At 42.3% G+C, this 288,358-nt stretch overlaps 2 protein-coding genes and 2 long non-coding RNA genes across 6 annotated transcripts; 3 read left to right on the top strand and 1 right to left on the bottom strand.

Moving 5' to 3' along the window:
* Nucleotides 1-21,597: 21,597 nt before the first annotated feature.
* LOC138753839 (uncharacterized) lies at nt 21,598-32,855 on the top strand. Its single transcript, XR_011351457.1, has 4 exons — nt 21,598-21,700; nt 22,479-22,597; nt 22,706-22,773; nt 32,597-32,855. It is a non-coding gene; the product is annotated as an uncharacterized lncRNA (long non-coding RNA).
* Nucleotides 32,856-149,843: 116,988 nt separating this feature from the next.
* LOC138753834 (homeobox protein engrailed-2b-like) lies at nt 149,844-153,187 on the top strand. Its single transcript, XM_069917284.1, has 2 exons — nt 149,844-150,345; nt 152,871-153,187. Exons 1-2 carry the CDS (start codon nt 149,844-149,846, stop codon nt 153,185-153,187), a joined length of 819 nt encoding a protein of 272 aa, XP_069773385.1.
* Nucleotides 153,188-161,796: 8,609 nt separating this feature from the next.
* On the bottom strand, nt 161,797-266,140 carry LOC138751884 (protein canopy homolog 1-like). 3 transcript variants are annotated; one of them, XM_069914781.1, is made up of 5 exons: nt 265,764-266,139; nt 202,824-202,932; nt 164,309-164,515; nt 163,884-163,980; nt 161,931-162,067 (listed from the first exon to the last, which is right to left on the bottom strand). In XM_069914781.1, the coding sequence occupies exons 1-5, from the start codon at nt 265,796-265,798 to the stop codon at nt 162,024-162,026; spliced, it is 492 nt and encodes a 163-aa protein (XP_069770882.1). In that variant the 5' UTR covers nt 265,799-266,139; the 3' UTR covers nt 161,931-162,023. The 3 variants fall into 3 exon arrangements, with proteins under 3 accessions (XP_069770881.1, XP_069770882.1, XP_069770880.1); XM_069914779.1 differs by having other exon boundaries at nt 202,824-202,939; nt 265,764-266,138; XM_069914780.1 differs by lacking the exon at nt 163,884-163,980 and having other exon boundaries at nt 161,797-162,067; nt 202,824-202,939; nt 265,764-266,140.
* LOC138751885 (uncharacterized) lies at nt 265,770-282,507 on the top strand. The gene is made up of 2 exons (XR_011350244.1): nt 265,770-266,368; nt 281,929-282,507. It is a non-coding gene; the product is annotated as an uncharacterized lncRNA (long non-coding RNA).
* The last annotated feature ends 5,851 nt before the right edge of the window (nt 282,508-288,358 follow it).

Below are 288,358 nucleotides of genomic sequence, written 5' to 3'. Positions count from 1 at the left end.
TGTGGAGGACAGGTTATTGGGTGTATTTAAGGCAGAGTTTGATCATTCCTTGTTTGCCCAGGGCATCAAAGGTTATGGGGCCTGGCAATGGGGTTGAGTGGGAAATGGATAGCCTATTTCTGCTCTTACGTCTTGTGGTCTTGTGGACTCGTCCAGCTGAGCCTCCGGCAAGTCCAATCCAGCACTGATTTTTTATCAGCCAAGGGAGAGCAGGAAGTGGTAGGCATGAGATTTTCTCCTTGCTGTTGCTCCTCAAACCTCTGGACACCATTATTGATTCACATGGCAAACCTAATGCTCTCTAAATGAACCTAAAACAAATATTGGAAAATTGCTACACAAACAAATAATCGAATAAAAGGGCTGCAGTAAAATTCTTTCAAAAGCTCAATTCGTTATCAGGACTTACTGCCCTATTAAAAATGGTTGAAGTCCCACCAAAAGCAGGATTTTAGTGGCTGGAAAATGGGAGATCAAAAATGTCAATTCTTATGCAAGATATGCACTGAACATCTTTAAAATATTTGTTCCAGACATCAACATCCTATTATGTACTTTATAATTGATTCTTCTTCTTTGGCTTGGCTTCGCGGACGAAGATTTATGGAGGGGGTAAAAAGTCCACGTCAGCTGCAGGCTCGTTTGTGGCTGACAAGTCCGATGCGGGACAGGCAGACACGATTGCAGCGGTTGCAGGGGAAAATTGGTGGGTTGGGGTTGGGTGTTGGGTTTTTCCTCCTCTGCCTTTTGTCAGTGAGGTAGGCTCTACGGTCTTCTTCAAAGGAGGTTGCTGCCCGCCAAACTGTGAGGCGCCAAGATGCACGGTTTGAGGCGATATCAGCCCACTGGCGGTGGTCAATGTGGCAGGCACCAAGAGATTTCTTTAGGCAGTCCTTGTACCTTTTCTTTGGTGCACCTCTGTCACGGTGGCCAGTGGAGAGCTCGCCATATAACACGATCTTGGGAAGGCCTTCCCAATAATTGATTAACCTTCTTGAAAAAGCACTGGAATCTTTTGATTGCTCCATATTCCTGATTAGTGCATTCACATATAAGGCCCTTTTTAAATTTAGACATACAGCTCTGGTACAAGCCCTTTCGGCCTTTGAGCCAGTGGTGTAGCTAGAAGGGAGCAGGGGGAGCACATTATTCAAAGGGGGTGCCTTTTCAACAATTTTTTAACTCTTTAGTTCCTCTAGGCGATTATTGTTTTTTTTAAATTTTAAATAATTTGTTTTACTTCATTGCCCTGGAGAAACTTTTTGGATTCATTAATTTATTTGATCAACCTCCCACTGTTTTGAACTGTGTGCTCAATCTCCTGTGATGCGCTGGTGGCCGCTGGCATCTGGGGATCCAAAACAAACCGTGACTCCATCACCTCTTCTCTGATGCTGGATGATCCCATGGAACTTCATCTTTTTCATGTCACAAGTCACAACCCCAGATCTATACAAGTTTCATACATATTGTCACATGAAATTAATGAATGTAGAATACAATTATGTATAGTATGGCTAGATAATGAGATATTTTGCGTAATGGAAGAGAAATGAGCGTGCGTTTACGCAACTCATTTGTTGATAACTGGAAGTCAAGGATCATTGTCCCAAATCAGAATATTTTATAATATATTCTTATCACTCGCTGATACTGTCTGTTGCGGCATAAACAAAAGTATAATTGCCTCATGAACTTCTGGTACAACACAGTCACCTCATAAAACCCCTGCATAGAATTTATGTTCATCTAGTAGTAGACTTCTGTCCATTATCATTTTATGGGATGCTCGTATATAAAAACTGGTTCTAACTCAAAAGTGAAGCATTTCTGCAGAAAATCGCATAGAAGAAAATTGTCTTAGAATTGTCCAAACTATCGGAAATAAAACATATTTTTGTTGTCGGAAAATTTGTTGTGCAAAACTGCAAATTTACCTTGGTCTGTGCCGTTACTTGATCGTGGGCCAGCTGCACCATTGTAAATATATAACATCGCCTAATATTCTCAGAGGTTGAGGAAATGTTGAGCATGGTTGGGAGGAATATCTCTGAAGGTATTTTACTGGCTCCTTGGCTTTCAAAATGATAATAAGTTAGTGATAAAAGGTGTAAGGGCAATAAAAATAATGTAGTGTTGGAAGAGTGGACAGTTTCACAGTGGACAAATTATAGTTAGGCTGTCCACGAATTTTGTGTTGTTTACAAGCCAAAACAATTGGGCACCCATAGCCTCGCCAATGAACTTTCTTTGCTCTCCAACCATGCGTGCAGTCATCATTTCCCCGACTTTTAGTACTGTAGTCATGGCTAAATTATTTTTCTGTAGATAAATGAGCCATAAATGTTTTAGAGAGCAAAGTTTTAGTTTAAATCTAGTTGCATGGAGATATAATGCATTTAGGGATTATAGATTTGAACAACAGCTTTCAAAATATAGGTTTAGGTAGGCTATTGCTTTTTAACAATTCTTAAATAGTTTAGAACTTTAGAAGGGAGTGGTCAAATGTAGCCAGTTCACCACATCTTTGAAGTGTTTGCTTCCTTCAGTTTAGTGCCCGTGACCACAGCAGCCAATTGGAAGGCATCGCTCAAAAAAAGTAGGCGATGCTTATGAAATAATTCTTCAATAATCTCGCTATGGATGCTTTAGATCATCTGTGTACTCGAATTACTCTGGCCTTCTTGCTGCTACTTTATAATTAATTTTGGGCTGTTCAACTTACTCATCAGTTTTGCTTGTTGGCTTTTTTGCATATCGGTCAGATGGTTGAGGTGATCAAAAAACTTGTTGCAAGATTTTTGTTATACACGAAATTATTTGGTATGGTGCCTTTTTTTATGTGCTCACTCCCCCTAACTTTAGAACATGGCTACGTCTCTGCTGTGAGCCCAGTTGCACCCAATGAACTTACAACGAGGTACGTTTTGAAAGGTGGGAGGAAACCTTTCACTTCCTTCTTCTGCAATTCATTTAGACAATTGTTTCTGCCCTGGGGATCGATGATCAAATAAAGACAGATCAAGAGTCACAATCTCTGCAGTAACCAACAAGAAAATAATGAAAAAGAGTCCCCTAGTGGCTTAGCTGGTAAATGCGCCACTCCATCCATCCTGAGAAGCAGACAACGAGAGAGCCTCCAGGTTCAATTGCAAAAATAACTGATCTCTCGTGGCGTGCAGCAAAGCCATTGTACTTTCTGTCATCTAAGGAAAGATCAGAGTTCGTCATCCCAATTGCATCTTCTGGGAAGTACATTTGTAAGAATTACAAGAGCGTGCAAACAGGGGAGTGCAAAGACCAGTCTGAATAGCAATAACAAATTAACTTCACTGAAAGACTCTTTCTTTGGCTTGGCTTCGCGGACGAAGATTTATGGAGGGGGTAAAAGTCCACGTCAGCTGCAGGCTCGTTTGTGGCTGACAAGTCCGATGCGGGACAGGCAGACACGATTGCAGCGGTTGCAGGGGAAAATTGGTGGGTTGGGGTTGGGTGTTGGGTTTTTCCTCCTTTGCCTTTTGTCAGTGAGGTGACTGCACAAGCCAGTGAGTTCATCAGCAAAAGCCACAGCTCCTGTTACTGTCTGCTCACAAAATACGCATTGAACAGGGAGGGCAGTCCCCTTTCCTGACCTTGCTTGCTGTTGGCCATAGAGAAGATCTAGCATCTTCTAGCTGGCTGAGCAGTCAGAGGAATTGACAGTGGTGAGAACATAAGAAATGAGAGCAGGAGTCAGCCATCCAGCCCATCGATCCTTCTCCACCATTCAATGAGATCCTGGCTGATCTGATGATAGGCTCATCTCCACCTTCCTGCCTTTTCCCCATATCCCTTAGCTCCCCAGTGATGTAAAAACTGTATATTTGCTCAGGTAATCCTTCACTGCTTCAATGGGCATCAAATTCCATAAATTCACCACCCTTTGGGAAAAGCAGTTCCTCCTCATCTCCATCCTAAATCTACTGCCTTGGATCTTGAGGCTATGTCCTCTCATTCTAGTCTCCACTGCCACGGCACAGTTGTTTTAGTCTTTTCATCAAGGACACCCCTATCCTGTTGGGCGGCACCACCATCCTGTTAAATGGGATAGATTCAGAACAGCTGACAACTCAGAACTGGGCATCCATGAGGGAATGGGGACCAATGACAGCTAGAGAAACTGGAGTCTATAAACTCCATCTCGGCACTTCCACCACAGGCAACATCTAGTCATGAATGGCAGCGGACAGTTTAACAGCTAGCAGGTGTAGGAGGCTCAGAAATTATTCCTGCCCTCAGTGATGGCAATGGTAAAGAAAAGGCTGATGTGTTCACAACCATGTTCAGCATGAGACTTTGACTTGAGCTCTCTTCCATCACAAAGGCCAGTTCACAGACAATTCTATTCACTCCAATTCAATCATTGCACTGGACCATATTCATCTCCAAACTTGAATGAGTATGCCACGGCTGTCCTTGACATCATCAAGACCTGCGTGGATGAGTGTGTGCCCTTGTTCACGTGCCATAAGTACCCCAACTAAAAGATTCACAACCTGCTGAGAGGGAGGTCAATGACGTTTAACATCAGCGATCCTGTGATGCGCTATTGAACAGAAGTGAGCACACAAAACATAAAGTCTATTCTACGGGCTTTATTCAACATAAACTTCCACAGAAGTGGCTGTGAGAATGCTGTGGTAAGCTCTGAGACTGGCCTCGATGGGCTGGATCTAGCTTATATCCCGGAGGGTGGTTGGCAGCCAGCCAGGTGTTGCCTTGTCCTCCAGTGCTCTTCTGTAGGTACACAGATTTCCCCCTGCAGTGGACTGGTAGTGTACCACCACAGATCCAGATCTCTACAGGAAGTCCAGGTACATCTACGGAAGGCTATCTCAACAGCAAAGAAGCAATTCTGCGGGAACCTAAAGCCAAACACCTGCCAGCTGTGGCAAGGCTTTCAGGCCGTTGTATCCTACAAGGTGAACCCTAACATCATAAATGGCTGTGATACTTCACTATCCAATGAGCTGAACATCTTTCATGCATGCTCTGAAAAGAAGAATTCAAGGATACCAATGAGAATCCCTGCAGAAGCTGGTGACTCTGTCACATCTGTCTCTGAGGCCAACGTCAAAACATCTTTCAAGAGTTTTAACCTTTCCAAGTATCACGCCCTGATGGCATATCTGGCAGGGTACTGAAAATCTGTGCCAACCAACTGGCTGGAGTGTTCATAGGCAGTTTCAATCTCTCATGGCTACAGTCAAAGGTTCCCACCTGCTTCAAATGGGCATCAATCATACTGGAGTCAAAGAAGAACAGAGGGAGCTGCCTTGATGGCCATCACCTAGTCGCCCTCACATCTTCTGTAATGAAATGCTTTGAAAGATTGGTCATGCTGAGAATTAACTCATACCTAAGTAAAGATCTGGGCCCACCACTGCCACAATCGCTCCACAGATCTCCACTCAGCCCTGGATCACCTAGACAACAGCAACACGTACATCAGGATGCATTTCATCATATCTCAGTTTTCAACATCATCATATTCTCAGCACTGGTCAGCGAGCTTCGAAACCTGGGCCTCTGAACCTCCCTCGACATCTGTATCCTTCCTCATGGGAAGACCACAGTCAGTACAAATCGGAGACGACGCCACCCTCCAAAAAGCCGCACCTCAAGAATGCGTGCTTAGCCCACTGCTCTACTCGCTCTACGCCCATGGCTGTGGGACTAGGCACATTTCAAATCCCATCTACAAATCTACCAATGACACCATAGCATCAGCAGACTCACAGAAGGCAATGAGGAAGCGTTCAGGAGTGAGATAGATCAGCTGGTGGGATGCTGTCGCACAACCATTTTTCACACCATGTTAGCAAAACTAAGGAACTGATGGTGGACTTCAAGAGGAGGAACTCAGAAGAACATAAACCAGTTCTCATTGAGGGGTCAGAAGTGGAAAGGGTTTAGAACTTTAAATACCTGGGTGTCAACAACTCTGAAGATCTATCCTGGGGGCCTCCACATCAATGCAATCATGAAGGAGGCTCGCCAGTGACTATACTTCCTGAGGAGTTTGCGGAGATTTCGTATGACACCAAAGACTCTTGCAGATTTCTACAGGTGAACAAGGGAGAGCATTCTGACAGGTGGCATCATTATCTGGTATAGAGGTACCAATGCACAAGACAGGAAAAGACGAGAGTTGTAAACTTGGTCAGCACCATCATGGGCACGAGCCTTCACTCCATTAATGATATCTATAAGAGGGAGGTGTCTCAAGAAAGCAGCCTCTATCATCAAGGACCCTCACCCTCCCCCCTAGACCATGCCCTCTTCTCACAGCTACCATCAGGAAAGAGATACAGGAGCCTGAAGACGGACCACTTCTTCCCCTCTGCCATCAGATTTCTGAACGGACAATGAACAACAGACACTACCTCACTTTTCTCTTCTTTTGTCCTAATTTATTTACTTTTTTAAATATAATTTATAGCTATTTTGCACCTGTAATGCTGGGGCAAAACAACAAATTTTGTGACACATGTTCATGACAATAAATTCTGATTCTGATTCCACCAAGGAATGGTGAGAACATTAGCTGCAGCAATGGCAATGGGACCTGACAATCGTCCCAGGTCGAAGTAGGCCTCGAGCCAAATTGCTCCAGTACAATTACAACTCTGATATTTCCCGATCACATGGAAAATTGCTCAGGTATGTCCTGTGTGCAAAAAGCACGACAAATCCAACCGGCCAAATGACCACCCAATCTATCTACTTTCATTCATCAAGAGAGTGATCTCACACCCAGGTCATAATTTCCTAGCGTCACATTCACTGGTGTCTACTTGTTCCAACAGTGAAGCTTGCAAAATGGCACATCTCCTGTGAAGGACTCATGAATGGTATACAGAAATCTCCATTTAAAATTGAATGCACAAAGAATGGCAAAAGTCCAAGCATATGCAGGCAAGGTTTAAACATCCCCACTCAAAAGGATAGGAACCAAGACGTCAATGTGGTCTGAGGTTGCTCCAAAGCAAACATGAATACAGCTGCAAAAACAAACATTTAATCACTTTGCAAAGCATGAGCACTCTGTTACAGCAACAAGCACTCCCATTAGCAGTTAACTTATTACTAAGGAGACTGCCTTGAGACTTACAATATCACCTTATTTATAATTTCTAGTCTCTCATTTTTTTTTTGGAACATTTGAACTGATTGTTCCATATGAGTACATATTCCTTAAAGTTCTCTCAGGATTCATTAGTCAGTCTCACATCACCCAACCAAATAAGGAACTTTTTATCAGCTCCCAAGCTAATAACAAGAAACAATACAGCCCCCCTTTTACCTTCAAGATTTTAAAATTTACATTTATAAAATCTACTTTTTAAAAATCCACAACTTCCTGGGACTTGGCCTCCAACCCATGCTTTAAGTAAGTTGAGACTACATGGCATGAATTAGAGTTAAACGAGAGAGTCTGCAGATACTGTGATTGTATTTTAAAGTGCTAATGTGCTGGAGAAACTTAGCAGGTCATGCAGCGTGTTTATCAGTAAGATACATAACCAACGTTTCGTGCCTGAGCCCTTCGCCAAGGTTTGAGCAAAAAGCAAGCAGCTGCCTAAGTAAAATGGTGGGGGGAGGGGCCAGAGGAGTAGCACAGGCCAACAGGCAAGAAGTCATGGGCCGGTAGGAGGGCAGAAGACAAAAAAGCTGGGAAGTGATGGTGGGAGGGAAGAGCTCTCTGAATGGAGAAGGAAAGGGGTTGAGAGGTGGAGGAAAGGAGACAGAAGGATGGGGAAAGAGGGAGAGAGAAAGAAAAAGAGACAGAGGAGGGGCCTAACAGAAACAGGAGGTAGATGTTAATGCCATCTGGTTGGAGAGTGTGTCGGTGGAATATTAGGTGTCATTCTCCTTATTTATGGATGGCCTCAGTTTGGCAGTGCATGAGACCAGAGACAGACATGTCGGCGTGGGAGCGGGGCACGGGATTGAAATGGTTGGCCACTGGTAGGCCCCTGCTATTGAGGCAGACAAAAAAAAGATATGACGGAAGTCAACTTTAGTTCAAAGTGTAGCAAGCCTGGAACTTCAGTGTCAGAAAGAACTTCAAAGTCAACAGTTGGGTTTCATCACAGAGCAGAATCTAATCATTCCTCCAGTGAGAATTTTTAAGTTTAAATTTAGAGATGGAGCACGGGAACAGGCTCTTCCGACCCATGAGCCCGTGTCACCCAATTACACCCAATTAACCTACCAGCCCTGTCCCTTTTGAATGGTGGGAGGAAACCGTAGTGCCCGGAGGAAACCCACGCAGACATGGGGAGGAAGTACAAACTCCTCACAGACAGCACTGGATTCAAATCCGGGTCACTGATACTGCAACAGTGTTGCGTTAATCCTACGGTAACCAATGCCGCCCTGCCATGAAGCCAAGGAGAAATCTATCAGGGCCATCCTTTTTTAATTTATTTCTTTTTATCAGAGAACATAAACCTCACTGCAAAAACTGGCATTTATTGTTATCCTTACTTGTGACAAAATATATAGATATGTTTTTGGGAGATAAATTGGGGCAGCTTTTTTTTAGTGTAGGTCACATACAAACACTTTAAAACAGATCTTATTTAAAATACTGGAGCTCTGCCCCAAGCTAGACATATCAGTTCCATAGCTTTTGTAAGAGTTTTGGAGAGTGCTCAAGAGACTTCACTAATGGATTGTTGTTTACAAAAGGCAACAGATGAAAGATCTTGTTGGAGCTGTGGATTGTCTGGAAGAGAACTTGTTGTTCTAAGAGGGTCATGTGGTTTTACAAGCAAAGAGAGTCAAACAGGCTTTCTCTCAGAGAGAGGGAGAGAGAGGCACACAGAGATCAGTTCTGCCGTGTTACAGTTGGCAACAGCAGCTGGGACTGGAACAGAACAAGCTGGCAAGTTTGTGGAAGATGGCCTGGTCAAAGCCCTTGTGGTTCATGCAAGAGGAGAGGACTGGCTGTCTAATGTTTCACTTGGAATAAGAGAAACAAAAAGGAACTCTGTGGTGACCTGAATGAAAGAAGTTCTCTTCTCTAGAACCTTGAAGAGGCAAGTTTCATCAGCAAGACACTGAAATGGGTGATGGAAGTAAATCAGTTGTGGATGTCCTGGAACAACAAATCTCTCTCTGAAAATCAGCAAGAACCTTCCTGAGTGGCAAACATTTACCTTTCAAGCACCAAAGCCTGGTGAACTTTATAAATGTTAAATTCTGTGCAGAGTATAAGAATTGCCTGCAACCAGTGAATGAAGGAATGAGAAGTGAGATTGGACTGTGAACCAAAGAACTTTTCTGAACTTGCACACACATTACACACATGTGCGCTTAGAATTTGAAGGGGGTTAAGTTAGGTTAGTTAAGTTAAAGTGTGATTCTGTTTTCATGTTTAAAGATAATTAAAAGCAACTTTTGTTTAAGTAACTATTTGTCTTGCTGCTGGGTTTATGGGTCCTCTGGGCTCGTAACATATCTGATCCCTGAGGTGTGGCTTGAGGATCATTTCCAAGGGCAATGAAGATAGACTCCATTTGAAAGGTGGAAGATTCCTTTAAAAATTTCCTTGATGAATTTTATCACCAAATGCTAGTTTCCAAAAGCTAATTTCTTAATTCTACACAGATTTACTTCAATTTTAATTCCACAGTTGCAATGGTAGATTCCAAAGTCATGGCTCTGAACCAGTAGTCAGTGTCTCTGAATATCTGTCCATCACTTGTGCACCAATCTACAAGTAAAATAATGCAAATGCTGAAAATCCAAAATAAAAACAGAAAAATGTTCCACAGGCTCAACAGGTCAGGCAGCATCGATGATGAGAGAAACATCGTTAAAGTTCCAGGTGAACGACCTTTCATAGGAACCTTGATCTGCATAATGTGAGTGGAGGAAAGTTTAGGGGAGACATCAGAGGCAAGTTTTTTTTTACGCAGAGAGTGGTGGGTGCACGGAATTGATGGCTGAGGGAGGTGGTGGGGCTGGGATAATAGAGACATTCCAAAGTCTCTTAGATGGGCATGTTGATGTAAGAAAATTAAAGGGTGATGGGGAGGGTTAGATTGATGTGGAGTAGGTTTACATGGGTCAGCACAAAATTGAGGGTTGAGAGGCTGTAATCAGGGGTGCCTCGCAAATTGTTTAGTTGCCAGAGCTCACCAAAAAGGGCTGCAAGGAGGTCACAATCCTTGGTGGCCACCATGTTGTATTTGGCATTGTATAATTGACAGTGAACTGTAGAACTATGAAGTAGGACAACCGGTCATGGAAGAAACAGATTTATCCAAATAGAAAATAGGGGTCAACTGGGTGGGTTTGCTGCACTGAGCGGGCATGTTAGGTGCTGGAGAGGTCCTTTAGGGGCCCAATGAGTTGCTGGAGCAGTTCTCCATTGAACTCCGCCAGTACAGCACCCCTGGTTGTAATGTTCTATGTTCTGTGTTCTGTTCTGCAAATATCAGAGTTCAGAATAGAACATAAAACCATAGCTGCAGCACAAAAACAAGCACCTTTGTCCCTCTAGTCTGTGCCAAATCATTTTTTTGCCTAGTCACTCTGACCTGCACCCAGTCCTTAGCCCTACATACCCCTCCCATCTATGCACCTGTGCTGCCCAATCACACCCAATTGGTACGCTTCGAACAGTGGGAGCCCCCGGAGGAAACCCACGCAGACTTGGGGAGAAGGTGCAAACTCGGGATTCGAACCTCAGTCATGATCGCTGCACTTTAACAGCATTCCGCTAACCGCTATGCAACCATGCTGCCCCTGTGGCAGTTCCCCATCGCCTGCAATTGGAGTCATAAAGTCATGGATTCCTTCCACAAAGAACTTTCAGCCCAATCAATCCATTTCAACCAAGCTGACATTCTGGGCTAATTCCATTTGCCTGCATTTGGACCATATCCTTCTAACCTTTTCCCATCCATATATCTGTCTGAATGTCATAATTGTACCCACTTCTATACCTTCCTCTGGCAACACCTTCCAGATATATCAAGTCATCTGCTTGCACAAGTTCACCCCAACGAAACAGCGTTCTCCACTCCTCGGTGCAAAGCAGACGTGGTGCACATTCAGGCAAATAATACATGTGCAGGTGTTACGAGCCCAGAGGACCCATAAACCCAGCAGCAATAGATATTCACCAAGACAAATGGTTACTCAAACAAAAGTTTCTTTTAATTATCTTTAAACATGAAAACAGAATCACACTTTAACTTACCTAACAAAGCCCCCTTCTAATTCTAAGCGCACGTGTATGTAATGTGTGTCCCAGTTCAGAAAAATTCTTTGGTTCACAGTCCAATCTCACTTCTCATTCCTCCAAGTTCACTGGTTCCAGACAATTCTTATACTGTGCACAGAATTTAACATTTATAAAGTTCACCAGGCTTTGGTGCTTGAAAGATATCTGGTTACTGCTCAGGAAGGTTCCTTTCAGTTGAGAGAGAGATATGTTGTTCCAGGACATCCACCACTGTTTCCTTTTTAATCAGCCACTCCAGTGTCTTGCTGACAAAACTTTCCCCCTTCAGGGTTCTCCAGATGATAACCTCTTTCTTTCAGGTCACCACAGAGTGCCTTTTTATTTCTTTTATTCCAAGTGAAACATTAGACAGCCACTCCTCTCCTCTTGCATGAACAACAAAGTCTTTGATCAAGCTGAACAAAGCTCTTACAACCTGTCTTCCAAAATGGGTTTTCCATGAGCTTGCCAGCTTGTCCCGTTCCAGTCCCACCTGCTGTTGTGGGCTTAGAAGTGATTGTGTGTGTGTGTGTGTGTGTGTGTGTGTGTGTGTGTGTGTGTGTGTGTGTGTGTGTGTGTGTGTGTGTGTGTGTGTGTGTGTGTGTGTGTGTGTGTGTGTGTGTGAGAGAGAGAGAAAGCCTGTTTGATTCTTTCTGCTTGCAAAACCACATGACCCTCTTAGAACAGCTCCAGATAATCTGTGGCTCCAACAAGATCTTTCATCTTGCCTTTTTGTAAACAACAATCCATTAGTGAAGTCTCTTGGGTACTCTCCAAAGCTCTTACAAAGGCTGTGGGGCCGATATGTCTAGCATGGGGCAGAGCTCCAATTTTTCAAATAAGGTCTGTTTTGAAGTGTTTGTATGTAACCTACTCTAACAAACCTTTCCCAATTTATCTCCCAAAAGCATATCTATATATTCTGTCACAGTATATTTATCAGATTGTCTGGAATGACAATACTTGAAGCATCTCTGAATGTAAATTTGATGTGTTGATAGATCAGGCAACTCCTTCCTACTCAGGAGGTCATAATAAATCCAGAATTTTGGAAAAGGGAATTGCAATTTTGAACAGTTGAAAGACCCAAACTAAAGTATTATTTCTTCCCTTAGTATCTGTGTCATTTCAATTGAAACACCCCCGTTGAATTCCTCTCGTTCCCAGAGCACCCCTCCTCCATCTCCTGCCAACCTTCCTCTGAAATCCCACCTTCTGTTTTTTTTTTCAAAAATCTCACATTTTAGATCAGGAAAAATGAAGTGTTGGCAATAAAGAATGACACAGAGGTCAGATGTTGAGTACATAAATCTTGCTCATTTTCTGAGATCAAGTCAACTGAAATTCTCATTTAATTTTCTCTGCAAAATCAAAAAGCAGCAAGAATGTGCCATACATTTACAGTGAGCATTTGTCATGCTATTACGGATAAAATATTTGCAGCTCCCCTGGTACCTTAGTTCATACATTCATTGTAGGACATGGTACCGAGCCAGACAGATCATAAGGTCCCAGGTTGGATTTCCAGTCTGTTGCCGGGTTTCAGCCAGGACTACAATGTGACATTGTAATTGGCCTCAGCAGCCTTCCACTGAGGAGTGGGAAATTAGGACAATTCCTTGTTGCAATCCAATGACCTCTGCAGGGGAGTGCCAGGGCAGATCAGTAGTGCCTTCAGTCAATCAGTCTGCTGATCCGTTATGCCTAATGCTCACCATAAATGTAGAGGAAAGCATAAGGGGTGGGACTACAGAATAATACAGATCTGCCGTACAGAAAGAGGTCATTTGGCCCATTGTGACCATGCTGTCCAACAAAAAAGAGCTAATGCAACACCCCGTCTAGTTCTTGGCTCACGGCCTGAAAGCTGATGACACTTCAAGTATTCATCCATGTGCACTTTTCAATGTGATGAGGCTTTTTGCCAGAGGAAATGACCTCTTGACTCCATCACTCTCTGAGTGAATTTATTTTAATTATATATTTTTTTAATTTAGACATACAGCACAGTAAAAGTCCCTTCCGGCCCACGATCCCATGCCACCACCACCCCCCCCCCCCCCACCCCCGATACCCCAATTAACCTACATTCCCCAGACTTTTTTGACGCGTGGGAGGAAACCATGCAGATACAGGGAGGATGTACAAACTCCCTACAGACAGCGCCGGATTCAAACCCGGGTCATTGGCACTGTGCATGGTGACCGTGCCAGCTCAGCTTTCTCACCTTCTGATGTCTGATGTGGTCCTCTCTGCTGAAGCCTTTCTTCTTCACTCCATCTCATCCTTTCAGGTTATGTACCTTGATGAATCCTTCACCCCACCCCCTCCCCTCCTCTTCTTAATCAGACAACCTTGGACTAACCAAAGCAGAATGCTGGAAGAACTCAACAGGTCAAGCAGCATCTATGAAGGAAAAACTCCAAACCTCCCCAAACTTCTGACTCCTGACCCAGCGATGCTGCCTCAGAGCTCCAGAAGGTTGGGTTCAATCCTGATCCCAGTGCGGTCAGAGTAGAGATTGGACATGCTCCATGTCACCATGTGGTTCCCTCTGGGTGCTCCAGTTTCCTCGCACATCCCAAATACATGCAGATTGGTTGGTTAGTTCATGTGTTGGGGTGTGGAATCTGGAAGGAGGTGGGTGGTTGATGGGGAGACTAAAACAAAGTTAACACACAGTAAAATCCCCATTTTCTGGAAGTCAAGCAACTGGCAAAAAAAAATGCGGAAAATAAATAGGTAAAAAATACCTATTTAAAATTGGTGCCACCTAGCTGTCAGTTCACGAACCATACAACATGCAATCTCAAGCAACCAGCAATTTCACTTATCCGGCATCTAACAATACCCATAGGTGCCAGATATACTGGGGGTTTTACTGAAAATTGATTACTAACTCAGACGATGGGCTGAAGGCCATTCCCAGATGAATAACTCCCTGACAGCACCCAGCTAGAGTCAATAGCTTCAGGAGATGGAGAAGCAAAAGGAAGGGAGAGAGCAGAGTGAAACAAATATCTTCAGCCCAATGTTATTATGCAAACAAGACAAAGCATAAAATTAAGTTCTGCACCACACAGGCACAATCATTCTCCCTAAAAAACACTTCCCAAATAAATAATAAAATCAAGTTAAGCAACAAAGGGACTTTCCCTCCACATTGGATGAAATTTCCAAATTGTTTCTATTCGAAAAAAGTCACTTTCATGATGGGAAATAAACGTCAATCTAGTATTTTTGTCATTCAAAGAGTCATTGATTTCTTAAAAATAAATTTAGGAACTTATAGTCTTCCCTTGCAGAGTAAGGACAGAAAATGACCCAAAGTTTGACATTGAACTGCAATGTTAAACTTTTTTTTCAAATGCTGCCTGATGTTAGATTTACTGCAGAAATAGAAAAGGTGTTATTTTTTCAAACCTTAAGGCCTGTCACTTTGAAAATTCCATTCTGCTTTAGGTTGACTTTAGAAACGCACGATTTGAAGGTCTATACAGGAGCAAGTTGGGTGGGGCAGAATTTTTGATTTTTTTTACATTTAACATAAAGATATGAGTTATTTATAAAGTATAAGAATATCTGTTATTTGAAAACCAAATTTGACTTGGTTTACGCTCCAAGGTGTCAAATTGAAAGCTCCCCTCAGTGAGAAGACAGCCTCTGCTTGACTCAGCTGTGTTTGCACTGGGTTTAGTGTCAAAGGACAGAGTGGATTATTCTGCCCCTGCACCATCTTGTGACGTGAAACTGCCATAAAGTTAGTGGATCTCTAAAAACAGAACTTGAGAAAATTCTTCCCCCCAGTGAGTAGTTGGAATGAATAACTAGGGGTAGTAGAGCAGGCAGCTTCACAAAGAGAGCTGGGTAAGTATCTGCAAGGCAAAGATTTATAGGGCTACAGGGAGAGGGTTGGATTGCTCCCACACTTAGCTTTTAAAATGGAGCTACATTGCAATTTCCTCTCGCAGAAGAATGCCTGGAATGTTGAGAAGGCTAAATCACTAGCTTTTAAAATAGAGGTAGGTAAATTTTTGAAGGACTGGGGAATTGAGTGCTCTGTGGGGGGTCTAGCATAGAGGAGGAGTTTCAAATGAGAATATAGAACAAAACAGCACAAGAAAGGGATCTTTGGCCCACACATTTGTGCCAAACATAATGTCCAAATCAAATTAAAACTCTGCTGCTTTGACATAATGTCCCTCTAATCTCTACATATATGTGTCTATCTAGTAGGGTCCTAAACACTACTGTTGGACCTGTTTCCACCACCACTCCTGGCAATGATAGTGATCCTGTATGCATGACCACTAGCAAGGTCTTGATTATAGCTCCTGTTTGATTAGACTTGTCTGCCAGCAGGAAGCTGACACAGAGCAGGAGAGTGCAGGATGTGAGATCTGTAATGGAGGCTTGCAGCCTCATGGCATGCGTCATGGTGCTGTTTACATCAACTTTAAAATAAATAAACTTTTCCTTCATCCAGGTGTTGTCTACGAACTCACGAGTGCAAGATGAAACATGGTGTCACAAGTGGGATGAAGGAAATTAAAAGGAAATACTTTAAAAGGAACATCTAAAGTTAGCAACTGATTAGTGGAGAGAAGCTAACAAAGTGAAAAATGGAAGGATTACATCCATCAGCGAAACTTCAGTTGACAGGTTATGTGGCTGAAAATTTGAACAGATTCAAACAACATTTTGGATTGTATTTAGTGGCAGTCGGAGCTGATGGGAAAAGTGAAAAAGTGATGAAGCCCTGGAGGTGTATAATAACTTCACATTTGCTGCTGAAGGAGACAAAGTGAAATTGGAAAAACAATGGAACAGTTTGAGGCATACTGCATATCTAAACATAACGTGATGTTTGAGAGGCACAGATTTTTCACATGTGGACAGAAGATGGAAGAAAATATTGATCAGAATGTGACTGAATTGAGAAACAGAAGCAAAAGGTGTGAATTTGACTGACTTGCTGATAAAAGACAGATAATAGTCTAAGGGAAAGACTGCTAAGAGAGCAAAATCTAGACCTGGAAAAAGCCATAGCACTCCATAGAGCTACAGAAACTGTAAAAACACAGGCAAAAGAGCTGTTCAGTGAAACTAACTGCAACGTGGATTCAGTGAGCAAGAACAGACAAAAACTGTTTAACAAAATGACCACCAAAGTAGAAAGAGAGGCATGGCCAGCGAATAAAAATGAAAGTGGCAATTGAAAGCCATATCGTTGATGCAATGCACAACACTTACCAAAAAACTGTCCAGCATATGATAAAACGTGCAATATGTGCAACAAATGCAACCATAATAGCCCATTGCTGAAGGAATCAAGTGCAACAAAGCAGATGAAAGGGAGATAGAGAAAATCTATGTAGACATTGTGACTGAAAACAAGAAAGAAAACAGACTGGAAGTTGAAATTAAAAGTGAATGACATGTACATTTCAGTTAAATTGGATACTGGAGCACAAATTAATGTAATAACAGAGACTGATTTTAAGAAGATTAGACCCTGACCACTGATGAATGGAATAAAAGTGAATGTGAAAGGATATTCAGGTACTGATATACCAGTGCAAGGAGAATGCATGGTCAAAGTGAAACACAGGACAAAGAGCATATGCTAGCATTCATCGTGATACCAAAGGATGTCCAGGCCATACAAGGTTTAAGAGCCTGTGAGAAACTGAACCTGGTAAAGAGGCCTTGTTGTGGAAAGAGAAGGAGAGATCGTCTATGATGAACTCATGAAGGAGTACAATGACCTATTTCAGGGTCAAGGCTGCCTTCCAGGAAAACACATGATCATGGTGGATAAACATGTGCCACTGATAATACATCCATGCAGAAAAGTTCCATCTGCACTTCAAAATCATCTAAAGGCAGAGTTGGACAGGATGGAAAACCTGAACGTGATTCAAAAGGTAGATGAGCCAACGGAGTGGGTGAGTTCACTCATCATTGTGGACAAAAAGAATGGAAAACTTAGAATTTGCCTGGATCCAAGAAATCTAAACAGAGCAATAAAAAGGGAGCACTTTAAGCTTCCGATGCGTGAAGAAATCATGTCACAGTTTGAAAATGCAAAGTTTTTCAGCAAATTAGATGCATCATCAGGATTTTGGCAGTTGAAATTGGATGAAGCAAGTTTAAGACTGTGCGTGTTCAATAGTCCATTTGGCAGATACAGATTCCTAAGGTGACCATTCGGAATCGTCTCAGCTCCTGAAGTGGATCTCAAAACTATCCATATGTTCTATGAGCACCTGGACGGAGCTGATACCTCAATGGATGACATCATAGTTTGGGGAACCACGAGAATGGAGCACGATGAGAGACTAAGGAAAGTGCTGGAAGCAACAAGGAAAGCAAACCTGAAGCTGATTAGAGAGAATTGCCAGCTCGGGGTGTCAGAACTAACATTTGTAGGAGATATTATTGGCAGTGAGGGCATCAGACCAGATCCCAGAAAGGTGTCCGCCATTGGGAACATGCCAAGGCCACAATACAAAAAGAACATACAGAGGTTTCATGGAATGGTCAACTATATGGGTAAATTCATATCCAACCTCTCAGAAGAGATGGCCCCATTGTGAAGACGAACAGAAAAGAACATTGAATGAGAGTGGAACCATGAGCTTGAAAAGTCATGGAGGGAACTAAAGAAACTGCTCACAGAGGAACCAGTTCTAAGGTTTTACGACCCAGCGAGACCCATCAAGATATTATCAAATGCATCACATAATGGGCTCGGTGCAGTTCTTCTGTAAAAATATGATGACTGGCAACCCATTGCATATCCTTCACGCTCAATGACAGACGCGGAGACACGATACGTTCAAATTGAAAAGGAGCTGCTCAGCATCACATACGCCTGTGATAGATTTCATCAGTTTGTGTCAGACAAGCAATCAGGGTAGAGACTGACCATAAGCCCTTGATTGTATTGTTCCAAAAGCCATTTATTTAATGCCCACTTAGAATACAAAGAATGATGATTAGACTGCAACGCTAGACACTGAATGTAGCGTAAACTCCGGGTAAGCTAAAGCTGTTGACTCAAGAGAGAGCCTGCAAACACCAAAATGGATGAAGACATGAACACCTTCATGGACATGATCACAAGTGCACGGCCCATATCAGATGCAAAATGGAGCTCATAAAGTCAGAGACAAGCAAAGATGAAACACTGAGACAACTGAAAAAAGAATCTTGGATGGATGGCCCAACATGAAGCAGGACTGCTCACCTGACGTTTCAGAGTACGGGATCTGCAGGGCGGAGCTATCAGCGGTTGAAGACATCATCTACAAAGGAAGCAAAATCCTTATCCCAAAGAGTCTGAGAAAAGAGATGCTAAAAAGGATCCATGGATCTTGGAATCCAAAAGTGTAAGAAAAGAGCACGACAGCTGATGTACTGGTTCAGAATAAACAATGATATAACAAATGAAGTACAATATTCTGGAAATATCAAGCAACCAATCCTGCAGAACAACTAAAGCACCATTCAGACCTTACCAGAAGGTAGGCACTGACCTATTCGAATGTCAAGGGAAGGACTATCTTGTAGTCACAGACTATTACTCCCTGTATCCAGAGGTGTGTAAACTGAAGACCACCACTGCAGATGCTGTAATAACAGATGTGAGAGCCATATTCACCAGACATGGCGTGGCAAGCAAGGTCTTCACAGACAATTGCCCCCAGTTTTGCAATTCAAAGTTCCAACAGTTTGCCAAAGAGTGGGACTTTGTACACACCACATCGTCCTCATTTTCTACAGTCCAATGGTCTAGTGGAAAAATCAGTACAGACAGTGAAAAGATGATGAAAAGGCAAAATACAATGGAACAGTCTTCTACCAGAGCATGCTAGTAAACCGCACAACACCTCTCGAGTGTGGTATGTCTCCAGCACAACTCCTTATGGGACGAAGGCTAAGATTAAACCTACCCATTCAGGAGAACCTTCTAAAAACAAGAGAGGGGGAGAAAGTGAGGAAGTTCAAAGAACAAAAGAAAGAATAGCAAAAGTATTACTTTGACAGAGGAACAAAAAACCTACTGGAATTCTACACTGGTGACCAAGTAAGGCTAAAGGTCAAAACAAACTCCTCGCTGAAGTCCAACCAAGATCATACACCATTCAGACAGATGATGGTGCTGTTTTGTGAACAAGATTTTCAAATCAGTAGATGGAAAGATAGATACTGTTGAACAATGAACTACAGACACTGCCTTACTTTCATTTTTTTCTTTGCTTTGCACTATTTTTATTTATTTTGTAAGGTGGTTTACATAAATGCTAACACTGTGAAGCTGCCACAAGACACCAAATTTTTTGACACGTTCATGACAATAAATTCTGATTGTGGGGTTCTGAGAGAAAAATCAATAAAGTGCACAAGTAGGACTCCTTAAAAAAAGCCCCTGGTTGAGTTTGTTGTTGAGGAGTCTGACAGTGGAGGGGTAGCAGCTGTTCCTGAATCAGGTGATGTGTGTGCACTTATACCTCTTGCTTCGCTGGATTATTAACAAAAATGCCTGGCTTTAAAGATGATAACATGCCTCCAACCACACCCAGCAAGCAGTCACCTACTCTAGAGCAAGGGATGGAATAATGGAGGAACCAATGGCGAATGAAAGAGGAACACCTGCAGGTTCTCTCCTACTTGGGCATAATTCTGACCGGTGATTCCTGGAATTCACCCCCCAACAGCATTGTTGGAGTACCTTCGCCATAAGGTCTACGTCAGTATAAGCAAGCAGCTTATCACTATTGACCCAAGGGTCATTAAGAATACTCAACTTCCTAGAATCTCCTACATCTGCAGCAGTCATCAGCGCGAGCTTTATACCTGTGTAAGTGGCTCACCCGCTGGGGCAAATGGCGGTGTGGCTCCACGGCTGGGAGAAGGAGACGCTGCCGAAGAGAAGCTCGAGCGCATGCACGATTCGGCTGAAGGTGCCGATGTTGCTGGCGTCTCGAGAGGAGAATGACAGCAGTGACACCCAGAGGAGGAAGGAGAGGCATCTGATCATGGAAGCAGCATCAATGAAGAGAACTACAGCAGCATGGATGAAGAAGATGAACAAGAGACTGTTACAGTATCAGGAAAGGGCAAAACGACTAAGGAACAAAGGAAAGCTAAATATACCATTGAGGATGTAATGAAGGCTTTGGACAAGAAAGAAAAGCATACAAATGAAAAAACTTAATATTTTAACTGTCATGACCAAACTGGAAGGACCCATTGGATGCCTGAACGAAAGAGAAAAGGACATGGAGGAGAAAATAGAGGATGGAATGGAAAAAATAGAGAACAAAATAGATGGATGGTCTGCAGAAAGAAAGAAAATTTGGGAAAAATTGGATGTATTAGAAAACCTGATGTCTTTCACATCATGTGTGTATTTTGACACAACCTGTAAAATGGAGGGAGGTAGTGTTGTAAATTCTATTATCAACACTATAAAGGGGCAAATTTTTTATATCTTTTGGATGCGCTCTTTTTATTTCCACCTTGTTACTTCTTTCCTTCTTTCATTGGGATTGGTGGAGACCGTGCGTTTTGCCCCAGAGGAAAAGGATTGATTGGATCTATGGGGTGGGAGGAGCATGGGAGGAGGGGACCAAAGGATGAGTAATACAGTGAAATTTATTAGTTTTATCTATAACCTAAGAAATAAGTACGGCATGTTTTTAAAACTATGGCACCCATATTTACAAAATGTGGGTCCAAATCTTTAGCTGTGCCCCCCCCACTCTACCCCCACCCCCCCCCCCCCGCCCTCGAGACCCACGTCAATGTCCATTCGAGATGTAATCGACCGATTACATGTCAATGTCCATTCGAGATCTAGGTAAGTCGTGGAAGTTGGAAGCCTGTGAATCCCTGACAATTACTTTTCCTTTCTTTTCTTACTTTCTTTTTTTCCTTTGTATTTCTTCTTTCTCTACTAATTCTCTCTTTTCCTTTCTTTGGGAGGTGAGTGGGTGGGTGGAATGAGGGATTATAGTCATCATACACCATAGATCACCAACTCTTTACTGTATTAGAAAATGTTTCTTTTTAATCTTGCTGATTGCATGTTTGGCTTTAAAAAAAAGTGTAAAGAAAATATTCAACAAAAAAAATTACACTGCAAAGACAGCAATATGCATTCGTATAGCATCCCACATCAGGTGATAAGGCAGACTGGTCAACCAGGCATGGTTTTAAGGTAAAATACACACAGGAATGTTGGAGGAACTCAGCTGGACTTACAACGTCCTTAGCAGGTAAAGATATATTATTAACTTTTCAGGCCTGAGCCGTCCCTCGGAGAATAAGGAGAACAGGAAAGCATCAGAATAAAGACTGAAGACTAGCTGGGGGAGGAGTCTAGACCAACAAAAGTTGTAAATTGGAGAGGTAAGAATTGATTTTGGTTCTGTGAAAGGAGACAGAACAAAAAAAATGGAAGCGAGAAAGAGAGAGACAGAGCTGGGGGAAAGGCAACAGGGGGAAAAAGAAGTGAAGGGTAGTTTAATGGAAACTGGAGAGATTGATGTTAATGCCATCAAAGAATGTAACAGCAGTGTTATGGGAGGTAGAGACCCAGTGGGAAGCAGAGTGGGATTCCAGAGTTTAGGAATCTGAATTGAGACAAGAAATGTTCAGTATGTCTGAGATGCTGTAAATGAAGGAGTGCAGCATCCATTTAGAGCTGAATGGTTTAAAGATACGAGGGTATAAATGAGTTGGAGGTATGTAGCAGGTATGTAGGACTTTGAGGAGGTTACAGAGATGGGGCTGTAGGAACAGCAGGAGATTCCAGTGATGGAGTGGTGTGCAGCAGCTGAAGGGGTGGGTGGGGGGAGCTGAAGAAGTCATGGACATGGAAGGGTGTATAGGAACTGGAGGAGGATACTGGGATGAGGATGTGTAGGAATAAGCGATGTTGCACAGGTAGGAGCTTGGGAACAGGAGGAGATTATGGAGCTGGGGGTGTGCAAGAGTTAAAGAAGTTTACAGAGATGGACTGTAGCAACAGAAGGTTTTGAAGATGGGAGGCGTAGCCACACAAAGATACTGCAGAAGTGGGGTTAGATGTCAGGGTTGCAGGAGGTAGGAAGTGGGGGGGGATTTGTATGGGATCAGAAGTTGTTTACAATTATTGTGAAGTATCAGCACAGGGATTACATTACAGGAGAAAGAGAAAAGTGAGACTTTAAAAGGATTTGAACAAAAACCAATCTCTGCGAAGAACTCAGCAGGGCAAGCATTGAGAAAAAAGGAATAGTCAACGTTTCCAGCCAGATACAAGAGGTGAGAGGGTTACCTGAATCTGTTTACCTGAAACAAGGGCCTGGGTTTTCTAGTGAATGAGTATGGGATTTATTTTTGAAATAAACGTTCTTCCTCTCACCCATGCAGGTGTCCTCTGGTATTATCTATTGTCTATCTGGGGCAGGTCCAAAAGTGGAGAGAAGAATTTTCAGAAGGTAAAAGTCAAAATCTCTGCCTACATACCAACCAACCATATTTCTCCATTGCACACAACATGCAGGGGATTTGCATGGAGGTTCCTCAGCGTTTACACAAGGATATTGTTTCCAGGATTTCAATAGCATGGTCAGGCCACGGGAAAGGGAATCATTATTTGTGTCTCATTCAATATTTTCAATTGTATAAAGCTGCTTTGGTCGATTTTATATTTATCACTGGACAGCAATTTTTTTTTTCAAAAGGTTTGATTCCTGAAAAGAAATTGGGGATTATGATAGGCAACTTCCAGCTGAACACAAAGAACATTTCAGATTTTCTGTATCATGTAGGAAATTGGAGACACTTTAAATTAGTTTTTATGAAATTTACTTCTGAGCCAAGCTCTCGGGTTGACTGTACATGTCTCATAACAAATGTGAGGAGCCCAGGGGTTTGCCTTGGTCACCAATTTTACAACCAAAGTGGAGCTCAGAGGCTTTCTTAACAAGTGCAGTCACGCTGCGTCTTTGAGCTGTATACTCACCACAAATGTTACAGAATATATCACCGCGGTGGCGACATGAATTAGACATTTCTGCTGTATTTTATCTTCCTGAAGACAATTCAAGATTAAAGATTCTTTTTGCCTGCTGCAGGAATTGTCTAAGCGCCTCTTACAGTCAGAGAGAAGCAAAAGAGAGGACCCCCCCCCCCCCCCCCCCACCACCACCACCCCAGAGTCACCAAGTGTCCGGAGATTTTCCTCCAGTGCTTACGCAGCCCCTGCAGCCACACAGAGTCCGTCCAAACCATTGGAAACCCGAGCTCTTTGGCGTCCTCAGCGTCTCCTCGCATCCCGGTTCCATACCTTGTACCCCTCCAGTCAGCTCAAGCCAGTCTCCAGCCATCCGCAGCCCGGTGCGAGTCTCCCGACAGCGGTCTCCAGCAACCCACAGCTTCCGCGGGTTCCTTGCCTCGAGTCTCCAGCAGCCCCCCCGCATGAACTGGTCCCTCAGCCACAAAGCCCCCTCACTGGTTCGTCGCCGAGGTCACCGTCCCTGTGGGTCGTCACCTCCACTTCTCCCTCTCAGACGGAGCTGATCTTCCCGTCGTCTGGTGCCCTGCTCCAGTCCTCAGCTTCCCCAGAGTCCGCAGCCCCTCGTGCCTGCTGCCGATTAATAGGCAATGCCATCTTGGGCATCGACCCGTGATCGTGGGACCCTCAATGGGCCAGGCAAAGCCCGTGTGAAGCCGTCTGCAGTTAACTGGGTGGATGGGCCCTGCTGGAGTCCATGGGTCTGCGCCAATAGCTCCACCATATAGTGCCTAGCGACAACAACTGGCGCATAATTAATGCCATTGCTGAGTACACTCACTGTGCTCTTGCCTGAGAAACCTATGCATCAATCTAGAATCATTGAGAGCTGCTTTTATAGCCAGTCTGCTTCTCTCCTGACTAAGCAATGCCCAGGCCTAAGACAACATTTGTGCTGCTTGGACTGACCAAAACAGCTTGCTTCGTGGCCAATATGCTAGTAGCCTTAAAATATGATAGGAAATCACAAAAATGTGTTGTAAATAAAACAACGGGAAGTGCTACCGAAATCTTAAGGGGAATTCCGTGATCACCAGCCCAAAATCCATACGTTTTCAGGAAGCAAAATCTCCACTGTCCGGTGTAATTCATTTCTTCGTTCACTTTTAACAGTTTTAAAACATGAGCATTAAGGACATTCGGAAAAATTTAGATCCCTGGACACTCTGACAGCCGGCAGGACTGTGGAGCCCTGGCTCCAGAACGACCCAACAAGGCAGGATGGACTTTGTTGAGACTGGCGAAATTCCGGGTGCCCCAGAATGAACACCAGCCACTCCTGGTTGTAAAAAAAAACCCAGGCGATGAATTCTCCTCTCCTTCAACAACCAGTGCCTGGCCGATGGGTGTTCTTTCCAGGAATCCCTATTTGTATGTCCGATTTTCAAATGCATCTGCGGTGTTTTGTAAATGCATGAAGAGATTTCATCTGGATAAAAGGCTGAACGAGAGCAATTGCAGCCCGAGTTCTTCTTTCAGACGCAGACTCGTGTGTGTCTGATTCCAGCGGGTGATGGATTTAGATTGGAGTCACTGAACAGAACTAATAGCGGAGAATGGCGCCTGTGTGTTTCTTATACCCTTGCCTTGTTTTCGCAGTGCCCGTGCCCAAACCATGAGGTGACCTGCCGCGATTCCTCTGGGACACGTTCCCCCTCAGTAAAGTTGCTCTCCTCCCTCCCGCGCTTTCGTTTCAGTGGGTTTCTGTTTACTGAATTACCAAAACCACTCGGATCCTTGCACGGTTCATCAGATCTCATCTTGACCTCATGATCTTTGCCTCTTGGATCTCTCCCTCGCTTGGTGGCGCAGATAAAACAATCAGGAAGTCAAGCCGAGACAAAGATTTCGGCGGGTGTGGATGGATGGATGGCGTGGGGTGGGGGGGGGGGGGGCAGATAATTGGACAACTCCATGTTGGTGATGTATCCCTGCTACATAAAGTTCGCTGTCTGACCTGCTGAGTTTCTCCAGCTTCGTGTTTTTTTTTCCTTCAACCACGGTTTCTGCAGACTTTCGTGCTTTAATTCCAGAACAGTTGAGACGACTTTCTTGGACTCTTCGACTTCAAGGCGGTCACTGAAATTCGACCAACGCTTGCCTCTCTGCCGGTCATTTCCTGAAACCACCATGGGTTTTTTTAAAATGCAATGCACTATCGCGAACAGTTGTTTCCGATTGGGAAAGACAGGCTGACCATTTAAAGAAGGCTCCTTGGATCAGAGGGACCATACCAGGCACATTCGAATTCCGGATTATTCGGGTGCAATGAGCTAAAGGCCTGGAGTGTGCAGTCTGGAACCATTCAATTCATTCCACGGTTCACGAGTGCCAAACATGCACTCAAGACTTTTTTTTTTAATGTGTGTATTAAAAACATCAAAAGCAGTATAATTTTGGAAAAAAGTCTGTTTAGCTGAAGTTATCATTGATTTTTAAAAATCTGTCATGCGGCCGAGAGCTGTCAGTCTGAAAGTTACCAGCCAGTATCATTTCACCATAGAAAGTGATGCCCATGTCAACAGAAGAGCGGAGCATCTGTTTAAAACGAGATCGCCCGTCCACTTTGACCGATTACTCCGACTCCACGCCAGTCCGACTTTGCAACTACATCAGGACAGAATGTTGTTCAGTTTTTGAAATAGAAATCTCTCCGTCACGCAATTTACTTCGGGAGCCCGTGTTGGGCCTTGACGTGATCACACGGCTTTTGCCCTGATTCTGCTGCCGACACCCCGCAGCTCTGCGCGCCCGGGACAAGTGGTCAGTCCATGGGCTGCCGCCTTGGCGAATGGCTCGGCGGGCGCAGACCAGCTTCTACCCGGGTCCCTTCAGCTTGGTCAGGCCCGACAGAGAAGATTTGCCATTAGAACCACTTCCCCCACCCCACCCCGACTCAGCACGGATCTGCAGGTTGCACGCAGATAAATGGGGACTGAAAACTCCTCGTAAATCTAACCAGGACCTCACAAGCTCCGGTGCGCGGTTACAGGCGGCTGCCGGGAGAAGCCGAGGGTATTCAGTCTGTTATAACGAGTAATCTTGCTTTCCCCCACCCCCCCCACCTCAAAAAAATATATTGAGTATCAAAAACAACTTTGTACACATTCTACAGATGTAGATTGGGCTCTTTTTTTTTAAATAGAAAAACAACACAAATGTTGACATATCCGATTCACGCCTTGACCACCTTGCCATCTTCCCTGACAGTATCATCGGTATATTGCCGGATTGTACTGATAGAACCGTCTCACGGTTTAGTCTTTCACTCCGTTAAGAACTCGCAGTTCAGAGAAATAACGCATTAAGGGTTGCCATTTGCGGACAAATTTTCCGGTGGACCCTCTTATATGTATTTGATTTTCTCCAGTTTAATAATTTTATTTCTAAGTCCAGAGTCTGAGTTTCCCCCGTGTGAAAGTAGGTACTTGAACGAAGGGCGCCCCTGTAACGACTGGAGCCCAGGGAGGAACAAGGAGCATTTGTTTGGGGGGGGGGGGGGGGGGGGCTCTCGCTTCAGAGTTTGGTGATATGACCTGGCAATGGTCCAAACGCTTAATGAGACGCGAACGAGTCCATCAGAGAGAACTAATCGTCTCTGTCACTGTCAACCGAATGAGCCGCTGCATTCAGTGACTGCAATTTGATTTTCGGCACTTACTCCCGCTCGATCCACCCAAATTCACCCACCGACCCCCTTGCCTGACGCAAACATCAGGAGGGCAAGCGTGGTGGCGTCTGGATAAGCACAAAATCTGAAACTTACTGGGATTTTCGTTCTTCCAAAGTCAGAGGGTTATATAAATAAATGGATCCATGGAAAATATTGGGCTGGAAAGGACATTCCGGCTCTCAATTCTTCAGGCCGATTTACTGACCCGACGTTTTGTGGCGGATTTTAATCTGGAATTTCTGCTATAAGATACCGCTGTTTATTTAATACATGAAGTTCAATGCCACCCGCTTCTCTTTTTAAAAAATTGCGTTGTTCTCTTCTGAACATCCGTGTGTTGGGAAGAAAGCATATTCCAATTATTATCGTGCCACGTTTTAAACTGTTAAAATCATGTTTCTCTCAGCAAAAATAATCTCATCTAGAACCGGTTACTGAAATTCTACTGGTCCCTTGACCAACTGACTCCTTAAATCAGTCCGAATTTTCACACCAGGATTTACAGATCATAGAATCTGAGGCATGGCCTTCAGTGAAATTAAACTATGCTGGGTCTTTTCAGTCCCTTTCAACTTTACTCGAACCGTTCGGTTAGAGTTTCCAACACCTTTGAATAACTATGACTGAACCGCTCAACACCTGGAATATATTGCTGACAGGTCCGAGGAGAGGGAGTAAACTCCTTTCAAAACTTACTTAATTACCAATGGTTTTTTTTTTCCAAACATTAGAAAGAGATTAATTCGAGTTAAATCTTTTGCCTTGTATTTTAGTTCTTTTGAGTCGACGGCGGTTTCCTGGTGTTTTTATTCGACCTTAAAATAGTCCTTCTACATTATTACACGGGGATGGGGTTCAGAAATATTAGTTTGAGAGAGAAGGGGGAGAGAGAGACAGAGGGAGAGGCAGAGAGAGAGAGGGGGGAAGAGTGAGACAGGAAGGGGGAGACGGACAGAGAGGGGGAGGGAGAGACAGAAACGGGGAGACAGACAGAGAGAGAGGCAGAAAGGGGGAGACAGACAGAGAGAGGAGGAGAGTGAGACAGAGAAGAGGGGCAGAGAGGGGAAAGGAGAGACAGAAACGGGGAGGCGGACAGAGAAAGGGGGAGGCGGACAGAGAGGGGGGAGAGAGGCAGAAAGGGGGAGGCGGACAGAGAGAGGAGGAGAGTGAGACAGAAAGGGGAGGCGGACAGAGAGGGGGAGGGAGAGAGCGGGACACAGACAGAGAGAGAGTGGCGGACGGGGGTGGAGTGGGGAACAGAGAATTATTGACGACATATATAAGAAAGAATGAAAAAACTTCCAAAAACATGTCACACTTTTCATGTATGTTCACCTGCCTTTACCATCCGCGAAAGGCCACATGTTGACTGCAAATCATAAACACGTTTCCCTTACTTAAGTGTGTATTTGTCCTTCCTTGGCGGCGCGAAATCTGTTTCAGCGAATATGTCATGGAAGAGGTAAGCCTTTCAAGAATTCGAAAACAGCAGCGACAATGTTGGCCTTAGCGCTCATAAGGAAACAGCAAATCTGGCGCAGAGACCAGAGCGCGGTGGGAGTCGGCGGCTGGCTCTGCACAGGAGCAAAGTCACCGCGGCTGCCGGATACTTTCTTGGATTTGTTCTTTAATTTGAAATATCCACACTTGAAAACAAATTTCCAGCCTCGTCGTTTGACTCGCTGCCTTGGTCTCGCTCCCTGTGCGGAAGGGATGTTATCCCCTTCCGCGGGGGTGGCGTGGCTGTAAGTTTCTAACTTTCCTGTCTTAAATATTGGGAATGAAAAATTTGTGTCCAACATTTTCCATTCATCCGTTTCTTTATATAACCGGCTGACTTTGAAAGGAGAATATAACGTGAGGAAGATCCGCAACGTTTCAGATTTCGTGCTTGTCCCGTTGCCGTCGCACATTCACTCCCGATGTTTATAAATTGGGTTTGCTTTAGGCAGTGGGGTGGGTGGGTGAAGTTAGGTGGATGGAGGGGGATGAAATGCCGAAGATCTGTATGCAGCGGCTCCTTCGGCAGAGAGTGACAGAGATTAACCATCTGGTTCGCGTCTCGTTGAACGTTTGGACCATATCACCAAAATGTGACTGTCGTTCAACGCCGATTGGACAAGGAAATGCTTTAAAGACACGTGTGTTCGCGTGAAGATGAAATAAACACCCCGTCTCCAGGTTCACATATCACCGAAGGTGGGTTTGAATGAACAGTGGGGAGCGACATGAAGTTCCAATTCCAAAGCCTGAGAACTCTGGTTGGAGTAACCGCTTACTGTTTTGTTAAAAAAAATAGCTAAATATCCTATCCAGGAGTTCATTATGGTAGAAACACAATGTTGGAGAAACTCGACAGGTCAAACAGCGTACTTGATAGAGCAAAGATAAAGATACGGCTTGAGCCCTTCATCAAGGTGTGAGCAAGATGTAGGCAGGCCGCCGAACAAAATGGTGAGGGGGAGGGACGGAGCAGGGGGAGAGAAGCACAGTCCCCCAGGCAGGGGGTTATAGGTGGCTCAGGGAGGGGGGGGTGGCACACCAGCCAACAGCCTGAGGGGTGTGGTTCTATTAATGGAGAGGGAAGGGGGCGGAGAGCTGGGATGAGGTTGGGGGTGGGTCTAATTCCGAGGTTGTCCACGTTTTTCTTTCCACTCACATCCCACGTTAAGTAACCCCTTACAGAGCACCTATGGCATCCGATGCTCTCGATCTTTTGTGGTTGAAGGGTTTACTTAAGGTGGCACGCGAGTAGGGGAAAAATGGTTGATAACCACTGATCTAATGAATTCGATCCGCAGAACTCCATCCAAAACAAAGGACGGAGACGCCCTGGAATAGGGTGTGTTTCCCCCTTTCACGGGGACACGCCTCATCTGTTCCAGAGTTTATAGAATCGGCACTGCCGAAGGTTTGAGTTGCCTCCTGTGCATTAGGTGAAGATAAATCCGTTCGAAGCCACGGTGTCGCCTTTCAAATCAGGTCCCTATGCAGCCAAGGCAATCGTACCGGAATATTCAGCACCGCAGCCCGCCACTGTGGAGATAGAAACAGAGCTAACGTTTCTCGTTGATGGTCTTTCTGAAACAATAATTCTGTTTCTTGCTGCACAGATGCTGAGTTTTCCCAGCATTTTTTGTTTTGTTTTGTTTTTGCTTTTAATTCAATTCCCCATTGGTTTGCCTCTCGAAATTGTTGCATTTTTCTACCGTCTTCCCTCCTTTCATTCATCTCTCCCTAATATTAACCCGATTAACTGCGATTCAGTTTCTCTCAGCAGGCGGCGCGACCATGTGTGTCATTCAGTCCCTCTTAGTCTTCGCCCGGCACTTCCCCACCCTTCTTTGCAACATAAAACATGCTTAAGTGTTTAACGTTTTCGCCGTCACCGACCGGAAATGTTTAGCTCCATTCCTCTCTCCACAGACGTTGGTTGGCCTCTTGAACATTTCTCCTATTTTTGGTTCTGATTCCCGGCATCTGATTCATTGTCTTACATCTTCCTATCTAGACACTGCTCCCAGTTTCAAGGTTATCTGATTTCACAGTTCACATTTATTGTCAGACTGCATACATGACAACACATACAACCCTGAGGTTCTTTTCCCTGCGGGCTTGGCAGAATTACTACTTATTGGTCTCACTGTACTCAACTTTCAAGTGTAAACAAATAAAGGAATGTAAATAAACTGCAATACAGAGAGGCAAAAAAAGGTAAGAGTCCTTAAATGAGTCCGTGATTGAGTTCGTCTTTGAGGAGTCTGATGGTGGAGGGGCAGCAGCCCTTCCTGAACCTGGCGGTGTGAGCCTTGTGGCGCACCTCTTGCTCTTTCCTGATGGCAGCAGCGAGACCAGATGATGGGTGGTGGAGATTCTTGATTATTGCTGCTGCTCTCTGATGGCAGCATTCCCTACAGATGTTCTCAATGATGGGAGAGTTTTGCCTGTGATGGATTGCATCCACTAGCTCTTGTAGGGCTTTCCGCTCAGGGGTATTGGTGGATCCATACCAGACCGTGATGCAGCTGACTAGAGAGGGGTGAGCCCCACTCCAAATAACTGGGTTTCCTTGGCGAACCAGGTGCAATGTTTGGACACTGTCACTTAAAGGCCTGATCCAGTGAGCTCGGCGCATTGAATCGGTTTGGTTGGGGTGTCTCATTGTCTGGTGTATTATCTGAAAACACTACAAGGTACCTCATTTTCCTGACCCCATTGAGAATAGTTTGAGGGCTTGAACCCGTACAAAAAAGCAGGGAGATGTAAAGTTTGGACATCAACGTTTGACGCTCTGGTCTAAAACAAAATAGGTGCCACATTGGCACTCATGGTATCGCTGTTCAAATTGCAAGTGTCCAGAATATAATTCAAGGTGATTTCATCTCCTTACCTGCTTCTCAAATAAGGCCGAAGGTCTCATTCATCTGTTGAATTCCTGATGAAGGGTTTCAGCCCGAAACGTTGTCAGTTGCCTTGTGTGAACTCTGCGTGACCCACTATTCCTCCTGCATTTTCCAAAATCTTCAGTCGCTCCATTCAACTATATTTAGAAAGTGTGAATTCTCTTTGGATGGTCACTAGATGAAAGCCTTGCTTGGCCATGAATCTCTCTCAAAACACATTCCTGGATCCCACACTTGGAATGAAGGAATTGTATTTCTTTCTGACTTAAAGCTGTGAATGATGAAAGAATCTGATTTGTTCGGATCACAAACTTTGGCATTTAGTGAAATGAATAAAACTTGATGTGCCCTACTCAACCCAGGAGGTAATGGAGTTGGGTTGTCAATGACCTTCCACATACATGAACTAATACATACACGTTCACACTCACACACAAACAAAACCACACACACATACACACCCACATGCCCACACATACCCAACATGCCCACACACACACTCACACATACCCTGACACACACCCACTCTCACACAGACTCACACACTAAAACCCACTCCCATACATGCTCACTCACAAGCGCCCCACACACATACACTCACACACACTCTTTCATAAACCCACACACAACTATACATATACACACACCCAAACACACACATACACAGAGTAACACACACCCATATGCACACACAGTCTCACACACTCTCTCTCTCTCTTACACATACGCACATGTGAAGACATGGTCTCATCACATAGATCACAACTATGGGAAAAGTCCATTCAAACCAGAGGCCTGCTGGTGACCATATCTCTGCACCATCTTCAGAGGTTGGGGAGGAAATGGACAGAAACTTTCAGGCTTCAATGGCCATAAAGTTCTGCAGTTTTCCACCACCCTAGCTTTATACCTCCCTTCCGCTCTCTTTGCTCGCTCCTGTTCTGCACTGCCAAGGCAGAGAATTCATCAGCCACAACTCCTGTCTGCCCCATCTATGCCTTCAGAAAACCAGATGAATACTTCCAACATCCTCTAATGTCCCTGAACCCACACTTCAGAAGCCTCCTTACCATAGTTACAGTATGTTTGTTCCACAGTATATAAAGTTGAAGGAGCTCTGCAAGCTTCCCATAACCCAATAACTACCAGATGTATTTTTTATGTTTCAGCTCTCTTCTGTTTGCCCCTATGCTATTGAAGGCTACATTCACAATGAAGACAGGTGGTCTGCCGGACAAGCAGCAGAAAGAGATTGATGGTAGGTGAATGGAGATCTGCTGACTTCCAAAGTGAAGTGGCTTCCATCATCTTCTGGCTTCAGACTGCCTGGTAACACCTAAAGTTCGCTGCGGGTGAAATCTTGCACATGTGGCGCCCCAGCATTGCTCCAATCCCATCTAGCGTGTGAAACAAAATAGGTGCCGGCACATGCACAGGAAGTTTGTGCTATATATTATAGCAATATTTTCACTGCAAAGAAAATAATAATTTTGTGAAATGTTCATGAAAATAAATTCTGATTCTGGAGTCAACCAGCTGCTTGTTGTCAAATAAACTATTTCTGCAGAAACTCACAAAAGTATGACTTTTGCCACAACAGGTACAGGGTGTAAATTATCAATCATATCAGAAGCAGATCTGTAATTATCGCACAAACTATTGTGAATTGGTAACATTCGTCCAAGCTGTGCCAAAACTATTGGCATAACTCTTACATTATGGTCAAGTGCTAGAAATGCACTTCATATCATTGCGATGTCTGGCCATGCATGAATACGAGTTATTTCTCTCAGCAAGGCAATCAAATTTTTTTTAAATTGTAAATGACCGAAACATGAAATAAAAGCTCTACTTCCTCAGGAGTTTGGGGTAGATTTGGTATGACATCTGAAATCCTGGCAAATTTCTACAGATGTTTGTTGAACAGTGTGCCGACCAGCTGCCTCATGGTCTGGTGTGGGGACACCAATACCCCGGAGCATAAAGCTCTGCAAAAGGTAGTGGACGCAGCCCAGGACATCAGAGGGAAAGCCCTCCCTGCCATCGAGAGCACCTTCAAGGAACGCTGCAGTCATCAAGGACCCACACCACCCAGAACTCGCTGCTGCTACCAGGAAATAGAGGTGGAGGTGCCACAAGACTCGCTCCACCAGGTTCAGAAACAGCTACTACCCCTCCACCATCAGACCCCTCGAAGCCACTTACTTAGGCACTTTATTGATTTTTTCCCCCTCTGTCAGTTTGTTTACATTTTTTTATTTGTTGATATGCTTGCCTTACCAACAGTTTATTTTTGCACAACCAACAAATGGTACTTCTGCGTGCCCACAGGAAAAAAAAGAATCTCGGGGTTGTATGTGTCATTCATGTTTATACTCTGACAATAAATCCAAAAACAGTGGAAAATGTGGTCTGGCAGCATCGGTGGAGAGGGAAACAAGAATGAGCCTCTCAAGTAGAAGACTCTTGAATGGATCAGGGCACCAGTTCTCCACAATCTAATTCCAATACGCGGAGGTGTTCAGCAGTATACACTCGACGGGATTTTAAAAAATCGAATCCCAGTAGCTGGAGCTCCAGACACGTCTAATCCCAGTGTAGTGGCTTGTGCACAGTCGAATCTCAGCACGCAGGTTTGTACCCACATCTATTCCCAGTGCTCTGGTTGACAAGAAAGACTGCAGACGCTGGGAAACTGGAGCAACGCACACAATGCCCGAGGAAGGCAAAGGGCCAGGCAACGTTTCCTTTTAGGGCTTGAAATCGAAATGCCTTCCACGGATGCTGCCTGACCCCACTGCGTTCCTCGGGCATTGTGTGCGTTGCTCCAGTTTCCCAGCGCCTGCAGTCTCCAGGGTCTCGGTTTTGCTGCCCCCCCCCCCCCCACCGCCCGAGAACTCTTCTTCGGGGTATTGGAGGAGGACGTTTTCCTCCTCTCTTCGACACGGCAGCCGCGCGAACCGGGATGAAGGGCTCAACCCTGAAGCACTGGTTCTGTACCTTTATCTTTGCTGCATCAAGGACACTGCTTGGCCTCGCCAGTTTCTCCAGCTTTGTGTTTTTACTTCACCCAGAGTGTCTGCAGCCTTCACTCGCTGCGAGAACCTCTCCCCCACCCCCACCACCCCTCTGTGATCCGTGCTGCTCTCAAGAAGGATGACCTTCACCGCGGATGCTGCCCGAATCGCTGAATGTTTTCAGTATTTTACTCTGCTTTTGTGGTCGCCTGGACAAAACAGCTCACGGTCCAAATCACCTCCCGCGCCGAGATGAGAAAACGACCTCCCTGCACCCACCAAAACCGGTGCAATCTCGGCCACGGATGACAGCCCGGACGGAAAACGTTGGATTGCTCTTTTCATCGGGGTCCCGAGGGTAAATATTCGGGCCTCATACTGACGAGAAACTCTCAGAAGATCTGAACGGGAGCAAATAGTCCACCAGTGAACCTCGCCTGCCGCCCAATTAAAACAACGCTTAAAAGCTCATGCCGCCGGCGCCGGCTTCTTCACTAATTTGGATGGATAAACTAAAGAATAAAAACAAACGCCACAGATGCAGGATGTAAAACGGCCGCTGGAAGTGAAAGCACGAGTAAAATCAGTCTAAAAATATTTAGGAAACTAGAAACCCTTGTGTGCATTTTGTTTTTGAGCTTCACGTTGAGCTGGAGAATGATTCGCCCTGCCTCTGTTTAGTGCAAAGGTCTTACTTAGCTCCTGCAAGGTTGTGTCTCTGGGACAGGGTCTGAAAGCGTCTGGTTTACACAAGGCTTACAAACTAGAAATGTTTTCTTTTAAATATGAGGTATTGTGGCATGGTTTGAAACGCAACCAGGTCTCAAAACTGACACGGACATACCGGATTCGGGCAGAGGGGTTCTCGATATTTACACGTCCACGTTCATTCTTGCACACAAACGCACGCACACACCAAGCCATACACAGATAAACAACACCAGCTTTCTCTCTCACACACACACACAGACACACTCATGCGCGCTCACACATCCACACACACACACACACACGCTATCACACTCACAGTCAGACGCACACATGCACAATCAGACAGAATCACACATAGATACACACACACAAAATCACACTCACCCACACAGACAGACACACACACGCGCACAATCACACACACACAAAAAATCACACTCACCCACACAGACAGACACCCACACACACGCACAATCGCACACACATAAAATCACACTCACCCACACAGATACACACACACACAAAATCACACTCACCCACACAGACAGACACACACACGCGCACAATCACACACACACACAAAATCATACACACAGACAGACACCCACACACACGCACAATCGCACACACATAAAATCACACTCACCCACACAGATACACACACACAAAATCACACTCACCCGCGCAGACAGACACAATCGCACACATAAAATCACACTCACCCACACAGATACACACACACAAAATCACACTCGCACACACAGACAGACACGCACACACAGTCTGTCAATCGCACACAGTCATTCAGACACCCAAACACAGTCAGACACACTCGCGCCGTCAAGCACACACACAGTCAGTGAAACACACACAGTCTCTCACCCACACGGGCACGCGCGCGTGTAAATCTGACGTATCTCAGATTTGCCGGGATCCACCTGCAAACGCCCACACTCATTAGGATCAAACAGAACGCAGGGCGAAATAACACACTCGTGTGTCAATCAACCGCAAGCATTTGCACCCTTCCCCCGCACTGTGTGAAGTGAACCCGGGGGGGGGGGGGGGGAGCAGCCACATAGATTTTCAAACAATTAACGCAGCCTTGTTTAACCAAGTTCAATGGTTAGAAGATGCAGCGAATCAAACCAAACCCCAGTTAACAGGATAGAGTGAAAGATCGGTGCAATTTAATGCACGTGTGCCAGACAGAACACCTCGCCGGTGAACACCCGCCTGGAATCTGGATAGCTCATTAAAGTCGTGTGTTGTGCCGCGCTGTAATTATTCTGTACGCGATAGAAATATATGGCTTTAATTACGAAACCCGTTAACAGTTTGACCTTTAAAAGTCGCGAATTAATTAACTTGTAACATTGAACCATATGTGTGCTCTACAAAGAGCCGAGGAGGAGAGGAGAGGAGAGGAGGAGGCGCTGGGCTGTTAGAGCCACCCGGGTTTTCATGAGTTTCGGCTTTTTTTAAAAAAAATTCAGGATTTTCTGCGATGTCATCTGTAAAAAATGCAGTGCGACCGAAGTGGTCACGTTGCTGGAAATAAACCCCAGGAAAGGTGCGGCCTAGCGACATTCGTTCAAGAACGCCAGATGCCAGGAGCTGGGTTCAACGCCGTGGAGCGCACACTGCTTTGGACCGGAATCATCCCGCACTTTGGAAGCACCGAAAATCATGATTTAAGCCCCTTCTACTCCTGAGAAGTGTCTCGGATTTTCACCCAGTCCTGATTTAAGAACCCAGTGCAATTCGCCCCTCGGCTCATGGGTTACCCGTTCCACAGGAACAAACCTCAAACCACCCCAACCCGTGTTAATGGATCGGGGTGATCATGTTTTAAAGGTTATAAAATACTCGTGAGATCGCTGAACGTCGGACCATCCTGCCGAAGTTGTTTTTCAATGAAATGAATGCTGGATACCCTACACGTTAATAGAGCCAGCTACTGTTTTAATCTGCAGGGCCATCAACTGGTATTGATGGGGTTGGTCTGATATGCAGATTGTACTGTAGGGCCGACAATAGAAAGGCGAGGAAAACATCTGACTGATTTCGCTCGGACTGTGCGGTGCTAAAAGGACAATTAAAATGTGATGCCATGAGCATCGCTGCTGTGTCGATATCCGCGACGAGCGCAGTCCCAGCAGATCACCAGGAAATCAAATCAGAATTTCCAGAATTTAATATTAATAAACTCGTCAATGCACTGCTGAGAAACATTGATATATGTTGGGTACAAATGATAATGTTAAGGTTAGCTGGAGCGAACGAGGTCTAGAAAGCTCGGCCTGTTCATAACAGGCGCCACTTGGTCAATTAAACAAGAAATATGTTCATAAACTGACATAAAAATGTACTGACAGACGTGTGTGTGTGTGTGTGTGTGTGCGTGTGTGTGTGTGTGTGTGTGTGCCTGCGTGCGCGCGCGCGCTGTATTTTGGGGGAGAGGAGAGACGAACCATGGTGCATCCCCCTTGAATTGGGCAACCAGGAAAGAGGAATTTGAGGTGAACCAGTTAACACACCAGACTGGGGTGATATGGGCAGACAACGAGAGAAGCGGAAACCCGGCATCACCCCTTGGCTCGGAAGGAAAGGGGTGCCTTTCTAACCCACCTGATCAAGCCAGTGTCATGGTATCTCCGCAAGACCTCGCTAATGTTAACGACTCCCTTAAGTGGTATAGAATATAACGGGTGAAAATAACAATTTTCTCATTCTGATGCGCACCAGGAATTGAGATTGTCATTTGGACGAGATTTAAAGTATAAAATTAATATTGATTCGGGATTTAAGAAAAACAATGAATCTCGAGTGCGACTGCGGGGGGAGGTCGACCCAGAAAGAAACTGTGAACAATACAATGCCCTTGAAAAAAATCACCTGAGCCCATAGTGAATCTAATTAGATCGGTCGATTACATTTTTTGGGTTAAATTTAGCCTATAACCATTTAATTGTTAAAAAAATTCGCCCCATTCCTTTGCAAGGCTAGAAATTAAACTCCAACTATTGTTTATAGAGAGGCTATTGATTTCTTCGGTATGATTAGAGTCTGAACCTTCCTGAAAATGATCCCAACAATTTTGCAACGACGATTGCCTGAGGTATTTGTGGGAAGTTTAATTTGGGTCGTTGGTAAAAACAATCATTAACGTGGGTGCCGATTGTTCCCTGAAATAGTTATCTCAACTCTGCAAGCAAGGAAACGCATTGGGAAAAGAATTCGGTGTCACAAAAGACGCAATGCTTATCGTTCGGTCGTCAGGCCTTGGAATGAATAATCGGGTGAAGTTAATAAAAATGCAACATTTGAACTTGAATGGAAATGGAATAAAATCTGCATTGCTTTTTTTTTCTGTTTTCAGATTGAAACGTGTCCGTTGTTTTTTTCCATTTAAGAGAATCGATCGGGCTTTGGAGCGGTTACAACTGGGAGTGTTCGCTGGCGAAAAGTTGGGAAAACACGATTGCCCCATAGCAGCATGTAAAATGCGAAAAGGGCCTTGTCCATTTAAATGACCAGAAAGTTGATCTTCCAATAGTTCGTGTTATTTATTAGAGGTCGAAACCGTGCCAATTTCGTTGTTTGCAGCCTCGTTAATCAAGGTTTTTATTCCTGAATAAGTCAATTGCACTGGGTGTTTCAGAAAGCAATTTGCAGCGAATTGTGTGAAATCTGTGGGGTTTTTTTTTTGAAACACGGTCGCCGTTATTTGCTGTCAAGCGAAGAAATTTAGTAAGAAAGCCTGGGGCTTTCAATGAGGTGTCGAATTATCAGATTAGGGTGCAGGACAGCTGCCCGTGATAGAGACATACGTCAATCACACAGACAGCAGTCCTGGCTGCCAGTCCTCGCATTTCACCTACTGCCCTCGCTTTAGGACTTCGCAGGCTCCCACCGATGCGGCGATATCGGTGTAAATTGATATGTCAAAACTATGCATTGCACTTTTGGATGAGACGAATTCAAAGTCAGTTCGGTGTTGAGCGGAGAAGCACGTTTGAAGGCATAGGAGCCGGATCTGCGTAAACCATAACAGTTAACAAAATATTACCAGACTCATTTTCCCATAAGGTGTAAAATATGTTACCGATTATATAAACGTGGGCATGAATTTGATCTTGCGTCTGCCAAAACTGGCCAGGCCCTTAAATCATTCTCAATCAGTCTTTTAATGTACAACTAGGAACGTAAAATCAATTATAAATAGTTATGGACTCGTAAATATTTAATTTCCCGTTTAATTCCTAAATCTCACCAATAAAACCGGCTGTCACATCATGTTAAAAAAAAATGTTCTTAGAAATAAGATGATAATTACAGCAACTTCAAGTTATTCTTTGCTCTCTCTGGTCGTTTGATCATTTGAAGTGTGAGCCACATTCCTCCACTAAGAGGGGAAACCGGCTGGAAAGAATCTTCCCTGAATTCGCAGCGGCGACAGTATCTGCGAGGCCGTGTAATTTATAATCAAGCACAAAGCTTCAAAGAGTAAATTTCAAATGTCACTTTGCAAAACGCTGCACGACGCTGATTAAACTTGAGTGAAAAAAAATTCCACTTGTAATCTTCCTCATATTTTAGATGCCTTCCGTGATGTGTAAAATTTCTGATGACAGAGTTTGTGGTTAAGAAATTGCCCTGTTTTGTAGCATTAACCAAGGTGGGAGAAATACTTGGATCAATCGTTTTATTTAAAAAACCTGAATTTGTTAATAGTTTTTTTGTTGTTGTGGTTTTACTTTGGAAAGCATCTCCGCAGAGGGTAACAAAGTAAGGGGATGCCTTCCAAAAGTGTTTTCCACCAAACTTATACTCTCTTTTCACCACAACGTCTTGTAATATCGTGTCACTGGCCGGGAAGAGTCTCCTGAAGTAACAGTTCCACAAGAGCGCTTCTGATTTCTGTGCAACACAAGTTCAACCACTCCACAAAGAAGCATTTTACGAGCAAATCCGGGCAACAGTTAAAATAAACCGCCTCCGATGTTCCGTAAAAGAAACCGTTCCAATATAAAATTTCTGCTTATATCCAGCAACATTTAAAAAATACTGAATGATTATTTTTCTCGGTAGATTGGCCCTGCCAAAAATTCGGACAGTAAAACCGTAACATTAAGCTCAATTAGTTGACAAGTTGCTTGTCTTCAACGTCCTATGGAAGCAGGAAAGGCAAGTTTTGATGGCACTGTCGCTAGATTTAGAAAGTGGAGGAGAGTCTTCCTGTTGGGGTTCATGAAATAGTGTTGGGTGAACCACTTTTTCCATATTTCAAGCCGACGAGTAGATTATCTCGGGATAATTAGCTCTTCCCGGTGCTACGCGACTGCAAGTATTAATACATCGAATGCCCTTTTGACTGACGGGTGCTGATCAACCCGCAACCTCAAACAGAACCTCACCCAAGGCGTCGGGCCAGAGAATCATGAAATGACATTCGGACCTTATGACACGAGCCCCGTCGCCAGGTGGAGGTAGAGAGCAACCGTTCAAACTTCACTCGACTGAAAGCCAAAGTCACCTTCAGAGCATCCCAACATGTTCGTGAAACCGTACGGGTATGGCTGATGCTATCCGGCACTTTGCACCGACTTCTTAAAGAACGATGGCCATTAACAAAACGGGACATTTCCCCTCAAAAGAGTAAAATATCCCCCCCCCCCCCCGCTCTGAAACGATGATCGAAAGCATTAACATTCACATTCAGATGAATTTAATCCAGAAATGCTTACCATCTGCTCCCCCCCCCCCCCACCCCCTCCTTTGAGACGGGGAGTGATGTTGGAAAGGACTAGGGCTAAAGTAGGAATTACGGGCAATGTAGAAGACGATGGACCCTCTTCATGTCCCACTTATTTCGCCTTGGACTCGGCGACTTGCACGTCCCAGTTTATAAGCATAGACCTCCCAGACACGCTAGAGAAAGAAATCACTGAAGGGAAACCGCATTAAAAAAAAAAAAATTAGTAATGCATAAACGAGCCGGGAGTCCACGACAGCCGCTCTCCTTTCTTCTCTCTCGTCCTGCTCAGCTCTTTTTATATTATTTAAAGAGGCAGTAATGTTGAGCGGCATTCGCACAAGTCAGTACTATCTATGTGGCTGTTTTGTATAATCGTGTGTGCCAATTAACGGCTATAATTGTAGAATCAAAATGCAGGCAAGGCTGCGGTGTCGGCGATATTAGTTGGAGGGAGAATAAATGAGAAACAATTATTAGCGTTGCTCCCGTTCCAGCCGGTGTATTGGTGAATTTGGAAGATCCAAGAATGTCATCCCGACCTTTCGTTATGAATCTCATCGATGAGACGGTGCATTATTTTCTTCGCGGAGGGAAGTCACATTGAAGCCAACACGCAACGTCCAATGCATAATTCATAAATCCACAATTCCAGACATCACTTTCTCCCTTCAGATTATCAGAGCCCGAACACTGAACGCAAGATCCACGGTAAATTCGTGCTTTCAGTTCAGCAATGGAGAATGTTGCTACAAATGCCGTGGGCTTGAGACGTGTGTGTGTGTGTGTGTGTGTGTGTGTGTGTGTGTTTGTGTGTGTGTGTGTGTGCGTGTGTGTGTGTTTGTGTGTGTGTGTGTGTGTGTGTTTGTGTGTGTGTGTGTTTGTGTGTGTGTGTGGTGTGTGTGTGTTTGTGTGTGTGTGGGGTGTGTGTGTGTTTGTGTGTGTGTGTGTGCGTGTGTGTGTGTTTGTGTGTATGTGTGTGTGTGTGAGTGTGTGTGTGTGCGTGGTCAGAAGAGACCATACACATGTAGACAGGCGCTCCAATAAGTATCAGTAGGAGAGAAGTAACTTCACCGGCGTTGGGGGCCGCCTGTCAACTGAATTTGTTCTAACCTTTATTTCTAGATAAAGCTTTCGTTGAACTAACAAGTCCAAAATCTGAATGTTAGTAAACATTGTTATTAAGCACTACCGCCCAACTCTTGCATTCGGTTCTGATTTGGTTCAGGGAAGAAATTCGGAATAAAAAGAGTGGAGGTGTTGGTAAATAACCAACGAAAGATTAGCCCCATTAGTCTCCCGAAATGTTTGATTATATTTTATATGTATGAATGTATTATAAACATTCTTTCCCTTGGATTCTTGAGGAACAGTGTCGATCAGAATCGAAAGACTTGGTAAAATGGATCCCAACTTTCAGATGACTGTTATCCTCCCAAGGGAGGCGGTGAATGGATCCAGATGTGTGGATGGAATGGGATCCGATTGGTTTTAACACCCGGTGTTTGATGAACGGGCCCCACAGAGGGAGGCAAACGCCGCCACGCAGCACAAAGTCCACCTCAACTCGGGCCGCTCGGTGAACTTGGAAAAGTTTGGTCAACTTAAATATTCGGGCACTCAAGAGAGAGAGAGATGCTCGGTGGTCGTGGGGGGGGGGGGGGGGGGGTTCACCCTCCGTCCGACCTCCTCCCACACCCAACCCCCCACCCCCTCCTTCTCCATGTGAGGTCGCTTTGAAAGATTTGGGAGACAGACCAGCCCGCTGTGTCTGAGCCCTTCTCACCGAAGGTCACCCCCCTGACGCGGCCGAAGTTCCCCACCTGTTGCCTTGACACGAGTAAGTACTTTAACTGTTCGTTCCGGGAGCCGGTAAAAGTCGATGTGAAGGCAGATTTTATTTCGGGGGGAAGGGGTGGATTGTTTGGCTGGAACCTGGGCGGTGTTATGGCGGGAAACCGTGAAACTTTCAGTCACGCCGTCGTTAAATATCCCACGCCGGCTCGGTTGGGGGTTAACGAAAATATGAGAACATGAAAAAAAAAGCATATATTCGTCAGCTAACTAAAACCGAAATGGTGGCACACGGGAGACAGCGCATGCTGGAATCAGAAGCGAGACACACTCTGTTCACCTAAACAAGAGTGGTAGTCTGTTTGAAGGGGATGGGATCCAAACACGTTCCACCTTTAGAGACCTGGTCTTCAGAGACAACGTACAACCGCGCACAGGGCGATCTATCCACGGAACAAGAGGAGGACGAAGGAAAATAACAAGAGCGAAATGCTGAAGGAATTCATGGCGGGGGTGGTGGGGGAGGGGGGTAAAAGATATGTGAACAACCTTTCGGGCGCGATCCCTTCGTCGAGGTGTGAGTGACGAGCAGACAGGCGCCTGAATAAAAAAGCTGGGGGGGGGGGAGAAGGAGGACGGGCCAACCGGCAAAAGGCCATAACTGGACGTGGAGAGGAGAGGAATGATCGGGTGAGGGGGGTGGGGGAGGGGCAGCTCTGTGAATGCAGAAAGAAGAAGGGCAGAGGAAAAGGTGGGGGGCGGGAAGGAGAGAGAGAGACAGTCAGGCAGAACGAGAGGAAAGGAGGCCTAGGAATGGGACGAGAGAAGCAAGCAGGGCGAGTTGGCAAACTGTGAGAAGACATTGGGGTAGACAGGGCTTGCATGAATCAGAATAGGTTAACAATCCGGGGTTCGTGTGAAGTCCAAACACTCCGTTCAGGTATTAAAACAAAACGTTCTACACACTTTCATGATATGGCTAAGAAGTCATTAACAATACCGGAATGAAAGCTCAGGCGGGAAACGTTAGTTTATTTAGATGTACACACACACATTCTCTCTCTCTCTCTCTCTCTCTCTATCTCTTATACAAAGCACACACACATTCTCTCTCTCTCTCTTATACAAAGCACACACACACACACTCTCTCTCCCTCTTACACGCGCGCGTGCACACACACACACATACTCTCTCTTACACACACACACACACACATTCACTTATGGGCGCTGTTGGGCCTGCTGAGTTTCTCTAGCATTTTTACGTATTAATAACACGTTTGAAGTTTTTTTTTATGTACAAAACTACTACTAATCGGTGGCTATCAATGTGCTTTGTGTATTGGAACATCAGAGGACGTGGGCAACTTTGAAAAACACCTCCAGTAATTTCAGTCAAACTCTTCAAACGAAATTAAAATCCGTTCAGTGCTGTGTATAAACATTGCCTTAGCCCCAGCATTAACCGCACTGTCGGGATAGGGAAGCTTAAAGCAGGATGGCATCGATTTAAAGTGAGGGGAAGACAGCATAAAGGAGACCTGAAGGACCACCTTTTCGCACGGGATGTGGTGGGGAGGTGATGGAGGCGGGTACAATGGCAAGGTTAAGGATACGTGTCGACCGGTACATTGATGGGGAAGGTGTACGCGGGCAAATTGAACGAGTTGAAATAGGCAAGAACGATTTGTGCCGAAGGTCCGGTTTTGTGCTGCATAAATCTTACTCTTAAAATCTTGATTTCATCATATATACAGTATATTTTATATATTGTGTAGATAATTAGGGGAATCCCTGCATAAATTTGACAAACTTTCACTGTCGCACTTGTAACTTGAATTGTAACATAGATTAACGAATAATGGCTTTCCATAAAAATGCAATTATATTGTAATAAAATCATTATTTAGTACTCCCAGTTTTATTTTTGTAATTCTAAAGTGCGAGTTTTGGTGTGCAGTGAGGATAAATCTAACCTCCAATGCTCCATTTCTCAGATCTTTACGATTTTAATAACAGCAGCTCAGTCTCTCCTAAAGTTCTGTGTGTTGAATATTTTTCTGGGCCGCTTGAGGTTGTTGGATTAATTCCGACTTCTCGGCATTTTGTGCCCAACAAGAACACAAGTGGTGCGTTCAGCTGACTGGTCAGCGCCGCGCTATTCCAGAGCCAGAGACGGGGGTTCGAATCCGGCGCGTCTGTAAGGAGTTGGTATGTTCTCCCCGTGTCTGCGTGGGATTCCTCCGGGTGCTCCGGTTTCCTTCCACCCGCGAAAACGTTCGGGGTTTGTAGGTTCATTGGGTGTGCAGGATTTGGGGAAAGGTCTGCAAACCGTGTTGTACGTCTCAAAGAAAGATCGCCCGAACAGAACGGCCCAACAGCGGTTTCGGTGCGAATCTTGCAGAGCTAAGGCAATTGTGTCTTACGGAGACCTGCCGCGTAGCTTTAGTGGGTTGAGATACCAACCCCTCTGTGGTTACAGCAGTAATTAATATTCAATTGACCTTTAGAAACAAAACGAGATGCACAGATTAAATTCGGTCGTTTTTGTAAAGAAACTGACATCTCCCACCTGTTATAGCCTCCGTTTGTTTGGTGTGGAGTGAAATGTGCAAACTTGTTGCTTCCCGATCATGGGGGGGGGGGGGGGGGGGCTGTGGTTGGGGGGGTGGGGAGAGAAAGAGAGAGAGAGAGACCTTTAAAGACAGCAAATTTGGAATGCCGTCTGGAACTTGTGCTTGTGCAGCCTTCGAGAACACAGCTTGTTTAAAAAACCTTAATAAAACCGTTCCATCATCATTAATTGCATTTCTGAAACGAATTAATTAGTTTAATGTCATAGAATGGTCTAATATTCCCCTCCAGAATTCTTGTCGCGGTTGCGGATGCTTGTTTGGTATCTGTTTGACTTTGACTGATTATGAGAGGGAGGTTGATTGGAGTTTGTTGAGAGTCCTCAGTGGGACCCAGCACTGATCGCCGCGGACACTGCTAACGCCCAGTAAGTTCAAGGGCAAGGAACAGAGCCTCGGCTGCCGCGTCGTCGTGTTTACTCTCCCTCTCAGTGGATTTCTCAAGCAAACAGACCTGCCCACGACTTTTTCCATCCACGCCGCCTTCATACGAGCCAATATCAGCACGGTGCGACAGAATGCCAATCCACTCACTCACATATGGCCAGAATGTCTTACAGGCGGCCGGACAGTGACAGACAGAGGGGACGCAGACGGTCACACAATCAGTGCACAGGCCGTCCTACAGCGCTCCCTCAACTGGTACCCAACTCCTTCCTCTGGATGTTTAAGTATTTGCCACGTTATAACTGGGAACCGTGTCAAAGGTTCTTCCGCGAGCATTCTCGCACATGCATGCCCGCCTCGCAAGGCAGATAAGAACCGAAGAACTCGCTGCAGGAGTCCGCCATCTGGCCCCTCAAGCCCGCTCCACATTCAAAAAGATCTGGCCTTGGACTCAGCTCCACTGACCCGTCTGTTCCCCGTAATTCTATATTCTTCAATTCTACTGCTTCCTTGGGCAAACAATTCCACAGATTCTCTCTCTCTACTGTCTGGGAGAAGCAGTACCTCTGTCAGAAATCTACTCCCCGGAATCTTGAAGCGACGTCCTCACACGCCCAGTTCTGATGAACTGTTGACTGTTTCTGGTCATATAGATGCTGCCTGACATTTCTCATCTCTTTTTTAAAGATCAGATTTCCAGCATCTGCGTTGTTTTTTTAAAATGTGCTTTTCGAATGGGTCTGTTCAGACCAGTGCTTCTAATCATCTGCACTTCAGCGCAATCCACTGAACAGGGTGAATCATGGTCATCTGAGGAGCAGCGGATGACAGGCTAACGCCGACGAGTTGCTTCTGCTAATCGAGGAGCGTTCATCAATGTGGCTGGATGCCTCGCGCCTGCATTTCATTGGGAAGCCGGTAACGCCAATGACCCCTCGATTAAACGGAGCTTCCTTATTGTGAAATTGACTTGACCAACCAATGAGTTTACAAATTTCGTATTTTATTGTTGCTTTGCAAAGCATGAGAACTCTGTTACAGCAAGGAAGCGCCTAACAGAATCTGGAGAAGTCCCTTTCACACTTGCAAGTGGACCCAGGAATGAACGCCAATCAGCCTTTAAAGTGTCCAGAGTGAAAGGAAAATTGTCTCAATGCCAGCCAGCATCAGATGACATGTCTCATGCCAGGAGTTGGCAGCCTCGCCCCCTAGTACAATCCCCAGTGTCTGCGGATGCTGGTTTTGCAATTAGGCAAGTGTAGAATGGGATTGAAATGGGATTGAAATGACCCAAGTTTTTGCTTGAGTGCAGAAACGTGAAGGAAAAGAAAAAAAGATTAAAATGAAGGTATAAACTTTGTGGGGAAAGTCACATGGGGAGGGAGAGAGAGAGAAAATATATAGCAATAAATTGCAATAGCAGGCAATTTTTAAATAGTGTGGGATCGTTGGTAGCACTTCAGCACACAATTTTAAAAGACCATGGGAAAAAAGCAATGGTAGATTTGACTTGCCAGCATGCCATGTGGCAGAGAACCCCCTCCATGAGTGCTCCATGCATGCAGCTGTGTGTACATCCCATTCTCTGCTGCATGGCATTCTGGGAGGGCAAGTCCGCCATTGCTTTTTCCCATGGAATTTCTTTATTGGGCACAATACTGCTACCAACTTTCTCACACTGGTTAAAAATTGTCCGTTATTGCTATTATTGGTATAATTTTCCCACAGTCATTTTTAAATGTTTATATAGGTCAGAACAACAACAACAGGGGCTGAAGGGCTCATACTGTACTGTACATAAAGCTTAATTATGTTATAATTAGGCATAATTAATTTTGTTCAAATTTAGAATCATAATACTTTGATCAGGATTTAGGCCAGGACCACCATTCCTTGCTGCATCATGACATCACCAGTAGAAGGCAAAACAGTCCTAACTCTGGAGATGGTTCCTTCCAAGTATGAAAGCATTCAGTCCCAGTTAGGAGTGGTCAAGTTTGAAAAGCCAGACCCCCAATCCTATCCCAGGACACTGAATGGCTGATTCAAAAGGGGCTTAAGTTAATGTTATACCTGGATTGAAGAACTTCAGTTATGAGGAGAGTATGGACAGGTTGAGTTTATTTTCCCTGGAACCAAAGAGGCTGAGCGGTGACATGCTAGAGGTAAATAAAATTATGAGAGGCATATAGAGGGTATATGGCCAGAGTCTGGTTCTTGTGGTGAATTTAAGGGAGAGATTGATCAGCCAGGATGTCAAAGGTTATGGAGAGAAGGCCAGGCAGTGGGGTTAAGTGGGAAAATGGATCAGCTCATGATTGAAGACTTGATGGGCTGAACATCCTACCTCTGCTCTGTGGGTATCTAAAACTAGAGGGTGAAGTTTAAATTTGAGATTGGAAGGTTTAAAGAGTGTCTGTGACATTGTTTCACAAAGAGAGTAGTTAGTATGAGGTGGTGGAGAGAGAAGAGCAGTAACAATATGTAAGATCAGAGAGCTCTGAGGAACTAAAAAGGCCAGTGGGATGAGTATAGATAGGTGTGAAGTTTGGCATTAAAGTGGTGGCTGAATAACCTGAACACTGTACATGCTATGATGATATTAGTTGATTCTTCTCACAGTTGCAAAATTACCTGAAATCCAGAGTGAAAGAGCATTAAGGGTTTTATACATAGATGTTTCCTCAGATCAGCCTAGCTCCCTCCACGCACTTCATTGTATAGCATTCAGAGCATGACAGCTTTTAAAGGCAAGTCCCCAGAACAGCTGCACTGCTGGAGGAGAAAATGCCCCCTTACTCTCATTGAAGATACTAACTAGTTACCAGACAGGATACTAACCAGGTACCAGCCCGCCAGCAGAGCATGACGGGCTGGGAATAAGAAGTCCTATGCAATGTTTTTAAAAAGCTCATGACCTCAGTGAGGTCATCAGAGTGACATCATCTATGGGGATTATGGCGGGGACACCAGGTTTAGCTGGTGGTTCTCACTTGGAGAAGGTGTGAACTTAATGGGGAAATTGACCTCCTTTTGTACTGTAGTCATCTCATGATTCCATACTGGAGCTCTTGCAGAAGCAAAGAGACAGGGACTCTTCTAGGATAACCAAACCCTACTTCAGGGAATTTAATTGTACTATAAGACCTCAATACAACATCACAGCCAACTTTCATAGTGTCCCCCAATAATGTATCATCACCCCACTGGCAACTTCCAATTAGCCGGCATAGAGAAGAATATTTTCTGGATATAAAATAGCTCAAATTTCTAATTTTCCATGTGGTGACCCTTGGACGAACCACGCCATCAATGGGTGCATGTGAATTGGCAATCCAAGCACACTTTGTGTTAGAGGCTCTTTCCTGCCACCAGTGAAAAGTGTCCAAAGGAAACTCTTCATCTTAATACCCTCTGTTAATGTTAACCAGTCAGACTGGTACAATAAATACACATCTAATTTAGTTAACAGTGAATTAATTATCTTGACCTGTAATGCTGGGTTTAGAATAGTGCCCCATATGTAAAGACCTGATCTGGACCAACCATGTTGATGGTCAAAAAAGTGCCTCTCTTTGAAGACTGGGAAAGTTCAGCAGGTCTCTCTCCCACACCTCTGAACAACTTCTGCTGGTGCTCCATTGAAAGCAAACTTGCTGGATGCATCACATATTGTATGGGACCTGTTCTACTCAAGATGGGAAGAAGCTGCAGGTGGTAGTGAATGCAGCTTAGAACTTCACACACATGTCTCTCCCCACCATGTAAGTTTTAAATGTTGACTGGAAGAGAAGCTAGCTGCATTCCTTTCTTTCTTGTTATCAGATAGAGCCGATATTGACCTCCTTATATGGCAAGGTTGTCAAAGACTATTAACCATTGGGTAAGGGATTAACGAATCCCAAGAGAAATGGCCTGTTACTATGTTGTATGTCAACATTTTAAATTTAAAGCCATGAGGCAGATTCTCTTGGGGTAAAACTACTTGCTCATGCCAGTGCTTCTTGCTGTAGAGAAGTTCTCATGCTTTGCAAGGTGATTGCAAACCTGTTTGTGCAGCTTGTGACAGATTATGTTATATTTTATATTGTATTTGTTTTAAAGGAGATAATTTGTGGCAGACACAAACACTTCAGCACAGATCTTATTCACAATGCCAGAGTTCTGCTCAAGCCAGACAGTCCAGGGTCTGAGTATCTTTCAAAATACTTCGAAGAATGCATATAAGGTCTTCATAAGTAGGTGTTAATTGGTCATTCTGTGGAGTAATTGATTATTGTTTTGGAAAGCAACAGATGAATGGACTCAGAGAGAGCAAAGCACTGTTCTAAGAAGGTCATGTGGTTTTCTCAGAGAGAGAAAGAGAGTTCTACAGTTCAGCAGCAGCAGCTGGGACTGGAACAGGACAAGCTGGCAAACTTGTGGAAAAAACCCATTTTGAAGATGGGTTGTGAGTTCTTAGTTCAGCCTATTTAAAGCCCTTTTGGTCCATACAAGGGGAGATGACTGGCTGCCTAATGTTTCACTTGAAGTAAGAGAAACAGAAAAGGAACTCAGTGGTGACCTGAAAAAAAAGAGGTTATCATCTGGAAAACCCTGATGGGGCAAGTTTCTTCAGCAAGACACTGAAGTGGCTAATCAGAAGGAATCAGGTGTGGATGTCCAACATATCTCTCTCTCTCTCTCTGAAAACCAACAAGAGCCTTCCTGAACAGTAACCATTTACCTTTCAAGCACCAAAGCCTGGTGAAATTCATAAATGTTAAAATCTGTGCACAGTATAAGAATTGCCTGCAACCAGTGAACTTGGAGGAATGAGAAGTGAGATTGGACTGTGAATTAAAGAACCTTTCTGAACATACACATATTACATACACGTGTGCTTAGAATTAGGAGGGGGTTGAGTTAGGTTAAGTTAATAGTAATAAGTTAAAATTTGATCCTGTTTTCGTGTTTAAAGATCATTAAAAGCAACTTTTGTTTAAGTAACCATTTGTCTTCGTGAATATCTATTGCTGCTGGGTTTTTTTGGTTCCTCTTGGCCCATAATAAACTGTATTCGTGTTTGTTTTCAAACAACCAAAGGTCAACTTTAAGACGTGGGCTTCGTCTATATCTCCAGCAGCTTAGAGAAGACAACCAGCCTACTAAAGGACCCGTCGCGGCCACATGCATATGCGGGTCTTGAGAAGGACTGTTCTCTGCACTTCAGCAAGTTTACAATGACCCTTGCAAGGTCATACAACGGGAGCCTAAAGGTTTTGTGATCTGGTGGAGTGGGAAGACTGACTCTGTCTCGATTGACCGTTTGAAGCCAGCATGTGTCAAGGATCAGCCATCTATGTCACAACACATACCCGTTACAATTCGCCAGTCGTCCACCACCACCCCCCCCCCCCCCACCATTATGTGGCGAGACAGATCCAGACAGTGACTTGGAGGATGGGGGGCGGGGGGCGTGGAGTGACTGTGGGCCTTGAGTAAGGCTAGTGACACATCAGTGGCGATGCTTGAGAAATGTAATGCAGATGCGTGGGGTCAGACAGAGCCACAGGTTTTTGCTGAAGACCATTGAGTACGTCCTCTTTATCGTTCGTGCAGTGTGTGGGCAGCAGTTCCTACGGACCTATCATACCCCAGCCACACTCCTGCCATGGAAGAGAAGGTTCAAGAGTGTGAGATCCCACTCACAGGCTTAAAGAGTTACTTCCCCGCAGCCATCAGGCTCCTGAATGAACCCCATAGCAGTGTTCTCATGATTTTTCTTACTCTCTGGAATAAGCCATAATTACTTGTATTTAACCCAAAATCTGCCTCAAAACAATGAATTTCTTGGAGAACGTTCCAAAACACTAACTGAATCTTTTCATTAAATGCCCGGCGACGGCACTTCTGGAAGTTTGCCGGCCAGCCCGGTGAATATGGGCAGGGCGGGGAGTTAAGACGGACCAGGGTGGCTCTGGGCATTCGCGAGGAGGTCGCGGGCGATCAGTAATGGATACATGAGGTAGGTCGGGGGAGATTCCAAGTATCACGGGTTCTGTAAGATGCCACGGCTTTGACAGTAAAATCCCTTGCAGGTTCATTACCTCTTGCAGTTTCATCCCATCTGTTGAGGGTCGTCTCCGCGGTGACAGAAAATAGAATCGTGCGGCGAGGAGTCAGAATGACGCCAGGATGGAACTTCTCGTCAATAAACATCAAGATAAGGGACGCGGTTTAAAAATCTAATAATAATTGAAAGAATCAAGTGCAAACATTGAAACGTGATTCTTTTTTTTAGAAAAAACAGTAGGTTCTAGAGAGCTTCAGGAACGACCCGGTTGGTCCCTCACACTGGAACCCCGAGAAAGGTTTCAATATTAACAGGGTGATCTGATTTGGTGACATTGCAGCTCATCGACTGCCTCCTGAACAAACTGTTAAGTGTCGCTCAACGTTTTCGTGCAATGCGGAGGGAAATCCATAAATCTGGTCATGGACTCACTCACCGTCGGGTCGTTGGAATCCGTCCACGAATCTAATTGCTGGGCGATACACGGGTCTGATCCCCGTCCGTGCGTTTTATCCTATTGCAAGGAATGTGAAAATAAATCATTTGGGATGGACACATTTATCCCAGGACGTGGGGGTGGGGGTGGGGGGGGACATATTAGAAGCAGAATACAAAACAATTCCCATGAATCTATTTCCAGCACCGAAACAAGTTCAATGTCCGTAAATTTGCCTCTGCACTGATTAAACCCCATGGACTCCATGAAGGCTTTGACCCAGAATATCGACCGTTCTTTTTCTCCCGCTGATTCTGCTCAGCCGCTGAGTTCCTCCCGCAGATTGATTTTTTCTTCCATCCCTGAACCGGGTTGTATGGAAACCTAATTCCATGACAGTGGGTGGCACACAAATCTAATCCCACCGCATGGGGCTTGCACCCAGTGGAAGCTCAGCTCCCGAGGCTGTCCACCCACCGAGCACACTGTGTGAACACAAAGGGAATCTCTGTGCACAGGGCTGTAAATAAAATCATTCCTGACGCATCAGGTGGTACTCTAATTTGTTGGAAGAGTGCTCTACACAAATTTAATTCCACTGTTCGGAATCAGAATTTATTGCCATGAACCAGTCACGAAATCTCTTGTTTTGATGCAGCGTTACAGGATAAACATTTATATGAACCACCTTTTAAAAATTGTGCATGAAAGCCAAAGGAAGGCAGTGCCTTTGGTTCATTGACCATTCAGGAATGTGATGGCAGCAGGGACAAGTGTTGTCTTCAGGCTATTGTATTCCCCCCCCCCCCCCCCCTACCCCCATGGTAGCAGAATGAAGAGGGCCAATCCCACTGCAGCTGGGCCATATTGAACTTGAACCCATTCACCAGGCTGGATACAAGTAACAGGCAGATGATGCAAAGACTGGTGGGTTTGTTGATCGTGTGGACTCAGGGTAGCCTTAGACTGCAGGGTGATATCAATAGAGTAGGCAAAATGAGTTGAAGGGTGAGAAATGGAGACTGAAAAAGACAAATGAGCGGTGATACATTTTGGGAGTACCCAAGAATGAGGCCTACACAATGAATGAGAGTTCTATGGAGTTTTGAAAAACAGTCACACCTTGGTGTACAAGTCCATAGATCCTTTAAGGTGACAATGTGGTAGGTAGCATAATTAAAATGGCATTGGGGATATTGGCCTTCGGGGCATTGAGCAAGGACATTATGCTCCAACTTTATAAAACATTGGTCAGATTTCATTTGCAGTATAACGTGCAGTGCTGCCACCACATTACAGAAAGGATGAGATAATTCAGAAGCAGATGTAGTCAAGTTGATTGTCATCTGATTGTACAAGAACAACCCAATGAAACAGTGTTCTCAGGTCCTCAGTGCAAAAACATGCAGACGCACAACCAGATATAACACAAACGAATAATACATATGCAGGACAAATATTATATCCATAAAGATAAATTAATAGATATTGTTTTGGATAAATGAGAGTTGCAGATGGTTAGTGTGAACAGTTGCTTTGGTTGTTCAGCGTTCTCACTGCCTATTGGGAAGAAGCTGATCCTCAGCCTGGTGGTGCTGGCTCTGATCCTCCTGCGTCTCTTCCCTGTCGGGAGCAGCTGAAAGATGCTGTGTGCAGGGTGGAAGGGGTCTGTGAAGGAGATTCACCAGGATGTTGCATCGGATGGAATGTTTTAGTAAGAGAATAGGTCTGTTCTCCCTGCAATGATTCAGATTTCAGATTTATTGTCAGAGTAGATGTGTGACATCACATCCAACCCCGAGATTCTTTCTTCCTGCGGATGAGGCAGAATCACCACTTATTGGTAGTGCAAAAAAAATCATACTCAATGTTCACATGTCAACATAAAGAGAAATTTAAATGAACTAACTGTACAATGCAGAGAGAAAAAACAATTAATGAAATACAAAAATAAGAGTCCTTAAATGAGTCCCTGATTGAGTTTGTTGTTGAGGGGTCTGATGGTGGAGGGGTAACAACTGTTTCTGAACCTGGTGGTGCGAGCTTGGTGGCATCTATACCTCTTTCCTGGTGGTAGCAGTTAAAACAGGGTGTGTGCTGGGTCGTGTGGATCTTTGATGATCGCTGCTGCTCTCTGACAGCTGTGTTCCCTGTAGATGTTCTCAATGGTGGGGAGGGCTTTGCCTGTGATGTCCTGGGCTTTGTCCCACTGTGATGCAGCTGGTTATCACACTTTCCACCACACCTCTGTAGAAATTTGCCAGGTTTTTCTGGTATTGTACCAAATCTTCCTCAGAAGTAGAGATGCTGACATGCTTTCTTCATGATGGCATTAGTGTGTTGGTTCTGAGAAAGCTCCTCTGAGATAGGAGTTTTCATCTCCCTCCTGTATACTGACTCATCACCCCTTTTTATACAACCCACTACCATGGTATCGTCAGCAAATTTATGAATGGTATTGTGGTGTAGCGAGCCACACAGTCAAAGGTGTATACCACATAGAGCAGGGGGTTAAGAACACAGCCCTGTGGTGATCTCATATTGATGGAGATTGTGGAGATGCTCACTCCTCAACCCCAAACCACAATTACACAGTATTGGTCTGGGGCTGAGGAGATCCAGGATTCAAGTAGTGCCTCATCATCTTTATATGGGGAAGTCGGAGACTGTGATGGGCCCTGGCTGTGTTTGCCACTTTCTACAGCCTCCTGCATTCCAGGGCATTTGACTTACCAAAACAGGCCATGATGTCAGTCTACTTTCCACAGTACACCCGTGGAAGCTTAATAGGGTATTGAACAGCATGCCAAATCTCCTCAGACTTCTTAGAGGTGATGGTGTGCCTTATGAGTGAATGAAATAAAAATGGAGGGTTACAAGGTAGGAGGGGATTAGAATTTTTTTTGGTAGGCTTATATAGGTCGGTACAACATCAAGGGCCAAAGGGCCTGGTATGTACTGCAATGTTCTATGTGCTAATTGCATTAATACGCTGGAGAGATCCTCTGATAGGTGGATTCCCAGGGATGCAAAGGTCTCCACCTCGATCCCATCAATGCTGTCGAGTGGGCCACTCTGACTCCCCTTCTTGGACTTGTTGATGTTGAGAGCAAGGTTGTTATTCTGGCACCACCCAAATAGATTCTCAATTGCCTTCCTTTGTCCTGGCATTTATTTCCCGTTATTCGGCCAACAACAGTGGTGTCATAAACAAATTTATAGGTTGCAGTGGAGTTGAACTTGGTGACACAATCATGAGTGTGTAGGGAATAGAGCAGGAGACTGAACACCCCAGCCTTGGGATGCCCCATGATGGTCAGCATGGAGGAGGTGATGTAATGATAGAAGAATTGAAATGGATAAGCATTCTTTCTGAAACAGAAACACATCTGCTCCATACCTTATGGATGGGCCCAGACCCAAAACGTCAGTAATTTATCTCTACCTCCGATGGACGCGGTGAAACTGGCTGTGTTCCTCTAGCATTTGTGTTTTGACTGCTCCATAACCAACCTCTCAAGGCTCTTAATCAAGGTAGATGCAAGTGCCACTGGCTGATAGCCGTTGGGACAGGTTACCTTGTGTTTTGGGGGGCACCATAATGATGCAAGTCCTTTTGATGCAGGTGGGGATGTCTGACCATTGTAGCAAGATGTTGTAAATGTGGGATTTGAGGATGTGGCCAGGTACACTGTGTAAGCAGGAGGGTTTCCAGGGATTCAGCCTCCTGAAGGTTCTTTTCATATCTGCCTTCAGAAACTGGAAGCACAGAGCCTCCGGAGGCTGTAGGCCATACATCATTGTCTTCTCTTTCAAAGCAAATATGGAGAGCATTGAAATCACCTGTATCACCGTTAGTTGGTCTTTGTAGGATGTGATGGTGTTCAAACCCTGCCACAGCTATCGAGGGTCTGTCTGAAATTCCATCTTGGTCTGGAATTGCCTTTATGCATTGGTATAGAAGGCTATGCGTTAAGTACTGCAAAATGCGAAAGATGCAGATGGGTACCCACTGATCCATATGAACATGGTGTGCTAAATGGCCTGCTTCCTTGGTGTATGTTCCATGATTCCATAATGCTGGGTTGTTGATACATTTAATCTCTGTACACAAGGTTATGCAGAGAAATGGATTGGAGGTCAATCCACAGGACCATAAAGTGGCAGGGAGGATCACTGGAGTCTCCATCCCCTCCATTGACATGATCTACCGGGATTGTTATCTGAAGAGGGCGTGCAAAATAATAGAGGACCCTTTCCACCCTGCGCACAGCATCTTTCAGCTGTTCCTGTCGGGGAAGAGATACAGGAGGATCAGAGCCAGCACCACCAGGCTGAGGATCAGCTTCTTCCCACGGGCAGTGAGAATGCTGAACGACCAAAGGAACTGCTCACATTGCCCTTCCGAGACTCCCATTTGTACAAAACAACACTGATTGATTTATTTTTATAGATTTAATACTTGCCCTGCATGTCTATTATTTGTCAGTATATATGTTGTCTGGTTGTGTGTCTGGATGTTTTTGAACCGAGGGGTGGAGAATGCTGTTTTATTGTGTTATACTTGTACAATCAGATGACAAGAAATTTGGCTTGACTTGACCTATACAAAAGTATATTCCTAATACATTAAACCTTCTGCAAATTTATCCCAGTACAGTGTAGTACTTAACTTCAAGTTTATTGATACATATATAAAAGTGCAAAAGTAAGAAACTTTGTTTTGTGAACATGCCTTCTGGTTATCTCTTACATAGTATAGCAAGTCGATACCTGCAGAAGTGCAGAGCTACAGAGATCCATTGGGGGTACACAGCAAACACAATATAATTTTACTTGCTTGAGGTTCAATCATGAGTCTGATAACAGCAAAAAAAGAACTGACCTTGAATCTGGTGGCACTCATGAATCTTCTTCTGATGAGAGGAGGGTGAAAAAGAATTGCTGGCATGGATTGAGTCTTTTAATATGTTGGCCGCTATTCCAACTCAGCGTAGGTTATAGATGAAGTCAATGGAGGGGGGTGGTGTCTAATGGCTTGATCTATGTTCACAACTGTCCACAGCTTCTTGTGATCTTGGGCAGAGCAGTTCCTATAACACTTAGTGATGTACCATGATCAAATCCTTTCTGTGATGCACCTGTAGAAGTTGTTAAGCTGTTGGCGTACCAAATTTCCTCAGCTCCTGAGGAAGTAAAGGCATAGAGCGCTTTCTCGACTATTGCATCAAGGTGGTCAACCATGAAAAGTCACTGGAGATGTTTACACCTAGGAACTATCTGGTGTCTCCACCTCACCATTATTGATATGGATCAAGGAGTGAGTTCGCTCCTCTGTCAGAAATCAAGGTCCCAAACACTCTCTTCACTACACTGTCTATCAAAGCTGTCTTCTTCAAAGAGCTATGCACCTCTGCTCCATATACTTTTTTGGGAACTGCCATTATCAGAGAAGATCTTGCCCTGATTTGATTTACCCAAACACAGCTCCTCACTCTTCTACGAGTTAAACTGCATCTGTCATTCCTCCGCCCAGTTCCCCATCAGATCTAGATCCCATTGTAAACCCAGGTAAGTTTCTTCACTGTCCACTGCTTTGATATATTTTTGGGCCAGCAACAAAGTTATTTATTTGGCCATAATATCATTGTGGAAGTAATTTATGTATATTACTCAAAGCAATATCTTTGTACTGAAACCTGAAGCAATGTCTTCATAGAGTAGTTGTCTAGTCTGCAAAACTACCCTCCACAAACTTTTTGAATCTTAGCAATTTTTCAGCTAATTGGCTGGCTGGTCCCTTAATTTTCCATACCAACCTAATACATGGAATCTTATTATATGCTTTAGTAAAATTCATATAAATAACATCAACTACCTTGCCCTCATCTGCATTCCTTGCCACCCCTTCAAAACAATCTATCAATTTTGGGAGACTTGATTTCCCCCACACAAATCCATTCCGGCTCTCCTTAATTTTCCCTCGGCCATACAAATATTGATAGATTCTATCATTCAGAATCTTCTCCAGCAGTTTTAATGCCACTATTGTCAGACTACAGGATTGAGATGAACTGGGAAAGTGGGCCAAGGAATGGAAGGTGGAATTTAAGTTGAGCAAGTGTGAGGTGTTACACCTTTGGTAGAAAGAGTTAATCAGCATGAACTTTCTGGGCTGAAGGGCCTGCTTCCATATGGTATGCCTCTTTAATCCTAACCTAGAGCTGCAAATAATTGTAATACTAATTTACTGGACTACATTCAAATCCAAACCCACTGCATCAGGCTTAATCCCAGTAAACAGGGCAGCTCACATACAAAGCTGCTGTTATGGAAGACAGGGGAGACACAGTACTGCTCTGAAAGGGTCAACCGCTTGGACATTATGCCAGCGGCTTGGTACAGACTTTAAATGGCCTGTTAAAGGAGCCAACAGTGTTTGTATGTAAAATACTGCCACCATGGGGTCTGTGCCCAAGATGGTGGTGCCTGTATGCAGCAAAGGCCAGGGATTGCAGAATCCAGGGAGCAGCGGACCCCGGCACCAGAAATGGGAAGAGCAAACCCCCCCTCCCCATTGAAAAGGAGAAGCAGAGGAGACAATCCTACAGGACGGTAGCCATGGGAGCAGACCAGTGAGCGGTTCAGTGGCTGAAAGATCCAGACTGGCTGCAGACTGCTGGCGACCTGTGGTTGAAGGAATCACACATGCTGCAGACAGCTGGAGATTGGCTCATGGGAACCCAGTATCGGGACCACGATTCAAGAGGGTGCTGAGGGCAAGAAGAGCTTCCAAATTAGCCTCAGATGCTGAAGGCTTCTTGAATGTATCAGAGCTGGAGGTGAATCTCTGGGCGCTCAGGGACTCTGAAGGAATTCTCGTGCTTTTCTTTCTTCTATGGTTAGGGGTGCCAGGGAATGTTCATGAGATCTCTTTGCCTTACGGCAAAGTTGAAGCCTATCATGTTTATTACATTATTATTGTATATATGACAATACAAGGAATGTGTCCAGAGGAGGTAAAGATACAGCACCTAATAGCCTGAATACACCTGAGATTGTCTGATCTCGGAAGCTAAGCAGGCTTAGGCCTGGTCAGTACTTAGAGGGAAGCAACCTAGGAACATCAGGTGCTATAGGTTTCTGTGAGGGGCATTGGACAAAAATTACGGTAGACAAAAGTTAAAGAATTTCATGTATGTTACAATAATGGAACTTTTTCTTTTACCTTTAACCCAGTGGTCCTCAACCTTTTTCTTTCCACTCACATACCACTTTAAGTATTCCCTATGCCATAGGTGCTCTGTGATTAGGAAGGGTTGAGAACCACTGCTCGAGAACTAATTGTTACAGAAATATTTTGCTTGAGAAAATTGTCATTGGCCCATTTCCTTTGGAGTTATGAAACTGTGCACATAACGAGTCAATTAGGTACGATTAAAACATAGTGGTTTCAAACTTTTTCTTCCCACCCACATGCCATCTTAAGGAATCTCTTACTAATCACAGAGCACCAATGGAATAGGGAATACTTAAAAGTGGTATGTGAGTGGAAAGAAAAAGATTGAGAATCACTGGTTTAACCTTTGAAACTTCGAGCTCACAAATCCAATTCTAGATGGTGGACTGCACAAAAATCTATTTTGATGCACTCAGCTATGGACAGGTCGATCTCATATACATTACATGGACACAGAACAAACATCAGTAGACTGTGCTGTGCACAAATGTAATCTCAGGTTCTGGACAGTATACAATTCTTATCATGGATCAATGTGCCTGGACCTAAAATGTGGACTACTTCACTTTCCATAGATTCTGCCTAACCTGCATTCTGCTTCCTCAATTTTTTTTCCATCTTCTAATCAAGATTATTTGGCTGTGCATATATCAAATTCCAAGCAAGGATGGTTCACAGAAAGTTCACAGAAAGCTCATCAAAGTACATTGGACTGCATCCAAACCTAATACTGACCACTCAGATACATTGGGCTGTATGTAAATTTAATCTTAGTACACTGGACTAGACATAAGTTACATGAAATGACACAATTTTCATTCTAATACATTTCGATGTACACAAATTTCATCCAGTACATGGGGAGTGTACTTAAATCTAATGGTGATATGGTGACAAATCATACACATAGTTAATTGGCCTCTGCATACAGTCAATGCCAGTACATTGGGGTGTCCCACAAACCTCATCCCCAGTTTATTGGATTGCACATAAATCAAAATTTTGGTCACCAAATTATAGGAAAGATATAAACAAAATACAGAGAAGGTTCATGAGAATGTTGACAGGATTTCAAGGTTTGAGTTACAGGGAAAGGTTGAGCAGACTAGGGCTTTTTTCTCTGGAGTGTAGAAGATTGAGGGGGGACTTGATAGAGGTGTTTAAGATTTTAAAAGGGACAGACAGAGTAAACGTGGATAGGCTTTTTCATTTAAGAAAGGGGGAGATTCAAACTAGAGGCCATGGTTTAAGATTGAAGGGGGAAAATAATAAGGGGAACATGAGGGGAAATTTCTTTACGCAAAGGGTGGTAGGGATGTGAAATGAGCTTCTGGCAGACGTGGTTGAGGCGGGATCATTGGTTACATTTAAGGAAAGACTGGATCGTTACATGAATAGGAGAGGACTGGAGGGGTATGAACCGTGTGTTGGTCAGTGGGACTAGGAGGGTGGGAATTTGTTACAGCATGGACTAGTAGGGCCGAACTGGCCTGTTCTGTGCTGTAAGTGGTTATATGGTTATATGGTTGTATGGTTAAAATGCAGTTTATGGGGAGTTGCTCAATCTAATGAAGAATACACAAGACCAACCCAAATATGCAGATCGGTGAGATGATCATTGACTTCAGGAGGACCAAGAATGACAACTGTCCATCTCACTGTGGTGGAAAGAGTAGAGAACACCAAGTTACTTGGAGCCCACTTAAGTAGTGACCTTTCATGGACACACAACATCTCCTCACTTGTCAAGAAGGCACACAAGTGACTGCACTTCCTGAGAAAACTGAAACGAGCGAGTCTACCGGCCACCATCATGCCAACCTTTCTCAGAGCTCTACTGAGTGTGTCTGGCCGGCTGAATCACAGTGTGACATGGTTGCTGCGGAGAAATAGATTGGAGGTCAATAAGAGTGGCAGAGAGGATCACTGGAGTCTCCCTCCCCTCATCGACATGATCTATGGGAATCATTATCTGAAGAGGGCGCGGAAAATCATTGAGGACCCCTTCCACCCCACACACAGCACCTTTCACCTGCTCCCAACGGGAAAGGGATACAGGAGTATCAGAACCTTCGCTGCCTAAGAATGCAGGACAACCAAGGGAACTGCTCACTCTAAACATCAGATACTCTCATAGTTACAAAACAATATTTATTTGTTTGTATGAATACTTGGCCCAGCATATGGGTTATGTGATTTATGTCCAGTTGTGTTTCTGGATATTTTGTTCCGAGAACTGAAGAACATGGTTTCATCAGTTTGAACTTGTGCAATTGATGATAATAAACTTGGCTTGGGAATACAATCTAATCTAGCTGCACATGACCTTACATAAATCAATGACCACTGAAATGGCTGTACACAAAACTAATTCAAGTGCATTCGGCTGATCATAAATACAATTCTGTTCATTCGTCAGAGTACAAACCTCATCCCAATTCAATGTGATGTGCGCCACACTAATCTAGGTACACTGTACATGGATTTTACACAAATTTAGTCATGGATCACTTGTCTGTTTACAACCCTAATCTCCAAACAAATGGCCAAACAAAAAAATCTAATCCTTTTCTCAATGCTCTGCACAAATACAATTCCTGTTCAGTGGGCAGTACACAAATTTAATCCCAATGCGCTAGAATGTACATAAATCTAATCCGAATATTATCAATAAATCTAATCCCAGTAAACTATGGTGTTCAAAGATCTGTTTTTCTGCAAAAGAACCGTATATAAATTTAACTTCATTGGCTGTGCGCAGATCTAATCCCTGTACTCTGGGCATTGCAGCATTTTTAATCCCAGCATGCGGTTTTGTACATAAATATAATCCTTGTGCTTACTTCTAATTCCATATGCTACATCCAAAGTTTAGTCCCATTTCACAGAATTGTGCACCAACATAATTCTAGAACACTTACCTGTAAACTTCCATCTCATACATAAAATTCAAGCAAATATTCTGAGTTATTCATAAATCTAAACCAAAAATGGTGGAACATCCATAAATCCAAATGAATAATTATTGTAAATCAATAAATAAATAAATGTAAACCAAAGAACTGGATCATACATATTGTATATTTAAACAAATACACTGGATTATTCACAAATCTAAATATAATATACAGAGCTGAGGCAAACCTATATTGAATTCACTGGCTAATCTTTAAATCTAAATCTAATATACTGGGCCATCCATTCAATCTAAAGCAATCATTCTTGGCCATTTGTAAATGGGAATCCAATACACACATGTTGTGGGCGCTGCTGCTTGAATGATTCTGATGCAAAATCCACAGACTGTACAACAGGCTTTAATTAGCTTAAACTTGTACACCAGTCTTAGTATCTTTGCTGGCTCCACGTCTGATTGTCCCCCAAGAAGGCTGGCTTGAGTCTTTATACGGGCCAGTGATTGACAGCCGGCAGGTGGGGCCAGCCTTCCAGGTTGCCTACCTGCAGGTACAGTGGTTGCCCCCTGCAGTTGGCTGGTAGGAGTGCGGCCAGTGCAGTGGTATATCGTCTCAATCCTTTTCACAGAATCATCCACAAAATTAAATCCAATATATCTAATAAATATGAGAACTTTCATCATCAATAAATCTAAGTCCAGTCAGCAGAGCCATCCATTGATCTGAATCCAATTGCAGGTCATCCATAAATCTAAATCCCAGTGTGCAATTATCACAATTAAATCCGATACACTTTGCTAATTGTAAGATTATCCAATGGACTGAATGATTCCTTAGTAAAAATCAACTGCACTGGTCAATTCCTAAAACTAAATCCATGCCACTGTGAAACACGAAAGTCCGCACACAGTGTGATTGCATTAAAAACACAAAGACGCTGGAGGATCTCAGCAGGGCATCCAGAGTCCTTAGGAAGTAAAGATATATAACCAATGTTTCTGGCTTGAGCCTTTCTTCAATGAACCATCCTTGTCACTGTGTTGTCTGTACACTCATATACAATTATTTGGTCATCCATAGATCTAAACCTAATAATCCAAGCAACCTGAAAATCTAAAATTGACTCTTTGGGTCGTCCATCACTGTAAAAGCAAAGAACTGGATTACCCGTACAGTCTATCCAAATCCAATATGATGGACGATCCTATATTCAGTGCAATGTGTGAATCATTCACAAATCTAAATTGAAAACACCGCAATACATCAAAAATCTGACACCTTCCAGAATCCAATACCTGGGATTTGTATAAACCTTAACTCAATTCAAAGGGAAATCTATCAATCTAGATCCAATAAACTGGACCATCGATCAATGTAAATCCATTATATCCCTCACCCACGAGGCAGACCTTGTAAAAAGGGCAATCGAGGCATAAATCTAATTCCAGTATGCATTAATCTCAATCAGCTGAAATGGGCCAGCTATAAACATAAATCTAAAACCAATAGAAAGAGACATCCAGAAATCTACCACACTGAATCATCCATAAATCTAGTCATGCAGTATAGAAGCAGACTCTTTGGCTCACTGTCCACTCTGGCCATTGAACACCCATTTACATTGAACCCCTTTTATTCTCCGTGCATTCCCCTGAACACGACAGAGACAATTTACAATGGTCAACTAACCTACCAAACTCCACACATCTTTGAAGCATTGAGGGAAAGGAGACCCATGCAGTAACAGGCTGAACAGACAAACTCCACCCAGTCAGCACCAGAAATCAGAGTTGAATCTGCAGCACTGATCCAAGACACAGGAACCTACATACATACATCCGTCTGATATTCAGAGCTATCCAGAAATCTGAATCCAATAAATTTAACCATGCATAAAAATATGGTTATGGTGGTGTGCCACAACGAGCAATGGAGGTTGGCTGTGTTGAGCGAGAAGTGTGAAAGAAACGAGCGGAGTCCAGCAATGCCTCAGTGCGAACTCCTTTATTCAAAACCCCAAAACCCGTGGTTCAAAAGCCCACACCCTTTCCCTTTAACCCCAGCGTCTGGCGGGGCAGAAGTGACGTGAACTTCCAGTGCGAGGCTGGCCTCGCATCTAAAATCGATGGCTTTCCTGTTTGTAACTGCTGGGGTCTGTTTGCTCTCTGTGTAGGTGAGCCACCCCATGTCGGTGTGACACTACATGACACCACCACCACCCCACCCCCAGGACCGGCGGCAGTGGTTGCTCGATTGCCCTTTTTACAAGGTCTGCCTCATTTGTGAGGGGTTGGAATCATTCCCAGCTGTTCAATATCGAGGTGTGCCGGCTTAAGGCTGTCTACCATGAAAGTTTCTTCCAGCCCCCCCGAATTATTTTATAAGGCCCTTAATACGGCCATTGCGGGGGTGTTCTGTGTGGTCCTCTGTTGGCAAACACAAAACCACCCCATTGGAGGTCGCCAGGTACACATGATGGTTCTATTACATGGTGCGATGTGGATATCAGGGCTAAATCCCCTAGCATATCCCTGAGTTTTGCGAGGATCTCCATTGGTGCATTGATTTGCTTGTGTGATGGTGGGATGAATTCTTCCAGTACCAAGTGCAGTGCTATAGACCAGTTTAGCCAAGGATTCCACCAAATTCTCTTTGGATGCCGTGCAGATGCCCAGGAGGACCCAGAGGGGTTCGTCCACCCAGTCTGGTCCGCAGAGGTGTGCCATCAGGGCCAATTTTAGGTGCCTGTGGAACCGTTTCACCAGGCCATTGGACAGGGGGTAGTATGCCTGTGGAGCTGAGTTCCCAGCACCGTATGGCTGATGAGAATTGAAATCCCGAATAGTACAACTCAGGTTGCAATGAGCATTCTGGCACATGTCTCTGCCTTAATATCTGCTATTGGAACTGCCTCCGGCCACCTGGTAAATCTGTCCACCCTCGTAAACAGTTTCCTTGATTCTCTGGACAGTAGGCCAATTATGTCTACATGCACGTGCTCAAACCTCCTATGGGTTGGCTGAGAAGGCTGTCGTGGTGCCTTTACATGTCTTCGTATATTGGAGGTTTGGCAGTGAATGTATGTTCTGTTTCTCGAGTCTGTGCCACACAAAGAGACTGGGAATTATTTTGACAGTTGCCTGGATCGAAGGGTGGGCTAACCCGTGCAAGATGTCGAAATCTTGGCATTTCTGGGCAACAGGAATGCTGGGACAGGGTTGTCCTGTTGAAACATCAGACAGAACTTTAACGTCCCTTGGTCCGAAGGGGAGTCCAGTGATCACAGTGTAGTACATAGTGTTAGGTCTGCTTTGTTCGAGAATGAGTGAGTCAGACACCAGACTGAGTCGAAATCAAGGTTCTTTATTACCGGATTGTAACACTTGCAACTAACAGTGTTAGTTGGAGAAGGCGCATTCTCCCAATATCAGCATGTGGTGTTTTTTTTATACCTCAAGACATGCACTTAGTAAATTATCATACCATTACATTGTCCAATGAATAAGCTGTTGCTACCCTTCTCTGTTAGTCTGCTGCACATCATCTTGTTATTGCCACCCTTATCTTGAGCGTACAAGATCACACCTGCATCCTGTTACTCCTTAGTACTGGGTGACTCCTTCTCCGGTCCCAACTCATGATGTTTTTACCTTACAATAGATATCCCCTTGTCCTGCCATTGTGTCTTTCCTAACATGGTAAAGCCCACTCCCGGCGACAAGGCACACACTGACTGAGTTGCAGTCTGTGAAAGTGCATTGGTGACCACATTGCTTTTCCCCCGAGATGTGCTGGATTGTAGTGAAGACTTCAGATATGTATGGCAGATGACGTTGCTGGCAAGCAGACCATGGGTCCAACACTAGCAAATGCGAAGGTCAGGGGGTTGGTGATCCATGAAGATCGTAAACTCTCTACCCTCGAGAAAGTACCAAAAATGTTGGGTTGCCAGGAACAGCGCCAGCAACTCCCTGTCAAACACACTGTATTTCACCTCCAGGGGTCACAGGTGCCGGTTGAAAAAAGGTAGTGGTTTCCATTGGCCGTCAACCAACGACTCCAAATCACCTTCTACTGCTGCTTCAGAGGCATCCACTGTGAGGGCCATAGGGACGTCTATTCGTGGGTGGATGAATAGGGGATGTCCGCACACCACATTTGAGTTTCGCCGTTGAAAACTGTGGTGTGACAATGGAAGGAAATTCTTATAATAGTCTGGCAAATTCGTTACTAGAGTACTAGAGCCCAGGTGCGGACCGGCAATTTTGCCATCCTAAGGGAGAATATCTGAAAAGTTTTGGCATTGACCAGCCACTGTCCTTTAAGGGACCAGAAACAAACTATGTACATGGAGGAAATCTGACCCAACAATGGTTGTGATACCGTGGCCTGATAAATGTCCATTTGAAACGGCTGGCACCAAATTGTAACGGGATGGTTCACATACCATAGATCTGGATGGTGTGGTTGTTGGCCACCTTGAGGTCCAGTCCAGCCTTTTCTTGTCCCAGTATCATGGCCCGAAGGAGCAAGGACACTGACCTCTGCACCTGTGACTACTAGGAACCTGTGCCCAGAGTGTCTGTCCCAGACATACAGGTGGCTATCACTGTGGCTAGCCACTGTAGCCATTAGTGACAGCTAGCCAATTCAGTTCTCGGAAACGAGCACAGTGGTCGGCATCTGTAGACCCTGGATCTCCACCTTCGATGGTAGAAACACCAACCGAAATTGTCGCCATCACTGGTCATTGGCGCTGATGGTCATGTTGCTGGGATGCATTGAAGTTGTGACCTTGGATGAGACAGTACTAATCTCAGCACTGGCTGCGCCATGTTGCTTTTTGTGCCAAAGAGCGTCTGCGGATGTGGCTACCCTTCGTGGAATGGTGAAGTCCTCATCTGAAAGGAGGAGGTGGATATCTTCAGGCATTTGCTCTACAAAGGTTTGTTCAAAAAGTAGACATAGTCCATGGCTGCCTACCAGCACTAGCATATCACTCAACATTGACGGTGCCCATTCACCCAGACTGTCCATTCAGAGAAAAGATGTGGCCTGTTCTCTATATCAGGGCCTTGAGTGCTTCATACCTGTTGTTTTCTGGACACTGCTGAAGAAAATCAGCTCTTTGGCCCACTGTTTCTTGGCCCCCTGCTCTGCTTGCTCTATGCCAAAAACTGTGTAGCTAAGTACAGTTCCAACACCATGTAAAAGTTTGCTGATGTGGGATGTATAAAAGGTCAGCATAAGTCAGCATGCAGGAGGGAGATTGAAAACCTGGCTGAATGTTGCATCAACAACAACCTCCCACTCAATGTCACCAAGACAAAGAGACAGATTGTAGACTTGGGAAAGGGAAAACAGTAATCATTGGAGGATTTGAAGTGGAGAAGACCACCATCCTCAAATTCCTGGGTGTTACTATCTCGAACGACTTGTCCTAGAACCACAAAACCATAGAACCATAGAATATAACAGCTCAGAAAACAGGCCCTTCTCGTCTATGCCAAACTATTATTCTGCCAAGTTCCTCTGACCTGCACCTAGTCCATAGCTCTCCATTCTCCTCCCATCCATGTTCCTGTCCAATTTTTTTCTTAACTGTTAAAGTTGAGCCCACATTCACCAGCTCAGCTGGCAGCTTGTTCTACACTCCCATCTCTCTCTCTGTAATGTTTCCCCTTTCACTCTTAACCCATGTCCCCTGGTTTGTATCTCACCTAACCTCAGTGGAAAAAGTCTATTAATTTTGTATACCTCAGCCAAATCTCCCCTCATTCTTCAATATTCCATGGAATAAAGTCCTAACTTGTTTAACCTTTACCTGTTCCTGAAGTCCTGCCAACATCCTAGTAAATCTTCTCTGCACACTTTCAATCTTATTGATATATTTCCTGTAGTTAGGTGACCAAAGCTCCACACAATACTTCAAATTTGGCCTTACCGATGTCTTAAACAACTCTACCATAACATCCCAACTCCTATACTCAATAGTTTGATTTATGAAGGCCAATTTGCATTTACATTGTCTGCCAAAGCAAGCTCATGCCTTCTTTTAGCCATCCTGATTTTTTCTTGGATTTCTCATATGTCTCAAATACCTCATTTGCTCCTTGTTGCCTATACTTGATATACACTTCTTTATTCTTAAACCAAATCCACAACATCCCTCGAAAACCAAGGTTCCCTGAGACTATAACTTGAAATTAATGATCACTGGACCCAAAATGCTCCCAAACACATACTTCTGGGCCCTGTCCTGTCTCGTTTCCTAATAGGGGATCTAGTAATGCCAATTCTTTTTTTGAATATTTAATTAAAATTTTCTCCATACATGTAGTAGTGTGATGGAATATTTGGGAATGTTTTTGCAAGATAAATTTGTAAAATTAGAGTAGGTTATTTATGCACACTTTAAAACAGATCTTATTTGAAATACTGAAGAATTAATATTCAGTGACTTTATAGAAACTATGGAGGTGCTAATTGAAACAATGTCATGAAATGAATAGACTATTGCCTTGGAAGAATAACCAGAGCCAGGTTATCTATTTTTGACCTTTTTGCAAGAATTATGATCTACAAAGTGCTCACTCAGAGGTCTTTGAGAGGTTCTTGTTTACCTAAAACAACAGATAGGAGCAGAAGAGTAACTCCTATTGTTTGCTGGAGAAGGTCGGGGGTTTTACAAGTGAGAGAGAGAGAAGAACATGCTGCTGGGAGTTTGAATCTCAGATAGAGAGAGAGAGACAGAAGGGAGTCTTTGACTGTGTGTTACACATAGCTGTAACAAGCCATGAGAAGCTTGTTGGAACTGAAACAGAAGCTCCAGAGTAGTGGATAGCTGGAAGTGCTATCTTTCTGATGTTTCTCTTGGAATAAGGATACTGTGTTAGCCTGGAAGAAAGAGGTTATCATCTGGAGAACCGTGATGGGGAAAGTTTCATCAGCAAGACATTGAGGTGACTAATGGTGGTACCTCAGTTGTGGAAATCCTGGAACAACAAATTTCTCTCTGCAAACCCTACGAGAACCTTACTGTGCGGTAAACATTTATCTTTCAAGCACCAAAGCCTGGTGAACTTTATACATGTTAAATTCTGTGCACAGTATAGGAATTGGCTGCAACCAGAGAACTTGGAAGAAGGGGAAGTGAGATTGAACTGTGAACCAAAGAACCTTTCTGAACTTACACACACATTACATACATATGCGCTTTAAATTAGAAGGGGGTTAAGTTGGGTTAGTTAAGTTAATAGTGATAAGTTAAAGTTTGATTCTGTTTTCATGTTTAAAGATAATTAAAAACAACTTTAGTTTAAGTACCTACTTGTCGTGGTGAACATTTATTGCTGCTGGGTTTTGGGGTCCTTTGGGCTCATAACTGTAGTCAATGTTTAATGATACAAATTGTAAAAGAAAAACAAACTAAAAACTACATATATGATGGAATATATCCCCCCACAACCTCCCTCACAAACCCCCCACCCTCAAAATAGTTAATATAAAAGATATAGTACAGTTATATAAAATAAAATAACTTTCAGGATTGCACAGAGGGAAGCCATCTAACATGTTTAAACAGATTCTTTAATACAATTCAGTGGAGATTATCGCAGGTCTAGAGGTACAAGAAGTACAACATTGCAAATTTAAAACTAATATTTGAGTATACGGGTGCCAAATTTGTAAAAATGTAGCATATTTATTTCTCAAATTATATGTAATTATTTTCCCAAAGGAATACAACTTTGAATTCTGCATTCCATCTTGCCATACCTAAACGCGTATCTTATTTACAAGTAACTGCAATAAATTTTCTTGCCACTACTAATGCAACTTTAACAAATTCCAACTGATATATTGACAGTTTTAGTTTAGGTCTTGTTCCTTCAATATTTCCTAATAAAAATAAATCTGGATTTTTCGGAATTACAGCCCCTGTAATTTGTTCCAAAAAATTCCCTAAATCCACCCTAGAGGGTCTTACCTTAGGATAAGACCAAGTTGAATTCAGAAAGTTTCCTACATCCTCACCACATCTCAAATATTGATCTGCTAAATCTGGTTTCAATCTATTCAATTTTTGTGTTGTAAGATAAAACTGATGTAAAAGAATATCGTGAACTAATCTATACCTTACATTAATGGTGCCAGTCATACAATCCCGGAAAAGATCTGCCTATCTTTGCTCATCAATTGCAATATTCAAATCTAATCCCCACCTCTGCCTAGCTTTATGAACTCCACATTAAGGAGTTCCTATTTGTAATAAAGAATATATTATAGAAGTAAACTTCTTAAAAATTCCTCTCCGAATAAGAATTTCACTACAACCAGGAAACAACATGGTTGGTCCTAGCTTGTCCCTCAAATATACTCTCAATTGAAAATAATTAAAAAAAGAGATTTTGGGTTATTCCATATTTATTTCTCGATTGTTCAAATGCCATTAATTGACCTCTTTCATAACATTCTTCAACATTTATAATCCCCTTACGAAACCAGATATCTAAAAATAGATGATCTTTTGAAAAAGATAAGAGAATTTTGAATCAAAGGCATTTTGGGGGATATATGCATCAATTTCATCATTTATTTCATTCCAAATATTAATCAAGTGCTTCAACAATGGTGTTTCTTTTTCACAAACCATCAATTTTGCATCCTGTTTGTATATGAATTACTTTGCTTTTCTCTCTTTATTTTATTCAATTCAATTTTAACCCATGCTGGTTTTTAAAAAACAAAATAAGTAAGAAATTTCATTTTTGCCAACTGATTAATAATTTTTAAAATTAGGAACCTGTAATTAGGAGAATGTAGGCTTCCCAATTGATATTTCCATGTTATCTTTTCTATGAAAACTCTCAACATTTTACCTTTCCAGAGGAATTTTCTTACATATTTGTTCAATTCTTGAAAATATTTTTGAGGTAGTAAAATAGGTAATGTTTGAAAAAGATATTGTATTCTTGGAAATATATTCACCTTTATACAATAAAGCCTTCCACTAAAGTTATAGGTAAATGGATCCATTTTTAAAAATCTTCCTGTGGTGCGCTGTTAGGCACACACAAGGTAAAGACTGCACTACAGGCTTTAATCGGCAATGACTTCCACAGAGCAGGGCTGGCTGTGGCTGCAGCAACTCTGAGTGAATCTTCGGAGGGCTGGCTCAGGCTTATATCCTGGAAGGTGATTGACACCTGACCGGGTGGGGCTTGATCCATTCAGGTCAGCTGATTGACAGCCGGCCAGGTGTTGTCCTGTCCCCCATACACTACTGCAGGTACAGAGGTTGCTCCCTGCAGTAGACCAGTGGTGCACCACCACACTTGCTCAATCTTTTTAAGTAATGATACCACACTTGCTCAATCTTTTTATATAAAATTCTCAAATTATCATGTTTACCAATATATTGCCCTCTCTCTAGTTGGTACCTCGAGATATTGATATATAAAACTTTGCTGAACACATTTGACAAACTCTAAGCCATCCAGCCTTTTCACAGTATAGAAGTCCCAGTCAATATGTGGAAAGTTAAAATTTCCTAATATCACAGCCTTGTTTCCTGCAGCCGTCTCCTATATCTACAGATTTGCTCCTCCAATTCTCATGACTATTTGGCAGTCAGTAGTACAACCCCATTCATTTGGTCATACCCTTCCTGTTCCTCAGCCCCCTGGTTTGAACACAGTTGTGATATTTTCCCTGATAAGCAATGCCACTCCTCCCCCTTTCATCCCCCCATTCAATCGTGTCTAAAGCAACAGAAGCCCAGAACATTAAGCTGTCAGTCCTAATCCTCCTGCAACTAGTTTCAGTAATAGCCACAATGTCATAATTCCACGTGCCAACCTATGCTCTAAGCTCATCCCCCTTTCCTACAATACTCCTTGCATTGAAATAGATGCACCTGAGAATATTTCCACCATGTACAACTCTTTAGCTTCTGACTTTACATGCAGTCTTTAGGGTGGCACGGTTAGTGAAACAGCACAACGTTCTTATAGCACCAGCAAATGGAACTGGGTTTCAAATCCCGCACTGTCTGTTAGGGGTTTGTATGCTCTCCCTGTGTCTTTGTGAGTTTCTTCTGGGTGCTCTAGTTTCCTCCCATGGTTCAAAAGGTACCGGGGTTGTAGATCAATTCAGTGTAATTGGGCTGCATGGGCTCATGGGCCAGAAGGGCCTGTAATCTTGCAAAATATCTAAATTTAAATTTTTTAAAATTTACGTAATTTTTTTCATTCCCCCCCCCCCCCCCCCCTCCACTATCTACTCTGCAACTCTGGTTCCCATTCCCCTGCAAATCTAGTTGAAATGCTCTGGAGCTGTACTAGCAAACCTTCCCGTAAGGATATTAGTCTCCCCTCCAGTTCAGATGCAAACTTTCCCGTTGGAACAGGTCCTGCATCCCCTGGAAGGGAGCCCAAAGATCCAGAAACCTGAAGCCCTTCCTCCTGCGCTATGTCTTTAGCCATGTGTTAAGCTGCATTGTTCTCCTATTTCTAACCTCACTAGCATGTGGCACAGGTAGCAATCCTGAGATCACAACCCTGGAGATCCGGTCCTGCAACTTAGCACCTAACATCATGAACTCTCTTTGCAGGACCTCATCACCATTTCTACCCATGTCATTGGTCCCCACATGGACCACGACATTGGCTCCTCACCCTCCCTCCTGAGAATGCCGTGAATACGATCTGAGATAACTCGATCTGAGATAACTCAGACCCTGGCACCAGGGAGGCAACAAAGCATTGGGATACTCAATCTCTTCCACAGAATCTCTTATCTTTCCCCCTAACTATTGAATCCCCTATCATAACTGCTCACCTCTTCTCCTCCCTTCCCTTCTTTGTCACAAGGCCAGACTCTGTGCCATAGTTTGTCCCTGGTAGGTTGCTTCCTCCCCACAACAGCATCCAAAATGGTATATTTTTTATTGAGGGGATTGGCCACAGGGCTGCACTGTACTGGTTGTCTGTTCCCTTTCCCTCTCCTGACTTTCATGCATCCTGCCTCCTAGGTGTGGCAGTGTCCCTGTAACTCCCGTCTATCACCCCCTCAGCCTGTTCAAAGATTCAAAGTTCATCCAACTCCAACTCCATTTCCTTAACTCAGCTTGTTAAGAGCTGCAGCTGGATGCAATTCTCATAGATGAAGTACTGTTGGCTTCCCTGACTACCCACATTCCACCATAATGTTTGAGGCAAAGACATTTTTTTGCTTTATTTGTCTCTGTGCTCCCCAGTTTTAAATTTGTAATCAAGCAATTCACATGTAGAGGCCAATGACTAGTGGAGTGTCTCAGGGACCGGTACTGGGTCTATCGTTGTTTGTCATATATAATAACGACCTGGCCGATAGGGTGGTAAATTGGATTAGTAAGTATGCAGATTGGTGGTGTCGTGACAACGAGGAAGGTTTTCAAAGCTTACAGTGGGATATAGGCAGTTAGAAGAGTGGGCTGAAAGATGGAAGATGGAATTTAATACTGGTAAGTGTGAGGTGCAAAGGAGTGTTGTAGAACAAAGGGATTTAGGAATTTAGGTACATAATTCCATGAAAGTGGAGTCACATGTAGATAGATAGGGTGGCAAAGAAAGCTTTTGTATATTGGTCTTCATAAATTGGAGTATTGAATACAGGAGTTGGGATGTCATGTTGAAGTTTTATAAGGCCAATTTTGGAATATTGTGTGCAGTTCTGGTGGCCGAATTATAGGAAAGACATCAACAAAATGGAGAGAGCACAAAGAAGATTTACAAGAATATTGCCAGGGTTTTAGGGTTTGAGTTACAGGGAAAGGTTAAGCAGGCTAGGACTTTATTCCACAGAGTGTAGAAGACTGAGGGGTGATTTGATAGAGGTATCTAAAATTATGAGGGGGACAGGCTTTTTTCCATTGAGAGTGGGTGAGATTCAAACAAGAGGACATGGATTGAGATTGAAGGGGGAAAAGTTTAAGGGAAACATGCGGAGGAATTTCTTCAATTAGAGGTTGGTGGGAGTGTGGAATGAGCTTCTGGCCAAAATGGTAGATGTGGGCTCGATTTTAATATTTAAGTAAAAGCTGGATAAGTATATGGACAAGAGGGGTAAGGAAGGTTATGGGGTGGGTGCGGGTCATTGGGACTAGGTGAAAGTAGGTGTTCAGCATGGACTAGAAGGGCCAAACTGGTCCGTTTCTGTGCTGTAATTGTTATCTGGTTATATAGTTATAAATGTAATTAAAGTGCCATTCCAGATTTTATTCAAGGATAATTGTAACATTTTGGTTTGACCATGTAGAAATTACAGCACCTTTTATATTTAGTTCCCTCATTTCAGGGTGCCATAATGTTTGGGACATTTGGCTTCACAGGTATTTGTGAGCGCTCAGGTATATCATTGGTGCATGTATAAGGGAGCTAGGCTTTCTACTAAGCTTTTGATCTCCGTTGGTGTTTGTAGTGGCCAGAGTTGTGCCAGTGAAAGTCAAAGAAGCCATTATGAGGCTGAAAACAAAAATAAAACAGTAAGCGACATTGCTCAAACCTTAGGATTACCAAAATCAATTGTTTGGATCATCGATAAGAAGAAAGAGTATACTGGTTAAGCTCAGTAATTGCAAAGGGACTGGTATTCCAAGGAAGATCTCCACTGCTGATGAGAAAAGAATTCTCATCATAATGAAGGAAAATCCCCAAATGTATGTCCGACAGATCAGAAACACGTGTCAGGAGGCAGGTGAAGATGTGTCAATGACCAGTGTCCACAGTGGACTTCATGAACAGAAATACAGAAGCTACACTACAAGATGCAAACCATGGCAAAGGTGGTATGCTGTGATCTTGGGCACTTCCTTTATGTCTCCACACTTTGCTCTTGCCGTCACTCTGATACCGGTTGAACCTGACCTCATCTGTCCACGAGACATTTTTCCAGAATTCTGCAGGTTTTCTTAAATACTTCTTGACAAACTGTAATCTGGCCATCCAGTTTCTGTGGTTAACTAGTAGTTTGCATCTTGCAGTGTAGCCTCTGTATTTCTGTTCGAGGCTGAGAAGCAAGCCTAGCTCTCTTATACCTGCACCAAACTAAACCAACCGAGTACTCACGAACACTTGTGAAACCCAATGTTCCCAAACTTTTTGGTGCCCTGAAATGAGGGGACTTTGTGCAAAAAGTGCTGTCATTTCTACATGGTCAAACCAAAATGTATATCAATATCTTTAAATAAAATCTGGAATGTGGACTTTAATGACGCGAATTGTTTGATGACAACTTTTAAACTCTGGAGGACAGGGGCAAATAAAAGTGTCTTTGCCCCAAACATTATGGAGGGAACTGTAAATATTATTATGAAGAAAGCACGACAGTTTGCGGAGGTGGGTATGATATCAGAAACCTTGAGAAACTTCTGCAGATGTAGTGGAAAGTGTGTTGATCGGCTGCGTTACGGACAGATATGACAGCACCAATACCTTAGAGTGAAACAATCCTGGAAAGGTTAGTGGACCCAGCCAGTAGATCACAGGCAAAACTCTACCTATCAGCTTCAATTATCAAGGATCCACACCACCTGGAGCATGCTCTGTTCTGGCTGCTGCCGTTACAAAGAAGGTACACCACTACATTCAGGAATAGTTACGGCCCCTCAACTATCAAACTCTTGTACAATAGGGGATAGCTATACCCATTTAAGGACTCGCATGCTCATTATTTATTACTGTATAATTATTTACATCCACATTTCCACAGTTTGTTTAGAGTTACTGGTATACAAATTGCAAAGCCCAGCAGAAAAAAGAATCTCAGGGTTGTATGTGATGTCATGCATACACTCTGACAATAAATTTTAACTTTGGATGTAGAAAGGCTTGGCTTGCTCAGGGTAGTCAGTAGGGAGGAGAGGTAATTGATGAGGTAATTAAATGCATTGATGTGGACTTCAATAAAGCCTTTTCACAAGGTCCCATGTGGGAAACTGCTCTAGACGGTTGGGAGACTAGTCTAGAAGGTTAGCAAAACATAGAGCATCTGCAGGAACAATGGAATAGTCAACATTTTGGGCTCTTGCCATTCACCAGGGCTGTAGCCAATCAGACTATCCCCCTCAGTACCAATAAGGCCACCATTCTCTATGCTAGCAACATCCTGATGAAGAACTTTCATCCAAAACATTGACTATTCTTTTTCTCCCACTGTTGTGCTCCATACTGCTGAGTTCATTGCGCCAGATAGATGGATCTGCCATCTCAAGTTGGATCAAAACTTGGCCTGGTAATATGAGGCAGAAGGTTGGTTTTGTGTAAACAGTGCTGTACTACAGGAATGAGTGCTGGAACTCCCTTTACTGACATTAAAGGTTTTGTTATCAATTCTGGATTGGTAAATTTGCAAGATAACACAGGAATTGGCAGGGTTGGTGATACTGAGGAGGATAGACTTGGGCAACAAGATGATATTGATCATTCAGTAAATTAGGTAGGCCAATGACATGCAATCAGTCTAATGAAGTGTAAAAGATCTACCTTGGGAAGACCAATGTGGATGGGACATACACAAGAAACACAGGGACCTTGGTGTACGTCTAAGAATCCATGAAGCTGTCAGTACAAGAAGATAGCGGGGTGAAGAAGGCATACTGGATACTTGCCTTCATTTGGCAGGGAATAGCATAAGAGAGCAGGGAGATTAGAGTAAAACTTTATAAACCTTGGTCAAGTCACAGCCATGTAATTCTGGTCTCCACACTATCAGAAGGATGTAATTGCACTGGAGAGGGTGCAGAGGAGATTCACCAGGATGTTGACTGTGAAGTAATGTTTCAGTTATAATGAGGTCAATAAACGATATGGGAAACATGATCAAGATATGCAAAATGCTAATGAATATCGATAGGCAAGTAACAGGAAAACTTTCCTCATAACACATGCGTCAAAACCTAGATGCCATTCATTTTGAATGAAAAGTTTGGAGGGGATCTAAGAAGGAATCTTTTCTCTCAGAGAGTGGTTAAAATCTGGAACTCACTTCCTGAAGGGTGGTGAAGGCAGAGAGTTTCACAACAGTTCAGAAGTTTCAAGACAAAAATGAATCACCAAGGCATAGAAAGCTACCGTCCAAGTAATGGAATTAGTCGAGATGTATCCCTGTTAGTTGGCATGGTCACGATGGGCCAAAGGGCCTTTCTCAGTGGTGTATGCCCCAGAAAGATCACTAGACACAGAGCAGACACAAGTTGATTCTCATAGAGTGCCTCAAACGTTTTGCCTGGTCAACATTATATGGCCTGAACTGCTGAGCGCAGCACTCACCATGTCTAAGGGTAGGCCATTGGTAAAGATGGAATTGCATCTCACTGAGGGAGTTCTGCACTGTCATGCCCACTGGTTTTAGCACAAATTTAAACAACTTGACAACACGCTGGACCTCTCCAGTGAGTGTACAATGACACACGCTACACTTATCAGGAGAAGTGGGGGAATTATTCCCGATGAGTTAATGTTAATGCAGTGATAAACATTTCCAACACAAGAAATCTGATCATTATTGTCTTGTTCTCTGGGTGAAGCTTGCTGTGTTCTATTATCTGCCATCTTCCTGCATCACGTTGGCAGTGTAAAACTTTGGGATATAGAACATACAACATAGAACACTACAGCACAGTACAGGCCCTTCAACCCTCAATGTTGTGCCAACCCATATATTCCTTAAAAGAAATACTAAACCATCCTTTCTCTGTAACCCTCTGTTTTCCTTCCATCTATGTATCTGTCTAAGAGTCTCTTAAATGCCTCTAATGTTTGCCATCCTCTGCCCAGACACCACAGTCATCAAGGCCTTGCACTCTATTTTCACCCTGTTCGGGTATCCCAGCTGTATCCATAGTGACCGGGGCTCATCATTTAGGAGCGAAGAACTATGCCAGTACCTGCTCGTAAGGGACATTGTCTCAAGCAGGACGACTAGCTACAATCCCCAGGGGATTGAAAAAAGAGAAAACGACTGTATGGAAGACCCACTGACCCTGTACCACAAGGGGTCCTGGAGGTTCGGGAAGCCCAAAGTTCTCCAGTACTGCGGCACCCGACCAGAATTACCAGACCCCCAACAAACTTAATTTGTAAAGTACTGTTATTTTTAACAAATAGTGTCTGTTTTTCACCCACAGGCTCAATTCTGAAGGAAGGGCTGAATGCAGTGAACTGGAATTCACTGCCTGCGTGTTGTTCTGATGGCTGGCTCCTCCCCTGGCTCCACCCTCACCTACCCCAATATAAACCCTGGTTTCCCCACCTTACCTCAGATTCACCTGAGGACTACTGTATCCGGCCGTTGATTGGAAGCTATTAAAAGTGTGTTTGTACTCTGAGTCCAATCAGTTGCATGACACTCTCCAACAAAGAACACATAGCAGTGTGGTTTTGACCTTCTGCCCTATTCTCTGCACTCTCATTCTGGTTCTCACCCCCCTGCCAAACCAGTTGAAACCCTCCCCAACAACTCTAGCAAACTTGTCTGCCAGGATATTGGTCCATTTCTAGTTCAGGTGCAGCCCATCCTTTTTGTACAGGTCAGACCTTCTCCGGAAGAGATCCCAATGATCCACAAATCTGAACCCCTGCCCCCTGCACCAACACTTCAGCCACGCATTCATCTGCCACATCTTCCTGTTCCTACCCCCTCAGATTACCACCCTTGAAGTTCCGATTTTTAATTTCTCTCCTAACTGCCTATTTTCTCTTTCAGGACCTCATCATGACTTCTATCTAGATCATTGGTCTCCACGTGTACCACGACATCTGGCTGCTGGTCCTCCCCCTCCAGAATACTGTGGACCTGATCAGAGACATCCCTGACCCTGGCACCCGGGAGGCAACATACCATCCGGGAGCCTCGATCTCATTCACAGAACCTCTTATCTGCTCACCTGGCCAATGAGTTCCCATATCGCCATAGCTCTCCTCTCCTCCCCCCTTCCCTTCTGAGCTGAGGGTCCAGTCTCTGTGCCGGAGACATGACTGCTACAACTGAAAGGCTATGTAAATGTACAGTAAGCTATCAGTTCCCCCTATAAAAATGGATATGGTTGACACCGCAATAAATTGCTTCATTACCCATAAAAGCCCCTTAATCACTAGGATCTGCTTATTGTGGATAAGTCCTGCTATATGACTTCACCACCTGGTTGGCACTAGATGAAATCTCCCAGTTATTCCCCTCAGGTACCAACTCACTTTCAAACCGACTGTTTGCATTTTAGTTTTCCATCATTCATAGTTTCTCATTCAACCCGTCCATATCATTCTCCATTTATGCTTGCAGGCATTTGTTGTCTTTTCTTGACTGTCACCATCTGTTTAAAGAGCATTGACAGACATGGATCTCACTGACAGCTGTGGAATTGACAATTGCCATATATTGAGTGATTTATATTTATTTTAAGGTAAACAATTGCTATGGCTTCATCTGAGGGGTCAGATTCCAGCTGTAAAGGCTTTGATCTTCACTCTGAACCAAAGTGATGGGAACCCTTCAATTAGATTACGGCCCTGGAATTAATTCACAAATGCACATTATGTTTCATGAATGTCAGGTCAGGAAATTATCACATTGATGACAGGAGAAAGTACAACAATGAACTATTATTCCTTGGAAGTAGAGCTAAGGAGTGGAATTTCTAAATGCCTCAAAATTCATGAATTATATTAGAGTCATAAATACAGCACAGAAACAGGCTCTTCAGCCCACCAGAACCATACTAACCATTAAGTAGCTATTCCTATGTTGCAGTATTTGGTCTGTTGCCTACCATGTGATGCTCAACCCAAGTTCAAGTTTATTGTCATCTGACTGTACAAGTACAACCCAATGAAACGGTGTTCTCCACTCCTCTGGGGTGGCCGCTCGGTCTGACGATTCTGCCTGTCCAGCTGTGCGGCTGCTCGGTCCGCCACATCATATACAAATAAATAAATATTATTTTGTAAATATGAGAGTCTCTGGTGGTTTTGTGTGAGCAGATCCATTTTTTTTTCGGCAGCTGGCCATCAAGATACTTGTTAAATGTTGTGACAGCATCTCCCTCCTTCAACTTTAACTGACCAAACCTGATGCATTTCCAACATTTTCAGATTTTACTTTAGATTTTTCAGTTTGTGCTTTTTTATACATTGACCCTGGCCAATAAAGCTATACATCTCTAATTACATTGCAGTTCTTTCACTGATCAATCAATTAAAAAAACCTGAGTGATGATTGCATTTCCCTTTTATGCTATATTGGGAGGTTTTACTCCAAAAATGTTATTGACAATAAAACAATCTACAAAATAAAACCATGCAAATTATTTTTCATCCTTAGTGTCATATTTCATACATTCCATTCCTGTACAATGTTGCATTCATTCTCTAATTAGTAAGTAGCGCCATTGCCATCTTTGTGGCCCCTTGTAGTTTCTCACCCCTCCGTTGTTTGAGAGGCTTCCCTCAGTCTCTGTCCCTCAACGCCTGGTAGCAGAAGGACTCCAGACTCTGGTCCTTCCCCACAAAGTCTGAAGGCATTCCCGGGGATGGCCTGTAAATCAGAGACCCCTCTTATTCTACGGCTGGGAACGAACCATGACAAGGACCCGTGCATCCTTCTCCTCACACTGTTAGCAAATCCACATTCAGCAAGAATGTGGGCAAATGCCAGCATTCCGCAGTCATCTCGGGGACTACACGCATTGTGGGTGATATTCTCGTCATCGAGGAAGGATCTGACTGGACAGGGCCAAGTCCTGGTGCTTATTAGTGAGCTCTGGCGATGAGGCATTCTGCCAGATAACAACATTAGAAATAGAAGAAGGAGTAGGCCATCCGGCCTGTCGAGCCTGCCACGCCATTCAATATGACCACTCCCCCTCCTTCCCTTCACATCCTCCCCCCTCCGGCAGGGCCTGAGGACCGGGTCCTAGGGCCACACAGTGCTCCGAGCCCTGGGCAGTGGTACCGGATCCTAGGGCTAGGCTGAGGCTGAGCCTGGAGCCAGGGCCCTGGGCCTGGGCTTGGAGGATGGGGCGCTGCTCCTGCTGTGGATCCGGGATGAGTGGCAGCATAGGCTGGGCATCCTACTCCTCCCTCCCAGAGTGTCCGTTGCCCACCCCGTCTTGCCTGACAACCCTTGGTTCCACTTCAATTTCATCGCCGACGTGGTGGAGAGGACGGACCAGGCCTTGGTTTACATCAGCAGGTCATGAGGGGGGGGTGGAGGGGGAGGGGAAGGGTGGAGGGAGTGGGGGAGAGGAAGGGGGAGGGTGAGTGGAAGGGGTTGGGATGGAGGAGGGGGGATGGGAGAAGGGTAAGAGGAATTGAGGGTGAAGGGGCATGGAAGGGGCAGGGAATAGGGATGGCAGGGCCAGAGGAAGGAGAAGGGGAGGGGTTTAGGCCATCACGAGGTTGTCCTTCCTCTATTCAGCTGGAATGTGAGATGCTTGTGGACATCCAGCTCATCTCTTAGGTCACTCCTTCTCCTGGGAAGAGAAGCATGAGTGATGGAGGAATTTTATAGATCTGCAACATTACCTCTCGGTTCTTGAACTCAATCCCCAGACTAATGAAGTTCCGCACACAATTCGCCATCTTAACCACCCTATCCATTTGCACAGTCACCTTGAGCAATTTGTGGAGCTGGATCTTAACATTTCTCTGTCCTGCCAGACTGTTCATAATCCTGGCATTAACTTCAAAAGTGCGTCACTTCACGCCTCTCCGGATGGAACTCCATCTGCCACTTCTCTGCAAAACTGGATCACCTATGACAAACTTCTACACTGTCCACAACACTGCTACCTTTGGGTCATCCGCTGATGTACCCACCCTTCCACTCCCACTGTCATTCATAAAAATCACAAAGAACAGAGGTTCCAGAGCAGATCCCTTTGGAGCGCCACTAGTCATTGACCTCCAGGCAGTGTATGTTCGATCTACTACTACAGGGATGCCAATTCTGAATCCACACAGCCAAGGCTTCTTAGATCACGATGTTCTGAATGAGGTGACCATGTCAAACACGTGCAGCATATTCATCCCTTTACCTTCATCAATTTCCTTTGTCATCTCCTCAAAAACCTCAATTTGACTCGTGAGACATGACCTGCTCCTCACAAAGCTCTCCATGAGAAGACAATGCATCTCTGAATGCTTGAAAACCCTATCCCCGAAGTATCCTCTCTCATAGTTTGCCCTCTGCTGATGAATGACTGGCTGGATTATCATTTTAGATTTAGACTTACAGCATGGTAACAGGCCCTTTCAGACCACGAGCCCAGACCACTCAATTACACCAGTGACTTACAACCCCTGGTAGGTTTTTAGGACCCAGAACATCTGGAGGAAGCCCAGATAGACACTGGGAGAACAAACAAAGTCCCCACAGTCAGTGCCAAATTCAAACCCAGGTCGCTGGCACTTTAACGGGGTTGTGCTAACTGTGACATTAACAGTGCCACCCTCAATTATTCCCAGGATTCTTCCTCCTACTTTCCATGAGCTGCGATTGCTTCCAAATCTAGTGCCATTGTTTCTCCGAGGGCTCTGACCCTTGCCCAATGACTCTGTCCCCAATGCCTCTGCCTGGCCAGATGATCACCGCTTCCTTTCCCGGTTCTTGCCCCAACTTTCCTACCCACAACCCTCCTGTCCTAACCCGCCCACTCACCTGCAGGGCCAAGGTTGACGGGGCAGAGTGGGGGAAAGATCCGGGCTGTTGGGTATCCTGCTGCTAGGGTCATGCAGCTGATCAAAGAACGAATGGGAGCAGGAGTCCTGGGTCAAGAAGCGGAGGACAAGTCTGTACTGCAGCAATGGCGGCACGGGGCCACAGCCTCCAGGGGGGTCTGGATTTTGAAGATTTGCAGTGGGGAGAGAGAGGACTGACTCAGATTGGACAGGGAGAGCATGGGCAGATGCTCTGGTGCCAAGGGGCAGAGGATTCCCCACTTTGGTGAGGGTCTGGGACTCCACCACCGACCGGGAAGGAGACTGGACCACTGCCCTCCCCACACCTCCAATTTTGGACCACAAACTGGAGGTGATCTGGGCCCCTCTGTCAGATGTGATGTGGGACAGTAACCCAAACCCTGCTACCCAGGATGAGATGAGGGCCCTGGCACACAAGCTTGTGGACATGTCTGCCATCGGGACTGCTTCTGGCCACCTGGTGAAGCAGTCGTCCAGCATGAACTGATAGAGGAAACCCTGGGTCCTTCCACGTCCATATGGATGAGGTTGAACCTTCGTTCTGCAGGCACAAAGTGCTGAGCTGGGGTCTTGGTCTGATGCTGTACCTTGGCTGTTTGGCACTGCGTACACGTCTTCACCCACCCGCTGACCTGTTTCTGCAATCCATGTCACATGTATTTGCTGGCCACCAGCTAGATCATGGTCCTGATGGATGGGTGAGCTAGTCTGTGGATGGAGTCAAAAATCTGTTGTTTCCAAGCTAGCAGAACGATGGGTCTGACCTGACCGTTGGCCACATCTCACAGGCAGGTGATGTTACCTGTTCTGATTGGGATGTCCTGGAGCTGCAGTCCTGATATGGCCGTCCTGTATTGGGGCACCTCTTCATCTCTCATCTTTCTGCTGTACTTCTGCCAGTGCCACGAAGTCCACTTTCCTTGATAGCGCATTGATACTTTGCCTGGACAGTGTGTCACCCAACATGTTGTCCTTGCTGGAGATGTGCCTTACATCTGTGGTGTACTCCAAATGTAAGACAGGTGTCATTGCTGGCGGGCTGACCAGACATCAAAGCGAAAGTCAGGAGCTTGTGATCCATGAAAGCCATGAAGACCTGCCCTCCAATTAGTACCTGAAGTGGCAATGGCTAAGTACAGCACCAGTAGCTCTTTGTTGAAAGCCCTGTACTTCAGTTCTGAAGGCCGTAGATGTTTGCTGAAGAAACCCAGCGGCCACCAACTTCCTCTGATCTGCTGCTCCAAAACTCTGCCATTCCTGAGACATCCACCGTCATGGCCATTGGAGCATCTGACCTGCAATGTGCCAGGAAAGCAGTGTCCATAGGGCTTCATTTGCCTTCACAAAAGTTTCCGCTGACTCCTTGTCCCAGGTGATGTCCTTCACCTTGCCTGCCATCTGGGCGAACAAGGTCTGCAAGATCCGGGCAGCTGATGGGATGAACCAGTGATAGAAATTAATCATCCCCACGAACTGGGCATCTTCTGGATGGCCTCCACTTTACTGGGTAGCAGTGTGGCTCCTTCCCTGGTTATCCTGTGGTCCAAGAAGTTGATGGCCTCCAAACTGAACTGGCATTTGGCTGGGTTGATTGTCAGGCTGACCCCGCTCAGTCAGGTGTAGAGGTTGTGGAGGTGCACCATATGCTCCTATAGGTTCCTGCTTACCTCCAAGATGTTGCACAGGCACACAAAGGTGCCATCCAGGTCTTGGCCATTGCATCCATGAGTCACTGGAAGATCTGAATGGTGTTCTTTAGCCCAAATGGCATTTGGAGGCATTTGAAGAAGCCAAACAGTGGGATGATGTGATAGTACAGATCTATCACCAATGTATATAGTTACAGTATCTAGACTGTGCTTACAGCGATTGGCTGAGAGCTTAGCCACGCCTACTGTCTGGGCCTTAAAGGGTTGTGTCCCTAGCCAGGTCGGATCATTCCGGACTGGTCAGCCACCTGTGAAGAGCTCCTGTCTTTTGCTAAGAAAAGCCTTGGTTTGGATCAATGTCTTTGATTCTTTCGACGAGCTCTACAGATGATGGCAGTCTTTAGGATATCATCAGGATGTCCCAAGATCTGATGATATCCCCGCACGAGGTCCACCTTGGAGAAGATCTTTGCCCCATGCAGGTTAGCCACAAAGTCCTGGATGTGCAGCATGGGGTAATGATCTGGTGTTGTGCCTTTGTTGAGTCGGCGATAGTTGCCGCATGGTCTCCAGCCCCCAGTGGCTTTGGGTACCATGTGCAGGGGAGAAGCCCTTGCTGAGCTCCTCCAGCTTCCTGAATTCCTCCTTTGCCAGCTGGAGCTTCTCTGGAGGCAGATGTCTTGGCCTTGTGTGGAGCTACGGGCCTTGGGTCAGGATGTGGTGCTGTATTCCATGTCGGGGAGTTGGGGGTGAACATTGCAGGGTGTACTCATTATCTGATCTCTGTATGCAGTTCAGGTCAGTGCTGGGAGCCTGGTGTCTTTGAGGGGGAAGGATTGAAAAGTTTTGGCGTGAACCAATCTCCATCTCTTGAGGTCCACGTCTGTTCTACTGTGGCCAACGTGAACACCCACAAGAAGAAGCGACCTCTGCTCCAGTGTCTACTAGGAAGCATTGTCTGGACTGGCGGTCCAAAACATACAGGAGGGCATCGTCACCATTAGTGACAGCTGGTCCCGGTGTTTCCTTGAAATGTGCGTGGTGGGCTGCGGGGTTTAGTGACAAGCCCTACAGATGCTGAGCGCTTTCTCTTCTGTTTCCATAGAACGTCCACTCGAGCAGTGACTTTCTGATGAAATCCACGTCAGCCATGTGCAGTTGGATGTCCTTGAGCAGTTGCTCCGGGAATGCCTGCTCAAATATAATGCAGGGCTCATGTTTGCCCCGAAGGACCAGTATCTCATTCATGAGGGCTGACGGGGTCCTGTCCCCAAGCCCATCCAGGTAGAGAAGATGAGCCCCTCTCTCACGCCATGAGATCAACAAGTCCTTGAAAGTGGTGTACGTGCCTTCTGATGGGGTTCCTGGATGAAGATGTCTACCCGGCTCCCCGTGTCCTGGTCCAGGGCACTCACCAAGTGATAGAACCGTGTGGATTCTGATGTGATCTGCCGGATCTGGAAATGTGCCTCAGCTTGGTCAAACCACACACATGGTCAATTCGTCCAGTAGGTTGGCAGCTTGAGAGCGACCGCATTGACTGCTGCCTGTTCACTCATCACTGGGTTTATATCATGTCTAAACCATCGGGGTCACCAATTGTAGCCATGCATTACTCGAAAGAAGACACACACATGTAGTGTAGTCAGGTTAAGCTCTGAGTTTTATTAGGGCTCATGCTCGACTTTTGTACTTGCACTGTTCCCGCCGTGGCCCCCCTTGACTGTCATCACAACGTGTATAACAAAAGTGGGTTTCCCGTGCACGGGTACTTTCCTGTATAACATTGCCTTTCTTCCCTGCATGCTGACCCTGTCTGTTGGCTGCGCAGCAAAGCCAGCTCCTTTTTGGGTTTGCTGGCCTTTAAGCTGCCCTTGCCATTCACCCGCCGGTTTGCTTATTGAGGCCAGTGCCACTGCACGGGCAGCTGGCCTTTGGTTGCACTTGGAGCCCAGAGCTCCAGCTCAATCGCCATGGTGGCGGGCTGCCACAGTGTTATTGTTAATAGTTTTGCAAATATGTATAGACAAGGAGATGGGGATGGGTTGAGCCGAGTGCCTGAAGAATTGCAAAAATGTATGCTCTCTGAGATCTTTATGGCAGACAATTGGAATTACATAAGAACATAAGAAAGAGGAGCAGGGGAAGGCCATCCGGTCCGTCGAGCCTACTCCCCCATTCATGGTGATCATGGCTCCAGGCTTGACCCATCCCCATCTCCCTGTCTACACATTGGCAAAACTATCAACAACAACACTTAAATTACCTACTCATATCTCTGCAATTAAGGCTGAATCCATGCTGCATCTGCCTGATGGATCCATTTTGCTCCAGATGCCTATTTCCTCTTTAATGATAACTTCAACTATTTTACCACGACAGATGTTAAACTAAATGGCTTTTGCCTGCATCCTCTCATGAATAGTGACATGACATTCGCCATCTTCCAATCCACCGTGGTCTGCCCAGAGCCCAGAGAATTTTTGCAAATGATCTTCAAAGCCTCAACTACAACTTCTGCCAATTCTTTCAATACCGTGGAAGCAGTTAATCAATACCAAGGGATTTATCTATCTTTAGACCCTCAGGTTTTCTGAGTACGACTCTTGGGTGACAGCAATTACATCCAGGTCCTAACCTCCCATCATATCCATTACATCTGTCCTTGGCGTGTTCGACATGTCCTCCATCATAGTCGCAACACCGTCATTCAAAGCCCCCTCAGCCATTTCCTCATTATCCAATATCAATTCTGATCTTCCCAGAACCCAACTTTCGCTTTTGCCACCCTCTTGCATTTCACATAATTATAAAAACATTCACACAGTGATTTATGCTACAGACCCATCTATTCATAATCCATGTTGACTGAGAGGACTAAATGTAATATTTTCAAGTTTTCTCTTTGACCGGAAAACTATTTATTTTTAGTTTAGACATACAGCATGGTAAGTGACCATTTTGGTCCCCGAATCCCCCAGTGCATTTCAAACCCCATGCAGACATGGGAGAGTGTACAAACTCCTTACAGACAGTGTCAGATTCGAACCCCAGTCCCGATCATCGATGCTGTAAAGATGTTGCATTAATGAAAATATGAAGCCTGAAGGGGCTTCAGGAGGAGATAGACAAGCTGAGTGAGTGAGTTCGTACTAGCCATTAGTTGAGGCCATTTGCCACAATCCAAACCTTAAAGGTTTCAAACAGGCCAGGAAGAGCATAAAATCTATTTATTTCCCCATGATGTTCTGATACATCCGACAGACCCGATCAACTCGATGCCCAAGCTGCGCTCTACTTTGGAGGACTATGGGGAGATCTCTGGGTATAAGATCATTTGGGATAAATACAAACTCATGCCACTTAGGAAAGGAGATTACAGTCAATGTCAAGAAAATAGTCAACTAAAGTGGCTGAAAAATGGGATCAAATATCTAGGAGTTAGAATAGATAAGAACATGAGTAATTTAAACAAGCTGAATTTCCCCCTATTGCTTGGGAATATTGAGGAGGATTTAAATGGGTGGATGCCCCTGCCCATTGCACTAATGGTGTCACAGAGAGGGGAGGTACCTCAGAGGGGGGAGATGATGTCACAGAGGGGGTGATGATGTCACAGAGGGGGAGTGATAATATCACAGCATGGGGAAAATGAGCTGAGCTGCCCCATGACACAGCAGCACGAGGAGGATGCCTCTCCTGGAAGGGGAGTGTGGCCCTCCTTTAGGAGTAGGAGGGTCTCTCATCCCAGGGACCCTCTGATCAACGAGGATGTGTTTGGAAGCGCCCAGCACCCATGGGTGAGATATCGAGCCTGTCACAGGCTCCCCTACTGGACAGAGACTCCTCTGGCACCATCCTTCACCCAGTGTAGGAGGAGAGAATGGAGGCCACATTTAATCCCCTCTCTCCATCCTGAATGCAGGGCACTTTCTGAGGCAGCTGGAGTGGGATGGTTTATGGAGATGGGGTCTGTGGGAGCAGAAGTAAAGGGCAGAACAAAGGGATGGTGTGTGAACCACAGGCAGAGGTAGATTGAATCAGAGGTAGGTGATGAAGGGTTGAGCTGGAGGGATGGGGTGGGAGGGGATCGAAGGCACTGGGGGAAACCAGGGGTGTGTTGTTGGATGGGGAATGAGAGAGGGGTAGAGAAAATGGGGCGGGGTAGAGTATGAGGGGTCTGGAGGAGAGGAGAGGTCGGGAGCGGAAGGTGGTCCTTCCAACAGTAATGGGACAGAGCTTTCCCCTCCCCCTGGAATGGTATCTCTCCCACTGATAGACAGGACCGTCCCTCCACCCCTCAGGTTACAGGAACCCTTCCACCCTTGCCTACCCACCACGCACCCGGGATAGCATCCTTTCCCCCCCCCCCCCCAGTGGATCAGGGTCAAGATGTTGGAAAGCGTTGCTGGCGTGGCGGACCAAGAAGGGGTGAGCGGTGAAGCAAAGGGCTCCCTCTGCACCACGTGCTCCCTCGGGCAATGAGGTCTTGCATTGTGGAAGGTCACAGTGCCACTGAGCTTCCGGGAGTGGGGAGCGTGTCTGCTGACCCCATGGTGGGATTCAGAGTGCTCCATTTCCCCTGGAACATGCTGGAGGCTGAGGGGTGACCCAACCCTGTCGGGGAGGGAGGATTGTGAACAAAAGGAATGGCTAAGGACCTTGTCCCCCCCAGGTAGATGGTTCTGGAATTGGCCTCATTCTGAGGGGAGAGATCAAAGGGGGACCTAGGGTGGCAATGTTTAACTCAGAGGCTGGAATGAATCACAAAGGATCAATTCTGACATTTAGGTGACCATTGGAAGGGAGTTAGAGGGAGGGATAGTGATTAACTTGGACAACAAGGCTGGGTTGGGACAAATGGCCTGTTCTATACCCTTTGGGTGTGTAAATGTTGCTGCTTCTGCCCCACTAGACATGGCAATAAGGACACAACAGTGGTGGCCACACGGGATCATGGACTCGACGTCCCAAAGGAGGAGCCCTACACAGATGTTAAAATCTTTGGCAATGGGCTTTACGCAGTCTTGACATCATCAGGCCAGGCTGGTGGACTCTAGAGAGTGGATTGCCATCATGAAGATCTTGCAGAACAAGAGATTTAAGATGAGGGGGAGGAGCAGTTGTTTGGAAACAGGACAGCCTGAAATTTAAATTTAGACATACAGCACGGTCACAGGCCTTTGCGGCACATGAGCACATGCCACCCAATTACACCCAATTGACAAACACCCCTGATACATTTTTGAAGGTGGGAGGAAACTGGAGCACCTGACAGAAACCCAGACAGACATGGGGAGAACGTACAAACAGACAGCGCTGGATTCAAGCCCCAGTTATTGGCGCTGTAACACTGTTGCGCTAACCGCTACACTAACTGTGCCACCTCTTGCTGGGTGGTCCTTCATCAAGACACAGTGTGACTGGACTGGTCTGGTTAGCCCAGCCGTGGCTATCAATGGTGCCAGTGACCCCAGTTTCGAATTTGACGCTGTCTTCCAGGGAGGTTCCATCAGGACAGTTTCATTTGAACTAGAAGGGGACGATTATTCTTGCAGGAAGGTTTGCTGGTGCTGCTCTGGAGGGGGGTGGGTGTTTATTTTAGATTTTCAGAGGGTGTCAACTATAGTGACAGAGCAGATAGTAAATGATTAGAGAGGATACTTTGGGGACAGGATTTACAAGCATTAAGAGTTTGAGATGATGGTTCTATTGAATCTTTTTTGTCGGATTTAAACTTGCCAATATTACGAGAAGATGATGTGAGGAAATTGGACTCTCCTTTTACAGATTTAGAGATAAAGGAAGTTATTCAACAAATGCCTAATGGGAAGTCTCCGGGAGATGGTGGTTTTACTGCTGAATTTTATAAAGTTTTTTTATGATGATTTGTCTTCTCTATTTATGGGCGTTCTTCACCAGGTAACGCAAGAACAACCTTTACCAAAACTATCATGGATAGTTTTGTGAGGGGCAGGTCATGCCTCACAAGTCAAATTGAGGTTTTCGAGGAGATGACAAAGGAAATTGATGAAGGTAAAGGGGTGTATATGCTGCATGTGGATACTAGTGAGGTGTTTGACACAGTCACCTCATTCAGAATGTCGCGATCTAAGGAACCTTGGCTGTGTGGATTCAGAATTGGCTTCCCTGTAGTAGTAGATGGAACATATGCTGCCTGGAGGTCAATGACGAGTGGCCCTCCAAAGAGATCTGCTCTGGGATCCCTGCTCTTTGTGATTTTTATGAATGATGGTGGGAGTGGGTACGTCAGCGGATGACCCAAATGTAGCAGTGTTGTGGACATTGTAGAAGTTTGTCATAGGAGATCCAGTTTTGCAGAGAAATGGCAGATGGAGTTCCATCCGGAGAGGCTTGAAGTGCCGCACTTTTGAAGGTTGAACGTGAAGGCAGAGAACTTGGTTAATGGCAGGATTATGAACAGTGCGGCAGGACAGAGAAATGTTAAGATCCAGCTCCACAAATCGCTCAAGGTGACTGTGCAAATTGATAAGGTGGTTAAGATGGTGAATTGTGTGCTGGCCTTCATTAGTCTGGGGATTGAGTTCAAGAACCGAGAGGTAATGTTGCAGATCTACAAAATTCTAGTCAAACCACATTTGGAATATTGCGTGCATTCCTGTTCACCTCATTATAAGAAGGATGTGGAAGCTTTGGCGAAGGTCCAGAGGAGATTTACCAGGATGTTTCTTGCATTGGAAAACGTCTTATGAGGCAAGGTTGACTGAGTTAGGGCTTTTCTCTGTAGAGAAAAGAAGGATGAGAGAGGACTTAATAGAGATCCACGAGATGATGAGAGGCACAGATAGGGTGGAGAGCCAGCATGTGTTTCCTGGGGTGAGAACACCAAAGGACTTCTAAATAAGGTGAGGAGAGGGAAATTTAGGCAAGACGTGAGGGGTAGGTTTTTTCACACAGAATGTAGTGAGTGACTGGAATGCATTGCCAGGTTTAGTGGAGAAGGATGGTCCAGAGGGGGGGGTGGGGAGGTGGCTTGGGAGGAGGGGGGGGGGGAAGAAAAAGTCACGGTATATGTGTGAAAAAGGAAAAGTGTATATCATGGCTAATGTGATTTATGGTGTGAAAAATAAAAAATTTTTAAAAAAAAGAGAAGGATGGTCCAATGGGGACATTAAAACAATTTTAAGATAGGTACATGAATTTATAAAAAACAGAGGGTGAGGGAAGGAAGGGTAATGTTATTGTGGGGTAGGTTCAGATGTGTCAGCTAAAGGGACTCGACCGCTCCGTGATTTGTCCAGTGTCTTGCTGCCTTGAAGTGGTAAACCAAGGTGTTGCCTGATGGGGACACACTACTCTGTCAGCTGCAGAGAAAGATCGTGGGTCACTCACAAATGCACTCCCTATTGTAAAGCAGTGGAAGTGGAAAGACCAGAGTGTGAGGAGTAAGGGGGAGTGATGGGGGAAAGAGTTGGGAGCCTTCAAAATCATCATGATCAGGCCATGGAGACGGTACCTTCATCACTTATGCTTCTCTTCCCAGGAGAAGGAGCAACCTCGGAGACGAGACAAGCGTCCAAAAGCACCTCGCATTCCAGATGAACAGACAAAGGACAACCTCGTGATGGCCTGAACCCCGACCCTTCTCATATATCTGGCCCTACCAACCCCATTCCCTGTCCCTTCCATACCCCTTCACCCTCATTGTCTCTTACCCCCCTTCCTCCCCTTCTCCCCTCCCACTCACCCTCCCCTTTTGCTCTCCCTACCCCTTCCCCCAAACTCTATGCCCTACTCCTTCCCCATTTTCCTCCCCTTACCTTCCCTCCTTCCCCTCCCCTCCCTCTACCCCTCCCTACCCCCTCACCCCTTACCCTCCTCCCCTTCCCCTCCCCTTCCCTTTACCCATAACCTAGGGGAAGGAAGGATAGAAGGGCAGTAGGGGAAAAGGGTGAGGGTAGAGGGAGAGGCAGGAGGTAGGGGAAGGGGGTTAGGGTAGAATGTGGGGGTAGGAGCTAGGGTTAGGGGGTAGGGGTAGGATTAGGGTTAGAGTTTGGTTTAGAAACATAGAAATTAGGTGCTGGAGTACACCATTTGGCCCTTCTAACCTACACTGCCATTCATTTTGTTCACGGCTGATCATCTACCCAGTACCTAGTACCTGCCTTCTCTCCATATCCCCCGATCCTCTTAACCACAAGGGCCAAATCTAACTCCCTCTTAACTATAGATAAGGAACCCACCAACAACCTCCTGTGGCAAAGAATTCCACAAATTCACCACTCTCTGAGAGAATTCTTTTTTCTCATTTCAGTCCTAAAAGATTTCCCCCTTATCTTTAAATTGTGACCCTTGGTTCTGGTTTTCCCCAACATCGAGAACAACCTTCCTGCATCTAGCCTGTCCACTCCCTTATGAATTTTATATGTTTCTATAAGATCCCCCCTCAATCTTCTAAATTCCAGTGAGTGTAAGTAACCCTAGTTCATCCAGCCTTTCTTCATATGTAAATCCTGCCATGCCTGGTATTGATCTAGTGAATGTTCTTTGCACTCCCTCTATGGCAAGGGTGTCTTTCCTCAGATAAGGAGACCAAAACTGTACACAATAGTCCAGGTGTGGTCTCACCAAGGCTCTGTACAGCTGCAGTAGAACCTCTCTGTTCCTGTACTTAAATCCTCTTGCTATGAATGTCAACATACCATTCATTTTTCCTTACTGCCTGCTGTACCTGCATGCTCACTTTGAATGTCTGTTGCACAGTGACACCCAAGTCTCATTGCATCTCTCCTTTTCCTAATTAGACATCATTTAGGTAATAATCTTCTCTCGTGTTCTTGCCTCCAAAGTGGATCACCTCACATTTATCCACATGATATTGCATCTGCCATGCCTTGGCCCACTCACCCTACTTTTCCAAGTCACCCTGCATCCTCTCAGCAGCCTCTATACAGCTAAACCTGCCACCCAGGTTCATGTCATCTGCAAACTTGGAGATGCTGCTTTCTATTTCCTCATCTAAGCCATTGATATATATTTTAAATAACTGTGGTCCCAGCACTGAGCCTTGCAGTACCCCACTAGTCACTGCTTGCCATTCGTAAAAGAACCCGTTAAACATATCAATATGAATGTTTGATACAAAGATCTAAGCAACTTTAATATGAGTTAGGGGATAGACCTCATAAAGTTCTTGCATGGCAATTGAAAACAGAACAAGCACCGAGATCTAATAATGCTGTGAAGAAAGATAACTCAGTTACTTTTAAACTTCAGGAAATTAAAGACCAATTTTTTCATTTTATCAAAAATTATGTACTTCTGAGAGTTTGAGATGATGGTTCTATTGAATCATTTTTGTCGGATTTAAACTTGCCAATATTACGAGAGGATGATGTGAGGAAATTGGACTCTCCTTTTACAGATTTAGAGATAAAGGAAGTTATTCAACAAATGCCTAATGGGAAGTCTCCGGGAGATGGTGGTTTTACTGCTGAATTTTATAAAGTTTTTTTATGATGATTTGTCTTCTCTATTTATGGGCGTTCTTCACCAGGTAACGCAAGAACAACCTTTACCAGATTCATGTTTGAGTGCTATAATAATGGTTATACCAAAAAAAGACAGAGACTCTGAATGTAACCATATTGGCCAATTTCTTTATGTAGATTATAAAATAATAGTGAAATTATTGGCAAATAGACTTGCTAAGTATTTACCTCAATTGGTTAATGTAGATTAGGCTGGTTTTGTTAAAAATAGGTATGCCTCTGATAATAGACTGATTTTGTTGATCAATGCATCACACCAGCAACCAAACCTACCAATGGTAGTTGCTCTTGATGCTGAAAAAGCTTTTGATTGGGTGGAATGGAATTTTTTATTTAAAGTTTTGGAGAAATATAAGTTTGGACCTTTTTTTATTGGTTGGGTAAAGGCATTAAAAATAATCCAGTTGCTAGGGTGGCAACAAATGGTCCATCCTCTTTGTTATTTAAATTATTGTGTTCAACTCGACAAGGTTGTCCCTTGTCACCAGCTCTGTTTGCGTTGGTCATCGAACTGTTAGCTCAAGCTATTAGGCAGAATGAGAATATTAGAGGTGTAAGGATAGCAGATGATGAATATAAGATTAACTTATTTGCTGATGGTGTTTTGATTTAACTAATCCAGAACGATCTTTAATTTATTTGCAAGAATGTTTAGAACAATATGATAAATTGTCATGATATAAAGTGAATTGGGATAAAAGTGAAAAATTACCATCTTCTGAGGCAAATTATGATCAATGTAGACAAATTACTAAATTTCATTGGACTGATAAAATTAAGTATAATTAAGTATAATGATTGATGTAAATGTTCAATCATTGTATATTTTAAATTATGTACCATTAATGAGAAAGATCAAAGCTGATTTGATTAAGTGGAAAGATCTACCTTTGTCATTAATAGGTCGAGTAAATTGTATTAAGATGAATATATTTCTGTGAATTCAGTATCTTTTTCAGTCGATTCCTTGTTTACTTCTGAAATCTTTTTTATTCAAGATTTAAATAAAGTAGTATGAGAATTTTTATGAAAGGGAAAACTAGCTAGAGTAGCGATACATAATTTGACTTGGAAATACACTTTGGGAGGTTTACTTCATTTTTAAAATTATTATGAAGCAGCTCAATTAAGATTTATTAACTGTATGCTGAATTTTTCGTACCCCCCTAGTTGGGCTAGGGTAGAATTAGCTGGTATTTCTGAATCTTATTCACATCAATTTATATTTAAGTGGAATTCTGTTCTATTACAGAGATATAATGTACCGATTTTAAAACATTTGTTAGAGGTTTCGACTAAAAGGAACTTATTGATAGGTACAAAAGGTAAAATATCAGTTCGAGCTCTAATATATCAAAATAAATTGATTCCTTTTCCATTGAATAATAGATTATTAAAGGAATAAAGATTGTTTTGAAGAGGGTAAATTTTTATTGTTTAATCAACTTAGAGAGAAATTTGGAATTCCAGTGAATTCTTTATTTGTGTATTATCAAATTGGAGCACTAGTGAAAGATAATTTTGGAAGAGAAATGAAAATTCCTAATCCCTGAGTTTATGGTTTCTCATTCATTAAATAAGGGTTTTATTTCTGAGATGTATGCATTGTTGCAAGACACTATGGATAAAATAAATTTAGATAAATCTAGGATTAAAAGGGGAAATGATTTAATTTGGATATTAATCAGGCCGATTGGGAGATGATGTGTTTTGATGGTGTGACTAAATTATTTAATGTAAGATATAGTATGGTTAATTACAATCAGTTTGGTTTTGTGATAAGGTTCAATCATTATGGCATATAATTAGGGAATTTCTTCAAAAATTGTTTAAGATCCAATTTTTGTTAGATCAAAAAAATTTTTGTTGGATTGTATTGCCCCATTTACTGATTTGGGGTTAGATAAGTTTCAGACAGCATTTCTTCATTTAGCATCGGCTGTAGCATGTAAATGTGTTGCAATTTCATGGAAAGACGAGGTTGATGTAAATGTAACTCATTGGCATAATGAGTTGAGCTCCTGTATTTATATGGAGAAAATAACACATAATTTGCATGATAATTATGATTTTTTTAAATTAAGATGTGGTCGCCTTATTTGAAATGTATGAGTTTAGTAATATCTTAAATTGTTGTATGTGTTTCTTTTATTTTTTTAATGCTTCCCTTGTGGAGTTTGCTGAGGGTGGGTGGAGGGGGTGGGTTAGTTGTAGCTTTCATTTTTATTATGGACTTTGTAAAAGTTTTTCTCCTGAAAATATTAAATAAAGTTTTTTTTTAAAAGGAAAAGAACCCATTTATTCATACTCTTTGTTTCCTGTCTGTCAACCAATTCTCTATCCACCTCAGTACCATCTCTCCTATACCATGTGCTTTAGGTTTGTACACTCCTGTGTTGGACCTTATCAAAAGCCTTCTGAAAGTCCAGATATCCCACATCCACTGGTTCTCCCTTATCTTCTCTACTGGTTACATCCTCAAAAATTCTATAAGATTCATCAGACATGATTTTCCCTTCATAAAACCATGCTAACTCTATCCAATGATATCACTATTTTCCAAATGTGCTGCAATCGCATCTTTAATAACTGACTCTTGCATTTCCCCCACTAACGATCTCAGGCTAACTGGTCTATAGTTTGCCGTTTTCTCTCACCCTCCCTTCTTAAAAAGTGGGGTTACATTGGCCACGCTCCAATCATCAAGAACTAATCCAGAATATAAAGAGTTTTGAAAAATTATCACTAATGCATCCACTATTTCTTGGGCTACTTCCTTAAGCAGTCTGGGATACAGACTATCCCAGACTGGGGATTTATCTGCATTTAATCCCTTCAATTTACTTGACACAACCTCTCGACTTATATTTATTTCCTTCAATCCTTCCCTCACATTAGATCTTCGGTCCCCTACTATTTCCTGAAGATTAGTTATGTTTTCCTTAGTGAAGACAGAACTAAAGTAGCTATTCAATTGGTTTTCCATGTCCTTGTTCTCCATGATCAATTCACCTGGTTCTGACTGTAACGGACCCACATTTGTCATAACTAACCTCTTTCTCTTTACATATCTATAAAAGCTTTTATAGTGATTTTCTGTGTTCCCTGCCAGCTTTCTCTCATAATCACTTTTACCTTTCCTAATTAATCCTTTTGTCCGCCTCTGTTGAACCCTGAATTTCTCCCAGTCCTCAGGAATACTGTTTTTTTTTTCCTGCTAATTTATATGCTGCTTCTTTGGATTTGATTCTCTCCCTGATCTCCCTTGTTAGCCATGGATGTATGACCCTCCTTGATTTATTCTTTTTCCAAACTGGGATGTACAATTGTTGTATTTCATCCAAGCTATCTTTAAATGATTGTCATTGCATTTCCACCATTAATCCTTTAAGTATCATTTGCCAATCTATCTAGGCCAATCCACGACTCGTTATCAAAGTTACTCTTCTTTAAGTTCAGAACTTTGTATTTGAATGAAGTCTGTCACGCTCCATCTTAATGAAGAATTCCACCGTATTGTGGTCACTCTTGCCTAAGAGGCTTTGCACAACAAGATTGCTAACTCGCCCTTCCCCATTATTCTATACCCAGTCTAGAATGGCCTGTTCCTCGTTGGTTCCTTGACATGCTGGTTTAGAAAACAATCCCGCATACATTCGAAGAAATCCTCTTCCTCATTACCCTCACCAATTTGGTTCACCCAATCTACATGTAGATTAAAGTCACCCATTATAACTGCTATCCCTTTGTTACACGCACTTCCAATTTCCTGTTTAATGCCATCCCTAACTTCACTATGACTGTTAGGTGGTCTGTATACAACTCCCACTAGCGTCTTCTGCCCCTTAGTGTTTTGCAGCTCTACCCATATCGATTCCACATCCTCCAAGCTAATATCCTTCATTTTTATTGCACTTACTTCCTCTTTAACCAACATCGCTACCCCATCTCCCACCTGGATGTTGAGATCTCGGTCTCAGTTCCACTGAAACCATGTGTCTGTGATCCCGACTATTTTCTTCTTTCTTCTTTCTTTGGCTTGGCTTCGCGGATGAAGATTTATGGAGGGGTATGTCTATGTCTGCTGCAGGCTCATTGGTGACTGACAAGTCCGATGCAGGACAGGCAGGCACGGTTGCAGAGGTTGCAAGGGAAAATTGGTTGGTTGGGGTTAGGTGTTGGGTTTTTCCTCCTTTGTCTTTTGTCAGTGAGGTGGGCTCTACGGTCTTCTTCGAAGGAGGTTGCTGCCCGCCAAACTGTGAGGCGCCAAGATGCACAGTTGGAGACAATATCAGCCCACTGACGGTGGTCAATGTGGCAGGCACCAAGAGATTTCTTTAAGCAGTCCTTGTACCTTTTCTTTGGTGCACCTCTGTCTCAGTGGCCAGTGGAGAGCTCGCCATAGAACACGATCTTGGGAAGGCGATGGTCCTCTATTCTGGAGACGTGACCCACCCAGCGCATTTGGGTCTTCAGCAGCATGGATTCGATGCTTGTGGACTCTGCCAGCTCGAGTACTTCGATGTTGGTGATGAAGTCATTCCAATGAATGTTGAGGATGGAGTGGAGACAGCGCTGATGGAAGCGTTCTAGAAGCCGTAGGTGATGCCGGTAGAGGACCCATGATTCGGAGCCAAACAGGAGCGTGGGAATGACAATGGCTCTGTACACGCTGATCTTTGTGTGTTTCTTCAGGTGGTTGTTTTTCCAGACGCTTTTGTGTAGTCTTCCAAAGGCGCTATTTACCTTGGCTTGTCTGTTGTCTATCTCTTTGTCGATCCTTGCATCAGATGAAATGGTGCAGCCGAGGTAGGTAAACTGGTTGACCGTTTTGAGTTCATTGTGCCCGATGGAGATGTCAGGGGGCTGGTAGTCATGGTGGGGAGCTGGCTGATGGAGGACCTCAGTTTTCTTCAGGCTGACTTCCAGGCCAAACATTTTGGCAGTTTCCGCAAAACAGGACATCATGCGCTGGAGAGCTGGCTCTGAATGGGCAACTAAAGCGGCATCGTCTGCAAAGAGTAGTTCACGGACAAGTTTCTCTTGTGTCTTGGAGTGAGCTTGCAGGCGCCTCAGATTGAAGAGACTGCCATCCGTGCGGTACCGGATGTAAACAGTGTCTTCATTGTTGAGGTCTTTCATGGCTTGTTTCAGCATCATGCTGAAGAAGATAGTAAAGAGGGTTGGTGCGAGGACGCAGTCTTGCTTCACGCCGTTGTCAATGGAGAAAGGTTCGGAGAGCTCATTGCTGTATCTGACCATACCATATTCATTAATAGCTATCTGTACATTCAGTTCATTCACCTTATTACAAATGCTCCTTGCATTAAGACACAAAGCCTTCAGGCTGGCCTTTGGAACACTATTATCCCTTTTAACATTATTTAGAAAAGTGGCCCTTTTTGATTTTTTCCCCAGGTTAGATAGCATTTGGGTTAGGGGAAGGGGAAGGGGGTAGGTTAGGGTTAGGGGAAGGGGGTAGGTCTAGGGGGTAGGGATAGGACTAGGATTAGGGTTAGTGTTAGGGGAATTGGGCTATGGGTAGGGGATAAAATTAGGATTAGGGTAAGATGGGTAGGGTTAGGGTTATCGGGGAAGTGTCAGTGTTAGGGTTAGGGGAAGGGGGTAGGACTAGGGGGTAGGGATAGGACTAGGATTAGGGTTAGTGTTAGGGGAATTGGGCTATGGGTAGGGGATAAGATTAGGGTTAGGGTAAGATGGGTAGGGTTAGGGTTATTGGGGAAGTGTCAGGGTTAGGGTTAGGGGAAGGGGTTAGGAGTCGGGGTAGGGGTAGGTGTAAGGTTAGGGTTTGAGAAAAGGTGTAGTGGTAGGGTGTATGGGTCAGGGATAGAGTTAGGGGAGGTGGTAGGGTTCAAGGGAAGGGATGGGATTGGGTAAGGGTTATGAGAAATGTTCGGGTAAGGGGGTAAGCATAGGATTAGAGATAGGGGAAGTGGGGTAGGGCTTTGTAGCTGGGGTTGGATTAGAGTCGGTATAGGGTTGGCGTTCATGTTAGGTAATGGGGGTAGGGTTAAGGGATTTGGGTCAGATTAGGGTTAGCTTTCGTGGATGTAGCGTTAGGGTTAGGAGTTAGGGTTAGGTTTAGGGGTTATGGGTAGGAGAGCAGAAGGGGAGGGTAATGGGATAGAGGAACAGGGAGGTAAACGAGGAGGGGAAGGAGAGGGGAACAGGAAGGGGTACAGGAGGGGAATGGGGTAGGAAGGGGGAGTAGAATGGAGGAAGGTGCCACTACCCCTCCCCTCCACCTTTCCCCTGCATTTCCCCTGTCTCAACTCTCCTCCTTCAAGATGAAGCTGGGCCTCATTCCGGCCAGTGCATCCCTGTGGTTTCATTGCCTCTGTTTCAAGAAGTGCCTTCGATGCTCGCTCCTGGACAGACAACTTGTCTCTTGTTTCATTCTGTACAATTGTCTTTAAATAAAAAAATGGTTTGATGTTTTAAAGGTCGAACTCAAAAGACTGGTCCCTCTCTTCTCCTGAGCTCCTTGCAATCACTTAATCCTTAATTCTCTTCTTCTTTCTTTTCTTTCTTTGGCTTGGCTTCGCGGACAAAGATTTATGGAGGGGGTAAAAAGTCCACGTCAGCTGCAGGCTCGTTTGTGGCTGACAAGTCCGATGCGGGACAGGCAGACACGATTGCAGTGGTTGCAGGGGAAAATTGGTTGGTTGGGGTTGGGTGTTGGGTTTTTCATCCTTTGCCTTTTGTCAGTGAGGTGGGCTCTGCGGTCTTCTTCAAAGGAGGTTGCTGCCCGCCAAACTGTGAGGCGCCAAGATGCACGGTTTGAGGCGTTATCAGCCCACTGGCGGTGGTCAATGTGGCAGGCACCAAGAGATTTCTTTAGGCAGTCCTTGTACCTTTTCTTTGGTGCACCTCTGTCACGGTGGCCAGTGGAGAGCTCGCCATATAACACGATCTTGGGAAGGCGATGGTCCTCCATTCTGGAGACGTGACCCATCCAGCGCAGCTGGATCTTCAGCAGCGTGGACTCGATGCTGTCGACCTCTGCCATCTCGAGTACTTCGACGTTAGGGATGTAAGCGCTCCAATGGATGTTGAGGATGGAGCGGAGACAACGCTGGTGGAAGCGTTCTAGGAGCCGTAGGTGGTGCCGGTAGAGGACCCATGATTCGGAGCCGAACAGGAGTGTGGGTATGACAACGGCTCTGTATACGCTTATCTTTGTGAGGTTTTTCAGTTGGTTGTTTTTCCAGACTCTTTTGCCAAGGCAAATAGCGCCTTTGGAAGACTACACAAAAGAGTCTGGAAAAACAACCAACTTAATTCTCTTACTATGTGGAAATCTATACAACCATGTCTTGAATATATTACTGGGGTCGCCTCCACTGCTTCATTCAGCAGTGAATTCCACAGATTCACCACCGTCTGAGAAAAGAAGTCCCTCCTCATCTTTCTCCTAAATCTACTCCTTTGAACCTCTGTGCCACCTCGCTCACCACCAAATGCCAACCTGAAAAACACCCCTGCACCAATCTTCTACCCATCCTCATACATCACCCTAATTCCATGCCTCCTTATGAATCAGGCTGGATGGCCGACTCCTGCTCCTATTTGTTATGTTCTTATGTAACTCCAATTGTCTGCCATGTCAATCTCAGAGAGCATACATTTTTGCAATTCTTCAGTCTCCAGGCTCGACCCATCCCCATTTGCAAGACTATTAACAATGACATCAAATGGGCTGAGGGAATTAAGATACCTATCAGATTTTTATCGAACAAGGGAAAAGCCAGATTGGACTAGATTAGAACTAGATAAAATAGGGGAGAAGATACCTGAACATATATTATATAAATGGGATGAAAAATTGGTACAACGTAGGAGTTCTCCAGTATTACATCATCTGCTCAATATTTGGAAGAAGATTCATGTAGAAAAGAATAAAACAAATTACCAATTACTAAAACTAATACTGACGCAAAATCAGTTAATCCCTTTTACAATATATAACCTTTCCTTTAGAGAATGGGAGAAAAAAGGGATCAAAAGAATAGAAAATTGTTTTTCAGGAAATAGATTATTATCCTTTGAACAAATGAAGGATAAATATAATATAACTCAAGATACATTGTTGGCATATTACCAACTGAGATCCTACTTGAAGGACAAATTAGGAAGCAGCCTGAGGTTACCAGAGGGAAGTAATTTTGAATATGTGATTACAGATACAATGATAATCAAAAAATTTATAACAAATATGTATATTAAACTGCAAGAAAAGGAGAATGAGGAAACAAATGGTAAAACTAAACAAAAATGGGAACAAGATTTAAATATAAAGATAAAGAAGCAAAGATGGGAGAAGTTATGCTCCGGAACTATGAGAAATACAATAAACACGAGGTTACGTATGATACAATATAACTGGATACACAGGCTATACATTACACCTCAAAAGTTAAATAAATGAGACCCAACAGTATCTGACAGATGTTTTCGTTGTAAAAAAGAAATGGGAACAACAATTCATGCAATCTGGACATGTGAGAAAGTAGAAAAATTTTGGGAAGATCTAAACCAGATATTAAATAAAATTACAGAAAACAATATACCAAAAAAACCAGAGATCTTCCTCCTAAGTAACATAAAAAACAAAGAATTTGGACTTGATTTGGATGGTGCGCAAAAAAGATTTGTTAAGATAGCTCTAGCTGTAGCAAAAAAATGTATTATGTCAACCTGGAAATTAGAAGATAATTTAAGAATACAACAATGGTATATAGAAATGAATAAATATATTCCATTAGAAAAAATAACATATAATTTAAGAAATAATATTGAAATATTTGAACAAATATGGGAGCCATACATGAAACACAATAGAGAAAACCTACCAGGGACATTTACCACCTAAATTAACGAAAGGAGAAGGAAATGAAAAGAATTGACTCAGTGGAATTTCTTGTTTATTTTTATTGAATGACAACATTGTTTGACTGGTTTAATGTATCTTAGATTTTGTACTTTAAATGGATGTGGGGGGAGGTAGGGAGGGTGGGATGGGAGGAGGGGGGGGAGAAAATGACACTATATATTTGAAAAGGAAAATGTATGTATCTTGGTCAATGTGGTTTATGGTGTGAAAAAAAATTTAAAATTTTTTTTAAAAAGTTTGTTAAGTGTGTTCAGCAAAGTTTTCTGAATCAATACATTGAAGAACCAACTCGAGAAGGGACAGTATTGGATCTCCTATTAAGCAACAAGGTAGGTCAGGTGACAGAGGTTTGTGTTGGGGAACACACTTTGGGTCTAATTATCACAATACTGTTAGTTTTAGGCTAGTAATGGAAAAGAATAGAGGTGGGCCAATAGTTGAGATTCTTGATTGGAAGAAAGCAAATTTCAAGGGGATGAGAAAAGATTTGAAGGGTGTGCATTGGGATAAGTTCAGAATTGGTATGTCCCTGTGAGGACTAAAGGAACGGTTAGAAATTGGGGGGCTTAGTTTTCAAAAGATATTGGGAACTTGGTTCAGAGGAAGAGGGATGTGTACAGTAGGTATAATCAGCAGGGAATGAATGAACTGCTTCTTTTATATAATTTTTTTATTTTTCACACTGTGAACCATATCAACCAAAATACATACAAACATTTCCCTCTTAAATATACACAGTGGCCTTTTCTTCCCTTTTTTCCCCCCTACCTTCCCTCCCCCCTTCCCACCCCCCTCCAAAACCAATAAACATTCAACATATACAATACAGTAAAAACATTAAACAATGTCATCACACAATGAAAAATAAACAAGAAAAATGTGTCATCTACTTTTACACACTGGATCAGGTCATTTTGTCTTCTTACCATTTTAGGGGGTGGAGGTCCGCAGTAGGCCCTCTTATGTTGTGTTCCATGTACAGTTCCGAAATTTGTTTGAATAATGCGACTTTATTTTTTTAAATTAAATGTTATTTTTTCCAATGGAATACATTTATTCATTTCCATGTACCATTGCTGTACTCTCAGGCTATCTTCTGATTTCCAAGTTGACATTATACATTTTTTTGCTACAGCTAAGGCTATCATAATAAATCTTTTTTGTGCTTTATTCAGTTTGAGGCCTAATTCTTTGCTTTTTATATTACTTAGAAGAAAGATCTCTGGATTTTTTGGTATGTTGCTTTTTGTGATTTTATTTAATACCTGGTTTAGATCTTCCCAAAACTTTTTCACTTTCTCACATGCCCAAATTACATGTACTGTCATTCCCGTTTCCTTCTTACAGCGAAAACATCTAGCTGATAATGTTGGATCCCATTTTTTTTTAACTTTTGGAGCATGATATATAACCTGTGTAACCAATTATATTGTATCATGCGTAACCTTCTGTTTATTATATTCTCCATAGTTCCAGAACATAACTTTTCCCATATTTCATTTTTTATCTTTAAGCTTAAATCCTTTTCCCACTTTTGTTTGGATTTATAGCTTATTTCATCATTTTCCTTATCTTGCAGCTTGATGTCCATGTTGGTTATAAATCTTTTAATTATCATTGTGTCTGTAATCACATATTCAAAACTGCTTCCTTCAGGTAATCTCAAGCTGTTTCCCAATTTATCCTTTAAATAAGCTTTCAGTTGATGGTATGCAAACATTGTACCATGAGTTATTCCATATTTGTACTTCAATTGTTAATACATTATTTCCCAAAAAACAATTTTCTATTCTTTTAATTCCTTTTCTCTCCCATTCTCTAAAGGAAAGGTTATCTATTGTAAAAGGGATTAGCTGATTCTGCATCAATAATAATTTTGGTATTTGGGAATTCATTTTTTTCCTTTCTAAGGGTATCTTCTTCCATATATTGAGTAAATGATGCAATACTGGTGAGCTTTTATATCATACCAGCTTTTCATCTCACTTATAAAGTATATGTTCTGGTACCTTCTCCCCTATTTTATCTAGCTCTATCTTAGTCCAATCTCGTTTTTCCCTTGTCTGATAAAAATCTGAAAAATACCTTAATTGTGCTGCTCTATAATAATTTTTGAGTTTGGTAGCTGCAAACCACCTTGGTTGTACCTCTCTGTTAATTTATCTAACACTCTCCGCAGTTTTCCCCCTTTCCATAAAAAATTCTTTATTATACTCTTTAGTTCATTAAAGAATTTCTGTGTTGAGGGAATTGGTAATGATTGAAATAAGTATTGTATCTTTGGGAAGACATTCATTTTAATGCAATTTACCCTCCCTATCAACGTTAGCGGTAATTCTTTCCAATGTTCTAAGTCTTCCTGCAATTTCTTTATTAGTGGCTGATAATTTAACTTGTAAAGTGGCTTAAATTATTATATAACCTAATACCTAAGTATCGGATTGCCTGTGTTTGCCATTTAATTGGTGATTCTTTTTTTAAATTCTGTATAATCCACATTACTCATTGGCATCACTTCACTTTTATTTGCGTTGATCTTGTACCACAATATTTCTCCATACTCGTTCAATTTCTTATGTAGTTCTTTTATTGATATTTCTGGTTCTGTTAAGTATACTATGATGTCATCTGCAAATAAACTGATTTTCTACTCCTTCTCCTTTATTTTTATCACATTTATTTTATTTTCTGTTCTTATCAGTTCTGCCAATGGTTCTATTGCTAAAGCAAACAGTGAGGGAGATAGTGGACATCCCTGCCAAGTTGACCTACTTAATTTAAATTGATTCGATACATATCCATTTACTGTTACCTTCGCCAATGGTCCATTATATAATGCTTTAATCCAATTAATATATTTTTCTGGTAGATTGAACCTCTGTAATACTTTGAATAAATAATTCCATTCTACCCTGTCCAAGGCTTTTTCTGCGTCTAAAGCAATAGCCACTGTTGGCATCTTATTTCCTTGAACAGCATGAATTAAATCAATAAATTTACAGACGTTATCCGCTGTTTGTCTTTTCTTAATAAATCCAGTTTGATCTTGTTTCGCTATTTTTGGTACACAGTCGGCCAATCTGTTTGCTAATAATTTTGCTATTATCTTATAATCTGAATTAAGTTGAGATATTGGTCTATATGATGCTGGTGTTAATGGATCCTTCCCCGCCTTTGGTATTACTGTAATTATTGCTGTCTTACATGAATCTGGCAAGTTTTGTGTTTCTTCTATCTGGTTCATTACTTCCAGGAGAGATGGAATTAATAACTCTTTAAATGTTTTATAGAATTCTATTGGGAATCCATCCTCTCCAGGTGTTTTAATGTTTGGCAGCTTTTTTAATATATCCTGTACTTTCTCTATTTCAAATGGTTTTATTAGTTTGTTTTGTTCCTCTTCTTGTAATTTCGGCATTTCAATTTTACCTAAAATCTCTTCTATATTATCATCTTTTCCCTCGTTCTCAGTTTGGTATAATTGTTCATAAAATTCCTTAAAGTTCTCATTGATCTCCATTGGATTATATCTAATTTGTTTGTCCTTTTTCCTTGATGCCAATACAGTTCTTTTAGCTTGTTCTGTTTTAAGTTGCCAGGCTAATATTTTGTGTTTTTTCTCCTAGTTCATAATACTTTTGCTTTATTTTCATTATGTTCTTCTCTACCTTATATGTTTGTAATGTTTCATATTTTATTTTTTTGTCCACCAATTCTCTTCTTTTTGTTATATCATCCCTTGTTGCTAGTTTCTTTTCTGTACTTACTATCTTCCTTTCCAACTGCTCTATTTCCCGATTGTATTCCTTTTTCATCTTAGTTACATAACTTATTATCTGCCCTCTAATGAAGGCTTTCATTGCATCCCATAAATATAAATTTGTCTTTCACTGATTCCGTATTTATTTCAAAGTACATTTTAATTTGGCGCTCAATGAATTCTCTAAAATCTTGACTTTTAAGTAGCATGGAGTTTAATCTCGGTGGGATGTCCTCCAGTTCTATTGCTAATAACAGGGGTGAATGATCAGATAACAATCTAGCTTTATATTCAGTTTTGCTAACTCTCCCTTGAATATGGGCCGGTAACAAAAACATATCAATCCTTCAGTATGTTTTATGCCTACTCAAATAATATGAGTATTCCTTCACTCTTGGGTGCTGCCTCCTCCATATATCCATAAGTTTCATTTCCTGCATTGATTTAGCCATAAATTTGGCCACTTTATTCTTTTTACTTGTCTTTTGTCCAGTTTTATCCAACATTGGATCCAAATTAAGGTTAAAATCCCCTCCTATCAATATATTCCCTTGTGTATCTACAATCTTCAAAAAAATATCTTGCATAAACTTTTGATCCTCTTCATTAGGTGCACATATATTGAGCAAATTCCAATATTCTGAATATATCTGACACTTTATCATTACATACCTCCCTTCTGGATCTATTATTTCCTCCTCTATTTTGATTGGTACATTTTTATTAATTAATATAGCTACACCTCTAGCTTTTGAATTCTCTCTTTAATTTATTATGTTCCACTTCAGTTAGATGTGTTTCCTGCACAAATGTTACGTCTATTTTTTCTTTTTTCAGTAAATTTAATAGCCTCTTCTGTTTAATTTAGTTATGTATTCCATTAATATTTATACTCATATAATTCAACATATCCTGTTTACACCTCATTTCTGCTTCCTCACCACAACCATCCCCCTGTTCCCCATTTTCATCTCTCAGTTTTCCCTTTTTAAACTCAATGTACGACAACACATTTAAAACATAAAATACTTCAACAATTCCCACATCCATTAATCCCTTAGCCCCAGATGTCGCTTCCCCCCCCCCCACCCCACCTCTCTGAGTTGCACTTTGTCCCTTGTCGGGCAACCACAACTCCCATCTCCATTTGGATTCCAAACCTGCTCACAAGCGTCAACTGATTTCGCAGTGACGGTTATTCTCTCCCACCCAACCACCCCCCAGAAAAAACTTTTTTTACACATATAACAAAGTTCACCCTCTTTTTTTTCCCCTTACTTCCTTTCTTCCCTTCTTTAGTTCTTACATATACATTATTTTTACATCTTCATATATATTTTATCGCCGTTCTTCATTCTTTTTGGAACTCTTCATCTCTCCTTCTGTCCTGCAGGTGTCCTGCAAATTCTCGTGCTTCCTCTGGATCCGAGAACAGTCTATTTTGCTCCCCAGGGATAAATATTTTAACCACAGCTGGATGTCTTAACATAAATTTATAACCTTTTTTCCATAGGATCGATTTTGCTGTATTAAACTCCTTCCTCTTCTTTAAGAGTTCAAAACTTATGTCTGGGTAAAAACATATTTTTGACCCTTGTATTCCAATGGTTTATTGCCTTCTCTAATTTTATTTCTTGCCCGCTCCAGTATATTTTCTCCTGTCGTATATTTCAAAAATTTTACTAAAATGGATCTTGGTTTTTGTTGTGACTGTGGTTTCGGGGCTAGTATTCTGTGTGCCCTTTCTATTTCCAATTCCTTCCTGCATTTCTGTCATTCCCAGAACCTTCAGGATCCATCCTTTTATACATTCCTTCATATCTGCGCCTTCTTCCATCAGGCCCACTATTTTGATGTTGTTTCGTCTACTATAATTTTCCAACATATCAATTTTCTGAGATAACAACTCTTGTGTGTCTTTAATTTTTTTGTCACTTTCTTCCAATTTTCCTTGTCGTTTACTTCCATTTCTACAGTCGTTTCTCGTTCTTCCTCATTTTCTATACTTTTCCCTATTTCTGTCATGACTAGTTCTAATCTTTGCATTTTATCTTCTGTTCTTTTCATTTTTCTTTTAATTGCACTAAATTCTAATAACAACAATTCTTTTAATGCTCTCATTTGTTCTTGAAAAAAAGCTTTATCTATATTCTGTCCATCTGTTTTACCTTCTATTTCTCTGTAAAGATCTTGGTCTTCTTCTTCCTCTTCTTCTGTGTCTGTACCTGTGTTTGTGTCTTCTTTTTCTCTTCTTTATATCTGATGACTTTCCTGATGAGTTGCTTGTCTCACTTTGCTGGGCTTCTTGCTTGGCTTCTTGAAGTTGGTCCTCTTCTTCTGGGCTACTCATCTGTTGGTCCTCTTCTTCTGGGCTACTCATCTGTTGGGCCTCCTGCTGCTGCTCTTCTTTCTTTTCACTCCTTTTCCTGTCGCTTTCCTCTTCTTCCAGCTGAGAGCCCTGGTGTCGGGCATCCCTCAGCTGGTTGCGTTGAGTTTGCCCGCTCCTTGACTGATCCCCCCTCCCGTCAGTGTTCTCCTTCTCCTTAGTAAGTGCACTGTGCACTTTTGTTTGGCTCAGAGAGCCATTTTTGCAGTCCGGCAGTCGGGGGGTCGCGACTCTGCAGGGTCATCACCAACCTCGGAGAATGGGCTCTCTTCTCCACGAGGGCTCCCTGTTTCTTCATGCAGGTAAGGCCTTCTCCTTTCTCTTCCGGCATCTTTTCTTCTTTTTTTCCTGTTGTTTTTACTTTTTCCTTCTTGGGTGCCATTTTCTTTCTTTTCACTACAACTTTATCTTATATTTGTTATGTTTTGTATTTCTTGAACTTTGTATTTTCTTCACTTTATTTCTTCTTTTCTGGAGAGGGCTGGTGTTCCCCTCATCACGTGACTCCTCCTCGAATGGATAAACTGCTTGAGGAATATAGGGAGTGTAAAAAAAGTCTTAAGAAGGAAATTAGAATGGCTCAAAGGAGATATGAAGCTGCTTTGGCAAGAAAAGTAAAAATACATCCAGAGGGAACGTTAAAAGTAAAAGAATAGTGAGGGATAAAATTGGACACCTTGAAGATGTGGTGGGGGTGAGGGGGGGGGAGAGACTCCATGAGAAGTCAAAGGAGATAGGTGAAATTTTAAATGATTTTTCTTCAGTATTCACTTGAAAAAGAATATTGAGCCAGATGAAGTGAAGAAATATGGTCGGGAGCTCATGGATAATATAAGGATTAATGAGGAAGTAGTGTTGGCTATATTGAAAAAGATCAGGGTGGATAAATCTCCAGGTCGTGACAAAATATTCCCTAGGACCCCGAGGGAGATTAGTGAACAAATAGTGGAGGCATTGACAGAAATATTCAAAATGTCATTGACCACAGGGGAAGTGCCGCAGGACTGTACGGTGGTTCATTTTGTTCCTCTGTTCAAAAAAGAATCCAGAAATAGATCTGGTAATTATCAGCCTGTAAGTCTGACATCAGTGCTGGATAAATTAATGGAAGTGTTCTTAGAGATTGTATATACAACTATTTGGAAAGACGGGATTGACTCAGAGTAGTCAGCATGGTTTTGTACATGGTAGATCATGTCTAACAAATCTTATAGAGATTTTCAAGAAGGGTTGATGAGGGGAAGGTGGGGTGGATGTTGTCTATTTGGACTTTATTAAGGCTTTTGATAAGTTCCCCATGAGAGGTTAGTAAGGAAGGTGGAAGCATTAGGTATTAATGATGAAGTAGTGAAATGGATTCAACAATGGTTGGATGGGAGATACCAGAGAGTAGTGGTGGAAAATATTTTGTTGAATTGGAGGCTGGTGTCGATTAAAGTGCCTCAGGGATGGGTACTTGATCCACTATTGTTTGTCATATATATATGTTAATGATCTAGATGATAGGGTGGCAAATTGGATTAGTAAATTTGCAGGTGATACAAAGGTTGGCAGTATTGTGGACAGTGAAGAAGGTTATCAAAGCTTACAAGGTGATGTAGGTCAGTTAAAAGAGAGGGCTGAAAGATGGCAGATGGAGTCTTATACAGATAAATTTTAGATGCTACATTTTGGTAGGACTAATCAAAGTAGGACATACATGGTAAATGGTAGACAATTGAGGAGTGCAGTGGAACAAAGGTGTCATGAGGAACAAAGGGATTTAGAAGTCATAAAGTCATAACTCTCTGAAAGTTGAATCACGTGGATATGGTAGTGAAGAAGGCATTTAGTATGTTGGCTTTCATAAATCAGAGTGTAGAATACAGGAGTTGGGATGTTATGTTGAAGTTGTATAAGGCATTGGTGAGGCCAAATTTGGAAAACTGTGTGCAGTTTTGGTCACCGAATTATAGGAAGGATATAAACAGAATAGAAAGAGTGCAGAGGAGGTTTACGAGAATGTTGCCGGGGTTTCAGGGAACGGTTGAGCAGGCTGGGACTTTATTCTCTGGAGAGTAGAAGGTTGAGCAGGCTGGGACTTTATTCTCTGGAGAGTAGAAGGTTGAGGAGTGATCTATCAAGTATTCAAAATTATAAGGGGGACAGATAGAGTCAGTGTGGATAGGCTTTTTCCACTTAGAGTGGGGGAGATTCAAACAAGAGGGCAAGGATTGAAAGTAAAAGTGTAAAAGTTTAAGGGAAACATAAGGGAAAATTTCTTCATGCAGAGGGTGGTGGGGATATGGAATGAACCAGCAGTGGTGGTAGAAGGGAGATCAATGTTAATATTCAAGGAGAGATTGCATATGTATATGGATGGGAGAGGTGTGGAGGGTTATTGGCCAAACGCGGGTCAGTGGGTCCAGGTGGGAGATGATGTTCGGCAGGGACTAGTTGGGCCAAACTAGCTTGTTTTTGAGCTGTAACGGTTATATCTCTGCAATCGAGGCTGAATCCATGGTGCATCTGCCTGATGGATCCATTTTGCTCCAGGTGCCTCACTCTTTCTTCTTTAATGATAGCTTCCAGTATTTTCCCACTACAGGTGTTAAACTAACAGGCCTATAGTTTACTGGCTTTTGCCTGCATCCTTTCATGAATAATGGCATGACATTCGTCATCTTCCAATCCATCGGGATCTGCTCAGAGCCCAGAGAATTTTAGGCAAATTATCACCTAGGCCTCAACTATAACTTCTGCCATTGTTTTTCAATACCCTGGGATGCAGTTCATCAGGACCAGGGGATTTATCTATCTTTAGACCTTCAGGTTTTCTGAGTACGATTCTTTAGTGATTGCTATTACATCCAGGTTCTCATCTCCCATCACGTCCATAAAATCTGTCCTTGGCATGTTTGACGTGTCCTCCACTGGGAATACCTACACAACATAGTCATTCAAAGCCTCACCCATTTCCTCATTATCCTATATCAATTCTCATTTTCCAGAGCCCAACCTTCGCTTTAGCCACCCTCTTGCATTTCACATAATTATAAAAACAGTCAAACAGTGATCTATGCTACAGACCCATCTATTCATAATCTATGTTGACTGAGAGGACATACAACATGGTAGCAGACTATTTTGGTCCATGAATCCATGCCACTCAATTACACCCTAATAACCTACAACCCCCGGTGCATTTCGAACATTGGGGGAAAAAAACGAAGCCCCTGGGGAAACCCCATGCAGACATGGGAGAACGTACAAACTCCTTACAGACAGCATGGGATTCTAACCCAGGTCCCAATCAGTGGTGCTATTACGATGTTGCATTAATGAAAATATGATGAGGATGGGAAGGGCCTTCAGGAGGATATAGACAAGCTGAGTGTGTGAATTTGTACTAGCCATGGAGCCATTAACCAAGGCCATTTGTCACGATCCAGGCATTAATGCTTTCAAACAGGCCAGGAAGAGCATAAAATCAATTTATTTGCCGATGATGTTCTGATACATCTGACAGATCCGTCAAAGTTGTGGCCCAAATTGGACTCCACTCTGGAGGACTATGGGGAGATCTCTGGGTATAAGATCAATTGGGATAAATGCAAACTCATGCCACTTAGGAAGGGGAATTACAGTCAATATCAAGAAAATAGTCAACTAAAGTGGCTGCAAAATGGGATCAAATATCTAGGAGTTCAAATAGATAACAACTCAAGTAATTTATACAAGCTGAATTATTCAACCCCACCCCCTTGCTTAGGAATATTGAGGAGGATATAAATGGATGGATGTCTCTGCCCATTACATGAGTGGTGTCACAGAGAGGGGAGGTACCTCAGAGTGGGAAGATGATGTCTCAGAGAGGGGTGATCATGTCACAGAGTGGGGTGATGATACCACAACAGCACGAGAAGGAAGGGAGTGTGGCCCACATGTGGGAGTAGGAGGGTGTCTCATCCCAGGGACCTTCTAATCAATGGGGTTATGTTTGGAAGTGCCAAGCACCCATTGGTGATATAACGAGCCTGTCACAGGCTCCTCTACTGGGACAGAGCCTCCTCCAGTGTTGAATCCTGAGGTCAAATAAAGTCAACACTCTTAGGTTGAGTTCAAATATCCTCTGTCTTTATTCCACTATTACTGTTTTTCACTCCCTCATGGTCCTGTGCAACATGCCAGCCATTGCAGTTGATAACCAATCTATATTATCCTGCAAGGCATTATTGATGATAACCAAACTATTATTTGTCACTACAACGTCCCTCCTTTATCGAATAAAAGGATCATCAAATCACATATTTTTCTGGATGGTTTACAAAACACAGACTTCCAAACCACAAAATACAAAGTTCTCTACGCTATTACATCATGAAGTCTTGAAATATCCTAGGTGGTCGTCACTGACATTGCGGTCTCTCTCCTCATATTGTCTGGCCCGCTTCTGGACTGCTCAATTTGTCTACCGCCTTGATGCTGGTTTCCAGTAGTTTCTCCTTCCAGCTGGTTCATTCCATGTCCATCAAGCTGGTCATCTTGGCTCTGCTCTCTCGCAGTTTCGTCTGGTATCGACATCACTGGAGCGTTGCAACAATAATACATTTTCACATGTGATAATATATGGTTGGGAAATAAATGGTGTGTCCATTTTATTCTGACTTTCTTTCCTCACCAGTATTTAACCCCTGGTATTACACCTGAAGAACTGGCATTCTTTTCATATCCACATACAGTTTTGTTGCCCATTTTCATTCAGCATCATGGTCTTCCACTTCCTGGTCAACAACCAGTGGTATATTGGTTCTGATCTTTCTTCTGAACAAGTGTTCTGCTGGACTTTTTCCTGTGGTACTATGTGGTGTCGCTCTGTATGCTGCTACATAGGTCAAAAGAGCTTCTTTCCAGTCCTTGCCTTCTGCTTGAGTGATCTCATTCTTTTCTCCAGTGACTGATTCTGACATTCAACTTCTCCGTTGGCCTGTGGCCACTTTGATGTAATCTTGTGGTGGTGCACACCAATGGTTCTCATGAATTCTCAGAATATCTCTGATAATTAATTGAGGTCCATTGTCTGAATGCAAAGTCACTGATAAGCCATTTCTGGCGAAGATCTCCCTCAGTGTTGCGATAGTCTTTTCTGCTGTTGTTGATTTCATTATGACGTACTCATAATATCTGCTGTAATAGTCAATAACCACCATAATAGACTCTCCAGTTGGGAATGGGCCCAAGATATCTACTACAATATCCTCCCATTGTCCTACTGGTAGCAATGTGCCTCGTAATGGTTCAGGTGGGTTAGGTCTGCTTGTCACCTGACATCCTTGACATGATCTCACATATTTTTCCACATCTTTTTCTATTCCAGGCCACCAACCTTCTCTACAGAAGTTTTGTTTTGTCCCATCAACTCCCAAATTGTCCCTCGTGAGCCAGTGCTATCATTCTCTCTCTTTCAATTTCTGTGGAATGACAATCGTCTGAGTACACATCATCCAATAGTGCACATTTCATTTCTGATGGCCACATAAGTTTTGTTTTGACAGCTGTTCCAGTCACCGCTGTGGATCTGATCCCTGATGCCCATCAATTCTGGGTCCATGCACGTTTCTCCTCGATCTCCCTGGATTGTATTGCCCATGGTGTAGAATTCACCACAACGAATCTCACGAACGATTTAGCTCAGGTATTGAATGCTTTACCCCATCGTCTTTCAGCAACCTTGATAGTGAATCAGCAATATTGTTTTTCCCTGCCATATAAGTCACCCTGTAGCAATATTGTTGTAGTCTCAGTATCCACCTTTCAATTCCAGCATACAGCTTCAATCTCAGAGAATGTGGATTCCAGTGGCCTATGATTGGTTAAGGCTTTCTCAGTGGTTCTGCAACAGTTGCTAGATTTAGTATGAACCTTGCACAAAAGTTCATGAGGCCCAGGAAGCTCCTCCCTTGCGTTGCATTCTTTGGTTCTCGAGCCTCTGCAACTGTCTTGATTTTATCTTCAGTTGAATTAATAACTTCACTAGTCAGCTTCTGACCCATGAACACCATCCCAGCAAACATTTGTTTGCATTCACTGTCAATCCAGCATCTCTCAACCAGGCTAATGTCTGTCTAAGTCTCTCATCATATGCCTCATGTGTGGCACCATGGACAATTATATCATCTGAGATGTTAACTGTGCCTGGAACTCCTTGGATCACTTTGTGGATTTCATGTTGATAGATCTCTGGACCAGCATTTACACCAAATAGTAACCTCTTGTATCTAAACAATCCACAATGTGTGAGAAATGTAGTGATTTTTCTGGACTCTGGCTCTAGTTCTAGCTGGTGGAAACCACATTTTGAATCCAACTTTGAGAAGACTTGTCGATAGTTCCTGTAGGACTTCATCCACTGTAGGAATGGGGAGCCATTCCCTCACTACTGCTTTGTTTACTCTCCTCATATCAATATATAGTCTGATGTCTCCATTGGGTTTCGGGACTACAGCGACTGGGCTGAGCCAAGGTGTTGGTTCCTCCACTGGTTCAATTATGTCTTGTTGGAGAAGTTCACGTTTTTTTGCTTCTGCTTTCTCCCTCGGCCCAAACGGTGTCCTTCTCATGGGTTGTGCTACTGGCCTGACTTCTGGATCTATTTTCAGTTTGATCTGCCTGTTACTTAGTTTCCCAAATCCTTCAAAAACTGACTGGAATTCTTCCTTCTGATCAATATAGGATTGCACTGAGTTCACATCCAGGCCTATATGTGATAACCATATAACAATATATAACAATTACAGTATGGAAACAGGCCATTTTGGCCCCTCTAGTCTGCAATGATTTAAGTGAACTCCACTAGTCCCCCCTACCTGCTCCCTCTCCATAACCCACCGGTCCCCTCACATCCATGTACTCATCCAACCCTCTCTTGAATGACAAAATTGACCCTGTTGCAACCACCTCTTCTGGAAGGTCATTCCACTCAGCCACCACTCTCTTAGTGAAGAAGCTTCCTCTTATATTTCTTCTAAAGATCTGCCCCCTAACCCTAAACTTATGACTCCTCAATCCAATCTCACCTACCCTTAAGAGGAAGAGCCTATTCACATCTACTCTATCTATCCCCCTCATAATCTTATATACCTCTATCAAATCTCCCCCTCAACCTTCTACGCTCCAATGAATAAAGACCCAGCCTACTCAATCTTTCTTTGTATTCTCGATACTGCAATCCCAGGCAACATTTTAGTAAATCTTCTCTGCACCTTCTCTACCATATTGATATCCTTCCCATAATTTGGGGACCAGAACTGCACACAATATTCCAAACTTGGCCTCACCAATGCCTTGAACAGTCACAACATCTCCTCCTGGCTCCTATATTTTATGCTTTGATTTATAAAGGCCAGCATACCAAAAGCCTTCTTCACCACCATATCTACATGGGAATCCACCTTCTAGGAACACTGAACCATTATTCCAAGATCCCTCTGTTCCTCTGCATTCCTCAATGCCCTCCCTTTTACTGCATACATTCTATTTTGGTTATTCTCTCCAAAATGAAGCACTTAGCACTTATCTACATTAAATTCCATCTGCCACCTTTCAGCCCACTCTTCTAAACAGACCAAATCCTTCTGCAGTCTCTGAAAACCATCCACACTATCTACAACTTCCCCTGTACACCCATTGCATGCGCCATCCCCCAACTCAGTAGAGATTCCCATTGTTCCTCTATGACAACAAACTCTGCCATCGTGGTAGGTGGTGTAAGATTACTCTGGACATCCACCTGCACCTGTGCTGTAAAGCATCCAATTGTTTGAAGCAGCTTTGATGAGGTGCATGGCAACAACTTTTTCTCATATCTTCTAGTTGTACATTTTATCTTTTTCTTTTTCAGTTCCTCCAAAAATACTCTATCTATGATGTTGGTGTCACTCCCACTGTCCACCATGATGTCAACCTTCACACCCCCAATCACTACCGGCACCTTTGCATTTGCATATTTATTGTTAATGGCAAAAACATATCTTGACTCAGTTTGTTTCTCCTGACCGTCATCACATGTACGTTCATATTAATGCAAGCCCTTTTCAACATGACATACATTTTATTCGCCCCTCGGCCTACGTCTGCCTCTCATCCCCCTTCTTCCTCCACAATTATTTGTATGTCTGGGTTCACCTCTTGCCTGGGGTGAGGCTCTGCATGTCTTGGCAAAATGGCCCTTTCTTCCACAGTTTCTGCACACTTGACCCCCTGGCCAGATAGCATGAATCCTTGCCGAAATGTCCGATATTGCCATGTCGATAACAGTCACGACCACGTTCCAAATAATTAGTGCACTTACCATGTTCCTGTCCTTTGCTTGCGGTGGTAAATATCTTATGAACTTGACCAGAAACTGTGCCATCACGTCCAGCTGGGGGACCATCCAATTTCAGTCTGAAACTGAGTTTCCACTGCTTTGAACGATGCTGCTTATTGTCAATGTTTCTGCCAGTGTGAGTGTTGCACTCTTCTCCTACAATTTGCATCTCAAGTGGTTTGAAGTACAACTTTGTACCACCTGATCTCGAATCTGGTTTTCCAAATCTGCTCCATAATTGCATCCTCCGGCTGCCTTTCTGAGTCATGTGACTAATTGAGCAATGGTTTCCATGTCCCTCTATTTGGCCTGTCGAAAGACGTGGCGTTGGAATATGGTATTTAATTCCACAACAAAATGGCATCAACAGCCTTGATATAATCAGCTTTGTTCCCCGTGTCGGCCAGCGTCTTGAAAATCTCCCGCACTGCAGCTCCAGCAGTATACAAGAGTAGAGCCTCTTTCGTGTGAGCTCCGCTGGCTTGCCCCATCGACACAGACCCAAGCTGTCGGCATATTAATCGAACTCCTTGTACCAAGCCATCAGCAAGCATTAGCTGTGCTTGCTTCTCCAGTCAGGTCTAATGGAGACAAACCTTTTATTCCGGTGGCTTCAATCCCTCCAAATGCAGCTAAATAGCAAGAATCTCAGTTCATCCATGTCACCAATGTCGAATTCTGAGGTCAAACAAAGTCAACACTCTTAGGTTGAGTTCAAATATGCCCAGTCTTTATTCCACCATTACTGTTTTTTTACTTCTTCATGGCCCTGTGCAACATGCCAGCCATTACAGTCGATAACTAATATATATTATCCTGCAAGTCATTAAAGTCGATAACCGAACTATTATTTATCACTATGACATCTAGCACCATCCTTTGCCCAGTGTGGGCGGAGTGAATGGAGTCCACATTTAACCCCCTCTCCCCATCCTGAAATGCAGGGTGCTTTCAGAGGTAGCTGGAATGGACTGAGGAGGGGAGAGCAGTGGCGTGGGAGGGGATACAGGGATGGGGTCTATGGGAGTGGATGTAAGGAGGAGGGGAGAACAAAGGGACGGGGGTGCACCACCGGCAGAGGGAGATTGGATCAGAGGTAGGGAACATGGGATTGAGCTGGGGGGATGGGGTGGGAGGGGATGGAAGGCACTGGGGGAACCAGAGGTGGAGCATTGGGTGGGGGATGAGAGAGGGGTTTGAGGAATTGGGGCGGGGAGAGCATGAGGTGTCTGGGGGGGAGGAGAGTTGGGAGGGGGAGGGAAGGTAGTCCTTCCAACAGGAATGGGACAGAGCTTCCCCCTCCCCCTGGAACGGGATCTCTCCCACTGATAGACAGGACCGCCCCTCCACCCCCCGGGATGCAAGAGCCCTTCCGCCCTTGCCCATCCTCCCCCCCCTCACCTGGGATAGCATCCTTTACCCCAATGGACCTGGGTCAAGGTGCCAGAAAGCATTGCTGGCGTGGTGGACCCAGCAGGGTTGAGCAGTGAAGCGAAGGGCTCCCTCTGCACCATGAGCTCCCTCACTCATGCTGTGGAAAGTCACGGGGCTGCTGAGCTTCCATTAGTGGGGAGGGTCTCTGCTGACCCTGTGGTGGGGTTCAGAGTGCTCCATCTACACTTTGACGTGCTGGAGGCCAAGGGTCAACATGAGCCTCTCAGGGAGGGAGGGTTGTGAACAAAGTGAATGGCTGCGGACCATCTCCCTCCAGGTTGATGGTTCTAAAACTGGCCTCAGTCTGAGGGGAGAAATCAAAGAGGGACCTGGGGTGGCAATGTTTAAACTCAGAGGCTATAACGAACCACCAGAGGATAAATTCTGACATTTAGGTGACATTTGGAAGGGAGTTAGAGGGAAGGATAGAGATCAACTTGAACAGCAAGGCTGGGTTGGGACAAATGGCCTGTTCTATACCCTCTGGGTGTGTAAATGCTGCTGCTTCTGCCCCACTAGAGATGGCAATAAGGTCACAACAGGGATGGCCGTACCAGGTCATGGACCCAACGTCCCTAAGGAACTGTCCCATACAAATGTTAAAATCCTGCCTTTTCCCCATATCATTCATTCCACTACTATATTCCAATCTTGTTTAAATATATTAACTGAGGTCACCTCTCATTGTTTCAATGGGCAGCAAATCCCACAGATTAAACACCCTCTGGGAAAAGCAAATCTTCCGAATCCCCTAAATTTACTACCGTGAATCTTGAGGCTATGTCCCCTGGTTCTGGTCTCCCCTATCAATGGATGTGATAGTACAGATCTATCACCAATGTATATAGTGTATATAGTTACAGTATCTAGATTGTGCTTACAGCGATTGGCTGAGAGCTAAGCCACGCCTACTGTCTGGGCCTTAAAGGGTTGTGTCCCTAGCCAGGTCGGATCATTCCTGTGAAGAGCTCCTGTCTTTTGCTAATAAAAGCCTTGGTTTGGATCAACAAGTCTTTGATTCTTTCGGTGAGCTCTACAATGGATGACCTAGATAGTCTGCTCAGAGAACTACAATCCATCGAGTCCTCGTCTCTCAGTAGCTGCACCCAAGATGCAAATATTTTATATCAAGAATAATGTGGATGTGAGCTGTAATGTGACAGCTGCTTCCCCTGTCATTCATCCCCCCTATCAGCAACTGTGATAATGTCACATCCCGCAGGTGTCAAGATAATAACCTGGAGAAAGAATCTACAGTAATTGCATCGTTTTTGGCTGATTACCTAGACTGGTAAAGGACATTGAAATGCAGTTAGAATAATTAGCCAATCAAACTGTTGTGTTCCCCATTGAGAGAATCTCCATAATAATAAATGAGAGAGTCAAAGATTGATCACTGTAATGGAAACTCACTGGGAGCTGCACTTACAGGCAAATGTGATTCAAGAGCATTTGAATACATAGACTCATTGCTGAAGTTAAGTAATATTGAATGGCTTGCCTGTATTCTGCAGGGGAATGAGGGAGAGGTGGATTGATTACATGATTAAAAACCATAGAATGAGATCTTCAAGCAACCGTCTGCCTGCATTTTCCCCAATGGAGGACAAACAATAATCCCACTCAAATCTACAAGAAATGTCTTGTTCTGTCTGAGCAAAGATTTGCCAAGCGGACTGGAATGTTTCTCTGCTCTTAGCCTTGGTCTTGGCAGAGAATAGGTAGGGGGATCTAGCGGAGTTGTTTGAGTGAACCGCCGTGGACTTGAAGGGCCGCGATGGCCTGTTTCCATGCCATAATCTATTATATGGTTATATGGTTGTGGGGAGACAGTCTACTGCCAAGCAGAGACCAAAGTTGTGGGTGACACTTCCCTCCATGAAATTACAAGAGAAATAGAATACAAGAGCAGGGATGTGACGTTGAGGCTTTGTAAGGCACTGTTGAGACCTCGCGGAGTATTGTGAGCAGTTTTGGGCTCCTCCTTTAAGGAACGACGTGCTAACGTTGGAGAGGATTCAAAGGAGGTTCACTTGGATGATTTCAGGAATGAAAGGGTTCTCATTCAAGGAGCCCTTGGCAAGTATTCGTTGGATCTCATTGAAGGATTTTGAATGTTGAAAGGCATGGACAGAGTAGATGTACTGTAGAAAGCTTGTTTCCCATGGTGGGAGAGTCTAGGACAGTGGTTTTCAAATTGCCCCCCCTAAACTCACATTCCACCTTAAGCAATCCTTCACTAATCACAGAGCACTTATGGCTTGGGGATTGCTTAAGGTGGAATGTGAGTTTAGGGGGGGGGAAGTTTGAAAACCACTGGTCTAGGACAAGAGGGCACAACTTCAGAATTAAAGGGTGTCTGCTTAGTATAGAGATGTGTAGGAATTTCTTCAGCCAGAGAACGGCAAACCTGTGGAATTTGGGGCCACAGGCAGTGGGAAAACCAGGTCATTGGGTATATTTAAGGCAGAGATTGATTGGTTCTAGTTTAGCCAGGGCATCAAAGGTTGTGGGGAGAAGCCCGGGCAGTGGGGCTGAGGAGAAAAATGGATCAGCTCACAATTAAATGGCGGAGCAGACTCAGGGGGCTGAACAACTTATGCTCGTCTTATGGTCCATTGTCTTATCACCCTCTATATCTTCATCGAGTGGCAGCTTCCTGAAGGTGCTTGTCAGCAGCAGAAAACTTTAAGAGAATGTGTAGTTCTCCTTTCCGAAGACTGGATAATCTACACATCTTCTGTTCAGTCTGGGCCACGTCTAAACTGCTGTGTTAGGTCCCTGTATTCTCAACTGAGATTAAGATGAGATACCTTCACAACCAAAAACTCTACTACCATTAGAGTGGCTCAATTCCTTTCCTTCCTTCCACACACCTTGTGATCCATTTCAAACTTAGGTTGAAACGGCATCATTGTTTTCGGTGAAAAAGAGAAAAGAGATCAGATGCAGCGATAGAACATTGTCATAGCTAAGGCAGTATTTCACACATGAGGACATTTAACTGATGAGCCAGGTGGATTGGATTATTTTTCAGGTGATGAATACAATTTAATTCAAGCACTTGAATCACCAAGGCAATAAATTCTACACACCAAGAGGTCCATGGGATTTACCGATAAATGGCAACGATACAAATAGTACATTGGTTGACAGAGACATGGTGGGTTAAATCTCCTTCCCTGCACTATGACAGAGAGGTAATGTGAGGAGGGGAGTGCACTCCCACACACCTTTAGCAGGTGGACAGAGAGTGCGATCAGGAAGGCCCTCAGCATTACACAGGCCCACACTTCCTGTGGGAAGATGAGCAGAGGCAACAGCTTAAAACGCCAAAAGCTTGTGACCAACTAGCAACACCCACACTTGCGCTCTGGTGCAGGTTACAAGATGGCTCTGATCCGGATCTACTTCACCTTGTCGCTCTGCGTTCTGGAAAGGACATGCAAATTCCTTATTCCGGGAATAAAATCAGAGAGTGCCAGGAAAAAACAATCCCAGATATCAGATATCGGAAGTGTTTGCTGCACATCTCGGCTGATAGAAAAGTTATACACCAGGGAAGTTGGTCTTTCAGCCCAACTTATTCACGCTGATATTGCTTTTGGCTCATTTCCCTTTGAAGCATACCAAACCATGTATCTGTCTTTATAAAGGGCGGCACGGTTAGTGTAGCAGTTAGTGCAATGCCTTTACAGCACCAGCGATCAGGACCGGTCAAGGGTTCGAATCCCACACCGTCAGTAAGGAGTTTGCATGTTCTCCCCGTGTCTGCGTGGGTTTTCTCTGGGGGCTCTGGTTTCCTCCCACCATTTCAAATGTACAGGGTTAAAGGTTAATTGGATATTACTTAGGCGGCATGTCTCGTGGGTCAAAATGACCCGTTACTGTGCTGTACGTCTAAATAAATAAAATTAATAAGTGTTGTAGTTGTACTACTTCCGTTGACAGCTTGCTCCATATCCCAACCACACTCTGTAAAAAACCTGCCCCTTAGGCTTCTCACCTCAAATCTATACAATCCACCTTCTCCAGGCCTCTCATGATTTTATAAACCCCTCAGCTTCGTTCACTCCAGGGAAAACAATCCCAGCCTATCCAGTCTCTTCTCTTCTCAAGCTTGCTGGTCCTGGTAACATCTTTGGGAAGTTTTTCTGTGCCCTCTTGAGCTTCAAGGCATCACCTTGTGGTGATCAGAACTGCACACAATATCACGAACATCCTGTACAGTTGCAACATGACACCTTAACTCTTCCACTCAATGCCTTGTCTGATGAAGGCATGCATACATTTTCAGGTCTTTCTACCTGTGTAGCCAGTTTCAATGAACTGTGTACAGTAATAGCCCCGTTATCTGGAATTTGAGCAACTGGTGGCCTCAAGCAACTGCAAAGAAATTCACGATAAATAAGTAGATTAAAAAATATGGGTTTAAAATTGGCACGCCCCACCGTTAGTTCACCAATCACGCAACACGCAATCTCAAACAACCAGAAAATTCACTTATCTAGCATCAACCCATCCCCATAGATGCCAGATACTGAGAGTTTTACTGTACTTGTATCCCAAGGGCCTGTACCACAATGTTTCTCTGGACCCTGTCATTAAGTCCTGCCCAGGTTTCAACTTCCCAAAATGCATCACCTCACATTTGACTGAGTTAATTTGCATTCATCATTCTTTTGCCCACTTTCCCAATTGATCTATATCCTCTTATACCCTCAGACAACCGTCTTCACTGCTCATCTCTTTTGGTGTCATCTGCAAACTTACTAATCATTCTCATCCACATCATTGATATATGTGACTAACAATGGGGATCCAGCACACCACGGATCACAGCCTTCAGTCTCAAAAACAACCCTCCACTAACACCCTGACTCCTTCTTCCAAGCTCATTTTGTATTTAATTGGCTAGCTCACCCTGGAATCCGTGCGATTCCACCTTCTCTACCAATCCACCATGTTGAACTTTGTCAAAAACATTGCCAAAGTCCGCATTGATAATGTCTACTGCCCTTCCCTTGTTGATCCTCTTGGACACCACTTCAAAAAACTTTGATTTACTCCCACCCTCCAAAATGCACAGGATTGGGAGGTTAATTGGGCGTAATTGGGCTGCACAGGTTTCATGGGTAGGAAGGTCTTCCACCATGCTCTATTGTTAAAATTTTTTAAAATTAGTCCTTATACTCTCAACTGCAGGTGTATCCTGTCTCAGAATCCCCTCCAGTAACTTCCCCACCACTGACATTCAGCTCACTGGCCTGTAGTTTTCCAGCTAGCCATTTCTGCCTATCTTTAATGAAGGCTCAATGTTAGCTACCCTCCAGACTTTCAGTATCTGCCTAAGGAAGATTACAACAATCTCTGCCAGTGCCCCTGCAATTTACTTGTCAGGGCCCATGGATTTATCCAATTTTATCAACCCCAAAGCCACCAACCCCTCCTTTTCTGTGATAACAATATGCTTCAATAACATAGGTGTTCTCTGAACTCCCCTGTTTCCACAGGTATCTTCACAGTAAATCCATTCAACATTACCATTAAAATTAGCCATGCCCCATTTAGGACTGTGGATGTCCCAGCCTTTCTTTTAACTATTTTAAAATTAAGAGAATTATGGTCTCTATTCCTTAAGTTCTTCTCTCACCAGCACTTCAGCTTCTGGCCCAACCTCATGTAGAATCAGAGCATAGAAACAACCCCTTGGCCCATCTCCAGCATTCTGTTTTACTTTGGCCCACCTAGTCTTTGACAAACTATTATTCCATCTAGTCCCACTGAACTGCAGCCAGATCATAGCCTCCCATCTATGTACCTATCCAAATTTTTCTTAAACGTCAAAATTGAGCCTGCATTCACCATTTCAACTCATTCCTTACTCAACATGCTTCCCCCCCATAATGTTCCCTTCAAACATTTCACCTTTCACCCTTACTCCATGTCCTTGTCTCACCCTACCTCAGTGTAAAAAGCTTCTTGCATTTACTCTATCCATATCCCTCTATCAAATCTCCCCTCATTCTCCAACAATCCAAGGAATAAAGATTTAACTGGTTTAACTTTTCCCTGTAAAGTCAGTTCCTCAAATCCTGGCAACATCCTGGTAAATATTCGGTGCATCCTTTCAATCTTATTGATAATTTTCCTGTAAAAGAAGATCAAGTGCAGTACCTTCTCAAATTAGGTCATCTAAAATATTCCTTGAGAAAATGTTCTTGGACATACTTAAATTCTGTCCCTGCCCATTGCTTAGCTTTACGGCAAACCAAGTCAATATTAGAGAAGTTAAACATTGTCTACTATTACAACCCTAGAGCTACTTGTAGGATCTCCATACATGTTCTATTTAAAAAATAGATCATAGAATATTATAGCACAGTACAGGCCTTTGGCCCAGGAAGTTTTGCTCACCGATGTATATCTAAAAAAAAACTAAACTCTCCCCACCTCATAACCCTCTAGTTTTCTTTCATCTCTGTGCATCTAAAACTCCTTTTCCACTGGCACCTTGTCCCAGCAATTAACGGGGAATTAACTAGTTAAGGGTCCAGTGGTAAAGGAAAACAATCAGCACATATGTGTCAAATGATGTCAAATCACACCAGAGATTGACAGACTCTACCCCTACTCATGTCCCCAACGTCAGCTGATGCCGTCGTGCTGATTAAACCAGTGGAAAAAGGACAACTTCCATCCATTCCATTCGAAGGTAGACTCTCCGATCCCTGGGGTTCAGTTGTGTTTGCTGGAAAAGCAGTCAGTGCCCTGGTTAAAGGTGGCCCAGTGAAAACACTACAAACGCCTTCCTATCTTGGGACACTTCATGGCCAATTAACTGGGATACCAGTGGAAAAAGGGTTTGTCTCTTAAATGTCCCTATTGTTTCAGTTCCACCACCACCCCCAGCAATGTATTCCAGATACCCACAACTCTCTGTGTAAAAAACTTACCCCTGATGTCTCCCCTAAACCTCCCTCCCTTCACTTTGTACAGATGTCCCCTGGTGTTTGCTACTCCACCCTGGGAAAAGGGTATTGGCTCTCTTATATATTTGTAGACCTCTATTAATTCACCTCTCATCCTTCTCCATTCCAAAGAGTAAGAGTCTGCCAACCTTGCCTCATTAAACTTTTTTTTCCAATCCAGGCAACATCATGGTAAATCTCTTCTGCACCCTCTCTGTAGCTTCCACATCCTTCCAATAATGAGGTGAGCAGAACTGATCACGATACTCTAAATGTGGTCTCACCAGAGGTGAGATATTGTCAATAAAAAGAGAGAGCAGGAGTCACGTGATGGAGTAGTGGCCGGACAGTGAACTCCAGCCCTCTCCAGAAAAGTCGGGAAAAACAAAGGAAAACACAAAGGCACAGAAATAAAAGTTAAAGAAAAGTGAGTATAAAGGTGGAAAGAAGATGGCGACAAAAAAATAAAAAGAGAGAGCTGAAAATTCACGAGTTTATGAGAAAAAAAAGAAGCCCTCGCTCACCAAAATTTAAAAACAAACCTGATCCCGCTTGAAAGAACTGATTCATCCTACTGGAGACTGAAGACTAAGGGCATTGGTCACACCTTTGCCGGTTATAACCCAGAAGAAAGGTAGGGTTTTATATCCTTGGAGTTCTCCTTTTCAGAGATTATGGATGATCAGCCATCGGGTAAAAACGTATCCCCCAAAAGTGTGAAAAAATAATTTTAGCAGAAAGAATAAACTAAAAGCATTTTCACATCTACTTAAAACTGCTGTGTAATGTAAAAATGTTCAAAACTAAAAAGGGCTTTTGGTTTTAAAATGTATTTGCCTTAAAAAGATGGATTTTGACACAGCTTATTTCGATCTGTAATTGAACAGTTTAAATCTGGAGTGAAGGCCCTAATTCCTGATGAGGGGATCAAGCCCAAAATGTCGGTTATAAAGGACACTGTCTGACCTGCTGGGTTTCTCCAGCATTATATTTTTACTTCAACCACGGTGTCTGCAGACTTTCGTGTTTTACTTCTTCCCATATTCCTGATGTCAGCTGCTTCAAGCTCCGGTCTGTAGTTGATGGGTGAGAACCACTAGAAATTGACAGCACATCTTGAATCAAAGCTCTTCGCTGCTGTAAAGCTGAGTTCAGATCAGAGGTTGTGGTCAGAGCAGAGAATGTGCCTGCTGCAGTTAATGTGTCCGTTGGAGACAAGGGATCACACGAAATCTTGCTGTTAATGCTGGTAAAAAGAAAGATGTGGTGTATGGGCTGCACTACAATTGGGCAGTGATGAGAGGCTGGTTGACTGGGCATGGACAATGTAATGGCAGCAGTGCACTGACAGAAATGACAATCCTTCCTAACAAAAGGGCAAAGCACAGTGCAAGTTATCTGAGGATGAGAAGTGCATTTTGTTTCATTTTAGTGTTGGGATATGTTTCAAATGATTTCCCATCATAGAGTCATACAGCAGGGAAGAGAGTCTTTCGGCCCCATTTTCTCCACACTGACCACCAAGGGGCCCAGTTCACACATCCCATTTTGTTCTCCCCAGTAACTTTCTCCCAGATGCTTTTGCTCAGCTGTATGCAAGGCAAAGGTACAACAGGCCAATTAATCGGCTAATCCATATGCTTAGGGGATGTGGGAGCGAACCAGAACACCTGGGGAAAACATGGAACATGGAATGTTAAAGTACGGTACAGGCTCTTCAGCCCGCGATGTTGTGCTGGCCTATATAAACTTGCTGCACCACAATCTACAGTAAAAGTCCTAAAATCCAGACTGCTCAGGGATTGGCTCGGTCTGGATTTTCTGGGCAATACTTTTAAAATTGAATTTAAGGAGAATAGAGAAAAGATGAGCAGGTAAGATCTGATAGTTCATTAATGAAACATGTTTTCATATGAAATATATTTATTCATTCATTTCCACAACTCCTGCATGTCTGTCATGTTTACGCGAGCATGCACGCACACAAAAAGCCCACTAAATTTTAAAAGTTTACGAGTTTTCAAGAAGTCCAGATTCTTGGATGGTGCTCAGGGGAATGATTTCTGACATTCAGTTTTTTGGACTTTGACTGAAATTTTTCCCAACCTCGCATCCTCCATTTTTCTTACATCCGTGTACATATCCAAGAGACTTTTAAATGTCCCAATTTTACCAACCTCAACCACCACCCCGACAATGCATTCCAGCCACTCTCTGAGTAAAAAAATTTACCTCTGACACCACACCTAAATTTTCCTCCACTCGCCTTAAACCGATGTCTTCAGGGATTTGTGATTGTCATACAGACATACACCGCGGTGACAGGCCATTTCGACCCACGAGTCCATGCTGCCCAATTTACACCCAATTAACCTACACCTCCAGTACGTTTTGAAGGGTGGGAGTAAACCAGAGTCCCCGGGGAAAACCCACACAGACACGGGGAGAACGTACAAATTCCATACAGGCAGCACGGGATTTGAACCCCGGTCCCAATCACTGGCGCTGTAAAGGTGTTGCTCTAATCCAGTGGTTTTCAAACTGCCCCCCGAAACTTACATTCCACCTTAAGCAATCCTTACGCCTTAAGAAGGGAAGGTTGAGAACCACTGCTCTAGACCCAAATGTTACTGAAATATTTTGCTTGAGAAAAATTGCCATTGGCCCATTTCCTTTGGAGTTATGAAACCGTGCACATAACGAGTCAATTAGGTACGATTAAAACAGTGTTTTTCAAACTTTTTCTTTCCACTCACATACCAACTTAAGCAATCCTTTACTAATCATAGAGCACCTATGGCATAGGGAATACTTAAAGTGGAATTTGGGTTTAGGGAGGCAGTTTGTAAACCACTGTTCCAACCGCTAAGCCAACCACGCCGCCCTAGGTAAAAGGTGCTTGCAGTCCTCCATATCAAAGCCCCTCATAATCTTATATGCAATGAAATCCCCATTATCTGCCAGATAATGCCAGAAATGTGAATTTTCTGGTTGACTGAGACTCAATCTTCCAATGCCTAACTATTTATTACACCTGCATTAAGAATACATGATATAAAATTTAAAAAGACAATGCAAAATGTAAAGCAATTTGAAAATTAAAATCAGTATTGTAGTCTTTAGTTATGTAAAGTTCATTTTAATCAAGTAATTTCTGTAACTTACAAAATTTAAATTTAAATTTGAACCCTGGTCATGTGCGCTGTAAACTATGCTAACCATACCACCGTCATAGTCAACACCCCCTCCCCCAAATTTACAGATAAAGCCTTACTAAGATATTTAATACAAATAAAGATAAAATTCATCAAGCCTAAAAATTGTCACAACTGGCCAAATGTAAGAGGTGTAGGAAATTCTCAAATCTCTCGCACTTTTGATTCATTGGGGCAAAGTACCATGTTGCATGGTAGAGAAGTACACTTTGAGAATCGAGAACCGTGACATTATTAATATCTTCATTTTGATCTCCCTACCTGCTCCTTTAAAGGGTTTATCCTCAACACTATTCATTTTTAATTAAAAGATACTGATCACGTCGCGGTCACCACTTGTAACAACTTACAAACAAAGAAAGAGCACTCTCATTTGTTTCTTCCAGCACACCATGAAGTCAACTTTCTTTTATTAACCACTAGACACAACAATGGGTTCTTAAACTCCCCATACACCATCCAGCCAAACCCCGCTGACCTTCTCATTGGATCATCGTCACACAATCACCCTCCTCCTGAAAAAGCAAACAGAAACTTAAACAAGCTCCCAAAAATGGTCTTTGCAAAGCTCTGGCCATTTGCTGGAGATGACACTTGCATAGAAGCTTCATGTACTTAATGGGCCAAATGGCATCCTTCAGTGCTGTTACTATTATTACATGCTACCAGTTCATTTTCATTTGAGAGGACTGTCACTTTAAGAGAACAAATCAAGCACAAGCCCTGCAAGCTTTGGAGATTAACTGTGGGCTGAGAGACTGGGGACAGCGTGTACGCAAATTCACTACTTCTGAAGAGAGAGGAAGTGTGCCAGGAACACAGGTGTAGAGACCATGTGACCAACATATTAAAGAAAGGGTGCACTGTTTGTTCAGGGGCCCTTTTAAGGAAGTGGCACAGGAGCAGCAGCTATTTGAGAAATACTGTGCTGAAATGGCTTCATGTGGTCAAAGGAATTGTCAGTTTTGAAGGGGACATGTTGAATCCCACTGTGGCCAAATGAAAGATCATTTTGGAGGGGCGTTGCCATGCAAAGGACCTAGAGAGATATGTTTTGGTTGAGTTCTCTGTGAAAAGTGCTGAATGGACAGTTAAAACTTAAAAATGGATAAAGCTAGTTCAAAGCAGCCAAGGCAGCCGAGAACAAAGACTGAAGAAGCTCCTATTCAACCGGAAACATCAGGTGAAAGTCCAAAAGGGATCGGTGCAAAAATGGTGACGGGACTGGCAGAACCAGGTAAAACTGGGGAGTCGGGTCAAGAATTGAGCAATGTCGTAGAAAGAAAATGGAGAATTTGAAAAACTGATTCATATATGTTGAAATGGTGATGAGAGATAGGATGGAAAAAATGACTGAAATAAAAGAGATGGTTGAGGACCTGATAGAGAGAATGGGTCAAGCAGAGAGTGAATTGACGAAAACACACGAGAAACTTGCGGCATTGGAAAAAAAAGCCAAAGAATGGGAGTTGCATAAACAAGGACTGCGTGATAAAACTGATCATATGGAGAACTTTAGTTGATGGAACAATGTCCGAATTATTGGACTAAAGGAAGGAATCAGGGGAAGAGACCTGGTGAACTTCTTTAAAAATGGATCCCACAAGTGTTGGGAGAAGACAAACTGCATATCGAGAGAGCTCACCGAACACTCGAACCCAGAAGAACCGCTGATAAGAGACCAAGACCAGTCCTGATGAGACTTTTAAGCTACCAAGAATAGGATAATTCTGGCAGCAGCATTATGATTATTCTAAGCAGAATAATGGCCTCCCCGAGGTTGATCAAGAAAAGGTTCTATTTTTTTTCAAGACTTTAGGCCGACCTTGATTAAACAAAGAAAATAATTTGAAAATCTGGGAAAAGTAGTAGCAGGGACGAGACTGGTTTAAGGGGGAGAATGGCACCTGGAAAAGAGTAACAAAAAAATATGGTGCTAAAGGGAGGGGTTCTTCTTCCTTGAAAGATTCTGCAGGCTTTTTTCTGCTGGCCTTTGGGGATCTCCGTATATGTCACCGTCAGGGCAGCAACATTGTGTGTTTTTCGTAAAGGGAAAGGATCACTTTAATATTTAAAGAGTCAAAGAGATTTTACTGTTAAAAAATATTGTTTTAAAGAAGAATATGGATAGAACATTGAAATTTATTAGTTTTAATGTTAATGGAATTAATGGAACATTGAAGAGAAAATGGGTCTCAGCACACCTAAAAAACAATTAAAGGCAGATATTGTGGTATTAAAATGAATTTAGAAGTATTAAAGTGAATTAAAACACAAAATGGAAGCCTGATGCTTGAAAGATTAAGAGTGTGCCATGAGTGTTACAGACTGCTACAACCTTTTTGGGAGGCACCAGCAGATGGCTTTGGAATGCAGGCAGTGTAAGATAAAGGGTTTTAGCAATAGCACGAAAATGTATTGCCATAACTTGGAAGTCTGATATAGATCTGGGTATAGAAAGGTGGCTTGCTGAAGTTCTATGTTGTATACCACTTGAGAAAATTACTTATAACTCAAGAGACAAATATTATATATTTTGGAATATATGAAGCCTTTACAAAATATGGGTGTAAATATTCAATGAAGCTCTGACACTCCCTTCTCCTTAAGGTTTCAATATATTATAAGAGACTCTAAAGTAATAGGCACCCCTGAATAATTGTAACTCATTGTTCTGAAACAATATATTATTCAACTGGCACAGGGATATAGGGGAGGGCAGAACAAGGTGTGTTACTTACCATATATGTAGAATAATGATGTAATCTTTTAGTCCAACTTTTTTACTCGAGTATATAAATGTTGAGGCATCCCTTTGTTTGGAAAAGGCCCCAGAAGACTGCTTTCAAGGCTAAAAGCAGGAAGGGTTCTCCCGGGTTAACATGGTATCTAATAAAGAGTAAGTGCACTAGTTCTGTGTGCTATGGTTGATTGCATCAGGAGCAACAGAAACCCACTACAACATTTGGCAAGCCAGTCAGGAGTCCAAGATTAAGGAATGCTTATTGGATGGTGTCAGTAACCAGTGGATATACCATCTAAAGACTAAGGAACACTTTAGTGTTCCACGGGACACTTACCCAGTTCTTCTCTTAAGGTGTTAGATCAACTGATCCCTCCCTCCTTACAGCATAACTCTGACAGACTCCAGATGAACCAAGAGCGTCACATCCTGAGCACACAGAAGGTAGGATTTAAGGATTCCCCCAGAGGAGGTCGGTTCGAGGATTCTCTGACGGAAGACAAGGTAAGGTTTGAGGATTCACTCAGGGGAAGGGATGATAGTGTTGTCCAACATAATGTGTTGTCCTGGTTCTGAAACCCTGCCTTAGACTGGTTGTTAAGAGGGGAAGTCCCCCACGTGAAGGACGGGACCCTGAAGTGGGTGCAAAGGAACAGATGGACAACATGGGACAAGTGTGTGATAAATCAGTAGAAAATCGTCCCTTGGGCAAATTCTGTAAGAAAATTCCACGGGAAGAGCAGATGTTTTGAAAATTATCTGCCTCTTTAAATAGAATGGCCTCTGGGAGGAACCTGGGATTTGGCTAAGTACAAAAGGGCAGAAGTGCCCATGTGGAAAAGAAATTCGGGAGATCAATGGAAACTGTTACTGATGGCTTGGAGGACTGAAGCCGAAGAAATAAATCAAAGGTCTAGACAAACAAATTGGGAACACAGAGGGATAGACCTAAGTGATGGGAAGGGAGGTAATAAGCCTTGGGAGGTGCTAAAGTATCAGTGTGGGGAGCATGATAAGGAAAAGTCTGTAAAGCAAAGGAGACCGGAAAGGAAAAGGTAACAATAAATTGAAAAAGGTCCTATCCATGTCTGGCGTAGCAGAACTGTTCCAAAATGACACAATTATCATGAAGAGGAAGATTGGCCAGGTTCCTCCATTTACCCCCCCCCCCCCCCAACACACACACAATTTCAGGGAGAACAGGGAAGCCAATCCATAGAACTATCCCTTAGATATTCATTGGGAATAGTCCTAACCCTATCAGCTCCCCCTTCAACATCAGCATCTGATCTCCCTTCCACGTCTGCTCCCCTTTCCATCCCGTCCATACCACCTCCAACTCAATATATAGAACCATTGTCGGGCGCACCAGGAGGCAGCCCTCTCCAAATGCTCCCCACTTTAGAAAACTCAGAAACCTCAACAGAAACTGCAAGCAATGGTGACTGAGGAAACCTATTAGAGGCCCATCCTCCTCCCCACCAGACTGGCGATACTAGAAATGCTCTGCACATCGAATGGATGATTCCACCCCCACCCCCCCCCCCCAACCCAGGGGAATAATAGGGAAGATTCAGCTGTAAACCAGGCTGTATCCATGCGAGGAGTTGAGGTATTCACTAATGTACGGTGGGAACAATTCGGATTTCCGAGGTTCCAAGTAAGTCAGGTTTGGAAGAAATTAGACTGCACCAGAAGAACACATCTGAAGCCAAATTGCTGCTAGGGAAGACAGATGACTGTTTGCAGTCTGTGTCCACAGGTCTCTGGATAACTCCAGTGGCTTAAATATGTATTCCCAATACAGTTGCTTGCAGATTGTCTGCACTCGAATAAGCACCTCAGCAAGGAAGGAATAAGTAATATCTTCTGGTGGCATCCTAAGATTGAGGAAATGGCAAGAAAAAGAAAGCCATCATTGCCTCAAGTGCCAAAGAAATTACACAGGAAAAGGGATAAAATGCACAGAGGGACACACACTGTTGCTGGAGGGGCCATTCGAGTGCATTCAATTAGATTTCATTGACTTGCTGTTTGTACATTGCTATAATTATTGGTTGGTTATGGTAGATGTTTTTAGCAGATGGACTGAAGTGTAGCCGACTACGTATAATAAGGCATCTTTGGTAGTATGCATACTTCTCACAGAGGTAATCCCAAGTTTGGCCTGCCAGCACAGATAAGCTCGGTTAATGGCGAAAGATTACAATGTGTCAGGTTCTTGGAATCAAACAATTCCACTGTACATATCATTCCAAGAATGCCAGGGATGGTGGAGAGGGAAAATGGGGTTTTAAAAAATATGCAAGCAAAATAAATGAAAGAAACAGGTCTGGTATGGCTCAAACTTTTTTGCCTCTGACCCTGTATCAATTATGTCTCAATTTCAAAATTTTTTTTAAAAATCAACTCTAGAGTTGGGGTGCAACCTGTCCTTTTTATACAGGTTGTATCTTCCCCAGAAGAGATCCTAATGATCCACAAATCTGAACCCCTGTCCCTGCACAAACTCTTCACTCACGCCATTCATCTGCCATAACTTCCTATTCTTGCCCTCACTAGCATGTGGCATATGCAGAAATCCTGTTTTTTAGCTTCCTTACTAAGTCCCAATATTCACCCTTCAGGACCTCATCACGTTTCCTATCTATGTCATTGATGCCGACATGTACCCCAATATCTGACAAGAATTCTATGGATTCAGTCAAAGACATCTCTGACCCTGGCACCTGGGGATCACCATAACATCTAAGAATTTCAATCATTTCCTCTGCATTTCTTGTCTCCTCACCAATAAATCCCCGATCACTATTGGACCCTTCTGATCCACAAAGCTGGATTCTGAGCCAGAGACTTGGCTACAGTGGCTTTTCCCTGGCAAGCCATTTCCACCTCCCTTGCCCTCCACCAACATGATCCAAAATGGTTATTGTTATTCAGGGGAACACCCATAGGGATACCCTGCAATGACTGCCTGTTCTTTTTTCCCCGTCTCCTGACAGTCACCTGATTCTTCTGGGTGTGACTGCCTCCTGATAATTCTTCTCTATCACTCACCCTGCCTCCCGAATTATCTAGAGTTCATCTAGATCCAGTTCCCTAACTCTGTGTAGAGCTGCAGCTAGATGCACTTCTCACAGGTATTGTCATCAGGGATACTTGTGTTGTCCCAGAAAATCCCCATCCTGCAAGAAGAGCATTTTACTGCCTTGGATTTATTTCTAATGACTCAGACTGTTCAATAAAAAGGACATTACCTGAACTAACCTGCCGTTACCTTATTCTTTTCTTAAATGTTATTTACAATAAAACTATGCATGAAGGAAAACTGTGTAAAGTCTTGTTACATCCATACATTCCATTACTGTACATTTTTTTTTTAAATGTAGACATTAGAGCATGGTAATCAACCTTTTCAGCCCACGAGCTCATGCCACCCAATTGACCTACAACCCCCCAGTACACAATGGGAGGGAACTGGAGCCCCTGGAGGAAACCCACGCAGATACAGGGAGAACGTACAAACTCCTAGCAGGCAGTGTCAGATTTGAACCCCAGTCGCTAGCACTGTAACAGCATTGCACTAACCACTATTCTAACTGTGCTTTTAACATTCATCCTCTAATTTGGTATACCCATGCCATTACAGTGACCTCTTGTATTCACTTCCCCCTCCATGGTTTGATGGACCTCTCCTCTGGTCTCAGCTCCTCAATGCCCAGTAGTGGAAGGACACTTGACTGTGGTCTAGACCCAGTTATTTTTCCAAAAATAAACTTGATTCTTCATAAAGTTATGTACAAAGGAAAGCCATGTAAAGTCTTTTCACACCCTTAGTGTCTTATACATATATTCCATGCTGTACATTGTTACATTTATTCTCTAATTTGGTACACAGCACCATTCCCTTGTGGATGTAGACTGCAAATCCACATTCTGCATAGAAATGGGCAACCGTCTCCGCTCCACCACAGTCATGTCGGAGGCAACATGCACTTTGGTTGGATAAAAAGGATCTGACCAGGAGGGTTCATCACACCACCAGCCAGGCCAAACCCTGGATCTTACTACTGAGGTGGTCCAGTCCCAGTTGACAAGAACCCTTTATTTACCAACAATAATCTTTATTCACAATACATTATTGACAAAAATGAAATCTGTTCAACGTATTTTCACAACTTTAGTGTCATATCCATACATTTCCATCAATGTATACTTTTACATACATTCTCCAATTACACCATTGTCATTGTGGTGCTACCCGCTCTATGTTTGAGAGGCTTAATCTCAGACTCAGCCCCTCAATGCCTGGTATTTGAAGGACTCCAGACTGTGGTCCTTCTCCACAGAGCCACAAGCCTCCATGCATCCCTCAGCACCTAGTAGCCTCTTTTAAATTGCAGCACCTAGGTAGGCCTGCTAGGACCCAGGTGTGATTACTGGGGCAAAGGTGCTGGAAGCACCTTTTAAATTGGAGGGGGATCAACCCATTAAATCACCAACCCAGCAATTTAAGGGGGGATCCCACCCCTGCAATGATGCATCACGCACTCACCAGAAGTACTGCTAGATGTTGGCTGCCCGGAGATGCACGCACGCATGCAAGCGCTGACATCTCCAAAATAAGCGGGTTAGCCATTTTCATTTTTAAACCATCCATGGATGAGACCTAGGTAAGTTTAACTGGGTTCCCTGACTACCTCGGAGGTAGGTCAGGTACCCAAATGGGTTCTGATGGGATTGACCCAATTGGACCCTTTCTAACTGCCTGGTTAGCCCCATTTTACATGGCTGTTGGAAAGGGCCTACTGTTAAAGTGGACCTGAGTGTGCCTGAAAACAAATACGAATACAGCTGCAAAAACAAATGTTCATCACTTTGCAAAGTGTGAGAACTCCATTACAGCAAAAGGCACACTGCCACAAGCAGCTAGTCTCACCCCAAGTGAGTCTGCCACATAGTGCTCATGTCACATATTTAAACAAACTTCCAGTTTTCCTGAACATTCGAATAAAGTTTCCCCATATAAATACATGTTTCTTAAAATTGGGATTTGTTAACCAGGATCATGTCCTTTACCCGATGGTCTTTCACTATTTTGCCAAATAAGGATTTCATTTTCAGCTCTCGCCTTGTTGAATTAAAAACAAAATGCAGTTAGTTTTTCTCTCTCTCCCAGTCAACATCTAAAAACTTACATTCTCAATAGCAGCACTTGTCCATGGCAATCCTTTGGACCTTTTCCATTTTGCATACCCAAATGAACTGGAAAACAACCTCGGTGGCTGCCAGGGCAGGAGTGCAGGGGATGGGCTCATGTACCACAAACAACGGACCCGAGAGCACATAGCACCTGATGACCAGGTTTTTCTCTTTTATTGAGATGTAAAATGGTGCCCACAGACCCAATTTAATTTTTTAATTTAGGCATACAGAACGGTAACAGATCCTTTTGGCCCACGAGCCCGTGCCACCCAATTACAACGAATCCTCGACACATTTAGAATGGTGGGAGAAAACTGGAGCCCCCAGGGAAAACCCATGAAGACACGGGGAGAACGCGCAGACAGCATGGGATTCAACAGCGTTGCGCTCACCCTTCTGCCCATCGTGGAATTTCTGGTGGACCTTTGTGATCTGCTCTGACCAATTCTGCCTCGGCCCCTCCAAACTAGATTCCCAGCCCCTTTCAGGTAGTCAAACTCTTCCATCCTTCTGCAAACTCCTCAAGAAAGGGGGGTGGTGGATAATTACCTGGTCCTACTTACTGCACCTCACTTTCAGAATAATTGGTTTTGGTAGAACTGGTCTGAGGCACCTGAACACGTTTTGTATTGGAACTGTATCTTTAAGTTTTAAAATTCCACACACCTGTGGTTCTCGACGCGCCTGTCATCCTGCAGAAACTCTCTTTAGACGGAGGAGTGGAGTATTGGAGATTTTTTTTAATGAATAGTGCAGGAAGCGCCCCGGGAGATTGACTGGCAGGGCAGTCACGTCAATGACAGCTGACATCAAAGGGATTGTAGTCTCCTGATGACGTCGGGCGCCTTATCTTTCCCCTTTGGATCTCACGGTCTGGAGACCGATGGCTTGCGAGCTCTTTCTGAAATGATTCAGGGCAGATGAAACCCTGGTAATTGACTGTGACCAACGAAAAGTGACTGCAATTTTCTGCGTGTGAAGTTTACAGGGAGTGACCTCAGGAGTCCCCCAATAACCTCAGCCATTTAAGGTGTAATAACCACTGGCAAATCTGGAACATTTGTTACTATATTTTGAACTCTAGCTGGAGGGCGGGGAAGGGGGGCAGGAGGGGGGGGGGGGGGGAGTGGATGCTAAACAGGAAAACGTCTGGAGAAAAGAAAAGGCAGATCCAAAGCAATTTTTTTGCTTGAAAATTGTTCCATCAAATTACATATGGGGTGAAACGAACCGTCCCTGGGTCCACATTCCACAAACGATGTGGCCGCTCGATAATCCACAATTAGCATAGCTGCAACTCCAGAAAGCTTTGGGAGTTCAGGCCTAACCCCTGGCTGAAATGAACGTTTGTTATATTATCTCCACTCGTTTTACATGCTGGTTGTTTGTGTGTGTGTAAGGAACTTTGTGATAAATATCCAACCACCCTCCCTCTCGAAAATAAAACATATTCTGGGTGTTAAACCTCAACCTTGACTTCATCTACCCTCAAAATATTTAGAAAGCTGGCGCCTAGGGTAATTAGGTTTATTGTAGCCCAGAGCTGCAGATGGGGGCGGTACGAAGGTTTTGTCTTTCCCACTAATGAGTATCAAAGAATTAATAATTGCTATGGCACTAATCTGGGATTAAAACAAGTTGGAGGGACATTTAAGTGGGTTGGGTTGTGGTTTAATGTTTAATTGAGGTGGAAGTAATTATTAGAAATATGTTCTGCAATCCGCTAATCGTTTCGATTTATTCTGGGGTGCTTAAGTGTGTGCGTGTGTGCGAGGAAACCTGATTTGCTCTGAAATGAGAGGATTGTAATTCTCGGGTAAAATGGGGAGATATTCTGCTTCGGAGTGCTGAAGACCTGCGCAAAGAAATACAAGCTCAAGAGAAAGGAAATAAAAAATGGGAACGTTCACCTGCGTTGAGGTGAAAGTGGAAGGAACCCACTTACACCCACAATATGGAAATAAAACGAGGAACTCTTTTTTTTTAAGAATGGGTAAATTGGGACAACCTTCCCAGAACCGAGGTTCTGAGGACATGGACCCACAAATAAAATTCGCACACTGGTTTAGAGATACCTCGCTCTCGTGCTGGCGGATCAGGGTCAAAGTACTGGACCAGTTTTGTTGCATACCTTCTGTCCAGCATTAAGAGACACTGAATTCTCTCTTTCATCTATTGTTAACGCTTCCGGTGTGAATATATTCAAGTCAAGTTTATTAACATGGGTCTTTGGAAACTATTTTGTACAAAATTCAAATTCCAGTCGTTTGTTGTCTATGAATCAATTTGTCACGGTGTCGATTCCCAAAATCGGCAGTGTCAAGTTTGTTTTTGGTATCAAGGTGCTTTAGTTTTAATGTGAACGCATTTCCTCCCCATTTTTCCTCCAAAGAAATGTGAATATAATATATATTTTTTTTGTTTAGCCTAATATCGTTCATGGCAGGAATTGAACAGATTTTCGACCTTTATTCGTTCTGTTATCGTTAGGTAACTTTAAAAAAAAATCTGTTGCGTTTAATGTGGCAAATGATAATGTTCCGAAAGTTAACTTCTGTGGCTTTCCATCGGGATGACACGTGTGAATTGTCTCGGGTTTTCAGAATGACGTGATTAATTAAACTCCGAAAATAATATCGGGTGCAAACATCTTTCTGTGACTCCGAAGGAAACAAAAAGCAGACAAGGCCATGTTACCAAAACACGTATGGCTGGCGGGAAGCATGCTGATTCTTCAGCGGCCAGAAATTCAAACTGAAATAAAAAAGCAATTGGAACATTGGTGGAACGCAAAACATTTCGGATTTGCGAAATGATCGTTGGCAGGTATCCGTAAAAGAGACCGGTTACTGATCTGGGCTGAGCTTCCAGCGAGAACTGGGGCTAACCCAAAATAATACTCTCAACTTTGCTGTCCTGTCTATAAGGAACGAGTCAAGACATATTTTCTTTACAGATACTCCCAAACTCCCATCGGTTTGAATTTGGGGTTCATTCATTCGAATTTGCATAAACTCCATCCTTTATAACTTTCCCATAGTTGCTACGTCAGAAAAAAAAGTTATTTGCCAATTGTACGCCCTGATGTTTCAGTCAACAAGCGATGTTGCACGAATGTAGGAGTAACATTTACTAATCATATGCAATATAACTGAGACCTAGTTGTGATCACATATAGAGCTAGAGTCCGAGAGAGAAAATACGGACGAAGGTGTGTGTCTAAATTCAAAGCACACATTCATGGGAAATGTACCCTCCGATGCTCGTTTCCGTTACCACACGTTTGTTGTTTTGCAAACGCTTCGCTTTCTGACTTCCCAGATCTTCACTAACTTGAAGACTAGGTTCAAGAGGAGTCCGTTCCCCCCCTCCCTACCCCACCCCAACCCCCGTCCCCCCTTCAGCCTTAAACCTCCCCTTGTTACACGAATCAAGGCCACAAAAGGACTGCCTGCACTTTGTTTTTGCACTTGGCCAACTGAATGTTTAACTTTTTTATATATTTTTTATAACTTTTTTATATATTTAGTGATTTTTTTTCTCAAAATAAAGTCCAACTAAGTGTACAACTGTAGGTGCGTTTCAATTGGTTTTTTTTTTAGGGGGGGGATATTTTCTTCTACACGTCCCTGTTTGGCTGCAACAAGGAAGGATTTCGGTGCATATCTCTACACTGTGCACGACTCATTCCCATGATTGTTAACTTTCCGTAAAATAATAACAGATCTCCAGCCAAGGGAAGGAAGGCCACCGAGGGGACGTTGTGGCGATGGTCCCCGCTCTTCGGGAATAAAGTCTCGTGGAACTTCGCGCGGGGATTTAATTAAAATAGCAAGAAAATGGCACTCTCGTAAAATGGGCAAGGGCGTCATTAATTTGAAAGACTAATGACTTCAAATTGTTTATCATCCAGCACCGTCCATACAAAAGTTAAAAGCAGGATCAATGATCAGGCTCCGGCTGGCAATGAAGCCATTTTACTAAACGGTGTCTCCAAAGACGAGAACCATCATTCAATTAGGGTTTTATCTACAGGTCCTTAATTGCGTTTTAGGGGAGAGAGAGAGAGAGAGAGAGAGACGAGTGTGTAATGCAGCGGCCTCGATTAGGGGCTGCATGTGGAATCCTGACGGCGCTTTTCAGAAAGGCCCATTCAGAAGGGATTTCTTCACGCCGTGGCGATCAGGCGGATTAAACAGTAATTAAAACCTGGAAATTATCTTTTGCAACATTTTTTTTCCAAAGTGTCCACTCCGTTCAAGAGAAAGCATCTCATGCTCCCCTTCCCATTTCAAAGAATCTTTTTTTTAAATAAAACGCAGGGATTGAACGAAAGACTGGGGTGGGGGGTGGGGGGGGGGGGAACCAAGCGCCGAATGGGATAATGACACTTGTTTTATTAAAATCCACTCAGATAATGACCACCACGGTAGAGAATTTAAACCAGTCATCACGCCTTGGAACGGCGGTAGATCTGACCGGTTTATTTTTTTTTAATTGTGTGCAATTTTGGGGGGGTTTGTTGGACATATTCTCGCGTTAAAGTTACAATATATTCGCCAATTGAGCATTCCTGATGAGTTGTGATTTCACGCGTTTTTAGTCTGACTCCAGTTAAATAACAATAGATTTGCTGAAAACAGCAGAGAGATTTCCATAAGGATCCCCTTCAGCCCTTGACTTCTATCTCTACATGTGAGGAGTTGGGAAATTTCGTATAATTGTCAACCAGACTGTCCACTGCCAAATAAAAGCAGATGTTTCACGCTTTAGATCGAGCCTGCATTTTAATAGAAATTGCGTCATCTACCCGCTCCTCATAAGGGGTTTAAAACGTGTGTCGTTAACAATACACAAAGCTATGATTCCGCGCAGGGTTTTAAAAAACCAATATTCTAACCTTTCATCTACTCCCCAATGACAAAAAGCCTTCGTTTTTTTAAAAAAAGTCACATTTTAAGAATATGACAGGCAATCTGGCTTTTTCAAACTTCATGTTTGGAGTTTGAGATTCAGATTGTGACCTTTTGCATTGGATGCTGTGCGCCAATTCATTGGACCACATCCTCGTACCGCTCTCTGATCTATGGGCTGGCAACTTCAACGCCGTTCATTCATAAATACTTTTAAACGTGGAGACAAGTGTGACATCCCTGACCCGTCAGCGCTGAATTGCCCATGACACTCTGAATATCAACCCCAAATCCAAATGAGGGAAAAATCGAAATATTTGCCATTTGTCCCCGTTTGAGAAGTTTTGACGGAGAATAAATAGCTGGTCACTTGGTAGAATTTCGAATTGCAAACAAAAAGTTAAGCCCTAAAAGCAGCCGTGAGACGTCCGTATTAACTGTCCATTGTGGAAAACATCTTGTGCTTCGGAAATGGCATGGATCCTCTAACTTGAACGGACATTTTTTTAAATATAATTAAAGCGAGTTTGCTCTTTTAAATTGGCCGTTTCTATCTTGTGTATTTTAAAAAGAAATGTCGACAAACTCAAACCCTCGGCTCAGGTGCATTTTTCTACAATCCTTGTCTTAGTTTTAGCCTCAGTGATGTCAGATAGACCAAAAAAGCACTGTTGGAAAATAAATAACCAAGAGAGTGGAGAGTGTGATTGGAAGGTAGATGGGAGCTGGAGGGGGTGGGGATACATTGTCACGAACGAGTGGTGAGATACCAAAGCCGTACATTTGCGATTGATTAATCCACTTGGTACAACTACGTTCACGTTTTCCACCCCTCACGGTAACACCCCCACCCACACACAAACGTAAACATGTGCTCGCACAAACACGCACATATGCTCACACACAGACAGACACCCCCCCCACACACACACACATGCTCACATACACATCTCTCCCACACCCACACACATACACACACACTATGCTCACATACACATCTTCTCTCCACCCACACACACCCACACACACACACACCCACACACACACACACACCCACACACACACACACACACACACCCACACACACACACACACACACACGCAGAAAGATAAAGCAAATGGAAGTGCAAATAAACAAAGCTAAACTTTAAATGAAATTTCCAAAATGAGCACGTTGAGCGAGGAACTGTTAGAATCCCAACAAACGATACTGGAAACAAAGAAAGCTGTAAATATCTGTGGTCCCAGAAGCTAAAGGAATGGTGGGTCAAGGAAGAGTCAAATATTGGCCCTGTGGATTAGGCCCATATATTCTGTGAGTGGTGTAAAAAGAAACCTTTCTCTTAAGTAAGCAGTGCTTCTTCCTGGCCTGGTTTTTATATCGATAAACCCACAGATATACGGTTAGCCATTCTTAAACACTGCGTTGATGTGAATTGAAAGGGACGTTCAAAATCGAGTCAACGATCATAGAATGTGTGGGTACAAATTGCCACATTAAGTCAGCCCGTTACTGCATCCCGTTCGAAGAAAATTGTGCCGACGTGAAAAGCCAAAGGAATTTGCTACTTTTTTTTTGCCTGAATGCCCGAGCGGATACTGTTCCCTCGCATGGACCTCCGTTAATACCCAAGATCGGATAGTGTTGCAGAACTTTACCGTCACAATATTCATTGTTGTGTCTAGAAGGATTAGCAGCTCGGAAGTGAGAAGAGCCTTGAAATTCGAGGCAAAGGGAAAAACTGTGTTTCGAATTCTAAAGGAAAATAGTAAGATAAGATGTCGATAGATCCCATTTCGTGGTCTTTCCGTCTGGGCATGTATTTCCCGATGCTCAGAGCATGTCTGTACACTTACCCGGTGACATCTTGTACAATGTGGGCATGAACACAATTGTAGAAATGCTACAGGAGCAAAACACGAAAGTCTGCAGACACCATGATCGCAGTAAAAAATACAATGCTGAAGAAACTCAACAGGTCAAACAGTGTGTTTCAAACAGCATAAACAGGGGACGGTGCAGAACCAACGCTTCAGGCATGAGCTTTTCATTAGTGTAGAAATGTTATATTTTATCTTTCTTTTTCCAACGTTCTGATTTGATATGTTGAAATGTGATTTGGAGCAATGGCTCGCAGTCATTCGTTTCGCCATCTAGGTGCTCTGACAGAAGCAGAGAGTTTATTCCGATACTTGACACAAAGTGAAGCAACTCACGCTCTTGCTTTTTTTAAATCTCGGGGTTGGCCTGCTGCCACAACTTCCGAAATATCCGACCTTTTTTTAAAGAAAAATTAAGTCATAATGTTAAACTATGCGGGCGCTAATTATTCCAGATCTCTGGACAAAGTGGACACCTATTGAAGGATAGGTTTCGATATTCGACTCGTGTGTTTATCCCAATTTCCGAGCAAAGTCCCCAAACTCTGCAGTCTGAGGGCAGGGCAGAGGAGGCATTTGGAGGTATCTGTTTACCATTTGAAGGCACCATGAAAGAGGGGGGAAGAAAAATCAGACCCAGATACAATTCCCTCTTTCTCCTCTCTCCAACCTATCCAACCACACGCTTGAGTGTGTGAGGAGACTGAGACCCGTTTCGTGGCTTAAGGTTTCCTTCCTGGAGAAGAGTATATTATCTCAATCGCTTAGATGTTAAATACAATTGAATTGGTATATTTTTAATACTCAATCAATATGACTGATCATATTTCTGGAACGTTAATTGGATTCCAAACATTTAAAACATGAATGTATCTGATTTTTTTCCCCTCCAGAGTTTAAAATGTTAACCGAAAAAGAAAGAAAGAATTGTGTTGGGATTTTTTTTTAAAAAAAGGACATCTGCTTATTTTGGGATTTTTTTTTAATTTACGAAACAGGATGGGAACATCTCTTGAAATATAACTGATATGGGCCTAATTTACAATTTTCCACAAGTATAAACAGGTTTTTTTCTAAATTGTGAGACGTGAGTATCTGAATACAAAGCGTATTTTGATTTACGATGGACACATTGATTGGTGTAAACACTTCAGGGGTTAACATAATTACCCTTTAAATACTTCATTGTCTTTCTCTAGCGCTTGTCATTAGTGCCCCCGTCACACGCCGGATACAAGAGACATTTCATTGCAAATGCCTTTTCAGTTCGAATACATTGGGACCACAATGTATGAGCTAGGCTGGGAGAAAACTCAAAAATAGACTTCCTGCATCTCTGAGGGGGGTGGGGAGTGGGTTAACCGCACCTGGTAAATATTACGAAAATTCTGCTTAATAACAAGAAGCAACTCGGAAAGAACAGGTGAACAGCGCCCACAGTAAAGATGAACTCACTGACATTTCAACAGCCTCATATTGAATGCACTGGGGTTAATTTTCCCGTTTTATACTCAAAGGCAAAAAAAAAAGATGGTTGTGACGTCCAACAAAAATGTTGGGAATGGCGACACGGTTGAGGAATAACATTTAAATATTAAACCCAGAGACATCATTAACTATTCACTCAATCAAATTTCTTTTGTCTGTGGCCGAATCAACAGTAGCGACAGAAAGAGGTGTATATTCCAATGTAACATTATGTCACATCTCCGAATCTAGAATGCTGAGGGTATTTTCAATAACAGGCTTGAAACAAAGTACTTGGGTAAAGTCCCCGAGCTCACCAGTAAGACCAGAAGCTTAGGAAGAGACAAATTAGGCGTCGGTGTGTCTCCTATTTCACTCGCTGCCTGGTGTAGAGACAAATCATAAGGTCGTTTCAATACCTGTGAACTGGGTGTATCTGTGAGGCGTGGAGCTCTTTCGAATGTAGCCATTTGTCGTTTCATGCCTTTGGCATTTGGGCTTGCGTGTACATATATAAACACCATCTCTCTCGCTGAGCTAATTAATGTCGTGGTTCTACTTTGAGAAAGCTTTTCCAAGAGCCCGTTAAGCCCTGGGTTAACTTTAAATTGATGCTGGCGAGAGAGGGCAATGAACCCCCGTTGCATAATACGTCAGCTCCCAATATAGATGGGCGAGTGAGTAACATCAGGAATGCGTTTTCTGAAAGTGTCTGTGGCTCTCGAGAGACATTTAGAGTTTTAGAAATATTGTGAGAGAGCTGGGTGGACCCAGTGGTCTCGTTCTATGCTGTTACAATTCCTTGATTTTCCTCTCCCCCGACTCATTCAGAATAATGAAATGGGAGTGGGGAGGGGAATCTATTGTTGATGGGGTATAAGGTGCATCAAAAGGGCAAAAAAAAGAGCAATCGGTGGCTCCTTGCATTGCCATTGTCCTTTGATCTGAATTAGAGTACAGGATTATCGGGCTAAAACGGACTGTGACAATCACGACGCAAGAATGGTCCCAACTAATTACTTTCATCTCCTCTGACTTCCTTCCCTTCTGAAAGTAAATGCATTTCTGTAGCGCCTGTGACACTGGAAAACATTGTGTGTGTGTGTGGGGTGGGGTGGGGGCGCGACCGTGTGACGATAAAAGTGACCAATATTCACCATTCACAGCTGCAGAGTTCGTTTCAAATGCGAAGCAGACGAGGCTCGGGTTCATTACAGCTCTGAACGTTTCCTCCTTTCAATTAAACCAGTTGTGTTCTGTGAGAACAGTAATTGGAAGTTTTCTGTTTTATTGTATTCTCATAATAAAAACACAGATGGGCATTTTCTGTATTGATGCGCATCGTAGCCTATATTGCATTTTCCTCTGACTCGTTAGAAACGTACGGGCTCATTTCCATAACAATTATAATGTTGATTTTAGCAAGTGCATGGAATGTATGGGAAGTTTGAGGGGGGGGGGGTGTTGGCGGGAGGTTCACAGTCTGAACAAATGTACAAACTGCAGCAACGAGTCCACATCAAATGCGGTGGGAGGTGACTGTTATATGCCATACAGACGTGTGAAACAACAATTGCAGCGAAAAAAAAAACCCACATGTTCAGACAGTAGGAATGATTAAAACTATGGATCATGGTGGATCGTGAACACACCTGGCAAACGTTGCAAATGAATTAATGCTGTTGAAGGGAGTCATTTTGATGGGAGGCGGGAAACCTGCTCGAAAATATTTGTGTGGCGGGGTGTTTGCGTGTGTCTTGGGGCGAGAGGGAAGGAGAACGGCTTGGTGGTTGCAGACAAGGGGTAATGGCGAGCTCGGGGTCTATGATGGGGGAGGGGGAGAAGTAAAGTTTGCTCATGTTCGCTGGCGAGAGCGGGAGAAGCCAGATTGTTCGCAGACTCAAAGAAGACAGTCCTAGTATCAGAAATGTCAACACGATGCCGTTAAAAGCCGCGATCAAGCATTGGTTTGATATTCGTAGTTCATATGGAAAATTATTTCTCTAACGCTTGAATTCCAGACATTCCAAACTATCTTCTAAATCAGTACGCCAAAAACTGTTGCCCCAAATAATTTCGTTCCCACTGTAAGGTTAAAAGCGAGGCAATTTAAAATTCAATCCATTAACGCGCACGCCAATTAAATCGATAACTTTTTGAACTCGTGAAGACCCGCAAGGAAAATAGTTGAGAGCTAAACACCTTGCAACAACATCCAAGGGCCTTAACGAGCAGCTGCGAGCGCGGTAAATCCGACAGACCAAGGACTTCACGCCAAAAAAGGTGAAGACTTCGTCAAAATAAAACCGGGCGATTAAAAGTTTCTTACAAAGTTTGAAATTCCTGGCGCCTCTCATCCGCAGATACGTAAAAGAGTGTGTGTGTTCAGCGGGAGTTGGAGAAAGTTTGAAGTAAGCAAGCAGCGTTTCAGGAACCAGAAACACACGCGGAGAAAGTTTCTTTTGGATGGGACTCAGGGATTGCGCCAAGCCGGTTGGCGTTCCGACACCACAGAGAGTTATTGTGTGCGGGTGAGACGTCCCAGAGGAGGGGGGGGGGGGTAAGAAGGAGACGGGGAGTAGTGGCGGGGGTGGTTGTCAGGCCGGTTCTCCGCTCCTCTGCCGCCCCGACCCCGATGCACCTTCCCGATTTTATATGCAACGCGGGAGGCAGGCGGCGAGGTCGGATGGGCAAAAGAAAAAAAGCTACAAGGCGGCGGCAGGATCTCCCTCGGTTAAAAAAAAGAGCTTTCCACCTCGTCTGGCTATCGGCAACTTCTAAGGGTTACCCCGACTGGAACCCGTTTCTGATTCGCAGCGACGGGAGACAGAATAGGGATGATTTACCCAGAACTGCAGAGGGCTCGGTTACTCCTAGTTTTAAAATGACTCCCACGATCCGGCTTTCAGGCGTCAGACCGCTCGCTATCATCGGGTGCCGGCGTCTCACCCGAAATCAACTCGCCGGCTGCTTTGTCTTTCCCGCGGAGGCTTTATAAATGAGTGGGGTTCATTTCTCTTTAAAGCGGGTTATTACTTGAATGGCTGAGTTCCAAGGGCCAATCTATTCCTGACTAGATGAAACATCCTACCTTTGAAGGCTTGTTATTCCTACCTAATTCCTAATGTTTGCTTGGAAGCCGAATTAAAGCATCTATGTAGTTTCAAATCGCCTTTCCAAAGACAGTGTGGTCATTGGGAGACTGAATTAAAGCAGAAATGTCTATCTCTCCCTCTCTCTCGCTTTCCCTCTTCCTCCATCGCTTTGTGCTTTTACCCAATCAAATATTATTTGTGTAATAATAGGGCGAAGGGATTGTGGGTAGGTGGACAGATAAAGATTTCTATTGTACAGAGGGTATTAGAGGGGTAAAAAAAAGGGTCAAAGTAAATGGGAGAGGCTTTTTTGTTCTAATTGGCTGGAGGTTAAAATGACTGATGAATTAAAGCGCTGGCGTTCGCTGAGTGTTTGTGGGATCCTTTTTCGGTGCGGTGGTGCCTTGCAGGAGGGAGTACTGCCGCTTTAAGCGAGGAGGGGGAGAGATGCGAGTGGCGCGGCGTTATCCTCTAATCCAAGTGTCATCGTCATGTGGTGAAATCTCCTCCCGTTTATTGGACGGAGGCACGTGTCTAGGATCCCGGGGACCCGCGTCACGTGACCGTCTCTATTAAAAAAAGAACAAAAATCCAAGCGCAGTGAAAGTATTTCTGAGCAGTTTGCGGCGTCCTTTAATTTTCATAACCCTGCGTGAGTGCGTGCGAGAGAGAGAGAAGGGAGACGGGGAGAGAGAGAGAGAGAGAGAGAGAGAGAAGGGAGAAGGAGAGAGAGAGAGAAGGGCAGAGAGAGAGAGAAGGGAGAGAGAGAGAGAGACTGTCTCTCCCTGTGCTATTGCTCAAGACGAGGGGCGAGCGGCAGGTCGGGGGAAAGGAGGGAGGGGGAGGAGGGAGAGAAGAACCTTGAAAAGTGAAGCCCGCTGATTAAATGTGGACCATGGATACCTGAGTGAGGAACTGAGGAAAGGAGAAGTATGATTATCCACCCCTAAACCCAACGAGCAAAGGGAAGCAGACAGGGGGGAGGGGGGGGGGGGAGACGTTAAAGGCGGAGAGATTGATGCTGGCAAGACATTAGAGGAGGGACGCTTAGGGAGAAGTAAAAGGCAAAGATCTGCTCTCCCTCTCTCCCTCTCCCCCTCCCCTCTCCCTCTCTCCCTCTCCCTCTCTCCCCTCCTCAAACCAAGTTGGATATACTGAGTACTGAGTGAGCGAGAGTGTGAGAGGTTCGGGGACTACAGTTCCGAAGCGTTCACACACTATGGAAGAAAATGATCAAAATAACCATCAAGTGGACAATCTGGAGTCGAGCAACGAGTCTAACCGAGCCATCATGCCGCTTCTCCAGGCGCCGGGCAACCAGCTCCCTCACCGCATCACCAACTTTTTCATTGACAATATATTGCGGCCGGACTTCGGCAAAAGGAAAGACGGGCACCGTGATCAGAGCCACGTCCCTGGGAGGGAGAACGTCAGTCCGTCGGCTGTGGTGTCCGGCCTGAGCGGAGGCAGTGCGCCCGGAGTGGGAGGAGGTGGTGATGGTGTCGGTGGTGGAGGAGGAGGAAGGACTCCACCGAGTCCATCTACCCCGGCCAAGACACGAGATGTGGCGGGAGAAGGAGCACTGAGGAACGGCGAGAGCGCCGAGCACTCCCAGGGCTCGGATTCCGACAGCTCCCACAGCAGTACCAACGCAGTTTCCCAACCCATGCTCTGGCCTGCGTGGGTTTACTGCACTAGATACTCGGACAGGCCTTCTTCAGGTGAGGGACCACAAAAATAAAACCACTCTCCGTTAGGTTTACATTGGAAAAAGGGGCTTGTGTTAAACTTTTAGAAGACGGATAGCCCAGGGTTTAAAATAACACAAACATCGGTTAGTTTAATCTTGCAAACCTAAACCAAATAGATCGCTTTCCTTGTGGCATATTTTAAGGGATTTAATGTGTATATATAGAATGAATGGGAGGAAAAGTTTCCCAAAATAGAAAACAACAGGGCGATTGCCTTGAAAAATGTTTCTCCAAACGTGTTTTGATTTCTGAAATAACAAAAGACTAATCCACATACACGTGGGATGCACATAACAGACATCAGTATTTATGATCTTCAGTCGAATCGAAACCTCTTGGTCCTTTTTTTCAAAGAAGGGAAGTGGATGCTAAACACTCCCAACTCGACATAATCTACTTCGAATCGGCTTTCGCTGTTTTCCCGAAACAATCTGAAGGCCATATATTCAAGTTTGGAAAGATTGCAGGCACGGGAACTGTCTGACGCGATGAACGAGTCGCTCCAACTGTTTCCCGGGGCGAGTTTTGGTGGTAACATTTTTTTTCAATAGCGCGCCTATGGGGTAAATTATCTCAAGATCCATTGTTTGAAAGAGAGCCCATCCATTGTTAGAATAAAATGGACGATAATTTCGTGCTTTATATCTCAAAAGTAAGGTGGATTTTTAAAGGATAAAATATATCTGTTAATTATTAGGATCTGGAGAGTCTTACTCCATCGCTCTCGGATGTCTCTTTGTTGACTGGTATTTAGCATATTTTTGTCAGCGAGCTAGGCCTCGATCGGCTTCAGACTTGCAGTTTACGTGGAGAGAATACCCGAGAGTGGAATTGGCAGAGAATATTAAAACGCGAACAGTAACATCGTGCTCAACCTGCTGTTTTGAAATCAGATTTTGAAATTTGGTAACGTCCAACAAAAAATTGCAAGCTCAGCCCTTGAAAGACATGACCAACAATTCACCGGAAATAACAGAGGTTTGCCAAAAACATATAAATATAATTCCACGTTTATTTGGGGGAGTTGATTCTATAGAGGGGGGACATCAAATAATATGTTCAATTCATCCCGAAGTTAGATTGTCAACGTTTTTTTAAAAAAAATCAGTCATAACTAAATGGAGGTTTTGGAACACGGAGTTAGTTTAATCTGCTCGAAACTCTATGGAGCTGTTTGATTTTTACGATCTATATTTTATTTTGCCCAAGCAGTTGTTTCCAATTGAGTGTTCGGTATCATACTTTTTGAGGACTAGGCGGGCAAAACATTAAAAATTTAACTGACCTTCCACTGGATGATACACAACCACACACACGGGTATCGGCCCACTCTCCCCGGCACCGTCGCACTTTCTTCTAACGCTGATCAAAGATTTGCCCTTTTTTTCTTGATCTTTACAATTTACCAATAAATAACATTTTTAAATGTATTTTTATTTGCAACAACAATTGAGGAAGAAACTTGTGAATTTGAGACCCATAGATGTTAAGTGTGTCTTAGGCGTTGGTTAGTATTTTTACTTTCAGTGTTTTTATATATATATGTATATAATTCCGAAACTTTCAGGTCCTCGGTTCGGGGGGCGGTAAATATGTCTTCTGTCATTATTGCAAGGCCTTTATCATATATTTTCAGTTTGTTCCTTTGGTGGCATTACTAAAAGGCCGCTCTTTTAATTCATTGCTTTCTAAAGTTTTCCCCTTTCCATTTCAATTTCACTTCTTACACAAGTAAACATTTATCCTGCTTCTCTACAACTCACAAACTTTGCATGACACATCGCCACGTCCAACCGTTACTGCACATCTTTTAACATAATCGCGCCACTCACGTTTACTCAGTCTTCACCCCCGCCATAAAACGCACGCAGTGAGGCAACCGTGTGGGTGTGCGCAACATTTTGCCTCTTTTCTCGTCACTTCATGAATTGCGCGTGAATTATAGTCATCGTCCCAATTGCGGTATTTTACAAGTTTGGATAGCTGTACAATCTAGGACTAGATAGAGATACACGAGCAATTCCAACTTCTGGGGCTAATTGTAACGATTGTTACTGCAGAGATACTGTATTTAAACAAGTTGTGGGTCACGCTCCTACCCATCTGTAATGAATTGTACGCACGGACTACACCGAAAAATGTCATCTCTTGCAACGCATTACAAATATACAAGCCTCCGTTAAACTCCCTGATGCACATCACTTGCTGAAAAGTACATTCGGGCATTTTTCGGGGTGGAAATATTTACCAGTTAATATTTCTATTAGAAAAGACAGAAATGATTAAGGACGCGAGAGCCAAGAAACGGTTTCATTTCATTTTAAGTTTTGGTTTATCTTTTCCAAGTAATAAATGTCAGGAGGAAGAAAAAATGGCACCTGTATTCGTGCCTGTAGGATTTTTTTTAAAAAACGACAGTCTGGGCTTTGTCTGATTTTTTAAAAATAAAATCCCACTGCATTTTTTTTTGTAATACTGTTTCATTTTCATTTTAGGTCCCAGGTCCCGCAAACCAAAGAAAAAGACTCCCAACAAAGAGGACAAGCGACCGAGGACAGCATTCACTGCCGAGCAATTGCAGAGACTGAAAGCCGAGTTTCAGACTAACCGCTACCTAACCGAGCAACGCCGACAGAGCTTGGCTCACGAACTCAGTCTCAACGAATCCCAAATCAAAATCTGGTTTCAGAATAAGCGAGCCAAAATCAAGAAAGCTAGCGGATCAAAGAACACACTGGCAGTCCATTTAATGGCGCAAGGACTTTATAACCATTCCAGCACGGGGAAAGACGACAAGGAAGAAAGTGACTAGCAAAGATTTAACAAAAGTGCGAAAAATTACAATGCAATAATATAAGGCCAGTGTATTGAGAAAGAGAGAGAGAAAAAGATACCAGCATAGTTTTTAAAAGAAATGAAATTGTATGAGATATTATTCCGCAATATTCTGTGTATATAATTCAGGTAAGGTCTTGTAAAAAAAACTGAAATATTTCAATATATGATGAGATATTGTTTCTGGGATTTCAGAAGCTACTTTTTTTTTGCCGTGGATTTTGTTTGTTGGTCACATTTTCTACCAGGCGCCGACTGGATGCTGCAGGCGCTCGGTAAACAGACTAACGTGAAATTTAAACCAACCTGCTGAAGTCCAAAGAATTTTCCTGCTGTTGTTTTACAGAAAAAAAATGTTAAATTAAATAAATATCCAATGTTTGATTCTAACACAAGGTTTACAGCCTTTTTTTTTGGAGATTTTCTTTTTTTTATAAAGAAAATAACAAAGAACTAAATAAGGGTGGTGGCCAGGCAAAATTCACTCGAGCGTTACATCAGCTTTTTCTGACGAGTAAATATCAGAGATGGAAGCCTTTTCAACGTCAGGGACTTCACTGAGGCTCGGATCATTGGGGTGTGAGGAAAGGTCAAATTTTGTTAACTGTGTGGACATTTCTAAATCATCCTGTGGCCTCGATGAAACATCCCGAGGCGCGGAGAATGAAAGGAGACAACTTTCCTTGGTGCATTTGTTTTGCTGAAGTTTTTTTTTAATTGGAATGTTATACAGTTCAGACGTTGCAAGCGTTGGACCAAACTCTGAGAACAGAGAAGTTAAAACGAAATTATTTTAATTCTTCTAAAAAAAAATAAGCGGCCTGGGTGATTGCAGGGGAAGGCACTTGGGTTAATAAAGTGTTCAGCCGATTAGCTTCCGCCTCTGGAGCGCCTTCCTGCGGCAGATGAGAGATGAGAGGGGTGGCGGGGGGGGGGGGGGGGGGGAGTGAGAATGAACGTCTCCAAATGTCAAGTTCAACTGAGAATTTGATTCACAAAGCAATCGACCAGAAATTTCTCCTACTACTGTTAAAAATAGTGAATTAAAATTATTTATGCATATATATTTTATATTTTGAACTCTCTTTTTGGAATTAAACCCATAAATCATAAACAACACAGAAGGGGCCACTTACTTTGCAGATGACTAACCGGAATGGGAGCATTTTCTCCCTTTCTCTCTCTCTGCCAGTGCGCTTGTACGCTCCGATTGAAAGGCACCGTCACTGTGGTTGTAGAAACACCAACCCGTTTCTCGTACATAATCCGTCCTAAAATTTGACGCAATCACAACCTCGCGGATATATAATTTTCTGCGGCATTGCCCACGTGTCCTGTATCCTGTCTTACACGCACAAAAAAAAGTGCAAGTAATTTTGCAGTAATTTTCAAGCCCTAAGGGAGAGCGTCCTTTCTTGGCAAAAAAATAACATGTTGCAAGTTTTCAAGTGCATGGGACCAGGGGGAAAAAAAGCACTTCAAGGCCACATTCTCTGCTCAACAAGCTAAAAATATCGAAAAGAAAAAAGGTAGGCTTCCGAAAACATGTTTTTTTTTCTGTCACGCAATTATCCAAACGATTGCAATATGCAATAAAAGAAGACCTCTTTTCCAAAGATGCAAGCGTCCCAATTATGTGGGGTCCGATCCAGTAAAAATTGTTAAATAATGAGGTGCGATGTTGAATTTATAGCACAAAGGTCACAATTTATGCTACCGGTGTTTATGTCAGTTAAGTTACATTTATAGTTGCAGTGTGTAGTGAAATCAGCCAATAAATGCACCCAAGCGCTGTAACATATCTTTTCTGATTTAAAAAAAAATATTGTTGGCTTTTATGCAGCCAGCGTTAGTACAGAACACACCGGATAACCATTGTTTATATATTTCTAAAAAGAGCGCGAGTTTAGACTAGAACATATACATGGCTAACTGCCTGGGAACTGGAGGAACTGCAAACCGTGAATGAATTATTTAAATGCAAAGAAAGGAACTAAACTGTGTATTTCTCTCTCAATCTTAAGATCGCATGTGATTTTATTTATTTTATATTAAAACAGTGGAAATTTTACAAATGTATCTAAACATAATTCATTCAAAATTCGACTGTACGAATGTTTTGTACCTAACATGAAGTAAACAATTGCACACTCCAAGGGCTTTTTTTCTGAGCTCGAAAAGAACACATCTCACTTTAATGGGTTTAATAGCAATTCAAGTTATTATCAAACTAATTTGTTTTGGTGCCGTTCGATGAAAACGGCGCGCAATCATTGGACCTTTTCACTGTGAGTCTGAAATGTTGTGGTCGTATCTAATTTAGAACAAATATTACTCTGGGAGGCTCGCGATAAATACCAGGAGAAAGGTAGCAATGTCCTCGTCTTCCGCCGAAAGGGAATATTTTAGTTAAAATTACAGTTTGCTTATCCATAAATGCAGCATGACATTTAAGGATTCGGTTTTTTTATTATCAGTGCAAGTAAAAATTCGGATTCTCCCCAAATAGCCAACAGTTTGAAAAGAAATAAAAATTACACGCTTAAATTACTGATTTTGGCGCCTTATTGTGTTCCGGCAACTAATCGAAAACAAGGGCATAGATTAATTCATGAAGTTTCTATTTAGAAGTTGCAATACCTTCATGAATGATTCAGCTTGATATTGTATTACCAAAAGTGAAAGAATTTGTGGCAGACACGCAACTACAGATCTTGATAAGCACCAAACTAAAAAAAAAGGGTGGGGGGGGACTTCCCTACAAAAACAGAAATGATCAACAGCTTTTGCTACATAATCTAGAACATACACGTGTCTGAGCCGAACACTATAATTATGTATCTCAAAACGCAGCGGGAAAAGGAGTTATGATTGGAAAGGCGAGGTGCGAGGAACTAGATTAAAACTTTCGCGATGTTCAAACCTACATGGGAATCAGTCGTTTAATATGCGGAACACAACCCAGTTTGGAAACGGAATCAACTTCTAATGCAACTTCTTAACCAAGAAGGGTGAAAGAATCTTAGAATGGTAATAATACTCTGCACCCTGACCAAGCAAGGGGAACTGATTCCAAGGGAGTTCTATTGCAAGCGCCTGAGCAGGTCCGACTAAATTCGACTGGCTGCTGTTGAGATTTTCTGTCATCTGTTCCAATATGTCCTCAAATCAAAATCATTTGGTATTTTTTTAAACTTTCGGAATCATTAATGGTTGTAACACGTGCAGTTGGGCGAAAAATCATCGCATCGTTTCACGGAATTCAAGCGAATGGATACCAGGATCCTGAAGGATGCACTCTGGGAAGAAAACCCCGTGTTCAAAGCCCAGGATTCGCGCCGCTAAAAAAAATTGTCACAAGGTTCACTCGTAGCCAAAATGTTCTCACTCGTCGCCAAAATGACTGGTACGGATCACTGTGCCGTTAGTATACCAGGCCTTGCTTTGAATTCAATGAGAATTACAAGCAAACTAAATAGAAGTGAATGTAAATGTGGAGGTCAGATCATTTAAGGTCATTCAACAGATTCATTGCTAATTTGTACTCGTGTAGTTTTCGAGCCCTATAATCAATTGCTCTTTAACTACGCTTTAAATCAGAAAAAAATGACAATATAAGTAAATATAGGCATTATGTTGTGATATTTTAGAAAATTATAATTATTCTGAATGGTTAAGCCTCTCGAGGTTTCTTTCAACATAAGTAAATAGTCGTTGGAGGAAATTGAAGGGAAGCAATATTAATTACAAATACAGGTTCGAGCAATTTAATTCGCTATCTCTCAATGTCCCAAATTACCTTATTTGTTTGATAACGTGAAACGCGGAAGAACAGAACATGCTTTTGTTGTCAAGATAACGGCCTGGCATTCAGCAAGTACTGAAAAGTTAGGGAGATTGTGGATTTAACAGTAACCTCTCATTTTTCCCCTTGGTTACTGTACAATTACTAAAATGTGCACCAGGTGGGTGGGGGGGTGGGAAACAACAAAAACTGGTTAATGGGGGAAAAGGAGCAACAATTGCCAACTGGGCGATTTATTGCAGCCAGTTCAGACATTTATACCGACTTTATTATAACAACAGCACATTCGAACGAGTTTAAAAGAAAATATTTTATTTAAAAAAAACCTCAAGCGGCAGAACATGTTTAAAGTTAAACATTTGCAGCATATATTTGGGCAACTTTCTTGACGTTTAAGAAGCAGACAATGATCTAATCCTTCAACAGTATGCCTTTAGCCTTTCATAAGATTATTTTGAAAATACATTTGCCGCCCACTCCCCAAAATATTGTCTGGTTTTTAAGTAGGGGATTTAAAAAAAGAACTAACAAATGTTAGCAATAGCCAAAGAGAAAACTTAATTGGATTTTTTTCTCGGTAAACAAGTCACTGAGAGGGCAAAAAGGTGAAGACGCTTCTGTTAAAGGTTTTAAAAAGGTGTGAAGTAACACAGCCGCTGAAGTACTCAAGAATGTTTTAAAAAAAGGCCTTTGCGTATTCCTGAGTACTGCAGACATTTAAAAAAAACATCCCAGGAATGAAAATGAAAGAAAATTTCCCATTCACGGAATGCCATTATTAGCAAAATACACGTCGTTTCACTTCTCTTCTCTCTGACATCGGAATACTGTGATTTTAAAGAAAAAAAAGATTGATACTTATTGTAACGCATTGAAAATAAAAAGATGCAATACAAATATTCAATAGCACATGGTAATGATTTATTTCTAGCTGAATGAGAGACAGTGACATATAAAGGTTTTGAAATAATTTGCTAATTGGATCTTAGAAGTTTCATCCATCTCCATACCCTCATAAAGAATTCATCAATTGATTTTATTTTGAGAGTTATCTACGGTGGTAACAAATCAAGCTAATATTTGGATAAAATGTTGATTTATGTCAATGCGGGAAATAGCGCAACGGCTCAGATAGCGCTTATTCCAAAGATTTGAGAATTTCGCTTAAGTTTAGAGGGGAGGGAGAAAGAACAACATATTTACATCTCAAACTTCAATTTGCATTTTGTAATTCATGTTTAAGTAATCCAATTAATTGAATCAAATGATGTAGCATCCCCATTTATGCACTTACCATTTCAAACTTCCCAGAAAACTTTGGTAACAATTGTGAAACTTTCTTCAGTCGACGACTTCTAATTATGATTTTTTTTTAAATAAATCCGCGCGGCTGTGAATCATATTTGATGCAATTAATTGTATCTAAAGAAATGGCAAATCTATTGAAACTGTGTTTCGATTAATAACTTTAAATATCCCTTCCTTTTGTTTGGATTGAAACAGGAAGTTCTATCTAGCTAAATGTTCTATTTACAATGGGGCGACAACGTAAATAAGAGCTTTCTCTTTTCTTTTTAGAAAACGTCTTAGTACCTTTGTTTCCTCCCTGGAACGTCATTAAGTTCCATTTGTTTCTACCTGTCTCTGCTAAATATAAAGACTGGGAAACGTTACAGAAAACATCAGACAAAAGGAGCTGTCAGGCCGGAGCATTTCCCAGCATTGACCTGGTATCAAATGCTAAAGAAGTAATCTGCATTTCTATTCTTGCTCAGCTTGTATGTGGAAGTAACGCCCAATGGTCACTGCCTTGATGAGCCTGGTCCTGTACAACTGGGGAGCAACTGTGCCTCTCAGACACTGTGAATGGGAGTCTGCGGCCGGGAAACCGGGGTGAAGGTCAAAGCTTCTGCCACAACTGCAGGTGGTTCGTTTCCTCTCTGTCCCAAATCATTCGCGCCTCTGAGTAAAACTCGCAAACTTTCAGACCATCTCATCAAACGGTCGAGATGACACTCTCCCATCAAAACCCGTTTTTAACCAATCAAGAGAGGAGCTAAAAAAAAAAGGGATTAACCCCCGGTGACTTTACAATTAAGTATTGCAAATGGCGGGTGGGTAGTAAATGTATCGGGGAAAAGTTCCAATTTAAGTATCTTTATCCAACGTGTTTATACCGCAGAGTGAACAGCATTATAAACTAAAGCTTTATGAAGTCGTATATTTTAAAGTGGCGAAAAAAGGAGAAATTAAGTCGATGAAATGTACATGGGGGGGGGGGGGGGAACGACTGACTAGCTGCCTTCAACACAAAAGAGACCCCTCCCCCCACAGTTATTTCACCCATAGTTTTTAATGCTTCCTTGTCCAACTTGAATATGCAATGAAGCTCCAGTCTTTTGTGGCGGAAATATAATTAAACTGGTGAAAGATGTAAAAGTGGAGAATAGGGATGACATCAGGCCGATTTCACACTTGGCACTCGGATGGCAGGACCAAGCCAGGCTCTTGCCATGCAACACAGATCAAAGCGAACTGCCACCACCAAAAAGGGGAAGGGGGATTTAAGTATGCTAATCCCCAGGACAAATATATTTTAATCTTGTTAGAATACAAGTTAATGCTGCGGCTCAGAGGCTGAACTTTGTCAGACTGTAGAGAACCACTTTGCTGCTGTTCTGATTGAGGTGGACCTCCTGGTTCAATGATATTGCATTTAGGTAATTTTACAAAATGCTCCTTCATACAGACCAGGCTAGTGCAAAGAAAATACTCCCTCCCTTCCATCCAAAGCCTTAGCAGCTGTGTCACTGACCTTGCTAAGCTCCCCTACCAAGGCGGATAGGAGCAGGAGGAAATGAGCATTTATCTGTCCAGTTTTGTTGATGACAAACTAAATCCATTCCACTAATTTTACATTGAGGCGGACCATTGATCGCGCTGATTGGTACAATGGTTAATGACAGTTGGTGTTGTAGTTATAGAAATATAGTCTGCATCAATGGATTCGGAAAGGCAAGACGCTTAAAAACACGCTGCTGTGTTGAGATTGGTTGGTGCAACGTGCAGTCCAGAAACTAAGTGCAAATACAAGCCGTTACCAAGTGAACCAAATTATAATATTCAAACCTCGACACTCACGAAGAAGCTGCAGTCGTGTTAAATGCAAGGAACTAGTTGTCTGCAGTTACCAATAAAACTTGTTCGTTTGCTTGGCAGAGGTGCGAAGGGTCGGGGTGGAAATCTGCCCCTCCGAACTCGAACGTTACCACCAGTATCAATTTCTTGTTAACCCCTAGATCATTCGTGACCATCTGTATCGCTACAACCAGTCAGTAGTGAAGGTTGTGTAAGATAGGACATTTGAAATTAAATTCGGAATTATGATGAACGAAGGCAAGGAGAGAGCTTGTTTAAAAAAAACGCAATGGTTAAATCCCCATCTAAAAAGGCGCGTCGTGAAATTGAATCTCCACGAGTTTACCCTTCTCAGCAGGACTCTGCATTGAATTACAATTATACGATCTCTGCTTAAGAGAGAGAAAAAACTTGATCAGACCTTCACACAATCAATGAAGCCGTGCACAATTTGAGATATAAACGTGGGAGGCTGACAAAAAGTTTATACTTTGCAAGGGAGAAAAAAATATCCACAACTTCTATAATGAGCTAATCAGGGCCGCTTCAGCTTTTCCTTTGGTGGTTTCAAAATTAGAAAGTTCCTTTTTCTACCGGTCATTCTCTGGGACTTTGACCTCATGACCATGATGCAGTTCAGCATTATAAAGAAACAATTATTGAGCCCATGGCAGAAGCTCCTGGTAAAGGAAACTTTGGTTTCACTAAACGAAAATGAAAACCTTCAGCATTGCTAAAAAGTCGTCGATTGAAGTTTACAATGTCGCCGACGTTTGCATATTGTCCTCTTATTGTAATCAACTGAACAGTCCATTTATAAATCACAGCAAACAATGAGAAGCTGGAGGGACTCAATGGATCAGGCAGCATCCACGGAGAGAAATGGTCACTTCACGTTCTGTGTCCAGACCCTTTGTTATCACTCCTACTAAAGACTTGAGCACGACTGAAAAAAAAACTTGGAAAGAAAGTTTCATACTTACAATGATCATTTTAAGGAATAATTTATAAAAAAAAAACCCTTTACAGTCAAGAATTTGAAAGCATATGGTATAAAAGGTTGCCTGTAGAAATAAACTAATATTTGGTAGTCTATTGTAATCATTACTTCTCCCCTTGGGGTGGAAGGGGAAAGAACAATTTTCATATATATCATTTGATACAGGAAAGTAGTCGACACAGATAAACAGGTACAAGTTCTAAGCCCGTTATGGATCTTCAATGAAGCATTATTATCATTCATAGAAATTGACTTTTTACTGTCATGTACAGATAAGAAAAAAAGGAACTTTAACTCAGAGTGAGAACCATATTTATAAAATCCTGTACGACTCCCCTACTGAAAATTCAGATGGTACCTTTTCAGGACACAAATAAGGAAAAACAAAAAAGTTACAATTTCATGGAGAAAAAGTTGTCAACCTCATGTTAATCAATGTTTTATACATGTAAAAGTCAATTCAAGGAATTAGTAAAACTTAAAACAAATTCACATATTTTAAATAAAAAATTATTTGCAAGTATTGAAACATAATATTGAAAATAAAACAAAATAAATCAGAACACACTATTTGAACTTAAAAGGAAAAGTGGTGTGTTTTATTTTGTTTTAAGCTAAAAAAAAATCTACCTGAAAATGGGCATTAATTTAATACAAAACACCTTTAATAATTTTTTAAAATATATTTTAATCAATCATGAATTATCAAAAGGTACAGTCATAATGAAAATATCCGAATCAATGGTTTTGTGGTTCTTGGATAGAAGATATGAGCAAATTCAGAGCAGCAGTGTTGGTCCAGTGTAGATTTCCCAGCTGTTGATGCAGACATTCAGAACTTCCCATTTCCAGCTTGATTCATACCAATTCTTATAATTCAGGGTGGAGAGTTTGTACAGACTGATCACAAAACTCTGATGTGTTGGGAGGGAAAAATAAATATTTTATTAAACAGAATAGTTCAACATGAATATTTTAAAAGCTAGTTATATTTTTAATATCTACTCTCAGTGCAAATCCACAATATCTCAGTAAGATCAAAAGGAAGACTGCTAAAACAAAATTCAACACAAAACATTAATCGCCAACGGAAAAGGTCAGCAAAATTGATTACAAAGCAGCTTTTTTTCTCCAAAAGAAAGACGTTATTATGTTCTGTGTTTTGGAGCACCTCTGTAGTATTAAAAACATTTTAGTTTTCTTATACTGAAGGCAAGTACACACCTGAAATCTGGAGAAATTTAGAAAATCAAGGTGAATTTAACAATATAGGAAACCATGTACATATCTAATTAGACTAAAAACAGTGGCAAAACTCTAAGTACGTTATGATAATTCCAACATTCAGCATTTTATTATTATGCAAGGAAATAATGTATTATAGATGCAAGTATTACACTGAAGTAAACAACTCTCTCTATTCAATCCCAATTAAAAGGGCAATTTAAAACATCTATAGGTCTTGAGATCAGTTACATTTGATTTAGAATATTTCTGTATATTATTGCAGTAAGGCAAACACCTTACAGTTTTGATTTCACTCAAGCAATTTTCTTTTATATGGACCATTTTGGGCATTTAAAGTTGTACTTCAATTTTAAAAAGTTGCAACTACTTAAATTTTCTCAAATATTCAAAAGCCATATTATGTAAAATAATAGAATTCCACCTGGGAAAGCACATTGTATTCTGCTATTCCTATATGCAAGCTTATTAAATGTAGTCGAGGCACAAAATGAAGTTCACTTGAGAAAAGTACAGAAATAAATCCTAACCCAACTTAGAAGATCAGACTAGATTTTTATACATTTTGACTACAGGATCTAAGTATTTCCATAATTTTTGTGAGAATACAAAACTAACTCAGAAACAATGAAAATTTAATTTTTGAAACTTGAACTACATGAAAAGTTATTTTTCATCCTCAATAATGTTTAGATTTTATTATTATGGCTCAAAAATATACATCAATTCCTTACGTTCTTAAAAAAGAGCTAGAAACACTGATATGAAAATACAACAATAATTTAAAAATTTCAATTCTTTCAAGCTGCACAATTTCTGAGCATTTTTCTTCATTCTAATGGAGTAGTATGGATCATCAGTCAAAATTATGCTGCAAAACAAAACTGAAATAAAATACTGACACCAGAGAAATGTCTCCAAGAATCAGGAAAACCAAACAAGCTTTTGGGTTACATTACTTGATGTATGATGTACACCATCATGCAAGTAAAACATGGTTGAAATTAAAGGTTTGCAGCCTGTAATATTAAGATAGATCACCTTTTCATTATTACCAATGAAATGTTAGCTATTAAAGATGGATTTTAATCAAAATAAAATTGGGATTTTAGCCACTCATTCCCTAAAGAATCTCATTTCAGCTAAGGGGATTTCTAGCAAGCAGCTTTTCTGAATACTAATGGGAACCAGTTATGAACAGTAGAATAAACTTAGCTGAACATTGTTTATGTACAAAGGAGCAAACTAAATACAATGCAAGAAAATCAAATTTTACGCTGTATATTGAAGAGAATAATTGATAAATACGAGCAACCACAAATAAAATTAAGCAAAACTAAAATGCCAAATGGCACCACGATAACAAAAAAAACTTCCTTTGCAAATAACAACCCAAGATTGAAGAGAGGCCCCCTCACCGAACATCAAAGCGGCATGGTAACATGAAATGGAAAAAGAAGCCACATATTAAGTCAGACACAATACCTGATTTTTCACTGCACAGCTTGTCAGCCACATGGTCTACCTCATGGGTGAACATGGAAATGATTTCATCTTCATATTCTTCCACTATATTTTCACACTGTGAGATCAGAGTTGAATTGGAGTGTGTGTTACAGTTCAAAACACAATCAAAATGAATGTTCATCATCTAGGCATGCATAACTCTGGGTCCTCTTTGTAACTACTGTGATTTTCTGGTTCCTCTTTCCCACTAGCTTGGCAAAATCATTTGAGTACTTCGACAATTTTAAAAAAACATGAAAGAAGTATGAGCTAGCTAAATACAATTTGATTAAAAGGGATTTTTGGGCTTAATTTTGTCGATTTTCAAAACCTTAATCGCGTAATTCTGAATGACAATTTTGTAAGTTCTGGTGCCCTCTGTTGTAACACAAAATTATTCTTACCACAAACTTTAGTGATTTTGAATTTTCAGGATCAAATTTGAAATTCTTGAAATCTACTGAACCCATTTTCTCAGTATCTCTTGGAGCAAATCTCATGTAAGTCCTCTTCTGGGTTTCAGGATCCACATACAGTGCATAATCATCCATGTTCGAACAAATAGTTTCAAAAAGTTCAAGTAGATGGGTCTCAGATCTTGCATATGGAATCTGGAGGAAATCAGCAATATGAATATTATAGTATGCATCCTTTAAAATCAAATTTAAGGAGGGCTTAACAATGTAATTCTGAAATGTGAAATACACAATTGTTGTTTGTGATTGCTGTTCATTATATATACAATTTTTACTCTTGAAAACAACTACACATTTGGCAAAGACAGAAGGAAAGAAAGCACCTTACTTTAGCAAATTAAGTTAGTGGACTACTATATCCAGTTTGCTCACATGACTGGTAAGTCCAGACGTTGTTCAGCAGCTGCTTAATCCTTCCTCAGGATTCAGAGGGGGAAAGCAAGGCCCACAAAGTTAACATCACTCGAGTCTATAGTCTCAGTTTTCATTTCCTGGAGTTAAAGCTGCTGGATTGTCTCTCATCTCCTCCCCCTTCACCAAATTCAAGAAAAAAAATCCCTGACAACACCTATATTCCTAGAATGGATTGCTACAACGAGAGCACAAGAGGTCAAAATAGGCCTTTCCCTTGGTAACTGGACAAAAAGTTTTAACTGTCTAGACAGGTCAAGGTGCAAAATGTGCCCCATTGCTATCTCCGGAAGGGTTTCAATTGCAGCCAAGTACAGGGTAAACAGCAGAGATACATCCACAGGCCTTTGCCAGTCCCTCCTTCCACCCTCTACTGATCAAAGAAGGAAGTTTGCATGACAACCAACAGTCAAAGGGCTGAATTGCTGGATGAACTCGATTTCAGCAATGGAGATATGGCCAGATTCCATTGTCTCCTTTCAGACACAGTATGGCACCTTCCGGTCCCAGTGATTACATTATGGATGCATTTTCACATAAGCAGTTCGTTCACACAAAAGATTTCTCTTTGCTTCATTGCCATCTGATCACAAAGCAAATACATCAATGTTTCAACCTGCAGAATTTTACTAACTATGTAACCAGCTCAGATATTTCCCCCATTACACCCAGTTGATAGAACTTTACAAGAATAAGGTAAAATAATCGACACTGAACTTTTTTTTGCAAAATTTTGAAAGATATATAGGCATTTGGTGAGATTATATAAAGGCAGGCACATCAATGGCTTTTATTCTACATCTACTTAAAACTACCACAATACTGAGGCTGTTGTGGACAACATCAAATTCTCCAGTGACTTTGTAACAAATCTACACAACTAAACACCAGGTAGGAGAGAGGAGCTTTTTCTTAAAGCAGTCATAGGAGCTTTAATGCATCATATTCATAAAAAGCATTTCTTGATGTGGAAGTGGGAAGTGGGGGGGGAGGGGGGGGAAGAAAAAGATACCACCTTGCAAATTGTATTGCCATTGAAATAAGAACGAAGAGACTGCCGTCATTAAAACATTATGGAAGAGAATCACAACCAATTGTCCCACTGTGTTTTGGACAAAAATTTCTCAATTTACTTAAAAAAATAAGACATGCTCTCCAAAGAGGTGATAAAGATGAAGTACATTAGATTTTCAAATCTTGAGACACACAAACATGGATTCACACCTTCAGAAGAGCAAAAGCCTATGTACAGATGCACGTTTCTTTTAGTGCTAATGAAAATGCACACCTGGAGAATTTAATGAAAAAAGATTGACTCCAAATAAGATGGGGAAATAAGGTGGCGTTAGAAATCTACAATGCGAAGTGGAGTAATGAAAAATAATATGTACAAAATGCACACCAATTGATGAAACTTATTTAGATTCTCACTCAGCACTTATTTGTAATTTAGTTTTAATGAATAGAACTTAGTCACCTGATTGGTAAACGACTGACGTCACAAACATTGCATCTCAAATTCGAAAAAGTTAAAGCATCTTATTTGTTTTGTCCAATTTATAAAACCAATTGGTTTATATTACAAATGTATGCTGCAAAATTTAATTCATCAGCAAAAATAATCAAATTGAGATAACATACGAATTACACATGGCGATCCAAAGATTTATTCAAACAGCTTTAATGCAAATGCAGTGTTAGACACGTCAAATCAGCATTATCTCTTGCAAAGGGCTAAATAAAAAATACATATCTACATTATTCCTTTAGATGCTCATGTATTAAAAGCAAATCAAAAATAAATGAACACAGATGAAGCTCAAAATCTGAAATTTAGAAAAAGAATTCTCCAGCATTTTCTGTTTTTATTTTACATTAAAGCCAGATTTTCACCTTTAAGTTTGCTGTAAACTTGCTGCTTTTTTTTAAAAAAAGGTGAAAGTTTGTGTTAAAATTTCTGGTTGCTCAACCAAAGGCCGGGGTGACACATTTATTAAAATCTCAGACTGCATTTACTTTAATTTCTGTAAAGTCTGTTTTAAATGTACTAGAGTGTTACTACATTAATTATAATTAAGAAGCAGATGTGTGAAATTTGGTTGGAAGATAAATTAAAGCTGTTTACACCAGAAAACAAATCTCAATGCTTTGAAATACGAACCAGTGAGGTCCAAACAAATCAAAACATATTGCTCATGGCTTACAGAGTAACTGTCAGATGTCAGTCTTAACCCTCGAGCCACCTTTTAATGAAACCCCTGAAGTCAATTTTTTTTTAAACTGAAGGTGAACAATAAAATTCCGTGGAGTATACTTGACGATTTTTCAGCGACTAAGCGTTAATATTGGTCACAAAGAATCATGGGAACACCATTCTGTCACGTAGTCAAATATAGACTGGTGTGTCAAAGCATGAGGTGTAATGAGAATGAAAAATCTACAACTTAATACAAAGTGATAAAAGCCTATAACATTTGTAGTTTCTCGTTCAAAGATTTCACAATCTTTGAACACGAAACTCCTTTAAAAATAAAAAAGTAAAAGTGAGCCTACAAAAGTAAAATTACATTATAGCAATCATAAAAAAATTTTTACAAAGGAGACACTTTAATTAGGAACCACAGATTTATGAGGTTTAGCTAGTTAAAGAGATTAAATATTCAGACAATATACACTGTGTTATATTAAACTGCGATAATTAGCGGCATTTTGTTTTTCCATGCCACGATTGTAAAAGTTGACAGAAAAAGAAACTTTTAAGAAGTGCCAGTTGTACACAGTTTCTGTAAAGTTGAAGTTTAAAATATTCTACGCATTTTCCCAAACCTATTGCAATAATACCATTTGCACTGAAGGACACAGAATTTTCTCAGAGCAATGGGTAAGTGCCATCCAGTTAATTATATGTTTATTTAAAGCAATTTGCAAGGACAACCATGCAATAAGCATATACAATTAGGAATAGCTTATATTTTGACTAAACTGTATTGTCCTTTATACAAACATTAAAGGATTCTGCTCCAGACCACACATCATTTCTTGCCATACAGGAGTAAGTGACCGGTTTTCAGCCCAAGGTTATGCAGTTCTCAAATTAATACTGGAAGGATAGCTTTAACACCAGCAAGCAAACTTGTCATTTCTTCTCTATGCCTTTTCCGTTTTAGCAGACCTGGAGAAGGCCTTTTATTTTCTTGCTGAGTCTCTTACACAAATTTGAAATCCACCACCTTTAAACAAATACACGAATGACACTAACTGTGGTTGCAAAGGAAGTACACCCATTGATTGAGTTCAATATCCATGATATTACTAATGCTCTTTCAAGTGCACTCATCAAAACAGAACAATGATAATTGCTGCAACATGTCTAGCAACAGCAGACATTTTATAGGATCTTCTTGGCCAAGACGGCACAATTTGTATTGAAAATAGTCAGCTATTTAAAAACAAAAGTAACTTGATTTCATGCCACCTAAAAAATAGTACCATCACCCAAAGCAATTAAAAAAAAATTAATAGGTTACATAGCAAAAGAGGAAGGACTTCAAAATCCATGACCATTTAATCTGGATCTTGCTGAAGGTAAATTAAATCAACAACTTAATTGTGTATAAAGTGGAAACGGATTATTTGAGAGGGAAGGAAGTTCATGAAAAGAGGGAATATGCTGATAAAAATGTCTTTCCTGAAACACCATACACTGGAATGCAGAGCTGCCAGTTCTTCCCCTCTCTTTACCAGGTTCCCGTAATGGTTACCACATCCCAGACACATGTTTATCCATGTCCCAAGTTAATCGGCCTTGCATGAAAATCATCAAACATTGAGTAGGCACAATTTAAACCAACAATGCTTTTTTGCTTCCTGCATTTCTCCTATCCACGAAACTTTCTCTCACCTTCCATACCAATTTCTGCAAGGGGTGCCACCCCTCACCAATCTAGTTGAAACCCATCCATGTAATGAAATGGAAAATTTTGAACTTGTGAGAAAGCAAAGGGAACTCTGTTATTTAACAATAAATGTTTAAATTTGATATAATGCAGCTGCAAGAACAATCAGAGATTTGGTATTGGAAAACTCGGGTGCTTCATCAGCCCCTTGATCATTCAGCATTTGACTCACCATTGTCCCAAACTTCATAAACTCATTGGGTTTTGTTTCTGCATTTGACAAAAAAAATCATGATCCTACTGTGCAACATCTACAAGGTTAAATAAGCGTGCATTATTAGGGGCAATATCCAATGGTATAGAAAAAAATCAGCCCGTTTGATTTCACCGAAGACCTGAGGATGTCAGTATTGGAGCTTTACCGTATCCTGCAATAGGCGTCTCATGCCCTAACTCCTTACAACTACCTACAAGGCACAAATCATGTGTGCGATAGAATACTCACCAAGTTCCTGCAGGGGTAGTACACCCGTTGAATGAAAACTTCAAAATTCACTTAAATCTGGGAGGGTACCATAAGATCGGAGAATAGCCAACGTGACTCTTGTTCAAGGAAAAAAAACGAGGAGAGGGGGAAGACAACGTGTCAGTTGGCTGTTGCGTCGAAAAGAAAATATGGAATGAATGGGTACCTATCGAGCTAGAACAATGTAACTAGTGGAGTACCACGGGGATCAGTTCTTTTCCCCCACTTGCTTATTATTTGCATTAAATGATCTGCAAGGGCTTCCAGGTTTGCTCATTAAAAAAAGGGGGATTCTGCAAGGAATGAAAATTTGGCAAATCCAGTTTAACATAGGAGGGAGAGATTATGCACGTTCGTAAGAAAAATTAAAAGGTAGATTCTCTAAATAGGGAGAGGCTACACATGAGAGAATTCATTAAAATCTAAATGTTAGAGTGCAAAAATTTACCAGGCAAGTCCACCAAGTTATTAAGGTAGAAAGCTGCAAGTTGGCTTTTACTGTACAGGGGCTGGAGTTTAAGAACAGAGAGATTTTGTTAGACTTGTTCAGGGTGCTGACGAGGCCTGCAATAGTGCACAGTTTTACATAAAAGAAAATGCTGGAGCACTGGAAGCAGTCCAAAGGAGATTTACTAGGCTAATTGATGGACGATAATGTTATGCTATCAAGAGAGGCTTTGGTCTTTATTCCTGAAATTTCAGAAGAATGAGAGGTGTTTGAATACATGATTTGGACAAAAATGTAGACAGGCTGATGTGCAAGTTTGCAAACAAAAAATGGTGGAATTACACTGAACAAACTTCAGTTGCATGAATATATAAATCTTAAACAATGTTACTTATTTTCAGTCATATTCTTTGAAAATTTTTAACTGTTGCTGCATCTGCAGGCTCCTCCCCCTCCAAAGGGGCATCTGAAAGATAAACAATAACATTATATAAACCCCCTCCCCAAAATTTACAGATAAACCCCTACTAATATAGTTAATAATATACCAATAAAGAAATAGACTCCCAATAGGCAAAAAATAAGGAAGCGCTTAAAGAGAATTACCCCAATGGCAAGCAGCATCAACCAACTCTTCATCCTGGGCGATGCCATTTTTATTCAAACACAACTTTATTCAAATAGCTGCTACGAGCAAAGCACAACCAAGGCACTCTGCTGGTTGAATATTTGCTTCTGTCTTCACCAAAGGTTTATGTATTAATTCAGAAAACATTTATAATTTAAAAATTCAATTTTTTTTATTCACATTTATTTTAAATCTATTTATTTTCATCATTTTTTTTTTGCCGGTTGCTTGAGGTTTCCGGTTGCTTGAATTTGGGATAACAGGTGTTTTACTGCATTTTGTTATCACACCCTTACTTATATACGCAGTATTTCTTCTACCATTGTTGTTAGGTGAGGAGGTTGGTAGTTTCAGTCTCTCTCCCCTTTTTCTTGAATAATGTGGTCATATTTGCTATGTTCCTAACCATGTGAATAATTTCAGAACACACAGAAATTCAAAAGACGTTAACTAGAAAACCCACCAACTCGACAGCCAGCTCTTTCAAAACTGAAAAACTCATCAGATCCTTGGGATTTATCAACTCTCAAGCATACCAGTTTCTTTCCTACTATTTTTTTAAAAACTAAACTTAGTTCTTTCAGTTCTTTATTTGCAATACTAGCTTTTGATTCTCCAATACAAGTGACAGGTTTTGGGCATCTTCTTCCGTGATTACAATAGTAAATTGGTTGTTTAATTCCCCAGACATCTCCCTATTCCCCATTATAATTTATCCTGTCCATAAAAACTCTGACCAGTCCTTTATAGTCCATTCTTTGTCCATAAAAACTTTGCCCATACTTGTCCATAAAAACTCTGACCACTTGTCCATAAAAACTCTGACCAGTCCTTTATAGTCCATTCTTTGTCCATAAAAACTTTGTCCATACTTGTCCATAAACACTCTGACCAGTCCTTTATAGTCCATTCTTTGACCATAAAAACTCTGTCCATAAAAACTCTGACCAGTCCTTTATAGTCCATAAAAACTCTGTCCATAAAAACTCTGACCAGTCCTTTATAGTCCATTCTTTGTTTCTCAATCATTTAATTTCATATTCAATCTTGTCTTTCTTTAGCAATTTCTTGGTTCTCCTTTGCAGAGATTTAAAATGCTCACTATCTTCAGATCCATTGCTATTTCTGGGTACTTTATTAACCTCTTTCTTGGATGTAACTCAATTTAAAAATTTCTCTTGTCAGCTACCGATGAATCACTATTTCCTGTAGGGTTGTTATGTCTTAAAAGAATACATTAGTTTTCCAAATTATGATTTATTTCTTTAAATGCTTTTACTCCCTGACAGGTACAATGACGAACTTCATACAAAGTGTAGGAACTGTCAGTCCGATAGATGGATGATGGATGGATGATAATTTTAGACTTCTTCCAGAGTTAGTTAATTTATCAAAATGTAGTTTTATTTTTCTGTACAAACTCAGCAGGAAGTTTCAAAGGTTTTCCTCATTAGTATTAACTTACTTGTCTTGTAACATTCCATTTGCATAAATTAGAAATATGCAAGATGGATTATGAGGGATATAGAGAGAGCAAATGTAGATAGGCTTTTACCACTGAGGGGGGAACATTAGGGGGAACTTCTTTACAGAGAGTAGTGGGAGTGTGGAACAAGCTGCCAGCTGAAGTGGTGAAAAGGCTCAATTTTAACATTTAAGAAGAATTTGGACAGATCAATGGATGGGAAGGGTATGGACTGGGTGCAGGTCTGTGGGACTAGGCAGAATAATGGATCTAGAAGGGCACAGACGAGAAGGGCAGAAAAGCCTTGTTTCTTTTTGCTATACTGTTCTATGGTTCGATGGATGCAGAAAGAGCTGGTAAGGGTTAGGTTGCATTACTTAAGAATCAAGCTGGCAAAAGAAACAGCAGTTCTGGAAAACATTCCATAAAGAAGGCATTACAAATTTGTAAAAGAGCTTCTGTGGCTTTTAGCCACGACTCACTTAGTTGCCATTTGCCTTTGATTCAGAAGATTGCACATTTCGTCATGGGATCATGGTCCTATTTGACAAACATGATGACTTGACTGATAGCTCAGATATTGAAATGTACCCCCTTACAAAGTATTTCAGTACTTTTTCAAGTTACATGAATAACTTCATATTACGGTAAAATTGGTCATATGGTGGTTGTCTAAGGTTACACAGGATCTAGATCACCTGGGAATGCCAGATGAAGTTTAACTAAGAGAGGTATGTTGATGGATTTTGAGAAGTTAAACCAGGTCAGGATATACACAGTGAATGCATGACCTTGGTAAGTATTATTTAACAGCAAGATCTTGGAAGGGGTGACATGAGTAGACAAGAGTGGTGAAGAGAGGTTGTGGTACGAGCATAGAACCTGGATCAGTAGAGCCCAGAAATGGACACTTTGCCCCACAATGTTTGTCCCAAATTAAACTAAAACTCTGCTGCTTCCACATGAATCATGCAGTAAAACCCCTGGTATCCGCCACCTATGAGGATTGGTAGATGCTGGATAAGTGAATTTTCCACTCGCTTGAGATTGCCAAAACTAACAGTGAGGTGCACCAATTTTAAACTTCCATATTTTTTTACCCATTTATTTTGCACAATTTTTTTGCCGGTTGGTTGAGGTGACTGGTTTCAACTCCAGATTACAGGGTTTTACTGTATTATGCATGTTCATCTTCATCAGCTTCAGCATTGAATACAAGAGTCAGAGTTTTAGAGCATAGAAACAGGTGTTTTGGGGCAATGACCATTCCACCAAGTTGTCTAGCCAAGCTGGTCGCATTTGCCTTTATTGACCCATATCCCTCGAAACCATTCCTATCCATGTCCCATGCCTTTTAAATAATGCAATTATACTAGACTCAACTACTTCTGGCAATTAGCGTAACATATTTTCCACCTTGTGTGGAAAAGGTTGCCCCGCAAGCCCCTTTTAAATCTTTCTCCAGTACATGAATTGGGACGCGACATTAATGTTGTTCATATCAATGTACTTGGGAGTATTGTTTACATATATGGTTAAGCTAGCAAGAGGGCACAAAAAAAAGGTTCTCAGGGATGTTTGAAACACACACTATTTTTTGCTACAGGAACTCAATGGGCCAAGCAGCATCTGGGGGTGCGTTAGGAAGGGTCAACATGCTTCATCAGTGTTGATTGTGGAGAGGGGAGATAGCCAGCACAATGAAGAGAGAGTGGGAAGAATGAGATAGGGGCTAGTACATGATTGGTGAACTAAGGAGGGGTGACGGATGACAGATTTAAATGATTCCATCTGTTCTCACTTGTCCTTCACCTCTCCCCTAACAGTTCATGTGATTATGTTTTTCACTTATCAGATTCCACCACTGGTATCCTTTGTTCCTCCACCAGCTGGTTCCACCTTCACCCTCCCAGACCCAGCCTGATCCATCTGCCCTTTTCTTTCTCTCTGAAATCTATCAATCATCTGCCTCTGCCTCCCCACACCATCTCTCACCCTCCTGACCCAGCTCCACCTGTCCATTATCCTAAAAAATTATGAGGGGTATCGATGGGTACGTAGTCAGCCTTTTTCCTCGGATAGTGAAATAGAAAACAAAGGGACAAACTTTAAAGGGAACTCGAGAGACACACTTTCCACACAGATGATGGTGGGTGTTTGCAACAAACTGCCAAAGCAAGTTTAATTATAACGTTTTAAAGACTTTTGGAGAAATAGTTGGATAGGAGAGATTTAGTGAGGGCCAAATGCAGGCAAATGGAATGAGTGGAGATGTTCACATTGATTGGCATGGGCAAAATGGGCCAAAAGGCCTGTACAACTCCACGAACAACCACTTATTTTAAAACATTTTCAGGCCATTATTGCTACTTGCTATTCGTGAGACTTCACTATTCACCATTTGGGTGCTACATTTTGTCCGTCACTTCAAAGAATGACTCTCCCATCAAAATTGGATTCGTCTGCCTTTGTGCAGACAGTAATGTAAATTTAGACCATTTTATAATGAAAGATGCACTATTGCTAACTCCATACTGATATTGACCACACAAAAAAAAATCCACAATGAAGATTTGTTTCATGAACAGTCTCTCATGATAGCCCTTAGCAGAAAGAAGAAAAGACCTGTGTAAAAATTAACTGTTTCTGCTACTTCATACAGCACAGAAATGTGCCCTTTGGCCCACCATGCAAATGCCAAACACCCGCAATCCATCCACATTAATCCCATTTACCAGCATTTGGTCAAAAGTCAAAAGTCTTGGTGATTCAAGTGCTTGTCCAGATACTGGTTAATTGGTGCAAGAGTCTCTGCTTCCATCATTTAAAATGTCTCAAAATGAAACCTGATGTAAAAAACACTGCTTGGATACATCTGCAACATTCCTTCTTTGCGACCTGTTTGCTGTTATCAAATACCAGCGTTGTCTCCGCTCCATCCTGAACATTCATTGGAGCGACTTCATCCCTAACATCGAAGTACTCGAGATGGCAGAGGCCGACAGCATCGAATCCACGCTGCTGAAGATCCAACTGCGCTGGGTAGGTCACGTCTCCAGAATGGAGGACCATCGCCTTCCCAAGATCGTGTTATATGGCGAGCTCTCCAGTGGCCACTGTGACAGAGGTGCACCAAAGAAGAGGTACAAGGGCTGCCTAAAGAAATCTCTTGGTGCCTGCCCCATTGACCACCGCCAGTGGGCTGATATCGCCTCAAACCGTGCATCTTGGCGCCTCACAGTTCGGCGGGCAGCAACCTCCTTTGAAGAAGACTGCAGAGCCCACCTCACTGACAAAAGACAAAGGAGGAAAAACCCAACACCCAACCCCAACCCACCAATTTTCCCCTGCAACCGCTGCAACCGTGTCTGCCTGTCCCGCATCGGACTTGTCAGCCACAAACGAGCCTGCAGCTGACGTGGACATTACCCCTCCATAAATCTTCATCCGCGAAGCCAAGCCAAAGATACTTGTGAAGTTAATTTGATAAAAAAGTTCTTTTTTATTTCCAAGAGTTCTGAATCTGCAGGGGTCATTTACTGTATCGGTATTCCCAATGCAGCATCCACTACATCAGGGAGACTGGACAGATTTGGGAGAAATCACTTTGTTGAGCAACTTTGTTCTGTACACTGCAACATCAATGACTTCCCAGCCAATCACTTAAAATTTCACACGGCATTACCACTATAACATGTCTGTCCACGGCCTCATGTGCTGCCAAGGGCACAGACAAATTGATAGAACATTGAACATTACAACACAGTACAGGCCCTTCCTCATACCCATAACCCTCTTTTTTTTTTTACATCCATGTGTCTGCCAAAGAGACTTTTAAATGTCCCTATTGTACCTGCCTCCACCACCCTCCCTGTCCTTGCTTTCCAGGCCCCAACTACTCTGTGTGAAAAAGAAATGCCTCTCATGTCACCCCTAAACTTCCCTCCCCTCACCTTATACAGATGACCTCTGGTGTTTGCTATTCCTGTCCTAGGAGAAAGGTGCTGTCTGTCCACCCTAGCCATGCCTCTTATGATCTTGTAGAACTCTATTAAGTCGCCCCTCATCCTTCTTCACGCCACAGAAAAGTCCCAGTTCTGCTAACCTTGCCTCATAAGACACTTTCTCTAATCTCCCCTATACCCTCTCCATAGCTTCCGCATCCTTCCTGTAATGAGGTGACCAGAACTAAACCAATTCTTCAACTACTCCAGCTGCCATTTGTTTCTTTACCTCATGATAACAACTCTTTGTCATTGAGCCACATGGCACATAAATACAGCTCTCAGCCCAATAAGTCTGCAACACCCACTGAACATTTTACATTCATCCCATTTCACTCACCACGCATACTTCTCCATGGATTGTCACCTTGTCATGGTGGAGAAGCCTGCGTGGTCCTGTGATCTTGAGAGTGATGCCATCTGGAGCGACGCTCCTGGTAGGTTCATGACTGTGAGGTCCCTGACAAAGAACAATCCAACTAAGTTCTCAATGGTGGAACAGGCAAAGTTACTCTGAAGACTCAACAGCTGTGAATGTGGACGAAGACTGCAACAAAACCATCAGCTCCAAGTGTCATGGTTTCATGCCATTGGAATTAGTTGTTTGATTTATGAAGTATCACGTGCTTCTTGGAGTGCAGCATTAAACAAATACTCGCACAGGCATCTTCGCTCTGTGGATCAACGGAATGAGGGCCGTCATCCTTGATGACGAGGAATAGTTATGATGATTCTACCCCCGATTCTACCCCTCTCCTACACGAGGGGTAATTTACTCTCACCCTTTAACCCATCCACCCACACTTTCGAATTTAACTCCACATTGGAGTGAGCAACAATTAAAGGAACAACACTTTATATTCTACCTCGAATGTCTCCAACCAGATGACATTAATATCAAGCTTTCCAATTTTCATGAACCCCTCCCCAGTCTCTTTCGCTCATCCCTCCATCTCCCTTCAGTTCCCCACTCACTTCCCTCCTTCCATCTTTCTTAGCTCTCACATCCATTACCTTAACTTTTTCTTCTAACCTCCCACCTGAATCCACTTATTAGATTCAATTTCAATTCAATTTCAAGATTCAATTTCAATTCAGTTTAAATTTATTGACATGTAATAAAAACAGTGTCATATTACAGAAAATTGCTTTTGCCTGCTGTAAGGCAGACAGATTTGCCACCGGCAGAAATTTCCTAAAATGCCTCTTACAGTCAGAGAAAGAGAAGCAAAAGAGCCACTGAGTGCCTGTGGATTTATCTCAGTGCTTTCGCAGCCTTCGCAGCCACATAGAGTCCAGTTCAAACCATCGGCAACACAAGCTCCAGATCTGAATTTCCGATACAATTAGTCAAGTTTATTGACATTTGATTGCACAAGTACAACCCGACGAATCAGAATTCTCTAGTCTTCAGTGCAAAACATGCAGACACACAATCAGACATAACATGCATATGGACAAATAATACATATAGATAAAGTACTTGTCTTGCATATAAACTGTTTGGTACAAATGAGAGTCTCGGATGGTTACTGTGAGCAGTTTCTTTGGTCATTTAGCATTCTCATTGCCCATGGGAAGAAGTTGATCCTCAGCCTGGTGGTGCTGGCTACGCCTGCATTTCTTTCCTGACGGGAGCAGCTGAAAGTGCTAAGAGGTCTTCAAAGATTTTGCATACCCTCTTCAGATAATGATCCCGGTAGATCATGTTGATGGGGAGAGCAAAACTCCAGTGACGCTCTCTGCCTCAGGGGTGAGGCCATTTTTTTTGTAATATTTGTTAAGAATGAACAACCCTCTCAATTTTGTTTGGGAAAAGAGACTTTGTTAGCACTAAAAAAGGAACACCAATGGCAAAACATCACCAAGTAATGGTAAATTCAAAATAAAAGTTTTTATTAAACCAATAATAATATGACATTTCTTACTTATATCTTATTTAAGCTCCAAGTTCAGCTCTAACTTAAACCCCCACTATATGTGTGTGCGTTAAAATCCCAAACTCTGAAAAGTCCATTTTAAAATTTCAGCATCATTTTGGTCTTGCTTGAAGGTCTTAAATTTTCAGTTCAGAAATAATTATGAAGCACTTTTAAACATCATATCTTCAAGCCTCTTTAATTCACAAGTCTTTTGATGATTTGTCATTCAGAGAGATATTCTTCACATGAGCGTTTTCTTCTTTTGAATGAAGACTTTGGAATCTGTGATCCAAACGATGAAACTGCCCTCTTCATCTTAAAGAGACAGTCAGAAGTCGGTGTACTTATTTCAAATCCACTTATTCTGTGATCCCCTTTATTAGGACTAACATAAGCAGTTTTTTCCCCTCTGCAGGAAATATTGCTGCTTTCAATCCTGTCTGAACAGGATGGTGAGTTCCATTAAACAGATTTTTTTGACTTTCATTTCGATAATATATTTCTTGCAAATCTCTTATGTCACATGATAGATGACATCATTTCTGTCTTTGAAGTTTATAATGTCTCTTGACACTTATGTAGTAAAAGCATTTCTGTCCACTTACTTACAGAATCAAAGTAATTAACTTTCTTTGATGTTCCTCTGGAATTTACTTACAAAATGGCTTCTTGTACACTCAAGCTAATAAACCATTGTTCCACTTATCTCAAGAACCATCATAAAAATCTTTCATCTCTTCTCCTTGCAAGGCACTGCAGACTCTTCAGCCTTCAAACTGGCTTCTCTGGTCAATGGTGTCTAAATGATCTTTGTCCATCCAAAACTAACTTTTACAAAGATATACCAGTATATACATATATGAAATATAGTTTTAACATTAGACTAAAGATTAATATTAACAGATCCATTACAACATTTTATTTATCATTTTAATATATTTAAAAATCATCAATCATGCCAAATGTAAAATATCCCTCTACCCTTCCTCTATATAGGTGCTATTAAACAGAGAAAGAATGAAGAAAAAGAAAATGTTCCCATTGTCAGTGCATACAATAAAACACATGGAGCCATGACAATACCACATTGTTAAAATCTTTACTGAGGTCTACTGGCTAGCCAGTAGCAATTGAAACTCTATATTGGCCTCAGTTACAACCCTATATGCTCTAAATAATTCTGCCAGACTTTAGGAAGGTGTTATATCCCTTCCTCAGATTGTAAGTAACCTTTTCAAACCAATCCATGAATAGAAGGGAGTCAGACTTCCATGTTATCGCTATTCATTTCCTGGCCACACACAAGGTAATTTCTGAGAATTTAACCATATAACCATATAACCACTTACAGCACAGAACAGGCCAGTTCGGTCCTACTAGTCCATGCCGTAGCAAATCCCCACCCTCCTAGTCCCACTGACCAGCACCTGGTCTATACCCCTCTAGTCCCCTCCTATCCATGTAACAATCCAGTCTTTCCTTAAACGTAACCAATGATCCCGCCTCGACCACGTCTGCCGGAAGCTCATTCCACATCCCCACCACCCTCTGCGTAAAGAAATTTCCCCTCATGTTCCCCTTATAATTTTCCCCCTTCAATCTTAAACCATGTCCTCTAATTTGAATCTCCCCCTTTCTTAATTGAAAAAGCCTATCCACATTTACTCTGTCTGTCCCTTTTAAAATCTTAAACACCTCTATCAAGTCCCCTCTCAATCTTCTACACTCCAGTCTGCATAACCTTTCCCTGTAACTCAGACCCTGAAATCCTGTCAACATTCTCGTGAACCTTCTCTGCACTCTCTCTATTTTGTTTCTATCTTTCCTATAATTTGGTGACCAAAACTGTACACAGTACTCCAAATTTGGCCTCACCAATGCCTTGTACAATTTCATCATAACCTCCCTACTCTTGAATTCAATACTCTGATTTATGAAGGCCAACATTCCAAATGCCTTCTTCACCACACCATCTACCTGAGTATCAGCCTTGAGGGTACTATTTACCATCACTCCTAAATCCCTTTGTTGCTCTGCACTCCTCAATTGTCTACCATTCAATGTATATGACCTATTTAAATTTGCCTTTCCAAAATGTAGCACCTCACATTTATCTGTATTAAATTCCATCAGCCATTTCTCAGCCCACACCTCCAGCCTTCCTAAATCACCTTTTAATTTGAGAATTCATTAGTAATCTACCAAACGTGGTTAAGTTCCCTGGAAGACAAAGTTCTGGGTCTACTAGGAAGGTGACTCTTGTGATCTTAGGGTCATACCAGAAAGGCCTCACATTTGTGCAAAGCCAGGCAGAATGTAAAAAGGAGCCAACCTCTAAAACACATCTCTGATAATTAATGTTTATATTGGTGTAATTTCTGTGGGATGAGGTTCAGATGATGGAGAAAACTACAATGGACTACAATACCTGGCATTGATAATAGCCTTCAAATTTCCCTGACACAGATCTGACTAGAGTTGTTTGTCAATTGTTGTGTCTAGGTCTGACTCCTATCTCACCCTAGGCTTTTGCAAACCTGGCATTGGCTCTCGCTCATAAATAAAAAGTACATTCTCGAAATAAACAGATACATTTCCTTCATGAAGCAGTTTCTCCTTTTCAGAGTGTCCCTGTAGTTTGTATAAAACTATTTAAATGTATTATTGATTTCTGTTGGATTACGTGAAACTGAGCCCATTTCAGTTTGGATTGAATTTATCGTTCTCGAACTCCCTTCTGCTCTCATTTGCCAGGACAAGACTTTATGTGCTTTTTCTCGCAGTTCACAATATCTTGGATGGTATTTTTTTTCAATTTTATAAGTGTGCAGTGTGTTGTACCTGAGCATTTTTGTTTACAAGCACTTTATATGTTTCTTTAGAGTTTGATTGTTGAAACTCCTTTTCCAATTGCAGAATTTCTGCTTCCAGTTCTTCTATGTCTGTCACATATTTCTTCTTAACATCTTTTGTATATGAAATTATCTGTCCCCTAAGGTAGGCTTTTAATGTGACCCATAGAATAAAACTATTGGGAACAGTGGGAAAGTTTATTTCGCAGAACAGGTTTATCTGGTATCTAATGAATTTGCAAATTTCTAGTTTTTGGTGTAGGGTAGAATTCAGACGCTATCTGTATGAGTATTGATTTTTCTGGCATAACAGTAGAGAGAGTCAGAGGTGAGTGATCTGATAAGGTTCTAGATAGATATTCAGATTTTAATGTTGTGTGGATTAACTATGTTGATGACAAAAAGAGGTCAATCCTAGTCTGGGAGTCGTGAGGTGCGGAATAAAAGGAGTAGTCCCTAGTTCAAGGTTGTGTTTGCCTCCACACATCTGTCAGATTTAGATCTTTCATAAAAGCCAAAGTGGTGTTGGCTTCTTTTATTTTGGATACAGTTTGTGTTTATTTGTCCAGAATAGGGTCCAAACAAACACTGAAGTCACCCTCTATATGTATATTTTGTTGTCCCCTGATACCTTAACGAAGATATCTTGAATAAAGGATTCATCATCACAGTTAGATGTATATATATTTAAAAATGACCAGGACTCTGAGTAAAGCTAACAATGAACTCCTACGTATTGGCTGATGGGTCAGTGATAGTTTCTCCAATCATTACTGGTGTGTTTTTGTTTATCAAGATGGCTACCCCCAGCTTTGGAATTTACAAAAATGACATTATTACATGTCCTACCTACTCTCTCCTTAATTTCTTATGTTCCTGTGTAGTAAGGTGGGCTTCTTGTAAAAAGGCAATATAATTTTTCATTTTTTCAAGTGTGTCAAGATTCATTTCTTTTTAACCATTCCATTCACCCCATTCACATTACAGATAACAAATTTCACTACCTTATTCATTAATAATAATCATCACATATATATACTTAAGTGTTATGACCTCCAGTAAAATCTCCATACAAGTAAAATTGTGCCTCCTCTGGCAAAGTAGCAAAAATCGAATAAGGCACTGACATGGTTGACAAATTTAAAAATAAGGCTAAGAATAAAAATAAATATAAAAGGCACTCCCTTCCCCTTCCCGATGCCAACCCCTGAACATTCAACATTACTTCCCTCATTAAGCTGGGACTTGCTTTCTCCACACACTAAGTGCAGCATATTTAACTAACTCTTAATTATTTTGCTTGCCCAGGGCTCCTATATAAAATATATAAACTATTTTATAAGATTATTCAATTGTGAATGCAACATTGTTTTATATTTAAAAACACTCCACTCAGAAAGAGTTACTGTGAAAACCAGTCGGCATAAAAAACTAGTCAGTTTAAATTGGTTCAGATTGGAACTCGCTTATCCATGATAGGTAGAAAAAGTGACAACAGTTTAAAGGCACATATTCTCAGCAGTTCGTGAGGAGTACGACTGCCTATCCAATTTTACTCCATTTGCTCTTGCTCGGTATTTGATTTTCCTCTTGGCTAATTATTCAAGGGTGTCATTGCTTCTCTGAGTGTCTTGAAGAATCTTTTCCTTCCATCAGGGAGTACAATCCTCAGTATTGCTGGGGAAGCAAGTCAAATAGGATATTCTTAGACTGGAGCTCCTTCTTTATCTAGTCAAACTTCCTCCTCTGCTTCATTAGATTTGCACTCAGGTCGGGAAAAAAATAACACTGGCCTATTGTCATACGTAATGGAGCCCTTGTTCTCTTTCATTCACTGTGAGGTGGTGCATAGAATTTTATCCTGGTTCTGATATCTCAACAGACGTATCAGGATGTGTTTTCGTTCAGGCCCTCAGATGTGCCAGGCACAGAGACTTGATAGGCCCTTTCAATCATTATTGGTTCATTAAATTGTTCTCATCCCAGAATGTCTGGGATCGAGCCTTTAACAAATTCTACGGGGTCCTTTCCCTCAGAACCTTTCTTCAGATTAACGATATGGACATTATTATACCTGCTGTAATTTTCTAGCTGGTCCACTTTTCCCAACAGAAAGTCACTTTCCTTCCTTAGCATCTCAAGGGAGGAGTTCATTTCTGTTATTTAGTCCTCTATCATCCCAACGCATTCCACCTCCGCAGCCACTCGGCTGGTCAATTGGTTTTTAAAAAAATATTTTATTTAAAATTTTCCCATACAGGTAGTAATCAAAATTCATATAGTTATACAAATTCCAAAAGAAACAAGTTAAAATCACATTCATGATGGTATTCAGCCCTATCCCCACCCCTCCCCCCAGTAAAGTTAATATATAAGATATAATAGAGCTATAAATCATAGAAAAAGAAGAAAAGAAAGTTTTAGGATTGCACAGAGAGATGTCATCTAACACACATATATAAAAATTCTTCATTACAATTTAGAGGAGAATCTCACAGGTCTAGAGGCATAGAGAGGATATTATTACAAATTAAATCCTAATATACTGGCAAACAGGGGCCAAATTTGCAAAAACATAGCATATTTATTTCTCAAGCTATATGTAATTTTTTCCAAAGGAATACAACTTTGAATTTCTGCATGACATCTTGGTATACCTAAAGATATATCAAATTTCCAAGTGACTGCAATACATTTCCTTGCCACCAGTAATGCTAAATTAACAAATTCCATTTGGTATATTAATAGCTTTAATTTAGATCTTGTTCCTTCAATGTTTCCTAATTAAAAATAAATCCAGACTGTGTGGAAAAACAATTCCTGTAAGTTATTCCAAAAAAATTTCATAAATCTGCCCAAAAGGGCAAAACCAAGTTAAATGCAAGAAAGTTCATACATCTTAACTGCACCAAAAGCATTGATTCAATAAATCTGATTTCAATCAATTCAATTTCTGTGGTGTAAGATATAATTGATTAAAAAAATTATATTGAACTAATCTATATCTTCCATTGGTCATACAATTCCTACATAAATCTGCCCATATTTTCTCATCAATTATAATATTTAGATCTGTTTCCCACCTCTATCTAGACAATGAATTTCTCATTTGGGAGTTCTCACTTGTAATAAAGAATACATCATAAAAGTAAACTTTTTAACAATTCTTCTTCTAATACAACTAGGCAACAACATGGTTGGTCCTAACTTATCCCTCAAACAGCAATAAAGGGTGTTATGAGTTATATCACATTTATTTCTCAATTGCCTAAATGACATTAATTGACCCCCTTCATAATAATCTTCAACATTTATAATGCCCTTACAAAACCAAATATTCAAAAATTCATAATCCTTTGAAGAAGATATGAGGATTTTGAATCAAAGGCATTTTACGCGATATAGACCCTCACACCAATCTCTTCATTTATTTTATTCTGAATATTAATCAGATGCTTCAATATGGTGTATCCTTATCACCAACCTTCAATTTTGATATTCACCTAAAAGTAACTTCTTCTGCTTTTCACTCTCCCATTTTATTCATTTCTATATTAACCCCTACTGATTTTTTGTTTTCGAAAAAAGAAACAAGAAATCTAATTTGTGCCGCTCGATAATAATTTTTAATATTAGGAATTTGTAGACCTCTCAATTCATATTTCCATGTTAACTCCTCTATAGAAACTCTTGAGATTTTATCTTTCCAAAGGAATTTCCTTACATTTTAATTCAATTCTTGAAAAAAAATTGAGGTACTAAAATAGATAATGTTTGGAAAATATATTGTACTCTTGGAAATATATTCATCTTAGTAAGTTGACTCTTCCCACTAAACTTATAGGTAAATTAATCTATTTAAAAAAAATCTTCCTCAATTGTGCTTTCCGGAGCTGCAGCAGCCATTCACTTCACCTGTTGAGAAAGTCAACCATGGTGGCCCCCGCAAGCAATGCAAGAGGTGCAGGAGGAACCTGTTCGCCAACTTACCCATAAATACTCTTAAAAAAAATTCTTAATATTCCCTGCTGAAATGGGGACGAGTCGTAAATGCCCATGGGTCTTATATGTTGTCAAATATGGTAAATTGGTGTTGATCTTAAACTCTTCCAAGAAGTCAGGTCAACTCCAGAAAGTAGGGGGAAAAAATGTGGCATTCATCTGTCAACAGTCAGGATTTGAAAGACTGACAAAACTCACCATTTCAGAAACCTGCTTGGCAAAATAAAAACGGAGAGGAAAAATGCATTCTAATACTGTGAAGAAAATCCTGGTCACTTTAAACAAAAAAAAATCCAAGGTAAAAGTTCATAAAATCAGCAACTAAATACAACAACCATCAAATGGCAATGGAATGTCCATCTTACCACAAGCAACAGGTGGGAACCATTGCCCATTTCTATTAAAGAACAAGACATCACTATAATAGTCTTTTTAAATTATCCGGATATATTTGCAATGTTTTTGACAACTTTAATTATACCAACCAATATGGTGTTTTTTTTTATTTTCAGTGAAAAAGAATTGCAGTTCATCTTTATAGTTTTAGCAACCAGCTTTGCATCCATCATCTATTACAGGTAAAGCATAATATAAAAAGAGACATATACTTTGTGGCGATCTCATTTTACTATATAATGATGTTATCAAGTTCAATAACTGAAGATCCTGCACGTCATGAAATATTTAACTCGCCTGTAAATACCAGACTCCAAAATGCAGATACTACCCAAGCAGCTTATAATGAGTAGGGAGAGATAAAGAGAAAGTTCCTGCCAGAATTGAACAAGGGAATTGAATTTTACATTCACTGTGGCAGCAATTCACTTAACAATTAGTAATTGTAAAACTTGGAGAACAATTTTGTAATATTATTAGCTGAAAGCTGGAGTATGGCTTTACAAGATGGCAAAGGCCCAACAGGCCAATTGGTCTCCTGCATTTTATCATGAAAGATATTTGCAAAATAAATTTCTTTGGGGTAATTTATAAAAAAAATTCTCAATACTTGGTATATGGCTTAATGAAACAAAAATTTTACACTCACCGACACTACAAAGGCAACTAAATTACTGAAATTGACACACCATAGAATCATTTTAAGGGTTTCAGGTGTATAATCTTAATTAGGTTGGCATACAACTCCATTCCCACCTTCTCCTGCCTTTCTTCAGAGATAGGAGCAGTGCAACACAAAATTAAAAAAAGCAGGTCTCAATTGCATCCAACGTTGCTCATTACAACCATTAAAAACCCCATCTTTTGTCTTCACAGCAGAGTCTGCCCAATCCATGATTATCAACACAGAAGACACCATTCACCCGAGGCTTATTCACATCATCTGTATAAATATCAAGAGGATACACGTTCTGATCCATGCCTCACTATCATCCACAAGGCTGGTTAACACTGTTATACTCAGTTGTTCATTCTCAACAACATCTTAACAAAACATTGCAGCACAGGATCACCTGCTTCCTCTTCATTCTGAAGGGACCGTGAATGAAGCTGTAGCTTGCATGAGTAAGGCAATCAGAACTGAAGAAAAAGCAAGGCAATTCAGCAAATTTAAGATTTCCCTAGCTGGTAATCAATTATTTCCAAAACTAGCTTCATAATTTTGCCTCCAAGCTCTTAACTCGCAATTTATCCCATGCACAGATAAATTTGGGGAAAAAAGAGCAAGTTTCAGAGATTTAACCTTGCACACCAACCAGTCTTGACAGGTTGTCCCCTTTTTAAAAATCTCAAGCCTTCTTTCAAACATATGTCCAATTTCTCTCATGTTTCCCCATCATGTTAATGCATATCACTGTAGTTTTATTAAAATGAAGTAACTCTGGCTGCAGCAAGAATTTACATGTAAACAGTTGTCCATTGTAGTGGCCTGTGCACAGAGTTGCGGACTGGCTCACAAAATGGCCGACAAATGCGTCGACTGCGCGGACTTGGGTGACACTGGCCATCATCCCAAGTGACCTCCAAAGTGGCAGGAAGAGAGCATGCTGTGGTGCGAACACCAGCCGATCCCAGGCTGGCGCCTCGACGACACAGTACCCTGACATCAGCACCTGGGCCCATATAAACGCGACGGCCAGTGCAATAAACTAGTCTCGAATTCAAGGCTTTGTGTGTGTGTGTCATTCTTCTCCATATCCATGTAGTGCGAACACTACATAGGTACTGGCAGTTGAACTCAAAGATGACGGACTAGGTGGAACCAGTGACCATCCATGCTGTCTCACTCAGACTCCCAACATTTTGGGTATCACAGCCACACATTGGTTTGAGCAGGCTGAGCCTCAGTTCCAAATTTGACATATCACCGCTACTTCTAAGTCACGAGCGCTCTCAATCAAGACACAACGGCAAGGGTTTAGACTTCCTATGGAAGCCTCTGGAGCAAGAGAAATATGCAGCCCTCAAAGAACTGTTAACTCACTCTTTTGGGCTCTTCCAGCAGGTGAGCGCTGCCTGATTGCTGCACATGGAAGGATTGGGGAACAGGGCACCATCCGCCCTAATGCTCGCTTTGACCATGGGCCACAAGCCTTAACTGCTCTTTGAGCAGATCTTTCTGGAGCAACTCCCCAAGGATATACGACTCTTGCTTACGGACGAGGGTCGCAGCTTGGGCGCACATGCTCCGGAGAGCGAAGAGGGATACCAACGCCATTGTAGACCAGATTAGCAAGCCCCACACACAGCCAACTGCTAAGCCAAGACCAGTGTCGAGACAAGTCAATACCCCAGGACAATTCTGCTATTGTCATCAGCGATGGCGTGCAGAGGCCTGTCGATGCCATCCACCCCGTTGATGGCTGTGACGGTTGGCCCACGTGATAGGCACCTCTATATTTAGGACACATTGCTCATTTACTGGTTGTCACCAGTGCCAAGATAAGCGCCATGCCCACCCCACAGGCCTTGACATCCGCAAAGGCAAGCAGGGCCCAGCATTGAGGCCTGCCAACAGTTCCTCCATCCGAACTTTTGGTACCCTCACCATCCCCTTTCGGTTTGGAAACAACTTGTTTATGTGGACTTTCACCCTCACGACAACTGCTCCTGGGAACCAACTTCCTCGTGCCCATTGCCTGCTCATTGACCTCAAGGGACGCCACTTGGTGCATGCCAGAAACTTTCAAACTCTACCTCTTGGGGGAAGCCAAACTATCTGCCCCCCCCCCCCACCTCACCGTAATGCTATTACCCTTTCCAACAACAAGTTCACCCTCAACCTGGCAGAGTTCCCCTCAATAGTGCTGCCACAGTTCTCTGTGGCTGAGCGAAATCACAGGGTAAGGCACCACATTCTGACTGAGGGCTCCCCGCTCCATGCCAGGGCATGCGTGCTCCCTTCTGAGAAGCTCAGCCTCGCTAAGGAGGAGTTCAAGAAAAATGGAGGAGCTAGGGATAGTGCAGTGCTCTGACATTCCCTGGGCCTCCCTCCTCCACATGGCACTGAAAACAGCAGGGGTGGGGTGAAGGCCATGTGGCGATTACCACCGCCTCAACGAGGCCACCATGCCTGACAGATACCCTGTGCCCCACATCCAAGACTTCACCACCAACCTGCAAGGGCACGGGTGTTTTTCAAAGTGGATTTCATCCAGGGTTACCACCAAATCCCAGTTCAGCCCAGGATGCCCCCAAGACTGATATTATAATCCACTTTGGCCTGTTCGAATTCCTACACATGTCCTTTAGGCTGAAAAACAAGGTACAAACTTTCCAATGGCTGATGGACAAGGTGGGCCAGAACTTTCCATTGTGTTCATCTATTTGAACAATATCCTCATTGCTAGCCACAGCTGCAAAGACCACGCCACCCACCTGTGCACCTGGTTGAGTGAATTTGGCATAACAATTAACCCCATGAAGTGCCAATTCAGCCTGGACACAAATGATTTCCTGGGGCACAGAATAAACAAATGCGAGGCAACACCCCTCCCTGAAAAGGTCGAGGCGGACTGGCACTTCTGCAAGCCACAAACCGTAAAGGGGGTACAGGAATTCGCCTGCATGATAAACTTTTACCACAGATTCATACTGGCAGCGCAGCAATGGGAGGTGTAATGGAACAGTTCATTGACACCTCCATGCTCCCCAGGTACAGCACCTACGACCGAAAGGTCTTGGCACTGTACCTGGTGTTCAGACACTTTTGTAACTTTTTGGAAGGTCAGCAGTTCAAGGTCTTCACCGATCACAAGCCGTTGACTTTCACCATCCATAAGGTATTAGACCCCAGGTCGGCCCGGCAGCAGAGACACTTGTCCTAGTGTCTGAATTTACCACAGACATACAGCATGTTGCGGACAAAAGCAATGTGGTAGCCAACACTCTGTCATGGCTTGTGATCGAGTCAGTCCATGCCCTGTCCTGGGGGCCGACTACATAGCCTTCACCAAGGAGTAGCAACAGGATCCTGAGAACTCCGCGTATAAGTCATCTGTCTCCAGTCTCAGAGTGGAAGACGTCCCCGTCGGCCCAGGTAACCTGACACTCCCATGCGACATATCCTTGCTTCATCGTCCCAGCTGCATGGAGGCGCCAAGTTTTTGACGCTATACACAATCTGGCACATCAAGCAACACGATGCCTAGCAGATTTGTCTGGCATGGCCTCCGGAAGCAGGTCAGCCAGTGGGCCAAGACCTTCACTCATTGTCAGTCCTCAGAAGTGCAGACTCAAAGACACCCACACAGACTTTTGAACCAGCGCAGTGCAGTGGGGCCGCTACCAGTTTCCTGAGGGGCGAGATACCTATTATCAGGAATTGACCGCTCCACGAGGTTGCCTGAGGTGGTTCCGCTGGCTGATTTCTCCCAGAAATCTGCACCAGGGCACTTATCGCTACATAGGTATCCAGATTTCGGGTCCCAGAAATACAACAATGCACAATGCACATACAAGAATTAATTCATTATCTTATGTAATATTAAATTATATTTAACGATGGACGAGCCTCACTTTCTCTCCTGATTTTCACCAAATTTTGTATGTCTCATCGTTTTGCAACTAGAACTAATCTCACTGCTGAAAGCATTGGTGGTGCCTGTGCCTCTTTCCTGATAGAGCCTGTGCTGGGTGATGTGGATCCTTGATGATTGCTGCTGCTCTCTGACAGCAGCATTTCCTGTAGATATTCTTGATGGTGGGGAATGTTTTGCCTGTGACGTCCCAGGTTTTGTCCAGTACATTTTGCAGGACTTTCCACTTAGAAGTATTGGTGCCCCCATAACCAGGGAGCGATTGAGTTGGCCAGTCTTCAACTCATCTGCACCCAGGATGAGAACTTCCATGCCAGATCATCAGAGATGTTCTCCTTTCTCAAATAAGGTGGCTTTCCCTCTTACCACCATTAACTCGGCACTCACATGCATATCCTCCTTTACCTGCACATCTGCCTTGGTCCCCTCTGCCCCACTGCTCCTTCCGTGACTCCCTTGTCCACTCCTCCCTCTCCACCAATCATCCCCTTGGGACCTACCCCTGTGACCGCAGGAGATTCTCCACTTGCGCCCATACCTCCTCTCTCAGCACCATTCGGGGCCACAAACAGTCCTTCCAAAGTGAAGCAACATTTCACTTGTGAATTTGCAGGGGCCACCTACTGCATCCAGTGCTCTCGCTGCGGTCTCCTCTACATCAGAGAGACTGGACGCAGACTGGAAGATCGCTTTGTTGAACATCTTGGCTCTGTCTGCCACAATAGGGTTGATCTTCCAGTGGGCACCCATTTCAATTCTCCATGCCATTCCCTTGCCGACATGACTGTCCGTGGTCTCATGTACTGCTAGACTGAGACCACCTGTAAATTGAAGGAACAATACCTTATCTTCTGACTGGGCAAACTCCAACTGGATTGCATTAATATTGACTTCTCTGGCTTTTGTTAATTCCTGCCCCCCGCCCCCACCTCTCCATTGCCTGTCTCTGTTTGGACAGATGTAATAAATCCCACCTAGACCCTTATCACATCCAATTAACATCTTTTGTTGGTTTGGATTCTTCCCCCATTTGAGACTTTCTGATACATCCTGCTTCTGTCTTTTCTGATTTTTACTTGAAGAAGGGCTCAGGCCTGAATGTTGGCGATATATCTTTGTCTCCTATAGATGCTGAATAGACCAGCTGAGTTCCACCAGCATTTCAGTGTTTTTAGTGCATTTTCCACAGCACAACTGTAGAAATTTGCCTACCAAACCTCCGCAAACTCCTGAGGAGGTTGTGATTTCTTCACAATAACATTAGTATGATGGGTCCAGGAAATGTCCTCCGAAATATTTATTCTCAGGAATTTAAATTTTCTCACTCTCTCCACCTCTGATTTCCCCCATAGATCACTGGATAATACACTTCTAGTTTTTCTTTCCTCGACTCAGTTCCTTGATCTTGGTGACAATGAGTGATTATCCAAAATGGTTGGGAGCGGGTCTATTTTGGATAAACATTTTTTCGGAGAACTAGTCATTTTTTAAAAACAGCCCAGTAGCAACAGCAAATCACTTGTAACAGTGTTTAAGCAACAATGAATAACAAGGTAAAGCTTCTTCAGCATTAAAATAATGCTTAATTCTCACCCCAAAAAATTGCTGGCCACCACCGATCACAGACACTTCTCTACCGAGCCCCCACTTATGCTAGGAGCCTGAGGTCCCTGCTGCCGCCAGGAGCCCACGGTCTGCTTCTGCCGCCGCTGGGTGCCCGAGGTCCGTTGCTGCCGCTGCTGGGAACCCGACATCTCCAGTCAGTTCGGCTCGAAAAAATTGTGGACAAATGGGGATTTCCGATTTGTATCTGATATCCTCATTTATCTGAAATTTAAAAAAAAATTCAGATAACTGAGGATTTTGGAGAATCTGATTTTGGATAATCGGAGTGGTACTGTACACTATTCAGCCAAGTTCTTAATCTCTCTCCCATATGCTGACTCATTGCTCCCTTTTATGCAACTAACTATTGTGGCATTGTCAGCAAATTTGTAAATGGTGTTGCTGTCATACTGAACCATTCATTTATAGGTATAAAGTACAGCAGGAAGCTTAGCAATCAACCCTATGAGGCTCTGGTGCTGATAAAGACTGTGGAGATGTTCTTGCCAATCTACAATGGAGGTGAGGAAATCCAGGATCCAATTACACAGTGGGATATTAAGACCCAGGTTTTGGAATTTGCTAATCAGCTTTGAGGGAATGAAAGTGCTGAGAGCTGAAACATTTCCACCTTGGTAAAAGGCATCTATCTAAGAATCGGAATGTATTGTGATGACAACATGTGTCATGAAATTCCTAGAATGGCTAGAAATCCCATTAAAAAAAAAATAAATCGGTGCAATAGGAAGAGAAAAAGTGAGGTGTAGTCCACTGTCCATTCAGAAATCTGATAGCAGATGGAAACAAACTATTTCCTCCTCCTTCTTCCTTCCTGATGGTAGCAGTGAGAAGAGGGCAAAGCCTGGGTGATGAAGGTCCTTGAGGATGGACGCTGCTTTCTTGAGACATGTCCTTAATGGAGTGAAGACTAATGCCCATGATGTTGCTGGCCAAGTTCATAACTCTTGTTAGTCTTTTCCTGACTTGAGCATTGGCACCTTCAAATCAGTTATGCAACTAGTCAGAATGCTCTCCACAGTATACCTGTAGAAATCTACCCTATCTATGCATGTCATAATTTTATATACTCCCATGAGTTCACCCGGAGCTTCCAACATTCCACGGAAAACAGTCCATTTGTCTTTGAACATCTTTACTACAAGCAATATTCTGATGAATTCAGGCCAAAGCCTTCACATTCTTCTTGTAAAGCAATGACAAGAACTGCACCTAATACTCCAAATGAGTTTTATGCAGCCTGCAATACAACTTGCCAAACTGGCTCAAATGATATGGAGAAGCAGGTCATAAACCTTCTTTACCACCGCATACATTTGATTTGGCATTTTCGTGGAGCTATGGACTTGCACCCCAAGATTCCTCAGTTCTTCAATGATCTGACTTAATGTATATTTTTCCTATTACATTTGACCTCCCAAAATGTACCACCTCAAATTTGTCCAGATTATATGTCATCTGCCATTTCTCATCCAGATTTTCAACTGATTTATATCCTTTTGTATCTTTTGACAACCTTCCTCACTATTCACAACTCCATCAATCTTGGATCATCTGCAAACTTACTCATTAATCTGTGTTCATCCCAATCATCAATATATATCACAAACAACAGAGACCCTGTACTGATCCCTGTGGAACACCAGTGGCCATAGACCATCAGTCAGAATGGCACTTCTCCATGTCTTCTGGAACCAAGCCAATTTTTAATCCAAATGACCATGTCATCCACGTGGCTTAATATTCTTATCCAAGTCAAAATCAAGTCAAATGCTTCACTAAAATCCATGCTGCCAAAACCCACTGCTCTCAATCATCTTTGGCACATTCTCAAAACAATAAAAGTTGTAAGGCAAAGCCTCCTCTGCACAAAGCCATGCTATACTTTTCCAAATGCAAGTCAATCTTATCCATTAATTTCCCTAACTCTGACAAGAGGCTCAACTGCCTGGTTTCTTAGACAAAGGAACAATATTGGCTATTCTTCAGTCCTCTGGAAATTCAACTGCAGCTAGAGATTACAAAGGACTCTGTAAAGACCCCAGCAATCTCCTCTTGTATCTCTTCAATAATCTGAGATGGATTCTATCAGGCCATTAATGTTCTTCAAGAGACCCAACACTTCCTCTATATTGCATACCCCTCCTTGATCTCATTATCCTCCATGTCCTTCCCTTTGGTGAATGCCAATGCGAAGTATTCATTTAGGACCTGCTTCTTCTGGCTCCTTTGTCCTCAAGTGTTTCTCCCCTTTCCTGAGGTAGTCTTCTTCTTTCCTGCTTTTATTTGTAATTATATATTCCTCAAAGGCCATAGCTGCTTTCAGTTTACTAAACATTACGCATGCTTCCTTTTTCTTTTTGACTAAATTTACAACATTTCATCATTCAAAGTTCTCGAACCTTGCCACCCTTATCTTTCTTCCTCGCAGAAACAAGTTGGTCCTGATCTCTTGACCAAGTTGCCTTTGAATGACTCTCACACGTCAAAGCAACAAGAAACTACAGATGTTACCAATCTACTCTCCATGGATCCTGTTTAATACCAGTGTAATTAATCTTGTCCCAATTTAGTAATTCTTTCTCCAACATGCATCATTGTGCCAAAGACTGAACTTCCATTTACTCAATGTCCACTTTCATGCAGCTAATTGAAATGACAAGATTAACCCATGCTGCATTAGCACCTCCAAAAGTGGATATTATTTTTTCCACTAGGGCTACATAAACACAAATGATGTAGGTCCTTTGATCATTATCCAATAGAACTATAGAGCACTACAGCATTTTGCCTTTCTAGTCTGTGCAAAAATATTATTCTACTAGTCCCATTGACCTGCACCCAGTCCATAACCTTCCAGACCTTTCCCATCCATGTACCTATCCAATTTATTCTTAAAACATGAGAGTGAGCCTGCATTTACCACATCAGATGGCAGCTCGTTCCACATTCCCACCACTCTCTGAGTGAAGAAGTTCCCTCTAATGTTCTCCCTAAACCTTTCTCTTTTCACCCTAAAGCCATGTCCTCTCATATTTATCTCTCCCAATCTAAGTGGAAAGAGCTTAGCATGACAATTTTCCCCAAATAGGCAAAAGAACCATAGTGAACAGAGCAAACTAATGTGCATTTGTTATGAGATTGAAGAAATTGGTGGAGTAATGACAGTGTACACAAAAATGCTGGAGGAACTCAATGGCAGGTAGCATTTAACACAGACAACTATGAGGTATTGCAATGAAGGAGGACAAATATACAGAGAACATATACAGTTAATGGCAGGACTCTTAAAAATATTGATGTGCAGAGGGATCTGAGGGTTCAGGTTCACAGATCCCTGAAAGTGGTCATGCAAAGCAGATATGGTGTAGGAGAGAAGGCTTATGGTATGTCTACCTGTAGGAAGGGTCATATGGCCTCTCTGTCTGGAACTTGGAGGGAATGTGGATTGTGGGGATCACATGACCTCTCCCCTCTGGAACCTAGTTGGAAGTCGCTTCACCTGCCAATCAAGGTTGGGCTCTGCCCACCCATTTGTGCACACATGACCACTAGCCCCTTTAAATCACTTACTGATTTCCTGGGCTGGACTCCCCAGCTTACTACACTTTAAAAGCCCACCACATGCAACCGACCAGTCTCTTTGCTCTTGGTCCTGACTATGATCGCTGTTCTAAGCCAGGTCACGACCTATCAACATTGTTGGAGGAATAGTTGGTAAGGTGTGCATTACACTTAGAGTGGGTCCATAGTATTGTGTGGGAATACTTAGCATTGAGCTGCACCCCATTGGTCTCGTAAGTGTGTGTTAGTAACTGAATATTTCTGGATGTGTGTAATAGAGAGAGAGTAAGGAGATCGCTGTATCCGATGTAAATGCCTATATTGTTTTAGTATCAAGAGTTGTTTTGTATCTTCTCCATTATGATCTCCCTGTGTGTACAATAAAGATCATCCCTTGTTTGTTAGTCTGTGTCTGGACTCACTTCTCTGTGCACCCACCAAATCTGACTTAAATCTCACAGAACACTGGCTTATGGTATACCTGAGGAATTAGTAGAAAAGTAAGGAAGTCATCTTGCAGCAATAAAAAACGTTGGTTTGACCACACTTGGGAGTATTGTTTGCAATTCTTGTCATTCCATTGCAGGAAGGCTGTGAAAAAGGCACAGAAGAGATTTATCAGGAAGTAATACACTGGATTAGAGGGTATGAGCTAAAAGAAGAAGTTGGACAAACTTTGGTTGTTTTCTCTGAAACATAAGAGGCTGAGAGATGACATGATGAGAGGCATAGAATCAGAATTTATTGTCCTGAACATGCCACGAAAATCATTGTTTTGTGGCAGCATCACAGTGCAAACATTTCTATAAACCACATTTCAAAATAAATAAAATAGTGCAAGAAAAAGACAAAGAGATGCGGTTGATTGTTCTTTCAGGAATCTAATGGAAGAGGAGAAGAAGCTGTTCATGTGCTGCTTGTCTTTAGGCACCTGGACCTTTTTCCCCGATGGTAGCAGAGTGAAGAGGGCATAGCCTGGGTAATGGGGTTCCTTGAGGATAGAGGCTGCATTCTTAAGATACCGCCTCTTGTAGATGTCCTTGATGTAGTGAAGACTGGTGCTCATGATATCGCACGCCGAGTTAACAATCCTTTGGAGTTTTTTTTCCTGTCTGTTATGGAAGATTTAAATCATGTTTTTTTACTTTTGCAGCCTTTGCTTCTGCAGGGCTGAGAACCTGCTTGTTTTTTAGAATCAGCAGACATAAGCTAAATTCCACCGAGGGGCCAGAGATGCAGTTATCTGAAGAAAGGACATCTGTGTACCAAGAACATTTAATCTTCCTGCTTGTTTTGGTCACAGACTGTCAGAGGCCTAGCCTTGATGCAAAATAAACCATTGTATTCAAAGTGATAAGCTGAAAATTATGTTATTCGATAGAAGCCTAGCATGCTAGCTTGCTTGCTTATCTTTCTTGCTGTGCTGGGAATAGGTGCTTGGGTAAGCAGTTTTTGGGTAATATAAGCCATGGTCCCGCTACTGAAGTTTGTAACTCTCTGAGAGGTGGCAACATCTCTCAGCAAGAAGAAGAACTTCTAGAGTCCAGCCAACATCCCGGTCGGGGGAGGTGGAGAAGCTGCTACTGGCACCCTGACAACCTACTACAAGTGTGCAGTCGTTGCCTCGCTTTGGCAGTTGGGTCTAGTCCAAGGGTTGATAAGTATAGTTGGGAAGGGCTTGCATATTGTAGTGTGAAATCAGCTTTTGAATTTGTAATAAACATTTGTATAAACTGAATTGCTCTCGGTGTCTGTGTCTATTTTCTTTCGGTAGCTCAAACACTGTGACCAATCTAAAATGAACAAAATGAGAGGTATAAGTTCACCCAAGACACTGTCCTAAGCGTTAGCCTCTTTGTGCCAGGGAGTGATGCAACCTGTCAGAATACTCTCCTGTAGAAATTTTCAAGAGCCTTTGACAATATACCGAATGCCCTCAAACCTCTCACAAAGCCTTTTTCATGATTGCATCAACATGGAGGCTCCATAACAGATCCTTAGAGATGTTTTCGGCCAGGAATTTAAAGTTCTTGACCCTCTCCACTGCTGACCCCTCGATGAAGACTATTCGTGGTCTCCTGATTTTCTACTGAACTCCATAATGATCATAGGGTAATTAGTCATGTAATGACTCACATACTGGAGGGCACACGTTTAGGGTGGTGGGGCAGAAGTTTAAAAGATGTGCAGGAAAAGGTATTTTTAAAAAAATACTGATTCTTGGACATGCTAGCAGGAGTAGTGGTGGAAGAGCTTGGCTTAAATAGGGATCAAAGAATTATAGAGGTCTCCTACCACCCATCACACAGAATGGAGTAAATTATTCCAACATATTTATTTTAATATTATATTTTTTATGCAAACTCAATTATTATATGTTGACAGCATGGTCCGGAGAAATGGTGTTTTGTCTAGTTGAACATAATTAGATGATAATAAACTTGAAATTTACAGGGAACAGAGGAATAAGTATAAGATGAAAAAATCTCCAAATGCTAGAATAAATAAAATGAAAGTACATAATTGCTGGAAGAACACAGCAGGCCAGGTAGCATCTAGTAGAAGCAGAAAGTCAATGTTTTGGATCGGGACCCTTTGTCAAGAAAGGACGGAATGTTCAGAGATTTGAAAAAGGGGGTGGGGGAGGGGGAGACTAGTGATTGGCTAGAGGGAGAAATGGGAGGGATCCATGATAGGCTGAAGGAAAAAGAGTATAATGTGAAGGAATACATGGAGTGCCTGGTAGGAACGGAAGGGAGGGGAGATTAGGAGGTATATGAATAATAGGTAAGGAGAAATTGTGAGAAGAAAAGGAGAGGGAGGATGGGGGAGAGGGGGAAGAGAAAGGGGTGGGGGGGTTAACTGAAGTTGGAGAAATAAATATTCATTTCATTAGGTTGGAGGCTACCAAGACAGAATATAAGGTGTTATTCCTCCAGCCTGAGTGTAGCCTCATCTCGACAGAAGCGGCAGCCATGGATGGACATATCAGATTGGGAATGGGATGTAGAACTGAAATGCGTGGTCACTGGGAGATCCCACTTCCTCAGGTGGACAGAGCATAGGTGCTCAACGAAATGATCTCCCAGTCTGTGTCAGGACTCGCCAATATACTGAAGGCCACTCCGGGAGCAGGAAACCAACCCAGCAGACTCACAGGTGAAGTGTCGTCTCACCTGGAAGGACTGTCTGTGGCCCTGAATGGTGGTGAGGGAGGAAATGTAACACTTGCTCCGCTTACAAGGTTAAGAACAGGGAGGGAGATTGGTGGGAAGCAATGGGGGGGGGGGGGGTGAATGGTCAAAGGACTGGTGTAGGGAGTAGTCTCTGCATAAAGCAGAAAGTGGTAGGAAGGTGCTTGGTGGTGGGATCTCGCTGGAGATGGTGGAAGTTGTGGAGAATTATATGTTAGACATGGGAGGTTGGTGGGGTGGTAGGTGAGGACAAGGGGAACTCTCTCCCTAGTGGGGTGGCGGGAGGATGGGATGAGTGCAGATGTGTGTGAAAAATGGGAGATGCGTGTGAGGGCCCAGTTGATGGTGAAGGAATATGTATGATGTACAAGCAGCAGAGTTTTAGTTGAACTTGGGTATCATATTCAGCACAGACATGAGGGCTGAAGGACCTGTTCCAGTGTTGAAATGTTCTACAGCTCAGCAGATGTTTAAATTAAAAATGTACCATCGGGTGCAAACAGCAAAATCTATAGGGAAAGAAAGATTTCATCAAATGGAAAAATTGTAAATAAAATTTAAATTAAAAAAATGAATTAAAAAGTCATTAGAAGCTTGATGACCAAAGCTCCTGAGTTATCAGTTAATTTTCGGGAAGAAACAGCAGTAATTAAGACTCAATGTGTAAATGAAAGAAGTACTTGAACTGAATCAAACCCTCCACGATTGCTTTGTCCACATTTGCAAATTAACTCATGGAACTTTTTAGCATTGAATTTAATCAAGCGTGGAGTCAGCTGAGGTGACACTGTCTTCACAAGATATCAGAAAATATAGGAGCAGAAGGGGTCCCATTGGCCCATCACATCTGCTTTGCTCACAGTTGTGGTGGCGTTTCCAGTTTTTCATGTGCAATTGTCATTGTCTGAAGCTGTTGGCTATATGTACATTATATTGAGCACTTTAAGCCCTTATTTTTACCGTACATTTACATGTCCTATTTGAAGTAAACTACATTAGCTCAACGAGGGGAAAAATGAAATATGCTTAATTAAGAAGATCTATATCAACCTCTATGCAGTGCAAAATAAAAATTGATTAAGCTCTATAGGAGCCCTCACTTTTTCAGAACAGTAGGGGTTTGAGAAGTCACCATGCATAGCACTCAAATACTTTTATCTGCTGAGTATCAATTCCAATCTTAAATTTACATTAACTGTGATGGGGTTTCAAAGCACTTTCTGTTGCTAACAATGAACATTGTTCAACACAAATGACTGATACATATACATCGAAACATAGCCTATCTTGTTGATCAAACTTCAAATCAGAGCTGAAACCCTTTCTTGGCTGGATATGGTAATAAAATTTAAAATGTAATACTACACAAAATTTCATTTAGTCTGCCATAAGGCAGACAAAGAGTCGCCATTAGAATTGCCCTTATTGTAAGAGAAAGAGAAGGAATAGAGAGTCCCTTCAGAGCCACGGATTCACCTCCAGCACTCCTGCAGTCACACGGATTCTATCCATTGACAACCCGAGCTCCAGATTCAAGCTTCCGATATGGTCAGAAAGCCTACAGAGCCTGAGGTTCTTCAGGAGCTCTTCTTGCTCTCAGCACCCTCTAAAATCTCAGTTATGATACCTGGTTCCCCATGACCAGTCTCCAGCAGCCCACAGCCAGTGTGGGTCCTTCGAATGCAAGTCACCAGCAGCCCACTGCCTGTGTGGGTCCTTCGAATGCAAGTCGCCAAGAGGCCACAGTCTGTGTGGGTCCTTCGACCAGAAGTCACCAACTGCCTGCAGCCAATCTAGGTCCTTCAGCCACTGAGTCTCTCGCTGGTCAGCTGCCAATGATTACTGTCCTGTAGAGTAATCTCCTATGCTACCTCTTCTCAATGGTGGGGGAGTGGGGTGTTCTCCCCATCTCTGTTCCCCAGGAATCTGCAACACCTCAAGGCCACTGCCAGCACAGGCCCCACCAGCTTGGGCAGAGAAACTACAGTTGCAGGAATTTAATAAAAACACAGTCGGTCCCTTTAACAAGTCATTTAAAGCACACATGGAGCTGCTAAATTAGGGCCAGGTAGTTGGATCCTGCACAGCATCATCATGTCTCCGCTCCCTATTCTCCCTAGGTCTGCACCAGCAGCAGTGCTGCCATTACAGCAAATATGCCATTATCCTTGGCTGAAATATCAAGTTAAAAAAATACAAATGGTCTTCTAAAAATGCCACTTATCCTCACCTACAGTAATGTGCTGCTCTGATAAAATATCCTCTACATCAGCCATTCTGACCCTTTATTTGACTATGACCCCCTTAGGACTCTGCTAAATGTTTATGGGCCCCCTTCCCTGTGAAGCAGCCAAACTTACTTGGTTTCTTCTTTACTTCTCTTCAACCGATTACTGAAAAAACATACCAAATATTTTATGATTTCAGTTCAAATTCAAGTATATTTTCATCTAATTGTACAAGACATATATAAAAATAAATAAATATTGTTCAAAAGCATTTGGAGGGTTTGTATGAACAGCTCATTCCAATCATTCAGCAGACTCACTGACCATGGGACAAAGCTGTTTCTCTCTGCCACCCTTATGGTCCTGTGGATTGACATCCAATCCAATGTTCTACAGCAAATCTACAAAACTTTATTGTGGCTGGTCAGGATGCTCTTGATGGAGCTTCTGCAGAAAGTTGAAAGGATGGTAGCCGGTAACTTTGCCCACCGTAGCCTTCTCAGTTCCACAGTTGGCCTTCCTGACAAGTAGAGGAGATGTTCTGTGACCAGAAAAGGTCATTAATTAAGTGGACCCTGAGGAATTTGATGCACTCCACTACCAAGTTATTAATGTGTAGAGGAGGGGGTTGTCCTTGGTCCTCCTGAAGTCCACAGTCATTTCCTTTGTCTTGTCCACGGTGAGACACAGGTTGTAATTATCGCACCATATCACAAAATGTTCCACAGTGAGACTGCAGTGATACTTATTGTTGTTGCTGATGAAGCCCACTACTGTTGTATCATCTGCAAATTTGTTTACTCTGTTGGAGATGAATCTGGCATTGCAGTGGTGGGTCAGAAGTGTGAAAAGGAGCAGTTGAGCACACAGTCTTGAGGAATGCTAGTGATCAGTATGATGGTGTTGATGTTCTGCTGCTGGCCTGGATAGATTGTGGTCTTTCCATTAGGAAGTCTAGGATCCAGTTACAGAGATGGTGTTGAGTCCCAGTGAGGATAGCTTCTGTACCAGCCTCTGCCGAGCTGAAGTCAATGAACAGCAGTCTGATGGATCAAGACGGGGCAAGGCTATAGCATCATCTGTGGAATGGTTCCACCTGTAGGCAAATTGAAATTGGTCTGGTGTCGCTGAGAGGTGCACTTTGATGCATTCTATATCCAAAGCATTTCATAATGATGGAGGCCAGTACCATAAGGTGGTAGTCATCGAGGCCAAAATTAAGCCAAATAAGGAATGAGCAAATACTACTCTATTTTAAAAAAAAATTGTCCTTTACCTGCTCCCATATTTGCTTTGCTCTCAACCTTCCCCACACTGTGCACCCACCCCTACCAATCTGCCCAGGTCTCTTCCCTTACCATCTCTCCAACTTTCTCACATTCATTTGTCCAGTAGCCCATTACCTTTTAGATCATTTCCTCTCCTTTTCATGCATGATACCTCTCCTTTCCACCTTAGTTTTGAAAAAGGGCCAAACCTAAATTGCTGACTGTCCATTTCTCTCCCTGAACCAAGTTCCTCCAGCTTTTCTTTGCTCAAGATTCTAGCTTCTGCAGTTCTATCCTTTTCTTCTGCAGATATGCAGATTTTAGTTATTTTGGAGAGCCATCCAATTCATCCTAATCTGATGTAATTTTATTTCCTTTTGAGTACCTAGATAATTATACTCAACCCCCTTCTCAGTGAAAACAGATGCAAAGTACACAGCTATGACCCTTGTCTCCAAACAAAGTCTTTGGTGGCCAGCCTCATTTTACTTTAATTACTCTTTGCATTACTACAAAAAGTTAGGTTGCTCACATAAAAAAACAATTTATCTTGATAGTTTTCTTCTATAATTTTCATGCTAAAATTAGATTTCTACTACTTTGCAGGCTTCCTTGTCTATTTTTAGATCACAGAGTAAACTCTTCCTTTGTATGCCTTTGTTCCCCCTACTTTGGATCCAAATTAGTCTTTGAAGCTTTCCCAAAATAGCAGCACATTCTTACTATGTACTACATAGTACTTCTTACTATGGTCAAGATATTATCAACAGCCATAAATGTTACCTGAAATTAAATGTTATTTTCTTCTCTTCTTCCACCATGCATCAATTTTAATATATTCCAGGTTTGATCAAAATGGGGAGGAATTCAAATGCATATTATTCTTTGAACATTTTCCAAAATTCCTCTTTTACTGATATAGTTTATCCAAAATAGCAACTTGCAAATGAAAACATCACTCAAAATTACCCCTCTTCATTTAATGTATCATCTTTAACTGTTAATGCAGATTCTAAAAAATATATAGCTAAGAGTGGAGATTAAAGGGAGGAGTCTAAGTAAACAAGAATGTGAACTTCACTGATAGTAAAATAGAAGTACACTGCAATAAATGGTACAAATTCTTTACAGAAAATATCATCTTAATATTTCAATTGCAAGTCTATTAAATTCAAAGTTACCTTCAAAAGCTGAAAGTGTCAAAACTGGAAGAGTAAATTTGGGATTTTAAAAAATATTTCATTAGAGATATTTTCTTTACTTCACATATTCAAGTAAAACATGACAACAAATTTCCATTTCTCATGGTAAACTCAATTTGTATTCCATTACCTCATATGATTAAGATGATCAATTTTGTGGACCGCTGCTGTTTGGATAACTGGCTGTAAATAATGCATATTAAACAACATCCATACCTCATTTGGTTTTTGAGAGCCATCAGGACTAATTCGGAAAGATCCCACTTGAATTGTCTTTTTTGGATCCATTTTCTTAACTGCCCAGTCTATTTCATCTACTAATGCCCTGCAAACTTAAATGAAAAGCAATGTAAGTTAAAACATGTATGAAGAAAGTTTGTATTAAAAGCCAAAATGTGTTTTATGTTCTGGCAGAACAGATCTGTTTTTGGAATTCCAAATTATGAACAAATTTTTGAAAGAAAAAAGTTAGAAGCTGTAACTGTGACTATCAATCATGTTGCCACTAAATAAATCACACATCTGTGGTGACTGTGAAATAAAACTCCAATGGATTTACAAGAGTGATGATAAACCACAGAAGTTTATTCCTCAAAATTTTCTTATCATTTCTAAATTTATTGTTCTGAAGAAAAAATATTTAAAGTTAAGAATTTTATCTGCATTTAAAAGAACTCTTATCCAATCCCATGGTTTACTCTGCTTCTCCCTCAATAAGGTGTTGCCTAAACTGCCAAGTATTTCCAAGTTTTGGTTTTACAATTTGATCCAACCTCACAATCTTCAGATACAAAAATGAAGAAAATAACTAATTATAAAAATTTGTAAATCCATGACTTTTCACTTCTACATTAGGAATAATGTTAAACAGTACAATATATTGTGATAGTTTGTTATCTTTGCTTCCATTCCATATTGACTCCAAGCTGCCTTAAGAGTATTTACCCAATAGATACCCAATCCAATCTATAACATTTTTCATCCATCTATAACATTTAAAAAAATGTAGACACTAGATATACTGCTTTATAAATCCCAGAATAAAAATGTTAGTTACTTTTCATGCAATTCAGAAGTCTGTTGCTGCTGTTGGGCAAGATGAGCTGGCATGCTAAATTTCACTTGCATGGATTTTTATATTTTTGTAGTTTACTTATGAAAGGAAGTTGTACTTTTCTAATAAGTACAATTACAGAATGTAGCAAAATTATAGCTTCCACTTTTAGTCAACTGAAACTCTGCTAGACAATTTTGATAGAAACATTTTACTTACTATCCACTAATAAGGTGTATTGATAATGTGGGAAATTGGATCAGCAGCTTTGCTGATGACACTAAGATTCGAGGTGTTCTGGACAGCGAGGAAAGCTTTCAAAGCTTGCAGAGGGATCTGGACCAACTGGAAAAATGGCAGATGGAATTTAATGCAGACAAGTGTGAGGTGTGGCATTTTGGAAGGACAAACCAAGGTAGAATATACACAGTAAATGGTGGGGCACTGAGGAGTGCAGAGGAACAAAGGGATTTGCGAATACAGATACATAATTCCCTGAAAGTGATGTCAGAGGTAGACAGGGAAGTGAAGAAAGCTTTTGGTATCTTGGCCTTCATATCTCAACTTCTGTACTCAATGAAGGCCAAGAGTAAGGAGTACAAGGCATTGGTGAGGCCAAACTTGGAGTATTGTGTCCAGTTCTGGTTGCCAAACTACAGGAAGGATATCGGTAAGATTGAAAGAGTGCAGAGAAGATTTACTGGGATGTTGCCAGGTCTTCAGGAGTTGAGTTACAGGGATGGATTAAACAAATTAGGGCTTTATTTGGTGGTGCGTAGAAGAATGAGGGGAGATTTGATAGAGGTTTACAAAATGTTGAGAGGTATAGACAGAGTAAATGCGAGTAGGCTCTTTCCACTTAAGATTAAGAGAGAAAAATACAAGAGGACATGGCTTTAGGGTGAAAGGGGGAACATCTTCAGTCAGAGAGTGGTGGGAGTGTGGAATGAGCTGTCGTCTGATGTGGTGGGTGCGGACTCAATCTTAAGATTTAAGAATGAGTTGGAGGGATAAATGGATGGGCAAGGTCTGGAGGATTATGGAATAGGTGAAAGTCAGTGGTATCTGTGGAATGTTGTTTCAGCACAGACTAGAAGGGCCTGTTTTCTATGCTGTAGTGTTCTATGGTTGTATTGTACAGCTATACAAATGGACAAAGGCACTGCATAGAATAGATTCAGTCAATGAAGAGAAAATTACAAATCAGGAATTAAAATATTGTTAAGGCTTATTTCATTTAGTTACTTCAAATAGAAAGAAATTATTCAATATGTCAACTCATGACAAAATGTGCAAAGTATTTATTGAAAAGCCAAAAAGCTTTCCTGTAAATGGGACTACACTATTCCTCCTGCCCTTGAACAATTAACTTAAAACAAATCAAAACCAAGTAAACATTACTAATTTTTTAGGTCTTTGGAAAAATAGTTTATTGAAGGCAAGAATTCTCTTCCCTTATTTGCACTGGTATCAATAATTCTTTGAGATTAAAAGTGCAGCGCCATCTAAAGGGAATCGTGAATTTGTCTGAGAAACACAAAGATAAGATGCTGGAATCTTTTTTAAAAAAATGTTTATTTTTCACACTATGAACCATACTAACCAAAATACACACAAACATTTCCCTCTTGAATATACACAGTGTCATTTTCTCCCTTTTCCCCCTCCCTTCCCTCCCTCCTTCACCCCCCCCCCCCCCACCCACTCAACGTTCAACCTATATGATACATTAAACCCATTAAACAATGTCATCACACAATGAAAATAAACAAGAAATTTGTGTCTTCTACTTTTACATACTGGGTCAGTTCATTTCGTCTTCTTCTCCTTCTGTCATTTTAGGGGGTGGAGGTCCGCGGTAGGACTTCTCTGTTGTGTTCCATGTACGGTTCCCAAATTTGTTCGAATACTGTGATGTTATTTCTTAAATTACTAATTCTTAAAAAATGCTATTTTTTCCAATGGAATACATTTATTCATTTCTATGTACCATTGCTGTATTCTCAGGCTATCTTCTAATTTCCAAGTTGACATAATACATTTTTTTGCTACAGCTAAGGCTATCATAATAAATCTTTTTTGTGCTCCATCCAAATTGAGTCCAAGTTCTTTATTTCTTATATTAGTTAGAAGAAAGACCTCTGGATTTTTTGGTATGTTGCTTTTTGTGATTTTATTTAATTCCTGGCTTAGATCTTGAGCAGACAATGAATTGCTGAAGGAACTCAGCAGGTCAAATAGCATTCATGGAAGAAATGGTCAGTCAATGTTTCAGGGCAGGACTCTTATCAGACCTTCCAGGCAACATGGAGCTTTACATGCACAGTCCAATCTAATCTACTATATTTGATATTCTTGGTGTGACCTCCTCTACATTGGTCAGAATCAGAATTTATTGTCATGAGATGTCACAAAATTTACTGTTTTACGGCATTACAGGTGTTCATCTTCAAGCTTCTGTATTTGTTTCTGATGGTAGCATTGAAAAGAGAGCATGGCCTGGGTGGTGGTTGTGTTTAAGAATAGGGTTCAAAGAGAATCAAGGCTGGACACGTGTTAAACCATATAACAATTTATAACCATATAACAGTTTACAGCGCGGAAACAGGCCATATCGGCTCTTCAAGTCCACGCCGGTTCACTCGAACAACTCCACTAGTTCTGCCCTCCTACTCTTCGCCCATAACCCTCCAACCCCTTCATATCCATGTTACCATCCAACCTTCTCTTAAATGACAGAAAAGACCCTGCCACAACTATCTCCTCTGGAAGATCATTCCATTCTGCCACCACTCTCTGAGTGAAGAAGCATCCTCTAACATTTCTCCTAAAGTTTTGCCCCCTAACACTTAACTTGTGCTCTCTTGTTACAATTTCCGCTACCCTCAGGGGAAATAGTCTACTCACGACTAGTCTATCTATTCCCTTCATAATTTTAAATACCTCTATCAAATCCCCTCTCAACTGTCTACATTCCATTGAATAAAGTCCCAGTCTCCTTAATCTTTCTCTGTATTCTAGATGTTGTAAGCCAGGCAACATCCTTGTCAATCTTCTCTGCACCCTCTCCACCTTATCTAAATCCTTCCTATAATTTGGAGACCAGAACTAAACACAATACTCCAAACACAACCTGGCCTCACCAATGACTTAAACAATCACAGCATCACTTCCCAGCTCCTATATTCTATACTATGATTTATGAAGGCCAGCATACCATATGCCTTCTTAACCACCCTATCTACATGGGAATCCACCTTCAAGGAACTCTGTACCAGAACTCTGTACCATAACTCCAAGACCCTTCTGTTCCTCTGCATACCTCAATGCCCTCCCCTTAACTGCATATGTCCTATTTTGGTTATTTTTTTTCCGAAATGTACCTCACACTTGTCTACATTAAATTCCATCTGTCATCTTTCAGCCCACTTTTCCAAACAAACCAAATCCTTCTGTAATCCAAGAAAACCTTCCTTATTATCCACCACTTCCCCTATTTTTGTATTGTCTGCATATTTGTCTCCCCCTCCTCCAAATCATTAATACAAATGATAAACAACAGGGAATCCAGCACCGATCCCTGAGGCTCGTCACAGGCTTCCATCCTGACAGACCGCTGTCACCATGACTCTCTGCTGTCTATTTTCCAGCCACCTCTGAACACATCTCACTATCTCTCTATTAATCCCTAGTGACTGAACCTTCCTTACTAACCTTACATGCAGAACCTTATCAAAAGCGTTACTAAAATCCAAATAGATCACGTCAACCGTCCTACATTCATCCACTTTCTTATCATCTCTTCAAAAAAATGGTGGGCTTTATTTATGCACAGGGGAATTCACACATACTCACACAGACTAGCCTAGAATAACACACATTGGGTGCGAATAAATCACTGGGAACACGAGACTTGAACACAGTACCATTAACTCTCTCTATCTCTAGCAGGCAAGCATGCTAACAAACAGTAAATTAATTATAACTAACAAGTATATCAAATGAACCTGGTCTCCAGCATTGCCCACAGATCAGGATCCAGGACAGACCCATTGCATTCGGCCCTCTGGAGCTGCCCATAGCCTGCAGCCTGGAGTTCAGTGATGGTCTTCACACAGTGTAACAAACAGAGAGTGAGAGAGACAGAGAGAGCGGGGACTGCACGTGCTCATCCTTTTCAATGTGAGACCCGTCCACATGACCTGTGAGGACCAATCGTGCATCAACCTCACCTGTGGGCAGATCTAATCCTTAATAGGCAGGTGAGGTGAATTCTGACTAGGCGCCAACTAGAGAGGTCTCCACCAGACGTAGAGGCCACATGACTCTCTTCAATCCACACTACAGTGTGAAGGTCCTCGAGAATGGAGGCTGCTTTCTTGAGATACTGCCTCTTGTAATTGTCCTTAATGGAGTGAAGACGGTTGCCCATGATGATGCTGGCCGAGTTCACAACTCGGATGTCTCCCCGCTATGCCTGCCTGTTTGTGAGCTTTCTGGAGCAATCCATGCTGCAAGCCTATATAGGCAAGGTCACTCAACTCTTCCTCTGTTATATTGACAACTATATCAGGGCTTTCTTATCCACCCCTGATAAGCTCATCAACTTCATTCACTTTGCTGCCAACTTCCACCCTGATCTCAAATTCACCTGGTTCATCTTCGGTAAGACTCTCCTCTTCCCCCTTTCTTGATAAGTCTCCATCTCGGGAGATAAGCTTTCCCCTGACATATTTTACAAACCCACCAACTCCCTCAACTACATTTCTTCACACCTAGTCACCTATGAGATTCCTTTTTCCAAATTTCTCTGTCTTCATTGTATCTGTTTTCAAGAGGAGGTTAAGACCAGAGCATGATACATCCTCCTTCTTCCACAACTTCTTCTGTTTTTGCTAATGTACTCTCTGTCCTCCCTCCCTTCCTTCATTTTCCCCTTGTCTTACTTCCTCCAACTCTTCACCCCCTTCCCTCTCCATTCACAGAGCCATCCTTCCTCCCCCTGCATGCTGGTGTGCCCTCCCTTATCCACCTATAACCACCTGCCTTTTGGACTGTGCCCCTCCCCCCTTCACCATTATGTTCAGGCAGACTTTCACGCTTTACCCCCTTTTAGTTTTAACTCGGTAGTCTTTTCCTGGCTTATGCATTGGCATTCCATACCAGACCCTGAGCAACCAGTCAGAATGCTCTCTATGGTACACCTATAAAAATTTGTAACAGTCTTCGGTGACATTCCAAATCTCCTCAAACTCCTCAAGAAGTATAGACACTGGTGAGTGTTATTATGTTGACATGGGAGGCCTCAGGATAGATTTTCAGAGATGTTGACAGCCAGGAATTTGAAGTTCTTAACCCTTTCTACTGCTAACCCCTTGATGAGGACTGCATCATGGTGTCATACGGTTGCTGGAGAGCATTGGACCGGAGATCAATCTGCAGGACCATAAAAATGGCAGAGATGAGATTTACTGTGATCGTTGTTTAAAGAGGGCTCGCAAAATCAAGGAGGACCCCTACTATCCCCCATGCAGCATCTTCCAGCTACTCCCATTGGGAAAAAGATACAGAAGTATCAGAGCCATGGGCTGTGAGACTGCTAAAACAATTCTCCGTGACTCTAATATCTATTTTAATATATTTATATGTATCATTGGTCTGTATGTGCGTTACATCTTTATGTGTGATTTGCACTGTTCTGCACCACGGATCGGAGAATACGGTTTTGTCGGATTATACTGGTACAATTGGATGATAAATAAACTTCAACTTTGGTTTTTTCACAGATACTCGGTTTCTTCTCACATTTCAGAGACTTGTGGTTACGATAATTGTTAACTATAAGTTGCCCCATATGTGTAGGGGAGTAGCAGAATCCAGGGGATATTAATGACGACATGTATGTGAAAATAAAATGGAATCAGTGTAGCATTAGTGCCCTCAGGTACATGATGATTGACACAAAATATTAGCTTGCATTGTTTTGCAATTTTATTCTAGTCTACTCTATTTACCAATTAATCTTTGCATCATGGAAAAGACATGCCAGAAATAGCTTCCTTCTCTGCTAATTATTGCAAATATGAAATTAAACAGATTTCATGGGAGGTCTCCGAATTCCAGTAGATTCTGTCTCTTCAATCTTGCTACTAAAGACCTCCCTAATCTCATTAAAACCCACTTCATCACTTGCTCCTTAAATTCTGACCAGAATCTCTGCTATTTTATTGTACGTGTCCAGTCTTGCCTGTGCTATAATATCTTTTCTTTGGCTTGGCTTCGCGGACGAAGATTTATGGAGGGGGTAAATGTCCACATCAGCTGCAGGCTCGATTGTGGCTGACAAGTCCGATGCGGGACAGGCAGACACGGTTGCAGCGTAAAATTGGTTGGTTGGGGTTGGGTGTTGGGTTTTCCCTCCTTTATCTTTTGTCAGTGAGGTGGGCTCTGCGGTCTTCTTCAAAGGAGGATGCTGCCCGCCGAACTGTGAGGCGCCAAGATGCACGGTTTGAGGCGATATCAGCCCACTGGCGGTGGTCAATGTGGCAGGCACCAAGAGATTTCTTTAGGCAGTCCTTGTACCTTTTTTTTGGTGCACCTCTGTCACGGTGGCCAGTGGAGAGCTCGCCATATAACACGATCTTGGGAAGGAGATGGTCCTCCATTCTGGAGATGTGACCCACCCAGCGCAATTGGGTCTTCAGCAGCGTGGATTCGATGCTTGCGGACTCTGCCAGCTCGAGTACTTCGATGTTGGTGATGAAGACATTCCAATGAATATTGAGGATGGAGCGAAGACAGCGCTGTTGGAGGCGTTCTAGGGGCCGTAGGTGATGCCGCTAGAGGACCCATGATTTGGAGCCGAACAGGAGCGTGGGTATGACAACGGCTCTGTACACGCTGATCTTTGTGTGTTTCTTCAGGTGGTTGTTTTTCCAGACTCTTTTGTGTAGTCTTCCAAAGGCGCTATTTGCCTTGGCGAGTCTGTTGTCTATCTCTTTGTCGATCCTTGCATCCGATGAAATGGTGCAGCTGAAAATTGGTTGGTTGGGGTTGGGTGTTGGGTTTTTCCTCCTTTGCCTTTTGTCAGTGAGGTGGGCTTCTTACAATAAGAGCAAATAAGGGTGCAGCAATGTAAAATTGGAGGTAGTGATCTATTATCTGGAAGTGTTTGAAAGCAAGATATTGTAAAAGTGAATAAGACTAAAAGATTTATTGAGCTGACATGACCATAGATAAACTTAGAAAATAGATTTTTTGTTTAAATTACATTTCCTATGTGTGTGTGAGAGAGAAGCATCTTATTAATGAAAATTCACCATATTGTCAACTTTAAGAAATGCTACAGAATTTCTAGCCTCACCAATTGTTAGATCCATTCTTTTCCATGAGACTGTGCCAGTTATTTTTTTTAAGCCACTATAATCCTGTCCACACTTTAATTTTGATAACAAAATTATAAAAAGCAAAACACTGATGGCTTTTAAGCTCTTTCCTTAATATTTTCTCAATTCTTTCCCTATATTTTCCTGATTATATATTCAATTGGCAGATCACTTGAATACATTCTTCAGTTTGGTCTTCACCAAAAACATAACACTCCAAGAATGCCAGTGGTCAGAGGGACTTTGCATAGAGGATGAATTGATGCAATTTATTCTGTTATGAAGTTGTGTTCGGTAAATAGCATTGAAAGTCAATAAACCTCCTGGGCTTGCCCAAGAGATGGTGAATGCATTAGTAAGTATTTTGTAACAATCTCTACACTCTGGCTCAGTTGCTTCAGATTGAAAGGTGGCTTAATGTGACACAAGATTTTAAAGACAGAGAGAAAAATAAAGGAATTATTATAGACAAGTTGGGCTGATTTTAATAGTGGGGAAAATGCTGGAGTCAATTATTAAGGATGCCAATCCTCTCCAAATGCACAGCACTGACAGGATTATGGCAGCAAGACAATGGCAGCATGGATTTAAGAGAGAGAAATTGTGCTTGGCAAATCTTAAAGATTTTGAGGACGTGACCTGCAGAATGGTTATCCAAGAGATGTGGTGTATTCAGACTTCCAAAAGGCCTTTAATAAGGCCTAGCACAAAAGAGTGCTGTGGAACATTAGATTACATGGTATAGAGGTAATGTATTGATGTTTTGATATGTACAAAAAACTGACAGGCAGGAGAGTAATAACTAATAGTCCCTTTTCCGAAATGCCGAGAGTTACCAGTGGACACAACATATAAAATTCTGACAGGTCTACAAGGTGCTAGGAATTCAGCTATTTACAATATATATTGACAATCTAGATCAACCATTCTCAACATTTCTTTTTTGGCTCTGGCCCCCTTCCATGTGAAGCAGTCAAGTTTAGTTGGTTTCTTCCATACTACTCTCCTGCCGACTACATAAAAAATATTGGAGAATTTTAATCCATAGCCCCCCTTAAATGCGCTCTGGCCCCTGGGGGCCAGAAGGCCCCTGTTGAGAATGGCTGATTTAGATGAAGGAATTGTATGTAATATCTTCACATTTGCAAAAGTCACCAAGCTGGGTGGCAGTGCAAGCTGTGAGGAAGATTCCTGGAGGCTGCAAGGAGACAGATTAGGAGAGTGGGAAAATTCATAGCAGGTACAGTATAATGTATGTTATCCACTTTGTTGGCAATAACAGGCAGGTAGATTGTCTGAATAGCAACTCTTTAGGAAATGGGGAGGCGCAATGAGATCTGGGTATACAGTGCATGAGTCATTAAAGGTACAGCGGGTGGTGAAAAGCAAATAACATCAGACTTTACTAGGAGAGGTTTTGAATAATGAAGCAGAGAGCTCTTACTGCAGTTGTATAGGTCCTTGGTGAGGCCACAGTTTGAGTATTGAGTAAAGTTTTTGGTCTCCAAATCCAAGAAAGGACAGTCTTCCTACTGAATGATGCAGCAAAACGGTTCACCAGACTGATTCCTGGGATAGCAGGATTGTCGCATGAAGTCTGGATAGATTACAGTTATACTAATTAGAATTTAGAAGAACAAAAGTGGATATCATTAAGACATAAACTTCTGACAGGACTAGGCAGGTTAGATGCAGAATGTTCTCTTGGGTGCCAGAGAAGTGAGATGAGGAGAAATTTCTTCATTCAGAGTTGTGAACTTGTGGAACTCCCGAACACAGTAAGTTCAGGCGAGTTTTTTTTAGACATTCAAAAGGATGTGTCCTATTGGCTAAAGGGTTCAAGGTGAATGGAGAGGAATAGGATACTGAAGTAATGATAATTTTGAGTGGTGGTGCAGGTTTAAAGTGTTGAATAGTCTACTCCTGAACCTATTTTCTGAAACCTTTGTTCTTTGGTTACCAACTCTCCTGCTTGTGGAAACAATTTCTCCAACTCAAAACCTCACATATCGTTATGACACATAGAAGCAATTCAGCCAATCCCGGTTAATGTCTATTCCTATTCCCCCACACATTTCTCTATTATTCCCCCACACACTCCTCTCACCAACCTAAACAAGAGACAATTTATATTAACCAATTAACCCATCTGTCTTTGAGATGTGGGAGGAAACGGGAGCTTGAGGGAAATTCGTAGTTACTGGGAGATCAGGTAAACTCCATTCAGACCACACACTAGGTCAGGATCAAATCTGGGTCACTGAAGCTGCATTGCCGCAGCACCAGCTACATTTCACTGTTCTTAAATCCTTCCTTAAATTTCAATGCTCTAAGCAGAATAATTTTGGCTTCTCCAGGGAGAACACTGTCACAGATTTATAAATCCAGAAAAAATTGTGAATATTTTCACTAGACTGGGCTATTACAATTCTATCCTCTACTTTCTTTCTATTTGAGCTTTTTAAAAATGCAAAGGTCTATGGGATGAAAAAAAAATCCACAAACCTATCAGAGACTCCTGCTGATGCAGCCGATTTCTTTGGGTCTTCAGAGCACGTACAAGTCAAACAATTTAGAGACAGACAGGATAATGAAAAGAAAAATGGCTGGATTATACTCTCCAGAGAAATGTGGAAGGCAGTTTCTAGCTTTTAAGAGATTGCAGAATGTCACAAAACTCAAGGGAAACCAATTTACATTTGTTTCATTGGTTTTGCGAAGCTTCTAACCTAGTTCTTCATGCCACATCATGAAGAAGAAGCCACAGGAATATATGGTCAAATCTTTGTTTTCAGAGACGTGCACTTCAGCTCACATTAGAAATACCATTAAAATTATGCACACAAGTTTGCGGCACATTTTACTTTTCTGAAGTAATATTACCAAGAAACTGCATATTTTGACACATTTATTTTAATCAGCTGGTTATAAAGCACAATAGGTTCTTACTTCCTATCACAAAAAAAATCAAATAAATCAATTTAGTTTATTCTTTGCCATAAGAACCATAAAAGACAGAAAAGTCAATGATTCCCACATTAGTTTCTAGATGAGACAACCATGGCAACGATTCATCTTCTTACTGTCGCTTGTACAGTATTCCTCGGAATCTATCATAGCTATTACCGCTATCAGACTTTTAATGTAGTAAAACCAAGTGACTTCACAGGGAAAAATAAAACAGCCCAAAGCCATTTCAGCCCAGATTGGAAAACCACATTTACTAGAATCTGGAGACAACAGATGATGAAACAAAGTATGCTAATTGTTATGTCACAGACTGCCAACAGTAGAAATTCACCAAGACAGTGTAATTTCTAAAACTATATATTTATTAATAACTATTAATAATATAACAACTTAACTTAAATCTAAGTGTGTGTGTGTGTGTGTGTGTGTGTGTGTGTGTGTGTGTGTGTGTGTGTGTGTGTGTGTGTGTGTGTGTGTGTGTGTGTGTGTGTGTGTGTGTGTGCACGGGCGCCCATATTAGATCCAGACCATTACAACTTGGGTACAATTCTGGAAAGTCAATTCCCAAAGTTCAGTCTTAGAAATCCTATGCTGAAACTCAGAACTTTTAAACTGAAGTTCAGAGGTAACTATGAAGTAGGTGAGAAACTAAGCCCTTTCAAACAGCCCCAGTTGGAAAGGGTCCGACCTGGCCAACCCTGTAAAAACCCAACTGGGCCCCTGATCTACCTCAGAAGTAGTCAGGGAACCCAGTTATACTTACCTAGGTCACGTCCACAGGCGATTCAGAAACAAAAATGTCCGACCCGCTTATTCCAGTGACATCAGCGCTTGCATGCTTTCGTCACCGGGGAGCCAGCATCTGAACATCCGGGAGTACTTCTAGTGAGTACATGACACGTCATTGTGGGGGCGGGATCCCCCTGCAAGTTTAAAAGTGCTTCCAGCACCTTTGCCCCAGTAATCACACCTGGGTCCCAGGAGGGCTACCCAGGTGCTGCAGTTTCAAAGCGGCTAATGAGCATCAGAATGCTTTTTAACTCACGAATGCTTATCAAGTTGCTTCCAGAGAAATGTTCTTTCATGCGAATGATTGTCACAATTCCACTCTTCCTTGTGTAGAGGAAACAAAACTTGTGACTTCCTCAATGCTTCTAAAAAAAACCCAGGCAAGGGTCAGACGAAGTGACAATCAGAATGGTCATGATCCAAATAAAGCAATTCTCCTGCTTCATTTAACCAGATATGTGTTAATCCAAAATGACCAATACAATGGTCACAGCAGATCACTGTTTCCACCAACAAGGAGTAAACAGCAGAAGTGTCCAGTTCACACAAAGTCCTTGACTTCTGTCTCTTGCAGATCTTATTAATCAATCTTGTTTCTTCAAGTGTCTCAATCACATGACTTACTTGCTCAATACTGAAATCTTTTCTGTTTCAATTTCCCAAAAACATGACTAATCATATGACTTGTAAATGCCCCATCTGGTCTTTCTTCCAGAAATAACAACATTGTTCTTTTGTTCTTCCGAACCAATTGCTTTGTTTGAGACTCCTACTTGAGAGTGTCCTCTGTCTGACTACAAACTTTGGATGGTTTTGCTGTGAAAGGTTTTGTTATGAAATGTTTTCAGCCTGTGTTAACCCTTAAAGTGTGGTTACTAAATAAAATGTGAGCTTATAACGCAATAAAACTTGTGGGAAGGGAAATAGAGATGGGAGTTTAAAGTAAGGAAGTCTTGTTGAGATTCTACAGACTCCAAGAAAAAGAAACCTCCTTAGAATTCTGTGAGCACATAAAAAAGTACATTTAAAAAAAAACTCAGAATCAAATCTGGGTCTCTGGTGCTTTGAGATAGGAGCTCATTATGAGGCCCATTTATTGCCCATCTCTAAAAATAATATACACAATGATACTCAAGTTTTGGAAGGCCTTAACATTCACATGGCTTCAACATTCAACTCTGCGATGTCACCATTGTTGTATAAGACACCAAATTTAAAGCCCACAAAAATATTTTGGCAGCATCAAGAGCTTACTTTAATAACCAGTTTTCAAGTCAGGAGTTGTGGCTGGTCGGCCATACCTTTGAACTTCCTGACTTCAACGCAGATGTGTTTGCAGAAATATTGTATCAAAGTTCCATCAGCACAATTGCAGGGTTAAACTGAGCATAATCAGCTGGTAATCACAAATCTGGGATGAAACACGCTGGACTTCCCAATCCTCATTTAAAAGGTTCTGTGCAAAACTTTAGAGATAAATGAGGCACAAGAAGTAACAAATTTTTAAAATTTATTATTATCATACTTGTGTAAAGTAAAATATACAAACAATGGGAATGGGCGCAACAATCCAACAGGGTGGAAGAGGTAAACTATCGCTAACAATGATTAGAGGATAGAGTACGTGATGAAATATGTTAAAAATAGAAATGGAAGATCAAAAATCTTCATCAGAAACCATACGAGACATCATGAGCAAGTTTAACTGAAGCCATTTTGAACTATGAACCAGTGGAAATTCCTATTTATTACGCAGAATTGCAAGTTTTCAGAAAGTTTCATAAAAATAGTCCTAGAGTTGGAAAGCAATTATTTTCAAAGACTTTCAAAATTTGAGATGAAGTACTGATTTATCAAATAAGTACAGGTAGAGGAGATATAGTAACACATTTGAAACCATGAGAGAAACCACTTGTGTTATTAGTTAAGAAGCAAGCCAGAAAAATTGGGCAGACAGTTGTTTATTGGGATGAAAATCGAGGAGCCGTGCAATACTCGAAAGAAGATACACACACGCAGTGTAGTCAGGTTAAGCTCTGAGTTTTATTAGGGCTCAGACCCGACCTTTATACTTGCACTGTTCCCACCGTGGCCCCCATTGGCTGACATTGTAACATACATAACAAAAGCAGGTTTCCTGCGCGCAGGTACCTTTCTGCATAACAATATCCTTCTTCCCTGCACGCTGTTCCTGTCTGTTGGCTGTAATGCAAGGCCAATGCCATTTTGGGGTCACTGGCCTTGAAGCTGCCCTTGCCATTCACCCGCCAGTTCACTTGTTGGGACCATTGGCGCTGCTGACCTTGGTTGCGCTCACTGCCTGGAGCACGAGCTTGATTGCCGCTGCAGAGGGCCGCCACATGAACCCGCCACAGAACCGGCAGTATTGTCCTTGTTATCTGAAGGCAAAGTCTCTGCACCCTTCGGTGGCCCGCCTCTTCGGCGTGGTGCTGGTGTCTCGACCGGGCATGCCAGGTCCAGGGGTGCCAGCTTCAACATGTCTGTGGACATCTTGCCTCCGACCTACAGTTCGAACATGGCCCCATTGTGGAGGATGACCCAGAAATGGTGGACAATGTGGACACCTGAAATGGTGGACAATGTGGACACCTGCGAATGAAAACATACTCACAGTCCTGTAGATCTTTGGATAAGTTGGTCCTTGCATGTCCATGCCTGGAAGGTGAAATCAGGACCAGGTTGCCAACTTTTTCCCATAGCCTGCTGAGGAACACTATCTGGCTGGGGTTGAATTCTCCCAGGACCACCAGTGGACCTCCGTAGATGAGTTTGGCTGAAAAGGTGTTGAGGTCTTCTTTGGGTGCCATGTAGATGCCCAACAGCTATGATAGCTCGACTACCCAGTTGGGTCCTTGGAACCTGGCCATAAGCCTGGTTTTGAAGTGCCTGTGGAAACGCTCCACCAACTCAAATTGGACTGTGGGTGGTAAGCTGTTGTGTGATGCAGCTGGGCACCCCACAGGCTGGTGAGGTCAGACCACAGACTGGAGGTGAACTGGGCCCCTCTGTAGGATGTGATGTAGGATGGTAACCCGAACCATGCCGCCCAGGACGAGATGAGGGCCCTGTCGCACGAGGTTGTGGACATATCTGCCAGTGGGACTGCTTCTGGCCACCTGGTGAAGCAGTCGACCATTGTGAACAGATAGCGGAAACCCTGGGCAAGGGTCTTACTACATCCACGTGGATGTGGTCAAACCTTTGTTCTGCGGACTCAAAGTGCTGAGGTGGGGTCTTGGTTTTGCTGCTGTACCTTGGTTATTTGGCACTGCATGGACGCCTTCGCCCACCCGCTGATCTATTTCTGCAATTGATGCCACACGTATTTGCTGGCCACCAGCCAGACCTTGGTCCTGATGGATGGGTGAGCCAGACTGCGAATGGAGTAGAAAACCTGTCATCTCCAAGCTGCCGGGACGATGGGTCTGACCTGACCGTTGGCCATGTTGCACAGAAATGGAGATAGTCAATCTTTTTTTCAATACCAGGGGTGTCAAGAACCAGGCAGCACAGATTGAATTGGAAAAGGAAAGGAATTTTAATGAGAATCAGATTTTTTTTTAAAATAAAAAGCTTTTTTTTTCCTGCCAGTGGAGATAGAGTCAGATATAAATGACTACATTTCTTTCTTTCTTTCTTTGGCTTGGCTTCGCAGATGAAGATTAATGGAGGGGTAAATCAGGCAAGGCATTGAAGGATATAGACTGTGCAGGTAAATGGAATTAATGTAAATAGGCACTGGTTAGTATGGACTTGGTGAGCAAGCGTAACCTGTCTTGAACAACTATAATAAAAAGATTAAAAAATTACTCATATACATCACATTGACACACAGCAACCTCCTTTGAAGAAGACCGCAGAGCCCACCTCACTGACAAAAGGCAAAGGAGAAAAAACCCAACACCCAACCCCAACCAACCAATTTTCCCCTGCAATCGCTGCAATCGTGTCTGCCTGTCCCGCATCGGACTTGTCAGCCACAAACGAGCCTGCAGCTGACGTGGACTTTTTACCCCCTCCATAAATCTTCGTCCGCGAAGCCAAGCCAAAGACAGACAGACAGTATGGACTTGGTGAGCAAGCGTAACCTGTCTTGAACAACTATAATAAAAAGATTAAAAAATTACTCATATACATCACATTGACACCTCCGTACCAGTGATGCAACTAGTCAGAATGCTCTCCTGTAGAAACCAAATCTCCTGAAACTCTTACTGAAGTACTGTTGGCAGGTCTTCTTTATGATTGCATTGACATGAAGGCCCCAAGATAGATCTTCAGAGAGGCTGATGCCCAGGAATTTGTTCTTTACCCTTACCACTGCTGATCCCTCGATGAGGACTAATTTGTGTTTTTAAGACCAATATCAATTCCTTGGTTTTGCTAATATTGAGTGCAAAATTGTTGATGTGACACCACTCAACTAGCTGTCTCACTCATGTTCACTTTCTCATTGCCGGCTGTATTTCTGCTGACAACTGTGGTGATATCAGAACATTTGTAGATGACATTTGAAGTGTGTCTAGCCACACAGTCATAGGCATGGAGTGAGTAGAGCAATGGGCTAAGCATGAATCCCTGATTTCCCCAAGTTGATTGTCAGTGAGGAGGAGACATTGTTACTAATTTGCACAAACTGTGGTCTTCTGTTGAGGAAGTCAAGGATAGAGTTGCAGAAGCTAATAGACCAGTACTGAGGGAATGACGGTGTTGAAAGTTGAACTGTAATCGATGGAAAGCAGCCTGATGTGCGCGTTGATGTTGTCTAGGTGATCCTGGGCTAAGAGAAGAGTCAGTGAGATTGCAACTGTGTGGTGAGAATGTGGTGCTGGAGTTGCAATTGTGCAGCTCTTTACTGAGGTACGTTAATTCTAGCCATAAGCATTTCATCTCAGTAGATGAGAGAGCTACTCGGCAAGGTAATTGAGGCAGCTCCCTCAATGATGAATGTCCTTTTGAAACAAGTGGGAACCTCCAATTGCAGCAATGAGAGGTTAAAAATGTGCGTGAACACTCCAGCTCATTGGTTGACACAGATATTCAGTGCCTTGCCAAATATGCCATCAGGGCTTGACACCTTGCCATTGACTGTTTTTTACTTCCTCTGGATGCTGTGTGACCTGCTGATTTTCTGCAACTCTTTTATGCATTGTATTAGACTCTGACATCTGCAGATTTTCTTGTTTACCTACGCAGCCACATTTCTTTCTGTTTCTGGTGCAAAGTAAAATCTCAGAAATCACAAACTTATAAGAAAACATACATCATTTTGATGCGCTATACAATATTACTTTAATTACACTTTCAAATTGGCATCATTGGTTTTCAGAAAGTGCACATTATATGATCTTGAATTGTTATCTTACTGGAACGCAACATCTGCTGCCAAGTGCAAAAAAGATAGACAGATCTCGAGTTTTCTCCGAAAGGCTTACAACACACATGCACCAGCTATTGGCCTCTAGAGGGAGATAGGCTCAAATTTCCTGGGTTATCAGATTGAGAAAGCAATTGATGCAAAAATACATTAAAAAAATCAGCAAGGTTCTGTTCACACTTTTCAACATGTTCAAATTTAATCGTAGAGCTGTTAAATTTAAGTTCAGTTATTAAAGATATCCGAAACAAAATGCCCAAAGCTACCAGGATGCTTTAAAAACCTAATAGTTTAATAACAACCTTTAGAGAAGGCTATCTGCCACTCTTAACTAGTATGCCATTGCATACACACATTGATGTAATGAATCATGATAATTTTCTGATGGCCCAGTAAGTGTTATGACACTGCTACTAAACAAAGAAAGGATGATGACCTAACATGATGCTGGGCCTTGGATGCAACAATACAGTTTAAAGTTCAACTTTATTGTCAAATGTACAAAAGGTTCAGTGATAGAAGTTGTTTTCCAAGCAGAGTGGTTAGATATTTCATACACTGGCCAAAAGTGCAGAGATGTAGAGAAATGGAGAGATGGGGAGAGAGAAAGAGCATGAGTGAGCAGTTGGAAGTGAGCAAATTCAACATTATTGTGCTATTTTTGAGCAGTCTGATAACAGCAGAAAAGAAACTGTCCTGAATCTGGTGGCAAGTAATCTCAAAAAAGTGAATCTTCTTCCTGATGGGAGGGAGTGAAGGGAGTATGGCTGGGAGTCTTTTAATATAAAAAAAACACAACAGTTGCAGATGAAGGAGTCTTAATCAGATAGACATTTGCTGGAGCAACTTAGCGGGTAAGACAACATTCATGGGTAGAAATAGCCAGTCAATGTTTTGGGTCAGGATACATAAACGATATTTAACAATTATAGCACAGAAACAGGCCAGTTCGGCCCTTCTAGTCCATGCCAAACATCTTCTATCTAGTCCCATTGACCCACACCTGGCCCATAACCCTTCACACCTCTCTCGCCCATATACCTATCCATTTAAAATTGAACCCACATCTACCACTTCTGCTGAAAGCTCATTCCACACTCCCGCCACCCTCTGAGTGAAGAAATTCCCCCTCATGTTTCCCTAAACTTTTCCCCCTTCAATTTTAATCCATGTTTGAATCTCTCTGCTCTCAATGGAAAAAGCCTGTCCACATCAACTCTATCTGACCCCCCTCATAATTTTAAATGCCTCTATCAAATCACTCCTCAACCTTCTATGCTCCACGGTATAAAGTTCCAGCCTGCTTAACCTTCCCCTGTACCTCAAACCCTGAAACCCGGCAACATTCTCGTAAACCTTCTCTGCACTCTCTCTATTCTGTTTATATCCTTCTGCTAATTAGGTGACCAAAACTGCACAAAATATCCCAAAACCTTGCCTCACCAATGCCTTATATAACTTCAACATGACATCCCAATATTTATCCATTACACTACCAACTGCCCAGAATTTTTGTACCGTATAACCCTCCATTTTTCTCTGTTCCATCCACCTATCATGTTAAGAATCCTCCATTAGAACTGGAAAGAGAAGAAAACAGCTAGTTTTAAGTTACCAAGGCAGTGCAGGTGGAGAAAACAGAAATACTAGTTTAACAGAGTGCAGATTCAGTGTGGCTGCACATTTATTTCAAATTGGGTTTTTTACACCTTCTGTCTCCAAGTGTGAATATTTGCTTTTGATCACTTTTAGTCCGCAATCAGAAATTCCCTTAGTTTTTCCCATCCCTTTCTGCTCTACAATTAAAAAAAAACTCTTCTGCACACTTCTAAAAAAAAAGTTCTTGTTCTAAAATGTACATTTTTCTCTCCCCATCAATACTATTTCATCTGGTGAGTGCTTCCAACAACTCCTTGTGTTTTTGGGCCAAGATGTGTAAATGCAAGTTCTAAAACAGACCAAACCATTCCTCAGTAGAAACGACAGGAAAAACTTGATGAGTATTTAAAAAATCATGCAATTTGTTACCGCACTGTACAATCAATAAAGAACCTTAGAAATGTATTCATCATAATATGGAATAGTCTCACAATATGCAGCAAAAACAGAGGAACTTTTGTCCCTTTGTGTCCACACCACCTTTCTTTTTGAAAAGCTGACCAAAATGACAGTGGGAAGGTGCACATTATCTAAATGAACATTTTTTTTTAAAGGTCTTTGATAAGGTCCAGCCTGGCAGGTTAGTCTGAAAGACTGGATTACATGAGATTCAAGGATAACTGGCTGATTAGATTAAAAACTAGCTTGGAGAAAGTCATCCGAGAGTTGTAGTGGAGAGATAGTTTCCTGATTGGAGGCATGTGACCAGTAGCCTGCCACAGGGGTTAGTGGTGGGTCCACTGTTGTTATCCATATTAACAAATTGGATCACAATGTAGGAGCATGGCTAATAAATTTGCAGACAAAATAAAAATTGGTTATGTAGTTGACAGTAAAGATTTTATCTGAGATTACAAAAGAATCTAGACTGGGCAAAAAAGTGGCAAATGGAATTTAATTCTGACAAATGTGCGGCTATGTGTTTTGGCAAGTCAAGCCAGGGAAATAACTTGCATACTAAATGCTGAACTCTGAAGAGTTTTGTAAACAGAAAGATCTAAGAGCACAGGTGTATAGTTCCATGAAAGTGGTGATGCCTGGTGGACAGGGTGGTGAAGAAGGCATCTGGCACACTTGCCTTCATTGCATGGGGTAGTGTGACAGAATATATAGAGGTGTTTGGGAGATAAATTGGGAAAGGTTTGTTAGAGCAGGTCACACACAAACACTTAAAAACACAGAATTTTTGCAAGAGCTTTTGCAAGAGTGTGCAGACTCATGATGGACTGTTATTTGCACAAGGCAGCAAATGTAACAACGGGCTGTAGCAGCTTTGTCTGGAAAACAGAATTTACTGTCTGGAAGATCATGTGATCTTTGCAGGCAGAGAGCAGAGAAAAACAGGCTTTGCTCTCAGAGTGGGAGGGAGTGAGAGAAGAGGGACAAGCTGACAAGCTTTGGAAGACAGCCTGGTCAAAGGAGAGGAGTGGCTATCTGGTGTTTCCCTTGGAATAGGAAAAAGAGAAAGGAACTCTGTGATGACCTGAAAGAAAGAGGTCATCATCTGGAGAACCATGAAGGGGGCAAGTTTTGTTAGCAAGACACTGGAGTGGCTGATTAAAAAGGAATCAATTGTGGATGTCCTGGAACAAGAAAAACTCTCTCTCTGAAAACCAACAAGAACTCTTCTGAGTGGTAACCATTTACCTGTTAAGCACCAAAGCCTGGTGAACCTTATTAATTTAACTTCTGTTCACAGTACAAGAATTGCCTACAACCAGTGAAATTGGACTGTGAACCAAAGAACTTTGCTGAACTTAAACACATTACACACACATGCGCTTAGAATTAGAACGGGGTTAAGTAGGTTAAGTAAGTCAATAGAAATAAGTTAAAGTTTGATTCTATTTTCATGTTCAAAGATAATTAAAAGCAACTCTTGTTTAAGTAACCCTTTGACATGGTGCATATCTATTGCTGCTGGGTTTTGGTGTCCTCTGGACATAACAGTAGTAAGTGCAAAAAATGGGACATCATGATACAGCTGTGAAAATCATGGCATGACCACACTTGGTGTACTGTGTGTAGTTCTAGTCATCCAGGTACAGGAAATATATCATTATGTTGTAAAGGGTAAAGAAGAGATTGACCAGGATGTTACTGGCATTTAGGATTTGGGTTATAGGGAGAAACTGATTCTTTATTTCTTTAAGCATAGAAGAGCTTATCGAGATAAAAAAAAAACATGAAGCACAGGGATAATGTGAATAGAGTCTTTTTCTCCAGGGAAAATGATTTTTGAATTTGAGGTTGTGGCTGTGACAGATTATAGATATGTTTTTGGGAGGTAAATTGGGGCTGGTTTTTTAATGTAGGTCACATATAAACACTTTAAATCAGATCTAATTTAAAATACTAGAGCTCTGCTCATGCTAGACAATCCGGCTTCAAGAGACTTTGCAAAAGCTTTGAAGAATGCCCAAGAATCTTTACTAATGGATTGTTGTTTACTAAAAGGCAACAGAGGAAAGAACTTGTTGGAGCCGTAGGCTGTCTGGAATGGAATTTGCTGTTCTTAGATGGTCATATGCTTTTGTAAGCAGAGAGAGTAAAACAGGCTTTTTCTCAGAGAGAGAGAGAGAGAGAATTCAGTTCTGCAGGGCTACAGTCAGCAGAGGTCGCTGAGACTGGAACAGGACAAGCTGGAAAGCTTGTGGAAAAATCCCATTTGGAAGACAGGTTGTGAGTACTTGCTTCAGCCTGTGGTCAAAGCCCTTGTGGTTCATGCAAGCAAGAGGAGAGGCCTGGCTGTCTAATGTTTCACTTGAAATAAGGGAAACAAAAAGAACTCTGTGGTGACCTGAAAGAAAGAGGTTATCAGCTGGAAAACCCTGATGGGGCATGTTTCTTTGGTAAGACTCTGAAGTGGCTGGTTACAAGGTAGCAGTTATAGGTGTCCAGCAAACTACAAATCACTCTCTGAAAACCCACAAGAACCTTCCTGAGAAGTAACCATTTACCTTTCAAGCACCAAAGCCTGGTGAACTTCATAAATGTTAAATTCTGTGCACAGTGTAAGAATTTCCAGCAACCAGTGAAATTGGAGGAATGAGAAGATAGATTGGACTGTGAACCAAAGAACTTTTCTGAACTTACATACACATTACATACACGTGCGCTTAGAATGAGAGGGGGGTTAAGTTAGGTTAGTTAAGTTAATAGTAATAAGTTAAAGTTTGATCCTGTTTTCATATTTAAAGATAATTAATAGCAACTTTTGTTTAAGTAAACATTTGTCTTGGTGAATATTGCTGCTGGGTTTTTAGGTCCTCTGGCCTCATAACAGTTATGCAATGGGTTTATTAAATATATGCTTATAAAAGGGATTAGAATTGGGTTAGCTATTAGGTTGCAACTACAAACAGAACAATGCCTTGCAAAGTTCAGAGGCAGGTGAAAACAGAAGACTCTGGGCTTCAGCAACATTTGCTAGCACACTCAGGAAACTGAAACATTTGCAGAGAGTTGGGGCCATGCATTTTTTGGCAGAGCCGAGAAACTGCAAAATTTGCAAACTGACCAAAAAAAAGTACATGGAACATCAAGAGGAGAGGGGCAGAGAACAAGAAGAAGGCAGTTAGCAGAAGGCAATCTGGACAGAAGAGGAGCCTGTTGAAAAGGCTTCCTTTTTTCAAGACTGTTCAGAGATCTAATGTGGTAACCTGAGTGTACTTTCTGTGGGAGTCAGGAGTGGCAGCTAGTCTTCCCGGTGTGGCAAAGAGGAGAAGAACTCTGAGAAGTTTCTTCTTTTTTTTTATATATATATATAATTTTTTTTATTTTTCACACTGTGAACCAGATCAACCAAAATATGAATAAACGTACCTCATTAAATTTACACAGTGGTCTTTTCTCCCCTTTCCCCCCCCCCACCCTCCCCTCCACCCAACCCCTCTAAAACCCATAAATATTCAACATATACAATACAATAAAACCATAAAAACAATATTTTCATACAAAGGAAAATAAACAAGAAAAATGCATCATCTATTTATTACACACTGAATCTAGTCATTTTGTCTTCTTATCATTTTCATTCTCATTTTAGGGGATGGAGGTCATAGGCAAGCTCTCTCTGATATATTCCATGTATGGTTCCCAAATTTGTTCAAACATTGTGACTTCATTTTTTAAATTATATGTTACTTTTTCCAGTGGAATACAGTTATTCATTTTCATGTACCATTGCTGTATACTCATGCTCTTTTCCATTTTCCAAGTTTTTTTAAGGCTATCATAATGAATTTTTTTTGCAGTTTATCCAATTTGAGGCCTAATGCTGTACATCTTATGTTACTTAAAAGAAATATCTCTGGTTTTTTTGGTCTGTTATTTTTTGTAATTTTATTTAGTATCTGATTTAATTCTTCCCAAAACGTATTTACTTTCGTACATGCCCAAGTTGCATGCAATATTGTTCCCATTTCCTTCTTACAGCGAAAACATCTATCCGATAATGTTGAATCCCATTTTTTTAATTTTTGAGGAGTAATATATACCCTGTGTAACCAATTATTCTGTATCATAACCTTGTGTTTATTGTATTATTCATAGTTCCAGAACATAACTTTTCCCATACTTAATTTTTTTATCTTTACGTTTAGATCCTTTTCCCACTTCTGCTTAGGTTTATCATTTATTTCATTTTCCTTATCTTGCAGCTTAATATACATGTTGGTTATAAATCTTTTGATTAACATTGTGTCTGTAATCACGTATTCAAAGCTGCTTCCTTCAGGTAATCTCAAGCTGTTTCCCAATTTATCCTTTAAATAAGCTTTCAATTGATGATATGCAAACATTGTACCATCAGTTATTCCATATGTGTACTTCAACTGTTCAAATGTTAATAAATTATTTCCCAAAAAACAGTTTTCTATTCTTTTGATTCCTTTTCTCTCCCATTCTCTAAAATAATTGTCTATTGTAACAGGGATTAGTGGATTTTGAGTCAATAGTAATTTTGGTATTTTATAATTTGTTGTTTTCCTTTTTAAGTGGATCTTCTTCCATGTATTAAGTAAATGATGCAGTATTGGTGAGTTTTTATATTGTACCAGCTTTTCATCCCACTTATAAAGTATATGTTCCGGTACCTTTTCCCCTATTTTATCTAGTTCTATCTTAGTCCAGTCTGGTTTTTCCCTTGTCTGGTAAAAATCTTATAAGTACCTTAATTGTGTGGCTCTATACAAACGAGCCTGCAGCTGACGTGGACTTTTACCCCCTCCATAAATCTTCGTCCGCGAAGCCAAGCCAAAGAAGAAGAAGATAATAATTTCTAAAATTTGGTAACTGTAAACCACCATGATTATACCTGTCTGTTAATTTATCTAGCGCTACCCTTGGATTCCTCTCTTTCCACAAAAATTTCCTTATCAGTTCCTTAAAGAATTTTTCTGTTAAGGGAATTGGTAATGTTTGAATTAAGTATTGTATCCTTGGAAACACATTCATTTTAATGCAGTTTACCCTCCCTATCAACATTAGCGGTAATTCTTTCCATTGTTCTAAGTCTTCCTGCAATTTCTTTATTAGTGGCTGATAATTTAGTTTGTACAAGTGGCTTAAAATATTATCTAACCTGATTCCTAGGTATCGGATTGCTCGTGCTTGCCATTTAAATGCTGATTCTTTTTAAAATTCTGTATAGTCACTTTAATTTGCATTGATGTTGTACCCCAATATTTCTCCATATTCCTTCAATTTCTTATGTAATTCTTTTACTGATACCTCCGGTTCTGTTAGGTATACTATGATGTCACCTGCAAATAAGCTGATTTTATACTTCTCCTCCTTTATTTTTATCCCTTTTATTTTATTTTCTATTCTTATCAGTTCTGCCAAAGGTTCTATTGCTAAGGCGAACAATGAGGGGGGATAGTGGACATCCCTGTCTAATTGACCTACTTAATTTAAAATGACTCAATACACATCCATTTACTGTTACCTTCACCAACGGCCCATTATACAATGCTTTAATCCAATTTATATATTTTTCTGGTAGATTGAACTTCTGTAATACTTTAAATAAGTAATTCCACTCTACTCTATCAAAGGCTTTTTCTGTGTCTTATTTCCTTGAACTGCGTGGATTAGATTAATAAATTTGCAGACATTGTCCGCTGTTCATCTTTTCTTAATAAATCCAGTTTGATCTTGTTTTACTATTTTAGGTACACAATCGGCAAATCTGTTTGCTAATAATTTCACTATTATCTTATAGTCTGAGTTAAGTAGAGATATTGGTCTATATGATTCTGGTGTTAGTGGATCCTTCCCCGTCTTTGGTATTACTGTAATTATTGCTGTCTTACATAAATCTGGCAAGTTTTGTGTTTCTTCTATCTGGTTCGTTACTTCCAGGAGAGGAGGAATTAATAACTCTTTAAATGTTTAATAAAATTCTATTGGAAATCCACCCTCTCCTGATGTTTTATTGTTCGGCAGCTTTTTAAATATATCCTGTACTTCCTCTATTTCAAATGGTTTTATTAGTTTGTTTTGTTCCTCTTCTTGCAATTTTGGCAGTTCAATTTTAGCTAAAAATTCCTCTATTTTATCATCTTTCCCCTCGTTCTCAGTTTGATACAATTATTCATAACATTTTCATTATATGTAATTTGTTTGTCCTTTTTCCTTGAAGCCAGTATTGTTCTTTTAGCTTGTTCAGTTTTAAGTTGCCAGACTAATATTTTATGTGATTTTTCTCCCAGTTCGTAATACTTTTGCTTTGTTTTCATTATGTTCTTCTCCACCTTGTACGCTTGTAATGTTTAGTATTTAATTTTTTTTGTCCGCCAATTCTCTCCTTTTCTGTACTTACTATCTCTCTTTCCAACTGCTCTATTTCCCGATTGTAATCCTTTTTCATCTTATTATTATCTGCCCTCTAATGAAGGGTTTCATTGCATTCCATAATATAAATTTGTCTTTCACTGATCCTGTGTTTATTTAAAAATGTTTTAATTTGGTGTTCAATAAACTCCCTAAATTCCTGTCTTTTAAATAGAATGGAGTTTAACCTCTATCTGTATGCTCTTGGTGGGATGTCCTCCAGTTCTATTGCTAATAATAGAGGTGAATGATCTGATAGTAGTCTAGCTTTATACTCAGTTTTCCTAACTCTCCCTTAAATATGGGCTGACAACAAAAACATATCAATCCTTGAGTAAGTTTTGTGTCTACTTGAATAATATGAAAATTCATTCTCTCTTGAGTGTTGCCTCCTCCATATATCCATAAGTTTCATTTCCTGCATTGATTTAACCATAAATTTGGCTACTTTATTCTTTTTACTTGTCTTTTGTCCAGTTTTATCTAACATTGGGTCCAAATTAAGGTTAAAATCCCCTCCTATCAATATATTTCCTTGTGTGTCTGCAATCTTCAAAAAAAATATCCTATATAAACTTTCGATCATCCTCATTAGGTGCGTATATATTGAGCAAATTCCAAAATTCTGAGTATATCTGACACTTTATCATTGCATACCTCCCTGCTGCATCTATTATTTCCTCCTCTATTTTGATTGGTACATTTTTGTTAACTAGTATGGCTACACCTCTAGCTTTTGAATTATAGGATGCTGCCATTATGTGTCCTACCCAGTCTCTCTTTAATTTGTTATGTTCTGCTTCAGTTAGATGTGTTTCCTCTACAAATGCTATATCTATTTTTTCCTTCAATAAATTTAGTAGCCTCTTCCTTTTAATTTGGTTATGTATTCCATTAATGTTTATAGTCATATAGTTCAACATGGCCATCTTACATCTTGCATAAATCTCTTTTCCACCTCTTTGCCACCTCCATCAACCTTTTCCCCATTTTCTTCTCTTAGTTTTCTCTTATTACACTTAATATACGACAACACATTTAAGACGTAAAGTACTCCCGCAGTTCCCACATCCACTAATACCTTAACCCCAAAAGATGCCCCCCTCTCTGAGTTGCCCCATACCCCTTGCCGGGCAACCACAACTCCCCTTTTCATTTGGGTTGCGATCTTGTTCACAGTGTCAACTGATTTTGCAGTGACGTTTATTCCCCCTCCACCCAGCCCTCTCCAGAAAACACTTTAAAAAAAAAACACATTTTACAAAGCTCTCTCTCTTCTTTTTTTCCCCCTTACTCCCTTCCTTCCCTTCTCTTTTCCCTCTTTAGTTCTTTATATATACATTGTTTTTACATCTTTATATATACTTTATCGGCATTCTTCATTCTTGTTACATCTCTTCATCTCTGTCCTGCAAACGTTCTGCGAATTCTTGCGTTTTCTCTGGATCCGAGAACAGTCTGTTTTGCTCCCTGGGTATAAATATTTTAAGTGCGGCTGCATGTCTTAATATGAATTTGTAACCTTTTTTCAATAAAGTTGATTTTGCTGTATTAAAGTCCTTCCTCCTCTTTAAGAGTTCAAAACTTATGTCTGGGTAAAAAAATACTTTTTGACTTTTGTATTCCAATTGTTTATTATCTTCTCTAATTTTATTCCTTGCCCGTTCCAGTATATTTTCTCTTGTCGTGTATCTCAAAAATTTTACTAAGATGTATCTTGGCTTTTGATGTATCTGTGGTTTCGGAGCTAATGCTCTGTGTGCCCTTTCTATTTCCATTTCTTCCTGCATTTCTGTCATTCCCAGGACCTTTGGGATCCATCCTTTTATAAATTCCTTCATGTCTTTGCCTTCTTCACCCTCCTTCAGGCCCACTATTTTTATGTTGTTTCACCTACTATAATTTTCCAATGTATCAATTTTCTGAGATAACAACTCTTGTGTCTCTAATTTTTTTGTCATTTTCTTCCAATTTTTCTCTCAAGTCATTCACTTCCATTTCTACAGCCGTTTCCCATTCTTCCACACTCTCTACTCTTTTCCCTATTTCTATCATTACCAGTTCTAATATTTGCATTTTATCTTCTGTTCTTTTCATTTTCCTTTTAATTGCATTAAACTCCAATGACGACCATTCTTTTAATGATCTCATTTGTTCTTCAAAAAAGACTTTATCTATATTCTGTTCATCAGTTTTACCTTTTATTTCTCTTTGACCATCAGTTTTACCTTCTATTTCTCTGTGAAGATCTTGGTCTTCTTCCTCCTCTTCTTCTGTGTCTGTATCTGTGTTTGTGTCTCCTTTTTCTTCTCTTCTTTGTGTCTGTGTCTCTTCTGTTTTTCCTGATGAGCTGCTTGTATCTCTTTGTTGGGCCTCTTGCTGGGCCTCTTCTTGCTGTTCCTTCCCTCTTGGGCTGCTCGTCTGTGGTGCTTCTTGATGTTGGTCTTCTTGGACTCCTCGCACATGCGCAGTTGCGCACTTTTGTTTGGCTCCGAAGCCATTTTTATAGTGCACCAGCTGGTGGGTCGTGACTCTGTACTGAAGTCAAGGATCGGGCGCTCCTCGTCACCACAGCGTCCTGTTCCTTCCTGCAGGTAAGGCCTTCTTCCTTCTTCTCCGGTGACTTTTTTACTTCTTTTTTTCCAGCTGTTCTTACTTTCTCCTTCTTGGAAGCCACCTTCTTTCATTTCTCTGTCTTTATCTTCTATTTCTTGTACTCTATTTTTGTTATGCTTTGCTTTTTCCTGACTTTTTTCCCTATTTTCCTAGAGAGGGCTGGTTTTCCCGACCAGCCACTACTCCATCACGTGACTCCTCCTGAGAAGCTTCTTCTTGAAGACATTCCTGTTTGGGGTCTCCAACAAACAACAACCATCTCTCTGTAGCCCTCCACAACTTTCCTGCCTGGTAACTCTGAGTAAAGCACTGAGGTTTGCTTGAATGAAATGTCTGTTTGATTCTGTGCACAGGATTGAAGATTACTAGAAACTGTAGCCTTGGAAACGTTGTCAGTGCCAGTAAAAAGGACTTTCTTGAAAAGACATTACACAAACTTGTGCTTAGATTAGGTGGAGGTGGGGGCGGGAGGGATTGTGTAAATAACTTAGTGTTGATAAGTTAAGTGCTGATCTTGTTGTTCTCTACTCAGAGAATTAAACTAATTTTATTTAAGGAACCATTGCTTTGGTGTATTTCTATTGCTGCTGGTATATGGGGTTCACTGAACTCATAACAAGGTATAGGGAGAGATTGGAGAGGGACCTCAGGGGAAATAATTTCTAGATGGAGGGTAATTCTCATCTGAAAGAACTTCCAGACAAAACTATACACACTGTACTGGCACAATTTCAACATTCAAAACTGATTTGGACAGATATGAACAGTACGCGTTGAGAAGGATGTAGACCATATACAGACAAATGGGAATTGTCCAGAATGCCAACTTGGTCAGTATGGGTAAATTGGAATGGAAAGCCTATTACATGCTGTATGGCTCTATGATTACGAAGAATGATAGACAAACCTTTCTGTGTGGCACTCATTAGAAAGGTGCAATGTTCATCATTTATTTCCTATTCTCCTATAATGAAAATCCACCGCAGGAAATACTACACTGCCTTTTAAGCCTTACTTATTAATTGGCTTTTATTTGTCCATACAAGGTACTAAAAAATAACACGAAAAATGTATTAAATGTCAGTTGGCTAAAATAAAATGACTTAAATATCATGAACACAAAACTAATGTATCTTACTTTCTAATGAAACATTTATGATGCAACAAATCCCCAGAGTCAAATGAGCACCTGTAGTATGTAAGATTATAAAAGGAACTCAAGAAACTCAAAATGGTGGTGAGATAGACGAGATATTAAAATATACACGCTTCCCAAGGCAATAAGAACCACTTAGCTGCAATAATTATCTTATAGGCTGAAGTTTTAACAATCATTAAATCAATTCCCAAATTGAAACGGATATGCTCCAGAGACTTGAGGAGAAAAATTTATGCTTAGTCAACCATAAGCTCTATGAATAGCACCACTTAACCAAAGTTAATAATACCAATCTTGCCCTCCGTAAAACAAAAGGAGTTAAGAGATTTTAAAATTCCAGGCAAGAGTGAAGAATCAAAAATACTGCAATTTAAATACAATATTTAAAGATGAACAGAATCACTTTTTAGATTCCTAACAAGTTAACTAAGAATTCAATACACTGTCTATAAACATTAGCCAATATAGCATTGCAACACCTACACCGAAGAACAAAAACACACGATGGAAGCTGGAGGAATAAAAATCTAAGCAGTGCCTTGTGGTTGAGCAGCCACTTCAGCCCTGTATAGCAGTAAAATCCCCAACCCTACCTGTATGTTTTATGATTGTCAAAAACTCAAGGAAATTAGAAACAAGACATGGAGTTTTAAAGTAGTGGATTGGACTGAAAAAATATTGAGCTGTTTTAACTTGCTGAAGCAAGAGAGCCCATTTGCAGAAAACCATGGAATGGATCGCTGTGGATACGAGGGAGATGCAAGGGATTACTGGTGATTACAGAAACATGGCTCCAGGATTCCACTCCACATTCAGCAAACCAGCTAGATGGCCTTATTTCCCCAAGGTCAGCTAGAGATCCTGCTCCTTCTGGCAAGATTCAAGCAGGGGATACAGGTGACATTTTCCAGCTTTTAATATTTCTCAATCTTAAAACACGTCACCTTCCAAGAGAAGTAAACCTCGATATTCCGAATTGTATCCTATTCATCCAAATAAATCAAACTTCATAATCGCAGCTGTAAATAGCTTTAATTTTCCATTGATAAAAACAAATTATCATTTTCATAGCTTCGCACTTCATAACGATGAGTAAAATAAAGCATATTGTAAATGATAATGACACTCAATTCAAACAAATATAAACAAATTAAAATGATAATAAATGATTAATTATTAATAATAATGATTATGAATAATAATGATAAATTCAAAGAAAAGTTTCTCAAGAGCTCACGTCTTTTCCATGGTCATTTCAAGAATGAGAAGAGAACTCCCGCTCCGCTCGGATATTATGACATACAACGTCATAGTAACTCTGGCTAACTCGACAAAAATAATTAATCCTTAAAGAAAAAGTCTTAAAACAATCAAAAATTATTAACACAAGGTTTAAACCTCTACAAGGGGACCTGTGCATTTATATCAAAGGGAACTCACAAATGCCTCTTTTGTAAACAGCTTCTGCTCAACTGAGAAAGAGTACATGATGGTGAAATGCAGAACCTTAAACCCATCCAGGAAATTCACAGCCGCACCGACTACTGTAGTTTACATTCCACCTTCGGCAAATGAAGGTGAAGCAATAATGGAACTTTATGGTGCCATCTGCGAACCCAGACATCCCACCCTGATGGTGCCATGATTGTAGCTGGTGACTTCAACCTATGCCAACCTGAAATAGTTCTACCATGGTTTCAACAGCATGTCAACTTCGCCATCAGAGGAGAGAACACCCTGGATCAAGTGTACACCAATATTCCTGATACAAGGCTGCCCCTCGCCCCCTCCTTGGTTACACAGATCACATATCCGTCCTGCTAACTCCAGCATACAGACTGCTGGCAAAGTGAACAAAGCCAGTTTGCAGGGAGACCAGGATGTGGCTGGGGATGGGGCACAGAAGTGCTACAAGACTGCTTTGAAAATTTGAGAACATGGACTGGAGCTGTTTCAGGGAGACGGCCACCTACAATGGTCATGTAAACATAGAGGAGTACACGAGTTCAATGATTGGCTACATCACAAGTGCATTGAGGATGTCACTGAGATCAAATGCTTCACAAGGGACAACCAGAAAGCATGGTTGGGTGCAGAGGGCCAGACCCTTCACAGAACTCATGAAGCTGCCTTCAGGACAGGAAACAAGATAAACTCAAATCTAGCAACTATAGATCAGCCAGGGCTGAACTTCCTGTGCAATCTGGAAGGCAAAACATGGGGATTTGCGACAAACATTATCCTTGAGAAAATGGATAATTTGTGTAATCGATTTGCAGACGTCAAAACTTAATGAGAGACATGTCTGAGAGGATGACCGAAATTAAAGAAATCGTTGAAGATTCAATGATCCAAGTAGAAAGAAACTTGGTAAAAAACACAAAATAAACTAAAAGCTGTAGTAAAAGGTGCAAAGAAATGGAAGGCAGACAGACAAGGTCCGCTGGACAAGATCAACTACATGGAGAATTTCAGCAGATGAAATAATGTTTGAAATATCGGCCTGAAAGGAGGGATCAAAGGGAGAGATCCAGTGAACTTCTTTGAAACATGGATCCCATAAGTGCTGGGATAAGAAAAACTATGTATCAAAAGGGCTCACCGGAGAGACTCAAAAATGCTAGCAATCAGCGACCATGATCAGTCCTGATAAAACTTTTGAGTTACTGGGAACGGGAGAAAAATTTGGGTGCAGCATATGAATACTCTAAGCAAAACAATGGCCCGCCCAAGACTGACCATGAAAAAGTGATATTTTTTTCAAAATTTTAATCCGATTTTGATTAAGCAAAGGAAGAACTTTGATGATTTAAAAGGACATTTGCAATCTAAAAACTTGAAATGATATATACCCTGTAACTCTTGAGGGTTGAAATAGTGGAAGGTAATCATCAAATTTTCAAGACAAAGAACGAGGTGGAAGACTTCTTGCGAGGATTATGAAAAGACTAAGTTTATTGAAGAAGACTGTGAAGAATGTTTACAAGTAAAAGTTGAGTTTTTAAACTATCCTGTATTTACTGTTGAAAAGGAAATTTTTATTACAATGTTCATGGAGAACTCAGGAAATAGCGAAAACTTAGGAAAAATAGTAGCAGGGTGAAGACTCTGGTCTAAGGGGGAGATTAGCTCTAAAGGGAAGGGTTATTCTTCCTTGAAGAATTCCATGGGCTTTTGGGGTTTCCTGTTTACATTACCGTCAGGGCAGGGACATTGTATGTATTTTTTAAAGGGGAAAGTCAAAAATGTTTATTGTTAAATAAGGATAGAACATTAACATTTTTTAGTCTTGATGTTAATGGGATAAATGGATCAGTGAAAAGGAAGAGGTTCTTGGCACATCTAAAAAAAAATTAAAGGCAGATGTAGTCTTTCTACAAGAAAAACATCTTACCAAATCTGAACATGGGTGGGACAAGTAACATCACCTTCCTTTGGCTCAAAAGCAAGTGGAGTCGTGATTTTAATTCATAAAAATATACCAATAATAATAGAAGAGACATTGATTGACCAAATCAAAGATTTGTAATGGCACATTGTAAAATTTATGTAGAATCATTATGTTTATGAATATTTATGCACCAAATTATGACAATGAAGCCTTTATGAAAGATATTTTTTTAAATGTAGCAAGAGGTAGGAGATTTTAATTTCTGTTCAGATCCAATATTGGACAAATCAGTGAGAATGGTATCAGGGCAAAAGTGATACTATCATTTATGAAGGATTTAAATTTGATTGATATATGAAGGCAACTTAACCCCATAGAAAGAGACTATTCATTCTAATCAATGGTACATGATTCACATACAAGGATTGATTTGTTTTTAATGTCTGCCCAGTTAAAAAGTTGAGTGGCAAAAAATAGAATACTTGGCAAGATTTTTATCAGATTATCCATGATTAACTTAACTTATTGCAATACAGACAAACAGGAAAGTGTGCATCGATGACATCTCAATCCCACATTGTTGAGAAGGAAAGACTTTAAGCTTATTGAGAGACAGATAGAACTATTTTGTGAAACTAATCTTTCTTCTATTAATAAGATTTTTAAAAATATGAGATATGCTTAAATATCACCCAAGAGGACAAATTATTTCTTATTCAAAAAAATCTAAAGAGAGAATATACTACAGAGTTGGATGGTTTTGAGAAAGGTATTATAAAACTGGAAAAAGAATATCAAAGAATGGGTGCTACAAGAAAAATGTAGACTATTAGAGAATAAAAAAAAAACTGAGAAGTAACATATTATAAATGTATAGAACAGAAAAAAACTTAAAAAGTAAAAAAATTCTGAAGTAGGAGAACAGGCACACGATGTTCTATCTTGCCAGGTAAAGGCAGAGGAGTCACCATGGATGATAAATGCAATAAAAAGAATCTGATTTTTTAACATATAATCAAAAATAAATAATATTTTTAGATAATACTAAAAAAAATTATATAAAACAGAATTATTAGGAGATGAAAATGAGATGAACGAATTTTTAACAAATATTGAACTTCCAAAATTCAAAGACGGAGAATGGGTTGATTTCGATGCCCCTTTCACAAGAGATGAAATTGAGAAAGCTTTGGGTACTGTAATGATTGTAATATTTTGGGAGAATTTGATAATATTTTGGGGAATTTGTAAGATTTAGAGTAGGTTACATACATACACACATTTTTAAGCAGATCCTATTTGAAAGACTGAAGAATTCACATTGCAGGATCTCTGGAAAATGTTATGAACATTTCAGAAGTAGGTGCTAATGGAACTGGCTCATAAAATGCATGACCATTGTCTTGCTAGAGTCAGGCTGACTACAAGTACCCTTTCTGCAAAGTGCTCACGGAAAAGTCACTCCTAGGTTTTGTTTATCTAACAACAACTTGAGCAGAAGGAAGAACTCCTGTTGTTTGCTGGAGAAGATGGGGGTTTTGCAAGTCACATGAGTCACATGCTTTTCACTGGAGTTTTCAGTTGGAGAGAGAGAGAGAGAGAGAGAGTTAGAGGACACAACCTCTCTCAGTCTGTGTGTAGGACACTGAACAGTGTCCAGGAAGAACTAATGAAAAGTTCCAAAGCAGTGGATGGCTGGAAGTGCTATCTGACTGATGTTTCTCTTGGAATAGAGTGGAGCTTTGTGGTGGCCTAGAGGAAGAGGTTACCAATTGGAAAACCTTGATGGGGCAAGTTTCATCAGCGAGACCTTGAGATGACTAATGGTGGTACCTCGGTTGTGGAAATCCTGGAACAACACATATTTCTCTCTGCAAACCCTACAAGAACCTTCCTGAGCGGTAAACATTTATCTTTTAAGCACCAAAGCCTGGTGAACTTTATGCATGTTAAATTCTGTGCACAGTATAAGAATTGCCTGTAACCAGAGAACTTGGAAGAAGGAGAAGTGAGATTAAATTGTGAACCAAAGAACTTTTAAATTTACACACACAATGTATACACATGCACTTAGAATTAGGAGGGGGTTAATCTGGGTTAGTATAAGTATAGAGATATGTTAAAGTTTGATTCTATTTTCATGTTTGAAGTTGATTAAAAATAACTTTTGTTTTAAAAACCACTTGTCTTGGTGAATGTCTATTGCTGCTGGCTTTTGGGGTCCTTTGGGCTCGTAACAGTATGTTACGAGCTAAGTCTCCAGGGGAGGATGGTTCTCCCCCCCAACCCCCGAGTTCTATAGACAATTTAAAGACTTGCTAATGCCTGTTATGATGGATGTATTGGACCAGGCGGTGGGGACCCAGACACCTGGAAACTTTCTCAACTGCTATAATTACAGTGCTATCAAAGAAGGTAAAGACCCATTAAAAATGTTATCATATAGACCTATATCACTTCTGAATGCTGATTATAAGAGATTGGCGAAGGTGCTAGCTAATATATTGGGGAAATATATACTAAAATTAATATATATATATATATATATATATATATATAGATCAGATGGAATTTGTTAAAGAAAGACTGTCTTCAAATAGTCTGGTAGACTATTTAACATAATACATATGGGAAAATAAAAGTTGAATCCAAGTACAGGTAGTCCCGAGTTATGACCGTACTGGAAACCGATTGTAACTTGGGTTGGTCATGTCGGATTCACTCCATCGTGCAAGCCTGAGGTCATGCAAGATTTAACAAATTAAACTTTAATGGGGTCCTCGGGCAGCCACCGGGAGGGGGTCCACTGTATACAGTGCTTTTAATACAAAATATGTACAGTGGCTTTCATAAAGGTTTGATTTTTTAAAAAATTTGGTCGTATGTGCAGGTGGACATAACTCATGAAGGTCAGAAATTGAGGACTACCTGTATAACAATCTTCCTAGATGCTGAAAAAGCATTCAACTATATAGAATGGTCTTTTCTATTTAAAGCACTGAAAAATTTGGTAAGGCAGAAAATTTATAAATTGAATTAAAAATTCTTTATCAAAAAACACAAGCCAAAATTACAACTAATAGTCAGATGTCAGTGGTTTTTCTCTTGAGTAGATCGAGTGCGACGGGGGTGTCCTCTGTCCCCAGCACTTTTTAACCCTAGCAATTGAACTACTGGTGGAGATTATAAGGAGAGATTCAGATATTAAGGGCATCAAAGTTGGACAGGAAGAACAAAATTAGCTTGTTGGCTGATGATGTGCTACTATCAAATAAAATTACAATTGACATTAGAAAAATATGGAAGAGTATCAGGATATAAAATAAATATGGAAAAGTGTGAGATAATGCCATTGACTAATTTTGACTATGAAAGATATCGAATAGGTAGTAGATTTAAACAGAAGTCAGATGAAATTAAATATTTAGGAATATTCCTCTTTTTAAAAAAAATAGAGCAAGATTTACAGAAATGGAAAGACTTTAGTGGGAAGAGTAAATTGTATTAAAATGGTGATGCCAAGATTATAGTATCTTCTTGAATCACTCCCTAAAAAATGTCTTTAAATTATTAAATAATAATATAAGGCAATTCCTATGGAATAACAAAGTGCTGAGAATTTCATTGGAAAAGCTAACATGGGATTATAAACTGGGAGGATTTAGACATCTGGATTTTAAGAATATTATTTATCAGCACAAGTTAGATTTTTAGCATTTTTTTTGAAGAAGACATCTCCCCTTCTTGGATCCGAAAGGGATTGTATTCAATAAAAGAGGGGACAATGAAGGATTTTTATTTATAAGTGGAATGTTGTTAATAGCAAAAAAGACAGATAATCCTATATAAATACATAGGATTAGAATATGGCAAGAAATAAATGAGTGTATTGGAAAAGCAGGGATATCACGAAGAACACCATTATGTAAAAAATGTGTTGCTGCCCATAGATCTGGGCAACAAAATATTAAATTCCTGGTATGAAAAAGAATAAGATATGTTGATGATTTTTATGTCTTTTGAACAATTAAGAAATAAATACGGAGTAGCTAATGGGACTTTCTTTTGTTTTCTCCAACTAAGAGAAAGATGGAGGCCAAATTTGGCTTCACCTAAAATTAGTGAAATGGAACAAAAGATTTGGCTTGGGAACACACCTAAATTTATAACTAAGATGTAATTATGCTCTCCAGAATGAAAATGTGAAATCAGGTTTACAGAGATCGAGAGTGAGAAGGGAGTTGGATCTAGGTGTTGCAATAATGGAAAGATATTGGTCTGATTGGTGTTTGGATAGCATGACATCAATTATAAATGCAAGATTCAGATTAGTTCAATAGAATTTCTGCCTCCAATTACATCTTACACCACAGAAGTTGCATAGATCAAAATTTGACATATCAGAGATGGGCTTTAGATGTGGGACAGAAATAGGAACGTCTTGGTGCCTGCCACATTGACCACCGCCAGTGGGCTGATCTCCCCTCCAACCGTGCATCTTGGCTCCTCACAGTTCGGCGGGCAGCAACCTCCTTTGAAGAAGACCGCAGAGCCCACCTCACTGACAAAAGACAAAGGAGGAAAAACCCAACACCCAACCCCAACCCACCAATTTTCCGCTGCAACCGTGTCTGCCTGTCCCGCATCGGACTTGTCAGCCACAAATGAGCCTGCAGCTGACGTGGACTTTTACCCCCTCCATAAATCTTCGTCAGTGAAGCCAAGCCAAAGAAGATATATATATTACTCATATATAACCCATATATACACAATATATTATTACTCTTTTATACACACACACACACACACACACACACACACACACACACACACACACACACACACACACACACACACACACACACACACACACACACACACACACACACACACACACACACACACACACACACCAGGTGTGGCCAAACTTGGTTAATGTAAAAAGCCACACATCAGATATTTGAGAGCCACAGTCATGAAAAAAATTTTACATGCATATTTTTAGTTTTACATGACAATTTGTTACAAAATTTTAATACAAATATTAAGAAATACATGTTGCTCCAGTTAAGTCTTTGCTTTGAGCAAACATGAGCAATGCTATTTTGTGTCATAGACAAATCTAGACTGAGCAATTCATTTTGTTCTGTGGCTGCATGTCTCATTTCAAATCCTAATGTTTGATCTGGTGTCAGCTCAGTTATGTACAATTGAAAGCACTTTTCTCATTTGCTTTACCCAGAATATAATGTGGACTATTTGATGAGTATTTCCCAACTTAACTGCAAAGTGAACCCCTTCCCTACTCTTAGGCTCCAGTATTCTGACATCAATTAAGCCACAGAGCAACCCTGCTTGCAAAGTGGGTAAAGTTTAAAAGTGAAGTCCAATCACTATCTTGTTTTACTGGTCCTGCACTGAAACCATTGGCAGATGGCCCCTGTAACTTTTATTAAACCTTACATTCTGACCTTGAGTGATCTCTATGGTTTCTTGGGCTGGGTCCACTACCTTTTGGAGGGCTTTATGATCATGGCTATTGGTGTCCTCATACCAAACCATGATGCAGCCAGTCAGCATACTTTCCACCACACACTTATAGAAATTTCTGGTGACATACCAAACCTCTGCAAACTCCTAAGGAAGTAGAGGCACTAATGTACTTTCTTCACAATGCCATTACTGTGTTGGGTCCACGAAAAATTATCTGAGTTAGTGACTCCCAAGAATTTAAAATTTGCTCACCCTCTCCTGAAGTCAACAATCAGCTCCTTAGTTTTGGTGACTGAGTGCAAGGTTGTTATTGGTACACCATTCAGCCAAATTTTCAATCTTCCTCCTGTAGGCTGCCTCATCACCTTTATACAACCCACTACCATGGTATCGTTGACAAATTTGTAGATGGTGTAGTGAAGTATTCTATACTTAGCTACTATAGACGTCGGTGTACACATTGTGGAATTGCTGTACATATTGTCGAGTTGATGTAAATGCAAGGAAGTCAATCTACATGCTGTCACACAGACAAGAAGTAACGTCATCTGTGATGTGATCAGCCCAGATCAAAATCTGTGTTGAATGCAGGTCAATTTCCTGCATTATCCACAGCATGTCCTCCATTTTAGGTGCCAGTTCGCTTGCTGGTAAGTGGTTCGCCACATGATACCCCCCCCCCCCCCAAAACCTCAGAACCGGCAATCCTGCTGCAGTCCCCCAAAATCAGTATAATTTTTTTTTGTTTGGGCGGCCTTCCTCTCCACCAAGGCACCTGAATCACGACTAGTCTGTCCAGATCCAGATGGGCAGGTCTGAGGGGGTCAACTGCAAAAGCTTCCTCTTTACCTCCAATATTTAAAATATCGGTCGAATCATTGCAACTTAGTACCTCAAAGGGACCATCATATAGATGCTGGAATGGTGCTCGGTGTACTCCTTTCTGTACGAAAATCTGTGACAGAATATTTAAAAGTGGTTTAGGAGGAATTGCTAGAGCAGCTTGCACACACACATTTCAAAACAGATTTTTTGCAGAGTGCTTTTTCCAGAAAGAGCAACCAAGTTGCAGAATACAGCTGGCCTGGGGGAGCAAGTGATCTTTGCAGGCAGAGGCAGAACATTTTTGCTCTCAGAGGAGGGTGTGAAACAGAGGGAGGAGTCACAGAAATCCAGTTCCAAGCTGGCAAACTTTGGAAGGCTGCCTGTCAAAGGAGAAGACTGGCGGTCTGAAAGGTGACCTGAAAGAAAGAGGATCATCTGGAGAACACTGAAGGGGGCAAGTTTCGTCAGCAAGACTGATTGAGAAGGAATCAGTTGCGGATGTCCTGGAAAAGGAATCTCTCTGTGAAAACCAGCAAGAACCCTCCTAAGTGGTAACCATTTGCCTGTTAAACACAAAAGCCTGGTGAACTTTGTTAATGCTAATTTCTGTGCACAGTACAATGGCCTGCAATCAGTAAGGTTGGACTGTGATCCTAAGAACTTTTCTAATCTTAAATATACATTACGAACACCTGCGCTTAGTATTAGAGGGGGGATTAAGTAGGTTATGTAGATTAAGTAATAAGTTAAAGTTTAATTCTGTTTTCTTGTTCAATTATAATTAAAAATTACTTTTGTTTAAGTAACCTTGTGTTGTGCTGCTGGTTTTTGGGGGTCCTCTGGACTCCGTAACAAATGCACTTACAGTCCTGCAAGTTCTGGGGTTTATAGGACCTAGCCTGACTGTGTGGAGATGCCAGTATGGATGCTAAAGAACCGAGCTTCTTGCAGAGCTTGCTTAGGATCGCTGTGGGCATCTCCTCTCATCCTTGTGAGTCTGATAGAAATAGACCACCTCTGCCGATGAGGCACCTATATAGTCCTTAGGTGCCGTTCATATGTCCAAGAGTACGCATGGCAATTCATCAACCCAGTTAGGTCCCTGCAGACATGCCATAAGGGCCAATTTCAAATGCCTGTGGAACTTTTCGACTAGTCCGTTGGATTGTGGGTGCTGTGCAGTTGTGTGGTGCAACTTGGTTCCAAGCAGGGTGGCCAATGCTGACTACAGGCTTGACGTGAATTGGGCACCCCTGTCAGACGCAATGTATGCTGACAAACCAAAATGTGCTATCCAGGTGGAAATGAGGGCCCTGGTAGAGGTGTCGGTAGTCATGTCTGCAGTGATGCCTCTATCCACCGCTTGGCTTGATCCACTATAGCAAGAAGAAAATGGAAACCATGTGACACCGCCTACGGTGTCCACATGTACGTGGTCAAACTTCTGATATGTTGGGCCTTTTGTGTGTTGCTGGACTTTGGATGTCTGGCAACAAGTGCAAGTCTTTATCCAATTGCTGACCTGTTTTTGAAGGCCATGCCACACAATTATGTTGGCTACCATTAGAACAGTCGTTCTGATCGATGGATGTGCCAACCTGTGCACTGTGTCAAATACCTGCCACCTCCAGGCCACCAGAACAATTGGCGAAGAGATATGTCACACAGGAGCTCCCCCGGGCCTACCGGAATTTATTCCAGCTGCAGGTTTGAGTCTCCTGTTCTGTAATGTGGAATTTGCTCATCTGCCTTTTGCAAGAGCAACATAGTCCACCCCTTGGCCGAAGGTCTGCACGGATTGTATAGCTGGGTGAGACAACGCATCTGCTTCTACATTGGCCTCACCTCGGGTGAAGGTCTGGAAAGTGAATGAGCCTTCAACCCTAAGATCAACCAGCAGGCCATGTGCTCTGAGAAAATAATTTCCCAGTAGCGGATGTCCGATCACGGCCAATGTGAATGTCCACATGAACTTAGTATCACTGAACTGAAGCTGGATCCTACACATGCCAAATGTCTGGATAGTACTGCAGTTTGCAGCTTTTAATGATGGCCCGGGTTTTCTGTTATGTGTGTCATACCCTGAAGGAGAAAGCACGCTGATCTCATCCCCTGTATCCACCAAAAAACACTGGGCGAAATGTCTATCCCAGACATATAAAAGGCTATTTTGATGGTCAGCCGCCAGAGCCAATAACGATGGCTGGCTCCAGCGTTTTCCCTGAAACACACAGGGAGGTTGGCAACAGTGAGCTTCTGCATCCCATCGTTGATGGTAGAAACACCAATGAGTGTCATCCCATTATATCCTGGCCAACTGGCAGTCTGAAATAGATTTGATCGACCCTGCTGTCAGTCTAATGTTAGAGTTGTATGGTCCTGCTGTTGTGAGCGGGATCTGATGACCTATCATCCTACAGATGTTAGATATAGAATGGTTCAATATAATTTTTGTATTAATTATACTCAATTCAAAAATTTTTTAAAAATTGAACCCAACATTATCAGATCTATGTTTTAGATGTGGTCAGGAAATCTGTTCGTTTTTGAATTTTACTTAGATGCTTCCTAGAGCAAAACCTTTTTGGTTAGAGATAGGACATTTTTTGGAGAAAATATTAGGGGTTAAACACCCACAGGACCTAATGTTATTTTTGTTAAAGTGATTAGACATAAATTAAGTTTAACTATGTATCAAATTGAATTTTTATGACTAGCTTTAGCTGTTTCTAGGAAGTGAATAGCCATTACTTGGAAATCAGATACAGATGTAGGGATGGAGAGATGGCATGCTGAATTACGTACTTGTATTCCACTTGAGAAAATAACATAATTTACATAATAAGTATCAATTTTTTCAAAAACATGGAGCCCATACAACAGGATATCATGCTTTCGTGTTTAACTTGCTATAGAATGTCAGCATGGGCTGTGACTCTCCGTGGGTTACTGAAATCCTCATCAGCCAGCAGCATGAGGATATCTTCTGGCAATTGCTCCAAGAAGGCCTGCTCGAACAGAATGCAGGGCCTATGCCCTTCCACTATTGCCAGCATTTCATTCATGAGTGCGGAAGGACTGGTCTCCCCAGCCGTCCAAGTGAAGTAAACGGGCCGCTCGCTCACGTTGTGAGAGACCAAAGATATGAATGAGCAGACTCTTGGAGCGCCATCTACTTGTCCTCCTGCTGCTGCAGAAAAATCGGAAACTCTTAATCTAGGGCACTTACTACATAGTAGTACCGCATGGAATCCAATGTTTTCTGCCTCAACTGGAATTCTGCTTGGTCAAACCAAACACGTGTGAAGTCCAAAACATTGGCAGTTTCAGAGCATGCATCGAAGAAAAATTTTCCATGTTGGGGACCAAATATCAAGATCATCAATGTAGCAAAGTATTCTATACATGTTGTGGAATTGCTATTCACATTGGCGAGTTGATGTATATGCAGTGAAGTCGATGTACAAGCTGTAAAGTCGAGTGCAAGACTGACACAACCATGCTTGGATGCTGGGCTTATGTACATCACTGCTTCTATCACATGGACAGAAAGTGATGTGATCAGTGATCTCATCAGGCCAGATTAAAAACCTGCGTTGGATGCAGGTTAATTTCCCACATTTTCCACAGAACATACATCATTTGGTGAGCCGGTTGGCTTGCTGGCAAGTGGGTCGCCACAATGGTATTATTGTCCTACCGATCCACACAGTCGTAGATGTAAAGTGAGCAGAGCAGGGGACTAAGAAGGCAGCCCGATGGTGCTCCTGTACTGATGGAGATTGTGGAGGAGATTATCTTACCAATTCTCACTCATTGTGGTTTGGAAGTGAGGAAATCCATGATCCAATTACACAGTGAAGTCCCAGGTCCTGGAGTTTGCCAATTAATTTTGATGGGATGATGGTGTTAAATGTCAAAACTGTAGTTGATAAAAAGCATCCTGCTGAACACATTTTTACTGTCCAGGTGTCCCAGGGCTTTTTGTAGAGCCAATGAGATGGCATCTTCTGTAGACCTGTGGCTATGATAGGCAAATTGAAGAGTATCATGTCACCGCTCAGGAGCTAATTACTTCAGCCTTTTAAAACACTTCATTTCACCCAGTGAAATTATTGCAAGCCACGTCCACTAAAATTAACATTGTGAGCACCGGCTCGTACGATTCCTGTCCAAGCCAACATATTTCCATGAGCCGCACATTATATGCCAAAGTGCCACAAGTCGCTTGCAAGCCGCGGTTTGGCCTCTCCTGGTATTATATGTACTATGTATGTTTCATTTATTTGTATTCACCTGTATGTATGTTTGCACGTTTTTGCACCAAGGAACGGAAAACGCTGTTTTGTCAGGTTGTACTTCTACAATTGGATGATAATGAACTTGAACACTACTTGGAAGTTGTTCCCATTCGTGAATGTCCAGAACTTTGAAAGAAGTCCAGGAAAAATATCACCAGAATTAGCTTGAACTTTATCAAATATTGGAGTCAAACAGCATTGAAACAGGCCCTTTGGCCCAACTAGCCCACACTAAGCAAAATGTCCCCTTCATAATAGTCATACCTGACTGTGTTTGGCCTATATCTGACTAAACCTCTTCTATCCATGTATCCATCCATTTAAAAAAAAATAAAATAAAATTCCAATAGCACCTGCATCAACCTATGGCAGCCTGTTCCATACAATCACCACCTTGTGTGGTTAAAAAAAGTCATCCCTCAGGTTCCTATTAAATCTCTACCCCAAAACTTTCCACATGTTGTCTGGTCACCTTTTCCTACTCTGAGCAAATGACTCTGTATTCACCCAATTTATTCCTTTAATTTTGTATACATCTCATCTTCCTGCACTTCAAGGAATAAAGCCCTAGCCTGCTCAAACTCTCTGAATAGTTCGGGCCCTCTGACTCCAGGCAACATCCTAATAAAGCTATTCTGTACCCTCTTCAGCTTGACAACATCTTTCCAGTCATTCTGTGACCAAAACCAAACACAATACTCAAAATGAGGTCTCACCAACATCTTGTACATCTACAACATGACCTCTCAACTTCTATAATACTCTGACTTATGTTTCAAAAGCCTTTTTGACCACCCTATCTAATTGTAACACCACTTTTAAGGTCCTCTCCCCCTGTAACCCTACTTAGCTCCACATTCCCCAGATCCTTACCACTCACTGCGTCAGTCCTACCTACATTAAAAAGCAGCACCTCAAATTTCTCTTTAATTTATATAAAATACATACAACTTAATACCAACCCTTAAGTACATTTTAAAATCTTAATTATCACTGTAATTTTTTTCTTAAAAAAAATAGTTATTTTCACAAGAGGGCCAAGAAATAGCTCATCTCCACTATAACAGAAGGCATTTTCATAGCTGAAATAAAGGAAAATCACAACTGGTTATTTCTGGAGGTTAAAAGTCAAAAAGTTTTTATTTTTGTCAGTGGTTTAATATGGTAAATAGGGAAAAAATTTGTAAAGTCAACAGCAGAACTGCAGTGGCTTATCATAGGTAGCTTCCCAACATCATCTAGTAACTAAAAGGTATCCAAGAATGCCCAAATCTCAAATGGGGCATTTAGAATTATACTACATTTTATTTCCAAAGTAGACCATTCATATTATGCTTCTAGTTAAGAAAAGCTTCAGAAATTGGGAGAATTATATTCGATAGAAAAACTAACTTCCATATTGCACTGGAATGATAAAAACAATTGAATGAAACACAAAAAGATAAAATGTGCCTTCAAAATAAATGGATCAATTAGAAAGAGAAATAGTTGATGTTTCAGGTCCAGGTCCCTTCACAAGGATAGGGGAAGACAGAAAAACAAGATGTTCAAGAAGAGATAGGTAAAACAGGGAACTGTTATATAGTCAGGATAATGTGAACTATTTTGTAACTGCACAAGAATATACCCTTCTCACTGTAATGCACCACTGTGGGCGTGTGTGTGAGAGAGCAGTTTCCTGAGAAGGTGGAAGACATTAGTAAGTAAAGCCTCTTTTGTTATTTGAATCTTGCATCTCTAAGTTATTTAAGAAGCCTCCCAAGTAACACAGAGACATAACATGGTGGCAGCAGTGGGATAAGAGAACAGAAATAAAGCTATACAATTGATTGTAAGTCACTGAAATATGAAGGGGAAGAAGAAAAAATTTGCTGAAAAAAATGTCTGGAGCAACAGCAGTTCACCCAGTAATAGACTGGGAGGCTGAAACATTGTTGAATCGTTTCAAATGTTTCAGCAGAAGTGCAATTTAGAATTCAAGAGCTATTTTAAAAATGCAACAGCAGAGGAGAAGGTCATTTATATACTTCTCTGGTCAGGGAAGCAAGGCCTTGACTTAGAGCTTACAGAGGTGGATAAAAATGACCCAGAGCGGATATTTGCAAACTTTGCTTCTCACCTTGAACCTAGGACTAATTATAGAATTAAACGCTATGAATTTCAAGGTTTAAATGAAATAGACTGATGAAACTGTTGATAATTTCCTCACTCGACTAAAAATTGTTGCTGCAAAATGCAGATTTAAGGATATAGAGGAAACTCCTTTAAACAGAACAAAGATGTTCCAATAAAGTGATTACCCAATTTGCATTTGATTTCTCCAATATAGATGAGAACACTTACTACAGAATGCAGTTCAATAGATTGCAAATAATCCAAGTGAATCGCTGCTTCACCTGGTAGGATTGTTAATGTCCATTGATGATGAAAAGGAAATAGGTGAAAGGCCTGGTATTGATCTCCTGTGGTTGCATGGGAAATGATCATAACACAGAAAGTGGTTCATGAGAACAAAGGAGCAAGGAAGACCCGCTATTGAATGCAAAGGCCCATGATGTGGTAGGCAATAACTAGAGGATGTCTGCTACTGTTTTATGTAGGTGGATAGAGAACAAGAGCTGTCCACTGCTGTCAAGGGGAAGACATAGTACATTTCAGACACATCTGCCCAAATGTGTCATCAGAGAAATGCTCAGAGGTCAATCAAACATAAGAGTGGCAGGCAGGATCACTGGAGTCTCCCTCACCCTCATCAATGTGATCTACCGGGATCGTTGTCTGAAGAGGGTACACAAAATCATTGAGGTTCCTTTCCATTCTGCACACAGCATTTTTCAGCTGCTTCCGTCGGGAAAATGATACAGGAGAATCAGAGCCAGCACCACTAGGCTAAGAACCTGCTTCTTCTCACAGGCAGTGAGAATGCTGAACAACCAAAGGAACTGCTCACACTAACTACCCGAGACTTATGAAACAATATTTATTTGTATACAAGTATACATTTTATGAATACTCGCTTTACAAAAATTCACTTTTACGAAAGAATTTGAATGGGTTTTTGGTTGTACTTGAGCAATCAGATGATAATAAACTTGACTTGATCTTTTGTATTAAAAAAACACAAAGTGCTGGAAGAGCTCACCTGGACTTTCAGCGACTATAGGAGTCAAAGATATCTTGCTGACGTTTCAGGCCTGAACCCTTCTTCAAGGAAGAAGCAGAATGAGCAAAACAACAGGAAATCTCATAGTATAGACAATGCTAGCTGTGGTGGGGTGGGGAGTTGGGGGCTGGTGGGGGAAGGAATCCAAACCAACAAAACATATTAATGGGATATATTAAGGGGAGAGGTGAGAATTGATTGTGTCTGTAGCCGCTTTCAGGTGCATTCTCCGCCAAGAATGCGCCGGCAGAAGAGGATACAGCTCTGTGGAATGGTCTTTCATGTGGCAGCCCTGAAAGCGCTGTGCTGTCCACCTGAAAGGGACAGCTGTGGGGGAGAGGCACCTCTGAGCGCACTCTGGCTCCTGCCGGCGTGGGACGTCAGGGCAGGGGCAGCTGGACTGCAAGGCAGCGGGAATTTGGGTCACCTCCTAGCAACTTCCTTCAGGCGGCTCCATTCAGGTGCCTTGGGGACTGCTCAGATGCGGAGATTATATCTCCCAGAGGAGGGTTGGCAAGTACTCCTCCAAGCTGCATCCTCTTTCAGGTGGCCTCCCGACAGCCTCATTAGAGTCGAATATGCGGCTTTACATCAAGGTATTCTGGCCACCTGAAAGAGGCTTGTGTGAAATGCAATTTGCTTCCCCATCATCTCTAAATAAACATTTTCAGACCACACCAGCCAGAGAGCATTCGATGGACCATTGCCCTTCTTCTTCTATACTGTATTCTACAGTACAAGCAAAATCTAATTCAAGTGAAATCTATTTCTACTCTTTTTTAATATTTTGTTTCACTCTCTCCATAATTTAAGTGTCCTAGAAATCAGCTTTCAGAATGCAACCCTTCAACCATGGCAACACATTTTATCGAGCTAATTTCTGGCATAATGCAATGCCAGAAGCATTAAAAGCTGCTTTTCAGCCTTTATGCTCTAATCTAGGACACAGCCATGCATATTCTGTAGCAGTCATTCTGCTCTTTTCTAGGTCATTGCTTTCCAAATTAATACCAATTGTAGGGAATACAATTAATTATTTACCTCAACCTAGCATCTAGAAACCAACACCATTAAAACTCTCAATTTAACTCATTGCATTCTATAAATTATAAGCTCTAGTGAATCTGCTTACCAAGTTGAATACAAAGTAAAACATAAAAATCAGTATACACCATGTTGAAGTAAAACACACAAAGCTGGAGAAATTCAGCAGGTCAAGCAGTGTCCTTTATATAGGAATGGTAAAAATACATAACCGATGTTTCAGGCTTGAGCCCTTTATCAAGTCATGGAAAAATGTCAGTAGGCATCAGAACAAAAGAGTAGGGAGATGGGGGAAGAGGTAGTCACAAGGCAAAAGGTGATAGGTAGAGAAGGGAAGCAAGGGACAGCAGAGATCAAGGGGAGCAGGGATGGCTAGGTGAGGGAAGGGGGAAGGGAGGAGAACTGGAAAGGGGAAGGGGGGATGGGGAAGAGGAAGCAGGTTAGCAGAAACAAGAAAAAGTTGAGGCTGGTGGGGTGGTAGGCAAGGATGAGGGGGGGTGTTCTATGTTTGTTACATCTGGGGGCAGAGAGGGCCACGGCAGATGAGCAGGAAATGGAGGAGATGCAGATGAAGGCTGAGTTGTTGGTGGTGGAGGGGAAGCCATGTTTGTGAAAGAAGGCAGCCATTTTGGAAGATCTGGACTGGAAGACCTCATCTTGGGAACTGATGCGATAGAGAAATTGAGAGAAGGGGATAGAATCCTTGCAGGGGACAGGATGTGCAAGGTAGTTGTGGGAATGCAATATATGTCGGTGGAAAACTTTTCTCCCAAGGTGGAGACAGAGAGATCCAAATTGAGAGAAGGGGATAGAATCTTTGCAGGGGATAGGATGTGCAAGGTAGTTGTGGGAATGTAATATATGTCGGTGGAAAACTTTTCTCCCAAGGTGGAGACAGAGAGATCCAAATTGAGAGAAGGGGATAGAATCCTTGCAGGGGACAGGATGTGCAAGGTAGTTGTGGGAATGTAATATATGTCGGTGGAAAACTTTTCTCCCAAGGTGGAGACAGAGAGATCCAGGAAGGGGAGAGTGTTGTCAGAAATGAACCAGTTGAGATTGAACTAGAGATGGAAATTGGACAAAGTGGATAAAGTTGACAAGCTCATCATGGATTCATGAGGCACCCCCGATGTAGTCATCGATACACCAGCGGAAGAGTTGAGGGGGTTGTAACACAAACAGGCCACAAGCAGGCAAGCATAGCTGGGATCCATATGAGTAATTATGGCTACTCCATTGATTTGGAAGAAGTGAGATGAGTTGAAGGAGAAAATGTTTAAGGTGAAGGACAGTTCTACCAGGCAGGCGAGGGTGGTGGTAATGGGTGACTGGTCGGATTTCTGGTCCAGAAAGATGCGAAGTGCTTTAAGACCTTCTGTATGGGGGAATGGAGGCATAAAGGGATTGGACATCCATCATGAAGATGAAGCGGTCCATTTGGGGGAATATGAAGTTATTGAAGAGATGGAAGGCATTGTGAGGTATGACAGATGTAGATGAGGGAACCAACCTCATTCTGTCCCACCCCCTGCACTACTCATTTTTAGCTCCTACCCAAGATACACAAACCCAACCACTTGGGTAGACCCATCGTTTCTGCTTGCTCTTGTCCCACCAAACTAATTTCATCTTACCTTGACTCTGATCTTTTCATTGGGGCTGCCTCATGCCCCTGCGATGAGCCTGTCAACTTCATCCACTTTGCGGCCAATTTCCACCCCGATCTCAAACTCAACTGGTCCATCTTCGATAATACTCTCTTCTTCCTGAATCTTTCTGTCTCCATCTCGAGACAAGCTTTCCACCGACATATTATAAACCCACAACTCCCACAATTACCTTGACTACATTTCCTCACACTCTGTCTCCTGCAAGGATTCTCTCCCCTTCTCTCAATTTCTCCATCTCTGCCACATCTGCTCTCAAAAGAGTTCTTCCAATCCAGATCTTCTGAAATGTCTGCTTTTATCCACAAACATGACTTCTCCTCCAATACCATCAACTCAGTCCTAACCCGAATCTCCTCCATTTCCTGCTCATCTGCCCTGGCCCCCTCTACCCCTAGACATTACAAACAGAGAATTCACCTACCACCCCACCAGCCTCTACATCCAACACATTATCCTCTGGAATTTCTGGCACCTACATCAGGATCCCACCACCAGACACAATTTCCCCTCTCCCCCCATCTCAGCCTTCAGTAGGAACTGCTCCCTTCGTGACTCCCTCTTACACTTGCCCCTCCCCACCATTCACAATCCCCTCTCCACCGGCACCTTTCTCTGTGCCCACAGGAGGTGCAACACTTGCACCCACACCTCCTCCCTCTGCTCCAAACAGGCCTTTCAGGTGAAGCAACACTTCACTTGTGTATCCATAGGACTGATATACTGCATCTGGTGCTCCCTCTCTACATCAGAGAGACTAGGCCCAAACTGGGCCTTCGCTGAGCACCTTCTCTCTGTCTACTACAGTAACAGAGAGCTCCAAGTAGCCCACCATTTCAGTTCTGTGTCACACTCCCACACTCGCATGTCTGTCCCTGGCCTTGTGCACTGTCCTATCAAGATCACCCACAAATTGGAGGAACATCACCTTATTTTGTCTGAGCACTCTCCAACCAGATTGCATTAACATAGACTTTTCCAGTTTCTGCTAGCCTGCCTCCCTTTCCCCTTTCCAGTTCTCCTCCCTCATTCCTACCATCACTCAGCCATCCCTCTTACCCTTGATCTTTGCTGTCTCCTGCCTTGTGATCACCCCCTACCCCCATTCTTTTGTTCAGACACCTACCAACATTTTCCCATACCTTGAACTCAAGCCTGAAATGCCAGTTATGCATTTTTACTTTTGCTGTATAAAAGACACTGCTTGATCTGCTGAGTTTCTCTAGCTTTGTGTGTTTTTACGATCAAGTTGAATACATTTTCACCAAGGTGTGAATACATTATAGTATGTAGATTTAATGAAGGTTTCACACATCCACAATACATCCTCACATTTCAGAAAATTGTTGCCACTGCTTTTGTAAATAAATTTTAATAATGAAATTCAGTTAAATCCAGAAGCAGAATGAATGATGTAACAGGGAAAATACCCATGAGATGCAATCAATGACCCATTATAATGTAATTCCTGAAAAATCAAAACAAAGACAAGATACTGGATTTTAAAACATTCAGTAGGTCAGATAGCATGTGAGGAAAAAAAATAGAGTTTTCTGTTCTTGCTTCAAATATTATTAACAGAGGAAATTAAAATGTAACTTTCTCAGCAAATGCTGAATAAGCAGTTTGTTGGCTGACTTAATCATGAAACAGAGCAAAGGCTACAAGAACACTCCATCAGCAAAACCAAACTAAAAACTCAAAATTAAAAAAAAATAAACCCATTGATCAGCATCAGCCCAAAAGGAGAAACAACCAACATACTCATCTTACTAAATACCCCCTTCCACCCTCATTAACACTTTTAAATTAAAATGGAGGGGAGAGGAAAGGAAATGGAAGGTCCCAAAAGCCATTTGGAAGTAGCGCACAAAAACGAGGGAAACAGAAAAACTTCGGAGATACAAGTCAACCCGATGTGTTTTCAAAAAAAGAATACCAACTATTTTCTTTGTCTAAAGAGACCAAATCATTGCAAATACAATCATCCCTCATGTCCTGGCCAAGATTTCTCTCTCAACTACCAGCAAACCATCTGGTCACTCACCTGTTGCTATTTGTGGGAATATGTCATGTGCAAACTGGTTAACAACTTTCCAACTGTTCATAGCTAATCCTCTGTTGGAAAGATGCTTTGGACCCCCAAAAGTTGTGAAAGTCACTATGCAAATTGAGACTCATTTTAAAACAACTGCAATGGGAGGAAAACTGTACTGCCACAAAACTAATAGCAAATTTTCATGTGTGCACTGATATCATTCAAAAGTGAAATTATTAAAAATTCACTGGTTGGCAGAGATTGTTGTTTTATAAACCCTTTTCACACCGCATTGCAAAAATTTTCCCGGACCTGTGGTGTGAAGAGCCAAATGGCCAAGCAGGGAAGCCTTGTGATGTCAGCGCTTGCATGCTGCATCACATATGGAATTAAAATTAAAATAAACTTACCACCCAACAACAGCGGGCCACTTCGGCATGTCACAATGGCAGTACAATGCAGAATGAATGGCCGTCCTCATTAATCATAATCCCTCACACAGCTGTATTTCCCAGAGTGGGTCCAACTGCTTGAGGGACTATGGGAAATGAAGTTGACCATTCATCCCGCATTGTGCCACTGTTGCGACAAGCTGAACCTGCTCCAAAGAGCAACGGGTGGGCGACCAATGGGCAGCCGGTGGGATGTGTTGAGGGAGAAAGGAGTGGGGTGGGAAAGCAACCGACAGATGACCGGGGAAGAGGGAGGGGGGGAGAGAGAGAGAGAGAGAGAGAGAGAGAGAGAGAGAGAGAGAGAGAGAGAGAGAGAGAGAGAGAGCGGGCAAGCGTCCAACGGTCAGCTGGGACGGAGGGAGAGGGAGCAGACAGGTAAGTAATAGACTGTTACAGAGTATATAGATATGTTTTTGGGAGATAAATTGGGAAAGGTTTGTTAGAGTAGGTTACATACAAATGGTTTAAAACAGATCTTATTTGAAATACTGGAGCTCTACTAATGCTAGACATATCAGGGCCTCAGAAGATTTGCAAGAGCTTTGGAAAGTGCTGAAGAGATTTCACTAATGGATTATTGTTTACAAAAGGCAACAGATGAAAGAGCTTGTCAGAACCGCTTCTGTCTAGGAGAGTCATGTGGTTTGGCAAGCAGAGAGTCAAACAGGCTTTCTCTCATTGAGAGAGAGGCACATACACATAGATCACTTCCAGTGTTGCAGCCAGCAGAAGCAACTGGGACTGGAAAAGGACAAGCTGGAAAGCATGTGGAAAGCCCCATTTTGGAAGACGGCCTGGTCAAAGCCCTTGTGGTTCATGCAAGAGGAGAGGACTGGCTGTCTAATGTTTCACTTGGAATAAGGGAAACAAAAAGGAACTCTGTGGTGACCTGAAAGAAAGAGGTAATCATCTGAAGAATCCTGAAGGGGCAAGTTTCGTCAGCAAGACACTGAAATGACTGATGGAAGTAAATCAGTTGTGGATGTCCTGGAATAACAAATCTCTTTCTGAAAACCGACAAGAACTTTCCTGAGTAGTAACCATTTACCTTTCAAGCACTAAAGCCTGGTGAACTTTATACATGTTAAATTCTGTGCACAGTATAATAATTGCCTGCAACCAGTGAACTTGGAGGAATGAGAAGTGTGATTGGAATGTGAACCAAAGAAATTTTCTGAACTTAAAAACACATTACATACACATGCGCTTAGCATTAGAAAGGGATTAAGTAAGTTAAGTTAAAGTTAGATTTTGTTTTCATGTTTAAAGATAATTAAAAACAATTTTTATTTAAGTAACCATTTGTCTTAGTGAACATTGCTGCTGGGTTTTGGGGTCCTCTGGGCTTGTAACACCGACCAACGTACGAATGGCCGTGGGAGAGGGAGCAGATAGGCGAGCGACTGACTGACCGATGGACAGTCAGGGGAGAGGGAAGAAGCGGGCGGGAAACTGACGGTCAGCTTGGAGGGGGGAGGGAGCGGGCAGGCGAGCAAACGACAAATGTCTAGGGGAGAGAGAGTGGGCAAGCAAGAGGCCAACAGGTGTGGGGGGGGGGGGGGAAAGAGGGTGGGGAAACACTTACTCCTGTGAGTGCATAACACATCATCAGTTGGGGGCAGGATTCCTCCTAAATTGCTGAGGAGGACAAATTCCCAGGAATATGGTCTGCAGTGTGAAAGGCCCAGGAGGTCCTGAATTCCTGCGAATTCCTCTGGGACACAGTAGGGTCATTACTCGCCTGCAGCGTGAAAACGCCCATAGTTTCTCCAGCACAATCAAAATGGTGTTGCAGGATGAAAAAGTGATCTAATGAAAAGATTAGCAATTACAAATTATTTTAGCAGTGAAGTAGCATTTATACAATAATAATTATTGATCACATGTACATGTGATGAACAGTGCCACTAATGCTTTTGAAATTCTACACAGTTAATTTATTTAGAAATTAAATTTTTAGCTGTTGTAAAGAGCCTCTGAGTTAATTTTAAAATGTTACAAGTGCATGCAAATGGAATTTAAAGAAATTCTTATGAAGCTTTTTAAACTAATATTGTGCTAATATGCAATGGAAATTATGAGCCAACATTTTGATGTGTAATTTCAATGTCCTTCATAACAATGCCAATATACCAAGTAAAAGTTAATGTATAATCTTAGAACATTACAGCACAGAAACATGCCTTCTAGTCTGTGCTGAACTAATATTCTGTATAGTACCAATGACATCCAACCAGTCCATATCCCATACCTGTTCAAATTCTTCTTAAATGTTAAAACGGAGCCCACATTCACCACTTCAGCTGGCAGCTCAATCCACACTCGCACTACTCTGTGTGAAGAAGTTCACCCTAATATTCCCCTTAATTTTCCCCCTGTAACCCTTAACCCATGTTCCCTGGTTTCTATCTCACCTAACCACAGTGGAAAAAGCCTACTTGCATTTACTCCATTTACACCCCCATCATAATTTTGTGTACCTCCTCTCATTCTATCTCCAGGGAATAAAGTCCTAACCTGTTTAATTAATTAGTTCCTCAAGACCCAGCCTGATAAATCTTCTCTCCACTCTTTCAATTTTATTAATATCTTTCCTGTAGTTAGGGGACCAAAACTATACACAATACTCCAAATCTGGCCTCACCAATGTCTTGTTCAAATTTAGCATGACATCCTAACTCCAGCAATCAATACTTTGATTTGAAGGCCAATGTGCCAAATCTTTATGACCCTATCTATCTGTGATACCACTTTCAAGGAATTATGTATCAGAACTCCCCACCCCCCCCCCCACCCCTAGATCCCTGTTTTACCACACTCCTCAGTGCCCTACCATTTATTGCACAAGTTCGATCTTGGTTTGTCCTTCCAAAATCCAATATATCTACTTATCTGCATTAAATTCCATCTGCCAATTAGCAGTCCATTTTTCCAGCTGGCCCAGATCTTCCCTTGCTATCCACTACACCTCTCATCTGTTATCTGCAAACTTGCTGATCAAATTAACCACATTATCATGTAGATTTATTGATACAGATGACAAACAACAATGGACCCAGCACCTTGAGGCACATCACTAGCCACAAGCCTCCAGTCACAGAGGCAATCATTCACTACCACTTTCAGGCTTTTCCCCATAAAGCCATGGCAAATCCACTGATTTGTACATGTGATCTTGACACAAGGATAAGACCTCACCATGAATATGAAGAGAAGGACCAGTGGCATATCTAAGGTATGGCAGGCATGGCATGTGCCCTGGGCAGCACTGAGCAGTTTCTATTAAAGTCAGACAAGCCATCCTTGGATAGTGAAAAAAGAATTTTCTTCAGCCAGGCCCCTGGTGGCTTCCTTCACACCCCCAGGCCCCCATTGGTCCCCACACCTCCCCCGATGACTAGAAATGGCACAGGGAAGGAGGCACAATTAGCGAAGATGGAGGCCCGATTCGCCTACCCCAGCCAATGCCATCCCTATCCGACATACAAAGAACACACCCATTTCTTCTCCACTTTGTCCATCCTTCCTCGTCCTCCTGCTTGCTCTTGTAGTGGCTGCTATTATTGGAGAGGTTACTCAAAGAAGAAACATACTACAGGAGTGAATTCAACACTGATTTATTGTGCTGGCAGCTCTACTTATAAAGGGCTCAGAAGCCCATCTCTGACGTCATCATGCCACTCGACTGGTGGCATTACGATCCGCTTCCTAGGATTGGCCGTTTAGTGCTACCCAAGGAGCAGCCAAATCAGTGAGCCACTCTCATCCCTGGGTACGGGTGTTTCCCGAGCTCTACCTGATTGGCTGCCGCTGGCCAGCCTATCAGAGTGGGGGACTGCAGCCATGTGCTGCTGAGTCGAGCGCCGATTTCGAAGTGCATAGCCCATCTCGGCTGGCTGTGTAGGCCACAGGCTCCCGGTGTCAGGTCACTGCTTCGGGCGTAGCACGTTCGGCAGCCTGCTACTCTCAATTTATTAAAAGGCTGAAGCCAAATACAACTCGATGGTTACCAAGGCCAACTCTCATGAGATCTCCTTGTTGCTGTTTATTTTGACGGATAGAATGCAAAACGTTGGCCACCCATGCCAATAGGAACAATTTTCCATAGCTACACTCCTGGAAAGGGCCTTCCTGACTAACCTCTCACGTGGAACCCTTTCAAATGCCTTACTAAAGTCCACATAGACAACGTTCATAGCCTTTCCTTCATCAACATTCCTGGAGAGGCTTCACAATTTTTACAAATATACACAAAATTAACAAGTTTGCATGTTATTGAAATTAAGTACATGTGACCTTGACACAAGGGATAAGTGGAAAAACTTGACTGAAAAGCTACAGAAATTTTTCCATTACCCAGATTTGCCAAAAATATTGGTAAATGATATACTTTATAATCATGATTTTAAAAGATTTCTTAAATTGTACAATTTTTAGAAAAATTTGTCCACATCATTTCCCAATGCATGCAAAAATGCAGGATACAAATGTGAAATAAAAAGTGGGGGTAAAAAAGTGTTTCAAAAAGAATGTAGGCAAAAGGCAGGCAGCTATTAGCCAATTACCTTCATAGCTTCAAGCATGTTCCTGACTGCAGATATCATTAACAAAGAAATAGCAAGACATCTGGATAGAAAGTGTTCCATCAGACAGTCAGACACAGCATGGATTCAGGAAGGGCAGGTCCTGTTTGGCAAATTCACTAGAGTTCTTTGAGGATTTCATGAGTGCAATAGATAGAGGGTAACAGGTGGAAGTTGTACACTTCAAGTTCCAGAAGGTATAGATATCTCATAAAAGACATTCATAAGATAAAGACACATGGAGTTGGTTGTGGCGGGGCGGGGGGGGGAAGCATATTCATATGGATAGTGGACTGGTTAACCCAGTGGTTCTCAACCTTTTTCTTTCCACTCACATACCACTTTTAAGTAATCCCTATACCATAAGTGCTCTGTAATTTGTAAGGGATTGCTTAAGGTTGTATGTGAGTGGGAAGGGAAGGTTGAGAACCAATCCAATTGTTACTGAAATATTTTGCTTGAGTAAAATTGTCATTGGCCCATTTCCTTTGGAGTTATTAAACCGTGCACATAATGAGTCAATTAGGTATATTAAAACAGTGGTTTTCAAAATTTTTTCTTTCTACCCACACACCACCTTAAGTAATCCCTTACTAACCACAGAGCATCTATGGCATAGGGAATTCTTAAAGTGGTATGTGAGTGGAAAGAGAAAGGTGGAAAACCACTGGAATAGAGGCAGAAATTAGGAATAAATGGGTATTTCTCCAGTTGGCAACAGGTGCTTTTAAATTGCAGCACCCAGATAGCCCTCCTGGGACTCTGGTGAGATTACTAGGTAGTGTGTGCCTCCTGTGCCTTTCAAATAGCAACCTAACCTCCTTGTTAAATTGTCAACCAGACAATTTAAGGGGTATTCCGCACCTACAAGGACATGGAGAGTGACGCGTCACTCAGCCACAGGGAATCTCATTCCCTGTGTTCAGTTCCAGAGTAACTGGGTGTGCCATTTCCCCTTTCAAATCAGTGGAGGAGGGCACCTAGGTAAATTTTACTGGGTTCCCCGACCACCTCAGAGATTGTTCTTTTCAAACAGGCCTAGTGTTTGGAGTGGGGAGGAAGGCTGATGAGGCTTTTAAGGAAAGTGCTGTTTTTGGGTGGAACCCTGGAGAGATTGGATTACACAAGGACAGCTGAAATGGCATAGTAATAAATTGCAAATAACTAACACCCTGACTGGAGGTGGTGTCGAAAAGGAGGATACAAATAAAACATGAAATACCAGAAGGACAAGAGATTGAATTCTGAAAATGTGCAGAAAGAGACTGATTAGCTGATGTTGTCATATTTATTATTGACTCTTGCAGACTGTAGTATGATGTGTTGTTCATCCAACTTTAAGCTCTTTTGGAACATTAGAAAAATCAAGTATTAATAACAAAAACCATCATTTCTCTTTCCCCAACCACACTGCACTTTTTGAACAATGACAAAAAGAAATTTAATAGCAAAAAAGTAGGAGGCTGAAGAGACAGAAAAAAGTTTATTTTTGTTATTTTCCAAAGCCATCAAGGGTATAATAGCTTTCTTCTTTTTGAAAGCTGTGTTAATGGTGCACAAGCTAAAAAGTTTTGTTTTGTTAAATGAGATACTGCAAAATTACCCAAGGAAGTACAAAATCTTGGTATTTTAGATAGTTAGATTCAGGAAAAATAAATATTATCAGAGTATTATTAATGTTGTTAAATGCAATGCAAGACATTGGGTGTATTTAAGGTAGATTGATAGGTTTCTGATTAGTCAGAGCATCGAACGCCAAGCATTGGCACCAAGTGGGAAAATGGATCAATTCATGTTAAATGGTAAGACAGACTGACAGGCTGAATAGACCATTTCTGCTCCTATGTCTTGGGTCTTTTGATCCTCAGCTCAAAAATCAGTGCAAAGAAACAACAAGGGACAGGACCATCAGTGTGAGTTCCATGTAGACCCGTAACAGTAGTGGCAATGTAGGGGATCCTGTAATCAGAATATTGGATGTACAGGTAACAAGGATAATATAATCATGGGGGTTCTTTAATCTACACATAGCTCAGGCAAACCAAATGAGTGGTAGTAGTTTGGGATTAAGATTCATTCCATTAAAAAAAAGCAATGTCTTTGTGGTATGAATCTATATCCCAGACCAGAGAAAACAATGAAGGTTATTTTGGATTGTGCAATAAAGCAGGGTTAATTGATTATTAGGCAGTTAAACAGGGTTTAGGAAACAATGTTCCAAAAATAAGTAGAATTCAGCAAGAATGTATCAAGACATTGAAAAGAAAATGGTAAAATTGAATGAGAGGAGAAAATTCTCTCCTTTGTCTTGTCTATGTTGAAACTCGCATCATTTCATGAGGTTTTCTACCCCTTCTCTGTATTGTAACTCATTCTTGTTTTGATGAGGCCAACTACCATCGTGTCATCTGCAAACTTGAGGACTCTGTCGGAGCTGGATCTGGTGTTGCAGTCATGGGTCAGTGCATGAACGGGAGCTTGCTGAGCACACAGCCCTGAGGTGCATCAGTGTTCAGCATTCTCCTGCCAATCCAGACAGACTGTTGTCTTTCCATTAGGTCGTCCAGAATCCAGTTAGAGAAAGGTGTCGAGTCCCAGTGAGGTCACCTTCTCCATCAGCCTCTGGGGTACGACGCATTAAACGTTGAGCTGAAGTTAATGAATAGCAGTCTGGCGTATAAGGTGTCATCCTCCAAGTGGATCAGGACTGGAGAGACAAAACTAACGCACCGTCGGTGTAACAATTCCACCTGTAGGTACATTGAAATTGGTGCAGCATCTCTGGAAAGTGCACTTTGATAAGTCCCACTAGACATTCGAAGCACTTCGTAATGATGAAGCTCAATGCCACTGGGTGGTAGTCATTGAGGACTGTTACTGCAACCTTCTTTGGTACTCAGAAACCTTCTTTGGTACTCAGAAACCTTCTTTGGTACTCAGAAACCTTCTTTGGTACTCAGAAACCTTCTTTGGTACTCAGAAACCTTCTTTGGTACTCAGAAACCTTCTTTGGTACTTGAAACCTGCATGGAAGGAGGACTGCTGCAATAAGAATAGGTAACCTCCTCCTAGGGTTAAGAAGTAGGCAGTTGGAAAGATTGTTGATTTTAGAATAGTTCCCATGCACTGGAAGGCTACAAATGTTTAAGGATAGACAGACAATATAAAATTAAACAGACCAATTAACCCAACATTACTTGAGAAACTACTGGAATTTATTATTAATAAATTGATAACATTGAATAATAAGTGTCAACATGGATTTATGAAAGGTAAATCAAGCTCCAATTGTTACAAGAGGCATGGACAAGATAACCAAAACATGTCAACACCAAGATTTTTCACAAATTGACTGAGGTGTAGAAAACAAAGAACCCACCAACTCTTACAGCTACTTCAACTACACATCTTCACACCTGGTCCTCTGCAAGGATTTTATTTCTTTCTCTCAATTCAGTCTCATCTGCTCCCAGAATGAGGACTTCCATGCTGATCGTCTGAGATATCCTCCTCTTTCAAACAATGTGGCTTCCCCTCTACCATCATGTATCTGGCACTACCCGCACATCAGCCCTGGTCCCCTCAGCCCCACAATGCAACAAGGACAGGATTTCTCTTGTCCTCACCTACCATCCCTTCAGCCACCATAACCAACAAATCCTCCTCCACCATTTCTGCCACCTATTGCGTGATCCCACCACCAGACACATATTCCTCTTTCCTCCTTCTACTTGTTAGTCCTCCCTCCTCACCAATCGCCCCCTTGACACCTACCCATGACCATAGGACATGTTCAATTTGTGTCCACATCACTTCCCTCACCATCATTCATGGTTCCAAACAGTCCTTCCAAGGGAAGCATTATTTCACTTGTGAATCTGAAGGAGCCATTTACAGGACCCAAGTGCTCCTGTTGTGATCTCTGCTACATTGCAGAGATTAGGAGATAGCTTCATTGAGCACCTTCACTCTGTCCACTGTAAATAGCATGGATTGTCCAGTGGCCACCCATTTTAATACCCTGCTCCATTCTCTTGCTAACATATCTGTCCATTGGCTGAATGCACTATCAGATTGGAGGAACAAGACTTCATCTTCCATCTGGGCACCCTTCAACCAGACAGCATTAATATAGACTTCTCCACTCTCTGTGAGGACTCCTCCGCCCTTTTCCGGTAGCTCTCTTCCCTTTTCCCTCTGTCTCAATTCAGAGTCAAAATCAATTCTCCCCTTTCCACTTATCATATCCAATTAACACCATTTTTCTGTTGGCCTGTACTCCTCCCCCTCCCAATCTTCTCCCTTTCTTTCCCCAGTCTTTATTTCTGTCTATCTTTTCTCCACTCAGATTCAGATTTATTGCCTGGGTACACACATGATTTCACGTACAACCCTGAGATTCTTTCTCCTGCAGGCAAGGCAGAAATGCTACTTATTGGTAGCACAAGAACAGTACACAACATACACATGTAAACTGAGATCTGTAAACGGACAATGAATTTAAACAAACTGAATGTGCAATACAGAGATTTAAAAAAAATAAACTGCAAAAGTAAGAATCTTTAAATGAGTCCCTGATTGAGTTTGTTGTTGAGGAGTCAGATGGTGGAGGGGTAGCAACTGTTTTTGAATCTGGCAGTGTGAGTCTTGGGGAATGATACCTCTTTCCTAATGGCAGCAGAGAGAACAGAGTGGGCTGGGTAGTGCGGATCCTTGATGATTGCTGCTGCTCTCAGACGGCAGCATTCCCTGTAGATGTTCTTGATAGCGGGGAGACTTTTGCCTGTGATGCTCTGGGTTGTGTCCACTACCTTTTGGAGGGCTTTACACTCAGGGGTATGGGTACCTGCCCTTACCAGACCGTGATGCAGCCAGTCAGGACACTTTCCACCACATATCTGTAAAACTATGCCAAATTGCAGATGTCATAACAAACCTCCGCAAACTCCTGAGGAAGTAGAGGCAGTGATGTGCTTTCTTCATGATGCCATTAGTGTGTTGGCTCCAGAAAAGATCCTCCAAGGAAGTGACTCCCAAGAACTTAAATTTTCTCACCCTCTCCACTTCTGATACCCCAATGATTACAGAATTGTATTTCTCTGGTTTTCCCTTCCTGGTCAACAATCAGCTCCTTGGCTTTGGTGCACCATTCAGCCGACTTTTAAATCTCATCACTTTTTAAAAAAAATACAACCCATTAACATGGTATAATCGCCAAATTTGTGCGTGTGTTTTTGTCATACTGAGCCAGTCATAGGTGCAACATGAGTAGAGGAGGTTAATAACGCAGCCGTGTGGAGCTTCAATACTGTTGGAGATTGTGGAGGAGATGCTCTTACCAATCCTCACTAATTACATAGAGGGGTATTGAGTCCCAGGTCTTGGTTCGTTGATCAGTTTTGGGGTGGAGGACAGGTGAATGATGGTGTTAAGTGCTGAACTGTAGTCCATTGAGCATTCTGATATATGCATCTTTAATATTCAGGTGTTCCAGGACTTTATGTAGACCCAGCGAGGTGACATGCATCTGTTGCTATGATAGGCAAACTGGAACAGATCCACGTCAGCACTCAGACAGGAGCTGACATGCTTCAACACCAGCCTTTTAAACACTTCACTGTTGATGCAAGAGCTACTAGGCATTAAGGCAAGTTGCTACACTCTTCTTGGGCATGGGTATGAAAGGCATCTCCTTGAAACAGGAGGGTACAATGGCCTGCTGGGGTGAGATATCTATGACAAAGTTGATCAGCAGAGATTTTAAATTCTCAGCTGGGTACTCTGTCTGAACCAGATGCTTTCTTCAGATATATTCTCCTGAAGTCAGCCCACACATCATCCTCAGAACTGGACAGGATCGGATCATCAGGGGATGTGGGGTTCAAAAGATGTGGTCAAATCAGGTGTAGGCATCGAATTCCTCTGGGAGTGATGACTTGCGATTTGCTACTACACCTGAGGCCCAAAACGCCGGACATGCATCTTTCTTTTTTGCTCCCTACTGAGTTTCTCCCACCGTGTGTTTGATCTACTCATTGACCAACTCGCTGATGCAAACAATTTTCTCCAGAAAAGTAATACTGGAGAAACTAAACCGGTCTGGCAGATGCTGCGAGATCAGCCGAGATCCTCCAGCATTTCTGATTTGAGCAGGCTTTGGGGTTTCGCCCCATTGATCCTGTGAGACCAGCCCAGTCAGTCCACGCCAACCTCTGCCCACTCACTCACTGTTTGACCTGTTGAGCTGCTCCAGCATTTTGCTTTTACTTCAACCACAGCGTCTACAGATTTTCATGATTTACCCCTCTCTGACCCAGTGACTTGCTCACCTCCACAGTACACTTCCGCGTCCCTCTCTGCGCATGCCCAAGGGGAGCTCAGCGCGAGCAGCCACCCGAGTAACAGCGCGACGTCCCGCCGCGGCCGCGAGCCCATGGTCGATCCTCGCGCTTCCAACCGCGTCCACAACAGTGAGGGGGCCGCCGATCCGAGCCGCCAGTGAGCGAAAGTTTGTCAATTCCCGACCCACTCCCAACTCGCCCTATTTAACCTTCTCGAGTTAATGTTTAAATCGCCGGTGACGCGGACTTCAAAGGAATCCGCGGCCGGTGGCACCGCCTCCCTCACCACCCACTTCTCCCGGCGAGCGTGCGGAACCCCGCCTGCAGCCTGCCTACGTGGCCACGCCGTCCCTCGTCTACCACGCGTGGGTGACGTCACCTCGCCCGTGAGACTCCGCCGCGTGCGCGCCTCCACACCCCCCCCCCCTCCTTTCCCGGGGTATGAACCAATGAGAAAGCTGGAAGGTGAGGGAGGGGTAGGTGCGCGCGCAGGGATGGAGCGCGCCCCACCCGCCCCGGGCTTAGAACCAATGAGAAAGCTGGACGGAGCGCGAAGCCGATCAGTGACGGCCTTCTGGATCTTGACTGAAGGGGTAGGGAGGTCAGAATTAACGTTGGCATTGAGGCTGGATGAACCCCGTTGATTCAGGAGATTTTGTTTGCTCCCGCTGTCTGTTGTGTCTCCTGGGTCGTAGCTTCAAAATATTCTAGCAGGTTAATAGAACATCGGTTTATTGTCGTAAGAATCTTAATGGCTGAGGCCAAACGGTCCACCAACCACAATAGTATACATTGAATGACTCGAGGATGGAGAGAGAGAGGCTATCAGGGCTGCACAGCTCCGGGGTCGTCTTTTCCGCTGGCCGGGTGGGGCACGTGGGGCAACGCCGTGACGTCGCTTCCGGCGCGAGGGCGGGGCTTCGCGCGGGAAGTTTCAATGAACAACGCGAGTGCCGACGAGCCCCGCCGAGGTGTTCAGCTGCCGCGGCGGTGGGGACCCCAGAAGCCGCGGAGGGGACGCTGCAGTCGCCCTCCAAACTCCCGGCTTTGCTGGACGCTTCGCCCGCGCGCTGAGATCGGCTTCAGCTCCCTGGGCCCGAGTGGACGACCTCCTCCTCCAAAGCCCAGCGGAGGAAGGTCAAGGCTCATCAGCCCCTGTGGTCTCTCTGGACTCCAATGCACTGGACCACCGAGGGAATAGAATACCATCCACCCGTATGGAGGAAGTGCTCAGGCTGGCAGGGGGCCCCAAGCTCTGCCTCCTGCTTGAGCAGATGCCCGATGACCTCCAGCTGCTGCGGATTTCAGCGACCCCCCCCCCCCCCCTGCAAGATCACTCAAAAGAGAACTAATCTGCCATGCATCAGCTGACGCGTCCCCAGACGGAACCCGAACGAGCAGTGAACAGCCGTGCTCTCGCAGACCTACAGGGGCACGGTGGGGGGCGTCTATCATCCGTGCTGGGTGGGGGCAGAAGCTCGTACGTGCCAACAGCCCTGCGCCTTCCTGCCACTCAACGTCACGGGCAGAGCTCAGTGTCATCTCAGTGGGCTGACCTGTAGAGACCTGAACATGCCCGTGCCCTGGGGGGGGGGGGGGGGGGCGGCCAACAATACTGCCATGGAGACCTACGGCACATACTGATACGCCTCTGCTGGGATTTCACAGCGGAGAAGCTCCTCCTCGGGGCAGATTTCCTCCGAGCCCCTCAGCCTGCTGGTGAACCTCGAAGTCACACGCCCTGTCATTCCAGATGATCCCGCTCGCGGCCACCAGCACTCGGAAACAGAGAGTGAAAGACATTCACCCAACATACGAATGTACCTGTCAGTGATGTTTAAAATTGAGTTCCATGGATGTCTCAAAGATATTCATAAACCTTCGAAGGAGGATAAACAGTTTCTGGTTATCGTTTCAAATTCTGTCCAACAATGTTGATGGTCACTACTCTATAGCCCTATCTTTGAATAAAAGAGAAATTTGTACGCCACATAATAAAATAGCTGCAGAACAGCGTATGCTGAATTTGAAGAGAACATTCAAAATTGTTTTACAGAATTTGAAACGATAAGCAGAAACTTTATCCTCCTTCGGAAGGTTTATGAATATCTTTGAGACATCCACAGAACTCAATTTTAAACATCACCGCTCCCACTGACAGGTACATTCGTATGTTGGGTGAATTTCTGTCCATCTTTCAGCCTGTGCCCAAGCACAGTGTGCAGGCAGCACCACATTCTGACACAGGGCCTACCCCTCCATGTGAAGGCCGGACGACTTCTCCCAGGCAAACTGCAAGGAGCCAAGGAAGAATTCAAATGAAGGAAGAGCTGGGGGATCATCCGTAGATCCAACAGCCCGTGGGTTTCCCCTCTGCATATGGTTCCCAAGGCCACAAGGGGCTGGCAACCTTGCAGAGACTACCAGCGCCTCAACAATTCAACGACCCAAGAAGACAAAATGACCTGATCCAGTGTGTAAAAGTAGATGACACAATTTTCTTGTTTATTTTCGTTGTGTGATGACATTCTTTAATGGTTTTATTGTATTATACATGTTGAACGTTTAATGGGTTTGGAGGGCGGGGGGGAGAAAATGCCACTGTGTATATTCCAGAGGGAAATGTTTGTGTGTATTTTGATTGATATGGTTCATAGTGTGAAAAATAAAATAAAAAAAAACAATTCAACCACCCCAGACCGCATATACAGGATTTCATGGCCAACCTGCACAACGCAACTGTTTTTTCATACAAGGTATGGTGATCGGTTTTTCTCATTATAAATCCACAATGTACGCGTTCTTGGTTATTTTGTAGTAGTAAATAACTGATGGTACCATAGCCACCTTCGCAAAATGGTTTCACTGATCAAATGCGACAATTCCAAAGTCTGTAGGTTGAAAACATTTGCTGACTTCAAAATATTCTAACATTTCAAGACTATCAATCCAATTCATCCATTCGTGTGCAATGGAATCTGGTATTGTATCATCCCATCCAAATTTCCTTCTGCACAATTCTTGCAGAATTTCCTTGGCTATTAATACTACTGGGGCTAATATTCCCAAAGGATCATGTATTGACCTTACAATTGAAAGAATACCTCTTTTTGTCAAAGGTCCTTTCAAAATAATTTTTGAATTTGAAAACATCAGATTGAACACACCATTGGACTCCTAGGATTCTTTCGACTTTCTCTTTCTGCCTCAGGACAACAGCTAACACATCTTGACTGTTGCTAATCCATTTCATAAGGAAGAGACCTGCTTTACAGATCTCTTTTAACTCGTGGTAAAGGTTTATTGCTTCTTTTTTCTGAAACCCCTGAAGTAAGACAATCATCAACATAGAAATTATTTCCGATGATGCTTATGGCTTGAGAACATTATCTTCAGCACATTTCCTGTGAGCAAATTTGCACAACTCAATGATGAAGTTACTCCAAATAAATTAACTGTCATTCTGTATTCAATCCTATCTTTACTATAATTGCCATTAGGCCACCATAACAATTTCTTTAATCACAATCTTCTGTTGGTATTTTCACTTGATTAAACATCGCTTCAATATCTGCAGCAATCACAATAGGTTCTTTCCAAAATCTTAGCAGAACACCTATTAAAGTACTGATTAAGTTGAGAATTCAATGAAACTCCTTGAAATGATGCTCCACAATGGTAACTTTTCCTTTTGTACCATCTTTACATTCCAAGATATCTTCTGATACCTTTTCCATATAACCCTTGGTTATCATATCTGACATGACATTGGTATATTCAAAATGTAAAAAACAAATTCTTTTGAATGTTCTCTTCAAATTCAGCATACGCTGTTCTGCAGTTATTTTATTATGTGGCGTACAAATTTCTCTTTTATTCAAAGATAGTGCTATAGAGTAGTGACCATCAACATTGTTTTACAGAATTTGAAACGATAACCAGAAACTGCTTATCCTCCTTCGAAGGTTTATGAATATCTTTGAGACATCCTTGGAACTCCATTTTAAACTGTTATTCCCACAGATCATCAAGTTTGACATCTGAAATTCTGTTGACACTTACATTCAATGAATCTTGATCATTCTTCAATTTTCCTCCTAATGGTCCGTTAATTGTCCATCCAAGCAACATTCTCATGGCATAAGGTCCATCAATTTACTCCTTATTCCTTCTAGAGTTTCAAGAGATTTTGGTACATCTAATCCAATTGACATCACAATTTTAGCATCAATCTTGGATAAGCAAACCTCTTTTTAGATGATCCTGCTGTTTGATATCATCCTGATAGGGAATATTTTCTTTATTCACAAGCATCGTCTTCTGAGTATATACACTCGGAAGATTGCAAAATTCATTGCTATACAATCCAGCCATCTGTAAACCTGAAACTATATTAGTTTCGATGTTCCTTTCATCATTCATTGTCTTCGACAAGATTTGTGATCTTTTACCATGAAAATTAAGTTTATTTATCAATTCAACAGTACAAAATGATGGCAGTACTTCCTGGATCAAGAAATGTGTAAGTCTTCAGTATGAAGCTTCCTTTTTTTTAGCTTTAACCTGCACAGGGACTATTGAGAGAGCTTTGTCATCAGCCCCAGCAAGACTGTCTGAACTGAAGCTGAGCCATTCTCTTTGACTTTTTGAATTCTCTTTGAATTCTCTTTGAATCTTGGATTCAGATTGTTTGACATCTTTCTCAACTTTATTTCATTAAGAATGCTGTAACTTGGGATACATTAAACTGCACATATTACAGCTGAGTCGCTTATTACAAGTTTTGTCAATGTGTTCTTTACACAAGCAACCAAAACATATTCCATTCTTCTTTGAAAAGGTTAATTTCTCATTATATGATTTTTTTCTCCAATTGTGAACATTTTTCTAAAGCATGCTTATCTTTACAGTATGAACAGCTTTTCTGAACAGTTTGATCTTTTTCCTTTGATTCTTTGTTCTTTCTTGTGCTTGTATCTGACACAGCAGTAACAAAGGAACTTCACTTTGGTTTCTGTTGAGATGGTGATTTAGACTTCTTTACATCTTTAGGAACTATTGAAGTATCCTTAATATTTCCAAATGCTAGTACAGTGTATACATATACATGCCATTCTAAGAATTGTACAACATCCTCAAAAGAGACGTCCCTTCCGGAAAGCATCTGAAACTCTGCAGCTTTGTTTCTCCATAATTCCCTAAATTTATAAGGTAATTTATTGTCAATAATCGACAAATTACCAAGCAAATTCAGCTCTTTCAAATGTACACTACTTCCCATTATGTCACAACATCCTCTCAGAAAGAGTGCATATGCTTGTAAAGCCTTTGCATCTTCTGATTTTATTACTGACCAAGAAAAAATCTTGTCTGTGAGGGCCTTTGTAATTTTATGTTCATTCCCATAATGATGATGCAATAATTCTTTTGCATTTTTAAAACCTTGTTCTGGATCCATAAATTGGCAACTTTTGACTAACTCCTTCACCTGTCCTCCAGTATACTGTTCCAAGTAATACAGATGGTCTTTTGCGTTTTCAGTATTACTTTCAATAGGATGTTCAAAGGATTTCATGAACGTCAGATAATTGTAATGGATTACCAATAAAAACTGGAATTTCCTTCTTAGGTAAACCATATGAACTTTGTTGCTGCGCTAACATAGCAGAAATTTCATTTTGTTTTGCTATAGTGGTATATTGTCTTGGACACCATGGCTTGCGACTGGTTGTCTTGTGAATGAAGCATAAGGAACTTGAACTGATGCCATAGGCGAAGGATCTTGAGCTGTAACTGATGGCATTGATGGGGATCCTTGGTATGTAAGTGATGACATAAGTGAAGATCCTTCACTTATTGCTGGTTCTTCAGCAACATGAAGAGACATCAGTTGTTGAGTATGATCAACTCACGTAGTTGAACCTTTATGAAATATTCTCCTTGCGGGCAGATTCATAAATTGTGCACTCAGAAGAGAATGAATGTCGCTAGCCCTTTCCATGGGGTTGGTCAATGACACTTGAGCACTAGCAGCGCCATCCGTGGCTCCATGCTCGAGTGTATTCATTTCTTGTGCTGTGGTACCCATTGATCTGTTGGAATGTTAGGTGCTAGCCCTTTGGGTATTTCACTTTGAGTGATAGATCCTGCAGAAGCTTGAGCTAATGCTTTTACTTTGGCCATCTTCATAGCATGTTGTTTCTCAAGATCTAGTTTTTTCTTTTCTCTGTTCAATTATCTTTTTCGTTCTTCTTGCTGAATCTTCATTTCTGCTTCTTGCCTTAATTGCTGAATCTTCACCAGCTTCCATATTTTCTAAAGCACATCTTTTCTCCAACCACTCACATTGTGTACAGATAGTAGCCAAGTCTACCTGCACCTTAGTTAGCATGCATAACTGATATGCTTGAAGCATGTGAAGTTATACTTGCTCTAGAAGACTTTGAAGATCTTTCTATGCTCATAACCTTGGAAATATTATCATCAGGATCCACATCTGAACTTTCAGACACCACTATCTTCAGCATTTCATTCGGTACTGCACCAGTGGGGTTTTGCAATGTTCATTCATCTGTTTCAGTTCCACTAACCTTTAAGTCACCTAATGAGGCATGCAGTGCCTTATCAGAGTCTTCAAGCCAGACCGACAAGGCTTGGCAGGAGATTGGAGCAGCCACCAATGAAGAAGCGACTTCAACTGCCAAGCCTTGTCGGTCCACCTTGCTGGCTCAAATCACAACCAAATAGCTTTTTGAGAGGAGCTGTTTGCTTGAGGTCTTTAACCCGATGAGACTTCTTATCCATCTTGAATTCTTCACAGTGCAGCTTGTTTCTTCTAGTTTCTGGGAACTGTAAACTAATTTGTATCTTGCTTGGTCCCTTTAAGAGGATTTCTCTGGCTGGCTTGTCTCTGTGTTCTGCACACAGGCTGGCATATCAGTTGTTTTTACAACTTTTCAAAACATTCTTCTGGGCTTCCTGCCTTATCTCCACAAGGTTACAAGTGTCTGCAGCCAGACAGATATGCTCTAACTGAAGCTTCTGGGATATTCTTAGAGATTCTCACAGAAAACTAGATTTCTTTAAAGCTTAAATGCTTTTTAACAAATTGAGGTCTTTCAGACAAATTTTATGAGCCTTTCTTCCAAGTGAGGTTAGAATCACTTCTTTTTGAATAAGAATATAAACAACACTTTGCAATTTGTAATGTTTCCCAATTTCAAAATGTGTCATCTTCAAGGAAACGTGAGTGACAATATTCTGAAGTACTATCTTAATCCAATAAACCAAACTTTGTAGATGAACCTTTAAGTAGCTTTAATGCATTGACAAAATGAATAAACATTTTGCATAACTTCGCATTGAGATTTTCATAATGATGAGTAAACAAAGCGTCCTGGATATAACAATATTCAACTTTAAACGGATATAAAAGAAATCAACAAAATAAGATGAATTAATATAAATTCAAATAAAAGTATCTCAACCTTATGTCACTGTCATTATTCTTCGAAGAATGATATCCAAACTCTCTGTACGCCTGGATATTATGACATATGATGTCATAGTAACTATGGCAATACTACAAAAAATACTTTCTTAAAGGGATAGGCACAAATTTAACAAAAGGATGAAAAACACAAGGTTTTAACTTTTATAGTGCCCTCTTATCCTATACTCTCCTACCATGGTGTGTTTTGAAGAGTATCAGGTTGAGTAGGTTCTCAAAAACGAGCCTGGATACAAGTGTTACAATCACAAATAACTTTAATGAACAAACGGGAGAATGTCAAATGATACACGATTATTATATTACTAAACAACAATAGAGACATTAACACCAGACCCAGGTTGGACTCTGATACTGTAGACTGTCTCTTGCATCAGCTGCTGTGCACCCACTGCAATCACATTACAGCCACTGTACTTGCTACAGCGCTACTGCACATGCGTGAATCCCTGCGATGCGCAGCAGTTGAAACAGAACTTGGCTGACAGCAGACACCATTAAAAGAAGCTCCCGTTATACATAGTGTTGTTTGAGTTTAACAGTAAAGCATTCGACAAAGGTTACCACTTGTGTTGTCTGGTTATTTGGTGCAATAACAAATATGGTGTCCGAAGTGGAATTGGGTGCATCCCTAGACTGAAGCCTTCAGGTGAAAATCGAGTAACCAACGCCATGCTTGCAACACATTTGTAATTGCGCCACAATGGAGGACGGATTCAGAAGGTCTGACCCAATCATGTTTGAGTAAATGTGGCTGAGAATTGGCGTGTATTAGAACAAGAATGTGACATCTTCATCATGGAGGCACATGGTGATGCCTGCCCGAATCAGAGCATACATTTTACTAATTTGGCAGGTCCTGAGGACATCGAAAGGGAAAAGTAATTCCTATATTCAGGAGGGGGTATTATTACCAGCCCAGCTGATTCAAGAGAGGACCAGAGTGTTTAAAGAGAAAATTTTGAGAAATGTGCAATCCATAAAAGAACTTAACAGTGGAAAGGCACAGATTTAATACCAGAAACCAGAAGCCTGGCAAGTTGATTCACTTGGACATCAGTGACCTAAAAATCAAGGCAAAGACCTGTCATTTCAGAGCTCTCTGTGAAGATTTGATTAAAGTCAGGATGGTCTGCAGCATCCGCAATGAAGGCATGAGAAAGGCACTACTGCGCGACAGTGAACTAACGTTCACAAAGGCCATCTCCACATGTCTGGCCAACAAGACTATGGAGGATAACAGAGGAAATCTAACCTCTATAGCAGCAAGGCTTGAGTGTAGATATAGTCCAGGCAGGACCTGCGAACAGGCAGTGGTTGGAAGCCAGAATAAAAAGCCAACTAAGCCCTACTATACCCTCGCCCAGAATAGAGTGCGGTAACTACAGCAGCAACCACATGGCAAGGAGAGAGATGTGCCCAGCATGCAGCCATCAGTGTAGAGTCTGTCAGAAATGGAATCATTTTAGCAGATGCTACAGAGCCAGGCAGCAACTCACCCTGAGACCCAAATACCGAAGGACGATTAACCAGTCGGAACCAGAGCAAGGGGAAACCAACCTGGATGTCGAGTATTACATTGATGGGCTGACCCTGCAGATGGCAGGACACCCAGCAAAGATGTGAATCAGAAGGAATAACCGAGTATTTGTAACAATGAAAATCATTAGAAAAGTTGACACCGGCCAAGTGCAACGTCATGTCACATAGAACATTCGATCAACTGAGGAAGTCAGAACAGATCATACCGTGCACCAAGTCCACAAGCCTAGAGCCATACAGGGGGAGAAGAATCAGAACTGATGGCACAGTGTGGCTGCAGTACATGGACAGCTGCATGAACTAACCTGTTTTGTAGTCCAAGAAGGTGTCATGCCTCTGCTGGGCCTGAGTGCAACCATGGACATGGGACATATTTCTTTCAGCTGAGAGGTACACTATATAAGTCTGGCCAAAGACAACATGACATACAGAATTTTTTCTTAGTACAGTGACCTTTTTACAGAGGAACTTGGGAAACCTCCAGTGATATATTCCATGTAGCTCGACCCAGAAGTGAGGCTCGTGCTTCGTCCAGCCCATTCTCCTAATCTGTTAAGTCCTTCTGCAGCCTCCATGTTTCCTCAATACTACCTGCTCCTCTGTCTACCTTCATATCATCTGCAAACCTAACTGGAAGCTAACCAGAATATGATTCCTGTATTCTAACTCTGCTTCCTGCCAATTAGCCAATGGTCTGCCCACAGTAGTATTGTATGACTCTTATGTAGCCTCATGTGCAGCTCCTTGTCAAAGGCCTGAAAATCCAAAATCCAGAAACACAACATCCACTGCATCTCCCTTATCCAGTCTGCTTCTAAGAATTCCAATAGGTTTGTCAATCAACATTTCCCATGAGGAAATCTTGCTTGACAAACCTATCTTGAATTGTGCCTCTGAGTTCTCTGTAACTTCATCCTTGACTGTCAACTCCAACATCTTCCTAACCACGGATGTCAGGCTAACTGGTCTATTATTTCTTTTCTGTTGCCTCCCTCCTTTCTTGAATAATGGGGTGACATTTACAATTTTACAGTCCTCCGGGACCATACCAGAATCTATTGATTCCTGAAAGATCATTACCAATGCCCCACAATCTCTACCACTATTTCAGAATCTGAAGGTGCAAACCACCTGGTCTGGGAGACTTATCCACCCTTAGATTACTTGGCTTTCTGAGAACCTTCTCCCTTGAAATAGTAACTGCACTCTGACACAAAATATTCATTTAGTTCTTTTGCCGTCTCCTTGTCTCCTATTATTAGTTCTCCAGTGTGACGAATGTGCTACGATTAATCTTTAGTTTAATGTTAAACTGTATTTCATATTATATGACTTAGTCATGTTAATTTCTGGGATTGGTTTCAGGGCCACAAAGATAACACATTTGCATTTTAAAAACAGAGATTCTGTCAAGAAGGCAGCTGACATCTCAGAGACAGAAGTCTGCTGTGACTACAGTTGAAGCAGAGAGATGAAAAATTTTCTGATGGTTCTTGAGAAACTGAGAATAATGGACTGCATACTTAAGAACATTTGCCTGGTCAATCCTAGACAACTTAGAAGCAGGAAAGAAACATCAAACATTAAGTTTTGGAAGACAAATATTAAATTATGCTTTTTAACATGAAGATGTTAAAAGATTCAAAAGGACTTCAAAGGCTGTTATGAAGTCATACCGTGTACATGAAAGATCTGTATGGAATATATTATTGAAAGCAGACATTTTTGGATCAGATGAAGAAGAGATTAGCCGCATCCTGTATCAGCAGGATTGGAGAAGAAGCCACTATTCCTTTAAAAGAAGGAAGGCTGCCTGTGTTCTCCACAAGAAAAGGAGGAACACCAAAAGTGGTATTTTAAAAGAAATACCTACTCCAATTGCCTCTCAGAAAAGAGGGCAGCCTCGTGTCCATGAAAAAGGTCACTCTTGATTAAGAAAGAAATCTTCATGGAAAATCTCCATAACTCTTAGGCAAGGTAAGAGGGAGTTTGTGAAATCACTAGTATGAAGGAACATTGCTCTGAAAACGGTTAAACGAAAGAAAGTTGTGAGTTTTAAAGTCTGAAGACATGATGTTTCAAAATGCTTCATAATTACTTCTGAACTGCAATTTAAAAATCTTCAGGTTCAATATAAGATAAGGTGTTTGATGCTGCCATTTAAAATGGACTTTTCAGAATGATACCTAAACTATAATAGTTTGGGACTTACTCACACACACACATTTGCACACAGTGGGTTTAAGATAGAGTTAAATTAAGAGTGAAGTAAGAAATGTTATGTTAATAATAGTAATAAAAACTATTATTTTGAATTTACCATTGTCTGATGAATTTTACATTACTGTTCCTTTGTTAGTGCTCAGAAGATTTTATTAGTTCATAACACCAGTGTTATTTTATAATGGTCCTATATCTACTCTCACTATTCTTTTACCTTTAAATACTTGAAGGAGCTTTTTGTATCCTCTCTGATATTGTTTGATGGCTTATTCTTATGTCATCTGTAACCTCCTTATGTTTTTTAGTTACCTTCTACAAGATTGGGCTTTGTTTGCTACTTTCAATAGACTTCTGCATTCCTGAACAGCCAAATTACCAAACCAGCATGTGATGAATCCAGTTAGTGTACCTTCCATAGTATACCTATAGAAATTTGATCAAGCAGTTGATGAGATGCTAAACCTCCTTACAAAATAGAGGCATTGATATGGTTTCTTCATAGTTGCTTCAATGCTTCCAGAAGAGGTCTTCCGATAGGTAGGTTCCCAGGAACATGTTGGTACCAACCCTCTCCACCATCGTCCCATCATCTCCTCCCTCGCTCTACAATAAGTTTCTTGGATTTGTTGACATTGAGAGCCAGGTCGTTTCTCTGGTATCCCCCAATCAGCCCAACTGTTACAGTGCCAGTTATCTGGGTTCAAATCCACACTATCTTTAAGGATTTCTATGTTCTCCTGTGTCTGGGTACGCTTCATCCTGATGCTCCGGTTTCCTCCCACCCTCCAAAACATACAGGGTAGTTGGCGGCAAAGTTTAAATGGCTGGAATTGGCTTCCACTGTAAAACATATTCAAAAATTAATTTAAACAAGATTCGCTATCTCCATCCTTTCAAATGGTGGTGTGGTCAGTGAATTTATAGATTGACAAAATCCAGACTACACAATCATGAGTGTATAGGGAATAAAGCAGAAGAGACTAAACATGGAGCCTTATGTTGATGGTCAGTAAGGAGGAGGTGATATTGACAATCTGCACTGATCGGCATCTGTTGATGAGGAAGTAGATCAAATTGTAGAAAGTTAAAAGGTGCAATACTTTATCTGGAGACCTAAATAGCTCTTCCAGATGTGGCAGAGATTCATGTAAATCTCTTTCAACCTTGAGTATTGAATTCAGTGCACTGTGTGATTTCCTCTTCATCAGTGAGATCAAGCAACAGACGAGGCACTCGATAACTATTTTGCAGAGCACCGGGCACCTGAGCTCTACCACCATGGCAATCTTGAGCTTCCAGTTGCCTGTTATTTCAACTTTCATCTTCATTCTCACACAGATCTGTCTGTCCTCAGCCTCCTCCACTGTCACATTGAGGTAAAATGCAAACTATCAACATTGAAGTTTACAATTTCTAGTAACTCACACCATCTGTGTTCCTTTCTCATGCCTACTGGAAGCCATGTTCATCTATTCTATTCCCTCCCACCCCAACACTCTAGCACCTAGATTTGTTACCCTTCCCCATGATTCCTATCAACTTGGGTTTCATCTCCCTTGGGCTCCCCTTCCTATTTTCTTCCCCCATCTGGTTTCATCTGTCAATCTTATCAACTTTCAACATTTGTCTCTACCCTTATCCCTCCCCCACCTGATTCTATCTGCCCATTATCTCCCACCTCACTTGTTTCCACCTATCCCAACAACCTTCATACCTCCCTCTCACCATTATCATTTATTAACTTTCTGTCCAATTGACCAAACCATCTTTATCTTCCCATAATCTGATCTTTTCCTTGTTGGTTTTACTTTTACCTGCAGACTTTTTTCATCTTTTCCTCTGTAGTTAAGTGTAAGTCATTGACATACAAACAAAAAGTGAGAATGGAACCTGTGGAACACCCAGAGAGACTTGGGTGAAACTTGGCATTTAATTCCTAATTTTATCCATCACACTCATTTTAAACACTGGTACAGTTTAACAGTCCTAAAATTATCTGGAACCACTTCATTTGCCAGTTGCACAAATGTCCATGCAATCAAGGAAAAATAACTGAAATTAGAGCCTTAATTTTTTAACCTCTTTGCAACAATTATGGGAATGTACAAACTTTCTGAAGTACTGCCATCCAGTAAGATCTTTCCACATTACTATGCTTTGCAAATTGAAGTTTGATATTAATTTTATTCATATTTTTTATTTCAACATGTTGAATTAAGAGGAAAAGATTTTTTCTTAAATAATTGATAATATTATCTTCAATGTCTTTAGTTGGATCATAAACCAAATAAATTGTAAGAAGAGTGGCCCAAGGTCTCAGAAATATTGTATTGTGGCGACCCACTTACCATCAAGCGAACTGACTCCCAAAATGGCAGACATGTTGTGGAAAACACAGGAAACTGACCTGCATCCAACACAGGTTTTTATCTGAGCTTAAGACATCACTGATTACATCACTTCCTGTCCATATGACAGAAGCAGTGATGTATGTAGGTCCAGCATACAAGCCTGGAGGTGTCAGTCTTGCACTAGAGTCCAGAGCGTGTACATCAACTTGACAATGTTTACACTGATGTCTAGTAGTTCAGAAGAGAATACCTCGCTACAGTATTTCATTAGATTTCAACAAGTTTTGGGTTATAATCTTGGGGTTCAGATAATTATTAGAATTAGGATCAGGAGAACAGCAAACAGTTGAGCAGAAGCACCAAGAAATAGACAATGGCCTCTAACCCACAACAGCTTATATAATTAAATTTATATTAGATTGCATTCTAAGTCTTGATTTTGCTCAAAACTAAACCGTAATTTTAACTAATATGATCAGATTTGAGCCATTTAAACATGGGCCGAACAGTTACTGTAGCAGTTAGCACAACATTGTTACAACATCAGTGACTGAGGTTCAAATCCAGTTCCATCTAAAAGGATTTTGTACCTTCTCCACATGTCTGTGTGGGTTTCTTCCAGGTATTCTGGTTTCCTCCCTCCATTCAAAATGTACTGGGGTTGTAGGGCATTTGAGTGTAATTGGCTCACATGGAGTCATGGTCCAAAAGGGCCTGTTACCATTATGTCTGAATGACAGGTATCATGGCTGGAATCAAGCTCAAGGAACTGAACAAATGAGGAAAAGAATAATAATTTAGAGGAGCAAAAAAATATCTGGAAGATCGAATGGAACCCTTTTTGAAAATGCAAATTTGGCCTCGATTTGAGAGAAATGATATAAATTGTAAGTTGCCTCTTGAATCACATAACTGCGAGTACAACTGTTATAATCAGGTGGTATCTGTCAGCAAATGACACATCAGAATCATTTAGTATACCAGGCCAAAGTTATGACAGTCCTGTCAGGGCAATGACAGTGGACTTCAGTCCAAATCTAGTCATTGCAATGTCAGTAGTAGAGAAAATGCTGGAATCCACAATGGAAGATCTAACAACAGAAAATAATGATAGAACTCAGGAGGATTGAACAGTGTCAGAGAGCAAACTGCTGCAGGTACTCAGCTGATCAAGTAACTTCTCTGGAGGGAAAGTGACAGTCATTAGGCTCTTTCAGGTGCATTCTACGCTAAGAATGTGCCTGAAGAAGCACAAGCGACCTTTTAAATTGCCGTTCAGGTGGCAACGCTGGCCACCTGAAGGACACAGCTGCACAAGATGCGGCTCTGAGCACACTCCGACTCCTGCCCAGTGTCAGCTGTGATCCCACCCACTGACATGATGTCATTTTGAGCGCGACAAGAAGGAACACAGGACAATGGCAGACCCTGTGCAGGCAGGAGACATAATGAGGATGATTTCAGCATTTCTGAGTGTTCAGAATGAGATACGGCAGATCCTTGGTAAGGCTATTTGTGCTGTTGAAGCTCTTCAATCATCCTTGAGATCTGAAAATCGCATGGGTGCAATCAGGAGAAGGTTCCTGCAAAGGTTGAGGGCAAGAAGACAGCAGTTAGCGGTCGAAAGGCAGGTGGAGCGTAAGCGCCACAGAGAAAGATGAATGCTGCTGGTCAGTCAATTAACTATGGTGACACATCGGTCTCTCTGGAGGTTGAACCGACTGCAGGGTGCTGAGTTCTGGAATAATGTTCTCACCAAATATGATGATGCTGAGAGGAGCAGACACTTCCGTACGTCACGTGGCACCTTTCGCTTCGTGCTGGAACTCCTAGAACCTCACCTGAAGGTGCATAGACCAGACTTGCAGGAACCATTGGAGCCCAGACTTCGATAAGCTGTGGCCTTGTGGTGATATGCCACCCCTTGTGAGTATCGATCCATCAGTACCATCTTTGGAATAGGCGTCAGCACCGTGTGCATGGTGGTGCAGGAGGTGACTGTCGTCTTGAGGAAGTTCCTCAGTAAACGTTTCATCTCCCTGCCAAGTGGAACATGTCTCCAGGAGACCATTGATGGCTTTGCCCAAAGGGCTGGTGGGCTGGTGGCATTGATGGGTCACACATTCCCATTATCACACCCAACAATGGACGCTGCAACCTACTACAATCTCAAAGGGTGGCATTCGGTAGTTTTGCAAGTGCTGATTGACCACAGATTCTGGTGAGTTAAGCCTTTATTGATCTTTATCACATCACATTTCAAATGACTACAACTTCACTGTGTGATTTCCATTCATGTTACAGCTTCTCAGATGTGTTTGTGGGGTGGCCGGGCCACACGCATGATGCCCAAGGTCTTGCCAACTCTCCTCTGTATAGAAAAGCAGAGGACTAGGGTGGATCCGTCTTCCCACGTGACATGAGTGTTCACCCTTCAAAGCTCCGTCTTTCAATACATTATGCATGCTTGCTGTGTTAACGTTCAGGTGCATGAATTAACTACATTTCTTCACCGTTGTGACTGCAGGTGTCCAAGGATGTTGAGGGAGTGGAGGTTCCAGTGCATCTTGTGAGTGATGCGGCATACCCCCTACGAAGTTGGCTGATGAAGGGGTTCACACAGCACCGAGTACTGGATCAGGATCAGCGAAGATTTAACAAGGCCCTGAATTCAGCAAGGATAGTGGTGGAACATGCATTTGGCCGTCTAAAAGGCCGCTGGCGTTGCCTTAGACCTAGATGTTGTGTTTGCCTGCTGTGTACTGCACAATATACGTGAGATTAACAAGGAAGACTTCCCTTCAGAGTGGACATTGGTTGAAGCAGATGGTCCTGCACCCAATAGCGCAGATTGTGCTGATCAGCAGGGCCATGGGCACCAGGCCATCCATTCAGCCACCATGTCCATCCTGTAAGGGTATGTCCCTGCTACCCAGCTCCCCATTTTCCACTTGTTCCCCTCTCCACCTTCCCCATCCAATGCAGTGACATGAGCCTGCTGCCTGGCGTGTTATGTGCTCTCACGAATGAACGGGTGCATATAAATAAAACATGTGACTTGTGTGCTTGTCCAAAATTAAAATTTAATAAAAGATGTTCTGAGAAATCACACTGCTTCATAAATATCTGAGGTAGATATCGCAACGTTAAAATTTCACATCGTTCTTAAACGTGAAGTAAACCATGGAATGGACAAATAACAGTGCAAATCCACTCCACACTTGAACACCGCAGATCAAACACTAAAACAGTAAACACAACAAATACAACCACTCAGCACCATAGCATCTCACTGCTGAATGTTTCCATCCTTAAAGTGTCGCACAGAACATTGCACTTACGAGGGGCTTCATGAAGAACAAAAGTGAACAGTGAGTTAGCAGCATGAAGGATGTTTAGTCCGACACAAACCTCATTCCAGCGTTGAGAGGAATGAGTTGGGGGGGGGGGAAAATGAGGAATCTGTCCTGGACCCCACCATCTCAGTCATGCCAAGGTGTCCACTACTGTGATGCACTGGTGTGGAATGGAATGGCATGCTGGATGGAGGGGCCAGGTACATGGGATGAGGCTGACCATATGACTGGGAATGGGGATGGGGAGGCCTCCAATCGCGTGACCGATCTGTTGGAGATGACTGACTGCCTGAGCATTGTGGCGCTCAGTCCCTGCAGGGAAGCTGCAAACTCAGACATTGACTGAGTTCTCCACTTTGGAGCGGCGTGTTGCTTCCTCGTCCTCCCTCTAGTCGGTGAGCATGACTCTCTTGTGATCCAGAGATGCTGACGGTCTCTCTCATGGTCCTCCCTGACAAGTGCCAACATCATCGCCTGCAGCTCCTTCGTGAGAACCTGCCCCTTCATCAGTCGCTGGTGCTTGCGTCTGGGACCAGAGGCTGTGGGTGGAAACAGGAAAAGTGCATCAGCATTGGACTTGGGTGCTTCTCCATAAGCACAACCTCAATGCTACTGTACCTGTGTTCTCTGTTGAGAGTGCCGCCTCGCCACTTCACGGGACAGTGACCTCTGCGCTTCCTCTCTTGGAGGCATCCAAATCTGTGGCTGCCCGGTCCTAGCCTCCTCCTGGACCGGTATGTCTCCTCCATTGGTGCAGTGTGAACCCTGAGATCCCTCAGGGATGAACTCTGGGGATTCAGGGGTCTCCAGAGCGCTGGCTACATTCAAGGGAGTAGCTGAGCATCTAGCCCCCCCCAGAGAATGTGGCACTGGTCAAAGTACTGCCACTCCTTGCGCCCATTGCCGCTCCTCCTGTTGTGGTCCAGGACTGTGTGGAATTTCTTCCTCAAGCTCTTCAGCTTTCTGACCACCTGGTTTTTACTGCGCTTGTGCCTTTGTGCTGCGAGCACTCCAGACAGCCACTCAAAAATGGGACCATCCCTAACTGTCCCAGTGAGCTCCCTTTCCTGGGATTCCTGAGTCAGATGGTCTAGAAGCAGTCTGCTCTTCATCAGACCAGTTACAAGCCTTTCTTGGAGCCATTGTTCAAATGCACTGTTTCCTTTCACTGCTAAAATGAAACGACTGAATCTGCACTAACCTGCCTGCACAATGTGCTTCAAGATTCGCGCCAGGCATCTCATGCTGACAACGTCACTGCACGTCACCAGCCTGACCCTTTGACATCCGCTTTCAGCCAGCTGCATTCAGGTGGCTGGGGGAGCCACTGAGCTGAGCTGATTATCCCTCTCGGAGCATATTGCCTAAACATGCAGGTTTACATGCGGGGAAATTAGCCAGCTGAAAGTGCCTAGAGTTTCAGGTCAAGACTGGTAAAATAGGATTCTGTTGCATCGTTATAATGGTATGGATTGTATATGCTGATTGGCTCAGGCTGGCCCGCCCCCTGATGTCACTCTTACCTGGACTCCTCCCCTGGGACCCAGACCATAAAGGTCGGGCCACCTTTCCCTTCCCGACACTTCCCTGGTTTGGATCCGGGCCAGCTCAAGTCTTCTGTATAATAAAGTCTATAGTTCCCCTCAAATCTTTGTCATTGCAATTATTGGGGCTACTGATAGTGCCCAACAATTTATTGAACAGAAATTTTAATGTCCCTGCTAATGGAGAAGTTACTGCGCCCTGATCGGCTAGAAGTGGATCCCCAAGTCCCAGGTGCATCGGAGCACTTCGAGCAGTGGGTCAACTGCTTTAACAACTTCCTGGAGGCCGCTGCTGGAGTGGTCAATTCGGATGAAAAGAGGCTGAAGGTCCTACAGGTGAGAGTTGGCCAGAGGACTTTCCAGGCCATCAGAAGCTGTACGACTACTCAGAGGCAATGACTGCACTACGGGCGCTATACGAGCCAAAGATCAACGAGGTCTACTCCCGTTACCTCCTGGTGTCCAGAAAGCAGCAGCCTGGTGAATTGGTGGAAGAGTTCATTCAAGCCCTAATCACACTGGGAAAATACTGGGGAACCCCATGGTTTCGGTGTCGGGGGCCCAGTGCGTGGAAGACCTGGTCCGGGATGCTTGTGTGTGAGGGTTAAGGTCGGATTATATCTGTCAACGTCTCCTCGAGGAGGATCAACTCCCACTGAAATGGGCGATCCAACTGCCCAGAACCTTAGATTCAGCCCAGTGTCACATGGAGTCGATCATGGGCAGAAGCGGGCATACCCAGTACCCACGAGGGCCACCATCTTGGGAGTCGGCATCGGGGTCAGCTGACCCAACTGCAGCTGCAGTAGTACTGGGATCGTCGAGGTGCAACTTCTGTGGGCAGGCAAGACATCCGCAACATCTCTGCCCCGCGAAAGGAGCTACTTGCTCCGGAAAAAGGGCCACTACCAATGTGTCTGAAGGTTCAGACCTCTATCTCAAAGCAGCGCCGCGTGTATGGCTGAGGAGCTTCCGATGTGGCCACGTGCGCGGTATGGTGAGCGCTTTTTTACCCGCTCCCGCCACTGTCCTCTGTGCAGCAGCAACCCTCCAGCGACATCACTTCCACCTTCTTCACCGGTGTTGGGAGCATGGTCAACATGGAGGCCGCCATCTTGGGCATCAGGCCTCCCCACTGATGACGAACACCACGCACCTATCCTGGCATCGATCATCTTGGACCAAGCCAGCCCTCACCCGGTCATGAACTCCATGATGCAGATCGAGGTGAATGGGCACAAAATCGAACTGCCTCTTCGACAATGGCAGTACTGAAAGTTCTATCCACCCTGAGATAGCCCATAGACTCTTGATCCCCATTTGGCCGATGACTGGGTCCGTGTCGATGACAGCGAAAGACCAGTGGACTGTGTGGCATTTCTGATGGGGGGGGGGGGGGGGTAGTGTTACAAGGATTTATTATTGTTGGTCATGCCCCAGCTCTGAGCGCTGATCCTCCTGGGCCTTGACTTCCAGAGTCAGTTCAAGAGTGTGAAGATGGCGTTTGGGGGGCCTGAACCTCCACTTACCATGTATAATCCACGACTTACGGACCCCCCCCCCCCCCCCCATTGAGCGCCCAACCTTCAGCACAGTCCTGCAGCCTCACGACCCTACAGGTGGCCCCTCCATCACTATTTGCAAACCTCATCAACTCCCCTTTCGTCCTAGCGACTGGCTCTACACAGGTTTTGAGGCCGATGGCAGATTTTTTCACTTCCTGCGGGTGCCTTTCTGATTTACTAACGGTGTCTCTGCTTTTCAGAGGGCCATGGATCGGATGGTGGAGGAGCACAAGCTGAAGGTGATGTTCCTATATCCTGACAATGTCACCATCTGCGGCCATGACCAATGGGACCATGACGCGAACCTCACTAAGTTCTTGCGTATGGCCAAGACTCTCAATTTGACATACATTCAGGACAAGTATGTGTTCAACACAGACCGTCTGGCCCTTCTCGGTTGTGTCATGGCACATGGTGTCATAGCTCCGGACCCCAACTGCATGCGACCCTTTATGGAGCTCCCAGTCCCAAACACCCTAAAGGCGCTGAAAAGGTGCCTGGGCTATTTTCCTATTATGCACAATGGGTGCGCAATTATGCCAATAAAGCCCACCCCTTGATTAAGTCCACAACTTTCCCGTTATCGGCGGAAGCCCAAGCTGCATTCTTCCAGATCCGAGGGGACATCGCAAAGGCGACGATCCATGCCGTGGACAAGCCCATCCCCTTCCAGGTGGAGAGCGATGCCTCCGATTTCGCACTGGCCACCACTCATAACCAGGTAGGCAGGCCAGTAGCTTTTTTCTCCCGCACCCTGCACAGTCCTGAAGTACGTCACTCCTTGGTCGGAAAGGAGGCCCAAGCAATCGTTGAGGCGGTGCGCCACTGACATCATTACCTGGCCGGTAAACGTTTTACCTTGCTGACAGATCAGAGGGCCGTGGCCTTCATGTTTAATACTAAACAGCGAGGTAAAATCAAGAATGAGAAGATTCTTAGGTGGACAATCATGCTCTCCACCTATAATTACGACATCTTGTATTGACCAGGTAAACTCAACGATCCCCCAGACGCCCTATCCCGGGGGACGTGCGCCAGCGTGCATCTTGACCATCTCCAGACCCTCCATGACAGTTTACCACTCCAGAGTCACAAGGTTAAACCACTTCGTCTAGACTCAGAACCCTCCGTACTCCATTAAGGACGTCTGGTCCACGACCAGACACTGCCAGATCTGCATTGAATGTAAGCCGCAGTTCTACCAGCCTGAGAAGGCACACCTCATCAAGGCTACATGCCCCTTTGAACGGCTCAGTGTCGATTTCAAGGGTCCCCTACCCACTACAAATAGGAATGCCTACTTCCTGACGGTGGTGGACGAGTTCTCCAGGTTCCCCTTTGCTATTCCCTGCCCGGGTATGACCTTGGTGACGGTCATCAAGGCGCTGTGCAGTATGTTCACCCTGTTCGGATACGCCGAGTACATCCACAGAGATCGGGGGTCCTCGTTCATGAGTGAGGAACTGTGAAAGTACTTCCTGGCCAGAGACAGAGCTACCAGCAGGACCACCAGCTATAACAGGGGTAATGGCCAGGTGGAAAGGGAGAACGCCACCATCTGGAAGGTGGTGCTCTGGCACTTAAATCCAAAAACATGCTGGTGTCCCACTGGCAGGAAGTGCTTCATGCCATCCAATTGCTCCTGTGCACCGCGACTAACACCACCCCACCTGAATGTTTGTTTGCTTTCCCTAGGAGATTGTCGAATGGTGCCTCCATTCCTCCTTGGTTGGCAACCCCAGGACCAGTCCTGCTACAGCAACACGTGAGGGGCCATAAGACAGATCCACTGGTGGAAGCGGTACACCTCATACATGCCAACCCACAATACGCGCTCGTGAAGTACCCCGGTGGCCATGAGGACACTGTGCCTATCCAAGACCTGGCAAGGGCTGGGGATCCCGAAACTGCCCTGCCTGCCACTGTCCATCCCACGGAGCAGACCACCACAGATGGGAGTGCAACTCTGAAGGCTGAGCCACCTGGCTCTCCTCTCCAGGAGTCAGTCCTCCAGGAGGCATCAGAACCCCCTTCCTTCTGGGAGCCCTCCAGCATTACCCTGATCCAGAATGCACCATCCCCTGCTCCCCCGGACCGCTTCCCCTCCCAAACAGCAGAGCTCAGACATGCCTGAGGCGGTCCCGCAGAAGGAGGAAGTCGCTGGTGCGGCTAAACCTCTAGCAATTTTTTTTCTTTTTTTCACTCACTTCTTTTCTCTCTCTCTCTCTCTCTCTCTCTCTCTCTCTCTCTCTTTCGTCCATTCCTCTCATTGTGTAAAAGTGGGGGGGGTTCTGTTTAAAAAGAGGGGGTGAATGTAATGGTATGGATTTTATATGCTAATTGGGTCGGGCTGGCCTGCCCCCTGATGTCACTCTTACCTGGACTTCTCCCCTGGGACTCAGGCCATAAAGGTCGGGCCTCCTTTCCCTTCCTGGCACTTCCCTGGTTTGGATCTGGGCCAGCTCAAGTCTTCTGTGCAATAAAGCCTATCG

This window comes from Narcine bancroftii, chromosome 1 (assembly GCF_036971445.1).
Source record: "Narcine bancroftii isolate sNarBan1 chromosome 1, sNarBan1.hap1, whole genome shotgun sequence".
In the NCBI taxonomy this organism is placed as follows: Eukaryota; Metazoa; Chordata; class Chondrichthyes; order Torpediniformes; family Narcinidae; genus Narcine; species Narcine bancroftii.
The sequence above is the reverse complement of the archived record's forward strand: the minus strand, read 5'-3'. Positions and strand labels throughout refer to the sequence as shown.

Bases quoted from the DNA above. Each gene is read 5' to 3' on its own strand.
- LOC138751884 (XM_069914779.1), bottom strand. From the start codon at position 265,869: ATGGGCTCGCGGCCGCGGCGGGACGTCGCGCTGTTACTCGGGTGGCTG. The intron at 202,940-265,763 runs GTGAGCAAGTCA...TTTTCATTTAAG, and splicing joins CGCGGAAGTGTACTGTGGAG to TTTGCAGGGCATTAGTAGAT. The intron at 164,516-202,823 runs GTATGGATGTTG...GATTTCCTCCAG, and splicing joins GCTCTCAAAAACCAAATGAG to ATTCCATATGCAAGATCTGA.
- LOC138753834 (XM_069917284.1), top strand. From the start codon at position 149,844: ATGGAAGAAAATGATCAAAATAACCATCAAGTGGACAATCTGGAGTCG. The intron at 150,346-152,870 runs GTGAGGGACCAC...TTTTCATTTTAG, and splicing joins CTCGGACAGGCCTTCTTCAG to GTCCCAGGTCCCGCAAACCA.